Raw genomic sequence first — 234,882 nt, 5'->3', positions numbered from 1 at the left:
TAGAAAGGCATGATTTTCCTTTACAGAGTCTGTGCTGGTTTGTCCCTATTTTATAATGGTCATCTCGAATAAACTCCTTCCTGTGCCGCAAACAACAATCTGACTGTAGCTTTCTCGAAATATAGGTTTTCATGGGTGGTCATGTAGTTAGGCTTAGTGTGCACTGTGGTTTTGCTTTCTTTCAGCTGGTGGTCATTGCTGTACAATATTTTTTTCATCTGAGGTGTTATCACAGAGTGGACATTGGATTAGTAGAACATTGAGCATTTTCAGGCTGAGAAGGTGCTGTAATAGGAAACCTTGCTCCTTGCTGCATGATGGCATCACTCAAATGGATGTTTGTTAGGGGGAAAGAGTTCCCCATATTTTACAGTGCTCTTGTGAGGCCGTGTAACAAGATAGGATACATATATTATCTTAGAAAATGAATGCTTCTCCCAGAAGTCATTTGCAAAGGGTACCCAGAAGGATTTCTCCATGTCTTGGGTTGGATACTGCATTTGCTTGTTCCCAAGCTCTCTGTTTTCTCTAATATCCTGGGTCAGTCATCAATCTGCAATGGTCAAATAAGACAGAGGATAGCAAGTCAGATGAAAGATAAAATTAATCTGGTTAGCAGAGAACGTGTAGACAGCCAGCCTGTAGATGACTTGGATTAACTGTAGGCAATTATGTTGCTGTTGTAAACACTACAGGATCAGAGGCTCAGCTGCAGGAGTTGGTGCAGTGCATAGAATCCACCAGTGCATACCGCAGGAATGGGAAGTAGGGGATCTGATGGGGACATGCTCCTTTCTGATGGTAGCAGCAGATCCTGGACGAGGGTAACTGTTGGTGTGCCTCTCCCTCTACTGCTGCAGATTGCACTAGAGTTTGACACAAATGTTGCTGCAGAGAACTATGGGCCTTGATCGGAAGAATATTCACGGCACTTCTATGATGAATCAGTTTCTACTGCTCCTTAAGTAACAATAAAAGGCCTCAGTTCCTCATTTCTTTTTATGAGTAGCTATTCACACAACGGCTCAAGTCTCATTCAGTTGCTCATAGGGGCATTTTAACCCAAGGTCCTTTTAACAATGTTGAACAAAATGGAATGAAAACCAGTCAGAATTTTTATTTGGATTTTGACATTTCCCCAACCCTGCCACTTGCGCCGTCAGATTCTGCCTCTTTTGCTCTTGTTCAGTGGTACCTTACGTCACAAGTAGTCCTATGGATTTCCAAGGGACTATTAATGAAGAAAGTTGCTTCTCAATCGGAGTAAGGGTGGCAGCATCGGGCCCAGAGTGGTTTTGATCTGGGGTTTTGATTCAGGCCGTTCTCTAATGAGATTCTTTCCTCTCTTAAAGTGTTCTGTGTTTTGTACCAGAGTCTGGCATAATGGGCTCATGGTCTATAACTGGGATCCCTAGACACCACTGTAATACAAACAATTATTGATAAAAGTTGCCTCTTTCTGATTTTGTTACATGTACATTTTATTACCACACTATTTTCCATACGCTGCAGTGGAACATCCTCTTCACATTTTACTGTTGCTAATGTGCCCATCACTGCAGCAACATTAAGAACTGTGATCTCTGAAAGGGAGCATGTGCAGAGCAACCCCCAAAATGATAGTGCTTTGTATAAGAGGTGAGCAGTCATACTGAGCAGATTGGCACTAGCAATGTATCTTTGATGCCGTCATATTCATCTTTTGGTTAGAGACATCCCTGCTCCTTGCTTGATAAAGCTTGTAATATTAGATTTTATTTTCCCAGCCAAGATTTTAGATTTATGGCTCAAAGAAAGGCCTTCTATAATTACACTGCAAGCACTTTACAAGATGTCCTCGTGCTGTGCATGTCTTGTTAGTGACAATATGTGACAGATCTGGATTAGAAAATAGTGGATGAGGGCTGCTGTTCAAACTGTCTAGCAGGGTAGGGGGATTGGCAGACTTCCCACAAAAGCTTAATGAAATGTCTGGGGTTTTTTATGGGATTTTCACTGAAAAGGAGATAGGGAAGAAAGGGGGGGCAGATGGAATGTTGCCATCTGGGAAGTATTACCATAGTGTGTGTGTGGGGGGCGGGGGCGGGGGGGGGGGTGTTGTTATTGTAGACCAGTACAACATTGTGAATTCAATCCCACCATTTTAACTGGCACACAGGAAGCTTGCATTTTTAAGATTTGCCATTTGTAAAAGCAAATCTTCCTGATCTGCCCTCTCTTCAGTATTAAAGGATTTATTTTACCTGCTAACTTACCTTTTTAGTGTCTCCTTTAAAGAATCCACTTGCTCTTTTTTTGCTTTTATGGGAAGGAAATTCTAGATGGGTTCTGTAGGAGAGAAATATGCCCTGAAAAACATACACATTTCTGATTTAAATCAAGGATCCTCTGACAGCACTGCTTGTTAGTTCCAGTGTTGCTTTGTACATCCTTATGCAAGAATGATTCAGTGAGACTGCGTGCTTCTGCCCCCCCCCTCCCCCCCCGGGATGCAAGAGGAAATAGTCTTAATATGACAAAGAAGGCCTAAGTCTCATGTGCATTCATGTTTTATAGATCACTTTTACAATCTATTTTCTTTTGATATGAAAATGAGTATTGATTTAATTTTTCCCATCTTGAGGCCTACATTGTTTTTTGTTTGGGTGGAAGACAGCAGGAAAAGGCACTTTGTTTACCAAGCATGCAAGATTGGTTCATCCAAACATAATGCTTTGCTGTGTGTAATTTAAAAGCATGTTATTGCCATAGTAGGTTAGTTTTCTTCAGACAGAAAAAGGAAAACTGAAATATTTCATCCAAAAAACAAAATAGTGGTTCAGAAATGCCACTGCTGTGCTTCATGGGACTTGCAGTTCAGGTGCCCTCATGAGCCTGCTCCTGCTTCCTTCCTCCTCCTTGGTTAAACTACATTTTGATGAGGGGAGGCAATGCAACATGTAAGTCCCTGGCCATTGTGTATCATGGGAGCTATAGGCTCTCTGGGGAGCCTGGCCCATAAAGGAGAATGGGAACATTGAGACAAAACTACAGTTCCCTTGAGGCATTGCAGCAGCATATCTGAAATGATAATTTTGGCTTTCGGCCAGCATATTTCAGTTCTCAAATATTCATTTTTCCCCACAAAAATATTTTTTCTTTAAAAGCACTGACATATTTTGCACAAAATTTCATTTACTTCAAACCCCAATTTTTTATTGAAAAATAATTTTAAATGGAAAATCTTCTACCAGCCCTAGGTACAGTTACAGTTTACATTTCCTAAAGTTTCTTTTCCTTAAAGCCCACCCTCTAGCATCTGGACTGAGGAAAACCCAATCACAAAGTTCCTTGATCCTCTTGTGTGGTTGCTGCTGAAAATTGCAAGGCCCTCCTTTCTTCCAAGGAGTGTACAACACCTCCCCACCTGTACTGGCCTAGGAAGCCAAAGACAACCAGTGGGAGTTTCCCATGTAGCACAGAAGCATACCACCGCCAGGATGCTGCTATTAGTAACCCATGCCTATGACTGTACAGTTGGCTATTTTAAGGGACATTGACCAATAGAACTTGGTTTGGTTGTTTTATATCATCACCTTGAGTGCAAGTGGCCCTCTGAAGCCCTGCCACGCTTCTATGAGCCCTTTATCCCTTGTAAATCCTGCAACTCGCAGGACAACTCTAGCTGTCTGTAAAAAGCAGGAGCAAAACAAGTGCCAGTTCATGGCTTGACTCACCCCTTCAGCATCTTAAAGACATACAAATCGTTAGGTGAGCCTTGATTGGACAACTGCTGGATACAAGCTAACAAAATTCCAGTTGTTGTTTTTTCCAGCTAGCACATAAATGATAACCTTTTGAGCAGAAATAAAGTAATCGGTTAAGTCTTAAAAATCAGTTATTCAATTTTCAGAAAAAGCAGTAATGGGCTTTGATTTAACATTCTTTAGGCCAGATAAGGTCCACAGGAATATCATCAACATCATGTGGTCAACAGTTTCAGAAGCAGCTGATGGATCTAAAAGATTCAGCACTGCCAGTTGGGGTCTGATTTTCTGTTCTGATCTGGCAGCATTTTTACACTCACTGTGCATTGGTGTTAATGACTGTACAGAGCACCAGAGACTCAAGCCTTGAACTTCATCCATCATGAGAAAAAAACCATCTACACTGTAAGGAGTGTAATTTGTGTGCTATATTCAGGTTTAGAGCTAGACTTTTGGGGTTATTGAAATACTGCCGAAAGTTTATGGAGCTTTTCTATCTCAACAGTTTTCTCTCCCCAAGCCCTCTCAAACAGAGAGAGAGAGGGTTATAATCAGGGCCTCATGTATTCTGTGACTCCTAAACTATTGAATTTGCCGTGGAATCCACCCCTTGCTACAGAATCTAGGCTTTCACTTAATTTTTTTCCCTAGACTTAGTGGTTGTAGAAAAGTCTGCAGCTGCATACCAAGTGTAAATTGATGCATGGTTAACTTCCTGCATCTGCAGACAGCATGAAACAATAACTCTAGGAAGCATAAACTGCCCTGTTCATCTCAATAAGTTAACACTTAAACCTAAAGATGAACAATTTAAATGGCAGCTACTGGTAACTTTAGCAGAAGCATCCAGCTACTGTGCTTCCCACACAATTCCATACTGGCTCCCCACATATTAAAAGCTCCAAATATCTCTTGTCTAGCTGTGAGGATCACAGTGTTGCCAACCCTTATGGTTTTATCGTGAGTCTTGTGATGTTTTTTAAAGCCCGTGCTGTTGGAATCCAGAGATTGCATGAGGACCTCAGTTTTCAGCTTAAAAGAAAATTTGGGAATATGGGGGGAATTTCTAGACCTCATGGCAGAGGAGGGAAGTTGAAAATATCCCTAAAGCTCACAAAACAGAAGGCAAAGAAAAAGGTCCCAAAATTTACTGGTTTTGTTTTGTGGCTTAAAAATCATGATTTTTTGAAAAAACCTTTTCTTTTCTTTACTTTTCTTTTCTTTTCTTTTCTTTTCTTTCTTTTCAAGCCTGACTCCTGATGTGGTGGGGTTGGCAGTACTGGAGTGCGGGTCTGAGAAGAATAGCAGAAAGTGGGAACTGGCAGACTTCACACCTGCAGGGTTAAAAAATGTATAGCACTGGAGAACTGTTAATAGTCTAAATAAAGACCGAGGGCAAAATCTTGACTCCAGTGGAGACGATGGGAGTTTTACTGTTGACTTTAGGGGAGCCAAGATTTCACTCTGAGACTGTAAAAGGAACAGAGGATGTTATGTTGATAAAATAGGAATTAGAATAATATGGGCTATATTGTGCATTGATTTATCTTCAGGGAGTTAAGAGTTGATCCTGTGGCTTAACCCAGAATTGATTAGGACTGTCTGATAAACCTGTATCTATCAACCAGAGGGGTTCAGGCCTGGTATGTTCCAATTTACTGTATCTTACTGGTGAACTCTGGAATTGTACCTGATTAGTTTTGTTTTTCAGCTCCTTCTCAATTATTAAAATTCCAGTTTGTTGTAGATTGTCTGGTGGCTTTTTATTTTTATTATTCAGAGATATGTGAGCACTGTGATCAAATCTGAAACCTAAGAGAAACCTAGGTTTCAGTATAAAATTATTTTTCCGATCTCGCTTCATGTATTCACCTTGAATAACAAAACAAGAAAGGGTGATCCTTAATAGAGTCTCAAGGAGCATCAAGAGACTGTACGATGTGCATAACTCTGGTTTGCTTAAATGAGTTAATCTCACTGTTGTCAGGCAAAGCTAGGAAATGAGCAGGCTATAGTTTCTTACAGGAGGGCTTTGGGATCACTAATCTTCAAATCTGCTTTACAAGGGAGTTTGAACTTTGCTAGTTTCGGTTGCTGTATATGATGTTGGAACGAAGGGGGGAGGAAGTGGCTTTGGTGCACCCATTCTATCTAATGACATTATTCTAGATGCAGTTTGTGTAGAATTTTAAGTCATTCAGAAGACTGGAGCTGGGAAGGGGGCAGATGTGGGATGGTTTACAATTGTTTTTTATTAGGTATTCCTTATGTGGGATGCTTTCCATTGTCTGTTCAGGTCCCTAGGCTTCCTACTCCCTGAAGCATCAGCTATTTTCTACATGGTTAACTCTGAAGATAAGAGCCATGTGACAGCTCCAGCTGGTCCCAAGCCATAATAATTAATGCTATGTCTTTCCCATTTCTGTGTAGGTTTCAGACTCATGTTTAGGCTTTTGCCAGCACTAATCAGCTTGCTCACTGGAGCTGTCAGGCTATGGGAGCAGCACCAACTAGCAAGGAGTCTTACCTTCTAAATTGGAAGACCTGATGGAAGGCTAAGTTAATGGAGGAATAAAGGCAAGTTATCTTGGGCAGATTAGATGGGGAAAGGGATTTTAGAGAGTGCGATGTGTAGGTATAAAATAGTATCCCTTTAAAATATTGTGAGTCCTCGAGAGACACTCATTACGTTCTGATTTAGAAGCCACCAAGGAGAACAGCAGTATGTTTATAAGTAGGCCTTGCATGTTAATGTATAGTTAGTAAACATGGTTATTTTGAACCCAGCTGTGTCCACGTGGTTTCTTCACATTCTGGTTGTGTAATGAGCCAAAGGCAAAACACTCTATCTGAATAGCTCAAGGATAGAGTTGACTTAATTCCAAATATATGATAAACTGGGCCAAAGGAAAATCAGATTCATCAGCATGTCTAATGACATGTACAGCATCCCTACTTCAGGGCAAAATGACACAAATTATCCCGACTGAACAGACTGTGCATCGTTCTGCCAACTGTATTTTAGTTCCAACTTGTTTAACAATGGTTACAAGCACTATACATTTTGAACCCTATTTGATACAAGACCAAAGCTTGACTAGAATGGCTGAGACAAGATTTGGATATGGTGACCTGATGTGTTGCAGGGACTATAGGTTGCCTAGTGTGCAAAGTTTACTGCAAAGACCATAGTAGACATGGGTTTAAGAGTCTAAGGCCCAGTCTACATTTACCCGGTGATTTGGCAGCAGTCGACAGGAGTTATGCAAGCTACGCAGAGTACTTGCGTAACTCCCGTCGACTGCTGTACTTCTGTTCTGCACAGCGTCTTCACTGCACAGCGCCGACAGGAACTGCGTTCCCGTCAATGCAGCACCACACCACTTGAGGGGAGGTGGTTTTAGTACGTTGACTTCCTGATTGATTTGAGCGGGTCTACGCTGACTGCTCAGTTGATCCAGATAAGTCCATCTGACGGTGGCGACTTTGCCCCCGTCAGTGTAGACGTAGCCTTCGGCCATGCCTAAACTACAAGCTAAGAGCATGATTCCCCTGCTAACATACATGTATTCGTACTAACTCTCATCGAGCTGGAGTAGCATGGGTAGTGGCAGCAGAGGCACAGCTAAGCTGTAGGTACCCACCAGTTTCAGGCAGGTTTATACTCTGCACAGCTAAGCCATGCATCTTCTGCCACTACCCGTGCTACTACGGCTAAACTGCTACTTATACTCACATTAGCTCAAGGAGAGTTAGTGCAAGTATGTGTATGCGAGCAGGGGAATCACACCCCTAGCTCGTGACATAGCCTGAGTGTAGTACAGCAAATACAAATATTTGTGATGGTGGCTTCACAGCCTAAATGGTTGGTTGGGAAAGTGAACAGCTTTAAAAGCTGCAAGTAATAACTAGGGTGTCTGTTGGGGGTAATTCATTCTCTCTCTTAGCCCTCACTCCCCATCATTTGTCAGGTTAGCCTGGCCTTTGAGGATGTGGTACAGTGCCCTCCTTCCAAACAGAGGAGCGGCAGAGCTTTCTGCCACCTCTGATGCTATTGCATATAAACTCTGCATTTCCCTGGGGGCAGAATGCTTCGTTGTCCATCTACCACCAATGTTTAACAGTTCCTTTCTCTTTACATGTGAGAGAACAGGTTCACTGGCAGTCATATTAAATCTCTAGCTCAACCTCTCATCACATCAAAATGGGAAGACAGGTGGTGAGAGAAGGCAAAATATTGTGGGGTACATTCAAAATGTACAAGCCACATTCCTAGGCAGATGTAAAATGTGGGGGAATGGGGCAAATTGATAATTCTGCAAGTACAGTAGTATTTGGTCTGCTCCTCACTGTGCCTGGTGATCTGATGCACCTGTCATTAATGCCAATGTGTTTTGGATCAAGGTGTGTTGGGGAGAGACACTCAGAGCCAAACTCTGGGAAGCTACCCACATTTTGCAGCTTAGATGGGACATTTTTACTGTAGCTGAAAAATTTAACTTCTTTTTCCATGCCAACTGACTTATAAAGGCAGGAGCATCTTACACCACATCTTGGCTAAAGTCAGAGGGGGATTTTGCAGTTTCCACATAGTCTTTTGGAAATGCACTCAAAATTTTGAAAAAGAAAGAAAGTAGCTATCTACTACAAGAGCCGTAATGGATTAATTCTCCTGAATCTTGAGAAATGTACTGATTTTATATACCATGTAAATATGTCTGAAGAAGATACACTTGGAAACGTTTCCCCCAGTCTGAAAAGGTCTCACAGTAAATAGCAACGGATATCTGCCAAAGGGTTACTGTATGTGCACATTTTGTTTATATGCAATGTATAAATGACTATGGAATACAAATCAGTGTCTTGCATCTGCATCACTAGATTGTAGAACTTTTCCAGAGATGTGCAACAGATGGACTTAAAAACAGGTACCACAATGGAATTTTGCTAACGCTGATTGGGATGCTTATAAACAGACTGTTGAGAAAACTGCCTCAAGGATTTCAGTGAGATTGGAATACTACCAATGGTTGGTAGGCCTTCTGAAAGCGGTAGGAAAGAAGAACATTCCCCTAAGGCTTTTATAAAAAACACACTCCCCGCTGGACGAGAGAGACGCAAGAGTTGCTCCGGCAGTACAACCAGACCAGAAGCTCTCTCACCACAAAAGCCCTTCTACACTCCCTTGAACAAAGATGCCAGTGCTGGCTTGTCCGTGTGCAAAACCTTGATTTTACACATTCAAGCCGTTGAGCCTGGACACTACTGGGACGCCTTGGAGCCCACAGAGTATTGGCCACCAAAAATCTAGCCAAACTCTATAGCCTCCAAACTGGTGGAGAATCCAGAAGGACCACTTGATAAACACACAAGAAGAGAAGTGGATCAACAACTCTACTGGACAGTTGCATTAATTTCCCAAGGAGAACCTTCCACTGTCAGTATTGAGGAAGTAAAAGAAGGACTTGCCATAATGAAAAAAGGGATTCTGCCAGAATTTCTTCACCACTTTGGCCCCAAAGGACTCCAATGGCTAGCAACATTGTACTCTGTTACTTTAAGGTCATTACGGATCCCTGAAATATGGCATGACAAAGCCTGGAAAGCCCACTGATGAAGTAGGAAGCTATCGGCCGATTTTTCTACTATGCATGACCTATAAACTTATTGAACGCATCATCCTCAAAAGAATACACCCTTTTATTGAGCCAACTATCCCTGTCGAACAGGCAGGCTTCCAGCCAAAACGTAGCTGTTGCAACCAAGTTCTGGCACTCTCAACTCACATTGAGGCTGGCTATTAGAAAAAACTAAAGACTGGTGCAGTAAATGTCAACCTGTCATCTGCGTATGACGCTGTATGGATTAAGGACCTGATGCTGAAACTTTCAAAAGTTATACCTTGCTATCAAACACTTCGCCTGCTATGGACTATGCTGAGTAATAGATGCCTACATGTACCTGGGTAATAAGACCAGCTCACTCCGTACCATAAACAACAGGCTACCATAAGGCTCTGTATTCATGCCAACCCTTTTTAATATTTACATAAGTGACATGCCTCCAACTAAATCACAAAAATTTGCATATGCAGATCTTGCTATGACAATCCAAGCACCAAACTTCCATGATGTTGAGGAAGCATTGAATGAAGACCTCTGAATTATGGAACAATACTTCCAAAAATGGAGGCTCAAACCAAACCCTCAAAAAACAATAGAAAGCACATTCATCCTTGATAATAGGAGTGCCAAAAACACACTGAAAGTAGCTTTCTGTTGTAAAAATGAGCGATGAGATTATACCCCCATCATATCTTGGAGTGAAACTCGACTGCACCCTTACCTTCTATGACTTTGGAAAGCAGACTGGGCTAAACAAGATTTAAAAAATAAACACCTCGTGCCAGATCTCATGCAGAAGGTTCCTGGGTTCAACCTCCCACAAACATCTTGCTCAACTCTGAACCAAATTTGAACCAACCATGATAGATGTGGACATTTAATGCACAAATGAAAAATCAAGGACTCCCTAGTGTGCGAGGTGTTGCTCCCCACAACAGACTATCAAACCTATCACCACCTGTTGCCAATTTATAATATATGAAGGCAGCATCACTGCAATAAATTCTGCCACTCCCAATATAGCCATTTGGCTCAATCAATTTCAGGTGAAATTACAGTTACGTCTGTACACCAACCATATGAAAGAAGAAGATTGCCAACTTGCGCATCAAAATGGATGTAGTCTTATGATGCTCACATTTTATAAATAAGGTTCAGTGTTTAAATTTAAATTACCTTTTGAGATTTTATGGTGGTGAGGCATGTATTTGAGTATTTTATTAGCTGCACTTTTACCTCTGAAGACTTTTGAAAAACACTGACTGTTCTCAGTAAAATACAAGATGTATCAGCAATATGTTCATTACCACTTCCCAATACAAGATTACAGTGAGGGATTACAAGCTAAGGGGCATCCATTAGAGTAGAATACTACAAAAATGTATGTAAATATTAGTTCAGACAAAAAACTTGAAATCATTTTAATGGTATTTACAATCCCCTTTATCTCTCTGCAAACATCCATCAGAGCAAAATCTTGTATGCAAGAATGTTCATAGAAGGTGTTTGGGATTCTTGTGCAATTGTGTATAAACACCGTAAGTGTTTTCATGGCCACCTCGAAAGTTCTTTAGAGGTTTGGTAGTTATCTAATCAGAGAGCAGAAACAATGCCATGAGACTTCAGTGACCAGTAAAACAATGTGAACGACAAGTTATAAATACTAGACTCCATCATGAATAGTTCACAAGCTGAAATATATTCACATAAATTATTTGTCAAATAATTTTGAACAATCAAATTAGTGTAAAAAAAAAAAATCAAGATCTTTTCATGGATAATTCACAGACAGAAATAAGTTTTCTGAAAACAGTTCACCCTGCTCTTAGCACAGGTTTCTGCTGAAAGCCGTGTATAAACTATATCCTCTATATAAATAGATTATATATTCATATGTAGAGAACAAAAAGAGAGAGGAAGTTAGAACTGTTTTAAAAGGAAGAGGTTCCAGAGATGCAAAGAATTAAGGACTAAGAAAAGACCCAGTAGGGATTTCTTTAAAAACCTACATTTTTCTTTCTGGTTGATTAAGTTTAAAAACATTTTTTATATAAAGGAAAAAAACATTTTTTACATAGATCCACAGCCAAGCAATTATTCCCAACTAGAGGCAGAATGTGCAGCCCAGAAATATATTTTCTTCCCTGTCAAGCCTCCCACTTCATGTGTAGAAGTGTTGTTTCTGCACTTCTCACATTGGGTAGTAGATGTAATTTGTTTATCTAGGGATCTATGATTTTTATTTGTCAGCGGCATTTAATTATTAAATTCTCATTCTTGCAGCTAGCGAATGAAGAGGAAAACAGACGTAAAACTTAATTTTTAAAAAAAAACAATGCTGAACAATTCATCCCTGGTGTAACTCTGTTGGCTTGAATGAAGTTACACCAGGGATGAATTTGGCCCATTCTGTCCTCTCCTAAAATCAATTTGTGCTTTTAAACAAAGACTTGTATTATAGCTCTAATGCACAAGCTCTCATTGTGTATTTTGTGCCTTGCCTAATTACGTAGGTTGCCGTAGCAACAGAGCTTAGCTTGTTGCCGTAGCAATATAGTTAGACTATTTGTGATAGCTCAGCCTGTCCTGGCTGGTTTTAGTGTTAGTCCAATAAAGAGTGTTGCATCTTTCTGTGTTCCTATGCTGGTTTCTCTCTCTGAATACAAGCAATTAAAAAGGATTCAACATAACAAAAGTGGCGATGGGGGATGGGATCAACCTGTGCTGCACTGGCAAAAAAGTAAAAGTCAATATAAAAAAAACCCCTTTTTGCTGTTTTGGGAGCTGGGCTGTTTACACTGATGGTTTAAACTGAAACTAAAACAGGCTCTGCTTTGGTCTGATCAGAGTGAAGCAGATAGACTGTGAACGGGGAAGAAACAAAAGCAGTGCTAGCGAATGGAAATCACCAGCAATTGTGTGTGAATGACCCCGACACACATGAATAAAAAACACTAAAGGACAAGAGAAAGAAAGAGGGGAAAGAAAAAAGAGGGGCAGCAATGGCTATACTTATGAGGCCCCTGGAACCTTTTGATGAGACTCCAGAAGAATGGAACACAAATACTGAGCGTTTTCAGCTTTTTGTTATTGCAAATTAAATTACAGTTGCAAAGAAGGTGCCCATTTTCTTAAGTGTTGTAGGAGCTAAAACCTATACTTTTATTGTGCACCTTAGTGCACCCTGATAAGCCAGAGACAAAATCTTATAGTGACATTGTGAAAATCCTGGAGGCACATTTTTCTCCAAAACCACTGGTAATTGCAGAGAGATTTAGGTTCCACAAAAGGAATCAAGAAGAAGCTGAAACCACTGTGCAATTTGTAGCAGCTCTGATGAAGCTTGCTGAGCACTGTGAATTTAATGATGTGTTAAATGACACCCTACGTGATATGTTAGTGTGTGGTCTGCACAATGAAGCAATACAGAAATGCCTATTGACAGAGACCCAGCTCACCTGGCAGAAGGCCATTGAAATTGCAATCTCTATGGAGCTGGCCGCAAAGGAAGTCCAACAGCTCAGTGCATTGACCAGAGTGCATAAGATGTCACAAGAACCTACCCACAAGACAATGGGGAGCCGGGAATGTTACTGCTGTGGAAAGCTGGTTCACCATGCATTGGAATGCTGATGTAAAGACCTAGTGTGTCTACAATGTGGCAAAAAGGGACACATTGAGCGTGCCTGCAAACAAAAGAAAGAAGAATCAAACAGAACAGGCAAACTGGAGAAAAAGAAGCCTGCTGTCTGGTGGACCAAAAAGGCAAATCTGCACATGATAGAGCAGAATCAGGATGATCAAGTGATACCCGGTCAGAAGAAGAAGTGCCGCTCCATGTTTTGTCCATGGCAGTTGGCTCACATGAATACTGGGTAACCCCACTGTTGGAAGGTAAACCTGTATGCATTGAACTTGGCACGCTTTGTTTCCATCACAGTAATGGATCTATTTTAATTCTGTGTAATAAAATTCCAGGATTCACATCCTGTGTGCCACTCTATAGGCATTCTAGGTTTCAGCGTCCATGTGAAGGAAATAGATCTTTCCCATGCTTGTAGCTAATTTTGTTCAGAATATCACCAGGTTGAACCATTACTGGGATTCACAGTCTATTACCATTCAATTTTTAAGTTCTCAGGCATTTTTGACGTTATGAATTTTATGCCCATATGGTGTACAGCCACAGTAAGGCATATATCTATGCCATGCCAAGAGTCCTAGATCATTGTAATATTGTAACTCACCAGTCACCAACCTTACTCCATAGCTAATTTGAATGCAACAATTTCATTGGTTGTATGAGGGAGATTGCATAGATGGTGGATCACCCAACTGCTGTAGTTCTTCAAAACCAACTAACCAACAACACAACGTGCTCACACAATAACTCCAGACACACATTGTGAATTTTGGAACTACATTGTGGGAAAGAATGATCTAATTTGGCCTGGATTGGCTTTTACTGGAGAAGCAGCTCAGTGTCTAAATGTGCAGTCTGCTCTACATGAGTTTTGGCCAACATTGCTCACTGACGTGCCAGTTGTGTTTAGGCAGCTGTGGGTTGTGATCAGTGAACTGGGCCTTCATCCATCCTAGCTGATAAAATTTTGTTTAAAATTTTGGGACTGCTGATGGAAGAGATTGTCAGTGGCTTTCTGTGAGATGACAAAGTGCCAGCATTAGTCATATGGGTACTTGTTTGACCCTTGCTGAAGAAGCCATCCCTGGATGCTGACAGGCTTGCCAACAATTGCAATTTCTTTCCATTTCATCAGGGAAATTTATTGAAAAGATTGTCGCAAAGTTGGTCTGGAGTCTTCACATTTCACTGATTCTTATCAATCTGCTTTTTAGTCTGGGTATGGATATAGACTGCTTAAGTCTCATTAGTAGATGTTCCTTTGGCAGTGGACAAAGACTAGGAGTCCCTGATAGTTCTTTTAGATCTGTCAGCAGGCTTTGATTCCAATGTTGATGTGTGGACCCTGGCAAGGATAGCTGGAGTTGTACTTTGCTCTTTTCTTTTTAAGAGGACTTATTGGGCAGAATTGGGTGATTGTTCATCTGCCTCAAGATTTGCCTGTGTGGGATACCCCAAGTATCTATTCTATCACACACTTATCCCACATTCAGCAAATCTGTGTTTCTGCCAGGGGAGATGAGCGAGTTGGTTTGGGCAGCAGTGGCACCAGTATGTTGTTAACATGTTCTCTGTTGTGCCATGTGACAAAACCTGGAAGATGTGGCTGTTGGACTTTCCTAGTGTCTGGCAGAGCCCAAGTTTTCTGACCTCCAGAGTAAGGGCAAGGCTCACTTGGTAGGCCTTTTTGGAGAACCTGGGTTGAGTAGGAAGGGGGTTGCTGTTTTATGGGGAGGGCTTATGCTTGTTGGATGCGGAGGTTAATTGTCAGTTTCTATGACGTGTCTGGGATTTTTATTCCATTGATGTGCCTAGAGGGTTGTGACAACTGCATTAGAAATCAAATTAATAATATGTTTAGTCATATATTCCTCAGTGACCTAAGGGTACAGCTACCCTATGGGGACCATACCGGCATAGCTATGTTGACATAGTTATGCTGGCATAACCCCATAGAGTGGACACAGCCTATGCTAATGGAATGGATTTTTTCCTCTGTGTAAGAACACCGTCCCCCTGAACAATGGTAGCTAGGTTGACAAAAGCAATCTTCGATTGTCATAGCTACATCAGTCAGGGATGTTTGATTTTTTTCAAATGCTTGACCGACATAGCTACGTCAGCCTAAATTCTAAGTGTAGACCATGCCTCATTTATTTAATGTCAGGTCTTCTCTCTCTCTATCTCTGATCTCCACATCTGGGTGTAAACTTTTGTAGCCTATTATCTTTTGCTTTCTAAAGCCACATTTATGCTTCAGCTGCAGCCAAGTTGGTGAGCCAATTGAAACAGCCATTGTGTAAACAGGACCTACATTGTGTGCTCTTAACTAGGTTAAAAGATTGGACAAACAGTGGTTTTAACCATTTTTGGTTTTAACCATGTTGCAGCAGGATTATAGTTATGTAAATGGGGTCCAAGAGTGGTCTGGGGGCCCTTAATTTGTAGCTATTTTTCATCCACACTTCTGATTCAGCTGATGACTCTAATCAGCACTGACCATTTTTAGAGTGAACTTGGTACAAATTCCCCATGAGTTAACGTTAATAGTTGCTGACAACCATAACTGTAAATGCCCAATTTTTTTGCATATATCAGTTTCATGGTCATTATTTGCTTACACAGATGTTTCTTTTTAAGGTTCATTAAGGTTTTAATTTGTGAATATGCATGGCTACTGATAAGGTGGACTGTCAAGGATATGGGGGGCAATAATTTGCCACATTCTGGTAGCGTAGGAGGAAAAATCTTTGTTTTCAGATACCTAATTGTTGGTTTTAAATTTGCCTCACATCTCTGAGAACATAAATAAATTAATTAAAACCACACTTTTTGGGGTCCCAGGAAAAAGCAATATATTGTGCTCTATCTGTTGGGTGTATAGCATGTAGCTGCTGGTTAATACATTTGATTATAAATGTATCAAAGGGCGTATTCAAAAATGAAAAGTTCCACATCACCAGTCTTCTATCAGTCTTTGGGCTATCTTCAAACTTGGACAGGGATCTCATCAAAAACATATTTTTAGGAACTCTTCCATGGTGTATGCTTTAGGAAACTAGTCTTAGGAGAAGGGAAACTTTTAAAAAGTGATTCACTATTAAAATAAGTTCTGTTACAGAACATATTCTCTTTGTGCTCTCTACCCCTTTAGTTAATTGAAGTCTGGCCCAGCTACAGTTGTTACTGCACTGCAGAGGTGTGGGAATAGAGATTTCATGCAAAATTAATGATGACTTTTTTCTCTTCCTCTTTTAAATAGAGGAGACATTGCAGATACAGTGTTTGCTCCTGCGACAGGTGAAAAGATGTTAATATCTTTGTTTTTAATGTAACATTTTTTAAAATTTAAATTGTCACCATATTTTTAAAATATAAATGTATTGGATCATTTCAAAATTCAAATCCTTTAGTGATTCCTTCCTCCCCCCTCCGCAAATTCCCTGTGTAGCATGTTTTCCTCTATGGCTGGAGTTAGGAATGTGCTAAGCTGTCAGGATTTTGCATGTATTTGGGGACTTGTATGTGTTTGTTAAGAGCCCTTTAGGCACTTTTATGGTGATCAACATAAGAAAATAAATTGCTTTTTGCTAAAGCAGTAAAGAATCAGAGTCAGCTGTAGCCCAGCTATCATGAGCAGTTCTGTATAACAGATTGCTATAAATACGTGATGGAGGGAAAAGACTGTGGGGATGAAACTGATTTTTGTTTTCAAGCCTCCAGGAAACTAGCTGTCTAGGTACAGAATGTGCTTTTGCCTGCAAATGCATGTTACGCAGATCAAGAACTTGGGCGTACAAAATTGCAACCAGTTTTAGAGGCCTAGTTGTATGGCCTTTTGAAGATGAAGCCCATCTAGTCCTTAGTTAAGCTAGCTACATATGCCCAAAGGCAAACTGCTATCAACATTGTCACCTGTGATGCACTCTTGTTCTTGGTGAGCTCTATCTTTTTAATATTATGACATGATTTAATTTTATTGTTTTAATAGAAGTGAGTAGCCTGTGAGCAACCATAGGATTGTTTTATCATAATCATTGATCCCTCATTTAGAAATAGGCAGATTTTCAGCCTTCCAGTAAAACTGGTGGGGGGTTTTCTGTGTATGGTAAACATGGAATAAAGCTATTTAACCATACCTTCAAACTCTGTAAGACTGGTAGGTTATTTTTGTATCACGGGAATATACTGTTGCTTTTGCCTGCTTTAAGAATTGTCACTTACCTTATGCCATGTCTTGCCACTGACATTCTAGCTTGTGATTGAACACACTTTAGTGCAATATACAACAGCCATGAACAAATATTAGAATGTGCCAGATGCTCATGTAGTGTAAATCAGCATAGTTCTAATGAATGGCTGATTTGCACAAGGTGAGGAACTAACCCATTGTCTCTTAGCATCATAGAATCATAGAATATTAGAGTTGGAAGGAACCTCAGGAGGTCATCTAGTCCAACCCCCTGCTCAAAGCAGGACTAACCTCAGCTATATCATGCCAGCCAGGGCTTTGTCAAGCCTCAGCTTAAAAACCTCTAAAGATGGAGATTCCACCACCTCCCTAGGTAACCCATTCCAGTGCTTCACCACCCTCCTAGTGAAAAACTTTTTCCTAATGTCCAACCTAGACCTCCCCCACTGCAACTTGAGACCATTGCTCCTTGTTCTGTCATCTGCACCACCGAGAACAGCCTAGCCCCATCCTCCCTGGAACCCCCTTTCAGGTAGTTAAAGGCTGCTATCAAATCCCCTCTCATTCTTCTCTTTTGCAGACTAAACAAGCCCAGTTCCCTTAGCCTCTCCTCATAAGTCTTGCGCTCCAGCCCCCTAATCATTTTTGTTGCCCTCCGCTGTACTCTCTCCAACTTGTCCACATTCTTTTTGTAGTGGGGGGCCCAAAACTGGACACAATACTCTAAATGCGGCCTCACCAATGCCGAATAGAGGGGAATAATCACTTCCCGTGTCCTGCTGACAATGCCCCTCCTAATGCAGCCCAATATGCTATTAGCCTTCTTGACAACCAGGGCACACTGCTGACTCATATCCAGCTTTTTATCCACTGTTACCCCCAGGTCCTTTTCTGCAGAACCGTTGCCTAGCTCATCGGTCCTCAGTCTATAGCTGTGCATGGGATTCTTCCTTCCTAAGTGGAGGACTCTGCACTTTTCTTTGTTGAACCTCATTAGATTTCTTTTGGACCAATCATCCAGTTTAGGTCCTTCTGTATCCTATCCCTACCTTGCAGGGTATCTACCACTCCCCCCAGCTTAGTGTCATCCGCAAACTTGCTGAGGGTGCAATCTACCCCATCCTCCAGATCATTAATGAAGATGTTGAACAAAACCGGCCCCAGGACCGACCCCTGGGGCACTCCGCCTGTGACCGGTTGCCAGCTAGACATGGAGCCATTGATCACTACTCATTGAGCCCTGTGCTTTAGCCAGTTCTCTATCCTTTTTATAGTCCATTCATCCAACCCATACTTCTGTAACTTGCTGATAAGAGTACTGTGAGAGACAGAATCAAAAGCTTTGCTAAAGTCAAGGTATATCACATCCACCGCCTTCCCTACATCCACAGAGCCAGTCACCTCATCATAGAAAGCAATCAGGTTGGTCAGACATGACTTTCCCTTGGTGAATCCGTGTTGACAGTTCATGATCACCTTCCTCTCTTCCAAGTGCCTTAAAATGGATTTCTTAAGGACCTGGTCCATGATTTTTCCAGGGATTGAAGTGAGGCTGACCGGTCTGTAGTTCCCTGGATCCTCTTTCCTCCCTTTTTTGAAGATGGGCACTATATTTACTTTTTTCAGTCCTCAGGGACCTCCCCCTGTTGCCACGAGCTTTCAAAGATAATAGCCAATGGCTCTGAAATCACCTCAGCCAATTCCCTCAGCACCCTCGGGTGCATTGCATCTGGCCCCATGGACTTGTGTATGTCCAATCCTTGTAAATAGTCTTGGACCTGTTCCTTCAGCACTGCGGGATGTTCGCCTCCTTCCCATTCTGTGCCACCCAGTACAGTAGTCTGGGAGCTGATCTTGTCTGTGAAGATAGAGGCAAAAAAGGCATTGAGTACCTCAGCTTTCTCCACATCCTCTGTCACTAGGTTGCCTCCCTCATTCTCTAAGGGGCCCACACTTTCCCTTAGCAGCATGTAAGACTGAAATGGTCATTTTGGAATTACCTGCCCACTGTTTTTGGCTCACCTGTGATAAATGGAGATTGATAATCTTACAGGACCTTTTGTTTATCCAAATCTAGAGGCCGCCTCCTCAATATGAGCAACAGCATCTCTCTTGGATACTTAAATACTTTTAGGTACCATTATTGCAATATCTTGAGCCTCACAACCTTTAATGTATTTCTCTTCATAACATCCCTGAAGTGCTCTTATATCCATTTTACAAATGGAGACGTGAAGTACTGGAAGACAGAGCCAGATTTTAAAAAGTATTTAGGTACCTAAAGAAATATATAAACAACTAGTGGGATTTTCAAAACCACCCATCTGTATCTTTTACTTCTGGGGGAATTCTGTGGCAAAAAAATAAAAATTCTGTGCACCATATTTTAAAATTCTGCTCTGGCTGTCAGTTGCACGTGTGACAAGGCTGAAAATTGTGATTTCCTCTGAAAGGAAGCATTTTTGTGGAAATCTCAAATTCTGCATGAAAAAATAAAATTCTGCAGGGAACATTAATTCTGCGCAAATTCTGAATAGCGCAGTGGTGCAGAATTCCAGCAGGAGTAATCTTTAGATATCTAAATACCTTTCAAAATCTGTCACTTGGGAAGCTTTTGGAAAATCAGGGAATTGACCCTGAGTCTTCTGAGAATCATCTCTTCTCCCTTCATATAACCCTAGTAAATCATTAACCCCATGGTTACATTCTGATATAAAAGGACTCATAGACTTTAATGTCAGAAGGGACCATCATGATATGATCATCTAGTCTGACCGCCTGCACATTGCAGTCATGCACTCATAGATTTTAAGGTCAGAAAGGACCAATATGATCATCTAGTCTGACCGCCTGCACAACGCTGGCCACAGAACCTCACCCACCCACTCCTGTAATAGACCCCTAATCTATGATAGAGTTATTAAAGTCCTCAAATCATGGTTTAAAGACTTCAAGATACAGAGAATCCACCAGCAAGTGACCTATGCACCATGCTACAGAGGAAGGCAAAAAAACCCCAGGTCCTCTGCCAATCTGCCCTGGGGGAAAATTCCTTCCTGACCCCAAATATGGTGGTCAGCTAAACCCTGAGCATATAGGCAAGACTCATCAGCCAGACAACCAAGGAAGTATTCTCTGTAGTAATTCAGAACCCACCCCATCTAACATCCCTTCACAGGCCATTGGGCATATTTACTGCTAGTAGTCAAAGATCAGTTAATTGCCAAATTAGGCTGTCCCATCATACCATCCATGAACTTATCAAGCTCAGTTTTGAAGTCAGCTAGGTTTTTTGCCCCCACTGCTCCCCTTGGAAGGTTATTCCAGAACCTCACTCCTCTGATGGTTAGAAACCTGCACCTAATTTCAAATCTAAATTTCCTGTTGGCCAGTTTACATCCATTAGTTCTTGTGTCCAGACTGGTGCTGAATTTAAATAATTCATCTCCCTCCCTGGTATTTAGCCCTCTGATGTATTTATAAAGAGCAATCCTTTTTCCCCTCAGCCTTCTTTTTGTTACTCTAAACAAGCCAAGATCTTTGAGTCTCCTCTCATAAGGCAGGTTTTCCATTCCTCCGGTCATTCTAGTAGCACTTCTCTGCATCTGTTCCAGTTTGAATTCATCTTTCTTAAACACGGGGGACCAGACCTGCATGCAATATTCCATATGAGTCTCACCAGTGCCTTGTACAATAATAATAATGCTTCTCTGTCTCTACTGGAAATACCTCACCAGATTCATCCTAGGATTGCACTAGTCTTTTTCATGGCTGCATCACCTTGGTAGCTCCTGTGATCAACCAATATATCCAGGTCTTTCTCCTTCTGTGTTGCTTCCAACTGGTAAATCCCCAGCTTATAGCAAAAATTCTGGTTAGTCCCTAAGTGTATGACCTTGCGCTTTGCCCTATTAAATTTTATCCCATTTCTATTACTCCAGTTTTCAAAATCCTCCATATCTTCCTGTGTGGTATTCCTCTTCTGTATTGGCAATACCTCCCAACTTCGGGTCATCTGCATATTTTTATTAGCACACTCCACTTTTTGTGCCAAAGTCACTAATGAGTATGTTAAATGAGATTGTTCCTAACACAGTCCTGGAGGAACTCCACTAATAACCTCCCTGCAGATTGACAGTTCACCTTTCAGTATTACCCAGTGTAGACTCCCCTTTAACCTACTCCTGATCGTCATTTTGATTCTTATATGGAAAGATCAGTATATGTATTTGGGATTGTTTTTCTGTATGCAATGGCCCATATTGAATGAGAGCAGCAAAATTCAAAATCCTAGCTCAGCATGAACTTGGAAATGACAGTAGAACCTCAGAGTTACAAACCTCTCAGGAGCAGAGGTGCAGTTGTCAGGCACAAAAGGGAGCCCTGTTCAGTATGCATCAGGTAGAAGGAGGGTTGCCATCAAGACCAGCCAGAAATGTAGATGATTGGGACAACTACCAAAGATAACAAACTAAGGAGTTATTCACACAAGAATTTTTTTTTCAGTGTAAACTGTAGTACAACAAGGTAGCATCGTAGTGGAGCAGCAGCAGACTCCAGTGCAGCCTCTCCTGGACTCAGCTCCTGATAGTAGCAGGAACTCTAGGGCATAGTAGGAGAGGGGTAGCTGGAGGAGCATTATGGTTCCTACACAGCAATCACAGTCTGTGGAGGCATGACTGTGCACACCATAATCAGTAGCATCTCAGAGCAGGGAAGGGGTTGTCACTGAGATTCAGTGAGGCCCAGCAAACTCATTGATCTGAATTATTGTTTCATGAGCCTTATAATGATTGTTTTATATAGCTGTATGTATGTTTAAATATTTCATGACACAGTTACATGTTGTCTAGGCAGAGCTAAACCAAGGAACTCTTTCACCCATTGGGTGGCTAACGTCAGTTGCCCTTCAGGGTATGTCTACACTGTAATGTAAGCCCAGGGTTAGTGAAACTTGAGTCAGCTGACCTGTTAAGGAACCCTGGCTTGAGTGTCTACATTGTATTTTAGCCCTATGTTAAGACTTTACTAATCCATGCTTGAACCTAGGGCTCTGGCATCCACTGCAGCGCACAGACCTGAGTGCAGTGCACAGATCCATAGTCTGCAGTGCACAGATCCAAGTCGAACCATATCCCAGAATCCCTAGCGACCCCCTGAAATATGGCCACTCTAGGCCTAGAACCAGGGTGCACCGTGGGAAATCTTTACTGCCCGCTCTGCAAGTTCCAGGCTGTTTGAACAGCCTGCCATGCAGTCATTTTTTCTGTAGCTACTGGAGCCAGCAACATGGAGGGAGGTGCCTTTTGTTGAACTTCTCTTGCTTGTGCTTTCACTCCTGCGTCAGTGCTTGTGCTTTCACTCATGGCGGAGCATCCATGAAGCACTGGTGGACATTTTGGCGACATTTTCTGTCCCACCAAAGATGCCAAACGGATTTCCTGATGGAGCAGGAGGAAAAGGCAGAGGAGGAGAACCCTGGCATCGCAGCCTCCGACTGGCAGTATAATTGGCATAGTCATTGATACCCCCTATGTAGACCGGTGCTTCTGGTGCAGGGCCACAAGTACAAACTGGTGGGACCATAACATCATCCAGACCTGCAATGACAAGCAGTGGGTCCAGAACTCATAAATGAAGAGAGTCACATTTCTGGAGTTTTTTGAGCAGCTTGCCCCCATACTCCAGTATAATAAAACACCTCTGAGATCACCTTGGCCAATCCAGAAGCTATACCGCTCTGGAAGCTGGCTACCCCAGACTGCTACATGCCAACCTGTTTGGGGTTGGAAAGTTGAGTGTGGGTAAAGCGGTGGTGGAGATAACTGAGTCAATCAGGCGTGTGGTTTACTCCAAGGTGGCAGGCATTAAAGATATTCCAGGGATAATTGCTAGCTTTAAGAGAATGGACTAGGCTGTGGCAGGGCTCCTGATGGGACTTGTGCCCACAGTTTGCCCTCTTCCAGGAACACATGAGGACATAAACTGCAAAGGGAACAGGCACTAGTGGACCACAGAGACAGATTTATGAATGCCAAAATGGGCTGGAAAAGTTCACGATGCCAGTTTTTTGCCACTCGAGAGTCTACAGTCATGGACAGGCTGGTACACTATTCTCACCAAATGACAATGAAGTAAACAGTGTTATTGTTCCCGCTGTTATTCTGCAGGATCCTGCGTGTACCCCCTTTGCCTGGGCTTGTGAAATCATACCCTGATTTCAGAGGCCTTCACAAAAGAGGTTTAATTACACTCTCAGCAGGTGTAGAATAGTGGCTGAATGTGTTTTTGGCAGATTAAAATCACATTGGAGGGGTTTACAAACCCATTTGGATGCCAGTGTCATCAATGCTGTCTGCATTACTGTGGTTTGTGGTGCTCTTCATAACCTTTGTGAAGCCAGAAGTGAGCCATTTTCTCCCTGAATGGACCTGTGACAGTGAGGGGTCACTGGATCGGTACCCTCAGCCAGAAAGCACAGCTACCACTGTGGGAGCTGGTTGCACCCGCGCAGCAGAAGTCAGGGATGCTTTGTGTTCTCACATTTATGGCATAGGGGAATAGTACATGTAGGAATGTGCTAGTGGGGGAAAATTGGCCTATTAATTTCGGGAGTAGGAGGGCAGTGCTTGGGAGGAGTGTAGGCTTGAATGCCAAGCAATGTAAATCTGAATGACATGATGAAAATGAATTTGGCTGGGGGAGCAGGGGCAGAATGTGTGTACAGACAGAATTTACTGAAATGTGAATTCACGTACCTAGCTAAATTTAGGAATACCATTTATTTATTAATGCTTAATTGCTCTTGAACATGTTTTTAGCTTTGTCTCCAAATCATGATTGTATGATATGATGCCAACGTTCTTGAAAACATCACATGCTTTATTTGTAAACATGTCTTAAAATAGTCGAACACTCACACGGTGTTGGGCAGGCCACTTGCAATTACAAAGCCACACGTGCACAAAGGGCAGGAAGTAGTTAACATCCAACACAATCCACTTACTGCTACAAATTCCCTGGCTCTATGTTCACCTTTCCCTTCTTTACATATTTTCCTTCACTTGGCAGCAGGGGAAGGGAGCAGGAGGTTTCCACCAGAGAGGGGTGGAAGAAGTAAGGCTGCATGGGATTTAATTGCCCTGCCCAGCTGTTCATGAGTCCTGAATGCATGGGCCACCCTGAGATGGAGTTGTCCAAGCTACTGCTGGACTGTGAGGGTATGTTGCAGGGTGATCATGCCATGGTGTGGGGAGGCATTGGCAGCAGGAGCCGATATTCTTGCAGTCCTTATAGATAGGAGTTGCTGAAACAGTTCTCTGTTGAGCTCTGTCCTCCTTCCTTAGCCACCGTTCCTGTTCCAGGAGCTGCTTTGTACATGCCTGCTCCCTGGCTGAAACCCTGCCCTCCACCTGGGCGGTGAGCCTCCACCTTTCTTCCTGGCTGTCGGCATGCTGCTGTTCCAGTCTTTTGTTCCTCTTCTTCTGGTACTGGACTTGCTGGTCTGCCCTTTCAAGAACATAGACCAACACTTCATCATGGAAACACTTCCTTTTGGAACGGTCCGTGAGGGTACGTTGTGCCAGGGATTGCGTTCCTAAAGAACAGCAGGCGGTATGGGTTAAGGGTCCTGAAACAGGATAAGAAACAGAAGTTTATTGTCCACACTAGTTCAGTGGAGGGGCACACAATTAATTATTGTGGAATCTCAAGGACACAAAAGGTAACATTTCTAAAGTGAACCAACATATATTGTGAAGGGGATGCTTCAGTCCTTATACTGTCTCCAGACAAAGCCTTGTTAATCATAGCTACAGAAGTGCAGACACAAGGGTAACTTTAAAATTATAACATTCTTTCCGTTTAATAAAAATTTCATAATTAATTGCCGTATGGGGTGGGGGGTGGCATATAGAGCCTTTGCTACAAAAGGGTTTTTCTGTCATTTCAGGTTTTTCATATTTTGGAAGACTGTTCTTGTGATGCCCTTTTGGCAAAGGGAGATGTTATTCCAAGCTGCTGAAGGGAAACCTGCAGTGTATACAGCTGAAGTATTCAAACATATAGTGACCAAACAGCATATTTGTGATGAGTGGATTAGTTAGCTATACATGGGGGCCTGGAAAATATGTCCTTCCCCGCAATGTGATTAACTATCTGGAGTTCCTGCTTCAGGTAGAGTTTGCAGCTATCAGCAGCCAGGACTGGGTCAGAATCCATGAGGGAATTAACATGATGCTGTGTTAACTCACATGGCTTATCCTGTTATTGCTTCACACAAACACAGTGAAATCTGCAGCATTCCTCCACCCCGCACCTGGTGTAGTTCTGGGTAAAAACTGATACCCTACCTGTACTTTGGAGAAATGATTTGGTGACCTGCAGACTGCATGGATTACCTCTAACTGGCATGGACTAGATTTGGAAATAGAATACTGTTTCCCAAACACACATACTCAGTTCACTGTTTACAGGTGGCTCTAGAGACCCAGGAGGAGTGATTATTGAAAGGAAAACATGAATGACCCTAGCAAACATCTATGATTTAGGTAAAATAACCTTTAAAGCTGTTTATGAATGTTTAAAATTCCAAGTTCTATTTTGAACTCCACATGATGAAGAGAGGGGATTTTACCCCAGAATTTAATTAAGCTAATTGCAGCCCTATTGTGTGCATTCAGCCTCCATTAATTAATAAAATAGACCTCCACATAGTTAAGGGCTAATTTGGACAAGCAGAGGTTTTGAAGGCAAGGTAAAATACTAGCTGCAGGCTTGCAGTTTCTGCTAATCAGAATGAGAGGAGGAGAGAAAAGAGTCAACAAATTATGAGACCGAAAGAAAATAAGTGGATGGAGACTTTAAGTTTGCGTGCCTTTGATGCAGAGGCTTATTGTGGCTAAGATTGTTAGGAATGTTTTGTTGATAAGCAGTTTATTTAAATTAGGAGAAGTGATGACCCAGTAGGGGTCACTATGAGCTATGTGTTTTGTAAAAGCTAGTTATAAAAAGGTTAGATAATAGAGTATACTTTGAAGCAGTTCTCTGAAGATATGCTGAGAGACTTTTTCCTGACGCATTACTCTCCAGTAGGGAAGTGACCAGCCATTGTTGACCTGCTGTTAATTACTGGATACCAGCTCAGATTTTAGGTAATTATTTGGGAAATTCTGAACCTATTGCTTATGTCTGTGTGTGCTTGAATCTAATAAATAGTAGGTTTAAATAAAAGAGCACTTGTTTCTATCAAGCTTTCATCAGCTGGAAGCTCTATATTCCCATTGATTTATTCTTGACACTACCTGGAATGAAACAGTTAAGTTACCACTGCTTTGAGTTTTAAAACCCTGGGTAACGGATTTGGTGAGCCAGTTGCCAGGAGTGGTGGAGAGGAGGGGACAATTGACACAAACTGTTTGTTTGTTTGCAATGGGGAAGGGGACAATGGAACTGGGTCGCAACCTGTAATTTTCTGTTGTGTAGCCCATGAGTTGATTTACAGTTGTATTCCATTACTGATTCAGGGCTCAGGCTGACAGCTTGGTTGGGTAAGAAGATATGTCAGAAGGAAAGGGAACATCTGGAAAGAAAGAAAAGCTGGAAATGGTTTTGGGTAACAGCTTGGCAGATTTTATTTAGGAGCATGATAATGGTCTCTGGACGCCTGAGAGCTTTACTGGTCCCAGAGCATTCCTGCAGCTCTGTAAGCAGATGGTAATGATGGTAGTAGATAAAGAAATAAATCAGTTAAAGGCCAGAATAGAAGAGTTAAAGAGAAAATTGAGAAAGACAAAGAAATATCCAGCCTGAGGGCAGCTCAGATAGTGGCACTGCAGAAGCAGGGGTGTGATAGCGAGTTAGAGAACAACCAGCTGGAGCAGGAAGTGTCTGAATTGAAACAGCAGACAATGGAGAGTGAAGGAATTGTTAGAGCCTTACTGAAGGATTCCCAGGATAAGACCCAGGTAGATCACAGGGAATGTAAGAGACAAAGTTGTGCTCTCAGAGCTATATTGGGAGAGCAGAAGGGAATAGTGGTTGTAATTCGAGGGAGTTGTAGCTTTTGAAGGGGGGGCAGGTCCAAGAAGGATCTCGACTCAAATCCTTCTCATTATGAGTATAAGAGGGATGATTCCCATGAGCTTCCTTTTCCTTTGGGCTCTTCTGGGCAGTCCCAGTATAGTCTCTTGCTTGAAACACTGGAAGAGCTGCAGGTGCCCAAGCCCATAGCCTCCACGGCAAGGAAGATTGGTCCCCCAGGGGGCAACCAAGGAGGGGAAGAATGGTCCTGGGATAGAGAGAAGGCTAGACCAGGCTCGAGTCCCAGGAAAATTGGTTGGCCTGTGTCATGGAAAAGATCACACAGCTTCTCTTTTAGGGTTGGCTCGAGCAGAACTTTAATTGTGACATACACACAGGAAGCTATAGCTATAGGGAAGCCCAGACAGCACGTCCCTGTGCTGATCTCTGGAACTTCACCTTGGTACAAGATACAGATGGCTTATATAGGTTTTTTAAGATTCCTTTTTACATACAGATCGTATAGTGGAGTTTTTGATACTTAACTGGTCATTTACCGCACATAGGGTACTTATAACACACAGTGGGGGTCTCACGGTGCCAGCATGTCCCGGTGATTCTTTTGGTGCCAGTGAGTCCCGAGTCACATATAGTCACTTGTTATCTATCTGACAGGGTATGGCTGGGTGCTATTACAAAGGTAGTTAATGTCTTACAACATAGGCCAACGATTTTGCATTTCTGTTGTAGTTCTAAGACATCCTGCCCGAATTTAACATTTCTATAACAATTCCAGTCTAAGGCGTCTTGTCTGAATTTTTGAGATTCCACACCTGTTAGCCTGGGACACAGCCTTGGGATGGTTGGCACAGAATGGGGAGGAGGTGAGAATCCCTCAGTGCTGAAGGAACAGGTTCAGGACTATTTAGAAAGGGTGGACATGCACAGGTCCATGGGGCCGGATGAAATGCATCCGAGGATACTGAGGGAGTTGGCTGATGTGATTGCAGAGCCCTTGGTCATTATATTTGAAAACTTGTGGTGATTGGGGGGAGGTCCCAGGTGATGGAAAAAGGCAAACATAGTGCCCATCTTCAGAAAAGGCAAGGAGGAGGAACCAGGGAACTACAGACTGGTCAGCCTCACCTCAGTTCCCAGAAAAATCATGGAGCTGGTCCTCAAGGAATCCATTTTGAGGCACTTGGAAGAAAGGAAGGTGATCAGGAACAGTTAGCATGGATTCACCAAGGGCAAGTCATGCCTGACCAACCTGATTGCCTTCTGTGGTGAGATGACTGGCTCTGTGGATGTGGGGAAAGCGGTGGACATGATATACCTTGACTTTAGCAAAGCTTTTGATACAGTCTCCCATAGTACAGTATTCTTATCAGTAAGTTGAAGTATGGGTTGGATGAATGGACTATAAGATGGATAGAAAACTGGGTAGATCATTGGGCCCAATGGGTAGTGACCAATGGCTCCATGTCTAGTTGGCAGCCAGTAACAAGCAAAGTGCCCCAGTAACAAGCAAAGTTGGTGCTGGGGCCGATTTTGTTTAACATCTTCATTAATGATCTAGAGGATGGGCTGGATTGCACCCTCAGCAAGTTTGCAGATGACACTAAGCTGGGGAGACTGGTAGATACGCTGGAGGGTAGGGATAGAACACAGAAGGACCTAGACAAATTGGAGGATTAGGCCAAAAGAAATCTGATGAGGTTCAACAAGGACAAGTGCAGAGTCCCACACTTAGGACGAAAAAATCTCATGCACTGCTACAGACTGGGGATCAACTGCCTAGGCAGCAGTTCTGCAGAAAAGGACCTGGGGGTTACAATTGACAAGAAGCTGGATATGAGTCAACAGTGTGCCCTTGTTGCCAAGAAGGTTAATGGCATATTGGGCTGCATTAGTAGGAGCATTGCCAGCAGATCAAAGGAAGTGATTATTCCCCTCTATTTGGCACTGGTGAGGCCTCATTTGGAATATTGTGTCCAGTTTTGGGCCTCCCACTACAGGATGGATGTGGACAAATTGGAGAGAGTCCAGTGGAAGGCAACAAAAATGATTAGGGGGCTGGAGCACGTGACTTATGAGGAGAGGCTGAGGGAACTAGACTTGTTTAGTCTGCAGAAGAGAAGAAAAAGGGGGGATTTGATAGCAGCCTTTAACTACCTGAAAGGGGGTTCTAAGGAAGATGGAGTTAGGCTGTTCTCACTGGTAGTAGATGACCGAACTAGGAGCAATGGTTTCAAGTTGCGGTGGAGGAGGTCTAGGTTGGATATTAGGGAAAACTTTTTCATTAGGAGGGTGGTGAAGCACTGGAATGGGTTACCTAGGGAGGTGGTGGAATCTCCATCCTTAGAGGTTTTTAAGGCGCAGCTTGACAAAGCCCTGGCTGGGATGATTTAGTTGGGGTTGGTCCTGCTTTGAGCAGGGGGTTGACTAGATGACCTCCTAAGATCCCTTCCAACCCTAATCTTCTGTGATAGCTGGTACTCCGTCTCACTCTGGCAGATGTGGCGGCAACTCCCACTCTCCTCTCAGAGCCAAGATAGGAGCTAGGGTACGGTTGCCAGATGCTTTGACCCATGGGGCTCCACTTCTAGATTTATTGTTGCTGTTTGTACTCTTCTTGGCTTAGGTTTTCCTTTCTTCTAAGTCATTCTCCACACACACCGTCTCTTCCCCACCATTCTTTCTCCCCCTCACCCCCACTTCTTCTCACTCCCCGCTCTCTCTCAACTCCTTGTGCTGATTCCCTTCGCACCCCCCCCCCCCACTGCTTTTTCCTTTTTGTGTGTGCTCTTTGTTTTGAAAGTTAAGAGTTAAAGCCACAGTTGGCTTTACTTTACTGAAAGTATTTTACTGTCTTTGAAGAAAAGGTTGCCAAGCATTAAGGAATGTTGCTACTGATTACTGCCTGGAAAGCAGTTTTGAGAAAAGTATTAAATGAACAAAAGAAGGATTGGGCCCAAAGATTGAAAAGTTTATGTCCACATGAAGCAGTCTTGTTTAAAGCAGTAGCCTCCCCAGATAAGATTTTAAAGAAAGACCGAGGGCATAAGGGGAGGAAAGAAAGAGAAGGGAAACAGGTCCTACAAAAGTCGGGGCAGAGCCCTGGATCCCTGGTGGGTGGAAATTTGGAGATAGCTCCTAAGGCTTGTCCACCTGGAACTTTTGTTAAGGCTGACTTAGCACGTAAGGAAAATCTTGAATGCGCTTCCTGTTGCCTCCCTGTAGGGAGGCTGGGCACCTAGAGCCCCCTCCCCTCTCAGCAGTGGCACAGTTGGACACTGAGGGGTGGGGAAAGTTTGTTTATGTGAAGTTCGATGGAGGGGCATTAGGACAGAATTTATTGTTAGATACAGGTGCTAGTTATTCTTTGATGAGTACCCAGAATGAGAAGCAGTTTGAACCTCTGGCTAGAGTTCAGACCTTACAGGGATTTAATGAGGCACAGAGTGTTGTTCCCTTTTGCAGGGACATTCTGTATTGGATAGGGAAGATGAGAAATAAAAGGGGATTTTGGCTTAATGGATTTGGGAGGAGAGAAAGGATCCTGGGAATTGATGTTTTAACAGAAGTAAGAGTGTTCGTTGATTTTTGCTAACACGTCTATGGGAAATGCCTCCTGGCGCATCCTGGGAACTAGTGCAGATTTCAGCAAGTTATCAGATAGCGACCCTTGATGCATCTGAAGAACTGATGTGATCCACGTGGACTCCAGAAGTGCTAGCAATTGTAGAAAAACACTGGGAGATGTGGGCCAAGGATAAAATAGAATGTGGTAAAATTGAGGCAGAATTACAGGCCCCAATCCCTCATCCCAGTATCTAAAGGAGGCAGAAGCCAGCCTTAAAAAAACAATTCGTGGGCTTTTAAGCCCAAGAGTTTTAGTGGAACAGTCAAGCCCCAAAAATGCTGCCCTCTGGCTAGTCCTTAAAAGAGATGGCAAGTCGTGGAAGTTGGTAGTTGTTTTTCACCCCCTTAATCGGGTGACATCATGGATGGCCCCTGTAGTGGCTAAATATCATGAGGTGATGGCCTCCATTGGGAGAAGGGGGAAGTGGTTTTCAGCTTTAGATTGGGCCAATGCTTTCTTTGCTATCCTTTAGCATTGGGACAGCTATTACAAATTTGCTTTTACCTTTCAAGAGAAGCAGTTTGTGTTTTGCCAGGGTCCCATGGGCTGGAATAATGCCCCTTTTATTTGTCATGCCCATGCAGTCAAGATGTGGGATGGGGTGCCTGAAAAAAAGAGACCGTGTGATTTCTTAATTGGTGATATCCTGGTTTGCACACAGACCAGAGAAGAGAATTTAGAAGTCTTGGATAAAGTGTTCCAAAAGATTCAGGAAGCTGGGTTTAAGGTAAGCCCAAAGAAAGTCCAGATGTGCTCCCAACACGTAAATTATCTTGGAGTGACTTTGGGACAGGAAGAGTGTTCCCCGATCAACAGAGATTAGAGCTGATTCTTAAACTCCCAGCTCCCATAGATGTAACTGCTCTTAGATCCTTTCTGGGAATGGTAAATGTCTCCTGAGATTTTATTGTGGGATTTTTAGAGAAGGCAGCCCCACTTCATAAGCTGTTAAAGAGGGGGCGTGTTAAAGAACTGGGGCCCTCTGCAGCAGGAAGCCAGGATCCAGTTAAAACAGGCCTTGTTCCGGGCTCCAGCAATAGCATATCCCCGAATGGGCCAGCTGTTTGTGCTGTAGCTGGCTACTGAAAGGGGGATGGAAGCTAAAATTGTAAGTGAAGTAGAAGTGGATTAACCTCCTGTGAAAAGGAGGTTTTTATACTAGTCTGGGCTTTGCTTTAGTTCTAAGCAAAAACACGATGCAGGCAACTCTAATGGAAGATTGTCATCTAATAAACTCTAAACATTGCTCTATTCCTTTACCTTTACTGATTTTGGCTTCTTATCCCTTCTAAATATATCCGCCATCTCTTCCCTGCTGTCCTCTCTTTATTTCCAAAAAAGCCAGAAAAGGTAAAGCTCTGTATGAAAATCCTCGCAGGCTCTGTTGCAGTACACAATGCGATGAAATGAGGCTGCAGACAGACGGACACCGTGGTAATGAATGGTAATTGTAGCCTTATCTGTAGTTTTAAGTTGCTCTTGATTGGTTGCCCACCCTAAGGTGAGGATCTATGCTACAGTGCGTGGTCTGCATATATTTAGCTCCCAAATAGGGTATAGTAGAGAGGTTATCATTAGAATGAGGCTCCTGTGGTGCACAACAGACACACCATACTGTTCTTTCCTTAATGATTACTTCTCTTTGGTTGGTGGGCTAATAAAAACCTTCTACAACATAGAGCAGAATTGAAACGTAATGCCACCCACACACTGGTTGGGTGGCATCTTTGAGGGAATGGTATAAGTAATGTGATCTCACCTTTCCCTACTGGAAATTATCTTTATAATAGGTTATGCTGATGTCTCCTTGATTTAATGCATATTAAACACTATACCCTCTCCTCTCCAACCAGGAGTTGACCTCAACCAGGTATATCTAGATAAAAACTACAATCTCTTGTCTCCACTAGGATTTCACATTGATATTGCTAATGTGAGTTAGCCGTCTCACTATAAAATCATATCTTTTATTGTCAGAGAAAGCGTAGTCTCAGTGTCTGAGGGCAATTAGAGGGAGAAATGATCACATGTACTAAGCTATGCTTTGTTACTGTAATACTTTTTCTTAACATATCTATTTATCCGGTGTGTCTGCTTTTGGTACTATGTTCTTCCACATTTTTTAAAATTCCCTTCAAATGAACATAAAATAGCAGAACTTTCTGATGTTCTAATCCTGTGTTTTACTGAAATAGAAAATTGAACAAATATTGTCTTATTAATCATATCAAAAGACTTGTATCAAGTTTATTTCAATTGAAAAATAAAACTCACACGGGGAGATGGCCTCTTTTGAGAATTTAAGTGGAATGAAAGCAGTGCATATGCCTTGTACTTGACAATTTCTTTCAGTGGCCTGTCTTCACTAGAAAATTAGGTCATGTTAAAACAGGACCTTGAGGATTCATTAGCTAACACCATGTTAAATTCAATTTAGCAGAAAGCGCAGCCATCAGGTTTAAAAGGTCATGACCAAATACCACTGGAACAATACGGTTAACTACCTGATGTTAAATATGACTTGCCGCTGCTTGTCTGTAGTCATACATTGTGTTGGTTAACATGACTGCTCACGGTCATGTTATAACATGACCTAATTTTCTAGTGAAGACAAGCCCCATCTCTCCTTCTGTAGCAGGAGAAAGCATGATCAGTTATGAGGGCTGATGCCTGCTGACTTCAGAGTAAGAGTGGGCCATCAATGGCCTTCTGCCAAATATCTGCTGTACTAGAGCCTGGAACTACAATCACGTAAGGCAACTTCTTATTTGCAATTACTTATTCTGAATCTGCTGGATTTGTAAAGTCAATTATTTAAGACCAGCTGGAGGTAATGACTAATGCTTCTCTTCAAGACCGAACACTGCAATATATAGTCTCTTTCAGCTGCTACAAGCTCAGCTCCCTGAAGCCTGTAAATTTGTTTGCTCAGAAACATTCACATTTTGTTAGACTTTGACATAAATGATAGTGCTGGTAATTCACTGCAGACGATTTTCTGAAAGCTGTCTCCAAAGGATTAAAACAAAGGCAAAGCTTCTAGGCAAGCAAGCTGGAATTGCGCCTTTAAGGTGTGTGGACTGGTACATTCCCACCCAAACACAAGCACTTACCTTTTTAGCAAGTCAAGCAGAGAGAAGTGGTGGCTCACCCCTTCCCATTCTTGAGCCGGCAGAGCAGAAAAGCAGCCCTCAGGATGACTGGTGCTGTACGCCCCCGGCTGAGTACTGCAACAGAAACAAGACTCAAACAAAAATGGCTCCACTAGCACAGTTGTAGCTATAATAAAAAAAGCAACTCACAGGTACACTGGTGCTAATAGATTTCTTCCAGAAAAATCCATCTTTTAGCTCACATTGAAGTTAGATTAGAGGGTCTCTTTCCGTAGCGATTCCTGGTTTTAAGGACTATGCAGTACACTATGTACATACATCTGGCCTATTTTCCCCCCCATCATTCCAGAGTCAGATAGGGTTAGCTCACATGCTGGTATTTCTTATAGGCTAAGACTTCCTGAATAACTGGTGTTAGCTGTTTCATTTCATTCCCAGAGTTCTGATACCGGCACTTCTATGGCGTAGCCATGAGCTGGAAAAAGCTTGCTGGGATATGGTGTTCAACTATATTCATAAAGGCTTCCAGTTGGGGTTTACAATTCCTAGAGTCAGTACAGCAAAAACACCAGGTTCTTTTCTAGACCTTGTTCTATGAACAAACCTTCTTGACTTTCTGTCACTTCTCCAGGCCAATTTTTCATTTTGAGCTTATAACTTAGCTGTCACACTGTCTGAATGAGGGGGACCCTTGGGGTATATTCAGGAGCTCCGATTGCTCCTGAATTGGAGCACCAGACTTGTGTTGAGGGTGTCATGCTGGGTAGATGGGGGGGAGAGCATTTGTCATATTGGTTAACATCAGTGTGTCAAAATCATAATAATTAGTGTGAGATATGCCATGTCAGGTACTGTTAGAAAGGTTATAATATGCTAAGTCAGATGATGATACTTATGTTCATGTGTAATATGTGAAATGGAAGTTATAGATATATTTGAGATATCTGTATTTCAAATTGTGCTGCCTGGGCAACACCCCAGATAGGATGGCGGCAGGACGATAGCTTGCTTAATGGCTCATTCAGACACTCACGGATGCAATGGGCCCAGGAAGAAACTAAAGGCATACCTGAGGAGTTACCAGGATTGGCCCATGAGACTCTGGACTCCATTTTAGTTCTTGTAACATTCCACAAGGCCGCATGGCCAGGGACAGAGGATATATAAGATCAAACCACAGAAACCATTTTGTCTTTGTTCCTGTCCAACTGCAGACACACACCTACCTCTGGATCTATTCACTTTGCAACTGAACCGAAGGACTTAGACCCATCCAGGTACTGGATGTGTACCAGAGGAACTATGCAAGCCTGCAACTCCACAATTCTCCTAGAAACCTGATGTATATGGACTTTCAATCATTTGTATGTATTTGATTTGCTTTGACCCTTTAACATTTCTCTTATGGTTTATTTCTTTCTTTTTACAATAAACCTTTAGTTTTAGCTACTAAAGGATTGGCCGACAGCGTGGTATTTAGGTAAGATCCAAACTTATATTGAACTGGTACTGTGGCTGACCCTTTGGGGTCAGAGGGAACCTTTTTAATAAAAAGCATAGAGTTTAAATAACTGGTCTCTTTACTGGACCCAGTGCCGATTTGGGAGCCAGAAGCTGAAATGCAGTAAAGGGGGCTGTGTGTATTTGTGTACTGGCTTCTGTGGGGATTCAGAAGTGCAGTTTGTGGCTGGTTGGGAAGTCTGGCTTCAGTGCCACCCACCAGTGTTGGGAGAATCTGCTCTCCTTTTACAGCCTGCCCTGACCTTAGCATTTTCAGGTGGCTTCCCTGGGCATGGAACGGGTCACATTAGCCATCAACATTCTCCCACAGAAAGTTTCAAATGAGAAAGAATGTATCAAAGGATGTAATACATGTCTTTGAGAAAATTAGTTTTTGCAAAATAAGAAAAAGGAATCTGTGAACTACAGCAACCCTCCTGTTATCCAAATCATCAGGCTCAATGCACCAACCATCCCTGACACTGCCATGTGAATTAAGATATGAACAAATGAACTGACAATCTGAACCTTGACTCTCTGAAGATCTCCCTGCAGGATATATTTTCATAGAAATGTAAGGCTGAAAGGGACCTCAAGAGATCATCTAGTCCCTGTTCCAGGATTCCTTGACCTCACTATGGCAGGAAAACAGTTCTGGACACCCTGTGTCTTTCATAAATCCAGGCCATATGTCATCATCCTGCTGGTGCCTTTGCAGTATAACTCCATGCCAGGTAATAGCTTACTCCACAAGTTGTGCTACTGTAACCTTTATGCACACTGGAGTGGTCCCATTGGCATCACAAGCTGGCCTTAGACTGTGGCAGTGTTGGAATGTGTATCACTGATTTGATGTAGTAATCAATAGCTGTGGGGGCCCCCAGTTCTTTGAGCTTCACTGGCCACCTAAGGACTCTGGGTGGTTTGGATCCCTACACCTTGGTCTAGAACTACTATCATCAAACTGAACAGCCCATTTTTTAAATGTACATTTCCTTTCCTATTTTGACACCCGGTCTTCAGAGGTTTCATTGTCAGCAGTGTCATTTCAGTTGTATTTGGGGCAATACCTTATTCAGAATCATGTAATATTAATCTGCTCTGATAAAGTCTTAATGGCTGCTTTTATGGGCATGTCTTGACTCCAAAGTTAAGTCGACTTAGTTTAAGTGGACAGCCAGTCACCAAAGTAATTGTCAGTTGGGTGTGTCTCCACCACGCTCATTGTGTCAGTGGAGTGCATCCTCACTAGCAGTGCTTGCATCGATGCAGAGAGCATTGCATGATGGGTAGCTATCCCACAGTGCAACTCGCCACAATGGGTTTTGGGAATGGCTTGCAGTGCCTCATGGGACCAAAACATTGTTGCAGGGGGAAATTGGAACATGGCTTCGACCTCCCATAATGTAGTTTCCTCCCTCCTTTCCTCCCTCCCCTGATTTCAATGACAAACAACCCATACTTTTTTGTGCGTCCTCCGTCCCCCCCCCCGCCCCCCCCCCCCAAAAAAAAAAAAAAAAAAAGGCTGGCTTAGCTGTGCATACACCATAGCCTGGGAAGCATGGAGCCCACTCAGCTGTGCACTCTTGTTGTGAGCATTACAAACACCTTGCAACTTATCCTGCAGTATTTCCAGAGCCGAGACTGGAGCTGCAATGCAGAACATTGTGCTGACCTTCAAGCAGCCCTGCTGCCAGCCATAGAATGAAACAGTTCTGGGTTGCTGCTGGCAGTTGTGAAGCAGTTGAAAATGGTGGAGCACCGATTCTGGTCCCAGGAAACAAGCACTGACTGCTGGGATCACATCACTATGCAGTTAGGGATGACGAGCAGTGGCTGCAGAACTTTCAAATCTTCTAGGAACTTTGCCCGAAGGTGCAGCAACACTAAAATGAGACCTGCTCTGGCAGTGGAGAAGTGAGTGGCGATGGTTGTGTGGAGGCTTGAAACGCCAGACTGCTACCGATCATTGGGGAATCAATTCAGAGTTGGTAAATCCACCATGGGAGCTGTTATGATCCAAATATGCAGGACCTTTAATCAACTTCTGCTTGTGGGAACAGAATTGTAACATGGCGTTTGCAGCACCACTATATCCATGCCACCCTAGAAGCAGCCTGGGGAGGGTTGACTCAGCAGTACAGCCGTACGTCCCACACGTACCTGGTCAGCCTCTGCCCGGGAAAACTGTAATCACCTGGTTGGTCAGTCAGTACCTGCCCAGGAAAATCATGCACACCTGGTTGGCTAAACACTGAGCCATGACCCTAAAAGGTCATGCGGCAAATAGCCACCAATGGAGCTTAGCCCTGCTAATGGCGGGAAACTATAAAAGTTTAAACCCAGGTAGCAGAAGGCGGAGAGAAACTGAACCCCACCTGGCACTCCGTGTATCTCCTGAGCGTGTCGGTTCGGCAGGCTGACGCATCTTCCCCGGCTTGCTTCGCTGTGAACTGATCATCCACAGCGGCTCTCTTCCACCGCTTGTAGAATTTAAAGCAAACGCGACTTGAAACTGAAACTGGCCAACGTAATGTATCCTTGCTTAATCTTTGTAAGTATAATCTCCTTGTAGTTTGTTACTTGTTAATTGAACACTGTTGTTTGCTACTTGTGAATTGCTACTTGTTACTTGTCTATCAGATATTGTTATTTGTTAGCTGTTAGCTGCCAGTGGCTGGCTATCAGCTGTTAGTTGTTGTTGATTGTAAGTATCACAGACTCCCTGTAATTGGCGCACTTTATACCCTTCGTGAAAGAGGGGGTTCTTTTCCACCTTTCCTATCTTTTGATTAAAATAAAATCTTTTAGTTAATAAAAGTAAGCCTCATCACTGCCTCATTAACCTCCTGTATCCTGCAAACGGACCTTTCCCCTGCACTGTTTGCTTCTGATTTCACACTGCTAAGAAGAGTTGCGATTCTGGGCAATGTGCAGGACCAAGTGGATGATTTTGCCACAATGGGGCGATAGATGGCATGCACATCCCTATCTTGGCAGTAGATCACCTTGCCAAAGAGTGTATAAACAGAAAGGGATACTTTTCAATGGTGTTGCAAGTGTTGGTGGATCACAGGGGGGTTTTCATTGACATCAACGTGGAATGGTCAGAAAAGGTGCATGACACATGCATCTTTAAGAACACAGGTCTGTTCAGAAAGCAGCAACCAAGGACTTTCTTTCCGGAGCGCAAACTAACCACTGTTGATGTTGAAATGCCAATAGTGATTCTGGGAACCCCAGTGTTCCCCTTGCTCCCATGGCTTATGACGCCGTACACCTGGACAGCAGTAAGGAGCGGTTCAACAATAGGCTGAGCAAGTGCAGAATGGTGGTGGAATGTGCCTTTGGATGTTTAAGGGTCACTGGTGCACTTTGCTTACTTTTGCTTTCACTGAGGTCTAAACAATGTCCTCGTTGTTATTGCTGCCTGCTGTGTGCTCCATAATATCTGGGAGGCAAAGGGACAGACACTTCTGCAGGGGTGGGGCGTGGGGACAAGTAGGCTATCTGCTAATTTTGAGCAGCCAGATATCAGGGCAATAAGAAGAGTCCAGCAGGGGGCACTGTGTCTCCAGGAGGCTTTGAAAACCTATTTCAGTAATGACCCACAGTAATGTGTGCTGCTTATCTGCATTGTGCCTTCCCATATCTTCCCCTCCGTTTCATCAGTTTCACTGCACCTGCACTTCCTCTTCCACCCCCCTTCCTTTGAATAAATAAAGAATATTTCATTCTTGAAATGTTTACTTTTATTGCACAAACCTAAAGAAACTGAAAGACCAGAAAAAGAATTTAACCTTGGACAAATGGTGTGATAAAAGTGGAAGGGGAGAAATCAAGTCAGCTTGTCTGTGGAAGCACATTTAGTCTTGCCCATCAAAGATCCTTGAACGGCCACCTTTTGTTCTTAGTACCCACCTCTGGTGTTGAGTGGAAGGGAACTGCTCTTCCCCCTCTTCTCCTCTCCCCCACATCTGGCCTCCTGGAACATTTGGGGGAGTGGGATGGGAAATACAACCATATTTGCAGGCTGTTCTGCAGGAGCTGTAGAGGGAATATAGCCTCAAGCTGTTTCTGTTGAAGCTCAACCAGATGCCTCAACATGTCTGATTGCTCCTTCATAATCTGCAGCATCTCATCCTGAGTGGCACGCTCATGCTCTTTAGGTCCATGTCCAGTTTTTCAGACAATGAAATCCTCCAAGCTCTTTGCTTTGTGTCCACTGTCCCAGAGGTGTTTATTATCTCATTGAACATGTCATCACACATTCTCTTTTTCTCTCTTCTAATCTGGGAAAGTCTCTCTGCTGGTGTGGAGGATGAACTGAAGGCCATGCTTTTTACTGTAAGGAACACAAAGCACAAGGCAACCATAGTCAGTACCTGGGTCTCATACACAGTTGCCGTTTAAAAATCACTCCCCTTATTCCACTGAAGTGCAAGCCAGAACATAATTAGTATCCCTAGCTATTCAATGAACTGGTTTGCTGTTCCAGCCACAGTGAGTTTGACCCAGGGGCCTGGGCAATTGGCCTTGGGCTGCAACTTGCGGGCAACCCTCATCAGGAGCACACGTGGGCAGGAGGACAATGACCCCTCCCCATAGCAACGTGGATGGTGCTTGGAGACCGAAGACCAACGCTGAGCCTCCCAAAGTGCTGTCTGGCTGAGGCAGCCCTGGGTGGAGAGTTCGGGGTTGCAGCTGTGGGAGAGAAAAGGAATCCCCTCCCTTCCCTTAACACTGCTAGTAGCAGTCACACTGGGTTTGCAGATTCTTAGGTCAATGCCAATCCCTGTCACCCAAACCACTGGCATGTTAGGGAAACCCATGGTTGAGGGACCTGGAAATCACCTAGGTTGGGGGATCATATGCTTTATTGTTTGCAGTGCAAGCACTTGTAATGAAAACTACCACCATCTCCCCTAGGTGACTCTATGTGATGATAGTCCCCTGAGGGTAATCGAGGTGGCAAGGGAGCAGATGCTGCAAATGTCTCGGTACAGACCTGGTCCTTATGCTGCTATGCTGTATACAGCAATGATGCCAGCAGAGTTAATACTGGAGTGGCACGGGAAAGTGTCATACCATGGTGAAATAAATAAGGCAGCCCTCCCCAGAAACTTTCTGCAACAGATTGCAGAATGCCTCCCTGAAAGTTTCCTGGAGATCTGGATGGAGGATTCCCAGACCATCCCTGTGCACATAAACAGGTTTCTGGGGAGCACCCTCTGCGTAGCTTACTTTTTTACTTACTTACAGTAAGAACTGCACTTTACTTTTCTTTATATTACACACAAAATATAACAGCTTGTAACCCCTACAGTTTGTTTGGAATTGCACACTCACCAGAGGTGCCTTCCTCGGCATCACGGTCGGCCATGATGCTGTCCTGCAACTGGGTAGACTGCTCTGGGATTAAAAATAGCTCCTGGCTCTCAGGGAGAATGGATCTCCTGGTCATCTGTCTCCTATTCTTCTTCTCCTCTTCCTTCTCTTCCAAAACCACCTCCTCATTGCCTGCGGTGGCCCAGGATTCCGACTCCTGGGAATAGCCATGCTGCTTTTTGGGGTAGTGGTGGGGTCGCTGCTAAGAATCACATGCAGCTCATTGTAGAAGCGACATGTCTGCAATGCAGAACCTGAATGCCTGTTTGCTTCCCTTGCCTTCTGGTACACTTGACAATATTCTTTGATTTTATGTGGTACTGCTGCGTATCCCAGGTGTAGCCCTTATCCCCCCATCCCCCATGCAATCTTCTCATAGATGTCTACGTTTCTTCGGCTGGATTGGAGCTGTGCCTGTACAGACTCTTCTCCCCACCAACCAATAAGATCCACCACCTCCTGTGTCCTCCAGACTGGAGTACCTTTGGGGCATTGAGTTGACATGATCAGCTGGGCTGGCGAGCTCTCCATGCTTATCAAACAGAAAATGGAAATTCAAACATTTCTGGGAATTTCACAGGGGAGGGGCTATTTCCTGTGTCCCTAGCTGCTTTGCAGCAGAGTTGAAAACGCTCTCCAGAGCGGTCACAGTGGTGCATTGTAGGACATCTCCTGAAGGCCAGTTCAGTTGACTTAAACAACGCTGCCTCTCTGTCGACCCATCAATATTGAATTAAGTGCTACGCCTCTCACGGTGGTGGAATACTTAAGTCAATGTAACAGGCGAGTTATGTTGGCGAAAGGGAATTGGTAGAGTAGATGCACACGTTATTAGATCGACATAAGGCAGCTTCCGTTGACCTAAGTTTGTAGTGTAGACCAGGCCTATAACACCTGTGTTGTTTAGGCTCAGTACAAACCTGTGCCTGGAAGTGTGTTCATTGTTCTGGTGACATTCCATCCCTGGGGACCTCACTTGCTTTGATGGTGTCTGAAGTGGGGAATGGCATAGACCTGCAGCCTACCCCTTTGTAGCATGGACTGAAATCACTTAGCTCTCCTGCAGTTCTTGGGAGTAGAATCTTCCATGTGGGATCACTGATCAATTTACCACCTTAATAGTGGCTCTATTACATGTCAGATCCCTGTCACACATCTTATCCATGAATGCCAGTGACAGTGGCCTAGAAATGCCTTGCTATATCATGAGCAGAAATGCCTAATAGATTGGCGCTAGATGGGTGATTATGACTAGATTTATATGGATTCACTCTTTTAATGTTTGAGTCATCCTGCTCAGAGTTTAGCTCCTGGAAGAAGCGGGAAGACCTTGTCACCAACTTCTACTTTTCTCTTGTATTCACGTTTTCTAGCTGAGCTCTTCAGGCTTTAGTTTTTGTTAGCCTATTCTTTTCATTTGTGGGGCTTTTGCTTCTTTTCCTCTCTTGGGTTTATTACTTCTCTGCTCACGTCTTTTATTCCTTCTTTGAGCAATGATTTGGCTGCTGTTAGATATGTCATTGAGCACACAGCCTAAATGTGTCATCTTTGAGTAACAGCTCCATCAAGATCATCTGGTAAAAATACCAAAATATCCACCCTCTTTTCCCTCTGACACTATTCACCTTACTTATTTGACACCATTTGAGTGCAGGAAGATGTATTTCTTTGGTATGCTCACCACACTCTAATAATGACGATCATTCTAGAAAAGTGAGTAGATCAAGGATATCAACAGGAAGAGCAGAGAGAGATGAAGGAGAATGAAGGCAGGACTTGCAAGTAGACAGGAAAATTTCAGAAGCCAAGAAGCTGGAGATCTTTCCACCTGACAAATGGAATCTTGGAAGCTGAGGGAAAAGGAAAGCCCGGTAGTGTTCAAGAACTGGTAGCAGCTCCCTATCAGACAATCAGTAATGATTCCTCCATGCAGCCACCTCAAAAGCAGCTCTTTTACAAGTTTTCAGTACTGATATCATTCAAGATATCACAGCCAGATGTTTAGAGGAAGGTCAGACAATTTGCCTATTTGCCACTGAATTAACACTTCCACATCTGAAACATTAGCTCTTTGGAAGACTTCTGAAGAACTTACATATTTAGATATCAAACTTCTTCTCTTCTTTTCCCTTCTCTCCTATTTGTTATTATTTATATTATCATTTATGATGTTGTAGCACTTAGAGTCCTCCACCAGGGCCTCATTGTGCTAGGTGCTGTACAAACACATAGTAAGTAACAGTTTCAGCCCCAAACTGCTAAAAGACAAGGTAAGACAAAACAGGTGGGTGAAGCAAACAAGCAGGCCAGAGAGTAGGTGGGTGGGAAACAGAGGAAGGGAAAATGGGTTACAAAAATAATAGGATGCTTTTGCACAAACTAGCCCAGTGCACAATTTGTAGTTGATCAGTAGCAATAATCACAGTGATCACAGTGTGCCACCTACCTAGCCCTTATCAGATGGCAGTTTTCTGTATGCATTACATCAGAGGTGAGCTTTAAGGAGGGACTTGAAAGAGGACAGTATGGTGGCTTTATGGGAATTCCTCCCCACACAAAGGTCCTTGCCAGTCTGTCTATACAATACAAGTTAAAAGGTGTAACCATTTGTGTCATGTTTCCTACCGTATGGACTGAGCAGCCTATTTTTAATTTTCTTTATCACTTTTAGTATGTGCCATGTAATAACTACATAAATTAACTTATGACAAAGTACCGACTGATGATGATGCTCAAGCACTTTGAGAGGAGAATTCTTGTAAGTTTCAGTCACTAGCCTGCTTACAAAAATGCAGACAAAGGAAAACTGTGATCAAGCCATGGTCATAAAGAGACCTGTGTGTATTGGGAATGATTTGTCCAGAAAATAAATAGAATTATCACATTTTTGCAGACCTTCAATTGGCGAACTGATAGATTTCCCCCCACTCCTCACAGGATCATAGAAGTACTGAACTGCCCGGAGGTGATATTATCTAGCAGGAAGAAAGGGAGGGAGAGAAAGTGTGTCCAGATATGTTGGAAATAGTGTCCTTTTCAGTACAGGCCATGCAGATTACATCCAGTCCTTTGGATTCATCAGCATCAGGCATCTCAAGTTTCCAAATCTGAGCAAAGCTTTTTTTGCAAGATTTCTGGTTCTCCCATATCTTGAAGGAAGGGTGGGTGGAGTGTATGTGTATGTGTGTAAATTACACTCAGAGAGGATAAATTTGAAACCAGATATCTACTTGGATGTGTAGCTGGGAACAAGCCTGCCACTCCTTCTCTTCTTTAGAAGCAGAGCAAGGGAAACAACCTTACAGGGATGGCTGTCTACACATTTAGCAATTATCAGGCACAAGATGTTGCTTAAGAAAATGACACAACCATCTCAGTCACTTCCTCTAAAATTGAAAGGCAGCCATCTCTGTGGTGGGAATTTAACAACCCACAGTACCACTGTGTGAGAGTTAAGGTCAGGAAGTGAAGAAAAACACTGTTCAGCTGAAACTGTAGCAGAATTTTTAGCTAAATAAATTGGAATTATCTAAATTGGAATTTTGCCAGGATAGGAGGTGGAAAAAACAAAAAATACAAGCAGCAAATAATGAAAGGGTTAACCCTTAGGAAACTACATAACCCCGTCTAACCATTTTTCTGGATGGTGGAGTGGAAAATGCTTCATTGCCAATTATTAGAGATATCCTTTGCACTAGGGTAATAATTTAGAGTGAAGATATTGGATGTGACATGGCTGGATAAAACATTGTTCCCTGTGATGAATAACGTGCAGGTTCAGAACTCATGCCAGAGAGAGAGAGCCTTCGGTCCCAGGCTAAAAAAAAGTAGAGAGGGAAATATTATCCTTGTGGGATAGCCCTGTGAGATGAATCTATGGTCAATATGGCTCTGTTAAAAAGGATTGCCAGACTTCTGTGTGTGTTATGATTCTTCATAAACATCTCCTCTGCACCGTGAGCAGTGTCATTATAACAACACGCTGATGGCTGGGCTGCTACGGCTTGCTGCCTCGCAGGGAAGAGGTGTGCATGGAATACAAATCGTGCACCATGACAAGCAATGCTCTTCTACTACTGAATATAGAAAAACGGAGAGGAGATGAGCGCTAAAGAAATACCAGTACCTGCTTCCTCTTCTTTGTTCCAACTCCGCGCTCTCTGGCTTACCTGAGCATTTTGTTCTTACTTGCTTGATGTAACAAATCTGCTGAAATGGCTGCAGGACTGCTTTCCTCCCAGCGGTCACCTGTCAGCATGCCCTGTGATATTAGCAGTGGGCTATTGTGGTGTTACATTTCCCTTTCTCCCAGAGCAACCACAGGCCTAATGACTCGTGGGAGCTCCATTGCAGTGCATCTGCTGACACACTGAGGCGTTGAGCTTACCAGTGCTATCAGAGAGCACCGTTATTAACACTCCAGCTGGCTGAAGGAGACAATGTTTTAGTGCAGTCAACATGCTGAACAACCCCCACTGAGTCTTGTCAGCATGGAGGTGCCTTGGACAATTACCATGTACAAAGAAATATAGAGCTTGCTGCTTGGATTTGTTTATTGGAGGTCTTTTAGTTGTGCAATGTGTGTACACTGGTACTGAGCACTCAGGCGAGGTGGGTGGCAGGGAAGGTGAAATCCACTGCTCTCCTGGGCTGCTGCTGAATTGGCTGTTAATCATAATTAATTATATGATTAATAATCATTAGCGGATGCTGTGCTGGGGTTTGTGCCATTTACAGAGTGTAGGGCTGCTTTATTTGTCTTAGTCAATCAGCTCTCTCCAGATTTGGAGCTTGTCCTGCAGGTCTGTGAGTGGTGCACAGCAGGGAGTACCGGGCTGTTGCACTCCAATGCAACTGTGATAAGAGGCTACTTGTGGATACAGTAAAGGTAAGTGTTTGTCATAGCCCTCTACAGAAGGCAGACCAGAAGTAACTCTCCAGACCCTTGTCCGCTTGTTCCATTATTTCAACATGCAGGGTAAGGAAGGGGCGAGATACGGACAGAGAGTGGATGTGTCTGAGGAGATGAATGTACTTAAAAGTGATCATCACACTATTGAGGCACTTAGCTCGATATTTCCTCCTAGGGCTTATTTATGTTATTAGGCAGGACTAATTTGGTGGCCACATAACAATGCTCTCACTGATGCAGGGAAAGGATTCCCTTGCCCTTATGTGTGTAACATTCTCCACCCATAAGATGACGATTCAACCTTCGGTGACCCGTAATTGCTACACTAAGGGTATTGAGGAGCAAGAATGGAGAATGCCTCTGAAAACAGACGCCCTGCATTAAGTAGATAGTCATAAAGTTGAGTTCTCCCTCCATGTAGGTGTTAGATACTGATATAAAGTAATTTATAGGATTTTTCAGTTTGTAAAATGCACAAATTAAAAAAAAACTAAGTAAATGTACAATAGTGCAAAATGCATTAACAAAACAGTTAATTTGCAGATTGACTCAGTGCCATTTAAACGATTCAAAAGCCCAGCACCTTAAAATCAAAGAGAAAAGCTCTGAAACTCTTTGTCATTGTCACCCTAAGCAGACCAAGTCCTTTGTAAATAAATGTACACATGGTGCAGTGCTTGGAAAGTCAGTCATGTTCTATTGTTCCATCAAGGAGGGTGAGTTCCAAAGCTGAAGGGGCATAACAGAAAATGTTCTGTTACCAATTTCCTGCATTTAGGGACTGTTAACTTGAAGCACTTGGGCTCTCTTCAACTGGCAGGATAGAACATCAGAAGACAAGCAGACTCTAATGATACAAGAACCCAAATCACATAGTGCTTAAATGTGCAATATCTTGAATTGCACCTGGATATGAATCTGCGAATATTCTGGAATCACAGCTTCTGGAAGTGTGAATCTGCATTTTTCTGCTACTTTAGTTTAAAATGTGCTGTCATCTCAAGGTTGCAAGCTAGATTTCTGGCCTCCCATGCTAGCTCTCACTATGATTACATTAGCAGTTGAACAGCACCTTTTAAATTTCAGCTTTAATTATTTTGCCACAGTGAATGAGAAAACTCTTTGTGATGTCTTTGAGCCAGCTTGTTTCGCTGACTCCGCAGCTTGTGGCTCCCCTGTTGGCAGATCAGGGGGCTGGGGGTTGTTCTCCAGGAATCAGTCTATTGGCTCACAAGAATTTTAGTGAGATCTACTGTAAATATTCTTTAAAAGTCCTATTTGAGTTTCTTCAATATCATTCCACTGACAGTGTGGGGAGAAGATAGGGAGGACATGCATTAAGAGAATCTGAATGGGCTCATTTATTTTTTAAAATGTTTCACAGATGATAAACTGTTATGCTTGTCTGACTTACAAGCATTTTTATAGAGGCTGCCAATGCCAATTTGAGAGTTGAAAGCTACTGAAAACAGTTTCAGTGAATCTTTATGACACTAAGAGGTAATAAGTAATAATAATGATTAGTTGTGTCACAGTAGTGCCTAAAGACCCCGTTGTGCGAGGCGCTAGACACACACACACACACACACACACACACACACCCCCCAAAAGATGGTCCCTGCCCCAAAAAGCTTAAAACCTACGTGGAGGAGATGCGGAGGGTCAGTCCCCGAGACTGAAAAGCTCAGCCTTCACAGCTTATCCACAGGACAGATACTGCACATGCAGCGGAAGTACAGGCTTTCTCATGCTGCCCTGCCAATGTATCTCCATTTGATCTTAAGGGGATCATCTAGAGTGAGATAGCAGTTCAGTCTCTGTGGCCAGGTCTATACTGGCCAGGCTTCATACTGGCATACTGTACTAGCAGACCGCTGTTAGTGTGGGTGCAGCTTATACTGGCAAAACTCCGCCTTTGCCACTAGGGCTTTTTTGTAAACCTCACACCCACCCAAGTGAAACAAGCTGTACCAGTGACAGCACAGTTTTGTTGATAGAACTGCATCTACATGATGGGTTTGCTAGCATAACTATATCTGTCACAAATCACACTTTATCACACCCCTGGTCAACATAGCTATGCCAGCAAAAAGTAACAGTGTAGAACTGACCTGAATGTCATGCTGAGTCAGACAAAACGCCTGTCAACTTGAACAGGAGTCTTACCTAAATAAGGCCTGCAGAATCAATTCTGTCCCGGTCTTTAAGTCACCCAGGTTTACCTGTGTATTGGGAGTTTTAGGATCAGGGTTTAGTGTTATATGTAATACAAATTAATCTGTAGTTTTATCTGATATGTGCTGCCGTCAGCAGGGTGAGCTAAAGAACTGAGAACCATAATTCTGCTTAAGTCTTTAACCTTGTTGTGTTTGCCTGTTAAAGTCACATTCAGTTCAACATAGGATTTATTTAATTAATTGAAGAAATTCTGCCTTGGAATGAATTGCAGTTGTTGGCAGCAAAACTGGTGCAGGTGGTGGTTAACTTTTAACTGACAGACTTTAGTTCTTTGGTATAAAGGTGGAGTTTTCTGCATTGCTGTTTCAACAGTGAGAATCCCATTTCAACTCACGGTGAGGAAATCATTCTGTAGCTGATGTGTCTTTCCATATGTAAGGCTTGAGGTTGTTTTCAGCTAACAAGTTGTAAGCTGAAACTCATTTAAATGGCCAACGAGCATACCTGAGCCTCAAGGACAATGACTAGTGTAAACATCCGATGGCTCAGGAAGCCAGATGTTCTCTTAGTGATTCTAATTCCAATGAGAACAGCACATTTGCTTTTAGAATTTGTCTCATCTGCCACCTAGCTGTAAGGACCCCCCCCTTCTTCCTCCACCCTACCCCGACCCCAAGCGTAGCCCTAGCATCCTTGATGTAAGTAGAGTGATTAAAGTGTCTCTGCATGTATGCAACGACCATTATCACTGTTGCTCTCTCTGGATGGGACAAAGTCTGTGTTTGTAAGTGACTAGATAAAGAATTTAAAACGTACTATGTAATCGATAAGAAAGCATATATAATTGACCACTGTAACACCATGAAGTTGAACTGATTTATCAGACTTCCTGGTATCGTGAATAAATCTCTTCAGTATCGTCTGTGTTGCCTGATTCTTGGAGAAAGAATCCTTCGTGCTTTACACAAACAATAGGCATTTAGGACTTCAGTGGACTTCAGAGCTGGCTTTTGATGCATTAACTGAAGTATCTCAGTTTCTCATCACCCCCATCCTCATCTGCACTACACATTTTCTGAGAGCACTGAGCCACATCAGCATTAAGCTGGCCTGATGACAATTCCAGAATGCTTATGGTCTTTGTCCAGTTTGGTTTTAAGGTACGACAGGCTCCTAACAATGGAGCTCCTTCATGCCCGAGTTCTCTCTCTGTCCTGTCCTAAAAAATTCCAAGTAAACTTCTGAACAGTACTTTGCCAGAAGATGTTACCCATTTTAGACCTAAATTTACCCCCACCCCAAACAAACCCAGTGTGACCTCCCTTCTCACTGCTCATTCATGTGATTTGTTGACATATTGAAATGCTAAATCTTGAAATGGAGGTTATAGGAAACATGAAACATATCAGAGAAACATAGCATCCCATGTCTTTGCTCTTTTCTGCCCCTCTCTCTCTCTCATATCATTTTGGGTCTTTGCACATTTTAAAGGTCAGTGCCACACCTCTGGGAACTGACAGGTTGAGACGCACAGACCCAAGTCATTTGAAAAGATATTCTTGATTTCCAAATACTAACTTGTCAGAGGTTCTTGCCGCTCAACGGAAGCAACTAGCTTGCTTTGAGCAGGGGGTAGATTACCTTCAGGCACACAGGGATAACTATTTAATCCTGTACTGGCGTGATGAAGAAGGCTGAGCCATGTTAAAGCTGACTGCAGAGTAGTGGAGGTAAGATTTTAATCTCTCAGTGACTGCACTGCTAGACAGGATACACAATAAAATATTAAAGACAGATGTATACCATATGTTTTGAATGTATCATGTTTGGTGTCTGTTTTTTAATGAATTTCTCAGCATCTGTAGCTGATGGGGAGCTGATCTGGAGCTTCAATTTCTGAACCTATACATAATTTTTGTAACACATTTTAAACATCTTCTGCCGTGTGTGTGAAATTTCATTTTCTGTTATGGCTGCTAAGTGTCAGTCTAGCTTGTGATTCTTCTGTCTGTATAATAATTGCTTCCTTTCTTTGTAGAAATGATGTGGCATCAGCAGCCCATGCATGGGAGATTTTTCTTAGGAGGCTGTCTTTAATTAGTGAAACAAATTAGTGCTTCAGTGACTTTAACTGGGTGCCAACGGAATTCTCTCTACATGTAGGCCTTTTTGTGAATCAGTCTGAACTCAAAAGCTGCTACTTGTATATTTTGGAAGGAGGAAAACAGAGGACTGGCTACTTCTACACTTGTTATTTTTAGCAAAAGTTATTGATAGGCCCAAGATTCAGACACGAAATTTGAATGCCCTAATGTTTTGGATCCGAGAGGGACTATCTGTGGGTATGGATTCTGAACCCACCCAAATTGGTGGAGTATTTGGATCCAAATTTTGATTTAAGCACAATCCTAGTCACTATAGTATTGTATTCCTGAAAGCATCCAGCTTCCCCCTTCTTCGTGACACTGTTAGCCCTGAACTGTTTGCTTGGGTGATTTGTATAAATCTACGTTTTAACTGGGAAGAGAATGACACTGAAGGGGTAGAGTGTGCATGTGTAAAGTTCAGCTCAGTGGATTAATCTGCTAGGGAGCCAATGATGCACTGACAGCTTGAAATTTGCCAGCGTGGTGATATAACTTTTAAGATGTTCTTGGCAAGCCTATAAGAAAATAGTCGCCCTGTTAAACTGATGCCACCTGGTGGAGATAGAAATTGGAGACTAAGATTTATAGCAGCTTTTAAACCAGTGTTTCTCAAACTTTCTTAACCCCGGTTCCTCCTCTAAATTTTGAAAACTCAAGCCCACATCATGTAGTTATATCATTGTCCAGATCTGTGCTATAGGGGTTTGAATTTTCCTCCTGACCTCCAGATAGTTATTGACTTGTGCCTTCAATTACTGCTATTAGCCCATGCCTTTTTATCTTAGCCGGAGTAAATGTTCAGATTCTATTCTCGTTCATCTAAAGGGCTAATCTTTGTTAAAACGTACTAAGATATTTATCTCAGTAAATTCTTGCAGCAGTGGTTTTGCCCTCTAGAAGGCTGCTGTTTCAGGAAGTACAGATCTTGAGAGTAGTTCTTCTTCAAGGAAAGCTGTGAAAGCATTGCTGAACCCAGATTGGCTGACACTGAGTTCCAAAAGGAGGTAGAATTCAGAAGCACTGATTCCATGCGTGAAATGAAAACAGACCCATTCTCCAGTGTTCCTCTCTACCAGCCACCGCTAAGAAATTTGGGATATCACAGCCAGAGGCAGCCAATGCAGGCCACAAATAGGATAGATATCAGGGCTCTGCCATTATTCAGATTCAATCGAGCTAGGTTATAGAAATATTTCGATTATTTAAATATATATGATGTGAAATTTTCCATTATTTGGCCAAAAAAAAACCTGGGCCAAGGCAAGTTCAGTGTGAAAGAGATCTCAAACGTTTTATTTTCTAAATATAGGTAGGTCTGTTCCACCAATGCCAGTCTGCTCTTGGAAAATTATCTTTCAGTTTCTTTTATCATCTTTTGTGTACAGTGTGCTGTCTCTGCTTAAAATATGAGCAAAGACCTAGCACGTGTGCTCCAATGAGTTCATAGCTGGGGTAAAAGTGGGAACTGAAACCAAAACCTCTTGAGAACATGAGTTTTTCCTTTGGCATTGTACAATGTGAGCATGAACCTATCGTTCAGATTTTCTTTTCCCGTTAGAGAGAAGGGTGGAAATCTGGGGAGGCGGGGGAGAGGCCCTCTTCCCTCCTCAGTTCGAGGTATGATTATAATTATTTATATATGGTAGCACCTACAGGCCCCCAGCAGGGTCGGGTCCCCATAGTGCTAGGCACTCTATAAACACATAGAAGAAGGACCTTGCTTCCAAGAGCTTTTTGACACTGTGTGCAAGTGTCTCTTGGAACGGATGGAGCATCCTGAGCAAAAGCTGTGCTTGAGCCTAATTATTGTTTACATCATCTCCTGGTGAAAATGTTAATAAAGAATGTTATTCGATGGGTGAGGCCATGACAGCTGAGGTCTCTGGCGTGATAGGTTCTCTGAGTGCAGAACAGGTTTCAGTTACGAGCTGAGCAAACAGCTGCATGGAAGAGAGCATGACCTCAAAGTGCTGCAGGCAGAAACCCTTCTAAGACTGCAAGAAGGGAGTTGATTCACAATTTCCTTTCTTGTGTTTGCTTTATTTGACAGATAATTACCATTCCAGCGGTAATTGCTGGAAGAGCCATATGAGACTCATAAACCTCTTAATGCTGAGGGATTTTCGAGAGAATAAAAGACCAGTGAAGTTTTATTATTTATTGTTTGTTTTGTTTTATTTTGTTTTGCCACAGGACCCAGAATCTTCCAGATCAGGGTCCCATTATGCTTGGCACTGTACAAACAGAAAGACAAGGTACCTGCCCCCAAAACCTTGCAGTCTAAGAGGTTCTGAACTGGTAAGAAATAAATTAACAGATTTTAATGAGAGTTACAGAGAGAGAGAGAATTTAAAAAAATAAAATTACCCAAGGGGGTGAGGGGAACCCATTGGCATGCACATACCTTCCCCAGCAGAGCTTGGTTTGGAGGAAATGTTCTCTAGATGACAGCTGATATGCACATGTAGAGGTGATCCAAAAGGAGAAGCCTGCAACTGGTTCCCACTATAACACTGTTCCCAAAACGCCTTGGCCAAGATTTTGAAATGTAATTAGAGATTCTGGGTGCCCAATTTTAGATACCTTAAAGGGGGCTGATTTTTCCCAATGTGCTAAGCACCCGCCCTCTGAAAACCAGGCTCTGTTAAGGTGTCTCAAGTTGGGCACCCAAAAATTGAGGCACCAGAATCACTTTTGAAAACCTTGATCCTTGTGGTCAAATGATATTAGAGCATGTTAGGTTGGTGCATTAGGTGCAGTATTTTATGGGTGCTCCCTCAGAAGGTGAATACAAGCATATTCCAGTTTAGCACCACCTGTAATTAAATTGACTATAATCTCTTTTTTAAGGAACTGTTTTTTTGTTACACAAACTGTAAATCCGTTCTGGGTTTTAAAATCCTTCAGGTTTTGTGTGCATGCACATGAAGATTATCTAATAAACTGTTTCTTAAGCTCCAATGATTCTGCTACTTATATCATAAATTCAGTGATCTTCCCATTACTGGTCATTAATCTGCTTCATCTCCTGCCTATTTTATACCCTTTTGATAAACTGTTTGTCTAACCATTTGAAAGAAACAATGTCAGAAGCTCTACTTGAGGCATTTTCCAAACTAATGAGGAAAATCCATCACAGGGAGAGTTTATCTGTTTCTTTGTTGGATGTAAATAAAATGTCATACTAATTTACCTCCATAAATCTTAAGGGCTACTGCCACAATAATATTCTTATATTGGTATGTGTTTTTCTTTTCTTTTTCAACATAAATCTATAAACAAGTATAAAAGAATATAAGTAAATCCAATAAACTTCTAAAAACCAGATTATTTTGATATCTGGTGATTTAATGATAAATGTGGCTTCATCTGCTAGATTTTGCGGTTCATATGGTAGGTAGCTATGCTTTCCTACTCAGAGCCTGGGAATGCTTTGGGGCCTTGTGCCGACCCGTTATTGGTGCACAGGCACATAGCAACAGAGAAAAGGCTAAACTTGGGGAGCATTAAATGCATTTTATTTTCTCTTATCCAAACTGAACTGTCAAATCTTTTGAGGTTCACAAGCCATTAGTAATTTTTGGCTTCTAACTTCCATAACTATTATCTTGATTGCTGCTGTCCGTGTGGTCTGATGTACCAAGGGCCATATCACAGCATTTGTTTTTAAGAAGCTCTCTACATTGGTTCCAATGGGGGAGATCTGCTCTTACTTGTAGGTACATGGCTATAAATCCATTACAATAAAGTAATGCCCATTTTATTAAAAGGGGGAAGCCATTGGCTTACACACACACAAGAAGCCCAAGTGTGTTTTATGAAAGTTCTCAAATTTTATCTCCTGCATTTTGATGGTGGACAGTGAATTTTTTTTGATTACATGGGTCAGAATCAGGAGTGATTTAGTGAGAAAGATACAAGCCCTGATCTTGCAGTGAGCTGTCTGCGGAACATTAATGCAGCTTCATGCAGGGGTCTGCCAGTGTATAGGTTAGGGCAAAGCAGGGCCTAAAACATCTGAGAGAAAATTCCAGGCTTAAAGACTTTTACAGTGACAGATCTCTACAGATTTCACAGTTTAGGTTCTGTGAGATTCTATTTTGATTCTGCTTGAATGAAAAAAATCAGACTCTAACGGCAATTATAGTTAACTTATTCTTTTTTAGTTTGGCTCAGCTGAGCTAACGGAGCTTTTTTTGATTAATCAAATACCATGGGCTGCAAGATTTCCATTTGTAGAAAATACAGTGGATAAGCAGAATTTTATTTATCTGTATTTCTTTGGCATTTGGGTTGTTTTAAAATGACTAAAGCCATGAGACAGCCTGATCCTGTGCCCCATTGAAGAAAATGCACTACAGGAGGCAATTGGGCAGTACAGGAGTGGACTGGGCCCTTAGCTGACCCGCAATGGAGAACTTTGGCAAACCATCACTTTAACAACAATTCTGTCTCTGCTTCTTCCCTCTGATTCTGTATTACTAGGAACATTTGTATGAAAATAGGATCTTTCTTTCTTAAGGGTTCATCTGCTCCTGAGGGCTGTTCCCCATTCTAAGTTGTCATAAAATCATTTCCATGGCAACTGATTCGTGGCTGAAGAAAGGCAGACTCACTTGTTATGAGAGGGTTTTTAAAGTCATTTGTGGTGTGTCTCACTGCTCTTTAACTCCCTAAGAAGACAAACAATGAGATGCTGGAGATATCCAGATAATCATGTTGTTTGTGCATCAAGGAGCTTGGTTAAACCATATGATTCAAAAGTACTATATCCTGGGTAAAAAGATAAATAGTACTTGGCAACACCTGATGAACCTGAGTTGTGTACTTTTTCAGTCTTTGATTTAAATCACACCTATTTTCAAGGTTTCTTTCTACCTGACATTGCAAAAGCTATGGCAAATGGTGTTTCCAACCTCAGACTTCCCACCAATTTCTGTAGCAAAGACATTTGGGCAAACCTCCAGACTGCTGGGTGAACTGAACTGCAGTTTTGATTCCTTTAATGTTTTGCCTCTTGCTCTAAATAAACCATTTTTCAGATACATGTATTATGGGCCCAATAAAGCAGCAGTGAGCCTGTTTATTAAGCCCGTGTTCACAAATTGTCCTTGAAAGGCTTTTTTTAACCAGATAGGCTAGAACAGCTTCAAAGACACTCTCCTGCTGTATACACGTCACACTCTGACTATTAATAATGAATGGGTAGGTCGTAATCCTTAAGGAGAACAGGTACATAAGCCACTCTCTCAAGTTCACAGGCTAACTTGTGGCTTTAAACCACAGCTTACAGTAGGGGGAATGCAAAGGTCCAAAACACCAGCAATAGCTCCAGAAACATTGCACCTCCAGACACTCTTACACAGCAGCTGGTTTAACTCCTCTTCTACCAGTTGCAGCTGACTGGTGCAGAGGGGGAGAGGCCACTTACCCCTACAGGCTTTTCACCATCATTGTCAGTTCTAGAATGCTTCTAGTCCCAAAGTGCAAGTATCAAGATGGTGACAACTCCTGTTGTGGCACAATAGCAGAGGTGGGATGAAGCCTCCTTGAAACCCATTTCCTGCCCATCCTGCTTGCCCTCCTGTTTCGGGCCCTATTGCTCCTCCTCTTTATTTGCCTGTCTCATTGAACTCAGAGGGATTTCATGGGCCTGTCATTGGCTGCTTGCCAAACCAAAGCTGTGTTTGAGTTATCTGAGCATAAAAAAGGCCCCTGAAGCATCAGCTTGTATTGTCTTTTTGCACACATGGAATCTATAAATGCCCAGTGAAATTTGATTAAAAAAACCTCACTCCTGAGACGACACTTTGTCAAGCTAGCGTGAATTTTTATAAGCGAATTATAAAGCCCTAAAAATAGGTTTCTAATGGGAAACCTGGCACATCCTTAACTGCAGCAGAGTGAAGACACTTTTTGAACATATACAGAATACACTGAAATGTTCAAAGCAGTTCAGAGGATTTAGCCACACATCTTCCATTAAGTTTAATGATTAAATCTCATAGACTGCTTTGAAAAGCTCAACCTATATTTCTCTGCATATACAATATAAACATTCTCATAGATTTTGAGGCCAGAAGGGTCTGGCCTCCTGCACATCACAGGTCACAAAACTCACCACCCATTTCTGTACTAGGCCCATAACCTTTGGTTGAGTTACTGAAGTTCTCAAATCTTGATGTAAAGATGTGATGTTGCAGAGAATCCACGTTTACTCTAGTTTAAACCAGCATGTGGCCCGTGCCCCCACACTGCAGAGGAAGGTGAAAACGCCACAGGCTCTCTGCCAATGTGATCTGGGGGAATATTCCTTGCTGACTCCAAATATGGCAATCAATTACACCCTGAGAGTGTGTGTGAGACACCTGAGAAAGAATTTTCTGTAATAACTGGGAGCCCTCCCCAACTCTAGTGTCCATTCAGAACACACCAAGATGTGTATTATCAATTTCAGTCAGATCATTGTGTGGTGTTTTGGTTTTTTCATTTATTATCATACATACAGAAGTGACATCTGTTCAAGTTTAACCACCCAAAATACCCACATACACATAAGAACATGCAAAAAAACAGTATGTTATGCAATGTTAAATTTAAACAGACAAAAAGTCAGGAAATGCAAAGGTTTTTGGTTCTAAAAGCAACATTAGCTAGCTCCATTGCCCATCATACGTGTTTTCTGACATTGAGGTTGACGTAACATAAATACATTAGCCAAAAAACAAGAATGGAACATATCGCACATATGCTAGATCGCTGAATTAATGTTGCTGTTAGGACTCAAACTTTTGCATTACATTTTGTGGATTTAATTGTGCAACATTATTGTTCTTGTTATTATTTATGTATTTATTCATGTAGCTCTCTAGCTGTGCATGACATTTCACAGAACAAATAATGACTTTGTCTGTGCGCCAAGAGTTTACAATTTAAGGTCCCTGTCTGCAAACACTTACTGCTGAGCGTAGAGCTTACTATTATGAAGAAGCCCTGTGATATCATTGACTTCATTACAGTTCCACATGGACACAGCAGTTCTCCTGTGCAGATCAGGCCTAAGACAACACAGTGAGGATGGGGAAGGAGTGGGAGAAAGATGAAAACAATGGAGTAACCCTGCCCTCACTGAAGTCAATGGGAAAACTCCCATTGACTTCAGTGGGGCAAGAATATGCCACATAAAAATGATGTGGTCACTATGGAGACCAATCTAGTGTTTTGGTGGTTACAGTTTTTGTATAGTAATAGCAATTGTTTTGATGTGATGAACATGGCACTAACTTCACTTGTATCCTTTTAATCTTTCTCTTAAAAAGAAATGAGAGAAAAATAAATTGCTTGTGCAATTGGATGGTTGGTTTTTAAATGGTCCCCTTTAAATTTTGAAGCTGACACCTCACTGAGGTGAATATGGTAGGAGAGAGGTGAATTCCCACCTTTTCTGCTCCTGTTGTTTGACTGCAGATCATTTTTGGTAAAATGGGTTCATAGGGAAACAGCACATTTGTTTACACTGTGGTGGATTTTTGTAGTAGAAAACAATATAGGCCAGGACTTTCACAAGTGACTGGTGATTTCAGGTGCCTCAGTTATTAACACTTTCTGAAAATCAGGCTCCTATAAAGTGTCTCAAGGTGGGCACCCAAAGTCACTAGTCACTTCTGAAAAGCTTGGCCTTAGATTATATAGCAAATATTAGCTGTACGATTAGAATGTCACGAATATCGTAGAATGCAACCAAAACTCCAGAGAGACCGTAAAATGCTGGATTCTCCAGTTTTTATTATTTTTTTGCCCTTGCCATTTTTTCCTGGCCCTGATGCTTAAGTAAATATTTTTGGAGGATTTTGCTGTCCTTTTTTCAGAGAGACATTTACAATTTCTGTCATCTATGACTGAGAGGCACAATCACACTCACTGTCTCAGCAGCCAGGCAACTATACAGTGATGACAAAAATAAGACAGGACTCAAGTAGGCTGTGCTAAAATGCTTAGCACATAGCATGCTCAGAAATCATTTTGCAGTTGCTTATAATTTTAAAAAATATTTTTCTGCAAACCAAGAAAGGTTTCAAGTTTGACAGCTGTTTTTGCTGCTGCAATGTCCAAAAGAGGGTATTTAGAAGCTCTTTAGTAGGAGGCATTTTTGTTTAATTCTCCCATAGCTCAAAAAATGACAGAAGTGATTTAGTTCAAACTTTTCTAAATAAAATAAAAATTCACTCTGAATCTAGCATGGAAAATTTCAGCTCAAAAGGTGAATGTTTCAGGAAGCATTGAGTGTATGAAAACAGAGGGTTAGAATAGAAAGTGCTTTGCAATCTTAACTTTAGCAATTGCTGCCAGATGTTTGCTGCAATGCATTATGGGCCAGATTCTCAGCTATATCCAGTATCTATAGGCACATCATTCATTAGACAGAGGAAGATGTGTCTTAGCTCACATGCTATTTCATCATTTATATAATTCACTTTGGAGGTGCCATCCTTTTTTCTTATGTCAAACCAAACGGGTCATGTTGACTATTTCTGAAGCAATTAAGGCTTGATCAAAAGCCTATTAAAGTCAATAAAAAGACTCCCATGGACTTCCATGAGCTTTAGTCAGTCCCTCACACTGTTGATTTAATATTTCTCATGTTGTCTTTAGTATTTTGGCTCAACGTTCAAGAAAAGATTTTCAAAGGACCCTAAGGGAGTTAGGTATCCAAAATCTCAGTAAGATTCAACTCCTTAGAAAATCCAAGTTGGAGTCAATAAATACTTGGTTAATGCATTTTCCAAGCATTTCTGTAATGCATCAGAAATTTTCTTTCCCCAGCCTGTTTATTCCTGGGATCTATTCTGCTTCTCCAGGATATGCTGCTGAATTTGATTCTGAAGAACCCAGCACTTAAGCTCAGCTTCTGATCATAAAAGCTTTAGAGGACTGAGGTATATCCATGGTTGCAACCTTGCACTGTATATCAGGCACGTGTGTCACCCTTGTAGGGGCATATTTTAAAGAGACGAATCCTTAAAGATTGTCAAATTGTGTTCCTGAATGTACTGCAGTAGGATCTCTCCTCTTCTGTCAATGGCTTGAAGCAAGTGTCGAATTCCTTGGTATCCACCCTGGCTTTCCCAGAATTCCTGATCCACATACAGTGACTTTAGAAGCATGTTCTGTAAACATCCTGATTTGAGCACAGCTACAGCTCTGTCAGGAAACCTGGTAAAGAAAATCAGAAGAGGGAAAGGAAAGGATTTGGAAAGATAAAATCATACAACTAAGGTGCTAGAGAGCAGAATAGTGGTTGCTCCATTTCTATCTCTGACCCCTGATGTAGTCAGCATTCTGTTCTTTTCATATTTTATGCAAAGCAGAGATTATTTTGGTGCTAACTTTCTCTTGGATGCAGAGGTTTAGAAAGTTGTAACAGTTTAATAAGCATACAGTGAAAGAGCTGTCCTAGTCTAAAACATTTGGATCTGGATTTTCAACACTTCAGTGTCAGAGGGTGTTTAGATCCTCAGTTTAGGTCTATGTCCATCTTTACCTAGGATGCAAGAGAGCAGTTTGGTATGAGAAATATATCCTGGTATTAAAGGACAATTACCCTGCTAAGCCAATAGGTTCCAGGCATATGCTTTAGGGGATACAAGTTGCCTAAATGTCTTGTGACAAGTTATTCCGTACCACATAGAAATGGACTCAAACTGCCAGATGTAGAGCTACATCCAGATTTCAAACAACTCAAAGTCCAGGGTTATTCTGGTCCAGGGTTTTGGGTGGTTCCCATCTCTGCTAACGAATGACAAGGGGTGTAAACTATACAAAACTCGCCTTGTAATATGGGAGTTGCTTCCACAGCAGGGCAATCTGAAATGAATCCAAATGGTCTCAAAATGAAAAGGCTGATAACGTGTGAGAGCTTGATATACAATAATGCACGAAGTACTGAAATACCTGTTTGTTTGATATTTTGGGCAGCTGCCGGCTAGAGGGAAAATAATAAACTTTATAGTTTCTGAGATAGCCAGCAGCCACCCTCAGGGTGAGAGAGAAATATTCACCTCGGTATGAAATATGCACACACAGGGCCTGATTCTGATCTCACTCTAGTTTTATACCACTTTAGCTTCATTCATTTCAGTAGAGCCTCTCCGGATTTTACACTGGTGCATGTGAGAACAGACTGAGGCCCTATATCTGTGTTTCTGATATCTGAGCACGTAGGACCCTATCCAAACCCCACTGCAGTCAATGGGAGGCTTTCCCCTGTCTTGAAGGGGCCCTGGGTCAGCCCCCATATTGAGACTTGAGCGAAAAGGCAATCCAAGAAACTAAGATATACAAACGTGAGCTTGCACAACTTGCACTACTGGGAAATGTGGAACAAATGTATATAGCATGGCCATAGGGGGTGTAGATATCTACAGGTTATACACAAATGTAAAGGGCTCAATCTTTGTACTAGTGGTGAGCCCCAAGAATCACTATCTAGAAGAAAACCGCAAACAGAGGCAAGCCCCATCCAGTTCAATTTATTCTCACCAGAGATACATCTGTTTTTATTGAAGAATCTTAACTGTTGTGCCTTATATATTCTGAAAGGAAGGGAATTTTCCAATGGCCTGGGCTGTGACCCTCCAGTACTTTTAGCTAGACTTGCTTCTATTGCCCTTCTTACCCATCAATGCCTTCCAACAGCCTGAAGTTGATTTTTGCTTCTGGATGGTGAGGTCTGCCTGCATTGTCAATGAATACCAGGTGAGAGGGCTCACTCCCCCGGATCTGGTGGGGAAAAAAAGCAAGAAGTTCAAACTTTGGGGTGTTTTGGGTGGAAGGGTAGTTTGTATACAAATAGTGGGTTTTTGAATATTTAGGTTTGGCAGCAATGACAAGCCATAGCAAGGGTGGAACCAGGGACCACGTATTAATTCTTAGAGACTCACAGCCTACTTTCATGTCTGTACCCAGGCCAGTGCAACCATGTGCTGCCCTTTACCTTGGAGCTGGTAGCAAAACCACAATTTAACCCAAAAGTCTTAAGTTGCCGAACATATGTCCTAGCTGTGCCAAATAAAATGCAGAGGGTCACCATGGCTGGGTCCCTAAAGTTAAACTCCTCTCGTCCCCAAGGACCCTGTGCTAAATTGGTCTGTAGTAGGTTTCTAAGATGAAAGTCGGATTGTCATTATCTAACATTACTGAGCAACCTCAATGTCACATTTCATTCTTAACTGCCTATTTTATTTATGATGATTATCAGCACACTCTTTGATTTCATGGTGAGAAGAAACGTAGAATGCACCTCATTTGTTTAATATTCTGTTGGAATAAAATGTGAGTATTGTTGAAGGAATACAGTCACTGTATGGCTACTAGGTCATGCTGAACTTTTACTTCAGAAATGTGTCGGCGGCTATCCAACCTAAAGGAGATCATGTCATGCTGTTTTTTATGTGCTGCAACTTTAGAGAGGTCTCCCTGCCTCCTGCTGTCACTGTGTGTTTCACTTCAGATGCAGAATGTTACAAAGAGAATCACACACCAGGGTCGCTGCTCTCTCTCACTCATCCTCTTTCCCTCTCAGGACCAGATTTTGATACACTTATACTTACTTACACTGAGTAGCAAATTACTCCACGAATTGTCCCATTGACTTAGTTACACATACAGGAATTTAACCTATAGACATTTTACATTTTCTTTATTTTCCCTTACCCTAAAATAAAAGTTACCTAGACATATTTTGTTCTTTGTGTCTGGGGTAACAATATAACAAGAATCAGTAACGGATAACCAGTCTTCTCTGTTAAAAAACAGTTTAGAGGTTAGAAACAGAAAGGATGGATGCAAAGACAATGGTTGGGGATATCATACCAGGATGTGGACTAGGACCAGCTCAGAAGGATTCCTACATTTGTCATGAAGCATTTCCTCCATGCAGGGTTCTGCAGGGTCTGGTTGAAATCCACAGCAGTAACGGTCCAGGCGGTCATGAACCTGTAGGAGACATTTGGAGTCTTTAAGGTTGCCTTCAGGAATTTCAGGATGGTGACGTTAAGTTTTGTGTTTTAACAGGGAACTTTTTTTGCTTGGGGGAAAAAAGCTTGCTAAGATTTAGAGAAAAATCCAGATTATTTGTTAATGAAAGAGCTGTTAATATAAAAGATTGATGGGTGTTCAGAGAACCACTTAAGAGTTTAGCTGCTTTTCTGTACTCTAGATAAACCATTTTGGTCTGAAAAGTGGACTGTAAAGCTCACAATAACAGGCTTTCCTGCAATATTTCAGACACTTCTTGCTTACAGTATTTCAATACTTGATGTTTGCATGGTCTGAATAGATTCTGTTTCCATCTCAAACCAAGAGGAGCTGCATATAAAAATGAAGGCAAAACAAAACAAAAATAAGTTAATTGAATTTTTTTGACCCTCACAAAGGGATTTTCTCAGGCCAGGGTCCAGTTCAAATACTGGATGCAGGTTTAGATTGGTTCCTGCTTTATACGAACCATTTCACCCATACCTAATCATAATCTAAACAACTCTTGATAGATATGAGAAGAATGAAAAAAAGGGGGTGGAGAATTGTTTTATGCTTGCTTGGACTTTCGGTGCATTCTTAACACCTGCATCGGGTGGGATTTGTTTGCAGATCAAGGTGGATACTTCAGGTGGGGCACTGTAACTTGCTTTAGTTGCATCTGTGTTTAGTAATCCATGGGCACTTTTGAACATGCTCCTCCTCACTCCCTGTCTGTGGCTGACAGTCCATTCAATGAAATGCTGATGCCCTCCCTGAAGTCCTGCTCCTGCTCTGCAGCCTTCTACTGGAATGTGCATTATACAGTCTGGGGCACAAAAACAACTGCCCCCTTGTGGATCCATAATCTAATGTTGAGATGTTAATTTAACATCTTTGAATTTAGCCTGACATAGGGATGAACCTATTTCATTCTGGGTTTATTTCCCTGGTTTTTGGTAGGGGAGTGCCCCAGTGTTAGAACCACCACTGCTACGAAGGAACCACAGCTGGCAGCAACTGGCAGATCTGAAATTGTCACCCAAACCTATAGGGTCAAATCCTCCCCTGAGGATTTGGCACAGGGGAGAAGGAATCCTTTCATAGACTGTTATGGGGCCACTACTTTAGCCCATTGCCCTCATGCTGTATACCTGCCCTATAGGGGCAATAGCTGGTGGATCCCCCTACTGGCAAACTGGCTGGTCTTACCCACCTTGCTGCCCTGCTCCATTTACTAAACTCAGGCAGGGGCTGTTGGGTTGCATGGCACCCAGGTGTGCATATACTTTATATGTGGGCTCTCATATTTTCCTCTACCCCACACCTGAATAGTGGAACCACATCATTTGTGCTCACACCTGACACTCCATATCCTGGGAGGAAGAAATAGGATTTGACTCTCAGTCAAGACTACTGTTATCACTATCAAGTGAAACCCAGAAACCATAACCCCTTTCTAATTTTTCATGCCCCTTCCTCCACTTTGTTTGCTTTGTCACAACAAGCTATTGAATTTTAGGCTTCTTTCTACGAAGCAGCCTGTCTGCTGTCTCGGTTATATAATAATCACCATAGCGGTGTGCAAAAGGGCTGCATATAGGAGACTAACTCACTGCCTCCTCCTAACAAGGCTGGCCAGAGCCCAGCAGCATAAATCAGGATGTAATAAAATGCGACCAATGCTGCTGAGGCAGGCAGAATTTTCAGAGGAGGCAGAGAAACACCGATTTCTCATCAGGCTGCCAAGGAATTTGGTTCAAACCAAAGACGTGAATCAGTAGCCTGGTTTTGGGTTATGAATCTGTAAGTCAGATAAGGTTCTCTGAGGTTCATGAACCTTTCGGTCAGGCTGGGCCAAATTTCAAGTGAACCTGAGCTGAGCGTCGGGTGCCAAAGAGGATTTATGATTTTCGGTGGAAAGCATGTGATACAGGGTAATTTCCACAGTTTCAACGTAACACCTACCAACAATTTTAGCTGAATTGTGTTTTGTGTGAACCCCAAACTCAAATCGAAGCACAGGGGAAGAAGGTGATAAAAGAAATGCGTAATTGATTCTTGTGACCATTATATTCCTAACCCTTTTATATCCCGAATTAGTTAATTTGATGCCATGCTAGTATTTCTTAACATAACCTCATCAGTTGATGTTTAATGAGGCACTCAAGGCAATATTCTCCTTCAGGGAAACCCAACAGCTAAAGTGTTTTCTGAAACAAAACGCATTTGAACTCAGGAAAATGTCACACTTATTCCATACACTTCCTATATCTAGGTGATGGAAAGCTCAGCACATTGATTTCTCCCACCTTTTATGTTGTTTTCCAGCATAGCAGAATTAATAGTCTGTGCAGAATATAAAGAAAATCTCAGATGATTTATAGCGAGATTAAATGTGCTTGTGAACTAGACAGAAGTTTGACTCAGCATACTCACTGAGAGACCATGAAAAAATCATAAATTGTCACACACAGGAAGAAATATTGGCCACATGTTCCAAGGTAACTGCATTCCAACTTGGATCAGTGCTTATGTCCACAAACCCAGCACTGCAAACTGTGAAATGGCACGTGAGAATGGGCAATAACATTCTGTGACCTCCATCCCACCACTCTGGGTGGAAGATGGCAGCCAACAGCATGCACACACGTGAAACAGAGTGTCAGTCTGGGTGAGGAGTACCATGGAAATACTTATGAAAAGTGCCCTGGGATACTTAATGTTCAGACAAAGCAGACAAGCCCTAGAGTTTGCAGGTGTCATCTGAAAAACCCCCATGAAAAAATATCGCATCAGATTCCTGTTTCCTGCCTCGGGAGGGAACAGCCCTTTTATTAATGACCCAAGCACTCAACTCAGACTGAGTCTGCTCAGGTGTCTAGAAACAGCCAGCTCACGCTGGCCATGCACAGACGCTTGACACGTGCATTAATATCATGAATCCCATGGGTGTATTACAGTGGTTCTCAAACTTCATGGCACTGCAACGCCCTCCTGACAACAAAAGTTACTACACAACTTTGCGCAGGGCTGAAGCTGTAGCCCAAGCTCTGCTGGCCTGAGCAGGGGGGGCTGAAGCCTTCAGGCTTTGGCTTTAGCCCCTGGCAGTGGTGCTCAGGGTTTGACTTCAGCCCCAGGCCCCAGCGTGTCTAATGCAGGCCCTGGCAACCCACAGTTTGAGAACAGCTGTTGTATTACGTCCTTTTATTAGCATACACAGCTCCATCCTACTAAATAATACATACCTTTCTATCCCCTCTCCTCCTTTGTTGAAGGCTGATCCTCAGCCCACATTGTGTCTTCATTAAAAAACCTCCCTTGCTTGGTACTGGTGGTAACTGGTATGTGTCCCCATCTGGATAGGAACATATTGCCTTTTCTCCACCCACTAGAATGTGGATAGCCATACCTTTTAACATATTGCCGGGAGACTCTTTTTAGGAAACCAAGGAATAAATGTATATTAAAATAACACAATTTATAAGGTAGCGGCTGAGTCAGCCAGTCGAGTCTGGCATCTGACTTGAGTCTCTTGCCAGGAGATGGTTTGGCTAATTGTCCCAAGGTGACGGTGATGATCTCTCAGATCAGTTGTGATGCACCGTGGCGGGTTGCCGCACCTACTCTCGACTGACATCTGCTCCCTTTGACAGTCTGTGTCTTTATTTACAGTATAAGTAGAGCTAAGGTAAGACCACGTTCCACCTTGGCTCTGCCTATACAGTATTACGTCTTGCACATTTCTGTAATAGCAACAAACACATGCCATCCATCAAATGATCTCAAAGTGCTTTCTAAGCATTAATGATTTAAGCCTCACAACCATCCTGTGAAGTAGGTAAGTATCATTATACTACTCATACAGATGGGGAAACTGAAGCAGAGAATTTCAGGGACTTAGCCAAAGTCACATAGGCTGTCTAAAGCAGTGCTGGGAATAGAACTCAGGTCTCCCAACTCGAAGGTCTATGACATAGGGGTGAGACTATTTATTCTAAAGGTCCTGTTGGAAAGGAGGTGTTTGTAATGGATTTCAGAGGCACTGGGAGTTACAATACAATAGCCCATGTATTAGAGACTGCCTTATACTGAAGAGAGCTTTAATGTGAAGGGATAGAATATGACCTACCTGGCTCATTTAAGTCACAAACTATGAAAACTGATTTTGTAGTGTGCTTGCGGGGTTCATGCCTGTAATGGAATTTTAAGCCTTTTCCTGGCAGGTAGAGGAGAAAAAAGGAAAGGTTTTGAATTTGACTTGTACACAATTTACAGGAAATTGCTGGATAGACATAATTAATTGTTACTTGAACTTCCAAAAACCACTAGGTTACATTGTTAAAAGTTAATAAAATGATACACTACAAAAAATACTTCTTCCCAGGAAACTTTCAAGTTCATATTTTCGACAGGACCTGAAGCAGTTTAGAAAAACCCAGGTCTCCTGAAACCAAAGGGAGAAAGAAACAGGAGTACAGATGGTTAAACCACAGTTGGTAGAGTTTTTTTATACTGTCTACAATTAGTGGTTGGATGCTGGGCAAAGGTGGGGGGGATGAGGCTCAGAGCTGTGCATAACTGTGGTTTTGGCATGGATGGGTGTCAAAGAGCTTTGTCATCACTTTTGGCTCACTTGGTTTTTCACTTCTCACTTCTTTGAGTTTCTCTTTAAAATTGAATTTATTCCAACCTACTCTGGTGAAGGCCCATTGGGTTTAGTTAAGCTCTGTGTATTATACTTGGGGTTTGCAAGGATTCATCCAGCATGGCAGATTTACTATGTTACAACATATTGCATGTTTCATACCAAAATAACAAAGCACAAGCTGGAAAAATTAATGCCTAGCCAAAGACGCCAAAGAAGTTTAAATAAATTTCAACTCTTACAAAATGGTGGCAAGTCACTCTCCATGAGCAATGTACTGTTTATATTTTATGATCTTGTAGGCAAAAGGACCATTGTGGCCATCATATAGTGTGACTTCCTGCAAAACATACCATAGAATTTCACTCTAATTCTTGCACTGAGTGGAAAGAAGAAAGTTGGGGGAGGGGGGCAGGAACCATGGTGTGGGGAGAAGATCAGAGGAGAGGGGGAGGTGGGCAGGAACAGGGTGTGGGTGGGTGGGATGGAGAGAAGCAGATGGAGATAAAGGCAGGCTGCCAGCACAAGGGCAGATGGGTCTACAAACACTACAGCACACTCCCCTCCAGATTCTGGAATTGAGTTGTGGGTTTCTACATTCCTTTGTTGTCAGCAAATAGCCATGGACCTGACTGGAAACCTGTGTGCCTCTGTCCTGTGGAAAAGCTAGTCTGTGGCCATGTAATCAAAGGCTGTATCACAATGCCTGTGCACAATGGGGATGAGTTAATGTTGCACCGGCAACCTTCATTCTAACATTTCCTAACTTTGGAGGGCTTGACTATGAAACCTTAATAATGTTCTTTTAACGTAGGGGAGTGGGTTTTTTGGATGAACTTAACATTTATATTGTGGAACTGCCTAGAGGCCAACCAGCTCAGGGTCGCAAGTCATGCTCGGTGTTGTACAAATATATGGTAAATATATGCCCCAAGGAGCTTGCCGTTTAGAAGACAAGGCATGACACAGGTCAATGAGGAAAACAAGTGGGTTGTGGGGGGGACGGCCAGGAAGACAGGATGACAGAAATAACAGGATGTGTGCAATTCCTAGCCAGTCACAGCTCTCCCTCCCGCTTAGCCATCATCCAGTTGTAGTTTGCTATATGTGTTACAGGAGAGGGGAGCTTTCTGTGGATTTTGATGGGGAACTTTTCTCACACATAAGGGGCAGCTTGGAAGGAAGAACAAAAGAGCATGTCAGAGAATTGATGATGAAGGCTGGCACTTGACTCTGGAACTCACTCCCCACCTTGGTCCGACAGACTTTGCATTTGTTGACTTTGAGGAAATTTTGAAGGCCTTATCTATTTTCTCCTAATTTTGTTGAAGGATGGTTGATTGAGGGATGGGGGATACTCAGGTCAAAGATGGTATTTCTATATTTTATTTTACTTCACTGGACAAGTGCTATATTTTGTCTAAGTTGGTTTATATGGGCAATTCCTTGTGTGGCTGATTCTTATTTACATTGAGGATCCTTCGCATTGTTCTGGAGATGTAAAGGGGACGTAATGAGGGCGCACATTATATATACATGCATTTTCAGGCTCCTTTACACTGCCAGAGAGGTGCAAAGGGGCCTTAGTGTAAATGAGAATCAGACTCCATATATAAAATTTTGGACAAAATGTGGCCAGTTTCTTTCCTGTGGAGCCATCTGAATTTTGCATGGAGAAGGGTTTTGTTATGTAAGGTTCATACATCTCTACTCGCCATGGTTCTCATTACATCACTAGGAGACTTTATTCATGTGGAGCTGGGTCGTTCCTCCAATGAAGTTAATGGGCATTTTGCTATTGACATCAAGGACTAGGACTGGGACCAAATTAATTTAACCTATTGTATTTTGATGGGTTCTGCCATGTTTACCATAAGGTCCAAACTGGGCATGTTGCCAATTGAGGTAGGAAAGCATAGACAAAGACAATATTACTGAGTCAAATCGAGAGAGGGATGGTACGTGAAGTGACCAGTCAACCCAAAGCTAAAAATCACTACCTCAAAGATGAATGCTGCAGACATTGCCAAACCAGGAGATAACTGAAATAGAGGGGTTCTGCTCCTGCTTTCTAGCAGCAGTGCCCAGCGAGTGAACAGCAGTATTCACAATACACTGCACACTCTCTTCTGAAGATTTTTCTTGGCAGCAAACTTTATGCCTATGGAGAGAGCTTCATATAGAGTGGTTTGAATCATGTTAGTGAGCCACGGTATGAAAAATAGGAGTAGTCTCTGAAGGTGTTTATAAAGGATATTGATCAATGCAGCTGGCCTTTGGGAACTCATGTGAAGCAACTATATATTAGAGAGGCTGAAAATAATAGAGGCACTCCCTTATGGGAAAGGCCCATAGAACGTAATACAAAATGACAAACCTTGTATCGAATTTTTGGCTCATCCTATAGAATTCACTGTTGAATTCTACCCCTTTTTTTGTCATTTGGTCTGCTTAACACCTTAGATAAAAATCTAACCCAAACATCATCCTTTTCATTTAGGGCCCAATCTTCACATTGAGTCCAATAAGATTTTTGCTATGGGGTCCAATTTTCCCAATGGGAGCAGGTTCAGTTCTGAGTGATGGAGCAAGGAGGTAGAAAAGAGAATAAACTTGTGATTAATCTTCCCATTCCTGGTATTTCTGAGTCACTGTTTAAAACTGTTTCTGTCTGGTATGCCCATGGTCCACATCACTGCTGTGGCTAAATTTGAGATCTGCCATATCTCTACATGGAAGAAGGCAATAGCTGTTCATATGGTACTACTGGCAATCAATCCACAAAGAGACATTGGTGTTCTTTTATAAGAGAGCTGCTTTCTTAAGCCTATTGGTCCAGAGATAAATTGCTACTCTGGAGTTGTGGAAAATTATGAATCAAAGAGCAAAGAAGGAATCCATGCTAGACAGTTTTATCATGGGGAGAACCCAATAACACTTACTATCAGGGCCTGACATCACACTGAGCTCCTGGGCAATGATGGCAAAGGATGCGCTCGTGGCCGGGAGATGGGAAGTGAAGGTACTAGAATGAGGGGAGCAGAGAATGGAAAACTCATCCTGGAAAAAATAGTAAGTTAAAAAGGTGTAGATCCATAGGACCAGAACCTCAGCTGGTGTAAATCAATGTAGGTCCAATGATGTCTATGCTGATTTACACCAGCTGAGGATCTGACCCATGTGGTTTTTAAGTAAAAACACAAAGGGTGAAACCTGGTCCCATTGAAGTCAAGGGAATTTTGCCACTGATTTCAATAGGGCCAGGATTTCACACCCATAACTCCACTAACTCAAACCCAGATGCGTTTATTAATAAGTTCTAAAGTAACAGTCACATACAAAAGAGCCGATCAGAGAATTTCCATTTCTGCTCTTTAAATGCTTATTGTACTTCCTCTTAGATTAGTTTTAAATATGAATGTTAATAGTTTTAATGTAAAATATTCCAGTCATGACTGGATTCTTTAAATCCAGTCATGATTGGCACCTTCTTCCAGCCATACTTTGAGGTTATAAAGATTAATGGTTAAGCTCTGTCAAAAAAGAAAAAAGAAAAAAAGTAATAGGAACACACATTTTAGCAGATTTTTTTAAAGCTTTCAAATAATCTTTTTTTCCCCTAATGTTTGTCCCTAAAGTGCTAAGTAATAGCCCTGAGGTGCATAAACAAGACACTATCTCCCATATGAACCATCTCTTCCTTTGCTCAGTTGCCCCTAATAACTCACTCTTCTCTAGTTCAGAGACACTGTAATAATCCCCCCTAGCAGTAGGTTCTGATTTTCCAGATGGAAGATTAAGCACTCTTAATCCACACAAGGAAGAGAAGGAAAATCTCCATGATCGGAAAAGGATCCTGGTTAGAGAGAAAAGCTGATTTTCAGCAACAAAAAAGACACCAAGAAGCGAGAAAGTCTGGAAAACATGAGACTGACATAAGATTCTTTTAAATAAGCATGACCTCACACCAGTCTGAATCAGGACTAACTCCACCCAAATCGGTGAGGTTACACCAGGATAAAACTAGAATAAGTGACATCAGGATCAGGTCAGATGTGTCTGAAGCTTCCCTGTGTAGCCATGTTCCCCTTCAAGTCCAAAGAGCTTTGCATGCATAAACCATGTTCAGGCATTTACCCTGAGCTTCCAAACTGCACATTACACTGAGAAGTGATAAAACAGCTGTCTCTCCCTTCCACACACACATTGATGATTAAACACATGTTTATTGAAGATGAACAGTTATGCAAACTGATGCACAGTAATGACATTTCATGAGCATGAAAGTAGACATTTTTGTTTATATGTGATCTGTAAATGAAAAATAAAGGCCTTTTTTGTGCTTCTCTCATACATAAAGAAGGAGTGGAAGGGCTTTTGGTGTTTGAAAATCTGCTTGGGTTATTTTTGTTTGGTTGGGATTTTTTCACATTAGAAAATCAAGTCCTGTCTAGGCTTGAAGAAAGTATAACAACTGGAGAACTAGTGAAGTGGTGACATCAGAGGAGCCAAGAGGATGAAAGCTGAGCAGAAGATAAAACCTTTAAACACCAGCACCTTTCCAGCATTCTTTGTACAGCACAAAGACGAAAACAGGGGCACAAGCCTAGTTTTTAAAATAGCCTTGGTAAGTCCTGTGAGAGGGTGCTGGCTGAGAACTGAAGGCTGAGCCAGCCCTCTGCCCCTGGAACCCTAATCAAAGGGGGAGTGGAGCCAGCTGAGTGAGCCTGTGGGTGACTGGGCTAACAGGGAGCAGCTGTTATGCTCATTAAACTAGTCCTATAAAGGCTCACAGGAAGGCAGTCAAGGGGGGTCACCAGAGACTCACAGCAGGGTGGGAGAGGGAGGTGGAGGGCTCTGTGGGAGCTGCCCGGAGTTAGGGGCTGAGATTGTGCAGCCCCTGAGCCTGGACTGTGCATGTAAATGGTGGTGGGAAAAGACTCTAAATAAAGAGCATTAGTGGGCACACAAAGTTGCGATCTGCACGTGGTTTGTGGGGCAGAGGCACAGAGCAGCAGGGGGGCAGGTGCAAACCTGCTACAGGTCACCTTTGAGTAATACAGCCTAATGACAGGTCTGAAACATGAAAGACCTTGGGCCATATTCCCTGTTGCTCTGCGTCTCCTGTTGTCATTTCCCCCTATACAAAGTGGGTGTAAAATGCTGCGAGATCTGAATGGCAATGAGTTTCACTGGTGTAAGTAATGAGACGCTGCAGGGCAATGGAGAGTTAGCCCCCCTTACCTCCCCTCTCTCTTCTTTGAATCAAAATAGAAAGACTTTAAAATGAGGTATTTCTTACTCTATCACTGCTTTAGTTTTGTTGCATGCCTAGCAAGGAGACTGGGGGAGGGAAAAATGCTTCTTACTGTGTGGAATACCTCAATGCTAGTGACAATAGTCAAGACTCCCTTCAGAATAACAAAAAAAACCCTCTTCTTTTAATACTAATGACAGGTCTCAGATTGACAGCGCTGTAGCCTGCTATTTATTGACACAACAGAGACAGCATGGGCAGCTGCAATGCACACTTCCACCCACTGCTGTATATCTAAATTTTGATCTATATTTGGATATCCTCTAGATCAAAGGGGTAATTCACACTCCTTGCCCATTCAATCTTCTGTCTCACTGCTAAGCCTGTTAACAAGGGTGCCCATTATTTGTGCTAAGGATTTTTGCACTGTGGACAACGGTCCACCAGGAACTGGACTGCAACCTCCAACTCCGTGCCCGAACAGTTGCTCACTGAACAGCCCTATGGTGGGAATGACCTTTAACAATGACTTCTAGCTCTAACTCTTTAAGTAGTGCGGGATTATTTAAAATAGTTCCTGAACATAATGAAGGGCATGTTTTACACACACTCACTGAACTTCAATAAATGTGTTACTAAGCAATTTTCTCTTTTGCCAATAACCATTACTTGCCTTATAAAATGTGCACTGAAGGATCTGGAGTCACTCCGACTTCTCTAGGGGCTACATGTGAGAGATGCTGCATGCCCCCAACTCCCACTGAAGTCAGCCCCTGTCAGGATCAGGAGCCTGAAGAGGACCAAAAGCTCTTAGAGATAGGACACTGCTGTACATAATAGAGCTTCAGAGGGAACAGCGGCTTTGCCAGGACAGAACAGAGTTAATGTTAGAGTGGGCAAGTGCGTATTTTGTAATTAAAGGTTGCAGTTTGTTACAAGATGCTTCTACTAGGCTGGTTTTACCCACAGGTAAACCAAAGAGTTCTTGATATCTCCTTTTCTAGGAAACCTAATCCCCATGCCAACGTTTTTGAGGAAGCCTGGAGTACTTCAGGCATCTATTACTGTTTGACTTGGTTGGCACAATGCTAACTAGGAAATGAGTGGCAGAGACCCAGCAAAACTAGATGAAGTTCCTTGCTTTGCTACACAATTCGCTACTTGAAGAGTAGTTCATTCTGCAAACAGACTGAGTCTGGTGGTTTAGGAAGTTTGGCACACTTGATACAGCAAATATGACACTGTAGGTTTGTTCAGAATGGAAAGCTACTGTGTATATTTTCAGTTTTTTCCAGTGTCAACTCCCAGATACTCTGAAACCTGAAAAATTAAAACAAATGATAATGATAGCTCCCCTGGTAAACAAGCAGCAATCCAGCATATCCCTGCTAAAGGCAGAATTCCCCTGATTTGGAGTCAATTTCAGGCTTCTGACAATCAGTCATCTGTGTGAGAAATCCCTTGTACAGAGTTCTACTGATTGATGATACAGGCTTTCCGTTCTTTATCTGCCATTTGAGAATATAAATAGGGTTAGATGATCATGACAAACGGAAAAGCTAATGAAAACATGAATGAGCCCAGACTGCAGGCATTCAGCATTCCTGCTAGGAATACTGGGTTGTCCTGAGGCTGCGTGGAGTCTTATGGTAACAGTGCTTAGAGATGATGAGCTACACTTATGGTGTAAATCCCCATAGCATCTTTTACTTCAATGAATCTATGCTGATTTATTCCAGCAAGAGATCTGGCCCTAGTATCCATCCTGCGCCGCCCCTGCCCCGCTTTGCTCTTTAGGGCTCAGTCAGGCAATCCTTCCTCTGGTAAGTAGTGCCATTTAAGTCAGTAGGATGATTTGACTGGGTAAGGATTGCAGGACTGAGCCCTGTATTACTAGTTTATTATCAAATGGTATTGTGAACCTCACTAATCTGATTGAATCACAGCCATGGGAGTAGTCGTGCGGTGATCAGCACATGGTTATGCTTCATAAACCTACTTTAATACAGAGTACAAAATCATCCTAATTAGATGATGCCACTTGAATATGAAAAGGACTATTTAAAAAAACTTTAATTTTTGCACATTCATCCATGATCCATTTTAACCACAAATCTGCATGGAAAAAAGCCATGCCTCCCTTGGATTGTTTCCTACATTGAAAACAAACAAAATCAGTGAGTTTTAATTTCTGATGTTAATTTTGACTTGGAAACCGAACAATCTAGAACTAAACTCTGCTTTCTTTTTCAACCTCTCATTTGCTTTCAGTGTTCCGTGAGATGTTCTGTTCAATGTGGTGTTTGAGGAAGGGCTGCAAGAGCTTGGATGGAGACAAAAACCATTGCGTAGACTTCTTTGACAATTCTGGAAGCCAGGAATTTTTGAGTTTTAATCCTGGCTCTGTCACTATTATGCTGTGTGACCTGGGGCAAGTCATTTGGCTTTGTGCCTTATATTCCCAATTCGTAAAACACGAATAATAATCATAGAATTGTAGGACTGAAAGGGACTTCGCGAGGTCATCTAGTCCAGTCTCCTGCACTTATGGCAGGACCAAGCATTATCTAGACCATCCCTGAGAGGTGTTTGTCTAACCTACTCTTAAAAATCTTCAAGGAATCCACAACCTCCTTAGGCAATTTATTCCAGTGCTTAACTATCCTGACAGGGTTTTTCCTTAGGAAAACTTCATTAGGAAGTTTTTCCTAATATCCAACCTAAACTGCCTTTGCTGCTATTTAAGCCCAATGCTTCTTGTCCTATCCTCAGAAGTTAAGGAGAACAATTTTTCTCCCTCCTCCTTTTAACGGCCTTTCATGTACTTGAAAACTGTTATGTCCCCTCTCAGTCTTCTCTTCTCCAGACCAAACAAACCCAATTTTTTCAATCTTCCCTCATAGGTCATGTTTTCTAGACTTCTAATCATTTGTGTTGCTCTTCTCTGGACTTTCTCTAATTTGCCCACTTCTTTCCTGAAATGTGGCACCCAGAACTGGATACAATACTCCAGTTGAGGCCTAATGAGCGCAGAGTAGAGCAGAAGAATTACTTCTCCTGTCTTGCTTACAACACACCTGCTAATATATCCCAGAATGATGTTTGCTTTTTTTGCAACAGTGTTACACTGTTGACTCATATATAGCTTGTGATACACTAAGACCCCCTAGATCCCTTTCTGAAGTACTCTTTTCTAGGGCATCATTTCCCATTTTGTGTGTGTGCAACTGATAGTTCCTTCCTGAGTGGAGTACTTTGCATTTGTCCTTATTGAATTTCATCCTGTTTACTTCAGACCATTTCTCCAGTTTGTCCTGATCATTTTGAATTTTAATCCTATCCTCCAAAGCACTCAGAGTGTCACTGTGTTAACTAATTATGGTAAACGATCTGTTCCACCTTGTATTTAGCTGTAACACTCTGAGTAAGTTTCCTAAACCTGAAGAAGATCTCTGCATAAGCTCAAAAGCTTGTCTCTCTCACCAACAGACGTTGGTCCAGTAAAAGATGTTACCTCACCCACCTTGTCTCTCTAATATCGTGGGACTGACACATCTACAACAAACATTGCATAAATGTATAGTATGACAGTAATAATGGATACTTCTGCTGGGTTTGTCCCAGATCTCCCCTCTCCCCAACTCTCTCTCTCTCTCTCTCTCTCTCTCTCTCACACACACACACACACACACACACACACACACACACACACACACACACACACACACACACACACACACACACACACACACACACACACACACACACACACACACACACACACACACACACAAACACACACACTGATTGTTTCAACACCAAGCATACCTGTAGGAGAAAATCAAAAAGCGCCAATTTGGCCCATTCTGTGTGCAAGACACTCAAACACGGAGCTTTTCTGAGAGCTGCTGGGGAATCTGCCATGCCACACCGTTGCTGTAGCAGAGACTGGTACTGTAGCCACCCTAGTGCAAAAGAGTTCTGGTCATTGTTGGCATCATCTAGGTGCTGGATATCTGACACCCACCATATGATGGGCCTAGCTGCACCATTGGTGTATTTGTAGGGCAGCATGGAACTGTTGAATTTGCGGGCCACTGTAGGCAAACTCCTATTCAGCCCCAATACTCTGTCCAAGTGAAAAGCTAGCACCTCATAGAGGTCACTGGGCCGCTTTATTAATCCACAGAATCCATCCAAACAGTCTCTTTCAGGGTCAGATGGGAAAGTGTCTTGGCTGGCTGAAAGACTGACTCTGAGTATTTGTCCGTGGGCAGGAATTCTGGTTTTGGTCACCACTTCACTATCTGCCAGCAGTTTCATCTTCTGCACATCATCTGCAGTAAACCAAGGTGGGATCTTCTCACCAAACCTCAGGCTGCCCTCCCATTGGGCAGAAAGGGCATCTTCTTGAGTCTTCATACACCATTCAGATGTCTGTAACCTCTTGGCTATATCCACCCAGGAATGGGCTCCTGGCTCTCCAGGCTCCTGGGAGAAACTGCCTGTCTGTCTCTGAGTGCCTGCTGCACTTCTGAAGGGCAGCCTGCTATCTGCTTCTGAGATAAAGGCTTTAATCGACTCTGAATGCTGTGGCTCAGCACCAGCTGCCTGCACATCTGGTTTGTATTGGTCCTGTGGCACAGCTGGCTGGCCTGCAGAAGAGTTCTTAAGAAGTAAACCAAACTCATGCTTTCCATCCTGCAAACCCCTATTATTGCTGAGTGAAGGAGAAGAGAAAGGGGACCCCTCCATTTGTGGTTTCATATCTGCCTTCTTCCTTGTTAGCTTATAGAAATGAACATTGTTCCCTGTATTCGTTAGTGAAAAATGGGTATTAAGCTCTCTTTTCTTTTCACTAGTGGTCCTGAGGGGAATGTTTTCATGCTGTAGTTCACTGCTGGCTTCAGAGCTTTTCACAACAATGCTATGTTTCCTAATCTCTCCTTTGTGCTTTCTCTTTGCTTTCAGCAGCATGTGGTTTTGTCTGCGTGGGCTGCTTGGCTTGTTCTTTTGTTTGCAAGTGGAGCGGGGATGGTGTGAGGATTGCCTTGCCTGATTGGTGCCAGGGGCAGTGGGTCCCCATTCTCTGCGGTCAAAGCTCCTGGCCCGCCAGAGGACAGAAGCAGTGGAGTGTATCCACAGACGCCGGGGCCGGATGACTTTCCCACGTGGCTCAGGCAGTGCCAAGAACTGGAAATTGGACTCCCCGTAGCTGTTTGGAAGCAGCAGAGGAAAACTAGTAAATGCCACCACAGTGAAGGCAAGCAAGAAGCAGAATCCAGCCACAGGTGGTCTCTTCAGCCTCATCCGTCTCCATGACCTCTGAGCCTGTGGAGTCAGAAAGGACAACCTTATTGACTGCATCGTGGGGGGATAGCTAGGGCAGAAGCTCTCTTCATGAAATATATTGGCAGGGAATTGGGTTGATCATGCAAGTGATAAATGTAGATCATATTGTGTTAGTGCTCTCTAAGGCTTCAATCCAGCTCCCACTGATGCCAGTAGGAACTGCCCCCCACCCCATGACATCAATGAGTAAAGGGTTGGGCTGTGATGTAACTCCATAGGCTTCATCAAGGTTGAATTTGGCCTGAAGAATGGAAGAAAGTGAAAAAAGGCAGAGATTTAATTAAAAAGGCAATTGTCCGCAGTCCTAAACTATGCAGCATCCTGGCCATTACAAAACATGCCTCACTGACTCACTAGCAGACTGATACTTTCTTATGAGGGACAGTGGAAAAGCAAGAAAGCTTAAAGGAACATCTGGACAGGCATAGATTACCAGTGTATAAAGTAATCTCCTCCCTCAATGGTGGATTTGCTGATATTGCAGGACATTGATCTATACTTACCGTATTCCTCTATATCTGCCTCTGTCTTGTTCTCGTTTTGTAGAGATTGATATATAGATAGATTTCAAAGCCAAAAGGGACTGTTGTGGTCACCTAGTTTGACTTCTTGTATAACACAGGCCATAGAACTTCCCCAAAATAATTTCTACAGTAGATCTTTTTGAAAAACATCCAATCTTGACTTAAAAATTGTCAGAGATGGAGACTGACCCTTCATTAATTAATGGTTAATTACTCTCACTGTTAAAGCTGTACACTTTATTTCCAGTCTGAATTTGTCTAGCTTCAACTTCCAGCCATTGGAACTATAATACCTTTCTCTGCTACGTTGAAGAGCACATTATTAAATATTTGTTCTTCATGTAGGTACTTATAGACTGTGATCAAGTCACCCCTTAACCTTCTCTTCGTTAGGCTTCAGAAGCTCAATCTATTTAGCATATCACTATAAGGCATGTTTTCTAATCCTATGGGTACGTCTTCACTGACAACGGCAAATTTGCTGCCGTCCAATCGATCCAGAAGTCGACGTGTTAAAACCACCCCCTCAAGTGGCGTAGTGCTGCATCAATGAGAACTCATTTCCCAGCGGCGCAGTGCAGTGAAGATGCCGCGTAGAAGAGGAGTTACAAAGTCGACGGGAGTTACGCAAGCTACTCTGCGTAGTTTGCATCACTCCCGTCAACTGCCGCCGAGTTTCAAGGTAAGTGTAGTCCAGGCCTATAATCCTTCTCATGGCTCTTCTCTGAAACCTCTCCAATTTTTCAACATCCTACCCCATTTACAATTACATTTTGAGACCTATCAATCAGCCAGCTTTTCATCCATTTGATGTGTGCCATGTTCATTTGATATCTTTCTAGTTTTTTAATCAAAATGTCACATTGCCCCATGTTCCAGTGCACACCCTATGCTGTGCTAAATTGGCTCACCTTCTTGTCCCTGTTACAGCCTTCTCCCACAAGAACCTCCACGCCTTTACTTTTTATGCTGGCTTTCACACCTGAACATCCTCTGTGCCTCATAACCTAACCCCTCTCTTTCAAATACCACCTAGAAATACTCTTCTGAGCCTTCCTTTGCTCATCTTCATCCTCGTCCTCTTTCCTGGCTCTGTCCTCAAATTTTAGCATCATTAAATACATTTAAAATAAATACATATGAATACAAATATATGAATACAAAAGAATGAAGAGGATGGGCATGTAACAAAAAGCATGTCACATTTTTAATTACCTGCAAAATGCTATGCACTCCTATCTATGGCATTCTTTAAATAATAAGTAATGGATGGTGAATTTAAAACCATATATACTTTTAGCCTAAAGGAAAGAGAGACATTGTATCTGTATTTGTTTGCTCAAATAAAATGTTTATTATGATTTGTATTCTGTTAGCACTTAGGAGCCCCAGGCATGGACCAGGACCCCATTTCACTAGGCTCTGTACAAACATAATACAGAAAGATAGGAGCACAGCAGGAACCAAACTGTGACTCGGTCACAGTTCAGTCCCTACTTCTCTCTTGCACCATAGGGGCAGTAAAACATGGCAGTCCTTTTCCTGGAGCGGCACACTTCCCCCTCTACACTGGCTCAACTGTGCTGACCACCGTGACGTGTGTGAATGGGGGAGTCGTGGCCCTGGGGAGGCTGCTGTCCCTCCAGCATTGTGACCCACCCTTAGTGCAGATACCCCCCTACTCTTTTGTTTTGGCTATCCTGCACCCCAGGCTTACATGCATGGATGCAGAGCAGGGCCTATGACTGAACCCTACGTTTTACCAAGCCAACTTCCTATTGTGTTTTACTCTTGGTGCAATGGAAATGGACTCACCTGCCAACTGTGTTTTGAGGAAGCAATACTGATAATTTTATAGGCTCACTCACCAATTGGTTTTGGAAGGTAACAGACAACAGTTGTGACCCTCTTCCTTGGGAAAACGTGACACATCAGCAAAATGCAATGCAGAACTGCTGCCGTTCAGAGGGGTGGGGGTATGTGGAGCAGGAAAGCTCCGCCTGAGGTCTCTAGCTACAGCGTCTCCCGCTTAGCAGGTCTGAGCATGTTTCTGTAGCAGGTATGCACTCATCAGTGCTTCATTGTGTTTCTGAATATGCTTGGGTTGGTGAACAACGCACTCAACCCTCCATGTGTTCTCTCGGAAGGTCTAGTTCTTTAACAGCTGGCTGATTTGCAGCTTTGGGGGCCTCCTTTGGCACAAGAAGAATCGCTAAGATTAAAAAAAATGCTTGCAATGTGATTTATGTCAAGTGGCTCCTGACAGGCACCCTAAATAAGAAGCCAGTCAGAGCAGACGCTGACCTGTTCCAGATTTTCAGGAATTTGTTTAGCCATATCATTGAAACAAAGGAGAAAAACATCACTGGTGATGAATTTTTCATGGTAGATATTTAGCATTAAAAGCTTAAGCAACAAAAAATGAATTTTATTCACCTGACCTTTTCAGTGGAGGAGGTCACCAATGAAATGCAAATTCTTCCGTTACTTAGGGCTTGTTTGAATCTTGCCCAGGTGGCTAGTGACTGCAAGTCATTCCCCTCTGAAGGTTGGTTTTGGCCTCTGTGAAAGGTGGCATTGAACAGATAGCCACATCACAATTGGCACTGAGGCTATATCTACATTATGAGCTAGGAGTGTGATTCCCCTGCTCATGTGCCCATGCACAAGTATAAATAGCAGTGTAGCACTGGTTGCAACAGCAGAGAGACGCATCTGAGCCATGCAAAGTACATACCCACCGGTTTCATGCGGGTTTTTTCACTCAGCAGAGCTTAGACATGCTGCCACTGCCTCTACCCGTGCTACCATGGCTATACTGCTATTTCTCCTCCAGCTAGCTCGATGAGTGTATGTGTACACAAGCAGGGGAAATCACATCCCTAGTTCGTAGGACAGGCATAGCTTAATAGTAACTGGCAATCCCAGCAGACAGACCAAGGACTGGATGGGCATGGAGAATGATCTACTTTCTTATCCCTAGAGGTAGTTCCTCCAGGGGAGGCAGGGCAGTGTGGGGAGTTGCACTGTCTCTGTCAGTGCTGTACCTAGTCTGTGACTACAGGCCCACACCAGGGCTGTAAATCTGGCACAAAATTCACTTAGAAAATTGGACAACAATAAATAAAGTATTAAAGATGTTGTTTCCATTAGTCATGTACATCTTGTTAAATGATAAATACACAGCAGCTATACCAGCTTCTCAACTTCTTGGCTTTTAGTTGTCAGTTTCTTGTTATCATTGTGGAAAAAGTGCTCCTGTAGTATCAAAAGGGCAGTGTATCGCATGTAGGGTAAGAACTGCTCCATGCAACCTGCCTATGCCCATCACAAATGGCCAGTTGGGAGTAAAATCTTCAGAGTTAACCTATGACAAGCTCTGACCCACATTCATTGGATTCCATCCCAGGGTGCTTTATTCCCTGTTGGAGGGCCTCCTTCTGGCCACCTCAGGGATTAGTTCTGCCAGGCCGATGCCCCTTCCTGCAATTGCACTCTGTCACTAGCTCAGTCTTGCTCTCTCTGGACTCAGATGCTCCTGCTTCATGGCTTGGCCCTCCGGCTGGGTCACAGTGGTTTTCCCCTTCCGGGGAAATCACGTGCATCAAAGTCTCTGAGGACCCTCTGTCCCTGGCAGTCTTCTCTTTCACTGCCCCTTAACGATGCCTATTCCCCACTGTCTGGTAGGGGAACCTAGGCCTGCCCTCTACACTGAGTTCTAGCCCAGGGACCCTACAACTTCAGTCAAGGTCTGCACAGGCTACTATCACCCCTCACTGCAATATCCCTGAACTACTGCCTGCCTTGCCTAACAATGACTACAGCCCCCTTCTACGCTCACCTGCTGAGCTTTATACAGGCCCTTCCTGTTCCTGACCAGCAGAGCTTCATCTCTAATTAATTCTTGCTCCCTGGCTCCTCCTCCATGTGTAGCCAAGGCACTTAATCGGCCCATCCAGCCATCTTAACCCTTTCAGGCCTTGTGTGGTTCCCATGGTGATGATCCATCATTTCCACATGCTGAAAACCTGGGCAGTTTCATATAAACGGGTGCAGCTATCAGTAGTAACTCTATATTCCTACTGCCTGTGTCAGATAAACATGCCTTAGGCTGAGGAAAAGCACTGCCTTCCAGTTCTCATGGAATTGGATCCTCATTATGTTTATGACTATTTAGATGAATAAGCCCTAGAGAAAATCAGGAAATAGAACAGGGCAAGTCAGCAGAATTCTGGTTTCAGATTTCTGCACATGTACACACAGTAAGGGGAACATTTACCTAGAATGCCCGTTATGTTTGTGATGAGTGAGATAGGCCTAAATTAAATCCTTGGAAATTAACACTCTCAAGCTGTGAGGAAGTTTGGTTCTGGATCTGAATTTTGTTGATAGCTCTTCTCACTATTATAGGCTTAACTCACAACCCAGGTGTCAGCACCCTCAGATCTTGAGAAACTTTGGAGCTGTGCCTAGCTGCTGCCTCTTAAGGTTTGCCCATTGCTCGTTTGTGTTTGAATATTATTATTTATCTAGTTACCCAGCACACACGGCAGGTGTTGGCAAATAGGCATTTGGCCTAGCATAACTTTCCTGTAAATTCAGTTTTGAAGGAAGGTACGTTCCTCCTGGCCCTGGGGGCAATGGTATTCAGACGGCAATCTGGAGGAATTCTCACTTTGGCTATTGTAGAAGCTATAAAAGTCCGTAAAGTGGCTGGGAGAATTCTTCTGCAGTAGGCTCTGTATAGGACTACTGAGGGCTGCCCTGCATAGGCCCTCTCACAAATCCCAGCCTTAGGATGTGTCAGGCCAGAGCTAAGGGAAGGGAGGGCTGGGTTGGGAGCAGGAGAGCCTACACTGCTACAGAGATTCTCATCTTAATAGAACTCAGCTCAGAGATTGGAAGAGGGAGGGAGGGCAGTGGTGTGCTGTGAAATACAACTGCTGCTGTATGCCCTGCTATCCATAGGGGGCTGTACCCTGGCCTGAGCTTTGCTGTATTGCATCTCCTGGCAGTGCAGCAATCTCAGCCTTTGTGTTTACACAGAGTTAGTTGATTAGTGTGTCCAGGGCATTAGCTGAAGCATTTCTATGTGGCTTATGGGGTGACAAGAGTATCACAAGATTTTGCTGTGTTACAACAGTAACCGGGCAGTTCTCAGATGAGACAAGTTGGTATTTTGGGGAACAGAATTAGCACTGCAACAATCGTTTACATTTCATTATTGTGGCCTAATAGATATCTGAATATATAGCTGCAAATAAAATGAAAGATGCCCCCTTTCCACCAGGCTAACTGCAAGTCATATGCAGGAGCACATCCCACATGGCTATTTCTTATGAGCTGAGTCTCGCCAGTCGCATTCCTACAATGCCCTGTTTCTTTTCGCCTCCTGATCTAACGGCTGCAGCGTCTGCCTAAGATTACAACACAAGCTTTCTTATGAAAAGCCGAGATGCAGCCAGGGACAACAACAGTCTCCACATGGTGGCTGGAATATGCTGCATTGCCACATGTCTGTTATTATAAAGGTATGCACACATGAAAAGCATTTTGCTGTTGTTTTATTTCACAATATGGTTTTCATTACCATGAGTCTGAAAGATACTAACTTACTTTTTTCCTGTGCCTTAAATCCTTCTTTTCAGGCTCTTATGATCTTTTCCCCTCTTTCCTCTCCCCAGCGCCTACCTCTCCCAAATTAGCTCTCTGCTGAATGAGACTGTACCTTTAGGACTATACCCTTAAGGCTCAGCTTGACAAAACCCTCGCTGGGATGATTTATTTGGGGTTGGTCCTGCTTTGAGCAGGGGGTTGGACTAGATAACCTCCTGAGGTCCTTTCCAACCGTAATCTTCTATGATTCTATGATTTTATGACTGGTTACACACAATTTACAGGAATAATTTATACCACTAGAAGCACTTTTATACCACCATAGCTGAATCCAAACTAGAGGGTTGCACTGATTTTGTGTAATTTTTAAACAAATATAGTTAAAGTAGTACAAAAACTATATCAACAAGTCCCCTAAGAGGAGATGACCAGAGATTGCCACAATGTGTTGATTGAACTACTGGCATTTCCACACTTGAAATATATTTCCCAGTTCAGTTTGACTTGGCATGATTTTGACAGAGCCTCTTACAGATGCATTGTTTGTTTGGGATATGCAATGCAGTTCATAGGGAAAGACTGGGAGTTAATCTATCTTGTGTGTAGGAGGAATCCAAGGCTGATCTACTATATTTGGAGCCTGAAAAATCACTACTTTACCAATTGCATGGAATTGTGAATGGAAGGAGACCACCTACTTTTTGTTTTATGCATCTTTCTATACAAAGACTTAGATCTTTTTCCTTGTAGCAGTGTTTTCTAGTCTCATAAGAGACTAATAAAAATTGTAAGTTGGTTATGGGAATATTGTGAACAGATTTCTCTGCATTGTTCAGCCAACACAGCTCAGCCTTGGCCTGAAATAACCCCATCTATTACAGCACTGGGTCTCCTTTATGTATAGAATTCTAGCTGTGCATTTGTTTCATGCTGTAGTGTATGGAAATATTCACTGGGGATTAAGCGGAGACCATGGTCTCATTTGCACTTGACTTGAACTTTCCTGCTCTGAAAGATTGATACATTTTATAACTTTCTGTCCCCACTTACTGCCAGATTTCTCCCTCCTCTAGAAAGAAGCATTTGCTAGGAGTAGTTCAGTGCACTGGCATTGTTGCAAGGATTTCCAAAAGAGTGTAAGACCCCCAAAACCCACTGAAATTCATTTGAAAATCTCAATCTATATATCCTGGGAATGGTTCAGAAGTGAATTCCAAAATATTATAATAGTTTAATACAACCCTGAAATACACCCTGAACTTGTAGGAACTGCAGAAATTCTGATGGTTCTGCAAAGCATCAGTATAGTTATATGGAAATCTTGCAAAATAAAACCACATGACTTTGTGTGAAAGAAACCACAGCTGTTTGCTAAACCACATCCATGTGGCATGGGGAATAGAAGTCAGCACTCACTGTTCCAAACTCAGCCGTGTAACACAGGAATTCAGTGAGAATTCCCATTTGCTGTTACTAGGACTAGGGCTAACAACGGGATCTGGCTGAAACTTTTTTAATGAAACCTAAAGCTAGGAGAAATTCATCTGGCTTCATGTTTTACTACAAGCCTTGACCCCTAGTCCTGTAGACCCAAAGCTTGATTTTGTTACATTGATTCTGTGTGAAATACCCTTATTCTTTTGATATGTGACAAACTACCACAGCAGTCTCTGTGGGGCGTTGTATTTTGGGCATATAGGATGATCTGTTCACTATTCATGAGGTTGTTTTAAAATCACCATTTGTTTGTCCGAAACTAACATCTGGTCATTGATTATTCTGTTTGTAAAGTTACCAAAGATCATTTTGTAAAACTGTTGCTATTGTTGAAGTACACGTGTTTTAAAATCACGGCTTAAAGTAACATCAGCAAATGTTCTAAAACAGAAAAGTTCAATGTTAAATAAGAATGTTTTGTAATAGTAATTCATATTTTAAATTAGAAAAAGTTATTGTTTCTAAAAAAACACTTGGGTCTTCCAGTTACAAGTTGTAAGTAAATGTTAAAAATTTAAAATATAAATAAACAAATAAATAATGTATGTATATGAAACCAAAAAATAACAAGAAAAGGCGCCAGCCTCAAATATTCAAAAAAATAAAAATAACAATTTTTACCCAAATGGCCAAAAACCACCCACCCTAATAACCCTAAAATCCACCTCAAAAAACAAAAACAAACTATAAAAAATAACAATGGTCATGCATGCAAAACATGGATGATTAATAATCATACCAGGATGCAAATGCAGCATAACAAAGCAAAACCCATACAATAACATAAAAGCTTGTCCCTATTTAAAAAAAAACCCCCAAAATAAGAACTTTGGGTTTGGTTCTACAATCATCCTCCAGGAGCGTCGGTGCACACCAACAGACCTCTGCTCCCTCCCTCTGTCTTAGTCACCTGGCCAGTGAACTAACACGAGCAACTAAGGCTGGTAACTATACTTCATCTTTGTAAAACCTTGTGTGTGTGTGGGTGTGTGTAAAAGTGTGCAGGCAATTGCTTTTTAAAATCTTTGTATTCACAATAAACGTGGCGTATTGCCTTGTCCCTCTGAATAAGATACTGCTGTTTATTTTATAAGCATAACAGTTCATGTATAGGAAATCTTTTGGTGAACCAAGATCTAAGTTTCAAATGAACCTGAGTTAGTGTACGGTTTTGAATGGAGACCATGCAAAACCCAATGGGTCTGCATGGTGACTGCACAAAACCAGACAAAACATAACAGCAGCAAGTGAACCTCAAAGTGAAACGCAGGGTTAGGGTGGGAGGGAGAACTTACATGAACCAAGATTTTTTAAGTGTTTGCACGGACCCCTGTGACTCAAATCCAGTGTGTATAAATAGCCTTTTTGTAGGTTACCCACTCGGGGACTGGGCATTAGATAATAGAAGGAAGCAATGTACATACAAGCCTGTAAGTAGTACAGCAGTGATTCAAACACTCTTTAAGCAGGCGGCACTGTAAGTATTACACAAACTGTTGCTAGGGCAGCTATTGAAATTTGGGCATTTGAAACACTCTAATACGTTTAGATGTATCATTATGGCAAAATAGATCCTGACCCAAATTGTCTGGGAAAAGTTAGAAATTTTCAAACAATTGCAGTGAATACTGGAAACTAAATCAACTTTAAAACAAATATACTTTTGCATGCCAAACCAAACTAGTCACATAAATCTGACATTGAAGCCAGGGTTCAGCACGCAGAGCAAAGAAATGATACAAGGCCAAATTATAAAGCTTGGGACAAAGAATTCTTACTGGTATGTGACATAGCATAACGTGGACAGAAAATGGGGGTTGGTTGTATTCTGCCTTTGGAACTATTTACTTTGGAAACCCAATCCTATCCATGCAGACATAACAGCATAGTGTAGAGCCAGCGCAGGGATAAGAAATAGTTTATATGAAGACAGCTTGAAATCAGAACTAATAAGCTAATGGCATTGGAGCCAGCAGCTGAATCTGCTTCCAGGAGTTTATGTGGCAAAAAGCTGAAATTTGGGAAAGCGCTCATTTCTGAATTGCAGCCACTTCTGGGGTGGAATTGAGGCTGCCATTCAGCACTCATAACTCCCCAAGTTGGACTGTGTTATGGATCCTGGGGCTAACCTATCCCTACTTGTATAAAAAGTGTTGTGGGTTCTTCAGTGAACACAAATGCTTAGGGCCCTAGGTTTATGTCACATCGAAAGGACAACACATCACCCCCCTAAGGCTCTCCTGGGGCAGGGGATCAGTGTTCACCTACAGCCGCTATAGAATCACCAACGCCGCTTCCAGCAGCACCCTGAACTTCTCTTGGAAGTCTCCTTTCCAAGAACTAGGCAGATTTCATGCTGCTTACAAGAACTAGTGAGAGCACAGTTGGAGTGATTAAATCTTATAGCGCTTATTTAATTGCTTCTCTCAGGGGTAGAATGAGGGGGCCCAGACCACCCCCTGCCTTGTCCTGCATAGGCCTGTACAGGGTTTGAAACCCCCCAGGGCCGCATTTTACAGGGGACTGCAGAGAGCACCCCCTTTCCTTTCAGCAGCTCCCCATTACTCCCCCAGATGGGTGACTGGTGTTGTTTGCGGGATCTGCCTCAGCCCAGCATGAAGCCGTTGAACGAGGCCAAGCTGTTGAGCTGCCTCAGTGGTTGCGAGGGTAGCTGAGTCTGCAATGCAGAGCTGCTGGAGCAATACATGCCGCTGATCCATCATAGGGACCCCCTGGCTCAAAGTAGACACCTTGGTCTGGGAGAGGTGGGAGGAGCTCAGGGCTGTTGGGGCTCAAGGAGATGATGTTCCCTAGAAGGGGAAGCCCCACAGATCTCTGTGCAATGGAGGGAGCTTCCATCTGTGTCCCTTGGGATGGGGGTTCTCTCGATGTGCCATTAAGCCCTCTCATCATGTGTTTGGTTTCCTGCTGCCAAAAAAAAAATCAGCACCTCTTGGTCTCCCTATTTAGGAAAACTGTGGTTGTGCCCTGGGCTTCTCTTATAGAAATACCATTTAGTTCAGCAAAAGATACTTGCTGAGCCTGCATTTATGTCTGTCTTACATAAGTGTAGTTCCACTGACTTCAGTCTGCTGTCTGGTGGCACAAAGGGAGGGGAGAATCGGGCCCCACTGTTTAGAAAGAGCTGTGCAAATATCAGTGAATGATTGTTTTCACATACAGACCCACACATAAAGTGGGGCAGAGAGGTCTCCAGGACCAGGAAGGACCTTGTGCTATTGGCGCCCAGTGAAAATCCTCCCGGGTTCCCATCTGTAAGTCATTTACTTGGAGAACTAAAAAGAAAAGTAGTGTGCTTTTTCAGGAAAGAATGGAATAGGCCCAGATGCAAGGCTGTCTTGATGCTATGCACAAGCGGTGCCTTTACAATCACACATGGAAAAGATTTGGAACAACATGAAAATAAAAAAGCCTTTTGTAGGTAAGAACCGTTTGTTTTTCTGCTGCACAAATCAGAGTGAATAGAAACAGCTGATTCTTGTTTTTTATGCAGTCGTAGTGTCCAAGTTCTATCTCATAGCTCTCCTGCTATTACAAATCTGACATAGAGAAACAGCCATATACAGCAAACCCGATCCTGCAAGGTGCTGAGTGCTCTCAAAGCCTAACAGGAATAGATGCACTAAGAATTCTGCAAGGAGAAGCTCAGCACTTTTCAAGATTGTGCCTGCTATATGAATTCCAGAAATTCCCATCCTCCTCTGAATGCAACAACAGGCCCTCAGTCTGAAGGGGATAAGACAAGGAGACAGTATCTCAAGACGTTTTCTCCTAGGGAAAGCAGTTCTGCTCTTCAGAACCCTTAGAAAAACTTAAATACGAAAACAAAAACATTTGCATTTCTCAGCTCCTTCTGCACTTGAAAATCAGTTTTTTAAATCTGCCAGTAGCAGGAACAACTGCATTTGAAAAGAGTTCCTGGGCTGAATCAGACCTGTTTCTCTTGGGGGGTTGTACAGTGCTCATCAGGTTGATATCTGAAATTTGTTGCAAGTGGGTAAAGCTCTCTTGGCCTCAAAGGAGTTGCCTATGTTCATACCACATCTGAATTTGGCCTATTATTTTTTGCTTGAAGCACTAGTGGGGAGGAGGAGGAGAAAAATAAAGGAAAGCAAAGTTGTACCAGCGGAGGATCTGGTCCAAAAATCAGCATAGCTCTATTTATTTCAATGTAGTGATGCCAGTTTACATCAGCTGAGGAGCTGGATATTGTGTGAAATAAAGAAGCAAAATGCTTATGACTCATTCCAGAGATGAATTTCTGCCCTGTCCTTTCCAAAGAGGAATCTGTCTGAAGGGAAGCCATTCCAGAGCTCATCGTTTTGGAGACTAGAATGTAATGTCCTAGGTTACTGGCAGCTTCTTGAATGAATTGCCCAAGACTTGGTATTAAAGAACTATATTCTGATGTGGGCACAGGCCTGAGCAAGGAGCAATGCATACACTGCTAGAGCCTGGAAGGAGCCCCAGGAGGCAGTATGGCTCAATTACACCTCTGCTCACAGTTCCTTCCCTGCTTCTCCCTTGCTCCAATGGGACTGTAATTTTCTGCAGGCCTATATCTCCAGCAGATTACAACACACACTGTGCTGATTCAGGTGCCCATAACCAAAGCACTGCTTATGACCCCCAGAGCAGGTGGATGAGAAGTGTGCAGGGTGGAGGAAAGTAGGCACACGGGCGCCTGTTTATTCCCAGGCACCCAAATCCAAGCTTTGGGTGCCTGCACAGGAACTTGAGAGGAGCTCTTATTCCCTGAGTCACAATCTGACCCTTAATAAACTAATGTATTTCTTTTCATTGTCTCCTTTCCCTGTTCTTTGTCTGTCTCTTGTCTGTTTACAGTACTGTCTGCAGCAGGGACATTGCCTTCTGATGGGTCACTAAGGCAGCTGTCCATCCCTGATGTGCTGTCCCCTAGTATTTCTTGTCATGCGCAGTAGTTACTTCATTTGATTCCTATTACCAGCCTAGGTCAGGTATGAAAATGCTGTATGTGAAGAGCATATCCAACAAAAGCCATGTATCGTATGTGTGGCTTTAAAAAGGTCTAGCCAAGTCATACTTGGTTACTCTCTAAACAGCCTAAATACTGTATGAAAGGTTTAGTTTCATCTGTAGAACAGATAAACACAGCAATCCAGTGGGAGCCAGATGGATATATGCCTTGAGTTGGTTTACTGACCAAATAGTCAGCGCATTGTTCACTTCCAAAACCACTTTGTCTTTTCTGTCAGCAAGCTCTGGTTTGGGCACTGCAAGTTATGGCTTTATTTCACTGCTGCTCTGCATTTATAATCGTGCACTGTCAAACAAACCAAGAGTTGTCCCAGTTTCTCTTTCCCAGCTTTAACAAGGGAGTCAAGTTTTCCCTTCCACATTGTAAGGCTTGAGATTGTTTTCAGCTAACAAGTTGGTATTAAAACTCATGTAAATGTCTAATCCTCAAGGACAATGGCTCGTGCAAACATCCGATGACCCAGGTAGCCAGATGTCCTCTTAGTGATTTTAATTTCGATAAGAACAACTCATTTGCTTTTAGAATTTCTGTCTGTCAGCCACCTATCTGTAAAGATTTTCCCCCTCCCCCCCACCGAGTGTAACCCTAGCATCCTTGATGTAAGTAAAGTGATTAAAAGTGTCTCTGCATGTATATAACAACCATTATCACTGTTGTCTCTCCGGATGTGACAATGTCTGTATTTGTAAGTGAATAGATAAAGAATTTAAACGTACTATGTAATTGATAAGAAAGGGTATATAATTGACCACTGTAACATCATGAAGCTGAAGCTGATTTCTCAGACTTCCCGGTATCGTGAATAAACCTCTCCAGTATTGTCCATGCTGCCTGATTCTTGGAAAAAGAATTCTTCATGCTTTACAACATCAACAACAAAAGTGGAAGAAAGTATATTCTTTATTAGAGAGACAAGGTGGGGGAGGTAATATCTTTTATGGGACCAACTTCTGTTCTCTCTTCAGAGCTCTTTTTCAGGTCTGGGAAAAGAGTGTCACAGCCAAATACAAGGTGGAACAGATTGTTTCATTATACTCTTTATGTTATTTCTGACAGCTGAATATTGCAAACTTAACAGTCAATGATGATGATAGATATAATGCTGCAGGAACAATGTTGTATTTACAAGCCCAATGTAAGTAGTTTTCCAAAGACACTTGCTTCAGGTCCATGCTATAAAAATGCTCCAATTTATGCTATGGCTTCCATTCAGTCTGAAATGAAAACGATACATACAGCTCTGCTTTGCCAGTTTTACAAACTAGCAGGTACAGCATGTCCTTCTTGGAAATTAAGTTCAGTTCTCAGCAGGCACGCTAAAAACAAAGCCAACAAGAGATATGAAATGTTTTGGTTTTTCAAGAAAGGCTCTTCTAACCATAAGCCAACACTATGAATTCTCGCTGATCAAATACAAATCTAATAGAGTGCTGCTCACACAAAGCATCTTGAGGAGCTGTGTGTGCAGCTTGATCACTGGGGTTACATTTTTTAAAGTGTAGCTCAGAGTTTTTATCTTTGAAATTTTACTCCTAGGAGGCTTCAACTTTAGCAGAATTCAAAATCAAGAAGTATGTTTTCAATGTCTCTTTTAAAGCCGAATTTAACAAATTGACATTGTTGATATCTAAAGAGGGAGAACTTCACAGTCCTGAAGTATAATGGGCAAAAACCCTAGCAACAAAAGATATCAATGGAAATAAGCAGACAGTGTCCTCCCTGCTCAGAGGACTCCAGCACTGATGAAGCACACTGGGTAAAAAAATTAGGAGTATGCATTTATCTGATTCAAATCATAGCAAAAAAACACCTATGCAAAATTTTTAGGCAACCTGACAATCAATTAGTCTTACAAAAACACAATAACGACCACCCACCAGCATTACAAAAAATCCATATGGATAACACCAATTTAGCTCACAAGTAGCATTAAATAAATCAAAGCAACTGAAAAGCTCACTTCCATCCCTACAATTTCTGGGAACATACCCTTAACTTTCCAAAGCCTTGTCCAATAAATGGCATTTGTAGCATGGCCAGATGTCTATCAAGTATTTAGATAACAAAACAAATGCAAAAAAATGAATACAAAATTGTGAAACTAACGTGACGTTTGTAGCCATCGTATTGTTCGCTCTGCTTATATATTCCATGCCTTTCCCCTACCCTTTATTTGTGTTGTCTGTTTAGATTGGAAACAATTCAGGGCAGGGACTGTCTCTTATTCTGTGTTTGTACAGGGCCTAGAACAATGGGCCCCCTTTCTCAGAAGGCCCCTGGGCACCATTGTACTAAATTATAAATGATACCATGGCTGAGTTAATGTTGTGGGGGTAGCATACCTCACCCAGATCCAGATCTGTGGCTGAAGAGAGCTTGATGCAGCTCAGGAGGACCCATCTTTTTGCTCCCCCAATCCTGGGGCTGTCTGGCACTGGGGGCTGATTCCTGGAATACATTGGAGCAGCACCAGAGCTGCTCATAGGGTACGTCTTCAAGCAGACATACCCACACTAGCTCTGATTGAGCTAGCGTGTTAAAAATAAAGTGAAGTTGTGGCAGTGTGAAGGGCTAGCTGCCCCAAGTACACACTTAGCGTCTCACACAGGATCACACTGGGGACAGCTAGCCCGTGCTGCCGCAACTACACTTCTATTTTTAGCAGGCTAGCGCTGACTGAGCTAGTGCAGGTACTGTATGTCTCCTTGAGTTGGAAATTACACCTTCCAGCTCCAGTGTAGACATGTTGTTAGTTACAATAGCTGCTGACAGCCCCAAGGGACCATTCCAGCTGCTGGGGGATCAGCTGACATAAGGAAGCCCTGACCATGTTCATTTTCCTTACTTACACCCCTTATGCTAGGAGCCAAGGGTGAGTGTGGGTGTGTGACACGGGACCAACAACAGCTGCTCTACACTACTTGAGGATGCCCAAATGCTGGGGAAATCCTCCAGAGCCTAGGTAAGCCAGCTTTAGAGCTGCTTTGCACCAGCAGAATACTATTAGATTGCCTTTACGTTGGGCAGGATCCAGGCTCTCACCTTTTGCCTTTCCTGAATTTTTCCCCATGCAGCCATGGGAAAGGCATGAATGTCTTTTTGTTTGTTTGTTTGTTTGTTCATTCCGTCATTTTTGCATTACATTTCCTAGCTTTGTCTAAAGAGAGAGGACTAGAAGAAGAAAAAGAGAATACACTATAATGATCCATAACAGTGGTAACCAGTGTCTACTCAGCTCTGTAGCAAAAAGTTTACTGGCCAAGCTCAGAGGCAACAATCAGCAGCTATTACCAGGCATTGAAAATTGCACCCTTTGGGAAAAATGCACATATGCTCAGTGCATCTCTGTAGAAATGTGAACCCTCAGATTTAGTGGCATTTTCTGCTAAAACTATTAAGTCTTTAGCTCTGTTGGGCAGGGACTATCTCTTTACCGCATACTTAAGGCCCTGATCCTTGAACAGTGCCCCAAGGCACTACCACAAAAAAATAAATAGAGTATCTAGTTCACAGGGATGGGGAAACAGTTTGTTACCCACAATAAAAATTCCTTTCTTCAAACCTAATGTAATACCTTTCAGACAGATTCTCCGAGCATGTGTACTAGTAGAAATCCTTGGCAGAGTCCATCTTCTGTGAGCCAAGTACTCAGTGTTTTCCTATATCATTCTGCTGTGAAAAGATGGATGACTTGCACAGAGGGAATTTAGTACAGCTGGCTATTAAATTAAGATGGCCAGAGTCAAAGGTATCCCTGGCTTGAAACACTACTGCTCGTTTTATGAGGTATTGAATAATACGTTGTTGTCTGGAGTCTGAGTCAACTTTCATAGGTTCACAGATTCCAAGGCCAGACAGGACAATTGTGATCATCTAGTCTGACCTCCTGTATAGTACAGGCCATAGACCTTCCCCAAAATAATTCCTAGAACATATCCTTCTTACCCTGTATGTAGATTCATAGATTTTAAGGTTCGATGCAGAGCTAGACAACATGCCCAGCCTCCATTTGTCATGGCCTAGTGAATACTATTCGATGGAAAAAAGATGATAACCATGCAACTATTGAAATGTATATTAATAGTCTCATTTAATAGGGAATTCTATAATTAAGATTCCAGGAAGAAGTTTTAAAATTAATCCTAACTCCCTCTTTTTGGGTGTTACAAATTTTCCTCCCAAAACCTCCTTTTGAACTGGAATTATCCATGAATATACCCTGCTCACAGATGATCTTTTTCGTTGATTTTTTGTTGTGATATGTAAAAACTCAACTAAACCTCTGACCCTGCAAACATTTATGCTTGTAGCTGTACATATGAGAAATCTCACTGAACTCAGCAGGGCTCCTCAGATTTACTCCCATGTGTGTTTGCAGGACTGAAGCCTTATTGAGGAAGTTTCTGCTTTGAGACATCACTGTAAAATGTCCCCAAACATATTATTATGATAATTAATTATTTGTAGTGTACAAGCGCTGAGGAGCTCCAGTCGTGGACCAGGACACCATTGTGCAAGGCACTGTACAGCTGTTGAATACAGATACATATTGAATGCAATCCTTCTCTACCTTTGTTAGAAAGCCACCCGTCAAGCAACTGATTTTGATTGGCCACTTGAGTAGTCATTTAAGACAGGTTTCAGTGTCTGAATTATTTGCTAAGCACAGCAACAAGCTCGGTGGTGCATGTGTTGTGGGCACAGATTTTGCTCCCAAGAGTTTGTAAAAGAGAGTCACAGTAAAGACAGTAAAGACAATATGCCCTAAGAAGCTATGAAAGCTGGCTTGTAATGTTCTTCAATTACTATGTCCAAAATCAAGCTCGAAAATAGCAAAGTCAGATTAATCCAGCCTACAACTTTCAAATGTTCATCAGTTTGGTTGTTCATTTCAATCAGTTTGCTAAGCTCTCATCTCAAGGTGATCAGGTTATCCCACTACTAATTCTAACAAATAAGTCTTGTTAGGCAAGATGGTTTTAAACTACTGTTTATTAAGCAATATATTAGCTACAACATATAAAATGAATGTTGATATTCTTTGCATAATGTACTAATGTTGCAGTTAATAGGATGGTGTTGAGGTACCGCTGTCAACTTCTAAAATAATTCTTCCTTCTCCCACCCTCCACTTCAACGCCCTCACTCTTTAAAATGCCTCTTGGGAGCTTGAAACTGAACTCTGATTGCCTTACTCGTGTGCTGAGCTGCTGGCATTGGTTTTTGGGGGGGATATTTTATTACATTTATGTTTAGAAAATATCACTGAGGTTCCAATTCAGTAAAACACTTAGACATGCTTGAAGTTAAACTTACGCTAACATCCCATTGGCTTCAATAGGACTTAGACACATGCTCAGAGTTAAGCACCTGCTGATGTGCTTTTTCTCAACTGGGCCTGTGACAGGGTGTACCTGTCCCTTCAAGGCCCCCTACTGGAGGCCCTGCAATCCTACCACAGCCTTCCCCAGGAAAGGAGCAGTGTAAGGTGGATCCTCCAGGCCTGCCTAGAAAAGCTGCATAGAAGCAGCCAATCAGAGTCCAGCCGGATCAGATAAAAGGAGCTAATGGGGTTGAGTAGGTCAGTTCCTGGAAGGGTGCTCTTTGCTGGTTACAGGAGGAGCTTAGAGGAGAACCGGAAGACAGGTTTTGGTGGTGTATGCATTCAGTGAGGAAGAGACACTGATAACTTCAGCTCTGAGGTATGGGTGAAGAGAAAGGGGCTACATGGGAGAAGGCCTAAGGAATAGCAGTAACTGCTTAAAGGAAGCAGCATGTGACTGCTGTTTATAGTGTCCCTGGGTTGGGACCTGTAGCAGTGGGTAGGCCTGGGTTCCCCCACTAGCCTAGTGTTGCTGTTTTTTCAGAAATAAGGGACTTTTAGCATTCCTGTCCCCTGATATTATATTATTAATCATAATAATAAGCAGTAGTCACCTACATTTGCCAGGGGTTTGAATTGCTACTTTATAGCACTCAGCAACTCCCAATCTTGTTGTATAGAGATGGGAGGGAGGGACATCCTTTGTAATAAAGGATTGTTGACAATCTCATCTAAGCACCAAGAAGGGGACAAGGTTCTCTTGGGAAGCCCAAGTGAAGGGTGGAATTTAAAGGCCTAGAGACAGGGCTGAAGACCCTAATGAGGGTTGACAGTTTGTTGACCTCTTTACTATCCCAGAAGGGGTTTGTCCATTTGACTGTGAGACTTGGCCAGGGGGCTGAACCACTGAAGATCTGTTTAGCAAGGTCAGCAACTTACAGGGGGTGCCAGGAGCAAGAAAGAGAATGCAGTACACACCCAGCTGCTAGCAGACACTCAAGAGGGGGAATACTCCCACCCCTCCCCCATCACAGGGCCTGAAATATTTTATTTGTGAGGAGGAGTAAACACATATTAAAAAAAGACAGACTTTACAAAATAGTATAAGAAGGAGGAGAAAGAAGCAACAAATTCTGGGCCTTCTTGATAATGTCCTTGTAACTATTAATCTATTATGTCATTGATTTCAGGTCAGGGTTCCACTCACCCTGGGCTTTTTGTCTCTCAGGATAGGGGATCACATTTCTCATGCTCATCATCACCTCACAGTCACAACCGAGATGTTTGTCTGCATATTTCCTATGATGTCCCTCACACACCAGGTATGTCACTGCTGAGTTATTATTGGCTGTATACCATATGGCATGTTCCTTTACTAAGAAGAAAGTATCAAACAAAATCTTTGTCCAAAAATCCTCATTTTCCAATGTTAAAAAACTGCTTTATGTCAGCAAGAAAATTCCAGCAATTGTACATAATAATAGGGTTGCCATTGCATTGGACATTCTGCTCCCACTATAGGCCTGATTCAGCAGTCCATCCCAGCTCAGCAAAGCATTTAAGCAGCTGTTTAAGTTCCATGCAAGTTGATGGAACTTGAGAATGTTCCTTACATTAAGCATGGGAATTGGGACCATACGGCACCATGATCAGTAAAAATCTGCAGAGAAGACACTTTTTTTTTTTTTTTTTTCTTCCAAAGGGTAGCAATTTGGCCATTTATAAACTGCAGCAGGTTCAAGAAACAGTCAATCAGTGACATAAGAGTAGCTCTATTGTTTCTGGAGAGTCATAAAAACACTGGGTCAGCTCCAAAGTTCATTGACATCTGGGAGTTCAGTAGACTACAGATCAGGTCTTCTAAGCCTTCAGATACCACGGAGATGAGCATGATATAAATACCTAGGTATGGTTGCTGGAAAACATCACTTAGGATGCATTTTAATTATGGAATTGTGTAGGGAAACAGATAATGAGAGCAGACATATTAGTCACGAGTGCTGTTCAGCTCAAATGCCACAGGTTGCTTGTAGCTGGTGATACTATAGTGGCCTAACCAGTCAATTTTGTGACTTTGACCTAGAAAAATAAAGAACTCCTAATACTCCCCAAATTTCCCCACCCTTCTATAAAAATCTTTCAGCCTAAATGGAGTTAATTGTCATGCCAGCGATTCATGGAAAGGGCACTTTTCATCCAGACGCTATGCATACTGCAGCTTAAAAACCGCAGATTTCATCCCAGAAGCCAACATCCATCACTATATAAACAGTCTCCTGCACTCCATACTTCGATGTTAATAGCTTTAAGATGCTCCCTCACCCTCTTTCCCAAATGCAGGGTTAGGCTCTTTACATGGGCTCTGGCGTCTAGCTTTGCCTTCTCTCTATTTCACAGAGATGTACTTTTAAGTAAAATATGGCAGCAAACAGCACTGAGAAGCACTGCGTTCACTGGGTATATGGAGAGTAGCAGGGGAAGATGCTCTGAAATCTAGGCGTCTTGATTCCAGTGGAGTGGCATCAGGCTGCCACGCAGAAAAACCCAGGATGAGGAGCCATTTCCTGACTCGTCTCCTTCCTGGGCCAGTACAAATCAGGTTTGTTTGATAGGAGATGTATGTGTAACACAGTTGTCTCCTGTGTGGGCGTGGCTCTGTGCTTACGTCCTTGTCTAGTTGCTGGCCTGCGAAGAAGCTATAAGCCTCACTATTCCTGACAGTGACAACTAGCGGAGGGTCTCCTTGAGCGCAGAGGGCACAGGCTGCTGATTTTGGCTAAGAAGGGCCTGAGTTCTATTCCCTGTGCGGTTTAGCTGATGACCATGATGTCTGTGCACACAGCTGTGGATTCATGAGAGGTGACACTCCAGAGCATTAGTGGGGTTGGGTGGGGGCAGTTTGACTCAGCCAGCAATTCAGGCAACCCATGCTGGCCCATTTGCAGAGGATGCATCTCCTGGCAGTTTATTTGTGGGTTATTTGTTTTTCTTCTGAGGGCATTTGCTTGCAATAAGCAAATATGTTCTCTTCCAGCATCACATGTGTAATCAGAGCTCCTGGAGGCAGCTGGCTTGCCTTTTCAGTAACCCACCTTGGCTGGGATTTCCCCAGAAATACCAATAGCTGGTAATGAAACAAATGGGTTGCAAGATCCATGCTTCAGCAAATGATAACTTTGCCTATTGAGGGATTTTAAATCTTTAGGCTTATCAATTCCTTAACCAGTGAAAAAGAGAGATCAGCTCACATGCCAGGCAGAGGCAGCCTTAGCTATTTATTCACGTTTGTAAGGTGCCCAACTACTGCTCTACACAAAGAATAAAAGCAACTGAATAGGCCAAAGAAAGCACAGAAGGACTCTTCTGCCCTCTCATGCCCTGCCCCTAAATCACAACTGGCACACTTATCTCCAGGAAAAGCCTAGAAAAATAGGTATCTTGTGGCAGCATGCCCTGAAGGCCAAAACTACACCCCTGCAGGGGTGGTGGCAGGCAGGAGTTCCAGAGTGAAGGAGCTCTCACTGAGAAGATCTGTTCAAACCAGCATTTCAGCTAATCTCAGTTGCCATCATGCCTCAGATGAAGAGTGAGGTGACCAGGTCCCATAAGCAGGACCCAAACCAGTTAGGCCTTTACAGACCAAATCAGCACCTCACATTTGTTAGGGATCAACCCAGCCAACCAATCCTGAAAGGGTAACTACCAAACTAAAACCATCATCCAGGTGGAGGGGAAGGGGTTATTCCTGTCCCCCATCTCCCACCCCCACAACTAGCCCTACCTGGCTGTTCTAGTAGCTCCTGAGCTGTTTAAGAATGGCAGAATCTGAAAACTCCCAACAGCGAAATCTAGAAAAATAGCAGTGGTTTGAGGGCCAAAACCTTCAATCTGAGTGTTCAGCATGCATGTGGATTTTCCCTACACCTCTGCCAAGAAGGACTGTAAATCAGTGCCATGATGAGTATGTGCCTGGGGAATCTATTCCTGCACAAGTGTCTTCCAAGACTGCAGTGGGACAGGAACACCAGAGCCTGTCTATTCAACTTGTCACTCCAGTGACAGTCACATCCATTATCATTTGTGCTTTATTTTTAATTTTTGAGGGCTGGAGGAGTGATTTAAACTGAGGTGGAGGATACCTTTCTGAACTCCAGGGCAGATCATGTAGAAACAATTCTGTCTGCTCTCAATAAATTCATCTGTAGTGCAGGGCCATCGGTATTAAGTCTCTCCCTTTTCATGTGGGGTGCTTTAGTGCATTCATAGAATTCCTTTTTGCTGTCCAGGAAAAAAAGGCTGAAGCAATCTCTGCCAAACTGCCTTTGAGGAAATCTGACACTGTCCTCAGCAGGTGAGAAATCTGTCAAAATGAGTGCACTGCAAACCCTTTTGGAAAAAGAATAATTCCTCTAGGTTTCTTGTATTAATGTGGCAGTTAAAAACAAACTGAAAATAGGCTTATCAAAAAAACACTCCACAGAAAAATAAATAAAACTACCACCTCATTGGAGTGGGTACCACAATCTTAAATGATACTTAGCGGCTTTTCAGGCATTCATAGCAAAGGATGGTAATTCCATCAAGATGGAAAAATATGAAACGGTATGGTTTTATGTAGTGCCCCTCACACTCCATCTAACGCAAAGTGCTTTGCAATAAGTGCAGCTAGTGATTTTATGCTACTCTTAAAACTTTGTGCTGGGTCATGCATTGGTGCCTGCTACTCTGTAACACACAACTGATGGCTGTCAGTTGGCTGCCTCACTCAGGATGTAGTGCAAAGATTTGAGTGGGATGAAGACAGAGGTACAAAAGTCTGTTCAGAGTGGGAGCTGCTGAGTGAAAGAGAACCTTTCCAGGATGGAACCACTTAACCTTTACTTTACCAGGTGGGGGGATCCTGGCTTTGTCCCCTCTACAGTGATGAGTTTTGCGAGAGAAACTGAGATGACACATTTGAAAGTATAATAGGTGGCATGTGGCCATCCAACCTGATAGAGATGAAAGGAAACAGCCATTCAAGCAACCCATGCTGGCCCATTTGTGGAGGCTGCATCTCCTGCCCACTGCTGGGATTTAACTACCTCCTGAGTCACTGGTGCATTCATAATCAATCACATGGAGAGCCACACAGCACCAACGTTGCTGCACACCTTTCCCATATGAATCCCAATGGTCAAATGAACATAGTAAACTCAGCGCATTGGTGTGGCCCTACTCTGAGTGCCCTTGTTCTTAAGGGCAAGAAAAAGAGCTGCCGACAACGTGGGATTATTTAGCCTAGGAAAGAGAGGAGTTTACTAAAATTATTTGGGGCTGTCTCATAATAAGAGAACAAGTGAGTCACTTGAAATTAATGGCTGGTAAATTTAAAACCATAAGAAAGGAAGTATTTCTTAACATAGGCAGCCTATGGAATTCACTGCTCCAGGAGGGCAGAGCATCACATACAGTGGCTGGATTTTAAGTGCCTGGAAATAATGTTTGTGATCAGTAATAACATTTGTAGTCTTACATGGTGTTTTAGGGGGTAATCGCCCTGCCTGGCTTCAGATGGGTGGAGTAAGGCTGTAGTCCAGCCCCAAGCGCCCACTCACCACATACATTATGGTCAGTAGGTGTAAGTGAGAAATTGCCTTCTTAAGCATTCAGAATAGTCACCCACTGGACGGGGCAGGGTAACAGTCCAGACCCCAGAGACTTGAGGTGACAGGGCTTCCTGCCTTTTCCAGGTTTACAAAATAAAGGTAGACTGGATTAGCAAAATTCCACGACCCCTCAAGTATCTGCAAGAGAGCAAAGGGCTGATCCATTGTTCCTCATCCGGGATGGAAACCACATTGTTCCTCTTGAATCTAAGGTTCAACTAAGGGTTGTAGCCTCTTCTCCAGCACCCTGGCATAAGCTTTGCTGGGGAGGCTGAGGAATGTAATCACCCTGTAGTTAGAACACCCCCTCTCGTCTTTCTTAAAGATGGGGATCACCACCCCGCTTTGCCAATCCCTAGGTACTGCACCTGCCTTCCATGGAAGAGGCACGTTAACCATGACACCCTGACTTTGTCCAGTGATTTAAACATCTCCTGATGAACTTCATTCACCCCTGCTGCCTTACCACTATCAAGGCAATTTACCACTGCAGCAACCTCATCAACAGAAATAAATCCAATCCCACCGTGGCTTTCAAGCACTGCCTCCTGAAAGGCGGGCATGTCCATTAGGTTGAGGAGTTCCTCAAAGCACTCCTGCCACCTCTCAACAATCTTCTTGCTCCTCCACATCCCTGTACCTAAATCCTTCAGCTCCCAGCCTATCACAGGCATGAAGAACAAGCATCACATCCTTTACTTTTTAAAACCAGGCTCCAGTTTTATTGGTCTCCACCTCAGTTAGGGTGAGTGCCCCCTGGAGCTTCCTGCTCCGCAATGCTCCCAAATGACAACTCAGCACTAGATGAGCCATAAACATGAAACAAGCCCAAGCCCCAGGGAGCACAGTTTCTGCCTGTAAGGACACTGTCAATTCTGACCACCTCCACTTCACATGGCATCCAGCCCAACCATTCCTGAATGCTGCCTTGTCTCAGCAATGTGGCTGGTTGCTTGTCATGGCAAAAAAGAGGGGAAATCAGCATTTGAGGGGGTTTTAATAAAAAGGCAAGGTCAAGGCTCATGGTATTATGACTATAAAGACTGTTGAATGATCCATAACTAATATTTTAAAAAAACCCAGTGCCACACATATACAGTCCTACTCAAATTCCTGGGGGAGTCTTGCTTGGTACTGAGCTGTCCAGAAAGACAAAGACAATGCCATTTGATTGAAAACAGAAACTAGAAGTGTTGCTTGTCCTGGCTGAGACACACAGCCAACTTAGAACCCAGTGCTGCTAACACTTACACATAGGGATAACTTTAGTTGTGTGAATCGTCCTATTGAAATCCATGAAACTCCCCAGGGAGACTGCTCTCACCTAACTGTAGTTGAGACTCTGATACAAAAGGAGACAGGTTCCAAAGATCCAGTACTCTACTCTCTTAATGTGACTGGGAGGAAGACGCTCTTAATGTGACTTCAATGAGACTACTCACATGAGTAAAGTTACTCACTTGTGTAAGTGATGGCAGGATCAAGCCCTCCATCATGAATGATCCAGATGGGAAAGTTCTGCATGGTAACATCTACCACCACCACCTGTGAGTTTACAGGAAAGGAGTGAAAACAGACTGGTCTATACTCTTCATGGTGGGGCAAACAATTGCTATTTGCTTTATATTTAAAAAAATAACAGCCCCCGAGACCAATGCATAAGACATGATGCCACTGGAGAAATGCTGTTGTTAGGAGAGTGGGTTGCCTTTTTTCATTGCAGGTGCCAAGACACAACCCTTCACTGATAAAATAAACAGTTTTGGGTGTATCTTAATATATAGCCCGGACAGATCCATGATGTCTGTCCCCACATTGTGCCTTAGCAACTTCTCTTTGGCACACAGCATTTCCAGGGCTTTCAGTCAAGCACATTTCAGCAGTGCTAAATTGAATTTGTACACTGATTTCTCAGTTTTTAACCATCCTGCAAACACCCATGACCGAGGCTGAGGATTTGTCTTGGCTAAAAGTGGGACTACTCATATGCTAAGAGTTTGCAGAATCAGGCCTGAGTTCTCTACTACCCAACAGCATTCAGCTACACAGATGATACCACAGCACTAGTTCTATGCAGCTGCACCATCAACTTTATGGGTTTATTCAGTATGTGCATTTGTCAGTGCACAACTATGCAAAACTGTATGTTTTTTTAAATCCTGTAAGTCTCTCACCTTAAGAACACAAAGCTCTGCATTCTTAATCTCCAAAAGAGACTTGCATACCTACGGATTATATAATTCTCTTCTCAGTCGCTAGCTAGTGCTAGGGTTTCTGAAGCACTCTTACCCTGGGTGCCATCCTGTGCTGCCCTCAGGATAGTAGGCAATAAATGGTGTTGACTGATAGACCAGGAGTGCAGGGTTTGATTGATAATAGTTTACAAAGTCATACCATGGACAGGGATCCTTAAGACATTTGCAACTGATGTGTTCTCTGCTGTGTGCTGTGCATGTCCACAAGCACAGTAGCAGGTTTTACAGGAACCACAAATACCCTGAACAGAGGCCGACACTTCCCCTTTAACATGAAACCCAATACTGAAGGGAAAAAGAAATGTGGTTTCATTCAACATCAGGCTCACATGTTTGTACTAGCAGGTGATAAAATATTTGCCATAAATCTGAGCATTTTTGCAAGTTAAAGCGGGTCTAGTTTTCAGAAAATTCTCTTGGTAAAACAAGACCATTTGTGAAAATGTGATGTTTCTCAATTTTGCACTTTTTATGCAGCCCATTTACCTTTTTTTTTTTTTTTTTTTTTTTTTTTTTTGTGAAACTGTGATTGAAATTCTGTGTCATGGGTGTGACAAAGTGGTAGAACATTTCACCACAGGAATTTTGTGTTTGCACATGGCACTAACTTTGCCCCTTCCATTTAAGTAGACCATCAGAATGGCAGAAAGAAACAGAGGCTCCTGGGAGGTTATGTACGGAAGTCTAGAAAGGGAAAATCCAGCAAACTAGCTGATTGAGTGACTTCAGAAATTTAATTTTAGATTTTTCTCTCCATTCCCTTCATCAGTTTGTACAGACTGATGATGAGGGTAGCAGAGTTCCACTATTCACTATCGTGCTCATTATCCATCCCCTTTGAGCCTGTGTCTGCCAACAACAGTTATTCAGTTCAGTTATGTATTACTATGTCACTAGAAATTGCATAGTTTATTTCTTTATTCACTTTTTTTTAAAACCCTCTCTGTTCAAACACTTACTGTTTCACAAGGTCACCTAGCTGACCAAACAGAGCAAACTGGCCCAAGCATTCTTCTGAATAACCAGACATACCAGACTAGCTTTATCCACTGACCTCTGGGGAATTGTATTTCAAAGCCTCTGCAGTTTCTTGACTGTCCATCCATAATATTATAAAGGATAAATCCAGACAACACTTATTTAATATGGGGCAGATTAGTTTCTTGTTTGCCTACCTGTGCACCAAACAATCTAAACAAGTCTAATCCCAATTATTTTAGCACCATCTTGAACAATGAAATGACCTGTTGGGCTAATTCTATGACTATCCTGAATGGCTAATGCCTCTTAACAGCCCAAACATCTTTTCACACCAGGAACTTTGCAGTAAAGCATGTAAGTCATACCATATCTTTGTAATGCAGACGGAGGAGCTCCTCCTCTTCTCCCTTAGCTACCTTCTGTGTTCATCTCCGGCAGAAGACACTGTGCACACTGTAGTAGTCTTGTCCTTTTCAGACACTAAACCCTGTGGTTCTTAGGCATAGTCCATTTGTAGGGCTTTTGCAATGGGTTTCCAGAAGAAGCTAGTAAAAAAAAAAATACTTCAGCTACTAATCAACATGTCTCCTTTTTCCATTTTTCTCTCCTTTTTTAATTACAGCCAGATGTTGTCACTCCAGGGTGCCTATCCCAACCAACCTGCAGTGCTCAGCAGGGGTTCTTTGCTGTCTGTATCTCCTGCTCATTATTCCAAAGGGAGTTTAGTTTTCATAAATCCTTGCTGCTAAATTGTTATCAAACCTTACAGAAGGATCCAGCGCGTGTTGTTTTTTCCTTGCTGGAGCTGTTCTTAGCTGTGTGCTGGACAGCGTGTGAGTGGTACAATCTGGTACTGTGGGCCCAAACGCGCTTTAGCAGCTAGTGCATATCCACAGTATACAACTGGCAAACTTCAGCTGCTAGTTTTAAAGTGTGTAGCAGCCCGCAGCCCAGACCCACCTCCTTGTGGGGAGGGGAGAAGAGAAGGGGGGGGGGGAAAGGCCAGTTAGTTTGAAGAAGCTCTTTTCACAATAAAAGCCCTGCCTGCTTTCTTAAACACTGAGGGCTGTGTTTAGTCACAAAGCACAGGTAAAGAGAAACTAAAAGAAATGAGCTCCCCCGGCCCGCTGAGGCACAGGCCATAGGAAATACATTGTGTGATTGTATTTATCCTGGAGATCAACAGCAGACCAGTGAAAGCAAATAGTAACTAAGTGCAGAGATGCCTGAGGAGAAATCCTTCGATTGTTTTTATAGTATTATTTTTGTTTTCCATAATGACATAACAAAGGCTGTGTCATACAATTCCATACGTACTCAAGCACACTAGGACATTGGGACAAAACTTTTTATACAGTCTAATAATAAATGATGAAAAAAAATAATGCTTTGGACTGACTACTATAGCGGCTTTCATCAGCTGAGGAGCTCAAAGCACTTGATAAACACTGTTTCACTGAGGCCTAGATTTTGCCTCTCTTCAGAGAGGTAGTTCACTTCACAAGCAGGCCCATTCAGCCAGGCAGGGCCTGCTCCACACTGGAGGCATTTGCAGGGGGAAATAGCATTTTTTTCCTTGTGGCCACTTGAAATGCCCCTGGCAGCTATATACCCATCAGTGGGCCAACAACTAGTGCAAGTTAGCCCGGCTAGGATTTGTGCAGTAAACCACAACAGAGTCCCAATTAGTGCAGGCTCTGCTGATTGAAGGCCAGTGTGGATGCAACATGCTGGCCCAAATGGTGGGTTGTCAGCTGGAGCAGCTGTCCTCTCTGCCAGTTCCCTCAGGCAGTGAACCTCCTGAGTTCACCAGGTGAGACTAACTTCTTTGCACCTCAGTATCTCCCTTCCCCCAGAACTCCCATGGTATTTGCATGCTCTCCAGAAGTGCCCGTCCTCCCAGCCCCACACCTTAACCTCCCACCCTGGTTATTCCCTCCCACCACCTCCCCAGAAATACTTCCGCCACTCCAGCTCCACAGGTCCTTAGTTGTATTCCCGGACAAGACACTCAATTGCTGCCTCCCTCCCTCCAGTTATAGCTCTCTATCGTAACCTTTCCCCCCAACCACATCCAGGGCTGACCCTAAACCAAATGGCGCCCCAGGCAAAGAACATCTTCTGTGCTCCCCCTCTCCTTTTGTTAAACTTTTGAATACCTTATTTTTTTATTACATTTGTAGCCCATTTCATGACTTTGATGCACGATTTGCATGCATGAGTCACTCTTGTAATATAAGACGATACATTTGCACACTAGGATCTATAAATCTGTATTTAGTCATGTCATAGATAAAAAAATTTAAAAAATTGTTTCCTTTAAGCTTATAGAAACATTTTAATTTTAAGAATAACTGAAATGTATTAACCTCAAGAAATTGAACTGTGCACCGACATTGGGTTGGCCGGTATTAAATAGTGTTACAGTAATGCTAATGCTTTAGAACATTAACCCTAGTCCTTTAATTCAAAAGGTCGCTTTTCTCAACTTTGCCCTTGCAAACTGAAGCACAGCGTCAGAAAGATCCAAATACTGGCCAATGGCATTTTCAAGTGATTAAATAGCAAGCGATGACAGTCTCTCGTCTGCCATTCTCAATCGAAGATATGTTTTAATGAGACTGAGCTTTGAAAAATTGCACTCCCCACTTGTGACTGTGACTGGCAGCATAAGCAGAGTCCTCAAAGCTGTCCACACATTAGGAAAAGTGTCCTTCAGCTCTGCATCATGAATGAATTGGAAAACTTGGAGTGGAGAGTGCTTCCTGTGTGGCAAAATGTGACAGATGATGTCCAATTTGACATGGAGGTCTTTGTCATTGACGTCCGAATATTCCCCATGTGTCAGCGTCCAGTGAAGGTCCATACAATTGTTTAAGAGTGTTTTCCTGTCCACTGGCAGCTTACTAAGGTCATACAACCTCCGCTCCACCCTCCAGTCATTTTGTGCTGTTTCATTTGTCCAAACATTTCTTCAATGGACTTTTGAATGAGCAAAATAACTCCCTCTTGAATTTTTTTTCCGAGCTTCCCATCATCTCATCTCCGCCCTTGTAACCAAACTGTCTCTTTTTCTGATGAATACGCGTTTCCTTAAAGACAGGCTCAACTCCTAAGTTTTCCGCCATTTCTTTGGCAGCAATGATGGTATCTTCATAACCATGGGTGGCGGGTGAAACTTCCCCTTGGGGAGGCTAGTTCTCTGTCCCACCTCTTCTGCCCATGGCCCTGCCCCCACTCAACCACCTCTCCACCCCGGGCCCTGCCCCCACTCCACCCAAAACCCCTCTCTCTTCTCTACTTGGATTCCTCCCCACTTGCTGCATGCGTCCCTCTTCTCCTTCCCCCCTGCTCCCCAATCGGCCACCCCACTACCATTCACTTCATGCATCCCTCCTTTCTTCCTCCACACCACTTGGCCCCACTGCCGCTGCTGGCCATATCCTTCCTCCATCCTCCCCGCTTGGCCTTCCTGCCATCACTCACTGCATCCCTTCCTGCCCCCTGCTCAGCCCCCTCTCCTTCACATCTCTCCTTCCCCTGAGGCCCCCGCCACTCATGCTCTCCACCCCTCCCCTGAGATGAGCTTATTATGTGCTATGCAGGTTCCCTGTCAGCTGAGGAGGCGGTATCTGTGACTTAGCATCCCGGGTTCATCAGTAATCTCCCTGGGGAGTCCAGGGGATCTGGGAAGCTGAGTAGCAGATACCACCATCTCAGTCACCCAAGAACTTGCATGATACATAAAAAATGAGCAAAAACTTCTGGCAGATGCCCTTTCCCAGCAGCGGGGGAAGAGGCGGGGCCACCTCTTAGCCTCCCCTGGTCTGTTATATCCACCGCCCATGTTCCTTTCCATTGTCTCTGCAGGCCACAATGAAATCGAGGCAGCTTCGCATCCAAGTAGTTACGGTTAGAAAGTCTGGAAGTGTTCCCCGAGAGTCTACAAAGGTCCAGAACATTCTAGAAGGTTAGTGAAAAATGAATCCGCATATGGAATACCTGAAACATTTTATTTCAAACATTCTATTTTCCTTTTTGTCGCTAACAACAAAAACAGCCCCCTGAGTCTGGCGTCCACCCCCCTCCCCCAAGCCCAGGTCGCCTGCCCCTAAATCTGGCTCTGGCCACATCCCTCCATATGCCCTGAAATTGCCCAGTAATGCCCCAGCTGTAGCTCTGCAACTTAGCAAATTGCCAGCTGGTGCAGGAGCAACAGGAGGGGAGCTGGTGACTACTGCATTCCTCACAGCTCTTCGACTACCAGCTGTCCTGTCCCCCTCAGGCTTGGAAGGAGCAGAGGGAAGGAAGCTGGTAGATGAAGGACCATGAGGAGAACAGCTTCCAGATCTCTTCCTTCTGCTATAGCCCCAGCCAGTGAACCCAGGTGGTTCACAGAGAGATGACAACACCCCAGTTCGAAGGCTGACAATCTTCTACCAGTGAACCACTTCTGGGTCCTCAGAGCAGGACTGGTGAAGCGGCAGTGATCTATCTGTTGGCTGAATTTCAGCACTGAGTTATTAATGGAGGTGGAGGATCCTGGGGAGTGGAAAGGGGATACTGCTGGGGGGAGAATACTATGGAGAGCAGAGTGCAATCCATCGTTAGATCACCGGTGGAGGAGTTTTAGAGCTGGCAGGGAGGGTATTTCCAAGGGGCATCCACTAAGATATGCATGTTCCCTTTAAGGACCATTGCCAGCCCTGTTAGAGGGCCCCCTGTTGTACTTGGGAGTGAAATTCATCACTGGTGCAGAGGAACAGGGCAAAGCTCTCAACACTACTTAAACTCTGCATAGTGGGAAGAGGGGCCAGCAGACACAGTGTACACTCCCCCTGTCCCCTGTGGAAAGGGTGTCCCTGCCAGCCCTGCCTCTCCGTTCAGAAGGCGGCGATCGATACAGTGGCTCAGCAGCCCATGCCTCTGGCACAGAGGGACTTTACATAAATTCCAAATGAGAGAGAGGGTTGGATTTAGCTGCCTAGCAATAAGGCTGGTCTCCCTTATGGTTGCACTGAGGGAAGAAGGTCTCATGTCTTCTCCCCTCATATTGTGCAGCCACAAAGGGGCAGCCATACTTCAGCCTTTTATGCTGAGCTGGGTGTGCTAAATATGCTGGGATATAACTAGATGTCTGGTGCCCCATTACCCTCACAGGCACCTTATTTTTATTACATACTCTTACCCCATGAGCAATCTGTGAAACAAACAAGATCAATACACATGTTTATTGATTTATATTATGGTAGCATCTGAAGGCCCCAACTGGGATTGTGTGTAGAGCTGGTTGGGAATTTTTTATTAATTTTTTTTTTAGCCGAAAGATGCTGATTTGTCAAAACCCAGATCTGTTTGTGAAATAATATCAAGTTCAACTTGAAACATTTTTGGTTAGAAAAAAAAAATTGAGATTGTTGAATGGGAAAAATTTGTTTTTTTGAGTGAAAATGACTTTTTGTTTTGAAATGTTAATAAATGTACACAGAAAAGGGGGTGGGAAGAGGTTGAAATTAAAATGAAATGTTTCGATGGACCTGAACCAAAAGCCTTTTTTGGATTTTTGGTTTGCAAATTTTGTTTTGACATTTTGAATTTATGTTCCAGTTCGGGATGGAAAATTTGAAATGTCAAAAACTCTAATGGGGTGAGAAAGCAGTTTCCCACCCAGCCCTAACTGTGTGCTAGGCAACCAGGGGAACAAAAGAAAACATAGGTGAAATGACATGGCTAAGGTTACAAAGTGGGTCAATGGCAGAGCCACAGCCAGGATTAAAACGCAGGTTCCCTGAGTCCCAGTCTAGTGCCCAGTTCACTGACCACACTGCCTCATTGGCATGTCTTATAAGACCGCACAAAGGGTTAAACAGTCATAACGTTATAATGACTTCCTGTCTCTCACTGCACTTGGTCCTTCCAGGCCCAGATATTGTTAATTCCTTCATGGCTTCTTGTTTTTGTGTGTGTGTGTGTGTGTGTGTGTGTGTGTCTCCTTAGATCCTTCATTGCTATTCAAACTCAGAATAATAACTAAGAAGAAAGGTGAATTAAAGGTCAGACACAAAAGATATGTCTCTGACTTGAGCTCACGCAGAATGATTTATATTCCGCACATTAGCATAAGCCAACTAGTGAAGTATATCAACTAAACCAAGCACTGAGCCCTGCCAGCTGGGCTCTGAGAACACGCCAGCTCACCTTTTACCTCTTAATTTCATTACTGATATGGCAGGATTTTTGTTTTTTACTGGCACATCACATCATTTTTATTAACAATGTTTGGGATGTTTTTGTGGCAGTGGAAGCCCCATATTGCTTGTAATGATGCTTGCCTACACTGCCATCTAGTGGTAAGGCTGTATACTGCTATACCCCTAACACTTGTTACTATTAAGGCATTTAGGGCTGAAACTGCTTCCATTTAAGTCAATAGGAATTTTGCCACTGACCTCAGTAAGAGAGGGACTGAGACCTAATTAATTAAACTTACAACATTCCTAAGACACAAGGTAACTATTTTGATCTTCATCACAATGTGCTCGTTCCCTTAACATTCAGTGGCTTTCCATGTGCTTGCATGTTCAAAAAACTGCATTTGCATGTGCCAAAAGGCAACTGTGCAAACAAATGCTGACGTGATCAAACCAGCCTCTAAAACCTACATGTGTAGGCCAGATCCTTAGCCCGTGTAACTCAGAGTGGCTTCCTTGACTTCAGTGGAGCTGCACTGGTTTACACTAGCTTAGGATCAGTTCCACAACTTTTATGCACACCTATTTGCAGGGGTGTATGGTTTCATAGCTGTGTGTACAAATGAGTGGTTTTGCATGTACAAACACATACCAACTGGTTGTACAAATGTAAAGGCTGCCTTAAAAATTGTTCCTCAAAGTTTAACAATCTAGTGTTGAGGAGTAGGGTTTACCCTCAATATAAAGTGAATACAGGAACTTATTCAAATGTTAATGGTTGCCCTAACTGTTGCTGGATAGTGGCGAATTAATCTGCAGGTCAGACTCAAAGATGTATTTGTCCCATATTTCAAAGAGATACCTTAACAATAACCTGTATGATGTTGAAGAAAGCAACTGGAATCATTCCCTTTTAGCACAACTGTTTGCGACTACTAAGAAAGGATGGAGGGCCAAACACAAGTGTATTGTCCCCCCATTCTATAGTTGGAAGGAGGAGCTAGTCATTAGTGATGGATGCCTGCTATGGGGTATTTGAGCACTCATCCCTAGGAAGCTGCACCAGTAGTGCTGGAAGAGCTGCATTTAGACCATCAAGGTGTGGGTAAAATGAAGGCTTTGGCAACAAGTTATGTCTGGTGGCCAAACATCAATATCCAAATTGAAAAGTTGGCTAAAGGATGTACAGTCTGTCAACAGGCACAGCATGCACAAGCAAGGCATCAAGCCACCTTTGGGACTGGCCAAGCTTACCCTGATAGTGCATACACATGGACCTCCTAGGACTTTTCCTAGGCCACATTGCCCTTGTTGTGATCAATGACTGTTCGAAATGGCTGTAAGTATGGGAATGCTATTTACAACAACAGCACGCGTTGCTTTTTCTGTTGTTTAGCTCTCACCCTCCAAGTAAGAAAATAGCCTAATACTTCACTAAAATTGTGCATGACCTTCCAATGGCTCAGGGCACCCAGGTTATTAGATGAATTGTCCCTTGCAAATATTTTCAAATGCTGGCAACTGTGCAAAGGGCTCAACAGCAAAAAAAAATGCCCAAACTATGGATTTGTAGAAGCCTAAATTAGTCCAGATATGTCTGTCTTATCTCCCTGTATTTTGTCTACCCAAGAGCTAATAAAGAACAAACATTAGACCTGATACTCCACTACCTTACCCCTTGTGTAGGCATTTACACCTGTGCAACATGGGCATACGAAGTTACCAAACCAGGATGGTAGCATTTCACATCAACTTTGCACTCACTAGCAAGAGAAGTAAATTCATATACAACATTCAAGGCAGTAGAAAATAAGGCCCATGGAGCACAATGCTTAGACACCACTGGGAGGGATAAATAGTCGGGGCACCACCAGAATTTTCCTAAAGAGGGGAGCCCAGAGTTCTCCCTCTACTGCCCTGCACCAGCTGCATGCTCTCTCCCTCAGTACTCACCTCCACACGCTCCTCCCCCCATTGTCCCAGCACCCAGACCCACATTTCCCACGCTGCACCCAGCTCCACACCCACTCCCTTCCCACTGCCTCTCCCTCAGCTCTGCCCTCTGCACCCAGTCAGGTGATCTCCCTGCCCACACTCAGCCCCAAGCTCTTACCAAGAGAGGTGGTTAGACGGCCCCCGCCAAGGGCCAGGCAGTTCTGGGAATCTTGCTTCTATGTTTCTACTTCCCCAGGAAGCACCAAAAGCCCACATCCCCTCCTCTCACCATCCTAGAGACTGAGCTTTCCCAGTGCCCCCTGCTCTGCTTCTTCCTGAGGGCTGGAGATGTCCAGTGTCTCGGGTGCCAGACACCCAAAGTGCAAAGGTGGGGGGAGGAGCAAACAGGTGTAGGGGGGTCCTATCACCACTCAGACTTGGCCCAGCTTCCACGCCATCATGATGGAAGAGCAGCCCAAACAAACTTCCAGGTCCAGTCAGGGACCAGGGAGGTAGGCCCGGGCCTTCTGGAAACCTCTCTCCCCTCACTGTGCCCTAGATCAATAGACAGATTGCTTTTGGGTGCTGGCTCTGATCAGCATCTGTACTGAGAGCAGGCAGTTCCATACACTTCAAATTTGGGAGTGGAGGGAGGCAAATATAAAAAATGGTTACCTACCTTTTTGTAACTGTTGTTCTTTGACCTCCACTCCAGGTAGGTGCGTGCGTGCCATATACACAGTCATCAGAAGGTTTTTTTTCCCCTAGTGGTACCCGTTGGGTCAGTGCAAGCACCCCCTGGAGTCATGCCTCCATGGCACCATATATAAGGCCCCACCAACGCACCGCCTCTTCGGTTCCTTCTTGCCGGCTCTGACAGAAGGTGAGTGGGTCTTGGAATGGACATGAGCAACACATCTCGAAGAACAACAGTTACAAAAAAGTAGGTAACCGTTTTTTCTTCTTCTAGTGCTTGCTCATGGTGATTCCAAGTAAGTGACGCCCAGGCTGACCATAGAAGGCGGGGTTGGAGTTCACAGAATTGCTGATTGAAGCACTGCGCTGCCAAATGCTGCATCATCCCTGGCCTATTGGGTGATGGCATAATGTGGGGTGAATGTGTGGATCGATGACCATGTTGCGCCCCTGCAGATCTCATGTGTAGGGACGTGCTAGGAATGCTGCCGAGGAGGCCTGCGCCTTTTGCTAGGTCATAGCAAGTCCTAATGCAGGACATAATCCACAATGAAATCCTCTGGGATGATACCAGGAGACCCTTCATCCTGTCTGCTGCTGCGACAAAGAGATGGTTTGATTTACAAAATGGTCTTGTCCTTTTGATGTAGAAAGCCAGTGTCCACCTGACATCTAGAGAATGGAAACCTCATTCCCTGCTATTGGAATGTGACTTAAGGAAGAATACCGGGAGGAAGATGTCCTGGCTCATGTGAAACTGGGTTACCACCTTAGGGAGGAAGGCCGGATGAGGTCACAACTGAACCTTGTCCTTATGGAACACCATGTATGGAAGTTTGGATGTCAGGGCCTTGAGCTCAGACACCCTCCTAGCTGAGGTTATCACGACCAGGAATGCCACCTTCCATGAAAGTTAGAGGAGTGAGCATGTTGTTAAGGGCTCAAAGGGAGACCCCATTAGCCTGGAAAGTACCAAGTTAAGGTCCCATGCTGGTACTGGATGGTGAACTTGGGGGTATAACCTGTCAAGGCCCTTGAGAAAACAGGTCACCGTCAGATTAGCAAAGACTGATTGACCATCCAGCCCAGGATGGAACACCGAGATTGCCAGTAGGTGAACTTTTAAGGATGACGCTGCCAGACCTAGCAGCTTGAAGTGCAGCAGATAGTCCAAGATGGAGGGTATTGATGTTTGCATTAGAGAGGTGTCCTCCTGCATTGCCCAAATCAAAAATCTCTTCCACTTGGCCAAGTATGTAGCTCTGGTGGATGGTTTCCTGCTGCTGAGGAAGACCTCTCTAACAGGCTCCGAGTATGCTGACTCTCTGGAGTTTAGCCATAAAGCTTCCATGCTGTGAAGTGGAGAGACTTGAGGCTGGGATGCTGGAGGTGGCCGTGATCCTGGGTGATTAGGTCCAACACCAATGGTAGGGCAATTGGAGAGGCCACCAATAGTTCCAGTAGCATTGTGTACCAATGTTGTCAGGGCCAGGCTGCAACTATCAGTATGACAGACCTCCTGACCTTAAGCAGGACCGTATGAATGATCGGGAAGGGCGGGAATACATAGAGCAGGTGGTCTACTCAGGGAAGGAGGAATGCGTCCACGACTGAGCCCGGGCTGTGGTTCAGGAATGAGCAAAACTGCTGCCACTTCTTGTTGAGTCTTGTCACGAACAGATCTACCTGGGGAACTCCCCACTGCTAGAAGATGCTGTTCACGATGTCTGGGCGAATAGACCACTCGTGGTTGTGGAAGGACCTGCTGAGATGGTCCGCCAGCTCGTTTTGGGATCCCGTCTCTTTTCTGTAGAGGCGCCACTTCGACTGGTGCCGGCTATGCTTGGAGATATGCAACTCCGCCTCTGAGTCCGAAGACCGCAACTCTGAACGTAGAGCCCACAGCAGTGCCAAGCGAGAGAGTGCCAGAGAGGGATGCCATAGAGAAGGCAACTGGTGCCATATCATGGCCAGTTTGCCTCTAGACAGCGCCGCGCTTTGCTGTGGTGCCAGCAGTCTTACGTCCAGTGCTCTCTCTGGCCTGGCAGGGGGCTGCTGTGTTGTCATGGCTATCAGGTCTCTAGCCACCTCAAACGTGTCTGGGATGGAAGGGAGATCCAATTCTTCCACCTAGCTCTCCCTTATGGGGGAGTCTACTGGCACCGGACTTGACAGACCCCTCTGTGGGCCCAGAGTCACTGGTGCCACCTCTGGAGAGGTAGACACTGCGTGCCCCAGCCCGAGAGACGCACTGTTAGCACTCTATCCCTGCTGTTTTCACCATAGGCAAGCGCCCTCTGTCAGTTTTCTTGTGCAGCATTGGTGAGTGGGAGCCTTGCTGGGCTGACTTCAGCACCAGGGAAATGTGGTTCTGAGTATCTGTAGGTGCTGAGTCCTTCTTCAGCACCACAGGCTCCCTAACTGAGGCTGGCGCACTCCACACCGAGGTGCTAGGTGCAGGGTCTGACTGGCCTGGCGACTGGGGATGAAGGGCTGTCTCCATGAGGAGGTGGTTTCAGCCTGACGCTCCTCTCTTTCTTGGTCCTAGGACAGAATCCCTGCAAATCCTACAGCGATCTGTCTGGTGGGATTCACCCAGGCACTTCAAGCAGAATTTGTGGGGATTGCCCTTTGCTATAGGCTTATGGCAGGTCTCGCACAGTTTGAATCTTTAGGGTTGAGGCATGCCGGGTAAGGGGGGAAAACTTAATTGGGGGGGACACTCCGCAAACAAAAGCTCAACTAAACACTAACAACTAAATCTAATCTAACTATTTACAGGTTCAACAATAGAGACCACTAAGGAAACGCTTGCCAAAGCAAGAGAAGAGACATGTCGCTCCAACGACCGTCCTGGGCAGTAATAGGGAACGGAAGAGGCAGTCAGTGGCAGGTCAGTGGGGTCCTATGTATAGTGCCATGGAGGTACCATGACAGGTACTGCTAAGGGAAAAACCTTCTGAAGACTGTGTACATGGCATGCACACACCTACTTGGAATTGATATGAGCAAGCACTCAAAGAAGTGTAGCTGTCTGCAGTGTTATTTTAGCTGAGCTGCATCTGTTTGCTTCACAATTCATTTTCTTTTGGAGTCATTTACTTTGCTTTGCTTTACTTTTGTTTTCTTCTGAAATGTTTCTATTTATATGCAATTTCCTGTCAAAATGATTCCTGCTGGGAGAATGCAGTTCTGTTGAGGCAATGGCATTGTGAATTGTGATTGACATGCCAGGTGATCCATCTAGCCTTTCCGGATTCCCTCTGCATGCAAATAACTATTTAAAATGCATGCCTGACATCTGAAGAATTTGCTGTCAGCAATAGACATGTACCACTGCTGGAAGCAGGATGCCAGACTTGAGGGATCATTGGGCTGAACTTGTATGGCAAATTCTACAGTCTGTGCTCCTAGTAACAGTCCATTCCCAGTATTTTGAAAGCTTGTTTTGTTTGTTCAGAGGGTTTGACTTGGGTTTGCAGCATAAAAAATCAGGTAAAAGTCCGTGATAGAGGAGAATAAAGATTTCTGCAAATGCGCTACCCAGGGAGCCTCAGAATTTGGGCTCCATGCTGATATAAAAGAGCCCGTAGGCCAGCAGGGGTTGGCAGAGCTGCAGAGGCAGCACATTCAAAGACTTTCATTGGAACTTCATCTGAAACTTTATGATAGAATGTCTTTTCTTAACCTTGGCCACCATGAGCTCCTTGAGAGAGGAGAATTGGCAGATTTGTTCAGACTCAGACCCAGGATGGGAGGACTCTATTTAATCACAGACGCTAAAGTGAGGAAGGTATCATACTTCAGCAGTTTATTCACCAGCTTCTCTTTGAGTGTATTCAGATTCTCTGCCCATAATTCAGTGCATCCATGCTAGTGAGGCTGATTCAGAGTCTGAACAGCTGCAGTTTTGTCCCACATCCACACAGCTGCAGTTGCAAACCTATCCCACAGTTCCTAGCACAATTTCCAGCAGGAACAGCTTCTGGAAAATTTCAGCAGTGCCTAGTGCATTGTGGGACTATGGTGGCAGGGCTGTTGAAACTGTTGTTATACCAGTGACCTCCATCCACACTAGCACTAACACGGTGTATGCTGAAATGGTGGTTACCTCCAGGGAGCAGTATTAACTGCCACTTTAGCAATTCAGCCAGAATCTCCACAGATTTGGGGGTGGATGATGGGCTGTGGAGCAGCCATCCCTCAGCTCTAACCACACTGATCTAGCTGCCACATTCTCTCACCCATGCAGTTCACACAGATCTGGAGAAAGGAGGATTATGCTGCGTGGGCTTCCCTACTCTGCCTGCCTGAACCTGCCATCCCCTCTACACTAATGAGTAGGAGGAATGCAATGGCCCATAGTTTTCAAGACAATTAAACAAGGGCCTAGTTCCCCAATGCCCATCCTCATTCTGATTTGGTAGCATTTTACCATGTCTTTGCATGGTTGTGAGTGGCTACACAATACACCAGGCCAAATGAAACTTGCGTTCCTAAATCACTTAGGAGCCTTTGAAACTCCAACCCCTAATGACAAGGGCACCAGTCCTACTCCCATTGGCAAAACCCCTATTGGCTTGTGTGGGAGTAAGAACAGGCCTTACACGCTTACACGATAGACTGAAAATGCTACCAGGAGCTCCACCTGGAAGTACGTGAACATCACAGCCCTTGAAGTGAAAAGTAGAAGAGTAGCAGTGCATGTTGGGAATGTAACCAAATACATTCATTTTACAAAGCTAAGGTGTGCAGAAGTTGCTGCACTAAACAGCAACGTTCTGTCTGCCACAAATCCAGCGGCAGCTCTGAGTATGTGCTGGATGGATGGAGGGCAAGCAGGCCTGCTGATGGGGGAGGCAAAGGGGCAATTGCCCAGGGGCCCAGTGATTTTATAAGGGGCCTGGGCCGTGGGCGGTGGGGTGAAAGCTTCTCCTTGGGTAGACTAGCTTCCTGTCCTGCCTTTTCCGCCCGTGGCCCTGCCCACAGTCCACACCTGCTCTGCCCAGTCCCTGTTCTGCTCACCGCCACACCCCTCCCCACCAGCCCACCTCCCCACTTAGGCCTCCCCTCCCCTCTTCCATACCCCCCTTTCCCTGTTTGGCCTCCCCACAGCTGTGTCCCCCTCCCTCCTCAGCCCTCACCCCCCCTGCCATTGCTCGCTCGTCCCGTCCCTCCTCCTTCCCTCTGTCGCTTGCTGCATGCGTCCCTCCCCCACCCACTGTCGCTCGCCGCCTGGTGCAAGGGGAAGTGTGGAAGAGAGGAGTGGGGGGCGGCAGTGAGCAAACCAAGCAGGGGAGGGGCAGGGCCTGAGGTGGACTGTGGGTGGGGCTGTGGGCAGAAGAGGCGGGGGTGGGACTGTTCTGTCCTGGGACCTGGAATTCCTGTTGGTGGGCCTGAGGGCAAGACATGTAGAAAAGAGTCATTTCTATTCTTGTTCTGGATACAGTAAAGCAGGTTTCCTGACACCTGTAGACAGGCTAGCAGAGAATTCATTTCTGCTTTCCTCGAGGCAGCTTGACTTTGCATGGATAGTCTTGTCACACACCCCACTCTTGAGTGATAAGAAAGGGTCCAAGCTATTTCCATGCTCCGAGGCACTCAGAAATGGCACAGTCAGACTAACAGCTTGGAACTGTTAGCAGCTGCTATTGCTGGCTTGGCAGCAATTGTTTCACTATTCACTGTGAGTGACATTTGACTTTAGGCACAGCCCTGAGCCAGGGGTGGTGCATGAGCTGCAGTCTCCTAGGAGGCACCGTGCCAGAGAGACAGTCCTCTGAAGTGCCATTCCTCACTCGCTTTCCTTTGCTGTGGCAGGGGAAATAAGTTATAGCAACCCTGGGAAAGGGAGCGGTTTACGTGGCCTTGCATCTAATCAGCCAAGTAGGGGAGCTGGAGCAAAGACTCCGCCCATTCTCAGCCACTCTCTGCCAGAGGTGTAGCCAGAACTGGTTTTTTGGCAGGGCCTGTGGTTGACACGGGTGGGCACAAGCCTTGTGTCACAAGCAAAACAGAGGCTAATAAAAACACGGGATGAATTGCTTAAAATCTGATTGGGTGGGCCTACTTTCAAAGTGGGTGGGCCATAGCCCACCCAGGCCTGCCCGTAGCTATGCCACTGCCTTTCTGCCCATGTGCTCACAGAGGGGGGTCATCTGGTGAGCAGGATCAATGCTCTGCAACAGTCCAGCCCTAAGGTTTATTTAGGTTTTAGTGTGTGGGGGCACTTACTTCCTTGCTTTACCAAGTAAGACAAAAGCACCATTTATGAGCATTTGGAAGATGATCTTATTTCCTGAGATATACCTGGCGTGCTTGGAAACTGCGAGGAAGAGGCAGATGTGGCAGTCCTTTAGTTTCTGAGAGAACCTTGCCAGAGATTTGTGTCTGCATGGAGTGGGAGAAATGAGAGTGTGATACTGCCATCAACCAGTGGGTTCGGAAATGAGCCTGAAATTAATTTTTCCCTTATAAGCCCTCCATTGATTTCACACACTTATGAAAGAGTCCTATAGAATATACTAGAGAATGATCTTCTTCTTACAGTGTTCTAAACTAATCAGCTGAATTCTATAGCTGGGGTAGAATTCTCTAGCAAACTCTGCAGGGAGGCTTAAATCTTGCACAGGAAGGATGACCCCGGTTAAATACTGTAGGGTTTTCGAGTAATTTTTATAAAACTCTATTGGTGGCATTCATATTCAATTCTATAGGACTTTTACATAAAACATACCAAACTTAAGCAAAAGAACTGTGCTGATCCACACATTGCTCATTAATGACTTCCTGAGCAGCCAGTTCAAAGGAGGAGAGAAAACAGTCAGCAAAGCGGCAATGAGATGCTAGGGGGCGGAAGGTGAGGAGCAGATCCGCTTTTCCCATCTTGCGGTTGGCTAGCAGTCAGTTCTGTCACGAAAGGCAATGTATCAAATTAGCAGGAGCACACAGTCAGCATTCTAAACCCAGCAAAGACAGCTTCAAATGTTAAAATCAGAAAGTAAAATATCTAGGATGGAACTTCAAAGGCACAAAAGTGGAGTTAGGCTCCCAAGTCCTATCGCCTTTCTACGAAAGCTGAGCACCAAGTTTTCCTTTGAAAATCAGCCCTTAGATGATGAGAAAACCGCAGGGAATACAAGAAATAATGCTCTTCCTTCAGTGAGATAGAATAATAAGATTTTATACTTATTCCATATCTTTCTTCCGAGGATGGCTACACAACCAGTGAACCTCATGATATTCCTATGAGGTGGGCAGGGGAGATGACTGTAGAGAAATCAATTACCCACTACAGAAAGGCAGCCACTTCTGAGAGGGAACACCATAGTTCTGTAACAACTCACTACACAACAGTTTAGGGCAGGAAGTCAAGAATTCTGCATCAAACTGAAACCACTAGGGGAGTGAAGGTAGATGGAATGGAAGCACCTGAGTTGAAATTTAAAGAGGTCACTCACTGGAGGTGTCATTTCCAGCTCCAGCAGACATATTCATGCTAGCTCTGTTTGAGCTAACACACCACAAATAGAAGTGTAGCCACGAATACATACCTAAGGTCTCAGATGGGATCATACTCAAATATGCCCCTCCCACCACTGCATTTATGCTTCTAGCTAGTGCTCTCCTATCTGGAAATTACACCATCCATCTTCAGATTAGATTCACCCCAAAATTAACATCTCTTCCTTTATAAAAAGGGCCATGGGATCTTTGACAACCACAGGTGGTCATGTCCTTTGTTTTATGCACACCCCTTCCCCCCCAAAGCATCTCTTTCCCTTAGAGCATGTTGGGCATTGCCTATGCACTAATCCCCATATTAGATTATGAGTAGCACTTCCTGCACTACCTGGAGATCTCCCATTAAAAAACCAACCCAGCACAATGCTACTTAACTTGTGAGACCTGACATGACCACAGGATAAAATAAAGCAGTGGGCTTTGCTGGGAGAATGGTAATGGAAGGTCCTACTTACCTAAAGCACCCATGGGTGACAAAGGAACCGTTTAATTATCCAGTTCTGGCCAGCTAGTGATTTTGAGAACAGTCTATTGCTTTTGTTTCCAAAGAGCAGCATATTTTTAATGACAGGGCAAAAAGTCAAGTATTTCACTTACATTTTTCTTCCAATTACCAAAAGAACTTTCACTGTTTTACGGTGCAAACCAATCATTAGATAGATGGAAAACAATGGGCATGTTGTTCACTTCTGGCAAGTTAATGATTTCATGAATGACAGAGGGAGTTTTAATTCTTTTCTTTTTGTCTGTTTCTCCACTAAGATTTCAGAGTTCTGCCTACTACTGGTTACAAATGCTCTTTATGGTACACAGCATCTGATGTACAGAGGACACCATCGATGTTTCATCTCTGAGAAGTAACCATCACCTATGGCAATGCCCTAGACTTTCTCTTTCACTTTGGCCAGAGCATTGTCTATTCTTCAAAAGCCACCAGAGTATCAAGAATATTACAGGACAAATTTTCAAAGTTAGACAAGCACATGTCAAGTGCTAGCATATGCACATAGTTAGGAACAAGGTCAGTTAGGCACTGCAGTGAGGGGGCGTGGCCTCTCGGAGACAGACAGGGAGGGATGGCCTGATGCCCAGTGGGTGGAGCCAAAACAACCCTGCCCTCCCCACCGGAAGTTGAGGGGCAGGACAGGAAGTATAAAAGCTGAGCCATCTAGCTCAGTTGGAAGGGAGCTACTGGAGGGGGAGGATGTTTTTCCAATGGAGGTGGTGCCCTAGTATGGCTACTGCCCTGTTGCCTGGGTCTCAGAGGAACTACTGGAGCTTCCTGCTGGGACTGACCTAGAGGAGCTGCTGGCTGCCTCCAAAGCTGTGGGTGTTACCCCCTGGTCATCTACCCTAAGGAGATTGAAGGCAACATGGAGGACCAGGTACTACAGGGAAGGGGACTCTCTGGTTGTGTTGTGGCCTGCAGCTGCATCAGCAAGTTGTGGCTGGAACCTTGCTGACTCTCTGCCACTGACAGGGCCCTGGGCTGGGATGCAGTGGAGTCAGGTTGACCTGTGTCCCAATCCCCCACTTTCCACACCACCTCTGGGGTGGTTGCCTCATCCCAGCCTACAAAGCCTTGGAGCCCTATAGAGTGCCGGCTTGCTCTGCCTAGGACTAGAGACTACTTAGCTGCCTTGCCCTCCCTGAAGGGCTGGGGCTACAGGCTGCTTGCTCACCCTGTCTAGGGCTAGAGACTAGGTAATGCTTGGGATCTGCAGATGGGGCCAGGGCACCTGCCCCAAATGCTAATTCCCCTGCTGTTAGTGTCTGCCTGCACAGGAGCACAGTAGCAAGGGGGTGTGGCCTACCTCCCAGATGGACAGGGAGGGATGACCTGATGACTTACAGGCACTTATGCTAATTGTTTGTGCTTAAACAAATATCTCATGTGCATGCACACAATGTGTATGTGTGTTTATGTCTGTGTGTGCCTAACTGCTGTGTGCATACATAAGTGGGCCATAAGTGTGCATGCTTAACTTTCAAAATGTAGTAATAGTATTTATATTACAGGTGAGCCTAGTGGCCTCTACTGAGATAGAGGCCCCATTGTGCTAGGTGCTGTACAAACACAGAGTAAGGGGCAATCCCTGCTCCAAAGAGATTACACACAAGATAAATAAAGATACAGGTGGTGGGGAAAGCAAAGTATTATCTCTATTTTACAGACAGCAAATGAGACCCAGGAAGGCTGACTTGTATAAGGTCACATAGCAAGTCTATGGCTGAGCCAGGAATTAGACTGTGGATATCCAGGCCTGGTCCCACATGGCCCTGCTTCTTGTGAAGTTGTTTAAACCGGTGTAAAGTGGCTGTACAACTGTTTTACATACTCTTTAGATTGATGTAAATGCCTAAACAAGATCCCAGACTTAGTCCATGCTTACAGTATAGCCAGCATAGCCATACTGGCAATCTCCTCCTAGGCTAGATGCTGTGTCTATCCAGAAAACACTTTTTCTGCTATAGCTGATACCAGTTCCCTGAGCAAAATAAGCTATCTTGGCAAAAGGGTTTTTATGCCAGTACAACTGTCTCTCTACTAGTGTTTTTGCTGGTATAGCACTATCACCAAAAAAATCACACATCCAGCCCACATTGCTATACTAGCAATTTCTAGCATAGACCCAACTGTGGGTCGTCTACTGCCACAGGATCATCCTTCCCCTCTGGCACTTCCTGCCATAAAGGGAAAACTATAAAGAAAAGAAAAATATATTGCTGATTTTTCAAAATATGCTTTGTTGGTCTGCTTCTTTCACTGTGAAGTTGACTTGGTTAATTGCCTTAGGTGGTTAAAGCAGTTAATGGGTGGCAAAGATTTCAAAGACCCCTACAGAGAACCGAGCCATTTTTGCTTCTAGAAAAAGGAAAGTTTAATTATTCTCTTTCATTTGAAAGTATGTGGTTATAATGAGGAGGGGGAGGGGGGCATGTATGAATGCAGCTTCCCACATACACCAAGATAATTATAAGCTTGAATGGCTTTTTGAGGACTGAACCCTACCCACATAAATCATTATCAGCCACTGCTTAGAAATCCTTAGAATGTCTCATTTTTGTAGTTCTCTATTACATCTGTCTGTAATAGTCTTTTGACTTCTTGATAAATAATAGCTTTTTATGCTGTATGAAAGCCTTGCTACAGCAGCCTTTCTTAGCACTAAAGAAGGCAAAATAAAGATGGAAAAAGCTACATAGTGTTAGAGGTAGGTATCTGTTGCAAATTTTAGTTCTGGATTCCAAACAGCCCAGAGTTTGAGGGTGTTCAGATTCAGAGTTTGGCCTATTAGCAAAATTGAGATCTGGATCTGGGGTCAGATTCTGACAAACTGCCCCTCCCCCTCCCCATCACAGTTCTGGACAATTGCATCTGTATTTCTCCTAGTGGTCCAGCAAAGGCATCCACTCCCAGGCTTCAATCTCTCCAGCCATTGCCTTTTTTGGGGTGGAGATTTGTGTCTCTCCCTTTTGACAGGGCTATTTCCAGGCTGCACAGTTCCCTGCCTTCACTTCGCTGTTCCCAGTAGAGACAGTTTGCCCTAGCACAACTGTTTGCTTTCTCTTCAGAGACTGATAGCAGAGTGATTGTCAAAAGTTATACGTACCACACGGTTCCTTCAGTGCAAGACTATTTTATTCTTAAGGTAAAAAGCACAAAAAAAAAAAAAAACTATAAAAGAACCTACATGCATGCTAATAAGCTTACTAATATTCACCCCAACTCTAACATGGGCTCTGGCCCCGTTCTAGGGGTGTCCTTGTGGTTACATGTTCATCATAGCTTTAGCTCAGAACAAGCACACAGTCTTATGGGTCCTCAGTAGGCCCATGTCCTTTCGACCCAAAGGATTAGGACCCTTTGTAGACCAGGGGTCCTGTCCATTTGCTGGATCAGGAAAAAAGGCCCTGAGCTGGTTTAAAACTAGGCTGTTTATCCAAAAATCCTTTCTATGCTGGTTCCTAGAGAATCCCAGTTTGAACTAGTGTATGTCCACCTCTCAAGGAGGTGGCTTCAAAGGGGCAGATAACAGAGTAAGCACATTAGCATCTCTTCTCTACTAGAGAAAGTATATACAATGCCCAATAACAGATACACAACTGTATTTTTAATACAATGTATTCCAAAGATAGTAACCCTAATTAAGGCTTAAGATAAAATTTATTAAATTAAGTTGACTCCATAAAGTTTGTTCAGAATTTTACAGGATATTGTCAGTCTGTCACAAACATTGAAATCTGGATCTCGGTGCAGATTCTGACAAACTCCTCCACCAACCAAGTTCTCAAGTCATCAGACTTTTTCAGGGCAGACACAACCTGAAGTTCTAATGTAAAAAATAAACAGAAGAAATAAACGTGATTTTTTTGCTGTGCATGTGGCAGCTTTTGCTCCAGATTTTCTTTATACAGCACAAACCATCTTTTTTGCCTTTTATGAGTCACTTTTAGCAATTAAGTTTTCATAAACATGCAGCAGCACTTATCCCAAGTGAGATGAATGGTGTAAATTCACACATCCCTTGATGCTAGTGTTTCAATCAATCAGCTGAACTCTAGACAAAGCAGCGTGGGGTCACATCCTGAAGGGTATCTTTACAACGAGATGGACTGGAATAATTTTTTTAATGAAATCTAAGATCTTGAAGAATATGGCAACAGCTGTGTGATGGCCATAAAGTCTCAGCATTTGCCTCTTTTACACTTCCCACAAATTTCTATTGTCCCCTGGTTATTATGATTCAAACACAAACATACAGCAAAAGGGACAAAACAGATTTATTAAGCCTTTCATGGGTATTTACTCAATCCTATAGCTCCAACCTAAAGTATATACTAGAAGCTCTGTACTGCTTTTCTGACCACAAAACAGTCTTTGCAGGGCACAAGCTGTGACAATTTCAATGAGTGATTGATTTTTTTTTTTAAATGAGATTTTAAATGTCTGTCTCAAACACATTGCAAAATTTTCCTCCTATGAGTGAACTACTTTAAAAACATTAAAATTCATCCTGAAGTGAATCTCACCCATCCAGGCGCTCTGTAGGGGTGGTTTCTGCCATATTGGGAAACCAGTTTTTAAGTAGTTTCTGCTTGTAAGATTTTGTAGACAGCACAATTAAGGTATAACTCCGGTCACTATACTCTCCTCCATGCTATTCCTCTATGCCAGGAATGCCCTCTCCACCTCAGTGCAGCAAGCTACTTTTCTAAGTCCCAACCCCAATGAAGCACTTACTTCACAATGCCCACAAAACTGAACTGAATATAAGCTGTTATTCCGCTAGGATTCCTAGTGTGTCCTGTCTTCTCCACTTCTATCATTTAGACTGCACTTTCTTTTGGGCAGGAGTACAGCACTAAGCACAGCACTTAAATAATAAATACAATAATCATCCTAGTCACTTTAACATTGTTCTTCAGCACCGTATTTGTGAAGTCCTGGGCTGTCCCCATCTAACATGGCAAAAGACAGAGTGGGATTTTTCTGGACACACTCAGCATTGGCCCATCTCTGCTCCCGTTGAAGTCAGTGTGTTTGATCAGTGACTTTAACGGGAGAAAGGTTAGGCCAGTGCTGAGTGCTTTTGAAAATCTGACCTGTAGTATAAATAAAAGCTTCAGAGTAAGAATCAGGGAATCTGTTTTTGTTCCAGGGATGTATTTTATATATATTTCTTATGCAGAAATGTCTCAAGACCTATGCCATGGGCCTATACACAATTTAAGTCCTAATTTAGCCCTGTTTTGTGTGCTTTGCACAGGTCAAGTTCAAGGACACTTGAACTCATTGCTAACATTGCTGTGTGCTTGCATTACAGGCTGTGCTTCAGCTTGACATCTATTGTCGTGTTTCTAAAGAATGCTTGTCAAAGGCTTTTAGGGCCTGAGGGCCATTGCAGTTAACCAAGATAAGGCAACTGCTATGAGAGATTTTGACAGAATGAGCTCTCATCACCCCAAGGCACTGACTGAGGATATTAACCTGCCCAAGTGGGAGTCCTAAATCTTTCACCCACTCTTTCATTCACAGCTGCCTTTTTCATGATATAGTCCAGCCCCCCAGCCTTCATGATCACTTCTCTGGGCAGGGAGCACAGTCTCCTCTGACACACTGTAAGGTAGGCCCACCTCCTCATAGTCTGGAAGTGTTTCCTCCACAGAGGAAAGAGTCAAGAGGTCACTTCTGAATTCAGGTGGTCTCCCATTTGCTAGTACCTCCCATTATTCATTCACCACTGCTGTCAGTGAATGAATCTATGCTCATGTCATCACTGTGAGGGATGAAATTATCTCCAGGCTGCAGATGAGACTGAAGCACATAGGTGCAGACCCTCAAAAGTATTCAGCTATCTAATTACCATTTAAATCAATAGATGCCTAAATATCTTTGAGGACTGGCCTAAAGAGATTAGGCGGGTGTACACTGGCTTGTTTCTTTAACATAACTTTCACAGTAAATTGAGTGTTTATATTTGTATGCATCTATTGTTCCCATCAGAAGAACTATGGCAAGAGACAGTTAAGGCTGCACAGATGCACACTTAAGTCAAAGTTGCATGCACTGCTTTATCTGGGCCCCCTTAAGTATATGCTGTTAACCACTATACCTCTCACATGACACAATGTAACATCCTACAGTTTCTTTCTACAGCCCTGTAAGGTGGATTCCATAGGGAGAGCAGGAACTGAGACAGGATTTCATGTATAGTATAAACTCCTGTGAAGTCTTTGCCTGGGAATGCACAGAGCAGAGCAGACGTGTGTATCTAAGGTTGAAGAAAAATAAGTGATGGCTGCATGACCCATTTGTGTGATAGTTGTGGGCCAGTCCATACTCCCATGTAGCAATACCCTCTGTAAATTTTCTTCACACTTCCTTTGGAAAAGGGAGGGAAGGTTCTTATGGAAGAAAGCAAGGTCTGCTCCACAAACCCTGCACAGAGGCATCCACAGGGAGCCCTGCTCCCTGAAAGCCTGGCTCCATTAGTCACCCTGTTAAGGGCTCCCCTTAAAAAAGCAAGGGGTCGCTCAGGACAGCGGAGTGGAAATGTAATGAAACCTGTGGCTTCCCACCTCCTGCAGGGCACATGCAAGTTTTCAACTGTGGAAGCCAATGGACTCTGACAGCCATCTCCTCAGCTGGTATAACTCAAAATAGTTCCACTGAAGTCAGTGGCTCTGTCAGTTTGCACCCGCTGAGAATATGGCCCTGAATGAGGCAAAGTGCCTTCTTATTCGATGTACACCTCAGAAGATCCCCCTGGAATGAGGCAGAGTGCCACAGGAAACCGCTAGAACTACTTGCTCCCTCAGGTCCCATCTACGACCCTAGTTGACAGCCATGTTAAAAGATGGTTCATACACAGCTGCAGCCAGACCTGTTTATAACACCATTTGGCCAGCTAGTACCCTAATGTGGGTTTGGATGGGCCCATACAGGGTTAAAAAAACAGGCAGTAGGTCCTGTCATGATCGAGGCTAGAAGATGTTTTTAAAAACATCCTGCCACACCCTTCTACTTGGCCGTGTCGACAGCAGCCAGCCAAAGTGTCTCCTAACCATTTGGGCCACAACCAGTGTTAAAAAGATCTCCAAGGCCATTGGTTGGTCTGTTTAGGCAGAGCCTGTTGAGAGAATGCAGTCCTGTTTCCTTGTCCTCCAAACCTATGGGTATGTCTACACAGCAGCCAGGAGATCTAAGTCAGCTTGCGATAGTGCACTGAAAATAGCAGCAGGGACATTACCCAAGCCTGCCTGACCACCATGATTTGAGGTTGGGTGGCTAGCACTAGACACCAGCTGTGCTACAATGACCACACTGCTATTTTTTAGCATGCTACCTGGAGCTGAGCTACCAGACGTCTGTCTACCCATGCTGGGAATCACTCCTCCCAGCTGCTGTTTAGACCTGTCCTAAGTGCCACTACTAACATGGCTTGCCTTGCAGCTAGAGGAGTTGAAGGTTAGAGCAAGGAGCTGACACAGATATTGAGATATTAGGAGAGACAGAGCAGGCAGCTGTCTATTATATATTCATGTCGGGATTGGCAGAGGACTGAGTCTATAATCAAGAACACACACCCCTTCTTACCTGTCCCCTAGTTCTGTGAGGGGAAAATATAAACGCAATAACAAGAATCAAGAAAAGTGTTGAGGGTGCAGAATCAATTGCACTGTGTAATTTTTAAAGGAGCCCATTCCTTTTTAAGAATGATAGTACTAACACTTCATTTTCTTTACTGTACTGTGTCTAAGCCCCATGGGAAAACTGATGTGAAGGGTGCATGATGATGCAGTGTTGAGTCTTCTGTAATGTGCCAAATACCTGTGGATTTTCACTGACGTGGTTTTCACTGGCTTCATGCCCTGCCTTTCTTGGTGGTGAGACTACTGGTCTCAAAGGCCTTTTAAATTTCAGAGACCCCATGCTAAAGGCTTGTATGTACAAGAACAGATTAGAAGGTGTGTGTGGTGGAGATCTTCCTCCCCACATTTGCTTCTGATGCAATAGTCCTGCTGCCAAGTAAGCATCAAGCAAGAACACACATTCCACTCATCTCAGCAAAGTTCCAGCTCCAGTCAATGGGATTCTACATAACTGAAAGAAAACAAAACACCCTTTAATACATATAGCATTTTAACTGTGAAAGGAAGAAACAAGACTAAATGATCTGTTTCTTTTCCAAATCCTGGTCTGGAAGGCAGCCATTAGCATAAGGTTGGGTTTTGACTACAGAGCTTCTATATTTTATGTTTGCACTAGAAAAATGAGGGCAAAAAAAATCCCTGTCTGCACTATGGCAGAACAGAAAAAAAACCAGGCACTGACACACGGAATAATCCAACTATACAGCAGTACTTAATCCCAAAGATCTGCTCATGGCTAGGAAAAGTCTTTGTTTTACACACACTCACTCTCTCTCCTCTGTTATAGGAGTGATGTCTGTCTAGTGGTGAGAGGAGGGAAACGTGACAGACTCCTGAGGAGAGCTGTGTGAATAACTGTTTTTCTTTTCAATTCATTGGCAGTTCCAAGAATATCAGGAAGAAAAATTCACTTCAGGTCAAACCAGAATCAAGCCTTTTCAGCTTAACAAAAAAAAGGTTGAGAATTTCGTTTCAGCTCAAACAATGGTTCATTTGAGCTGATGTTTAATAAAAGCAAATGAAATAAATGGCTAGAGTCACAAAAATGGAGGACGTGGTGGTCAGAGGGCACACACCTGGAATGAGGGATAAAATAATTACATGGTCACTGGAGCAGGTCCTGGAACCCAGGTATCCTCCCTCTTACAGGAGTGGCCCAATGACCAAGCAATAGCATCAATCTCATGCTCTCTCTCTGGCCTAGTGACTATTCAAATATGTATTACAAAGTGGGACAGGAGAGACTGAGAGCCCTGCCCCAGAATATCCTGTAGCCTGGTGGGAGATGGGCATTCAAGTCCCTGTTTCAGAATGGGGAGTCAAACCTGGGTCTCCATAGCCCAGGGGAGTGTGCTAACAGCTGGGCTATTAGATGTGGGCTGAGGGGGAGCCCCCATCACTGGTTTTGTGAATTCCCTTGTGAATGTAGCCTAACAAATCAAAATATTTCCAATTTTTTCTTTCTGTCACTGTGACCAAAACAATTAGCAGAAGTCAACACAGTCATAAAATGTTTCCATCAACCCAAATCTGCATTTTGTTTCTGTGAAGAAGTGTTGGCTGAAAAATTTTGTCCAGCTTTACTGCTGAGTTCAAATTCCAGTTTTCCAAATAGCTTATGTGGGCTGGAAACAAGTTCTGTTCTTCCACATCCTCCTTTGTAAAATAATATTTTCTCACCACCTCATCACAGGTGTAATGTTGGTAGCACACTGTCAGAGCCTTACTGCAAGGCACTATGCAAGTGAAGTGTTATTAGTTCTGTACTTGCCAGCAGCCCTACAACGCTGCTATTGTGAGGATGGCGAAGTCTAGCAAAATCCGGTGCTGAGAACCCTTGTGATCGCTCTGCCTTTCCTATATTTGTGAGTGGACTATGATAGCACTATCACCATTGCTAGCACCAGGGCAGATTCCCAGAGCCCAGCAACAGTGGGAGATTTTCTAAAAAAACTTAGGAAAGATGCAGTGTTGGAAGACGCAGCCACCAAACTGAAATAATTTTGTGCCACACGTTAGATTGGGTCCTAGTTGTGAAAAGTGCAAGAACCTACTAAATTCTTGACTGTCAGGAGACCACGAAACCTCTGACAAAACATCAGTTAGCCTTCTCCATCAACCCATCTTCCTTTGTTGATAATGCCACTGTTATCTTCTAATCATGCAGTTTAAAGTTTCTTGTCCAAGGACTAATAGTTTGTAGATCACTTGTTTGGAAACCCAGGCATAGTTACCACCATAGTGCCTAAATCTGAGCAAGCCTAGATCAGTGGTTCTCAACCTTTCCAGACTACTGTACGCCTTTCAGGAGTCTGATTCGTCTTGCATACCCCAAGTTTCACCTCACAAACTACTTGCTTACAAAATCAGATCTAAAAATACGAAAGTGTCACAGCACGCTTACTGAAAAATTGCTTCCTTTCTCATTTGTACCATATAATTATAAAAAACTGACGAATATAAATATTGTATTTACATTTCAGTAGGACACTTGAGCCTTATCTGAAGCCCTGGGCGGCAGGGCTGAAGCACAAGCCGTGTTGCCCAGGGCTGAAGCATGTAACTTGCTTGCCACCCCCAATGCTGGCCCTGAACTTGCACTCACCCTAAATCCATCCCTTGACACCCCCCTCCTGGGGGTCGAAACACTGATCTAGATGAGTTGAGTACCTGCTGGAAGACCTCTGCATACCCCCCCACTGGCCTAGATGACAGAGGTAAAAGTCAGTGGCTGGTTTACACTAGCACTCCCACCATTGCCAGCACTAGGGGAAAATCCCAATGCTAAAGTAACGGTGGGAGATTTCCAGAAAAAAGCTCAGTCCAGAGAAGGCCCTAGGCCCAGATCCTCAAAGATATTTAGGCAGCTAATTCCCTAGATGCTATTTAACCACCCGTGGCATGCACTGCTGATGTGGAATGGCTCCTGCAGCTCCATCACAGATGGGCCCTGGTTCCCTTGTGAGTAATTGCTATAAAACACTTTGGGATCATTTTGGCATAAAGCTATATTGGGTCCCACTTTTGTGAAGTGTTCAGCTCCTTGCATGATCCAGCCCTCACTGTACAATCTGATGCAATTAGCACTCCCAGCTCATGAAGGGTTCTGGCTGCAGTGGGAAGGCTGCTGCAGTGCAGGATTGAGGTACATTGGGGGGAGGAGCTGAGCTAATGAAACTTAAAAGTGAACTGTGGAGTTTAATAAAAGGTTTGTGCCCTTTGTCTGCTACTGATCATGAATAATGGAGGCCTGAAAAGGATTTTATTTTGAAGTTGTTTTTCCTGGGTTGTTGCTGTTGTTGTGTTAACCTTAGAAATGTCAAACCTAGTCTTCCCTGATTTTTCTGGAAATCTCAGACAAGAATTGTGAGCTTTTTCAGCCCTTAATTCAACTGTTTAACAGAAGCATATCGACTCCCAACTGCTTCTCAGGCATTTGAGTTACATTTAAAAAGCTGTTTTAAGCATTCTTCTAAAAATGACTTCCCCTTTCAACCAATCCAATTTCACTTACTTCATTTTGCTGATGTCATAAACCCACCCATTCTCCAGCCATCTGCAGAGTTTTCCCGAATAAGCAAACACCTAAATTTATAATGTAGAAGCCAAGCAGGAAAAATAAACAAAAACCTAAAAAAAAAAAAAAAAGAAATGTGGAGGGCTCCTGTCTCTCCGCCACACCCCCACACAAAAAAAACCTCACCCAAGAATCTAGTGTTTTTTTTTTTTTTTTTTATCTCCTCCTTCCAAGATTAGCTTTGAACAGTACCTCTCAACAATAGGACTGGCTCTAACCTGTTCTGTTGTTCGCTGGCTTTCATAAGCAGGTGGCTTATCGAACATTTTTTTTTTTAGTGTCTTGGCTGATAATGTACTATGAGAAGTAATTTGTATTCAGATGTTGCAGCATCCCATTGGATGCCTTAAGGCAAGCCTTCTACTGTAATCTCAGATATCCTTTTATATTTAAATACAAAAAATATTACTTTTTCAAAGCATCTGACATTTTCATCAAAGCTGAATTTCCCATTGAGACCCTCATCACCCATGCCTTTATCAATACTACAGAGCAGAAGAACAGTCTGGCTTTATCCTGCTCACAAAGAGAAGCCTGAAGCACCTGGCTAGACAATTGCTTATCTCTACTAGCTGTGATGGCAACAATCAATAGCTCAGCTCCTCTCCACAGCAATAGTAAGCAATTAAAGGATAAAAATAGTAACCAGACAAAACCACAAAAAATACTTTCATACCTTAAGACCACTGGGGAACTGTTTAATGGAATCGTCTGTATGAAAGCCAGGTCACTACATCCTGTGAAGAAGGAATTTACTTCATGTTGGGTATAACATAACTCAAGTTGGTAAATGCCACAAATGGCTAATTTTGGATAAAAGAGCTTTACATAGCCACTTCCACCTGCAAGCAATGCTTTCAAAACTTTTTTAAAAAAACAGTTACAAAGACTTGGCCAGCTGGATGGTGGCTTTTATGTGCATTTCCAGGCTGGCACATGAATCCTGAAACTGACATAAAACAAATGAAAAATCCTATCTTTTATTGAATCACTTCTTTACGTATATCTCTATCAATAGCTGAATCTTAGGGCTTATTAACCATATGAGGGGCAAATTGGGCACAGCTCCCACTGACATCCATATAACGTTAGAGTTGTCAAGGCCTCAGCCTCCAAGGATTAAGCAGTGTGCGTGGGTGGAAGATAAGAGGTATTACATGCATATAGAACCTATATAACCATACATGTGTGCTGTGATAATTCACTGCAGTGAATGCAACTATTCTAGAGCAGTCAGGAATGCAATGTATAATCAATAGTTTAAGTTTGGAGGCATGAAGAGCCCAATGTAAGCCCCAAACGTCTGAGCAAGAGATGATGTGGTAGGAATATTCAAACTCAAGCCCAACCTGTCACCAAGAACAGAGGAGTTGGCTGGGAAATTTTCAACAAAATGGATTTTTGTCAAAAGTGAAACCAACCCTTTTCTACAAAAAGTTTCAATGAAACCATCAGGAAGGTTTCTCATGTCTAGGATAGAGTTTTTGATCAGGGAGACACAGCCTGACCCACCACAGACTATCCAATACCCCAGTGCCTAGGGCACTCAGCTGGGAGATCAAGATGCAAGTCCTTCCTATAGCATAGCTTGAGTGAGGACTGACTCTCTAGGCTGGGGGTGCTAGCACTCAGCTAGGATGTAGGACACCCAGGTTCAAGTCCTTGCTCCAAATCAGGCAGTGAGGACTTGAACCTGATTTCCCACAACTCAGGTGAGCCCCCTAACCACCAGGCTAGTCTCTTCCCCAAATGTATTTTTTGCCAAAAAAAAAAAAAAAAAGTCTTGATTTTGCTCCAGTGAGATCAGGAAAACATGTTTGTGGTCTCAAATTTCCACAGGACAGGAAAACCATTTCCCCTCCAGCTGAAGTCAAGAGCTCTCCTTCTGTTTTGAATATATTATCAACAGAAACAAAAAGACAAAGGACCCATACTCAGAGCCAAGACCACCACTCATCCATTATCTTATTCTGCTTACTTAATAACTGTTTCCAAGAAATATTCTTGCTTGCAAGTTCTACGCAACGCATGTGCTAATTGAGCTGGGAACAGCAGTTAGACATTTTATTTATAATAAAGGAGAACAGGAGGAAATCTCAGGGACACCCATAGTATAAGGAAAAAGATATACATACAGGTCTTAAAATATTGACCTGCACCTACTAGCTAGAGGCAGACAAAACAAAGCTGGATTGGAAGTTCCATCAGCAAAGCACAGGGCCAACATCCTTGTGAGAAGTCTGTTCTATTTTCACACATTGTTGAAATGAGGGAAGGTGATAAAATTTCTACCAGGTCCCTGGATCCTTTTTGGGAGCAATGTATGTCATATCAACACCCCCATCTCCCCCCTTCTGTCATGGATCCTGGAGGAGCTGTCTGTAGATCGTTTTTTAGATGAAGTAAGGCCATCCAGCTGCTGTCCACAGGCCCTGTTGGCATTCCACCTGAAGTGTATAAATGTGGAGATGCATACCTGGTCAGGAAACTACATGGGAACAGGGTACCATGCCCCAGGATTATAAGGACGCTTTCATAGTCCATTTATGCAAAAAGGGAAGCACATCTAGCTATGACAACCATTTGTGGAATCTCCCTGCTTTGTATAGCAGGGAAGATCCTTGCACAGGTCTCCTCTACAGGCTCCTCTCTCACCTAGTGGACTTGGTATATCCAGAGTCACAGCATGGCTTTCGTGCTGGCCATGGCACCATGGGCAAGATTTTTGCAGCCCAACAAATACAAAAGAAGGCATTTGAACAGAACAAGGACCTGCACATGGTGTTTGCTGACCTGATCAAGGCCTTTGAACGATGAAGTGTGAGGGCCTATGAGAACTGCTTCATAAATTTGGTTGCCCAGAGAAGATGATTACTATCATCTGCTCACTTCTTGGTGGCATGATGGAGAGGGTGACTCACCAAAAGCCTTTCCTATCACCAATGGCACCAAACAAGAATGCAAGATGGCTCCAGTCCTCTTTACCATTGTCTTTTCAGCCATGCTTTTGTATGTATTCCAGGACTTTGACAGAGGTGTACACAGTTTAAACTGGATGGGGGATCCATTCAATCTATAGTGACTCAGAGCCTGCACCATGGTAATCAAACAGCTATTAAGAGCTCCTGTTTGCTGACAAATGTGCCCTCATTGCACACATGCTCGAGGATGTTCAGCTTATCATGGACCACTTTGCCTATGCCTCAAAATGCTTCAGTTTTACAATCAGCTCAGGTACCAGCCAGCCCCAGACCATCAGTATCATGAGCACCATGATATCATCATCACAACTGACAATACATCCCTCAGCTTGGTCAGGAAATTCTGCTACCCATGTTGGGTTTTGAGATCATTCAGCACATGGTGAAGGCCAGCTTGGCATTTGGCAGGCTCACCCATAGGCTCTGCAGGGAGCATGGAGTCTATCTCAGAACCAAGATTAAAAAGCTACTGCACTGTTGCACCCGCCTCACTCCCCTACAGCTGCAAGATATGGAAGCTCTACCGATGCCATATCAAACAGCTGGAGAGCTTCCACCTCCGAGGCCTAAGATCCAACTGCAACATCAAGTGACAGGACAGGATCCCCAACACTGAAGTCCCTGAGGTGCCAAATTCCTGGCATCTAGAGTATGCTCATCACAGCTCAACTTCACTGGGTTGAACACATGGCCCACAAGGAGGTTTCCTGTATACCAAAAGTGGTTTTCTACAGCCAACAGAGCACAGGAATACATTCCAAGGGTCGACCCAATCTCAAATACAGACACTTTGAAGGCTAACCTCAAAGCATATAAGATAGACATTAAACTGTAATGGGGACTTTATTGCACTGGATAGACCCAGATGGAGAAGTCTGTGCCATGAAGCCGTGTCCACTTTTGAGGAGTGGTATGTGAGATCTTTGCAGAAGGGAGCACATCACAAGGCCAATGCCTCTCCTCTTCCTCTCAATAACTATTACACTTGCAAGACACACCACAACATTTGCAAATCCAGGACTGGATTAACTTCCCATGTGAGAGGCCATAAAAACAAATGAACCCAGAACTTAAGTCAATACTAGCAGAACACTCATCCCTCGAAGCAACAGGAGACTCCATTATCATTTCATGTCAACCCCTGTGTAAGAGAGATCTGATATGAAGCTTCACACCAGGCCCAGGGAGCAATTTTCTGTATCTTTTCTCCAAGCCAAAAGAGTAGCATTCCTAAGCAGCAACACCACAGAATGAAGAGTTTTACAACAGCCCTGTTATTCCAGACAGCTATAAAGTTGACCACACTTGTTAATATCACTCTGCTGCTACTACACAAAGCTAGCAGCAGACTATACTGATTCACTTTTGTGTGGGTAAGCTTTGTCACATTAAAATGTAGGTGGTTGGGGTTTCCCTTCCTCACCCCACGTCTGCTTATAGTCTGCAGAAGCAAGGCTCTTCACTCACCAGAGCAAGTTTTCAGTTCATCCAGTGTGACTGGATTTTTTTCAAGCCCTGAACACACCACCAATCTTTCCAGACAGAGAAAAGTGTTAATACACATGTGTGAAACTAAAGAATTCTTTTTACATCATGGCAACCATGGTGAAGCTGGAGTCAGTTGTGATGTCATCGGGCCCCAAGACATTTGTATGTTTTATAGAATGCATACATTATATTTTAGAAACAAGATTAACAAGCAAAATGTTATTAAACCCACACTGTTCCTCTGTGCAGGTTTAATTCATTTAAAAGAAAATGAAGTTACATTTAGTACCCACACACAGGAAAGAAAATTCTTAGTTTCATTTACATAGTTATGTCTGAGGTAGAATTCTACAGCAGTAGTAAGTGATTCAGTCTGCCGCAAACTAGATTTAGACAACTGCAACTAGCAGATGTTAATGACCTCAGGCTAAATTTTAGTGTAATCTAGGGACAAAAGACTTGACGGTCCCATCTGCACCCCCTTAAGTACTCATTCCTCCAGATTTTTTGTTTTAGGACTTGCTGTTGGCCAGTTATGGAAGGAGCCCAAAGTGCCCGCAGAGACTGGTGTGTCCTCTGACAGTTATTTCTCTTTCAGAGGCCATGCTTACTTGTTCTGTGAAGATATATAACTGAGTCTGCCAGCCTTAGGATCACTTCAAGTCATTTAATTCAGTTTCTTTCAATGCAACCCCCCTCTACTACACAAGAAACACTGCTCCCCCATTTGCCTCACACTACCTTGTATTCCACAACAAAAGTGAAATATACATTTGAAAATATACTTACAAGTTAGTTTATGGAAACAAAGGATCTTTTGTAATGCTATCTTTCATTGAAATTTTTGCAAATTGAATACAGCACTTTGCCTACAGCACTTTGCCTATCTCAGATGTTGATGAAAAAGACTAGATGCTTATCAGACTGCAATACCTTTTTAGTTAAACAGCACCATCTTGTGGCAGGCTCTGGAAACTAAATTGTGTTTTCAGATTATTGCATATGTATGTATTGAATTTTTGTAACAGCACACATTGTAGGAATAGGCAGATTAAAATAAAGTTCAGAATAGCATCAGCTGTCATTTGTGCATGAACAGTGCTTTGAAATTGAAAGCATTTTCGAGTTTATATCCTGTCATTTAGCTTTAAACAGCAGAGTAAAAATTTAACAAGCTACAAAACATTATTTCCATTCCCTTCAAATGTTCAATAGCACAGCCCACACAGCAGCATGACAGAATTTGTATTTTACGGAAAGGCAATCTATTGGTATAAAAAACAGCAGTCCCTACTGAAAGCTTCAAAAGGGATGAAACGTTAGTTTTTATAATAGTGACAAATGCTGCTTGAAGTGCAAATGCTAGTAGTACTTAACACTGCAGAGAGGCAGATACAAATACTGTACAAAAATGGATATGGTATGAGCAAAGTGCGTGGGCTTCATTTTCATCCATAGCTAATAGAAAATAAGCTGAAGGCTGGATTCTTCATTCCACTGCTCCCTACTCACTGAAGATACCCTTAAATTTGTAATACTTTTGCTGTTGAGTATCTCCAGGGTGGCAAAAGTGACCCATGGCAGTTTCAGAGCCCAGTCAACTGACTCAGGCTCATGGGAAGTGTGGGATAGGGCTAAAAGTAGCAGTGTAGACATTTGGGCTCAGGCTGGAGCCCAGACTCTGAAACCCAGTCTGTGGGGAGGGTCTGAGCCTGGGCTCCAGCTCCAGCATCTATTGCTGTTTATAGCCCTACAGCACCTGAGCCCTGAAACTCACTGCATCAGGGCTGAGTTTGTTGGGGTTTTTTTGACAAGTGTAGATGTACCTTATCTAAGATACTTTACGGAGCCCAATACTATAGTGCTTTGCAATCTTTAATGCATCTATCCGCCAAGCATTCCTGGAAGGTAGGAAAGTGCCATATCACCATTTTACAACTGAGGCAGAGAGAGACTCAGAAGTGGTTATATCCACCTAGCTGTCACTCAGGGCTCTGAAAAATTTCACATCCTGTGCAACATAGCTAGGTTGACTTAACCCCTGATGTAGGCTAGTCGACAGAAGAATTATTCTGTCAACCAGCAACCACTGCTCCTTTCCACAGATGGAAAAACCCCTTCCATGGACATAGGAAGCATCTACACTACTGCAGTACCATGGCTATGCTGCCAGTGGTCCTTAGTGAACTTGTTTAAGGTTACACAGGAAGTCTGACGGAACAAGAATTTGAATCTGGGTCTCAAGTTCCAGACTAGTACCCCCTAACCACTGAACTGTCTTTCCTCCTGCTGTTACAGCAGTTTTGCCACAGTAGAGTAACAGCAGCTATTTCCACATTAGAATCCGTCTTTAGAAAACATTAACACCTATGTTTCTATTAAAATATCAGTGGAGAGATTATGGGAAAAAGTTAAATCAATGTTGTAAATTGAAAACTTGTGAAAAATGCAGCCCTATGTTCCAGTATAATCCCTGAACAAATTCTAGGAGTTGTGATTTGGCTATATGCTAATTGTTAGATGTCTGGATGCTTATACAATACCTAATAACTTTGGAGAAATATTTCTTTCAGTTGTACTTCTGCAGCTGTTAATCTTTCTTACTGATGACCTATTAAGCACTGATTATACAAACTGCTACTGTTGCATGAGATCAAACAGATGTCTTTAGGATGCATTTCAGTTACACTTAAGGGACACTTTTACCTGATTTTTTTTAAATAACTAAAACATTACAGGGAAAAGTAAATTCTTCAATATATAGGCAATTTCATTTTTCCCCCACATCATCCTTAGTTTCACTTGTTTGTACATTTTCCTACATCAACAGGAGAGAAAAAAATAAGATTAAGAAAATGGTACTGAGACACAAATAGTTTAAGGGACAATTGTAGTAACAAAATACATTTAACTTTAGTGACTAGATTGTAAGTTAGTGTCCTTTTTAAATAGTTTCTGGAAGTGTTTACCTATGATTTTATTCAGTATAAAATTCTGCCCACATGGGACAAGTAGTTATCTTGTCACTAAACATTGGTAGAATTCTGAAGTATTCCAGGCCAGAGCTACACCTTTTAGAAGGAGAGTAGTGGAAGTAAATTTTGAAGTATGATGTAGTTTAGAATAGAATTTGACCATGAATAGTTCTTATTTGTCTGAGCCTTTAAAAGAATGCAGAAAACGATATTAGCACTTACACAGGTTTCAAATTCAGCAGAACAGGGATTGTCTCTTGCTTCATACAGCACAAACTATTCACACTTTTAACCTATACCCTGGATTTGCCAGAAAAATAGTTCTCTACTCTGGTAATCTCCAATAATCTTGTGTTTCAAGTATCTTTTTTTTTTTAAAATAGCTTCATTAATTCTACATTATTTCCATAGCAATTTGCTATCAAATATATTTGAGAATTTTAACTATTTACTATTAACTTGGGTTTGCAACATTATAGGTATTGTAGTCCAGAAGCACATGAAAAATGAGCAGTAACTAACTCACTTTTCATTGCTGGATTAGGGTCTGCTGTTGTGATGTGTTGAGCTCTGCCATCTCCTAGTGACATAAATTGATCAGGCTGTTATTAATTGGTAGGCCAGCCCCTACGTGATCTCTATACATTACCTTTATATTTACAATTATTACAAGAGAAAACACAGTATATTAAACTGGAATTTTATTTGATTACTGAGTTTATGCTTTTTTGGCAGATTGCTTCTGGAGCTTCTTTACTTCATGCTTGATGATCCTATTCCTCTGTAAATTAAAGAAGAAATTTTGTATCAAGTCTAAGAATAGCAAATGAACACAATCTTTATACATCTGTGCTACTCATGACTTTCTTGGTCTTCAAATTCTCTCCTTTTTGGCATAATCATGCTTTGCTAGGTACGTGTTTCTGTAATTTTACTGAAACATATCACTTGCACTATATATAGGGGTGTGACATTTCAGACACTTTGATGGTCCACCAAGTGGCAGAGGAGAGTGGTCACACTGGTAACCTAGTCATAGTGCCCTCCTACAAGTCTGGTTGAGACTCCTAGTCAACTTATTGTTTTCCAAGTTGGCAGCATTGCTATTAAAGCAACATGTGACGTGAGAAGAGGTGAGAAAGTAGTGCTTCATATGTCAACACCAATCCCTCACAAAGGATCAATGAACTTCGGAGACAACTTCAATTGAGCTGCAGAGTTGTCTGATGCATAGCCCTGAAAGCTAGCATGGAGTTAAAGGAAATATAGACTGAACTTGAATTAAATGTTTAAACAGAAAAATTATGACCCAAAAGCATCAGCAAACTCAAGGGCAAAGTTTATATTGCTTTTGTAGCTTTCTGCAAGTCTGAGTCCAAAAAGAATAGAAAATGAATGTAATGAATCATGCATTTGAATCTGATTCAGAATAAAGAGCTAGATTTGCTTTAAAAACACCACAAATCAACTATCCAAAGACAGCTATACGTTTAACCACTTACCATTTTCTTTGCCTTCATGACCTTGTAGCGATCAAAGTCTGTCATCTTGGCTTTCTGTTGAAGAAATTTGCTCTTCAGTAAAAGTTAACTGAAACCTTGGGCGTTTAATTCCTTGAACAGTTAAATGTAACTTTACAAAATTTAATATTTTGTGCTTTTCAATGAGAGAACTCAGAACCACCACTAAAAATGAATTTACAAAAGTGTTTAGGAGTACATGCCTTTTATCTCCATAGCTGGGAAATGTCTGATGCAGGACAGACAAAACCAGTTTGTAGAGATGGCAAACCAGAAAAAAAATTACAGTGATAAAACCATTTGGTTTTCAATAACAACTTACTTTACAGCTTGACAACCCATGTTTTCTCTGCCATTAGTCCTACTGTGCAATATTAATATCAAGGGAAACTTTTCTACTAGATTCTATCTGACAACTTGAGTAATATACTAGATGCAGTGTTGAATATTTTATATCACACTGCAGATTAAACATACCTTTTCTCTTGCTTCAATCTTCTTTGCCCACCTTGTAGCTGTCCATTTTTCATTAATATTTTCCTTCTCCCAGGCAACTCGCACGTGCTTCTGACGAGCACTGCATTTAAAGAAATATATCAACATTATTTGCATCATAAACAAATCAATCCTTTAAGTGCTGCTCCAGCTTTCAATTTTAAATAACTGAAGTCAAATGCCAAGTAGACTGGCTACACTAAAGATGTACATATTTAGTCCATGTCAAAGGTGTTACACACAGCAAATTTAATCAAAGTCCTGAGAAAGCGTACCTTCACTTTATCCTAAAAAGTTTTGTGTTGGCAGTTAGGATTGAGGAGATGGGCATTCTAAAAAGATATACTGGGATACTATATTCCTGGCATTAATCTAAAATAGTTAGAAAAGACAAATTATGAGTTCAAAGTTATGGAAGCTTTATCAGCCTAGATCTCAATAGTACCCAGTAATGGTTGTGGTTTACTGATTTTACATATCATAAAAGCTGGAGAGAAAAGACTTGAAATTCAATCCCCCCCATACATAAGGTGTATAGTTCTTCAGATAAAGAACATCTTAAATACTTCACTTTGAATATGTAGCCATAGACTACTGCTTAGGAGACCACGCATGAAGCTACGTATTACTTATAAGAAAAAGTAGTAAGTGAATCACAGTAATATGGTCCAGTGGCTGCCTCAGTCCAATCTGCTACTTGCTAATCACACTTGTCAATACTTACAGTAATTAATCCAATACATTTAACCATGATTATATGGGCTGCCAGGCCATAAATGCACACAGATCATTAAATCACTTAGTATACTATATATGAAAGAATTGATTAGTTCTGAAATTTAGACCCTTGGATAACTTAAGAAAAGACCTATATATCCAATATGATCTTTTCTAAAATTTAGAAATAAAAATTTTCACCAGATCACATAACGGACAACGTAAATTAGCTTTACATTAAGGCAAGTTTAAACAGTATCTTTTGCACAGAAAAGATAACTCACCTATGTGGGAATTTGAGAACAAAATCAGTTAGCTGCATGCATTTGAAGGGCATAGCCTGCCTTCTTACACCACTGCAGGGGCCATCAACTAGTGCCTGGAACAAAGGTAACTGTGAGTAACTAACATTTTTCCAATATACCATGACAGACTACAAAAAGTTATTTCCAAATAAACTGTGACCCATCAATAAGAAGAAAGAGAACGTAAGAGTGGAGTACACTACCCAAACTTCCCCACTAAGAATGGCCGTAACAGCTCAGACCAATGGTCCATCTAGTCCAGAATCCTGTCTCCCGACAGTGGACAATGCCGGCTACTTCAGAGGGAATGAACAGAACAGGACAATTTACCATCCTGCCATCCACTTCCAGCTTCTGACAGTCAGACACTAGGGACACCCAGAGCATGGGGTTGCCTCTTTGGCCATCATGACTAATAGCCATGGACCTATCCACAATGAAATTATCTAATTCTTTTTTGAACCCAGTTATACTTTTGACCTTCACAACATCCCCTAGCAGTGAGTTCCACAATTGACTGTGAACTATGTGGAAAAACTTCCTTTTGTTTTAAACCTGCTGCCTATTCATTTTATTGAGTGCATCTACTGTATAACTTATTTTGATCAGTATAAACTTTTCTTGCAAAAGCCCTTTTTTTGCAAGTATAAGCTGCATCTACAGGAGGGTTTTACTACTATAACTATGTTGGCAAACCCTTTCAACTGTAGACAAGGTTGCAGTGGTGAGTTCCATGGGACCAAACACAGTGCATGGAATTTCCATTGCTTTCAAGCAGAGTCACACTTAAGTAACACTTCACTATTCACTTTCTCCACTCCATTCATTATTTTATAAACCTCCATCACATCCCATGTTAGTTGTATCTTTTGTAAGATGAGCAGTCCTGGTCTTTTTAATCTCTCCTCATATGGAAGCTGTCCTATACTCTTAATCGTTCATTACCCTTCTAGTATCTCTCTTTTGAGATGGGGTGACCAGAATTGTAGTATTCAAGGTGTTGGTGTATCATGGATTTTTATAATGACCTGATATTTATTATTTTATTGTCTATCTTTTTCCTAATGGTTCCTAGAATTTTTGACTGCTGCTCCACATTGAGTGGATGTTTTCAGAGAACTATCCACAAAGACTCCAAGATCTTTTTCTTGAGCTAATTTAGATCCCATCATTTTGTATGTGTTGTTGGGATTATGTTTTCCCAATGTATATTAGTTTGCATTTATCCACACTGAATTTCATCTGCTGTTTTGTTGCCCAGTCATCCAGTTTTGTAAGATTCCTTTGTAACTCCTCACAGTCTGCTTTAGACTTAACAACCCCGAGTAATTTTGTATCATCTGCAAATTTTGCCAGATCACTGTTTTCCCCTTTCTCCAGATAATTTATGAATCTCTTGAACAGCACTGGTCTCACTAAAGATCCCTGAGGAACACCACTATTTACCTCTCTCCATTCTGAAAACAGTCCATTTATTCCTACCCTTTGTTTCCAGTCTTTTAACCAGTTACTGACCCATAGGAGGACCTTCTCTCTTTTCCTTATTACTCATCCTGAGAGGGGAAACATAACTGTTTGAAAAATTAACTTTTTGGAGCCTTAGAAAAGTTTCAATATAAAAATTAATTTTAAAAGCCTGCAGTTCACATGAATATTTCTATTCAATTTTCCTTAACACTGTCAGCCACTTGGGAAAACTGACGTATGGAAAACTGAACTATTTTAATCAATGTTATATGAAAAAATATCTTTAAAATAGATGAAAGAATAGGGGAGAGGAAAAGATTACAGGTCTTTGCCTTACCCTGTTCTGGTCAATAACATCCACAATTGCCACCAGTTTGCCAGCATGTGGCCCAAAGGAAATATAGGCAACTCGGCCAATCTCAACATAACGTTTGAATACCTGGAAGAAATTATTTAATAAAATTAAGAGTGTGAATACAAGTAGTATGACCAGAACCAGGAGTCCCTATCTATAAAACCTTCAGTCACAGGGGCTGTTTCATGGTGTGGCCTGGGACAGGAAATTAGTGTTTTCAGACCCATTTCAGTTTAAATGTCAGAATCTGCAGCTATTCCTTCTACAGTTAGGTTTGTATAGTACATCCAAGTTGAAAATCTTTCTTGATAAAGTTGGGCGCAGATAAGGGGGGAGAGTGGGGGCCTCACAGGAGAAGGGGAACCATGGAATAAAAAGAGGTGACCCACAATTTCACTTCCATTTGGGAGCATGGAAATATGGAGGCAGAGGATGCTGCTGCACTCCCTGGCTTTAGGTGGTTTCCATCATGTATAGGGTTTACATTTTGGTTCAGTGGCGCTGAGCCACTATACAAGTTGTTCCAGCGCTGCTGGTCGGGAGTCTGGGGTGCGCTGCACAAACTGCATCCCCCTTTCCTCTTCCCTGCTGGGAAGGGACTATACATTAGCCCTAGGAATGTGGGGCGAGGCCTGGTCTGCATGGGAAGGGAAGAGAACGGGGAGCTCTGGGACAAGCTCGGTAGCAGGCACCACACCACGGGCACAGTCCTGCCTCCCGCGGGGGAGCTTGTGGCTAGGTGGGGCACTAGGGCTACAGCCTCGGGGCTGACGGGGCTGGTTCAAGGTGGCGCGGGGGAGGAAGGGGCGAGACCGCTGGCTTCCAGCCGCAGGGGCTGGCTGAGGGACCCATTTCAGCGTGCGGCGTTTGCAAAATCTGCCACCGTCAGCCCGGCCACGCGGCGCCTTCACCCGACCATCGGCCCCGCCAGCCAAGAGCGGCCCGGGAAGCGACGGAGGCCCGGCCCGGGGGGGTCCATCCACCGGCGGGCGGATCCGCGGCCCCCCGCCCCGCTCTGGTCACCGGCAGGAGGCGGCTCAGCGCCCGCCCCGGCCCCGCCCCCACCTCTCCGGGATGGGGGAAGAGGAGTCCCGGCCGCAGGCGGCGGCGCCAGGGGAGGCTGATGGCGGAGGCCGCGGCCCCACACACTCACCATGATGGCCGCTCGCGAGCAGAAAGGAGCGAGCGGCTTCCGCTGAGCGCGGACACCGCTTCCGAGCCCTACTGCGCATGCGCCGCACCCGCGTGAGGGAAGGCCGCGCTCCCGCTGCCCATGCGCCGTAAGGTCCTGCGATGGGGACAAAAAGGAGGGGGAACAAGTTGTCTTACCAAGTGCGCATGCGCGCCTGGCGCTCCCGGTGGTCGTCGAAGGGAATTGCCTTACCAATAGGCACGCGTGCCAAACGGCCGCGGTGGGAGGGGCCAGATTTTTACCTCATCCTCACGCATGCGTAGCAAGCATTCCGGGCATGGAAGGGGGGTGAGAGAGAGAGAGAGAGCGCGCGCGCGCCCCCTCTCCGATGCGCATGCGTAGTAAGCTGTCGGGCGTTCACCCTCTGTCGTTCTGTAATGCGCGTGCGTGAGAGGCCGTCGAACTCGGTGGTGTTGGCTGGGTGCGTGTGCGTGGCCCTGCCTGGAGACGGGCTTTCTCTGCTGCTGCGCAGTGCGCTTGGAGTTTGCAGGCGGTTGGGGTGCAGGGCTCGAGCAGGTGCGGTCATGGGGTGGCGCGGACATAGCATGCCTGTGCTGGAGCTGTGCTGTGACAGCCCGTGCATTGGCTGCAGGTGGTTGCTGCACGTTTTCAATGCCTCCTGCTTATGTTTATTTGTTTATTTCCTTTTCAACTGTGGGAGGATAATCGATCTTATTCGTCCTCCTTTAAACAAGTGTCTTTGCTTTCATTCATCAGTTCTCTCAGCATGGAGTCTGCAATGCCAACAAATGGTTTGTCAGGTGCTCAAAAGAGGAAAAAATTACAGGCCCGATCCAGAGGAGAAACAAGTTGCCCAAAATCACAAGCTCCTTTCTAATCCAGTAAATGTGTACACTTGCTCAGCTCTGTAAATCATAAGAATAACGATGATCATAGTTCACAGTGCATCAGTGGTGGTGATGTTTGAGTTCCTTTCTGTAATTCTAGGAAGGTCTCAGTGGAGTAAGATGATATCTGTGAAGTTACATCCCAAAGAAAGGCTGAGGAAAGCCACAAAAGAGAAGTACTGAATCTTTCTATTGTAAAACAAAGGTTTTATAGAGCAGCCAAAGCTCAAGCCAATGACCAAGAAGATGAGGCCATTCCACAGGGCTTCCACAGGGATGATGTCATTGGCCATCTAAATTGTACAAACTTGACTGAAAATCAAAAGAAGAACATCCTAGCAATACGGAATTTGCAACCTTCAAATTTTCAGTTTCCTAAAAGACTAATGGGCTCAGGGGCTAGTCAAAAGTATCATTGTTGCAGTGTGCAGCTTCTAGAAGAGTATAAATTTGCACATTACTCCAAACATCTAGATGGAGTGTTCCGTGGGCCATGCTTTATGTTTAACAACAGCAAGGAAGCAGTCTTGGTTTCCACTCCATTGAAAGAGTGGTCCAATGGCAAGAAAATACTTGAGAGTCAAGACATAGTAAATCCAAAGAACACGTTTGCGCTATTGCAAAGCTTTGTTGCATTTGAGCATAAGAAAAAGTTGACAGATTGCAATCAGTATGCGCTGAAACAAATAGTTCAAATTATCATCCTTTGTGGAAGGCAGAACATTTTAATGAGGAAATGGGTAATAAACACTAAGATTGCACATGCATTTTTATGTTCTATCACAGGATTGGACCCTAATTTGAAAGAGCAGCTTAGTTATACTCCCTATAGTACAATGGACATATCAGAACAAATGCTAAATGAATTCATGAAGTTGGTAGGAGGCCATATATGGCGCAAGAGTATAGAGAGAGTAAAAGCAGCACCATTTCTCAGTTTAATTGCTGATGCAGCTAGTGCTTGTCCAACAAAATAAAACATTTCACTGGCTATACGTTACATCCACCAAAATGAAGATGAGCTGGTGGAATTCTGTGAAGATTTCATTCATTTTGTGGAAGCCTTTGATACAACACCAAGCCTTACAGAACTTTTCATGGCTAGAATAGCCACTTGGGGGTTACAGAAGGAACTGTTGAGGGGCTACAGCTGTAACATGGGAAGCAATGTAAGTGGTCAGAAGCAAAGAATGTGTGAAGTCCTCTCAGCAGCCCATGTACTCAGCCTGCAGGACGCACAAGCTGAACACAGCAATTGTTCACTTGCGCAATGCAACAAGTGGCTAACTTTTTGACATTTTCGCAAAAATCATAACTGCGCTGAAACCTTTTGCAAAGTACCCTAGCATTCAGCCTACAGAGCTGCAGCTCACAGGCTTGTGGAATAAACTCTGGGAGAAAGAAGAGGATCAAATTATGGAGGGTGTGCCTGCAGATTGCAACACACAATGGATGAGTCAGATGGATGCACTGAGTAGCTTTAAAACAAAGTATAGTGTGGTTGTTGGTTACTTAGAGAAAATAGTTGATTATGATGGTGATGCTGAAAGATTGTTGTATTCCATCACTAAATTTGATTTTCTGGTTACTATAGTGTGTGCTGAAAACCTACTTTCATGTGTAAAATCTCTATATGTATACATGCAGTATTCTACTGTGGATTTAATTTATGTATTGGATGAAGCAAATGTAATTCTTTATACACTCAGGAGATTAAGGGAGGATGACAACCCAGAATTTGCTTCTCTGTATGCTGAAGTGAAATGTTTGGCTGATGGTGTTTCTGTTTAAGAGTCACTTCCAACCACACATGGCAGAAAAATGCATTATGATAACATTGGTGCCACAGACCTTCAAGAATATTTCAGGAAGAATGTGTTCATTCCATTCCTAGATCATGTAATTGGAGAGCTTCAGAAGCAAGTGTGTAGCCAGATGTTTTTGTCTTGAGCTATTTGAATCCGCTAGGCAGAATAGTCAGGTGAAAGGGGTTGCAGAAAAGCCTCAGAAGGAGTTTAAAATTATAACAGTAATTAATTAGATAAATAAAGAGTGGTATCATTGTCTGGACATTCTGTGGTATTTAAAATATTGATAAGTTTGAGGAAAAGGATCTTTAGTATAAAAATTAGCAAGTGAATCTGGCGTTGGCAATTAGAAAATAGCTCCCCTCTCTGTTCACTCCTAACTCACTCCTAGCCCCTCCCCTATCCATTTTGACGTTCTTGCTCCTGGTGTTACCACTCCCCTACCAGAGTGACCTTTGAATGAACTCCTCACTCCTAGCCCCTCCCCTATCCATTTTGACGTTCTCGCTCCTAACGTCACCCCTCCCCATCCATGTTGACCTTCTTGCTCCTAAAGTGACCCTCTCCCCTACCTGAAACTGATACCTATATATAGCCAGCTGTCCCTAGGCTGAGCTTTGTAGAGAGCTGAGATCACCTGAGGAGAAGAGGAGCTGAAGAGAAGATCAGGAGTTGAAAAGAACCAGCGGCGAAAGAAAGGAGCTTCGTGGCAAGACCTAAGCAGCAGTGCGCATCATCGAAGCAAAGGACAACTTTGGACAACTGGGCTAGCTGAGTCCCCGCTCTGTGTCCAAGCCAAGGTAATCCTTCCATTAGGAAGCTGCGCAGGTACCTCTGGGCTTACAGGCAACCGGGCTAACTGAGTTCCCGCTCTGTGTTTGAGCTTGAGGTGATCTTTGTGTCGGAGAGCTGCATAGGTGCTTCTGGGCTTACAGGCAACCGGGCTAACTGAGTCCCCGCTCTGTGTCTGAGCCCAAGATAATCTTGCACAGATTCCTCTGGGCTTACAGGCAACCGGGCTAACTGAGTCCCCGTTCTGTGTCTGAGCCTGAGGTAACTCTCTTAGCGATTTTCTGGACAGAACAGAAGGACCTTCCCTGACGAACAGAGGGATGTTTTAAAGGTTGTGTAAGTAAGGGCCACCTGAGTCCTCATGTCAATAAAGTTCGATGCTTGTGGTCTGAGTGAGATTCTCCTTCTGTACCCATCCAGCAACCGCTTGGCCCAATGCTTGCTGGATGATATATTGTTAAGGATTTTCAGTAATAAAATATGTAGAGAGTGTTAAGTATTAATGTATAAGATTAATTAATGTATTGTTAGATTAATAGTGTCAAGTAGTGTAGTAATAAGGTATTATAGCGTTGTTATAGTCTTTCTTATATTATATATGTTCTAGTATCTATTGTCTATACTGTATATCTTCTAATAATTGTATTCTGATAAATGTATATATCAGTGGTTCCCAACCTTTTTGGCTCAAGGGCCACAGATCATTTTTACAACCCTGAAGGGCCACCAGCCTCCGCCAGCAGGTCCCCCACCACTGCAGCCAGACAGAAGGCATTCAGCGAGGAGGCTGCCTCCCTCCTCGCTGATCACCCATCTCCCTGGCTGCAGCAGGGAAATCGAACACGTCCTGTAGCTGTGTGCGCTCCACCTGGGTCCCTAGGCAGTGGTTCCCTTCTGCAGCCAGGGAGACAGGAAATCGGTGCTCCCCTCCCTCTAGCTCCAGCTGGGACCGCAGCACCGAGGGACCCAGGCAGAGCGCTTTGCCGTGCTCCCTGCTACAGCCGGGGAGGGGAGTGCTGATCTCCTATCCCTTTGGTTGCAGCAAGGAGCATGCACCGGTCTTTTAGCCCCGCGGAAATGTGCTCTGCCTGGGTCCTTAGACAGTGACTCCCTTCGGCATCCAGCAGGAGGGATGCTGCGGGCCACTTTGAAAGCCCCCATGGGCCACTTTTGGCCCCTGAACCACAGATTGGGAATCACTGGTATATATTGTTATATGGTTACAAGTTATGTTTTGATTTCTATCTCTTTCTATTTAATGTAACCATTCAGTTCTAAATAACTTTGGTATCTGTTTTCGAAGTATCACAGGTTATGTGTTCTATATTGATTGGAGGGCTGTATCTGTGCCCTTTCAAGGGAGGATTGTCTCCCTAGAAATTCCAATAGAACAAACTACTATACCAGTAGATTTAGGGGTAATCCTATATTCTAAAGTTCTCTCAGTAATAACAAATTGGTTTCCCTAAATTCTTTGCTGGTAACAAGTGATAGCCTGCTCTTCACGTTTTCTTGCTCAATATCTTGTGCCAGATAAAATGCATTTACTAGAGAATGAAGATATGGTGATGGCTCTGTATGATGTATACAAAGTGTACCTTTCTCATCTTGATCATTTTAAAGCAGAAATGCAAAGATGGCATGAAAAATGGATAGACATTCCAAGGGATTGAACAGCCAAACAGCATTATCAGTACCCTTCAAGGGATGACCCCAGCATCCTATCCTGATCTCAACATTGCCCTCTGTTTTGGCCACCATGCCAATCAGTGTCACTACAGATGGAAAACATACAATGGCATTGCAGACAGTCAAGACATGGCTAAAAAGCTCTTTGGGTGAAAGTCAACGCACAAGCCTGGCTTTAATGTACTTACATCAGGATACTGACATTGACATGGTTCAGATTTTGGAAGTTTTTTTATTCATTTAAACATTAGCAAAGTGATTTTGTGAAAGAGAAGAGGATTGAGTGTGGCAAAGAGAACTAGGACATTTTTGTAAAACAGTTGTACCCTTGATTTTCTATTTCTGTATGATGTAATGAAATACACACTAGTTCATATACGTTGAAATTTAGCTTTTGTGGTCATTAGTGATTTCTATGGATTTATTTTATAAAAAGATATTTTAAAAAGTAAATGTGTGATTTTATTATGTATTATTCAGTATGAGTAATGTAGGCTAGCACCCAAGGAACAGTTCACAAAGGGTCGATGAGCACTTAACTCCCTCAGATTCTTCTGAAAACCTTACCCAAAATTCATATATTTTTAAAAACAGGTGTCAGGTCACATCAGCAACTCTGGATTTCTTCCATTCTCTAATGGACTGATAATAATTTTTCCTTTTTTCACCTATGGCTATTTATGTGCTTGACAAATCAGAAGATAAAGAGACTGTAGGAGTATTCCTAAAAAAGGCTTGGTCTTTTAATCATAATTTCACCTTTAGATTAGAGATGCTCAAACTTCACAGTACCAGTGGGTGCCTTGACATCTTGGTAGGAACCTTAGGGCTGCCCCTAATTTACATAAATGTAAGTTCCACACATCTACATATACATTATCCTTGATGGAGGAATATAGTGCTTGCTGTTGAGTTCATGAATTGCTAACACTCAGAGGAATATCAAACTTGGGTTATGGCCTGTTAAAATTCAGTAGTTGAAATGAGATTTAACTCTATATCAAAGACATGAGACATGAATAGCCAAGGGCTGCTTAGTTAGATTTTCTGTTACCGCATAGGTCATCTATGTTATAGAGGTACAGTTTATAGCCATTGAAGCAGTATCAGCAGGGGATTTTGAATATACTATACATACTGTTATTGTGTCATTACAAATAATGGGATGCTACTGAAAAAGGACTTATGTGTGGATATAAAGCACAGAAAGGGTTAAATAATCCCCCTTATTAATATTTTTTTTAAATTAGCCTTACCTCAGTCTTGCATAAATTTATCTGAGGCTATGTCTACACTGCCGGGTGAAGTCGACTTACCTAAAATCAACTTTCACCTGCCGATTTTTAGAAGTCACTGGAGTGTGTCCACACCATGCTCCTTGCACCGGGCTCGTGCATCCACACTCACCACGCTTGTGTCGAAAGTCAAAGCAGTGCACCATAGGTTGCTATCCCACAGTGCAACTAGCCGCGGGGGCTGTTGGGACGAGTTTCATTGTCCCATGATGCAATGCTCCTTCCCCCTCCCTTCTTGTCCCAAACAAACAGGAAACCAGTTTTCGCACTGTTTGTTTATGCTGCGCGCTCGCCATTGCTGCGGAGAGATGGAGCCAGCTCAACTCTGCACTATTATTGTAAGCATCACAAATACATCGCGGCTTAATCTGGAGTATTTTCAAAGGAGAATCTGAAGCACAGGCAACAGCGATGTCCCCGAGGCTGCCCTGCTACAAGCTATTGAGCGGAACAATTCCCGATTGCTGCAGGCCGTTACGCATCATCTGCAGTCCAGGGAGTGCCAGTTCTGGTCCTGGGAAACAAGCAGACCCGTGGGACCCCATTGTTATGCAGCTGTGGGATGATGACCAGTGGTTGCAGAACTTTCGCATGCAAAAGGCCACTTTCCTTGGACTTTGCGCAGAGCTGGCCCTGTCCCTGAAGTGCGTGAATACTCGATTGAGACAAGCTCTGACGGTGGAGAAGTGAGTGACCATCACTCTGTGGAAGCTGGCAATCTCCGACTGTTACCGCTCAGTTGGGAATCAGTTCAGAGTCTGTAAATCCACAGTGGGAGCTGCCGTGATTCAAGTATGCAGGGCCATCAATACACTTCTGCTACGAAGGGTAGTGACTTTGGGAAATGTGCAGGACATAGTGGACGGGTTTACTGTGATGGGGTTCCCAAACTGCGGGGGGGGGAGGGGCATTGATGGCACGCACATCCCTATCGTAGCGCCTGCCCACCTAGCAACAGAGTACATTAACCGCAAGGGTTACTTTTCATGGTGCTGCGGGCCCTTGTGGATCACAGGGGTCGGTTTACTGACATCTATGTGAGGTGGTCTGGAAAGGTGCATGATGTGCGCATGTTTAGGAACTCAGGTCTGTTCTCGAACATGCAGGCAGGCACTTTCTTTTCAGATAAAAAAATTCACATCGGGGATGTGGAAATCCCAATAGTGATCCTGGGGGATCCTGCTTATCCCTTGCTCCCTTGGCTAATGAATCCGTACACCGGACCCCTTGACAGCGACAACGAGTGTTTTAATAACAGGCTCAGCACTTGCAGAATGGTGGTGGAATGTGCCTTTGGGCATTCAAAGGCCAAATGGAGAAGTCTCCTTACTAGGCTGGACATGAGTGAAAAGAACATCCCTTCAGTTATATCTGCATGTTGTGTTCTTCATAATGTGTGTGAAGTGAAGAGGGAAAGGTTCCCCCAGGTTTGGGCTGTGGAGGCAGAAAGACTGTCCGCCAATTTTGAGCAGCCAGATGGCAGCAATACGCTAAGAGCCAATCATAGAGCACTTCGCTTTCAGGAAGCATTGAAAAACACGTTCTGCAATGAGACGCAGTAATGTTTTCTGTTGTATGTTTTGTGCCTTTCCTTACCATCCCCCCTACCATTAGTATCAGCACCCTCCAAAGCCCTCCCCAAACAAGCTATGAATTAATAAAGAGACATGTATTAAAATGATGCAAACTTTTATTTATGAACATTCAAGTCGGTGTGGGCGGGAGGCGAGTGTTCATTCACAGCCTCAAGGGGTAGCGTGGTTGCTTGCAGGACAGTTGTCAGCTGGGCTACCACAGCTTTTTGCTTGCCTCCACTGGGGTGGAGTGCACCATGTACTGCAGCCTGGCCAATCTCCTCCCAAACCGCTTGGGGGTGAGGCTGGGGGAGGGCAGCAAAGCCATAGGTGGAGGAGCGTTCTGGAGGGGCTGCAGCGGGACTCTGTCTGGCTGCTGCTCCTTCTGAAGCTCCACAAGCGGTCTGAGCATGTCTGCCTGATCCCACATGATTTGCGGCATCTCCTGCTGGGTACTGCGATCCTGCTCCTGCATCGCTCTTCGATTACCCGGGATTATTATTGCTGTCCTGTGTGTTGCTGGACTGCTCAGGGGTCAGGAATAGGTTCTGATTCTCTGGGAGAATGGACACTCCACTCTCCTGCACCCTACTCTCCTCATCCTCCTCCTCGTCCACGGAGTCCTTATCATTGTCCCTGGAGTGGAATGTAGCGGAGGTATCGATGTTGCATGGCGGCACCGTGGTGAGGTTGCCGCCAAGAATTGCATGCAGCTCCTCATAGAAGTAGCATGTTTTGGGCAAGGAGCCAGAATGGTTGTTAGCTTCCCTGGCTTTTTGATATGCCTGCCGTAGCTCCTTGATCTTCATGTGACTCTGCAGCGCGTCCCTGTTGTGCCCCTTCTCCAACATGCCTGGGGATATCTTCCCATAAATGTCCAAATTTATTTTGCTGTCTCTTAGCTGAGCCATAATGGATCTAAGACCTCTGGTCGACTCCATGCTGGAGCGCGTTTGAGCCTTGCAGTCGCCATGACAAGTCAGCTACAAAGCTCTCTCCACGCTGGCTGCACTGGAAATGAAAATTCAAATTTTCCCGGGGCATGACGGGAGGGACCATTTCCGGTTTGCGTGGCCACATAACAGCAGAGCGCAAATGTCCAGAGCGGTCACAATGGGGCATTATGGGATACCTCCCGGAGAGCATTAATGTCGAATTACATTACGCTCAGTCTACACTGACACAAAATTGACCCATGAAATTCGAATTACGTGCTACGCCACTTGCGGAGGTGGTTTTATTACGTCGACTTTTACCGCGTTTTAAGTCGATGGAACTACCATGCCAGTGTAGACGCAGACTTTAGGAAAAAGACGTGATGTTACGTTGACCTCTGTCGCTAGTGTAGACCAGGCCTGAGAAGGTGGTTATGTGTGTTAACTTTCCCTCCTCTTACTTCCCAAAAAGAAAAAAATATTCAAAAGGACTTATGAAGTAAACTTGGGTGCCACCCACTAACATCACAAATGGGGATGTATCATCTAACATCCCCAAACTGACATCTCCATTTCATTTCTTATATGTTTCTCCTATGCAGCTTACTTTTAAATATTTGTACGTGACAGAGGTGTTGATTCCTGTGAAACAGTCTTTTTGGCTCAGGTTTGGCTTTTTGATTTGGCTTTTTCTACTCTCCTTTTCTCTGGTCAGCCTCCTTATACATTGGAAATACATTTGTTTCATTTTTTCCTTTTTGGCATGTACATTTTGAGTCAAAAGGTGAACCTGAAACAAAGACCTAAGTGTAATCGTGTCTGAACTTTAAGGGGGCTTGAAATTTGATTCAAAATATAACCACTCCACCATTCTTAAAAAATAAAAGTTGTATCAAAACCACAACTCTGAACGCTTTCAGACTCTGTGAATTCAAAATGAGTCTCTAATGCTGAATTTTGTGATGTGGGATACAATTTTCAAAGATTCAAACAGCAGGCACCTAACTTGCATAGAAAGTCAATAGGAGTTAGGAAATTAACCATTTGTGCCTTTGAAAATCACTGAGCTCATCTGTATGAATCAATTCTTAACCACTTGGGGGACACATCCTGAAGACCTGGACACTGAGGAACCAAGTTTTTGAGGTACCGAGTCTCCACAATTCCCAGTACTTCACAAGATCTGTTCTTCAGCTTGCCAATTTCCATCTCTTTGGACAATAATTTCAGACATCTTGCTCTGTTTTTATCACTGGAATGAGGCTAATGTTATCTACCATGACCAAGAAATAGGCATTGGTCAAGGAACCAGAGAAAATGTGCTCTTAGTTTGTCTTTAATCAAAAAAATATTCCAACCCTTTTATTTCAATAAAAAGATGTTAAAATCCTTTGAAACTTATCAGGCAGGTTTTAACAGGATTTAATTTGAAATGCATAAATAAAAAACTTAGAAATAAGGGAGAAACTTGAAAATACAAGCAAGGGTTGAAAAAGTCACAGCAAGCACGCCGAAGAACTCATCCCTGCAGGGAATATGGGGGCAATACAGTGCAGTGAGAATGTGTTCCAGCTGATGTCCTTAGGGGGAGCAGGATCCAGGGAGGAAACGGGACTACAGTGACTCATGGATGTGTGGAAGGAGTTTCACCTATCTCTTCCACATCTCCCACTCCAGACCCCACGCCACGCAAACATCATTTCACTTTTAGGCTTCGGCTGCTCAACCCCGGCCTTTCTTATTCAATGGCTCCACATGGTGCTGTTGTATGGTGAGCACAGGGAACCAAAAGGAGAGTTAATGGGAATGTGAGGGAGCCAGGGGCAACTGAGGATGCATGGAGAGGTTTTGCCAGTTTTTAGGTGGGGGGCCTGGAGTTACTTACGAGGCCTGGGACAGAGGAACCAAGTTGTTTGGTATTAAGGCATTGGGCTTGCAGGGTCCTACAGCACAGCTGCCTCAGCTCTCCCAGGCATAGTTGCAGCACTAGGACAGTGGTTAATACATTGATGCTGGGGCATGGGCCTGCCACCCCTTCCCTCCTCACCTGTCCTCTAGACCCCCTGCCCTTTCCTCTATTCTCGCTCCCGCATCCCCTCACCGGTCGTAGTGGTGGGCTGCACTGAGGGGATGGGAGGGTAAAGGAGCAGGTGGGGGCTAGGAGGAGCAGGGATGGGGAGAAGGCAGGTAGATGAGTTGGGGTGTGCAGAAACAGTTTTAGTTGGAGGCCTGGCTCAGAGGGAACCAGTGCGGGGTTTTATGGGATCAGCTCCCTAGAGCACCAAAGCAAGCACACACTGGGAAGTTCTTGATGAGCTGATGTCTCAGTGCAGACATCAGGTTACTGTTTGGTGCCCCAGAGAGCTGAACAGCAGAGCTGAAGGAGCAAAGTATCTGTGTTGGAGCACTGGCATTTGAAGCACAGCACTGCTGCCATGGACAGTGGGATCCACGTCAGCCCCATCTATCCCTTCCTGGTTCCTGTCTAGACCTAGCCTCTTCTCTGGGCCTGTACATCCCTGCAGATCCTCCACACCTTTCCCCAAAGACTTGCTCGCACCTGCCAGACCCCCCCCATCCATGCTCACTCCCCTTTGCCCTGTCTCTCCCGCAGAGTCTAGCCTCATATCCTGTTGCCCCTGAATGAGTGGAATAACTCTTGGTATGTTAACATTAATGTTTCAGAAGGTCCTATGGCAGAGATATCTGAATAAGAAGTCTGGTCAATCTGTGATTGTTTAGGACCAAAAGAAGAGTGTGGACAATTTGGCTAAGGCAGCTAGCAGCTATTTTTAAATGTTTCTTTTGTAAAAGTTATTAAAAAAATGACAAAATTCAATTGCCTTCTTAAGAGTTGCTTGACATATTTGGAGACTCAATTCAATTATTAAAGTACAAAACAGAGGGATTTTAGGCTTGCTTTAAGAACAAACCTTGATACAACCTTCACTACAGCGTTGCTGCTGATGCCTCTGAAATGCTGAATGTCAAAATGTATAGCTATATGCAACCATGGGTTTGGGTTTTTTCATTATGTAATTTCATTTCATTATTTAATAATTTCGTGATCAGCTTTACATGGTGACCTAAATTTTCTGTCATTTCTACATGGTAATGAAAACAGTTGTTTTTCTGAGTGCACCTAGTAGTTACAACCCCTAGATAATGCCCACTGTTCTTACTAGTTTCAGAAATTAGTTTCTCTTTTCACTTCAGTACTACGGATGAGTATTGCCATTATCGTCCTTTGTCCTATGGGTTTGTCCTCTTGCTTGTATCTTGGAACTACTGACCAGTCAAGTCTATAGGGGACTTCTATTCAAAATTACTTCTAGTGAATGGTGGTTGTTCTCTCCCTCCCTCCCCATGTTTAATAAACAAAATAGAGTTTACTGACGAGTTGCCTATTGCAGTATAACACCATAAGTCTATAGCAATGACTGCTGAGACCTCTCATGAGAGATCCAGTGCTTTGCAATACCATTTCCTTGATTTCTGTTCTCCACTCTACTTATGTTTCTGGCCTTTTGTCTGTCTTCTTTTTTTGAAATATATTTATTTATTTCTCTCTTGCTTTTCTAAGGTGCAGTTCTTCAAAGAACATGCCAAGTTTTTGTCTTTCATTGTCACTGAGCCACTCTTCATTCCGTAGCAAGTACATGGTTCATGTGACTGATATTCTTCCGCATGCGCGATACAATACATGAGTAAACAACAAAGATGAGACACAGCAATGCCACTGCTGTGAAGAAAAAGAGGAGGCCAGCAAACAAAGAAGGGTTCACAGGTAGCTGGATCAGCTGGCTTTCTGCTGGGATCATGTTGGTGAGGTTCAGCATGTAACCAAGAGACCATGCTATACTGCTGTTACCAACCTGAAATGCAAAAAAGACAATTCATATAAACTTTTTTGTTAAAGGCCAGAGAACCCAAAAGCTGCAGCATAGCTGATACTGGCGACTATTCTAAAAATACTGGAGGCCAGGCCTTAGCAAAGGCTGGCGTTTGCAAGGATTTTTAGAGAATAGGTACTTCCCTAAAGCTTTCAGCATTATATAGAGGGACTAAAGTGGACTCCTGCAAAGTTACACGTGATTTTTTGCTACCTTGGAGCATGTTAAGCAGTTTCTAGATCACCTAGCTAAAAGAACTGAGATAAAGATATCAGATTGGTTCCAACACTGAGAATCAGTAAGGTATGTTTTTTACTATGTATCCTATCTAAAATAGGATCACCAATCACTATAAGTATCTCAGTGTAAAGAACAATTTAAGATACCAATAAGCATAACAACCATAGAATTGGACTCTGCTTTCACCATCTTAGTGTTTGGCTACTTGCTCTTGAATTTTTAAAAAACCCATATATCTCCATTTTAACCCTGAATTTTCAAAAGACAGCCTCTCAAAAAATGGCATCCACAAAAAGGAGGCCAGGATAAAGCACAAAAATCAGGCACTCTGCTTATTATTATTAACTCTTGTTCTGATACAATATTGTTGATTGCCGTAGCTCATCTGTGCTTATAAAGTCATCAACCCCCTTCTTTTTGCCTAACACAGGAGAAAGGGAGATTGTTTGTGGGCAACTGGTGAGATTAGACGGGTTGGTGGGAGACAGAAGGAGTGTGGTGTCTGTCACCCCTTTGCCTGTCAGGTTTGGGCCTTGGTGGCACTCCTAGAAATAATTGTTCTTTGTCATTCAGCAACATGTCCATTTAAATAAGTACTTTGTGTTTCGCTTGGATCAGTACTTTCTGTGCTGCTGGCTGTGGGGGAACAATCATAAGTGAAATTCACCCTTGTGCTGAGGACCAATACAAGGCTTATGCAACAGAGTAATTCTGGTGAAATACCTCAAAATAACCCTCGTGCTGGCCTTTTTGCAGAGGAGTTAATTTACCTACTGTAAAAACTTCTCCAGATCTTCCGATAGTTGGCTCCTAGATGGTAAAGCCAGGCAGTGTAGTTATTTCATTCCCTATAGTATGGATTTGCCCAAATGATAGAGCTCTGCTGTTTAGAAAAATCTTGCTCAGGATTTCTTGATGCCTTGTTCTTAAGTGCAGTGGGCAGATTACTCTTATTGTATGGTACCTACACCCGTTTTATTTTGTGTTACCTTGTGTTGTAACAGGCCAGTGCTAATCTATTTAAAAGCTTAATGAAGAGTTTAAAAATCTGATTGGAACAAGTTGCAGAAATAGGAGTTGTGGTGGGGCGGAAGGAAGGGGTCATAGTATAACCAAGTCTGATTACTCAGAGGAAACACTGCTATAACTGTCTCAGAGTCTAAATGGCATTGGGTGCAGAAAGTTTGTTTACAGTACTGTCCTCTATACTACCAGCCAATCACCCCATTAACCCTAAGAAGCAAGACTACTTATAGGCTTGCTTTTCAGTGCCCTCATTTAGGGCCATTTGATTTTTATGGGCAGACTCTTGTACTTGTAGAGAGTTCTGTTGACTTCTGTGTGATCTCACCTGGGTGGATCATTACACACTGTGCCAAACTCTGCTTTATGTCTGCTCACAGGGTGTAACAGCTTTCCCAAACTGCTCTATAGACAGTCTGTAAAGTCCAAACTCGCACCCACTTGATGAAGAAGAGTAATAAGGTAACAAAGATTAGCCCAAACGATCTCTCAAGCATGCTTGGCTACTCATAGGGTCAGATCTTCAGGACTGCTCTCCCCAAATAGCCAGTTCCACTTCCTTTATATCCAGATGGTAACCAGTTATCTCCCACACAGAGAGTCAACAGACTCACTTACTCGTGGCAAGGTGATTGCCATTCTATTACATGCCCCTGTGCAGCCCACGTGACTTACAGAGAATTTGCACAGGCATAACGGAGAACAAAATTTATCTCACTCTTTAAAACTCTAAAGGATCTAGGGTCACTGAATCATATTGTCACCACTGAAAACATTAGGAGTTGGCATTGGAGCTAAAGTCAGAGCTCTTACTTGGCTCTAAATAGTTAAAAATCTGCAGAAGCTGCCCACAATCTGTATGTATTTGCAAGCTAAAATGCCCTTCTGTCACCATTTTCCAAATTCTTGTTCATGTTATATAATAATAATAAAAATAAATAATACTCACTTCTTTTTGGAAATGTATTTGAGGCCAAGTCTCTCTGTTAAATTTATATCCATGTACAAGCAGGTAATAGATGTAGTTCGCTGAAAAACAGTAGGATCTAGCATATGCTTCTTCAAACTTAGGCAGCATAAATGGAAGCTGAAAAATAAAATAAACAGGATCAAGACATGTAAATTAAAATACCAACAACTTCTTTTAACAAAGAAGGACTTGCATAAAGTACACTTCCCAATCTAATTAACACTTAACAGCTGTTTTCGGAAACATCCTAAGAAAAATATTAATGTAGGCAAATAGACATGGCGATTTACATTGGAAGTGACTGTGCTGTTGATGTATTTTGTACTGTAAACAATTATAATTAAAAATAAAAAATGCATGAAATATTGAAATTGTTAGCCACTGCGTTGTCTATCTGATCCCTTTAGCATATCTAAAATTGTGGTAGTAAATTTCAGAGGCAAGGCTCTTCAAGAAGATGTGGCAACAAGTGATCAGATCAGAAGGACATTAAATTATAGTTTGGAACGCTAGCAGAAAACACAGGGCCAGTTTGAGGATTCAGCTATCTCAATATAAATCTGAAATAACTCAACTGAGATCATTCAGGTTATTCTGGATTTACACTGATGTAGATAAAATCAGGATATGGTCTGCAGTACATATTGATGCAGGAGAGAAGTACAGATTTGAGAAGGCGTTCTGAGAAAGTATGGTTGCTTGACACAAAAGGTCCTGTAGGTCAAACACTCTCTGTGCATATAAATGGGGTATTTTTATCATCATTTTGGAGTGTGATGCTCTGTCAAAGTATCCAGTGTGATAATAGCTTGAGTACAAGGTTATGTGCAAAGAATTCTGATCCCCCACTTCATTTAACACTGAAATGAGTGCTGATGAGGGCCAGAGGGCTATGGGGACAGCTAGGTTAGCTGAAGAGTACACGCACAGCAATCCATAAAAGTCTTAAAATCAGAGAAGAAATACCACGCAATACAGAGCATAGAGCACTGCTGTCTGAAAGAGCAATGTGACGGGGCTGTGGGCCATTTTGGGGCCCAGCATGGCTTCACTGCAATTTTTAAATTTAAGGACAACTCTAAATTATGTTCATTCTCCTGGTGACCTCACTGAAGAACAACGTTGCCTCCAGGCCCAATCTTGCTCCCATCTAAGTTAATGGAAATGTTGCCATTGACTTCATCTCGAGTAGGATGAGGCCACCACTTAGTACAAAGAGAAGTCTAACTGTTTCTCGATGTATTGCATTGAACCCCTACATTATAACTTAAGATAATGGCTCTTATTAAGCAAACTCTCTCCTCTCCTCTCCTCAAAACAAACAAACAAAAATACTGAGGTTCTCCCTTTCTCAAGGCCTTTTCCTGGATATTACAAACTATAAAAGGATGATAAGCAATTTCTAATGATTCCATTGCAATAGATAGGTAAAGTGTCATTTTTCCTTCCTTATAACTACCAGCAACAAAGAGCAGACACTTAGGTGACAACTTGGGGGCCACCCAGTCCACTAAGAGGTTCTGTCACTGTCTTCCCTGTAATTTTTGATGCCCTTATACTGTGCAGCTTTGGTTCAGACTCCTGACACCAGCAGCCTGCCCACAAGCTCAAGGTCTTACCCAGGCGTTCACCAGGCTAGTTACTCCTTGCAGGATGATGCCAAGAAGCCCTTCCATTCCCAAGTCTCCCCAGATCGGTCTACCCTAAGTTCTTAACTACCAAGACACTCAGACTTTTCCCCTCTGGTTCATCATCCCAAAAGCGTGAAACCAGCCCTCCAGATTTCAGCTTACTTTGGGACACACACACTCCACACAGTTTTCACACCAGAGACCTGCTTGTGGTAAAAATAAATAAAATATTTATTTATTTAACAGAAAAGCCACAGATTCAAAAGATGAAATAGTTCGGGAGAGCAAACATAGAAGTTACACAGTAAAAAACAGAAATACAGAATCTCAGGCTCTACACCTTCATATTAGATAAAATCCCTTTTCCAATACAAGTTACTATTGCCTTTGAACAGTTTCCTAGCATGCCCCCTAGCATAAGGTGGATTTCCCGGCCAGCACCCGCATTAAGTGACTGTCTCTCAGTTTCTGGATGCCTTTCACTTCAACCCCCTTCCATTTTAGAATTGTTTTTCAGGTTTTTTCCTTCAGTCACTATAGATATTTAAAGTGGGGAAATCCCGAGTTGTCCAAATGTCTTTCCATTAACTCTAATGGTTCTCCATTGTTTTTTTCTGGGCTGGACAATGGATAGCATCCTCATGTTGGGGAAGTAGCCCTGCCTGATTGCTTCATTGCTCTGTTGTGAGGTGATGCTGGAGTTGCACTACAGTTACAACGACAATTATCTACACATACACACAAAATATATATATATATATATATATATATATATATATAATGTGCATACATTCATAACCACAGTCTGCATACATATCTCATATTGACAATCAAGTTCAGAACACTACAAGCTTTCATAAAAGACCTTAATATATTTATATAGTGCAACAACACTGCAACAATCAGTTGATTTAACTGCTTATTTTTTGTGGTTTAAACCTTCTGTTGTCTTGTTGGGGTGTCTGGACTGTGATTATAACAACCAAATTAAAAAGCAAATACTGACACACATTCTATTTAGTATGTAACTGATACTATATTTTTGTAATCCTCTCTGCCTTCCAGTAAGTATTGTTCAAGAGACGGTATTGATTTTAGACAGTGCTAGGGAGAGGCTTCAATGAAGCTAAATCTACAATTGCAGCTGGGGGTGTGATTACCAGCTCGCATAGGCATACTTGCGCTAGCTCACTAAAAATAGTAGTGTCGCTGCAGCATTGGTAGCATGGGCATTGGCAAGGGGCGGTATGGACTAGCTGTCCTGAGTACATATCCATGGGATCCAAGTGAGTTTGTACACAGGGCAACTAGCCCCTGCTGCTGCTCACCATTGCCCATGCTGCACTACTACTTTTAGCCTGCTAGCTCGATAAGACCTAGCGTATGTATGTCTACTGGAGTTGGGCATCACACTGCTAGCTGCAAGTGTGGACACAGCATGGGAAACTTTCAACTTGAAGTTGTAAATTGGTCATGTGTGATCACTCGACTCTGTAACTGTTGGCTTGTGCTGACATTCAATATACAAGTGCAGCAAAAAAGGGTCTTCCTGAAAATGTCTCCATTTGTAGACTGATAACTGTAAGGATTGTAGATTGTTCAGTACAAGAGTTTTTCCTGGAGAACTGGGCCTGATTCTTATTTACTGTAAGGTACCTTTATACCATTCACCCACTTTAAGGCACTTATATGTTGCCAGAACAGCATTAAGCTATCCTGAGTGTAGATGAGAGTCAAGCCCTTTGTTTCTTTCTGGCAAAAATATGCTCCATTTGCTGTGGTGTGACATGACAGCTGCACAAGACTCACAGAGTGAAATTGAAAATGCATGCATTTTGCCTGGTTCCTTATTTCACTACAAGCAGGAAACTCAACTCAGGATCATGAAAAAGTTTCATGAACCTGGGCGGAGGTTTAAGTAACCTAGGATTATTTTATAGTTTGGAGTGAACTTGAAACTCATGGGAAAGGAAGGCAAGAATTCATATGAACCTTTTAAAAGTTTGAACTGTGAACTGAAGTGGTCCAGTTGTCCATAGTTCTGTATGATGTGCTCCCTTGATCTTTCCCCTTTCCAAATGCAGAAAGTTCATACTGACCTGATTCCAGTTCTGTGAGCAGAAAAACCACATGCTTGTATTAAAGTCAGCTAGTGGAAAATGTCCAGTTAAATTCAAAGCACTGGCTGTATAGTAGAATCCTGAAAAAGCCTATAAATAAAACCAGATGAAAGGCACTTTACTCTCAAGATCCTATGTAATCAGAAGTAGGGAAGAAATGCCGAAAATAGAAACCCTGTGCTTGCTGACTTACCATAAACTTCCCTTTAAGCTTTGGCTGATGGACTCCATTGAATGAACAGTCTTCCCCACTGTCATTGCAAGTGGTGAAGTTAAACAATAGGGACACCTTCTCCTGGCACAGAACTGGGTCTCCAGTTCCCCTGAAATTTACGAGTTGGCCTGGATCGTAATTTGTTGGTTTTAGAGATTCCGTGCAAAGACTTCCATACAAGTGTTTCATTGTTACAACAGTTTCATAATTCTGAGGATAGCATGGATTATCAACCTTGGACTTGTTTCTTGAGTTCTGAGGACAGACAAAGTTCTTTTTTCTTAACAGGAAAGCTTTCAATTTCACATTCATAGTATTTTAACCACGTATGTTTGTATTCTCCCCATTCTCTTCTCTGCCATAAGAAGAGTATCGAGAACAGCATGGTTTAATGACCGTCATCATTCAAAGTGAATCCTATCTTACAGAACACACTTGTGAAATAAACAAAGATCCACAAGTCTAGTTTAATTGCTCGGCAGAATATTTTTGTGGGACTCTATGAAGACAGAAGACATTCATGAAGAGCTTCTTTGTTAGATCCCATCATATATTAAAATGGGGCCATAGGTTTGTAACAGGGATTTCTGTCTTTCCTCACCATTTTTTCTCTCTATTTTCACCCATTCCTCTCCTCCCTCTGGCCAATGCCAGCAGCTTGCTGATACTCCTCACAGTGCTGCTCCTTGCTAAAAAGAGCCGGGATTCCCAAGTGAATGGGTTCCAGAAAAGCTGACAAGCAAGATAAAATGTCCATTTTCTTAGTGGTGCTGCCCTCTGCTGTTCTCCTCAACCTGTTCAATCAGAGTAATAGGGATTGCAGTACATCCATCCCAGGAAAAAGGTTGTGGTAAGTTAACACACACTGACCTAGCCTCAACCCATTTTTGTAGTGTAGCCATAACCCAGGAGGCTCTCATTGGGTTTCTGACATGCTCTTCTATTAGGTGGTGTTTGCCAGCAGGAGGTTTGTTCCCCAAGTTAGCAGAAGCTCCAAGATCTGCAAGAATCCTGGGTATATGTCCCAGAGGTCAGAGCCATCTCTGCAGAGGAACTAGCTCCAGGATCCCCTCTTCCTCATCCTGTATGCTGGACAGTTCAGCTCTCCATTGCCCCTGTGATGCCCTTGATGGGGGCTGCACTGGAGGGGAGAGAGAAGTGTGTGTGTGGGAAGGGGTGACTGGGTGTGTGCCCCTTTGAGCTGTGCCCTACTGCCCAGGTATTTCCAGCCACAGAGAGGAGCTTCTGCATGCTCCAGGGGAAAGCGGTTAAGCCTGCAGAGGCAGCACTCCATTTTCCGCAGCACTCAGGCAGAGATCTTCAGTGGGGAGGGGAAAATAGAGAGCTGCTCACAGGAATGAAGCAGGCTTACAGTGTAAGTTTTAACAATGGATACACTCTTGTTATACAACACAGCTGGACTGCCTGACTCCTAGGAGGTCACGGCGTCGTGTTCAATTATTTTTCAGTCAATTACAAAACTATCCTCAAAAAGAGTCATTAAAAGAAAAGGGGGAAAAAAGAGATTCCCAGTTTGGCTAAATGTATAAAATTAACCCAATATGTTTTGCACAGCAATTAACATAATGGGGCCCTAACTGCAGCCTCTAGGCCCGACTGCAATAAGAACTTATGGCAGAAGAGAGAACGTGTTGAGAAAGTTATTGAATACAAACAGAATTACATAGTTCCTGAACGTACCTGCACTAGTAAGGCTAAGAGTCTTTTTTCTGCTTCATCTCTTCCATAACACTGGAAGCTGTGAGTATACACACTGTACTCATAACCATATAGCTGCACCTGTAACGTGTTGTTGGAGTTCTGCATACACTCCTCTGGGACAAATGATATTTGAGTGGAGGCTCCTCCTAGATCAAGTGCACCTGTGGTCTCTGCTCCATGAGGATGGACCCATGTCCTCCAAAAGGTTTTCTAAAAATTAAACAGGTAGGTTTGAAATGTCATCTGCTTCTCTATGTTCTTTCTTCAAGCTCTTTCACTCATTAATTACTTTTAAAACTGCAATATATCTGTAACAGTGTAAAACATCACTCAGGAAAAGCTCAGCTGTGTGTAAAACGTTGTCTGCTGAAATTCTGTAGATGAGATGATATTTTTTCACAAAGGGAAATGAAGCTGAAGAATAAAGGAAGGGTTCAGCACAACTAAAACTCAGAGTGAGATATGGTTTAGTGTTTAGAGCACAAGATTGGGGGGGTTTTAAAATTCATTTCACAGGAGATTTTGAATTTTTTGTTGTTTTTGTTCAATTTCTGAATGGAAATTTTTTTTAAATTGCGGAATTCCCTCTGAAACAGAAAATCTGGTTCTTGACCAGTAGCTAAAAGAGATCCTCAGCTGAACGCTCTGTTGAAGTCAATGGAGCTATTGCAATTTAGCTGAGGATCTGCCTGAGAGCTTCTATGAATATATTTTAAAAACAATTCCATCACCTTAGGCCTATCAGCAAGACCCATATATCTGGTGGTTTTCAGTTTTTGAGACGTTATCTGGATTTTTCCAGCCACTTATTTGGCTGTTTTCACACAAAAGCAGGAAAACGGCGATTGGATCTGCATATTATTAAAAGCCAAGTATTCGCTATCCACAGATTTCTTCTAATATTGTGCGAGTGTGTATTGTGATGGGACGGGAGAACAGACTGCACACTCCAGCCAACATCTACAGGCAAACTCCTAGGGTAAAATCCTGGCTCCACTGAAGTCAATGACAAGACTCCCGTTGACTTCAATAGGCTAGGATTTTACACCAAGACTTTTTCCGGTGTCACAACATTGGTGAAAAGTTTAATTTTTTCCAGTTTCATACTGAGTGCCAAACTTTTCACAAAGCTTTACTCATCTGAACTCCATGTACTAAACTAGCTTCCCAGAATCGGTGGCCTCTTCTGGCCTTAAAAATCTATGAATTTTCAAAGCAGAATTCATTATTTTGATCATTAAAGGCCTACATGATAAGAGACTGCCTTCAGTTACACCCCTGCAACCCCAATGAAGTCACTGCTGTTGCACAGATGTAAGTGAGGGAAACATTTGTCCCAGAATGTGCAATTTTGATATAACGAAATTTGTGTTTTCACAATGTTCATACACTCTCAATTATGTGATTGATTCCTGCAAATGGGTTTGGAGCAAAATGTTATTTTGCATTAAGATAATCAAAAGCCGAATCCACTTTGCAAACTGTCATGATCCAATAGTAACTGATCAATAGGGAAGGTTAATAACATTCAGGAAGTGGACTTAATTTTTCTTCTAGCAAGATGAACTAGGATAATCCTCTCAAATATTTTGGGAAGTAAACATCTTTAATTAACACAACTGAGCGCTGAAGATCACTGCTATACATCTTATTCCACACATGCAATTCATTTAGAGTTAGGCCTTGTCTATACATAATTTTGTACAAGTATAACTATGTCAGTTAGGGGTGGGTTTTTTTACCAAGATAGTTACATTGATACAATCCCTAAGTGTGAATGCAGCTATACTGGTATAAAGTTTCCACATATCAATCTAGCTTATCCCCTTTCCTATCCCCTATCCTGCTACAAACACCCATAACTGGATCCACACTAAGGGATTGAGCTACCCCAGCTGTACCACTGTACAGATAGAATGGTACAAATGAAAGCATTAGGATGGAAGATAAAGTCCAAGATGTGGCTGACAAAATCCAGGAAGCATGAATTTGCTGGTTTGGAGACACACACAGAGGATAAATGAAGAGGAGATGGTGAAGATTGCATGGCAGGAGAGGGTGGTAGGAAAGAGACCTCAGGGGAAAGCTCAGGAAGTGGTAGATGGATTGGATCAAAGAAGATGGTGAGCAGGTAGACCTTTGGGCTGCCTTGGACAGACAAAGCTGGAGAAGGTTTGCACAACGATCCAGACCCAAATGATGGGATAAGGGGAAGAAGAAGTAGTACAACTATTGTGTTTAGACTAAGAATTAGATTTGCCAGGTATCTTATTTCTGTATATTGTTAAGAGTTTTATCTCGGACATCAATGTTCCTTTTAAATATTTCCAATGTTCCTAGTTAGGATAAAAACTCTGTTCATTTTATTCTTGCTCTATAGCAAAATCTTGCCTGTGATCTACTTTTGGTCGTAATGTGGAGCCAATGGCTACTCCATTTTAACATGCATCTCCTCCAAAACTTGTGATTCATAAACAACAATATAAAATAAAACATGCAGTTTTTTCCACACACCTCCAAGAAATTGCCCATTAAATAGTTGGCTGTAATCCATCCATACACACCTTCCTCTTGCCCAGTTATGATTTGAGCACCCCTAAATTCAAAAGGCTGGGAACTGAAGTAGTTTTCAATGCTCTCAAGGACTTCATTGGCTGCCGTTTCATTTTGCAACCTAAGCAATTCACAAAACACAAAATGCTGAGCATCTGGAAAGACAAGCTTACCTTTATTGTTTATCAACCTAGTGACTAAAGAAATGCCCATAATTTCCCACTGACAATCTGAGTCCATTTTGGCCTTGAGGAACAGCCTTTAGTAAGGAACAACCGAGTTAGATGTACAGACAGCTTTAGCAAGCACAGCTAGCCTAAAACAACTCTGAAGGTGGTAGAACATCAGCTGTGGCCATGTCTACTCTGGAGCTGGAAGGTGTCATTTCCAGCGTAAGCAGACATACCTGCAGTAGCTCTGAACAAGCTAGTGTGCTAAAAATAGAAGTGTAGCCGTGGTGGGCTAACTGCCCCACATACAGTCCGATCTGAGACCCTAGGTACCTACTGGGATGGCTAGCCTTTCTCACCGCTATGGCTACACTTCTATTTTTAACAAACTAGCTCAATCACAGTGGTGCAGGGATGTCAACTCGAGCTGGAAGTTACGTTTTCTAGCTCCATTGCGGACATACACTATGTCCAATTGTTGCCATGTTTACACTGCAAGTAACTGGGTATTTTGTTCCTCATATAAAAGATTGTGTTTGGTGAACTGAGTGCTTATGTGAAAGGTGCTGGCTTAACCGTCATGGAGACTTTAGCCCTCTCTATGGCCACAGAGCCAGGTACAGCACAGGAAACAGCAGTGCAAATCTCCCCTCACTAATTGCCTCAACTGTGTTCTGAAGGGATCGTCTGCAGCGATGACAAGGTAGAGTCTCCACTCTCCAGGCTTATTCAAGCTATACCTGAAACTGAGAACAAAAAAGCCAGCTGGTGCCCATCTCAAAAGCCACATACATAGATACAGTGCAAACTCTTGGCACCACACTCACACCTAGCATAACTCCTTGTCTTCAGCTGAGTGACACCAACTATGAATCTGGCCTACTTACCCTCAAATATGCCCACAGAGTTCTCATTTACACCGTGGGAGTTGACCTCTATGCTGAGGACAGAAATGGACCTTACATTGCTGGAGTGCAAAGCAAGCGAATACTTCCTTTCAATACAGTAAAATGACATGGTAAAAGACAAGCAGATCTGTTTAAATAATTAGACCAAAAGTTCCAAACCTTTAATTTCACTGGCTGGGTTGGATTTCCTTTTGAGACAGAGAATTCCTGGCGAACAGAGAGTTGTCAAACACATTTTTCCATACTAGTTTGACATGCTGTTGTCCTATTTACATGCATTAAATGTACTGGGGATTTTGCCATACCTCAGCAGTCGCATTCCAGCTGTAGCTCCCAGATAAATTGGGGTATTTTTATGCAAGTGCAATGGAATTTTCTCCTTTACTTTATTCATGCAGTTGTCAATGGGTTTGGCAATTTCTTGAGGGTTATTTCCATAGCTGGATATGCCCGGACCTAAAAGAGAGCAAGTAGCTGATTTCATTTGTTTTGCCACCTAGCAACAAAAATCAGAAGAAACAGCTATTTTTCCCTTTTAATATTCCATTTTGAAAAGATGTTTTACCTTTAAACAAGAACAATTTTAAAATCTTCATGATTAAAAAGACTATTAATGAACATGCCTTGGAGTCTTTTATACAGGGCAGCACTCTTGACATGTGATTCACCCCTCAACACTTTTATCCTTTCAACTGTTCATAGGCGCAAATTGACAGCTGTGCCACATTAATGGGGAAAATACATTACACGTGGCGGGACTGCAGAAAAATCCACCTACTGGGTGGAAAATACCTCTTAGATCTCCAAAATTATAGAAAACCCCATCCCTTCGTGTCCTAAATCATGTGGGCTCCACCTACCAAACTGGCATATATCAGACCAGGTCTGGAAGTAGCATCTTGCTGGTAGCAGAATAATGAATTGTGAACTGCAATTTGACCTTTGACTGGATTTAGGGGCAGCATAGTCCAGCAGAGAGGGACCTAGACTGGGAATCAAGCAATCAGGAGTCTATTTCTATGTCTACCAGTGTATTGCCAAATGACTTTGGACAAGTCATTTCCCTTTCTTTGCCTCAGTCTCCCTATCTGTAAAATGGAAAATAATTCTACTTTATTCAGTGCTTTGAGCATCGGGGAATTCTCATTATTAGCAGGAGAACTGATTCCCTTGAGAAAGCTTGTTAGAGAGCAACATATAGATTTTGCTAAGATTTGGGTGTTTAATTACCCAAGAGGCTCATGATCAAATCCAGACTCCAAGATAGATGTGCTATGTCAGGAACCATCTGGAATAACCCTACAGCTGTGGTCCTTAGGAACAATGGAACTATCGGTGACAAAAATGAGATTCGTGGAAGCAAGTGACTGAGCCTTCTCAGTGGCTGGCCCCCAGCCGTGAGACTCCATCCCACAAGAGTGAAGAAAGACCACAGATCAGACTGCTTCTAAGATCAAACAAAAGCCCCATCTGTTCATCTTGCTTTCCCATAGAAGCAATAATTAATCAGAATAATAAACAAAAATACCCCCAAAGCAAGGAAAATAACAAACCTCACCCACCTTTTTTGAGGGAGGTGTGCAGGGGAATGAGAAGAGAGATTATGTATTATTTACGGCTGTCAAACGATTAAAAAATGTAATCGCAATTAATCGTGAGATTTAAAAAAAATAGTTGCGATAAATCGCAGTTTTAATTGCACTGTTACATTTAAATTGGTTTTCATTTATTTTTTATTATAAATATTTCTGGATTTTGTCTGCATTTTCAAATATATTGATTTCAATTACAACACAAAATACAAACTGTACAGTGCTCACTTTATACTATTTTTATTACAAATATTTGCACTGCAAAAACGATAAACAAAAGAAATAGTATTTTTCAATTCACCTCATACAAGTACTGTAGTGTAATCTCTTTATCATGAAAGTCTAGCTTAAAAATGTCAATGTTTTTACCATAACTGCACTCAAAAACAAAACAATGTAAAACTTTACAGCCTACGTGTCGAAGCATGAAGGGGCATATGAATGTTTAGCATATCTGGCACATAAATACCTTGTAACACCAGCTACAACAGTGCTATGCGAATGCCTGTTCTTATTTTCAGGTGACATTGTAAGTAAGAAGCAGGCAGCATTATCTCCTGTAAATGTAAACAAACTTGTTTGTCTTAGTGATTGGCTGAACAAAAAGTAGGACTGAGTGGACTAGTATGAGGTGACTTGAAAAATACTATTTATAATACATTTAAATTAGTATTCTATTATTGTTTAATAGTGCAGTTAATCGCGACTGTTTTTAAAAATCTAGTTAATTTGTTTTGCATTAATCACATGCATTAGCTGTGATTAATTGACAGTCCTACTATTATTATTATTACTACAGTACAGACACGATTCTCCAAAACCTGTAATCCAAACCTCCGCATTATCCTAATCCCTTCCTTGTCATTGCTGGGGGACAAGAGAGAAGAGTCCCCCAGCTGCAGGGGAGGCCACCCTGCTGCTGAATAGCTCCAGTGGCAGTGCAAGGAATCCTCTGCACTCCCTCTGTTCTGTGTGGGAGTGAGTGGGATGTGATATTGGGGCCCCAGAGGACTAGATGACAGCCAATCCCTGCAGGCACAAGATGCAGGGGAGTCTGCGGTCCTGGTGGGGCAGAGCAGAGTCCTGGCCGGGAATCTCTGTTCTGCCCTACCAGGAGTGCAGCCAAGTGGCAGGTGTGTCAATGCAGGAAGCGCTCTGAAGCCCTGCTGTGCTGGGAGTGAACGAACTGGCCCATGACAGGGGAGTTGCAGAGGGCTCCCTGCGCTGCTGCTCCTGCCCTCTCAATTATCCAATGAAATCCAAATCATGCTATTCGGGAGTATACGGTACTTATTATTTACATGACTGCATATGGGTGGTCAGCACTTGGCTATTTGGAATGTGCTCATACACCGCAGTGATTAGTGTGGTATAGCCAGAGTAGAGCCACTGTATAAAGGAATATGGACTGAGTCAGCATTAGGGTGGGCTGTCCAATCCCCACAGGGCTGCTGGGAGAAGGATGCAGGAGAGATCAGATCCCCACCTATGGAGGAGCTCTGGCCCAGGAGTGTGCATGCAGTGCAGCTAGTGGAGCATTGGGAAGAAGGAACAAGCATGTTGCTGGTTACCGCTCTCCCTCTCCACTCTGTCACAGCACAGCTGTGCTCTGTTTGGTTCCCTTTCACACACAGTATCACAGGGACTAGCACACCTTTGGCTACTGTAGTTTGAGGCACTTTTGTATGGATTTACACAATATCCCTGTACAAAGTCACCTGTCCCCTTATGTTCTATAATTCTCTTTTTTCTTTTTTGGGGAAAAAAAAAACAATTAAAATAAACTTTTAAAGTGCTTCCTCTTGTGTTTTTAGGGCAGCAGAATGGCTCAGCTTCCCTATGCAGCTTTCTCACACCAAAAACCCTAAGGGCAGCATTCTTAATTAGTCATGACATGTCATGTCGATGTGCAGACACAGATACACTGAACATTGCAGGCAGCATGCCACCCCAGCACCTGGAAGGACATAGCACATGGCAGTTCTTTGTTCCCTGGGTAAGCTTAGATTTGTCTATATTTTTTTTAAATTGCTGGGGCATGTGTATATAGTCTAGAGATTGAAAGACTGGTTCTGTTGGAAACCACTGCTTTTTATTCATCCACCAGCCACTACAGACAGCTACACACTAACTATCCAACCCACATGCTGCACTAACTACTGCCAGGACCAAGGTGGCCCTGAATAAGGGATCAGTAACTGGTTCCATGACAGCCCCCACTTCCCTGCTCTGAGTGGAACTCAGATGCAGGGGAGAACCAAGCCCTATAATCTATCCACTGACCTTTTTTTTTTTTTGGCATCACACTACTATTTCCAAATCTCCATTTGATCCTCACCTTTCACACTGCACCTGAAGGTTTGGCTTACTACCCCTGTATCATTTTCTTTTTCTGCTGGCCATTCATACATGTATACCGTAGTCCGAGATGATCCAGCATCAAGCACGATCCCATACTGGGGGAAAAAAATGGTGACAGTTTAAAGTCCAAAATGTGACAGTCTTTTGGTTTCTTAAAAACCACCACAAGGTTTTCAGCATGCCATCGTGCCATGCATTTACTTAAAAGCCAAAAGGAATGCTTTAAAATGTGACTAAAGTCATCTTAACTGAAAGCATCAGGTACTTGGACACTCTGCATAAGTCAGGCTGCAGATTCTGTGAATGATTCCTAATACAAAACTGGTGCAGAGTGTATTGTCTTAGCGTCTGTGCAGGTGGCTCTGTGGGAAAGGAGAGTGCTCAACACCTTTCAGGATCAGGCCCAAACTTTGCCCTGCAACATATTATTTACCACTGTTATTAAGGCCTGATCTTGTAATGTGTTGATCATCCTCAACTCCCACTGAAGTCAATGGGCATTGAGGGTGCTCAGCACCTTGTGAGGACAGTCTCTTTCTTGTGTTACCTATTGTGCTCGCCACAGGAAACAAACGTGTTATAACTTGGCTATTTTGGTCTCAGCTATAATTTCCAGGTGGAGCAGCATGTTACAGCGGCTGAAAAGTGAAGCGCCATATCAGGCAGACTTCTGCTTTCTCCTGCAGCCATCATAGCTGCAAGTCACCTCCTTTGATTTACCAGACATTGTGAGCTTCAAGAAAACTACATAGCACACAAAGTCACCCTTGCTTGATTTGCAAATTGGAAGCATTTGCGGTAAACTGAATATTTATCTTTAATGCAGCATAGTCCCCTGGCATTGCTTTAGCTCCCTTGTTTGGCACAGCCCCATTATTTTAATGGGTAGCATTGGCTGACTGATCCAGAACGCTGTACGAGGAATGTGCTTCCTCTGTCCTTGTCAAGCAGGTTACACAATTGGGGAAATATATCTAAATTGCTGTAAAAATGCAGCTGTCATGGGAGGTAATGCAATAGCATACTTTGGTGCGTGAACTTCTTTAAGGAGACTCAGATGCTTCATGGAAAATGTGGGTTACTGCCTTACCAATCAGCACTGAGATTGTCCGACTTCAAGTGCTAATATATAATTGTGCAATGCGACTAGAAGCCTTGAGAAGTTCTGACTACCAGTATCATGACCAGAACATGATCATTATTGTTTCATTCAGAATACAATCCAAATAGACACAGGACACCAATTAATTCCTCCCTTTTTGATGCATACTTATATCTGGTGCAATGCCACTAACATCAATAGCATCACACTCAGGATGAATGCGTCATTGCATATTTAAACGGTTACACAACATGTACATTTTAATGTCTCTCATCACAGTGATATCTAAGCAAATAGGAAATAGGATTTCCCTTCCCTTGGGCTTACTCTTTGCCATTAATTATTATTTACTTATATTACAGTCCTATATAGTTTCCCACTGAGATTAGGGCTCCACTGTACTAGACAGTGTACACATACATAGTAAGAGACAGTCTGTCTAAAGGAGCTTACCGAGTCTGAATATACAGGACAGATGAGAGAGAAGAAGTATCATTATCCCCATTTACAGATGAGGTCACAGAGAAATTAAGTGACTTGCCTAAGGTCACACATGAAATCTATGGCATAGGTGGGAACTGAACCCAAGTTTCCCCCGTCCCAGTCTACTGTGTTAACCACCAGATCATTCTTCTTCCCCATTTCTGCTCTTTTGTGATAGTGGAGTATTCAGGCAGCTGGAAAGATGATTTGTTTGAAGGGAAGAGGGCTAGGAATTCATTTATCCTCCTTGCGTTCAAAGTAAATTTAGTAAAAAAAACCCCAAAAAACCTATTGCCTTCCACCCCAAAAAAAACCTTTTTCCTGATGATATGAAACTCATGATCAACCTGGGCCTCATGGCTGCTAATTTTCCCTTTAGTCAATTACACTTCTTTGAAAAAGCTAATTAATACTTGGGAAAGGTGTCAGCCTGAGAGCTGTGGAGAATGAAGGCCCGTATCAGGCCATCTCAGTGCTGAAATCAGAACTCTGGGGACCTCAATCTCTTGCCTTTGTGAGAAGCCACAAAGAGTACCACACAGCACGGAGGATGGAACAGGGCTTCTTAGAGTTCAGATGCATTGCAGGAATATGGAAAATCACCTATCACTAGAACAACATAATTTGAGTCAAAAGGGTTTAAAAAAAAAAAAAAAAAAAAGAAAGAAAAGAAAAGAAAAGAAAAGAAAAGGGTGGAGTAGCCTGAAAAAAAGTCATTGTTTTTCTTCCTTTCTCTTTTTTGTTGGGATTTTCAACCATAATTTTCCATCAACTCTAATCATGACCACCTTTTACTATTCAGCAATGATATATTCAGTAGACTATCTTGTACGACTAGTAAGGGAGAGTGGACAGGCAAAAAAAATCAGTCAAATGAAAGTGGAGCTGAACTCGGCTGCTGTCTGGTGGAAATGAGAAAGATGAAAAAAGAGATGGTTTGAAGAAAAAAAATCATACAAGTGTAAGACTGGAAGGGTCCTTGAAAGGTCATCTAGTCCAGTCTCCTGCACTCAAGGCAGGACTACGTAATAACTAGACCATTCCTGATCGGTGTTTGTCCAACCTGTTCCTAAGAACCTCCAAAGATAGAGATTCCACAGCCTCCCTCGGGAATTTGTTCCCGTGCTTAACCACCTTGGCAGTTAGGAAGTTTTCCCTAATGTCCAACCTAAACCTCCCATGCTGCAATTTAAGCCCATTGCTTCTTGTCCTGTCCTCAGAAGTGAACAAGAACAATTTTTTGCCCTCTTCCATGTAACAATCTTTTATGTACTTGAAAACTTATGTCCCCCCTCAGTTTTCTCTTCTCCAGATTAAACAAACCCAATGTTTTCAATTTTTTCTCAGAGGTCATGTTTTCTAGACCTTTAATCATTTGTATTGCTCTCCCTAGGGACTTTCTCCAATTTGTCCACATCTTGCCTGATATGTGGCGCCCAAAACTAGACACAATATTCCATCTGAGGCCTTATTAGTGTGGAGTTGAGCAGAAGAATTACTTCTCTTGTCTTGCTTACAACATACCTGCTAATATATCCCAGGCCAGAATGATGTTTGCTTTTTTTGCAACAGCGTTACACTGTTGACTCATATTTAGTTTGTGATCCACTAGAACCCCCAGGTCCCTTTCCACAGTACTCTTTCCTAGGCAGCAATTTCCCATTTTGTATGTGTGCAATTGATCCCTCCTAAGTGGAGTACTCAGCACTTGTCCTTATTGAATTTCATCCTATTTACTTCAGACCATTTCCCCAATTTGTCCAGATTATTTTGAATTTTAATCCGATCCTCCAAAGCACTCGCAACCCCTCCCAGCTTGGTGTTCTTCACAAACTTTATAAGCATACTCTCTATGTCATTATCTAAATCACTGATGAAGATACTAACCAGAACCAGACCCAGAACCAATCCCTGCAGGGCCCCACACATATGCCCTTCCAGCTTGACTGTGAACCACCGATAACTACTCTATGGCAACCGTTTTTCAACTAATTATGCACCCACCTTATAGTAGCTCCATCTAGGTTGTACTTCCCTAGTTTATGAGAAGGTCAGGTGAGATAGTATCAAAAGCCTTACTAAAGTCAAGATATACCACATCTACCATTTCCCCCCATCCATAAGCTTGTTACCCTATCAGAGAAAGCTATTAGGTTAGTTTGACACAATTTGTTCTTGACAAATCTATGTTGACTGTTACTTATCACCTTAATGTCTTCTAAGTGTTTTCAAATTGATTGCTTGATTATTTGCTCCATTATCTTTCCGGGTACAGAAGTTAAACTGATGTTGCTACATTTGTAATTCTTCCATCAGGCAGCTTTTACCAGGGGCACCTCCATCTTCATTGCTTTTGTTTCCCTTCACTGACACTTGTTACAGATTCTATGGACCTGAATCCACTGTCTGATCTCTTGGGTAACCATTTTCTCCAGTCTTGTGCAAAGTGGGTGTAAAACTCTACCATTTGGATCTGGTGGCATTTTACACCCATTGTAAAAAAAACCCAAAGCTCAAGGAAATGATGAACCAGGTCTTATTTTCCTAACACAGCTGGCTGACCTGTTTACAAAGGCCTGGTCTAGCTGGAAAAAGTTGCACTGGTTTAACTCAATAAATTTTAAATTAATCTAGTTAAACAGATGCGAATCCCTGAAGTGGACATATTAACTAGTTTAAATCCTTGTTTCAATCGGGTTAATTTAATTTGGTAATTTACCTGTGCAAGCTAAACTGGTAACAGCAAGGGTGGAAAAGGTTTAAATGTGTTCACAATATGGGCTTGCTCCAGTTTAACTGTATGGATTTAGTTAAATCAGAGCAACTCTAGACAAGGCTCCCTGGAACAAATCAGTTTGTGCCCATAAAAATATACTCTTTGTTCATGTGTGTGTGTGTGTGATTGCCATTTCCAAAAGACGTTTAGAACACAAAGAATAGCATGAACAATAGGAAACATTAGCTTTGAGCAAAATATTTCTTATAGGTACATAGAAACCTTTCCACAAGTACCACAGCTTGCTATCTGTCAAAGCTAGAGTTGTTCACAACACTGAACTTATTTCCAACTCATCTAACTGCAGGGTATTTGTCCTCCCTCCCTTGATCATTACTCTCATTTCACAGTGTTTGGATGAGTCACAAACCCTTCTAGTGCCTCAGTCTGTGTGTTTAGACTAGCTCATCCTCATGAACTACTGAGGCAGAAAACTGAAGCCTCAGATCTTCTGACAGGCAAGAAACAAATACTTAATTGAGCAAAAAGACACAACAAGGACACATGTTGTATAAGAGAACTTCCCTATATGCACTGTAAAAGCATGCACTGGGGAAGTACTACTATGCAATCACACAGGCTTCAGAGGGTCACATTATGATGCTCATTTTAGTTTAACAGAGAGGAGTTTGAAAGAAAAGAGACACTTCTGAGGAGAAAACACTTTTCTTCCAACTGTTTCCATATTTATTTATTTTAACTTAGTTCAAACTTTAAGACATTATGGTTTCCAACCACTGGCACATCAGCATAAGTACTGCAGGCTTTTGTAACAGTTTACAATCCCCCTTCACTACCAAAGAGCCCAATCCTGCAAGATCGAGTACTTCCCAAGAGACGTTGGGCCTCCTCTAATCCAAACACAAAGCCCACAGCATGTGTACTGATGTGCAGACTAATGTCTGGGAACCTCTGAACCCCCTAGCCTTTAGAGCCCTAAAGGAAATCCAAGGCCATAGCAGCTGTCACAGAAACAGCAACTGCTACTCCAGTGACACACAGCTGCTTCTCTGAGACTGTTAGAAGTCAGGAAGCAAATCCAACATTTCAAAAACAGCTTTTGAGAGTCATAGCTGACTTCTGAAGTGGCACAGAGAGAGAAGAGTGTGGCAGGGAACCTGCCCCTCCAAGTCTGTTCAGCAAGTTCCCTGCAGACATTATTTCCATGAGCCCAGTTGCCTCACAGCAGCCACCCTGGGCAAAGCCCTCTGGAAAGGAGTCATGATGGAGAACCATGGAATTACCACTGGAGCCCTAAAGGCACTTTTTTAAGCAATAAAGTGGATTGCGACATCTGCCTGAACTAACTCCCTGTACCCATTATCCAAGGGAGCAACTGGAGGGGACTCTAAAGCACCACCATCATGACGGGTTTTTCCTTAAACCCGTTAGTAGTTGTAAGAGAGGAAACACGGAACCCAGGGGACCTGAACTCAGGACTTCTCAGGGAGGTCATTTTCCATTTGGTTTGAAAGATGTATGAATCTAGCATTTTGAAGTCTGCACATACATTCTTTTAATGATCTGGAACCAGAAAACAGACTTTAAATTTATTTCCATTCACCTTTTCAGATTTTCCCTACTCTTTCATGTAGGTATTAACAGAAGGAAGGATAATAGACCTAACAAGTCCTAACAAGTGTGTTGGGTATGTAATTACACACTTATGGCCCAAATTCTTCCTTTAGATACACATGTGCAACTCACAGGGACTCTGGTGTGCCCATATCTGAGGGCAGGATTCAGCCTGTAGATATGTGACTACCCCTGCAGATCATTTCTTAATCAAAGTCTTTTTATAATTATTAGTATTCAACATCAATCTGGACTGACAAAGGGAACTTTTTCTTCTTACTTGGCAATTCAGACTTAGAGGAAGCATTGTCTAGTAACTAGAGCACAAAAAATGGGCATGAGGAATTCTTATCCCAGCTTTTGCCTCAGGCTTCTTATGTGACTTTGAGCAATTCATTTCTTCTCTCAGCTTTAGTTCCCCCATCTATAAAATGGAGACCATAATGCTTAGCTCACAAGGGCATTGTGAGACTTTAATTAACACCTGCCTGTAAAGCGCTTTGAGATTATCAGATGAAATGCACCATATAAATGCACAGTATAATTCTTTGAAACAACATTTTAGTATATTGTTCTGTTTCCTTATATCCTTTAAAACTTACCTTCAGTCCTGGAGAAAGAACCTCTTTGTGATTGCTCTGAACAAGTGTAACAGCAATAACAACAACTATGCTTAGAAGCAGAAATATCAAAGTGATAATGGTTGGAGTTTTGGAAAGCACCTTGAAACCTAAAGTGAAAAGGAAAATCCATATAAAGGATTGCAAGGATTATCACTAAATCAAAGGACCGTACCCCGCAGCCCCTACTGAGGCAAAACTCCAGTGAAATTGCAGTGGGAGTTTTGCCTAAATACGATTTGCTACTAAGAGAGTCTTTACCCCTCTCAAGGCCTGTCTGGAAGATCTATTTTGCCACCATTAACCCATCCCTGTAACAGAAAGTCTCACTGCAGTTGGTGAGTATCTCATGCTGCATTGTCTAAAGCAATCCGAAGACGAGTTATGCATTGTCTAGCAGACATTTTCTTACTAAGAGCTAATGTGTCAGTGAAACACAGGGTAGCTTTGTGTGCGTGTGTAAATACACAAAGTATTATTATTGTGTAGTGCCCAAAGTATGCTAGATGCTTTACAAACGAGTAAGGAGACAAGGTCTCCACCCTGAAGAGCTTATAAACCAAAGCTAAGTGTATATGCACAAACTAAGCCTAAAGTTAAGTGTAGCTGTTTTGTGTGTTAAAGACAATGCTCTTTCCAGGCTCCACTGGAAATGTTCAGTAAGGAATTCAAGGACAAGGATGTCTTCTGGTTTTTCCATTTTAATTTCTACTAACCCTTTAACTCTGCGTGCAGAGGCAGCCCTGGCGGAGCAGATCTTGCCTCCCTCCTCACCCATTTCAGTGCTGTGAGGCAGCAACCTCGTCCTTCCCCCATGGAAGGCTCTTGCAGAACCAGTGCTCCATATGGGATGAAAGGGAGTGGATTGGGCAGACTGGAAACAGGGTAGTACCAAGGGAGATGCGTCATTCTCCTTGCACATAAGAGATCAGGGAGGAAAGCTGGAAATATAACTTCTTCCAGGAGCCCACTCTGTGGTGGGGAACCCCCTTAAAGGGGTGGCTCCCGGAGGCAGGCAGACATAGGAGACCCAGAGCTGGTGTAGAGGTAGAAGGCCTTTGCATGGATGGCCATGTGCCCAACTGATCCCGGGGCGTCCATGGAGCTTGAAGACCAGATCCTCACTTTCTTCTGCAGGGTGGGAGGAAAGAATTCCCACCCCCCAACTACCAGTGGAAGAAAGCAGAGAAACTGCATGGGGTGAGCTGGAAAAAGAGGAGGGCATCACCATGTAGGGGTATAATTCAGCCCTCTGAAAGGGCCCTGGACACTAAAGTTCTCCAGCTAGAGAACAGAGACTGCTCAGACAGCAACAGAACAAGCTTCCCATACTGCCCAAGCTTCTAACCAATCTCACTCATTAATGAGAATATATAATCATGTTTCGCTCATTACAAAATAAATAAAAACTTGTCTCAACATCAGAGACCGAGAATTAAAACTCTGTTAAACGTATGTGCTAGTTTTTCCCTCTGGATTTTTTTTTCTTGAAAACACCTTTACATAAGCAGTAGGTGCAACCCATTGTGCATGTTGTGTCATGCAAGTTTGAAGGGTTCTGCTCAAAGAAAAGATCTTAGCAATTGTTTACTCATAGATTGCAAATGTCAGAAGCACTGTGCACAGCTACAGCCAGGTCCTGCTTGTGGACTTAAGCGGGACTTCTCACCCAAGTAAAACAAACAAGATTTTGGCTGGAAGGGTTGCACAGGGAAACAGACTTGTTAGCAGAGTTGTTAGCAGGGCCAGACTGGCAATTCTGGATGTGCAGGAGCTCTAAAATTTTCTGATGCAATATGGTAGACTGGGAGGGAAAGGATATGTAGAGGCTTACAAGGTCCAAGGAAGACAAGAATTTACGGGGGTATTGCAGCTATGACAAATTGAAATGAAATGTGACAAGGGCAAATTCTGCTTTTGAATTTCCAATATTTGTATGTTTTCCTATGCACGTGTTCTGTCTGCCAGTGACTTATCAAGAGAAACTTCTTTAGGACTCTGTCATGCCATGTAGGCACAGTCAGGTGTTGGGAGCAACACCATCCCAGGGAGAGCACACGTGCCACTTCAGGCCATCAGGAAATACAGCCTATTCCTGCTGTTATGCAGGGTCCACTGCCACAACACAGTGTGGAGTGTGGCGAGGACCACAGCACTGTCTCCTCATGTCCCCTTTGGGACAATCTGTGCTCTGGGGGTGCATTCAGGGAGCAGTCCTTGTAAGCTCCCTGACTGCAGGGACAGTATAGTTACAAGCCCCGCACAGTGCATGCAAATGATGGAGAAGTCTCCTTGGGCTCTATCCCCACATTCAGAGGCATGTCAGTGAACTGAGACTAACATGCTCAATATCTTGCGCACTCATCTAAGTTCTCAGGTTTCTATATAATGACACTCTTATGCCCTCTATATCTTAAGGGTTAGCCTCTCTCTTCAACACCAAAGATTAATTTTCAGTCGTACTAATCATGAAATTTCTGCCTGAAAAGCTACCACCAATTATATTAAATAGTGGATTTCCAGACTGTACTGTACTGTACATTGCTTTATTGTCCTGGGGGATTCTGAAATTCAAGAAAAAGATGGGGAACAGGAGAGTGATAGGACAAATAATCAGAAATATCTGTTGTTCCCTAGAGGTCAGTTCTCACATTAGAACCTATGCTTAAGAGCCATTAATGTTAACAAAAATTACTCATATACATTGGTTTGAAAACAGATCCCTCGTTAGATTGAAAAGCCAATTCTAACAGTCGGTCTGGGACTGAGAGCTGCTAGGATAAGACGTTTGCCTTTGGAACAAATCCTTCTCCTTGTGTATTTTGCACATTTGTAAGCCTTCCATGGTCACAAAATAACATATAATTGAAAGTTGGATGAGAGCTAGATTTCTATTATCTCCTCAAAAATATCTTTCTTTCATGAATCAAAGGATTGACTTGTAGATGTGGAAGGGACTAAGTCATTATCAAAGAGTAAAAGCTCAAGATAAACTAGTCAATATTTGTACAGGGCTTTGAAAGTGTCAAGCCCTATTAAAATGCAAATCAATATTTAATTATTATTCTTATTACTTCAGATCACCTACCACAGCTGTTGAAATATTGTTGTTCTGTTATATTCTTTTCAGCAGGGAGCAATGCACTCTAATGCCTATATATTTCAGGGAGTCACACATTTCTGTGGGCCAAATCCTGGTCCTATTGAAGTCAATAGGAAAAAATCTCATTGACTTTACTAGTACCAGGATTTGACCCTAAGGACTTCACTTTTCAGAAATCTTTTCAATCAGAAGATTATGATGCAAATAAACATCTCTTGTGACATTCCTCTTTTAATCTAGTGTCGCTGCCAAACAAAACAATTTCATTAGAGCATAATTTATAAATCTAGGCCCACACAAGTGACATTTGTTCGGGGTACACCTTACATTTCATGCCCTCATGCAGGTAGCTAAACATTTTAATTACATGGTAGTTGGATTGTGCAAGATTCTAGAAGACTTCATGTCAGTAGAACAGAAGCACAAGGCCCGCTTTATTACACACAAACACAGCAAGAGAGCAAAATTCAGCCCAATGACTGAAGTTGCATGAGGGATGTAACTTGGCCTGTTGACTTTCACAGGACTGCATGAATGTAAATAAGATCAGAATCTGGCTCACGCTAGCCAACGACATCATTTAAAAAGATGATGTTGATGAAATATTAAAGTGCCGTTGATCTTTATTATTAAAACAACAGCATTCTGGAGCAAGTGATAACATAAATACAGGCAACTTTCAGTCCCTATTAAATTAAATGTAATGGACCACACAGGAATACATTGGAAAGAAAGATCATTTTCTCATTTCGTGTAGCTATTTCCTGTAGATAAAAAGAATCACTTTCTGCAAAGGAAAGTAGGCTCAATGACTAAATCTCTTCACGGTACTTAAATATGAAGATTAAATATACAGCTACATAAATCTAAACATATGTTATAGGTTGAGATTCATTTCTATATTTGACTTGAAATAGCTATGCCCACCTATTTTAAGTACTAACCTGTTTGGTGACAGGGCTGGCGGGAAAGTACTGTAAACATCTTTTTCCAAACTGCATAATGGGAGAGAGATACACATTTTTAACATTTAAAAAGAAATAAGAACATATGGTCTCAAGATGAAAGTTTGTTACAAGATGCAGGTATGGGACTAACTATAATATCAGAATATAGAATTTTAAAATGGCATAGCTTTCATATGTTGAACCTTACATAGGCCTGTATTCCATTTAGAAGAGAACAGCTGGCAGAAAGAAAATAGTTTCCCAGGAAAAAAAAATTCCATCTGCAATGTACTAAAATTTGTGGCTGAATCTCAAGACTGTCTCCAGGTTCACCCATCCCTAAAATGCAGCATGACTGGCTAGAATCCAATTAGGAAAGAGTCAAGCTGTATGGGCCATGTAAAACAAACAGCTACATCTGTTGGGCTTCTCTTTAAAAACCTACCTACCATAACCTTCCTGAGATGGTTTCCCTGGCCGTGGCCCCTGTTCTGCCGTAACCTCTGTTCTCCCATGCCTAGCCAACACTCCACCTTCTAAGCACACACCATCCTGTGTTCCAGAAACTGAAGTCTCTTCCCCCAACTACGATGAAGCCTGTATACAATGCAACACACACACACACCTGTCCCTGGAAGCCCGCACTCCCTGCAGCTTCCACGCAAACACCCACACCTCCCCTCCCACCGCTCCTTACCCTTCGCCGCCGCCGCTGCTGCTGGGCTGATGAGAACGTGGCACGGCGGCGGCTGCAAACCTCAGGCTGGCTTGTGGTGGCGGTGCTCGGGAGGGGCCTGGAAACACCAAGCCGCGCTCGGAGCACACCGGAGGCAGAGGCTGGGAACGGGGAGGCAGGCGGGCGGCGAGCGCTCTGACAGCGCGCGGTGCGAACCGGATCAGGGGAGGCAGCGCGGCCGCAGCCTGCTATAAAGCCGGGGGTGCCTGCTGCTGGCCCCTCCCCGGCCTCCTGCGGAGCTGCCAGAGCCGGGAGCCGAGGGGTGGCTGGCACGACGTTGCCCTCGCGCAAGAGCAGGGAAAGGACCCTCCTCCTGCCCCCAGCGGCCCCCGATCGGCTCACCTGAGCCCTGTCCCTTGCAGCGCCGGGCCGCGCGGGCAGGATCGCGCCCCCTGCCCTGCAGCTGCCCGCCTGATCCCTGGCCCCCCAGCCTGGCGGGTGCCCTGCGGAGCTGGCTGGCTGGCTGGCGAGGGGCCCGCCCCGCTCCCCCGCCGCGCCCTCTCCCTTTTGTTTTGCTCACACAGCGAGGCTCATGGAGGCTTCGTGCAGAGATGCCTCACCCGGGACCGGCCGAGGGACCTCGTCCCTCTCCCGCCAGCTGCCGGCTCCTTCCCTCCCACCCGCTCCGCCGCCTTGTAATTCCGTGATGTGGCTGTGACAGCAGCACCTCGCCGCGATCGGACTGTGCCTGGCTCGAAGAACTCCCGGTGCTCTAGGAACAAGGCACCCACTTGAGCCTGGCGGCCCAGCTGTCAGCCACAGACCTCCCCTGGCCCGCCCTTCTCCACAGCCCAGCCACGGGATGAATGAAAGGATCCCTCCCGCTCCCCTGGGCTGTTATGACTAGTTACTAAATCTGGTGTGGTGCTGAGCCTGTTGTGCCAGTTCAACAACATCAAGAACAAAGCACTCTGTGCTCTACGCCTGAAGGCTGGATGCAGGACCTGTGAGCCCATCAGTGGTTGGACAAGTCCTGTATCCTGCCTTCAGCAGTGGCCAAAACATGATGCCTTTGAGGAAGGCAAGAAAACAACCCTTACTGCACCCTCCTAGCCACTTGGGCAATGGTAGGGAGGGGAGGGTATTACTCCTTTTGGAGGGTTCCAGAGATTAGCTGGTGCTCAGAAAGGAAAGATTTATGTTAATGTTTATCATTATGCTAACACTATACTACATAGCTGGTATTGATCATAAAATCATCCAACAACTTTTACAATCCATTTACAGAAGGTAGGTCTTGAGTCAAACCACAAAATTCTTTGCTCCTTCCCAGGCCTGCTCAGGCCCCTTCAGCTCCATGCCCGGCTTCCTCACGGATCCATGTTTCTTACTTCTCAACTCCACTCCCCATGTCGGCCTTCCAGCTTCCTGAGCCTAGCCCTTCTGCTCCTCTTCAGTTCCCTTCCTCAGCTGTGCTATCCCTGATGCCCCCTAGCTTCTCCCTCCATCTGACCATCCCAGCCCTCCCTCCACCTAGGGTGTGTGACTTAGCCTGACTTTTCCCATCCATCGTGCTGTTTCACCCAGCCTTCCCCTTGCCACCTGACTACTCTTCCTACTTTAACCAGCTTCCTCCTTTCCCCCATTCCCTAGTTGCCACTCCACTCCCCTTACTCCTATCTACTCCTCTACATCCCTTTTTCTAGTTGCCACTTTGGCACCCCTTTCTTCTGGTCTTTCAATTATCCTTTGCTTAATGCATTCAATTCCACTGGCTTTATTGGTTTGCTCTTGTGGGATGGAATCTTACACATACACTTATTTAAAAGCTATAAATTAACTGGTTTGCTTAAAACGTAAGGAAAAGAATACATGCCTGGGTTGTGGTTGTTATCTCGTGTAAATATTTTCAGGCAAAAAACAATGCACTACAGTCTCACCTTCACAGGCACAAACTGCTGTGATCAATTTTTGAACTATGGTTATGAAAACTATGGAAACAAAGTAATTGCCATGTGGGCAAATTACTTGCAATGTGATTATGGCTTCACAATTACATCAGGAAATTGTATTATGTGCCCCTCCTCCAGTACAGGATCATAATCTTAATCATCAGCATCAATAACAGGAAAACAGACCAAAGCATACCATCCTGACCAAAGAGCTCACACAGAGCTGTGGACATGGTAACACCATGGTACAAAATATATAGGAATGACAAAGTATGTTGTGTTGGTGAGGGAGGGGTGCTGTATGTGAGAGAAACCGGAGTCCAATATAGTAAAAATCTTAAATGAATCAAACTGTACCATAGAATTGCTAAGGATAGAAACTCCATACTTAAATAATAAGAGTACAGCCGTAGGAATATACTAGTGACCACTGACCAGGATGGTGACAGTGACTGAAATGCTTACGGAGATTAGAGAGGCTACAGAAACAAGCACCATCACCAATAATAATGGGGGATTTGAACTATCCCCATATTGACTGGGCATATGTCACTTCAGGACAGGATGCAAAAATAAAATTTCTAGGCCCCATTAATGACTGCTTCTTGGAAACCACAAGGGGAGAGGCAGTTCTTGATATAGCCATAGGTGGTGCACAGGATTTTGTCCAAGAAGTGAATATATCTAAACCACTTGGTAATAGCAACTATAATATAATTAAATTTAACATCCTTGTAGGAGGGAAATACCAAAGAAACCCACCACAGTAGCATTTAACTTCAAAAAGGGGAACTACACAAAAAAGAGGAGGCTAGTTAAAAGAAATTAAAAAAAAAAACTAGTCACATGAGTGAAATGCCTGTAAACTGTATGGAAACTATTTAAAAACACCATAGTACAGACTCAAACTAAAAAGTATATCCCAGATCAAAAAAGTCAGTAAGAGGACCAAAAAGTGCCACCATGGCTAAACAGCAGAATTAAAGAGTTGGTTAGAGGCAAAAATGCATCCTTTAACAATTGGAAGTCAAATCCTACTGAGGACAAGAAAGGAGCATAAATTCTGGCAAGTCAAGTGTAAAAGTATAATTAAGACAGCCAAAAAAGAATTTGAAGAGCAACTAGCAAAAGACACAAAAACTAACAGCAAAATTTTTTTAAAGTACATCAAAAGCAGGAAGCCTCCCAAACGATCATTGCGACCTCTGAACGATCAAGGTACTTAAGGAGCATTCAAAGAAGACCACTGTAGAGAAGCTAGATGAATTCTTTGCATTGGTCTTCAGTGCAGAGGATGTGGTGATTGTGATTTTCACACCTGAGCCATTCTTTTTAGGTGACAAATCTGAGGAACTGTCTCAGATTGAGGTGTCAATAGAGGAGGTTTTGGAACAAATTGATAAGTTAAACAGTAATAAGTCACCAGGACCAGATGGTATTCGTCTCACAGTTCTGAAGGAACTCAAAAATGAAAATGCACAACTACTAACTGTGGTATGTAACTTATTGCTTAAATCAGCATCTGTACCAGATGACTGGAGGGTAGCTAATGTAAAAAGGCTCCAGAGGCAATTCTGGAATTACAGAGCAATAAACTTAATTTCAGTGCCAGACAAACTGGCTGAAACTATAGTCAAGAACAGGATTATCAGACACATAGATGAACATGATTTGTTGGGGAGGAGTCAACATGGTTTTTGTAAAGGGAAATCATGCCTCATAAATCTATTAGAATTCTTTTAGGGTGTCAGCAGCATGTGGACAAGTGTGATCCAGTGGATATAGTGTACTTGGACTTTCAGAAAGTCTTTGACAAGGCCCCACACCAAAAACTCTAAAGTAAAGAAGGCAGTCATGGGATAAGAGGGAAGGTCCTTTTATGGATCAGTAACTGTTTAAAAGATAGGAAACAAAGAGTAGGGATAAATAGTCAGCTTTTACAATGGATAGAGGTAAAAATCGGGGTCCCCCAATGATCTGTACTAGGATTAGTGCTGTTCAACATACTCATAAATGATCTGGGAAAAGGGCTAAACAGTGAAGTGACAAAGTTTGCAGATGACACTAAATTACACAAGGTAAGTCCAAAGCTGACTGTGAAAAGTTACAAAGGGATATCACAAAACTGGGTGACTGGGGAACAAAATGGCAGAGAAATTTAATGTTGATAAATGCAAAGTAATGCACATTGGAAAAAAAAATAATCCCAACTATCCACACAGATTCATGGATTCTAAATTAACTGTTACCACTCAAGAAGTCATCGTGGATAGTTCTCTGAAAACATCTGCTCAATGTACAGTGGCTAACCAAATGTTAGGAACCATTTAGAAAGGGATAGATGAGAAGACAAAAAATATCATAATGCCACTATATAAATCTATTGCACCCCCACACCTTGAATACTGTATGCAGCTCTAGTCATCCCATCGCAAAAAAGATATATTAGAATTGGAAGAGGTGCAAAGATGGGCAACAAAAATGATTAGGAATATGGAGCAGCTGCCATATGAGGAAAGATTAAAAGGATTGGAACTGTTCACCTTAGAAAAGGGATGACTAAGGTTGGATATGATAGAGGTCTATACAATCATGAATGGCATGGAGAAAGTGTTATTTACCTCTTCACATATACAGGAACTAGGGGTCACCTGATGAAATTAATAGGCAGCAGGTTTAAAACAATCATAAAGAAGTATTTCTTCACACAACGCACAGTTGACCTGTGGAACTCGTTGCCCGGGGATGTTGTGATGGCCAAAACTATAAATAGGCTCAAAAAAGAATTAGATAAGTTTCATGGAGGATAGGTCCATCAATGGCTGTTAGCCAAGATGGTCATGCACAACCACATGTTTTGGGTGCTCCTAAACCTCTGACTGCCAGAGGCTGGGACTGGATGATGGGGATGGATCACTCAATAACTGCCCTGTTCCGGTCATTCCTTCTGAAGCATCTTGCACTGGCCACTGTCAGAAGACAGGATACTGGGCTAGATGGACCATTGGTCTGACCCAGTATGGCCGTTCTTATGTTCTAGATCATGGTGATGAATGTGCCATGAAACCCTAGCTATTAGACACAGATATTGCCTGCATTCCTAAGGCTATTACATCACTCACGAGTGACAGAACTTGTCCTCCTCAGCACTGGGACCCACAGTGGACACATCATAATGAAGGCACTATATGGGCTGACTGTACCTGTCAGTGCTGTTCCCCCACCAATGGTAGCTTTAAACAGAGGCCACAGATATTTTCCTGTCCATGGTGGCAGCCTATATAATATAATATAATAAATATAATATAGTGTAATCCGCCCACAAGGAGATTACTTAGATTCTTGGGGCTCTGTGTGCTGCTAGCTGAGGGAGGGGGAGTCAAGGCAGACTCAGAGTCCGCCCGGCAACCAATAGGGATGAAGATGCCCCTCCCAGGGGGCTCAGAACTGGGGAGAGGCCACTTTGGGGCAGGCTGGAGCCAAGGGGGAAAGGGGCAGGACTGGCTGTGTGGGGAGCTGGTGAACCCAGGCCTGCATTCAGGGCTCCCCCTGAGAACTGGTCCCTGGGGACTGGGAAGCAAGATCCCTCAGCTTGAGCCCTTCCCGCTCCAAGGTGTCTCCCAGTTTGTAGAGGATTGTTGGGAAAACATCCCCCAGCAGGCTGAGTTAGTCCCCAGCTCCCTAGGAGGGAGAGTCACCAGCACATGGCAAGCTCTGCTCTGGCAGCTAGTCTAGGGCTGTGGTCTGTTGTGAGTGTGCTGGAGCGCTGGGGGGGGGAGACTGAAGTTTGGATTTGTGGTGTAGTTTTGTAATCTGCACCTGGAGCACTGCACCCCTTGGTGGTGAGGGGAAATCCTGGGAGCAGAAGCAGCCTGATGCCTGCGTGAAGAGGATCCCTGCCAGCAGAGACCAGCCCCTCTGCAGTGACTGAGGAGTCCAGAGTCATCTCTGAACCTGAGGATCATTCCCAGAGCGTGTGAGTGCACCTTCTTTTAGTCAGTCAGTCAGGGACATTGTTTGGGAAACCCCTGCTCCCTGAACGGCATCCTCAAGCCAGGGAGTAAGGATTTTGGGGATTTTAATAATCTGCTGCCTATTAAACCTGCAGAGGGACTGACCACCTTCTCCTACTTGTGAGCCTTTTGGGCTGTGATGAATCCAGTCAGCAACACTGCTAAACCACTGCCCAGAGATATTGTGGTCACAGGTCATCAAGGGCCCCAACAAAGTACGCGTACCAACGGGACGCTAATTTTACAATTGCTACATCAGGTCGTGTGACTGGTGATCCTAAGAATAGTGTTTTACCCTGTTATGTTATATTTGTCTCCTGTTTAATATAATGGCTGTGTGGCATATATTGTATGTGTTTACCTTATTCCTTGGGAGTCTCCAACTATCTGGCTAGTAAATAGGAGTTATCCTGTGGTTAGAATTTTCTTCCCAAGCTGCCCTGGTGACCCTGCCAGGAAGGAGCGAGGGGGGTGGAGGCACCGTCAATTAAATTCATAGAAAAAAAATAAAGCAGATACGCCCTGCTGAGTGGGTGGCGGGATTAATAGGAACCCAGGCCTGTCCATCAAAACCTATGAACAGATTGGCATTAAAGAAGGTAAGAGGGTGGAGAAGGGCACTACAATAATATTAAGACTGCAGTGCTCAAAATTGGTATTAGTCAGCCTGCATATCTACTTACTCCTCTATTTCCTCAAACCAGCTCTTGGATTTGTCCTTTGTGCCTTTCCTCTCCAAAGCCACGTCCACACCGTATTCTCAGAGCTCTATAGCCAGTCTGTTCCCAGTACTCTTGTTCGTCTGATCAAAGTAAGGAAATTCAGACAGGCTTAGAACCATTCTGCCCATTCTCCCTTTTGCTTTTAAGGCTGTCTACACTACCGCATATGTTGGCAAAAATTATGTTGCTCGGGGGGAGGAGGGGTGAATATTACAAACGACATAAGTGACACTGACATAAGTGCTAGTGTGCATAGCATTATGTCGGCAGAGAGTTTCTCTGACCAACATAGCTTCTGCCGTTTGTAGAGATGGTTTTATTGTGCTAATGGGAGAGCTCTCTCCTGTCAGCATAGAGTGTGTTCACCAGCTGTATTGATGCAGCTGCAGCACTGAACCTGTATACATGGCCTAAGTCTTTCTTCTTCAACACCTGGCAGTAGGTTGCACAGCTCCTCCACTGTCCTGGTGAAACGATTATTTTCATCCACTGAATCACACATTTAAAGATAGCACTACTGCAATGTTTTTGTCCCTCAGCTGCTACCGAACAGTAGACTCTTTGAATGCATTCAAAAACAATAGATGTTCTGTTCTGCCCATAGGTAGCCTCTTCTTCTGTGGACACCCTCTTAAGGACAATTTCAGGTGTGCAATTCTACTATGCTCGTCTGAGCAGACAGCTGAGGGGGTATTTTCTAAATATTCAGGATGACAACAAAACACATTTTAATATACTGGCTAACAGTGGAGAAACTGGGATGCTGTGTTTAAATGGCATGGTATATACTTGATTAGAATTCTGGCTATTTAATATTAGGGAAACTGGCAGGTTAGCTGCATCTGAACATAATCACACTGATAGCTGCAAGCAACTCTATACAGGTGGACCATTGATGCTGTGCAGAGCCACAGTAACCCTATATTAAGTATGGGCTGAGTCAACATGGCTTCGCACAGACACAGGGATCCGCAAAGCTGCTCACAAGGTCAGGACAGAAGACTCATGGTTTCAACAACAACAACAACAAAAAATAAGCAAAATCAGAATTTTAGTTTAAAAAAGGAAAAGTCATAGCACATGATATATTAATTCATTCTAAATTGTTTGTCATGGGAAGTTATGAGAAAAGTCAGATCAATATCCTTTATTTTACAATTAAAGATGTTTGAAACCATTTTATAATATTTAACGAATCGTTTAAAACTACTTTAAAACCCATATTCTGCTGCAATGGACATGTACAGAGCCCAATTTTAATAAATTCTTAGTAGATTGCTTGGTAACAGGCTGTCCAGGATGACAGAGATCATGAATAAATCCTAAAGGTCATGGGTTTTATCATGGACACCATGGTCAAACAGCCCGGGGCAGCATGGTCCAATGGACTGGGACTTTGTACAACAGTATTTTATTTCCCAACTCTGCCACTGACCTGCTGTATGATATTGTGCAAGTTGTTTCATCTCTTTGTGCCTTTCATCTCAAACCCTTTATCCATTTAGACTCTTTGAGGCAGGAATTGTCTCTTACCATGCGTATGCAGGGTGCCTACCTACCACTATGTGGCCCTGATCTTGGTTGGGACCACAATTCAGCACTGTAAACAAAAAATCATTAATAATAATAATAATCCTGAAGCTGGATCCATGCAAGCAGACCCGTGCGCCTTTGCAAGGCCCAACTGACTTCAGTGGGGTTTTATGTGAGCACAAAATCTGGATCTGCCTTCAGGATAAGAGGCTTTGTTTACCACAGTGCAAAAGATTATCATTTACATAGAAACCAATCAAATGTCCATGTCTTCTGAGCTATTTCACTTGCCAATAACAGATTTGATTCTTAGTGGTGCATATAAGGTTTTTAAACCTTAGCCATTGCCAGATAGAGAGGCCGGGACCAAAACACTGTATTTGCAGAGTAGCCAGTCTGAGTTACATTTTAGGAAAATGTTCAAACATGCTTTAATGTTTTATTTTACAGTTTGTTTCTCTACCCCTGCCTCAAGCTCTCTTTTTTCACTGCCTTTGCTGGCAGCACTGTAATTCCACCCATTTAAAGCATTTCCAGCTAGCAAATCTGCAAGGGATCAATCTTTTTATTAACCAGTTCGACAGTGGTCTATTTGTTAGAACATTTTTAAATAGTTTGGTTTCATTAGCTTTACTGTCCAACTAAGCTCTAGGCTTACACGGAGTAATTGTGTCCAAAAAAGATTTTTCTCCTTCTGAACATACTGCATAATTCCTTTATAAACTCCAAGTACATTTCTCTGAAGACATAATTATAGCTATTTTACAGCATTTTTAGTTGCCTATTTCTTAGGTTTAGAACATTAATTTCTCTTTATTATAATGCTGAAAAATACTAAATACTCTCCCATTGCTGCTGGTTCTTAGGACTCCCTAATCTACATGTATACATATTAAATAAGATATTAAAAGTCTAGGTAATAATACTAATAAATTACTGTAGCCAGGTGAACTACTGGTTTTGTCACTTTCTATATTTCTACAGAGATACTCAGTCTGAGGATTTTTTTTTTCTGATTGTGGGCTCAAAGCTCAGTGCACTGGATTTAATATGAAATCAGAGTGATATGTGATAAGAAACGGCCCTAGTGCTACAATGTTACAAAGTTTCTATGACTTCTCTCATAATTTAGATTATCTAAATCCAGATACTTCAGACTCTCTCAAAAGACACAGTTCTAAGCAAATCTCTCTCTAATATTGTCACTTCTCATATTTCTTATTTAATCTCATTCAAATTCACTCTAAGAATTTCTTGGCACTAACTCAGTATTTTTTAGTTCATTCTGTGTTCAGAGAGCACATGCTTTTACAGGAGTAAAAATGAGGCTGCGTTCATGTGATTACTGACTTTCCAGTCTATGATCTTAAGATGGTACTAGCAGGTCTGTGGGTGCAACCACTATGGGGGACATAAAGGTGGTAGGTCTAATGCATATTTATTCCTGGTCCCGCTCATCAATAAAATGCACTAATGACCACATTTTCTAAAAAGCCTAACACAGAATTGTTTCATATAGCTTGACTTTCTGAATTTCCCATCAATATTTTTAGGTTACTTTAGTGCTAATGAAGATGGGATAGTACGACTAAAAGCACTCCTTCCTTTTGTCACTATGAAAGAGAGTAGAACCAGCACTGGAAATACAGAATGGCAGATTTTAATTTATTTGGGGGTTTTGCATTTCTGTACAGTGTGTGATGCTGATCAAATTCTTTAGGTTCTCCACAAATGCATGCAATTTCCTCCCAACATTGGGGTTTTTTATAGCATAACATTAACATGGGAAATCACATGCTTCTGAGGATTTGTGCACAAATATCCAGATCCGGGTGTCTCCTCCGGCTTGCTGGGCTCAGGTAGCTCCTCCAGGTCCTCAGGGCCCCAAGCGGTTGGCAGCTCTGGCAGCCTCTCCTCCGGGTAAGGGTTTGGTTTTGGTCCAGGTCCAGGCCCAGGCCCAGGCCCCGGCCCCGGCTCCAAGGGAGATATGTCCTTCTCCCTCGGCTGCCTTCCCCTTACTGAGCGGGAAGGCCTGCCTTTTATACTTCTTGCCCCGCCTTTCTGCTTCCGGTTAGGTGGGGTTGTACTCCCAGGCTCTGCCCCCAGAGGGGGTTTGGCTCTCCCTCATCGTCAGTCTCCGAGGGAGGCCACACCTCCCGGTAACACAGGAGAGTTGGTAGGTCTGTACGTATAGACTCGTAGACTATAAGGTCAGAAGGTACCATTAAGATCATCTAGTCTGACCTCCTGTACAACGCAGGCTACAGAACTTTACCGACCCACTCCTGTAATAGACCCCTAACCTAAGACTGAGTTACTGAAGTCCTCAAATAATGATTTAAAGACTTCAAGGTACAGAGAATCCAGCAGCAAGTGACCTGTTCCCTATGCTGCAGAGGAAGGTGAAAAACCCCCAGGGCCTATGCCAATTTGCCCTGGGGGAAAATTCCTTCTCAACCCCAAATATGGCGATCAGTTAAACCCTGAGCATGTAGGCAAGACTCCAGAAAGAAGTCTCTGCAGTAACTCAGAACCCACACCATCTAACATCCCATCACAGGCCTTTAACATCCCATCACAATAGGGCTGGATGGGGCCTCATAGATAATAATCAATCAATAATTATATTATCTTCTATAGTGAGTTTCATCCAAGAAGTGCAAAACATTTAAAAATATTAATTAATTTAGCCTAAAGACTACTCTGTGAAGTCAATATTATCCAGAGCTGGATGGAAAAACATAGGTATGTTTCACAAAAAGACAAACAAAGTGAAATATTTTTTTTTAATTTTGAAATGTTTTTTTAAATTCTCATTTTTTTAAAAATCCAACTCTCTCTTATTTAAAAAACATCCCCCTTTTTATGGTGGAAAAATGAGTGGGAGGGGAAATAAAAAAGTGAAAGGGAATGGGTATTTCCCACTCTTTCACTTCACTTCTTTCCATCTTTTTCCAGTGCAAAAAGACAGTTGGGGGGGGGGGGAATGGGATATTTCTCACAATTTCAAAATGAAAAAACTTAAAATAATATTCATTTGTAAAATAAATAAAATGTGTAAAGAAAATGCATTTTGAAATTCTAACAACAATGAAAAATTTCTATCAAAATGAATTTTTTTCATGAAAGTTTCATTGGTGTCAAACTTACATTTTTCATTGAAAAAATGTCAGCCAATTCTAGTATTATCCCCACTTTACATATGGGGAACAGGCACAAAAGTTAACACAGCTGAGTGAGTTAGTGATTTGTCCCAGGTCACACAGGAAGTCTGTGGCAGAATGAAATCCAGAGAAAGGATTTCCCCCACTGCTTTGGCCCCTGTACATCTCATTCACTGCACAACATGTATGCTGTATAGCTCTTCTATATAAATGACTTCCATGGACTCTACCTGGCATATACAGAGGAGCATACATTATAGGAGAAACCACATTGTGCATCTAGGTTGCAGAAGAAAATGTACGACTGAGAATCAGGGTCCAGACACCCCTGGTACATCCCTGATGCTGGGAGAATGGCAGTCTTAAATCCCCAAAATAAGCAGTTAAACCAGCTGATTGCATACTATGTTGTTTCACTGTAAGAGCATATTAAGTAAGATCTTTTATGAAAGCTTGTAATGCACTGAACTTAATAGTCATTATGTGTGTATATATAGAAAACTGTAATTGTAACTGTGGTGCAACTTCAGTAGCATCTCAAAACCAGGCAGTGAATCAATCAGACAGGGAGGGGCTACCTCCCCAACCAGATGTGACTGGCTTCAAGCACCTTACCTTTGTCCAGCCAAGGAAAAACAGTGAGGAACTAATAAAACAAATGGGAACAATTTGAAACTGAAAAGAGAAGCCCAGTCTTCAAAAACTAAGGCTTGGTCTACACTACAGCATTAGGTTGACATAAAGCAGCTTATGGTGACTCAATTAGGTCCATGTACACACTACAGCCTTGCTCCCACCGATGTAAATGTCTTACTACACCAAGATAATAACTCCACCTCCACAAGAAGCGCAAGGTTTATGTCGGTGTAGTTAGGGTGACACAGTATGCTATTGTCATATTTGAGCTACCGTATATGATCATGTGGTTAAAAACTATATTGTAATGTATACATATGGAGGTGGCAGAGTTAAGACTGCATGTACAACTTTAAGTTTGGCATTTCCAGATTTGTGAATGGTTAGCTGTGTAACCTCAGTGTTCTCTTGAGGTAGCTTTTCTGCAGAGTTAGTTGCGGGTTTTTTATCTGCTTACTTTTTCTAGTTACTTCCTTAATATCGTAGAGTAAATCTTTACCTTGGTAACATTATTTTTAATCCTTCATATCATGCTGAATTTTGTGAGAAATATATAATGAATTGCATTTCCAGATTGTAAAGCTGAGAAGATGCAATAAGCTTCTATAACTTGCTATTTTTATACCTCACAGCATGCATAGTGAGGAGACTTGATTTATACTTTATTACAACTAACCTCACCTACAGTTTTTTCCTCCTTTCTTGGCTCATGAAACTACATATTTAAAGTTAGGACCCTGGTGTTTTTAACTTATTAGCATTATATACAGTAGAGTGAATTTAAATGTACAGATTCTGTGCAAAGAGCTGTACTGAACTAATTGCCAGCGGGTGTATTTCAATGCACATTTAAAATATAGGGTCTGTTTCTTATCCATGCTAATAAGGCCTTTACGCTACACTAGCGGGACAAATGGGTCTTAAAGTTATCTACTCCCACTTTAAGGCCCCTCTACATTTTCCGCTTTTAATGTAAATAAGAGTCAAGCCCCAAACATTTTACATTTGGAGAACACTTCCCATCCCCAATGCTTTTACATCACTGCAATGCAGCCACTCGGAGGGCAAGTCAGCCGATGCACAGCACACTGCACTATAAAGCAGGGAAGAGAAGTTCTGCCCAATGACACCGGGGCAAGTTCCCTTACAAAGAGCAACCCTGGGATCTTTAATGTCAATTTAGAGGAACAGAACCTTGGTTTTTAATTAAATTGCATGGAATTCAATTTATCTACATTCCCAGAGTGAGGAGTTGATTTGGCCTGGCCAAAAATTGAACCTATGGTTCCACAGAGAATAGGTAGTTCAAATCTGGGGTATACAGCCCTTATTCAACAAAGCACTTAACCATGTGTTTAGCTTTCAGCACAAGTCCCATTAGGATTTTAAGTTAGGTACATGCTCAAGTGCTTTGCTGAACTGGGGCCTGTGTTACTAACTGTCCCCTCCAGATGGTAAGGAGGAAGAAGATATAACCAAGGGGAAGCAAATCTTCCCCTCCCTCTGCTCTTTGTTTGCCTATGCCAAAGAATAGCACAAACCGTTCAGCTCACTGTACAGCATACACAGTCACAAAAATGCATCCTCCCTTGTGGATTCATAAGGAAACTGACACTGAACGATCTACATAGTTCAGGTATTCCTGCTAACAATGCCCTTGAAATCCTCTGGGCCACAACAAACTTGTAGGGGCAAGAGATGGGGGTATACAGAGCATTTATATCTAACAGACAGAGGACAATCAACATCTGCACATTCGGCTGGTAGTTCTTTAGAAATAAAATGACTACACTAAATTGTAATGAATTAACACATAATTTGAAGTGATAAAAAAAAAATCGTACTCTGTGACACTTGAGATTGTAAGAGAGGATTTACAAAATGAGAGGTGGGGGCAATGAGAGATCCTGTAGTGAATCACTCGTCTCCTTGAAGAGACATTGGAAAGAGAGAGAGGGGAACTCAAGAATCAAGGCCAATGGAAGCTGACACAATAAATATGTGATTGATGAAACAAATTTAAGTGGGAAGAGAAGAAGTGCTGCATGCCTGATGGGAAAAGAAAAGCGTGTTTGTGCCCAGCACACTGGAGAAATCATTCAAGAATAGCTCATCTGTATGAGAATGCAGCCCCTGTACTGCTGCCAAGAGCACTGAAACATGGTGATTTATGGTTCAGCTTTCATTTAGACGCCTAACATTTCCAAGGTTAAAAAAAAGCCAGAGAGAATTTAGGATCAGTTACTTTGTTGGTTCTTCTCCTCCTCCTCTGAGAAATGTAGGTCTCCACTCTTTGCTTTATACCTGGAAGCGATCCAATATGCTCACCACATTATAGTGAGGAAGAATAGCAATTTTCCCTAATATGAAGAAGGCAGCCACATACTGCCACTTCCTTCATTCAAACAACATACAAATTCAAAATCTACAATGCATAAAGAAGAAGAGAACCCTACAAATTGCTTTGCTAGTATTTATTTACAATCATTTCTTGATTGTTTTCTGAAGCAAATTTACTTGGCTTCCATGAATTTAGCATCCATTCACAAATTGTTCCAGCAAAATACCCTATTAAAAAGATCCTTAAGTATTTTTTGGGGTGGGCAATTTCATTACAGAAATAACTCCACTGATTTTAATGGAGTTATGCCAGCAGAGGATTTTATAAAATGAAATGTTGATACAATTCACAGCCATCTATTCTGTATGGAGCACCCTCAAAAATTAAAGTTAGCAATCTCAAATAATTAGCTCATAAAACAAATTAACACAATTATCTTTATATAGGGATAGTTAAGTTTGCATCAGGACATGCCCCATCTCCCCAACACCTTAAAAAGCAATGGAAATCAGAAGCTAAAGGAAAAAGTTTTTGTATTTCTTGCCACCTGTATATTGCCTATAACACTGTTGATAACACACTCCTAAAACACTGTCGATAATACATTCCAATGATCCATTAGTAGGACTGTTGAAAATGTCCTGTCTAAGCTGTTTTAAGGGAAGTTTGGGTTTTCAACTATGTGACGCTGGCAGGCCTGATGCCAGCTCTTTCCCAGGCTGCAGGCATTAGCTAAGAATTGGCAAACTTATAGCTGAAGACCAGATCAGTTTACTTATATGTAAGTTTTGCTCAAAATAGGTATTAGTTCTATAAGACTGTATTTGGTGTTTAGGCTGTATGAAATGCTTGTAAATTGCTGCAAGAATTAATTTCACTTACAATGTCTGTATTCCCATGTTATAAGAAAATGTAATTTTTGCTTTATAACTTTGAAAATATTTGCTCTGAACTTTTGAACTCAGGCACGGGCATCATGGTCCCCTCTATCCATTCAGACAGGCCATCAAGGATCATCACAATACATAGGACTGGTTAATGGCCCTATTGCACCTGGGAAATCTATGAGAAAGTAACCTCATCCTGTGAATTTAAAAGGTGAATGAAGGAAATAAAACAAAGCCACAGGAAAAATTTCCATCTTTTTAGCTGTTTGAAATCTGATAGGGCCAAAGACTCTGAACAGAAGCCAGAAATCTCAAGGTGCTGCCTCCTGGATCTGCCCTGAAAGACACTTTGAATTGACAGATCACTACAACTCTGTCATTCTTAGGATTTAGATGCTAACTCATTTGTGTGTATAGGTTTGCTTATTTAACGTGTAAATAACACTCTCATTTCTTTTTCCTAGTTAATAAACTTTTAGATAATTTATTATGGGCTTGGTTATAGGTGCTTTTTGGTGAAAGATCTAGGATGCCAGTTGATCTGGGGTACGTGAATGGTCTCTTGGGACTGGAAGCAACCTGAATGTGGTGTGATTTTTGGTGTGAGTGACCATTTATCATGAATTCCAGTTTGTCTGGGTGGCAAAACAGACTGGAGAGTCTAAGTGACAAACTGGCCCTGTAGATACGGGGAAAGCGATAGACATGATATACCTTGACTTTAGCAAAGCTTTTAATACGGTCTCCCATGGTATTCTTGCCAGAAAGTTACAGAAGTATGGGTTGGATGAATGGACTATAAGGTGGATAGAAAGCTGTCTAGATCATCAGGCTCAATGGATAGTGACCAATTGATCGATGTTTAATTGGCAGCCGGCATCAAGCGGAGTGCCCCAGAGGTCAGTCCTGGGTCCTGTTTTGTTCAACACATTCATTAATGATCTGGAGGATGGGGTGGATTGCACCCTCAGCAAGTTTGCGGATGACACTAAGATGCGGGGAGTGGTAAATACCCTGGAGGGCAGGGATAGGATACAGAGTGATCTAGACAAATTAGAGGATTGCGCCAAAAGAAATCTGATGAGGTTCAACAAGAACAAGTGCAGGGTCTGGCACTTAGGACAAAAGAATCCTATGCACAACTACAGACTGGGGACTGACTGGCTAGGCTGCAGTTCTGCAGAAAAGGACCTGGGGATTACAGTGGACAAGAAGCTGGATATAAGTCAACAGTGTGTCTTTATTGCCAAGAAGGCTAATGGTATATTGGGCTGCATTAGTAGGAGCATTGCCAGCAGATCGAGGGAAGGGATTATTCCCCTCTATTCAGCACCGGTGAGGCCACATCTGGAGTACTATGGAAGAATGTGGACAAATTGGAGAGAATCCAGTGGAGGGCAACAAAAATGCTTAGGGGGCTGGAGCACGACTTATGAGGAGAGGCTGAGGGAGCTGGGCTTGTTTAGTCTGCAGAAGAGAAGAGTGAGGGGGGATTTGATAGCGGCCTTCAATTACTTGAAGGGGGGTTCCAGGGAGGATGGAACTAGGCTATTCTCAGTGGTAGTAGATGACAGAACAAGGAGCCATGGTCTCAAGTTGCAGTGGGGGAGGTCTAGGGTTGGATATTAGGAAAAAAAATTTCAGTAGGAGAGTGGTGGGTGGTGGAATCGCCATCCTTAGAGGTTTTTAAGGCCCAGCTTGACAAAGCCCTGGCTGGGATGATTTAGTTGGGATTGGTCCTGATTTGAGCAGGGGGTTGGACTAGATGACCTCCTGAGGTCCCTTCCAACCCTAATCTTCTATGATTCTATAAGCGGACCATCTGTGACTTCATGGTAAGACTGTTATAATGATGCAGGAATTCACGTTTGTTACTGGCTTGGTGAAATATAATTATAGAACACACCACCAGTTCACCAGTTTGGGGTGTCTGCCCTGTTTTTGGCAGTCTGCTCTGAGGTAGGCACTCACAGTCAAGAGCCACTCTAGACAGCATGAGAAACTATAAGAAATTATTCACAAAAAGTGTCTTCTTGACTCCAACTTTTTGTTGAAAAACTGCACATTTTGAAAATCAAAACATTTTCAGTCTTGGGCCAAAAACTGAAAATTTCAATCTGGAAACTGAAACATTTTCAATCAACATTTTCCATCAAAACTCAACATTCTGACATTGAATTGAAAGATTTCATTTAAACTCAATTCACCATTGAGCCACAGCCTCCTGAACCACTGCAGCACCTCATGGGGGTTGGAGTTTTTGTGCCTGATGCTCCCTTTCTCCTCTATAGGTTGGGCTCCCCAGCCAAACTACATCCCCTATGCTACACCACAGCCATGTGATTCCCCAGGATGCACTGCAATATGTCAGCAACAGGGAAGACCATCGTGCATCATGGAAGATGCATTCTGGCCAGCCCATAGGGAAGAATGGGGCATCAGGCATCCAAACTACAACTTCCATGAAGCACCAGGGCAGCACAGGTGGATATAGTTTAATGTCAAAATGAACCACAATGAAACATTTCTATTCAGTCTGACAAATTGTAATTTGGGTTGACCCCATCCAAAATAAAATAAAATATTTTGTTTTGATTTTCCCCAACAAAAGCTTTCAGTTTTTTGCTAAAAGTTTTCAGTTTTCAAACAAAAAAGTCTACATTTTGCCACCCCACTCCCCCCCCAAAATAATTCTGACTAGCTCTGTCTATAAGGCTTTCATTTGCATCTCTCAACAAAAAACAAAAAGCAGCACATACCCCAGTTTCATCAAATGTGCATTCTGACACAGAACCTAAACGGCAACCTCAAATGGTCTTTTAACAGGTCAGCACACCTGACCGTCATGCATTCCAAGTATTTGGGACGTTAATCTGATTCAGCATTGCTGTTCCGTCAAGCCACCAGGAAAAATTCAAACAACACTCAAAGTTTACGTCCCATGTTTTGGTTTTTGCCTTATGAGATTTTTACAAAATAAAGTTTTTAAATGCCTATTTCACTAAAAGCTCTAACTCAGCCTAAACTATGTCTCATGACCAGCTGCAGTTTGATAATAACTGTTCACTCCATCAAAAGCAAATGAATAACCCCTTCTTCCCACACCCTGATGTAAATTCAAATCTTCATCCTCCACAAAATGCCTGGGAAAAGAGACGGTTCTTGTAGCATAATGGGAATATTAACAAATATAGGCTCTGGCGGACACAGGGGCTAAGTGAGCTTTAGAGCGGAAGGGTCTTCATAGAGTATCTCCTCTTTATTGCAAGGGAACTCCAGCTCAAGGACCTCTGCTGATCATAGTGGTGACAGTATGGCAGAGGCAAGAAGGCAGCCCCTCAGGTAATGGAATCCCAAACCATTAGAGATATAAAGGTTAAAAACAACACCTTAACTTGCACTTGGAAATACATGGGTGGCCAGCACAGCAACCAGAGCACTGGTGCAGTGTTCTGCCAGTGTGATATTTTACTGAAACAGGACCCCATGTTCTACACCAGTTTCAATTTCCATGTGGTTTCAAGATGTAGCGTGAGTTACCGTCATTTAATCTTGAAGTGAGAAAGGTGCAGCTAAGCATCACAAGGCTGGCATCGGAAAGAAATGGTCACATTGACAAGCACCAAAAGCCAATGGGAAAAAAGCCTTTCTGACTCTGTCTGCTATTTACACATCCACTAGCAGCCTTGGGTCTAACCAAATCTCTAGGCAGTAACTAGTAGCACTTTTACTCCTTCAGTCAGGGATGCTGATAAAATACCTGCCATCTGTAGGATAAGTATAAAATTAAAGTTAGTTTAAGTTTGGTTAAGGAAATATATATGTGTTCTGAAGAAAGGCCCTGACTAGCAAGTAAAAGAAAGGCTTTGAAAATAATGAGCGATAAGCAGTGCCCTACCAAATTCATGGTCCATTCTAGTCAATTTCATGGACATAGATTTGAAAACTGGTCAATTTCATGTTTTCATCTGAAATTTCACAGTTTTATAACCCTGGGGGTCCTGATCCAAAATGGGGTTGTGGGGCGAGAGTCACAAACCTGTTGTAGGCGGGTGGCAGGATTGAGTCTGATCTCCCCTGTGCTGCTGGGAGTGCCCCAGTCCGGCCAGGACTAGCAGGACTAGAGACCCCTGGCTGGGGCACTCCCAGCAGCATGGGAGAGATCAGATTTCACAGGAAAGAGCCAATTTCAGGGTCTGTGACGCATTTTTCGCAGCTATGAAATTGGTAGGGCCCTCATGATAAGGCCAGAAGGAATGAAGTAGAGAGGATGTCTGGTTCAAAGAATAATTAATGAGATAAGGGGAAGTTTATAAAAAGAAGGTCTCTGAGTGATAGGGGTAACTGTAGATAATTTTAAATCAAACAAACAATCTGTCTTAAATGAGCCAACATGACCCTTCCCCAACCCACACACTAGTGTTAAAGCCTGTATTAACCCACATGCAATGGGAAAACTGTTGGGGAGCAAGAAGGAGGGGAGAAAAGGCCGTGGGAAGAAAGGAGGTTGTAATTCTTATCTGGATTAAATAAGGGTGAACTGTCTCAAATTGGCGTTTAGCTGAAATCCGTAATTGCCAATGACATTACTTTGACACACTGTACCTCAAAATAGCACCCTGTAAACTCCATAGTCATTACTAGTATATGGTTGTGATATTTCATACAAAGCATGCCTTGTAAGTTACCAATGGAAGGTCATGATCTGCTGATCATGTTTGATAAAGGGTCTAAAAATTAGACTCTTAAAGGGTTAAACTCAAACTCCATGCTGGAACCAACAAATGTGGGGTCTAAGCACACCACAGGTTTAACCCATTTGTAAGTATCCTGATCAAAATCTTATAAATGTGTAGTAAATTGCTTATTATTTTGGCTTTTTAGGCATATTGAGAGCAATTGCATAAAGTACCATTTGCCCTTTGGATTTAATAAAGGAATTTATAGTTAAACTGTTTGGTGATTTTCCATATGAATATTAGTAATTTCAAATATTATTAAAAATTCCAACACACCTCTTCTTTAGCCAGCCAGGAAGGACAAGGATCCAATGCATAGGTCATTTCATTAACACATCCAGAACCTCAGAAAGTGATACTAGCTGAAACTTATTCAGAGAAGACTCTGGGTTTATCCCATCATGATATTGCTCTGATCCTATGCATACAGAAAGCCTGGTCCAGATCTGAGTGATCTGATCTGCAAAGTAATACAAAAGTTCCTCACAGCATAAAAAACTTGATTCTTCACCCCAGTGGTGACCCTACAGGGTTAGCCAAGCTGTCCCCACCTGCAACTGCTCTGCTGCAGAGGAGGCAAGAGAAGATTATTTGGCTCTTACAGAGCTGCAGTATAGGAGGTTAAACATTCTTTATGTTGTAACCAGGCAGACTCAGCACAAGACTTCAATCACCAATGGTCTAGCCATTTCCTTTCTCTCTTCACCTTTCAATGATGTTCTGTAAACACAGTGACCTAAGAGAGTGAAGCCAAAGGAGAGGACATTTAGTGGCCTCTTTAGCGGAGGGTCAGGGACTTACGATCATTATAAAGTCCCAAAAGAGCAGGGGTTCTCAAACTTTTCCATAATGTGGATCACATTTTAATATAGTGATTGTCTCATGAGTACCTCCCCTTCTCTTCACATTCACTATACAACATTTCTGTGGCAACTACAGCAATCACTTACATGAACAAATAATATAAGGAAGTACCGACTGTATTAACTTTTTAAATGTGATGTAGCAGCTGAAAACAAGGAGAGACTGCCTGCAGTGTCCAGCCAGTTCTCTGGGGACCACCAGCAAGTGCTCTGCAGAGTTGTTGGCTGCGTGTGTGTTCTGCCGGTGTGTATGCTGTCCCACCTCTGCAGATAACCGAGACACCAAACCACAATTGGATTATCCAATAAGACCAGAGATCTGTTTCAGTAACAAAGGTACCAGGCCAGGTTTATTGCCAATCGAGCACGGTAAAAAGCGCCCTATCAATGCCACAAGTACACTTAATAATGTATGCCTGTGACAACAGACCAACTCAGTAAACGGCGGGACTTTCCGTTCCTCACTCGGCCCAACAAAGACACTCCCTTTGAGACCCTCCTTTATACACTGATATGAACAAGTTTCATATTGCCCCTCTGACATGGTAAGATACCATCTTTTACCTTGTACCGGATGGTTTGGCCAAAACATCTCTATCCATCATATTGTCATTCTGAGAGGTCAGTAAGCCCTCGTTATCTTTGGAGTATTGGGATGCTCTGGTACCTTTCTGGAATGTGCTTGTGTGAATGTTCTAGTTCTAGTGCTTCTTTAGGAATGTGTGTATCAGCTCTGTTCTTGTCAGTTATTATGAGCCTGCCAGCATTCACAGCCTGATTTCTGCTAACTTTGAACAGCAGGACTTGACCATTACTGTAGCTCAGACCTCAGTCCTCATACCTGGCCTGTTATACTAAGCCTCATGTCTCAGACTCTTACTTTCTACTACAATAGCGACAAAAGGGAAAATAAAATGTTTGAAGTAAATTGTTTCAGGTATTCTGTATATGGATTCATTTTTCACTAAACTCCTAGAATGTTCTGGACCTTTGTAGAATCTCATGGAACCTTCCAGACTTTCAGAGAACTACATTTTCCTCGAACCTCCTAGAATGTTGTCAGCCATGCCCTCACAAGTATATAAGGGGTGGGGCATCGCCAGCCAGTCAGTGAGATATAAGAATGAACTGTGGTGAAGTGAGAGCCCAGCTGCGATATTGTGAACCTTGTTATATTGTGTAACTGTGAAAGTGTACTTGTGTTTTAAGACTTGAAGTGTAAGTAGTGACTAAGAAAGGACATATTTAACGAGATGACAGAGATATCTATCAAACCACTATCTATGCAACAATGTAAAAGAAATACTGTTACTTCTTTTGCCATGTTTAACACGTAATGTGTGATGACTTTCTATGACTTTTGCTCGCCCTAATACTGTCTGTTTTCCCCATAGAAAATAAAAGATGCCCCCGAAGAAGCCTTCAAGAGCTCAGTACAGGAAGCGAAAAGCTCAATTGCAATCTAATTTGCAGCAAGGGGCAAATTTGATAGGAAAATATCTGAAACAAAACAACATGGACCAGGCTTTAGGCAACCTAATAGAACAGTGATAAATCATGCATGCAAATCATGCATCCAAGTCATGAAATGGGCTACAGATGCAATAAAAAAATATATATATATTCAAAGGTTTAACCATTTGGTGTAGGGCCGGCCCTAGTAACAACAACCTTTTGCAAACTCCTTAGACATAGTCTGTGGATCCCTGGGATCATGGACCACAAGTTAAAAACCACTCCAGTAAGAGAAATCATCTCAACCTACCTTTCAGTTCTGTGGTAGAATTATGATAAGGGGCTGCTACTAGAGACCCATCTAATACATCACTGTATGTTTCACATTTGCCTTCATAAAGATCGTGCAGACAAGCATGTAGGTTTTTTCACTTTGGTACTACTTTACGTGACCCCAGTCACTGAATCTCTGTCCATAAATACATGCTTGACACTGGAGCTGGCCAGAAAAATGGAATTCTCCTCCCGGGAAAAATGTTGATTTCTTTGGAAAAAATGTTCATCCCAGATCAGGATGAAAAGACCAACAATTTTTCAGAATGTTTCCTCCCATGAAAAATTTATATTTTGGGAAAATGGACACAAAATGTGTCAGCTTGTTTGCAGCTGACCAGCTATGTGGGCAGCTGCCTCCTGGGTCTTTCTGATTCCTCAGGGAGCTGGAGGCCTGGACAGTCAGGCAGTCCCAGGCGACAACTCCCTGGGGAGTCAGACAGCATGGAATGCAGCTGCCCAGGGGCCTGGGCTGACAGGAAACCAGGCATGCAGGCACTCTGGTGGCCAGCCTTCCTGGTTTCTGTTTATAGCTTCAGTGGAATCGAGACATTCCCGCAAGATGTGTCAATTCTGTGGAATCACCACCTTCAAACAGAACAGTGTTCCAACAGAAAAAAATTTGACGACCTCTACTTCACACTGCTTTTTCTAGCCACTCTTTCCAACATGCTGATGGATTCCTGGGAATTAAACTTGCACTCTCACTGCTGCTCATTCTGCAAACCGGAAAAAAAAATAATGAAAGAGAATATTGCTCTGGACTCATGCCAGCAGGCACCAAGCAAACTGGAAGTGATGTGCACAGTATCTAGTGAAAGAAACAGGATAATTGCAGTGACTAATTAGCCAAATAGAGGCACTGATGCTGTTAAAATAGAGTCCCTACTCTCACAGGAAAAGCATTGGGGGGGACGCACCAAGAGGTAAAGGGGGAACATTAGAAGACACAAGTGGGAGAGGTCAAGAACAAATTGGGGGTGGGGGAGAGAATCTGCTTGAAGCGTTTTGCAATGAGAAGGCAGAATCAAGGACTGCAGCCATTAACTAGCAGAGCTCTTTAAATTTCCCCCTGGCTGAAAATAAATCTGGTTTGTTATGCAATAGAACTATGAGCAAGATCCCCAGCTGCGGCAAATCCGTGTAGCTCCAAGCCAATGAAGATAAATTTATTTACACCAGCTAAGAATCTGGTCCAATGTTTACCTGTGGGCTATTTTCAGGGAATACTGTGCACTTCCAGGAAAAGCAATGGTTATTTTTTTCATGTGCTATTTATGTATCTTCTTGACTTCACCTGGAGCTTAGTGTTCTCCACATCCTCAGCAGGTTTACATATTATCCCTTAAATAATAAGAAGAGTAACAATGAGACATCCAGGTAGAAAATGACAAGTTCAGTGGATGAGAGGCAGGCTGATTTGCCTCTTTTTATTTTTTTTGTTTTGCTCTGCATATCACAGATTTATGTGCTCATATCAATGCTGTGACCGCTTGTTAACGCAATGCCATATTTAGAGAGGAAAGTTCTCTCAGACTCTTGTGAGCCTCTGCTAACCTCATGTCAATAGCACTTTAAAGCAAACAAACTTATATCCTACACAAGAAAAGGAAGCTGACATCAGATCTGGATCTGTGGGTGGAGAAGGAAAAATGAAGCGTTAGAATGTACTGTAAGCATTGAGATAAATCTTTAGTATTGGCCCAGTATGACTAATATAGGGCCTGATCCATAGCCCATTGAAGTCACTTGCCCATTAACTTCAATGGCTTTTGGATGAGGCCCATGCTGTACTTGCTGTATATAGCGCCTGTCATCCTAGAATCTCAGAGTGCTGAGCAAACATGAATTAATCCAATTTAAATGAAAAAAATAATTAAGGGCCCAAACTTGCATTCTTTGTTCTTTGTTCCCAAAAGTGAAACAGGAGTTTTAGGTGAATAAGGAATGCAAGATTTAATGTGTTTCTTTTGATTTTGGAGGTAGCTTTACTGCTACATATATTGTATTCACTGTATTGCATGTAATTGTTTCAGTGCTCATGAGTCAGAAGTTTAAACCGACAGCTAGATTTCCTTTGATCACACTCCACAACCATTAAAGCACAGAGTTCATCTACGGTTTGTTTGGTAGATAAATCTTATTTTTGTACACTGTTTTAAAAATACCCACTTCACTGTAAAATTTCCCTTTCCAGACACTCGTTCAATGATAACAGAATAGAGTTATAAGCACCACAGGAAAAGATAAAAAAGAATCTATGTCTAAGCAATTTCAACATTATCTTTGATTTTGATGTCTAATTAATTAGTTTATATCATGATGGATCTGTGGTCCTATTTTAAAACATTCTAAGTGAAGTACATCCTCTCCCCAGCTGAAATGCTTCCTAATTGGAAAGAAACCAATACCAAGAAAAGCACCACTTACCTTTCCAAAACTGAGTTATGCTCACCACGTGGATTCCTAATATATCACCATTATCTTGAGGAAACATTCTACAAAATTGAATGTTTTAAAAGAGTCCAGTGCAGCAAGTGTAGTCTCTAACAATTCATCTAGAAGGACAGACATAACTTGTTCAAAGGATGAGGGTTGGTAGGCCCCAAAATTTGATCCAATTTTAAATTATCACCATAATCTAACTTGGAAAGTGCTCTCCTGCATCCTCACAGATTTCAGATATCTCCTTACGATTAGCCAGCAAGATTTTCTAGAACCTTTTCCCATGGGTCATGGAAGGAGACTAGTTAGCCAGAAGATAGTTTTCTAGCCCCAGTAGGGTGATGAAGAAAAATACAGAGGCAAAGGAAGCAAAACAAGAGCAATCTAGAAGAAAGATTTGGTGTGAAACCAGGGAAGATCTAGGAAGAGAAAATTGGGGAAAGGGGAAATAATGAGATAGCGGACCTGCTTTGTTGACTTGGGTACCAACAATTACTGCAGGTATTTCAGCAATAGAGCTGCTAAAATAAAGACAATATACTATCATTTAAATAATTCAGACGCACAGATAAGTGTGGGATTCCCTGATTTTTATCAATCAAGGATGCTTTCTCCATTGATCTGAACCTAGACAGTAGAAAAGAGGAGTGCTGCAGAAACTACCACATGATACAGGGTTGGGGAACTCAAGATCATTTGTCCTAATAAATATTTTTAAAATTATATTTAGGATTTGTAAATTATTTGCTAATTAAACTTGATGGTGATTGTTTTATTTGTTTTTAAAACAGTTTCCTCTAAAATCCTCTTTAAGTTTCTCATTTCCTTTTTTGCCATTGGTGGTCAGAGAAGGCTCATAAGGGTCAACTCCTCAAGTGAACAGCATTTTGAGAAGTATGTTCCTGTGCTGTATGAAACATGAGGAGTATGGAGCAGACTGTAAAAGGGGAAAGGCAGTGAAACCCACCTGATAAACTTAGAGAGAATGAAACTGTATGTGTAAAATAATTGTAATGTCCAAACTGCCATCCCAATTCCATTGTATCCTCAGCATACAGAGCCAAATACTGAGGTCCTTGTGTGACGCTCTGTACCCCTTTATTCACCCCTCACACCTCATTGTAATAATCTTTGTACAAAGTATACTTTGTAAGGTATCATTTAAAAATTCATGATTTGCTGATCATTATTGTCCGGGTAAAATATGTACAGCAATATTGTATGTAAAGTTATAAGACTCCACTGTATGGTGTTACTAAAATATGTTCCAAGTCTGGGGAGGGGCCAAACCAGTTACTCAGAGACATAGGGCAAGCTAATATCACATCCAGATGTAAACAAGGTCAAATGGGCCATCGTCTGCTAAGTGATTATTCATAGGCAGGAAAAGGGACATGGGTAAAAATCCTACATTTTAGCAAAAAAACAGCATGGAGTTCCCATCCACACAGTCTGCCTGTCGCCATGTTCCCAGTTGGAGACGCTTCTCAAAGGAGGAAAAGGATCATAAAAAAGGAGGGGCAGCCATCCCAAATGATCCTTCCCTTTCTCTCTGTCCAAGGCATTCACAACAGCTGAAGAACAAAAGAAACAGTGTTGGACTGGGGAGGGGAAGGTGGGAAGAGATCCTGACTGAAAGAAGTTCGGCCAGTAAAACTGCTGAAACCTGTGATGAGAGAGACTTTGCTTTGAATTTACCCCAGCTTGTTAAGGGCATGTTTGTATGTACAGCACTGCAGCTGCACTGACATAATAAAACTACCTCCGTGGGTGACAGAAGCTATGTCAGCAGGAGAAGCTCTCCCACTGACATATTGCTGTCCTCACCGGGAGTGTGCTGGGGTCACTGTGCAGTGTATTTCAGGCTGGTAAAAGCCTGGGTGTGACTGGCAAGTTCCATGCTAGAAGCTGTTGTGAGCAGTCTGGGAGCAGAGGCAGAGGCAACAACAGCAAAGCAGTGTAAAAGGCACCCCAGGTTAGACGGCAGGAGCGACACAGCTACTCATGAATCTAGATTTTACCCAAAGCATGTCACACCTTACATAGGGTCAGCTTGAGGTGTTTAAGCCATGATCCATGCAGGAGAAGATACAATGGAGCAGGAGGGATCACACTGACTTGGCCTGTATTTCCTTTGGAGGCTCCAGGGAAACATGCCACCCGCACTGCACACACACACTTCCTCTCCCTGAACCCTTTTTAGGTAGCTGGTGCCCACTGAGGTGATAGAACAGAACTGTGCCTGCCATTTCTAATTCGACTGCCCTTGGCTCCTGCAATAAAGTGGTGGGGATGGTTCCTTTTTGCCCTTTCCCACCATTGCATATCTGTGCAGGGCTGGCCCCACCCCAATTGAGATCTTAGCAGAAAGGATCACTGGAAACTGAGTAAAGCTTTGGATTTAGCCAATGATTAAATTACTGTGGGAAAATAACTTCACCCTCACTATAAATACATTTTGGGATCAGTGAGCTATTTAAAGAATCAGAACAAACATAATGAATTACTTTTACTCAGCTCTGCTGTCTCACTCTATGTTGCAGCTGAGAAGCTACCAAAATGAACTCAGTAATTTTTCTTGCACTGTATTCTCCATTGAATTGAGATGCCCTTATTTGGGACAGCTATTTTACTGGGATATTTCTCCGAGAACCAGTTTAGTCTAACGATAGCAAATGACAACGACTGCTGTTTAGTCAGAAAAGTGTTAGAAAAAACTCCACTTCATGAGGACATATTCAGCTAGTTATACCAAGACATTAAACCACATTTAACTCGTCCTTAAATGGGGTGGCATTTTAAGCTGTGCTCTTTTTTGTAGAAACCATCTGATAGTATTGGCTACACTTAAATGTACAAACTAGTTTCTTATTTATAAGCATCTGGGATTGATTTTTTTCCCTGTTCAACCTCTGTTTAAAGGTGATTTTTTAAACAAGCTGTAGGAAAATTATTTCAGTGGTTTATGAGTTTGGTGTACTAGAGGAAACAATGCACTTTTCCCGTTTGTATAGTCTCTGAGACAGGACTACAGCCAAGACATCTATGGTTGAAACAAACATGGTTCTCAGTGAACACCAGACCTTTCATTGGTTTTAATTAATCTGGTTTTAACTTACCAGATTTATAGCCATTTAAAATAATTATGGCTATGTGACAGAGTCCCCCAGAAACAGTGCTCTGGGACCACTCAGGTCGCAGCCAGTCAGGACTCCTGGTGTGTGGAGACCTGAGGGGGCAAACTCCAACGCACCGAGCAGCCACCTCCTGAATCTTGCCTCGGAGGGTTCAGCACCTCTGCTCTGCATGAACTCATCCTGTGGGTCCTCCTGGATGGGAGCCTGGGGAGCACTCCTTGCAGTCAGAAGTGATTCATAGCCAGTGTGGAAGTCAGAAGGGTTTATTAGCTCTCAGGATCACAGTGTAGAAAGACTTTGTTAGCAGCTTAATTAGAAGTTACAGCAGCGACCACCTGTTAAGCCCCTACTCTTGGGCCTCACACTCCTGGCCCCTCACGGAGAACTGGCCTCTTCCAGCCAGCCACCCCCAGACCCGTCCCTTTGGCCCCCCTCCCAGTCTTTTGTCTCCTTCCCGGGCAAGGTGGCCACTCCTCCTGGTTTCCACCTGGTACAACCTGTTGCAGCTGGTTGAGGAAGGGCAGGGGGTCCTGGCTAGGTCTGCGTATGCGTGGCTGGGGAAGGCCCATCCGTCCTCTGGTGGCCTGTGCAGTGATCATACACCTAGGGTTCCATCACTGAAACACACGAGTAACATATGGGGGAAACTGGGGCACGCACTCCGCACTCAGAGAAAACCACAAGAATATCTCCACTTCATCACAGCCTAGCTCATGAGGAATAGGCATCCCTATACAGGCCACTTTTATATTGCTGTTGTATGGACAATAAAAAAAAGTGGACTTCGCGGACTTCTTCATTTTTTTCTGCATTTCCCCACCTCTGAGTGCTTTGCTCTGGGATCTTTAGACTAGACTCTGATCCCCTTACTCAGGCTGAATACCCCTTACTCCATTAATAGTCCCACTGATTTTGATGGGACTACTCAGTAAAGGGATCAGGATCTGACCTTTAATGTTGCATTAATGTAATTTTAAAAATTTAATTTCCTAGGTTTAAAAAAAGGTGGGGGAGGAGGGTCAACTGTAGGAAAAAAGAAACAACACCAGTTATCTAACAAGCACCAGTCAGCAAAGGCCCACTGATGCCTAGTATTTTCATTAGACAACAGCAACTTTGAGTACCAGCTAGCCAAAGGTCAACTATAGGAAAATTACTTAGTGTCATAGTCTCCTTTTCTCTCTTCCTGCCAGGTGGTACCCTCTGTCCTTTTACTGCCAGTTCCTAGGATGGGAGAAAAGAAAGATATTTAAGTTAATCAATATCCTCAAAGATATTCTAAACTAAATTTCAGACCAATCCCTTATGAACCGACTACAATTTTAACTCCCAATATTCAATTAATTAAACTAGGATACAGTTCATTTTATACTATGAGCCTTATCCCAATCAGAGTTTTGCTGGTGCAATTAATGTAGGATTGAGCCCTGTAGAATGCAGGACCCGTAAGGAACATGCTGCCTGTGCATCTGCAATTGTTGAGTTTTGCATTTTTTTTTCTCAGCAACGTTGAATGAATGACACTTTCAGTCAATCTATTGCCTGCCTTGCTTTGATCACATTGCAGGTTTAAATCTGGTGAGAGAGGTTCACACTAATAGCACATATCAAGCCTGTCCCACTAAACCTTTAAGCATATGGAAGTGACTGGAGAATAGACAAGGACGTCAGGGAGTTACAGAGGGTGGAAGAATCCATGGAGGACATTAAAGAATAAGAGTATGATTTGTGCAGAGTTCTGAAGTGGGCAGGAAGCTAGTAGAGACTTCTGTAAATGAGGTTCATTTGTTCTGGTCTCTAGGTACGGAGATGGTATGACTGTGATTCGCCTCACATTGGTGTGATTCCACTGACAATGACATACAGTTGTGTGAGAGACTAATCAGGTCCTGTGTGTTTGTTGCCCTCTTAAAGTATTTTTTTTTAAATCTAGTTGCTTCCTAATTTAATCTCTGTTAGTGATTATCATCCCTGCAGTAAAGATTTAACACTCCAGAATGAGGTAGACTGTTTGCTGTTGGAACTATATGCTCCTGTACCAACCTCTTTACTTTGCTTTTCTAGTGACCAGACAGAGTAGCAAATTTACAGAATCCTGGTATGTTCTTAGGAGCATAAACATTTACTCAGGTCCCCTCAGAATCAAAAATAACATTGTTTAGGACACCAGAGCTAGTACAGAGACATTGTCATGGGTATGCAAAAAACAGAGACCTCTCATTCTAGACCTGGGTGGCATTTTAGCACTGGTAGTAGTAGTTTCAATTTTAAGCAAACAGAAGTAAGTAACTGGCCTTTTTGCAGGAGACAAAATAAACCCACAGCATAGTATTTCATCAAGGTAGTTCATGTTAGACATAGAGTACCTCAAATCAGATGCAAAGTATGAATCAGATCCCTTGCCTCAGATTTCCTTGATCCCATTTCTTTTTCTCAGGAAAGATCACTTTGAATATGACTTACACTTTATCATATCATAACAGGAACATGAATTCAGCAGGACAATGTGATTTAGCAACAGAAACACAACCAGTGGGCAGTAGATTAAGTATGGCTCTGAAAATCAGCTGCTGACCCAGCTTCTTTTAGGGAACCTATTTAGAACAAGGGAAATGAAAACATGATCACCAAAGTTTTAGCTATGATAATTACTTTGCATTCCTGTTTCATTATAGTCACCTGATCCTAATGTAATGCCCTTGCCTCCAGCCACATCTAGTAGCATTAACTTCATCATCCCTGTTTAAAATGCACACTCACCACCTGAAGAATGGTGGTGAGTTGCAGCCACTCAATACCACTCTGATAGGAGCCATTTTCCCACTCAGGTATTTAAATACATATCTGATTTTATCTGTTTTCTGATCTAATTTACATTATCTGCTTTAAAATTGTCAAACTTGCTACAAAACAAAGTTGCTAATGAGTACATCTGGAAGGCCTACTTGAGCAAAAGATTACAGAGGATATTAAAACAGAGCTTTTTGGGTGTTAGGAGATTGATTTAAGAGGTTTACAGGAAGCTCAAGCCTCTGGGTCTATTTTGAATTACTTCCCTGAGACAATCCAGTAAGTGAAACATAATCACATAATGGAATTGTTCTAAGAAAAGCTACTAGCTCAGGAAGCTTGGAACACAGTAGGGCTAGACCTGTGACCTCATTTTAAACATCTTGATTAATTATCTAAAAATGTAAACAGCAGCATACTCATTGCACTGGCTGATAAGGGTCTTATATTTAAGGTGAACCTTGCAAAAATGGGATTATTTAGTCTAGAGCAGCGATTCTCAAGACTCTTCTAGGGAAGGTATTTAGAACAGCTGGGTCAGCTGCTGATTTGCAGAACCATATTTAATCTACTGCCCACTTGTATCTGTGCAACCCAAAAGTTGGGGGGTGGGGGGAGTAGGAGGGCAAGGATGTATGCCCGGGCAGAGAACAAACTTTAAAAGTAGATCATATTTTGCATATTGTTTTTGTTAAATAGATGCTGCTTGTGCTTCATGGTATGTTAGCGCTGTGCATGACAATACAGTTATTGGAACATGCAGGTGCCACGATTCATTATGGAATGCAACCTGAGAAGAGCTATGGGAAAGACTGCACTGGGACAGTGTGTGGGTAGGGGGCTTTCGCATGTTGCTCCCGTCTTCCCCGCTGCCATGACTGCCTCGGGAAGGGATGTGGGCCCTGGCGGGAAGGGAACTATTGGCCCACCTGACTATTTCTGTCATGGGCATGGCAGGTGGTCTCTGCTGGCACCCAGCTGCCTCGTACACGGCCCATGGGCTTTTGTAGCACTGTAGCTGCTCTGGGCCTGGGAGAGGCAGGTGAGAGGAGCGAGCAAGAGCTGGAGATCTCCTCTCTGCAGGTGAGGAAAGCAAGCAAGCACAGTGCAGCAGCCGAGGGAGCTCCCTGGCTGGGTCTGTCACCCAGCCATGTCCCCAGCGATGCTGCTGGGCAACTTTCAGTACCCCAGATTCATCAGCTGGCCTTGGGCTGCAGCAGCACCGAGAGCGGGACTCCCCTGAGCAGCCCCTTCTTGACGCAGGGCAGCTGGCTAGCACAGGTGGGGGTGGGCTAAGAAGGGGGATTATTCCTGCCTCGCAAAGCATGGTAGATACCAGCAGGGCCCAAGCATAATTTTTTTGGACCCAGTACAAACTTGTAACATGGGCCCTCTCCCACAGACATACCACAATCCCTCATCCCATGCATACAATCTCATGAGCCGTGAAAAAAGTTTGAATTCTGAAATTACTGTTACATAGTCTACATTTCTGAAAAATGCCTCCCCCCTTTGCTATTTTTGTTTAACATAACACCCAGCCTGAGAGTCCTACAAGTTTGCTGACTATTTTGTAACATTTTGGTCATTATAAAGGTATTATATTCTGTCAATGATTTTTTTTTATTCTAATGGACCAATGTGACTGCAAATATTTTATAATTAGGCCAATTAACTTTAAAGCTTTATTTTTCTGGCCATTTTCATTGCAAAATCATGAATTAGCCCCCCCCCAGTCAATTTCTCTTGCAAGTTCACACTCAATAAACAAGACAGCTAGATGGCTTAACCATTCTTGCCCCATTATAGAACGCCTGCAGTTTTTGATGAGTGCTAGCTTGCTGAAACTTCTTTCAGCTTCTGCCACAGTCAGTGGCAGTGCAGAAAATCCATAGGGCTATGCACACTTCATTGAAAATTAGTTGCAGCTGTTTTTTGTAAATCTCATTTAATATGATAAGTAAGGGTAGTTCATATTCTTTTCCAAATGTAGACTTGAAGATTTTTTTCAGGTGCAACATTTCACAAGGAACATTCTCAGAAAGATCTGTAGGAGGATACTTGTGAAGCAGACATTTAGAAGCTTCTTCCAGGTCCCCAGGCTCTAGTGTCTCATATTTTAGGACTGAACGGAATGCCAAACAAATGTTATTGGTTGCTTTGAATCTGTGCTCTAATTCGCAGATGACATTGTCCAAAGTTGCATCGAAAACATTCCTTCTGAATAAAGACTTTGGTTCATTTTCAGAGATGGTGGAACATGATTCCTCAGGTTCAGATGTCTCATCATGAAATCTTTTCCGTTTCGTTCCTCTCTTCTTTGGCAATTGTGCCAAAATTTCCATGCCTTCTGCTACAAGACATGCTTACTGTAGAATTTTGGGCCACTGATCTTGAGTTGTTTTATTTCTTCAATAATATCAGCAATGAGAGCTACTTTTGATTCAAGAGAGATTCCTCTGGCTTGTAAAATCTTGTTTCTGTCGTCAGTACTTGAAAGAACTTTGTACCAGAAACTAGCTATCAAAAGGCATAAAAATGAGCTGAAGTACCTTTTCGGTTCTTCTACTTGTGGTTGAGCTTCATGTGCCACAGACACAGTTTCTATATTGAAATCATTTTCATCTTGATTTTGTTCATCTGCTTCCCTTGTTAGTATATTGCCTGACTGCAGAAAGTTCTTGTCTGATTTAAAAAACTGAAGGATAGATTGGTGTCCTTTAGCTTCTCTTAGTACCCTTTTACCTCCTTACATTTCTGACTGCCTGATTTGTATTTATAGCCACCACCAGACATGGCAGCATGGGGTATGTATGTGACTGTGAGTGAATTAGACACTTATTCACATATACTTTGGGCCTGCAAATCCTACCAGAAGAAGCAGCAACAGTGGCTCCCACTGTCTTATGGTGCTTTGCTTTGCCCCTCCCACCAGCTGTCCCTCCCTCCTGCCTATGCACAAGGAACTCTGGGACTGGTAGTTCCTGATCTTGATATGCTAGACCATGTCACAGAGAGGAGCACAAATCTCTCTGCCTCTCAGTCTCAAACTACAAGTCCTAGTTTAACTGCACAAGCGCAACTCTCTATTCTAGAGAAGGGCCTGGGCTGCGCCAGCAGGCCCAGCAACTCGCTGTTCAGAATGTTGCTTGAGACTGCTCTGACACTGCTTCTGATTTGCTCCAGCAAATCTTACAAGTCTGGACAATAGATACAGAGAAAGAAGTTTCTATAAATATCCTCAGGCATGATCTACAATTTAGCCTTAATTTTTTCCTCATGGTAATGGGGGTTGCAGCCTGGGCCGGGCCCCTCTGGGCCCTGGTAAAGTGTACCCTTCCCCCCCCCCCATGTGGGGGCCCTGGATACCGGAGTCCCGGGGAGCTGGAGTCCCAGAAAAGCTGCGGGAAGAGGAGGGTCCCTGTGGGTCACCTTTGCAGCCAGCGCCCCTGGTGCTCCGCAAGCAGCTGGGCCCCGTGGTGACCCCCATGTGCCCATCCCATGCAAACTTCACCTGGCGCACAGCAGGGCGCAGACTGGCCGTGCCCACTGCGGACACACGGGCCCTGCTGGTCGCGCCATGGGGCTCCCTGGGGGGACAGGCATGCCACATTCCTCCTTGGCCAAGAAGCTGGCAGAGGTGGGCGGCTGGGTGCAGAACACCAGGGGCGGTAGGAGGCAGAAGCTCCTGGGATGTGCTCTGCTGTGGCTGGTACTGTGCTCTGTCCTGGGGAGACTGCACGGAGCGCCATGTGATGCGTGAGGATGGAAGTAAATGGCAGGGAGGGAGGCTACAGCGATTGTGGGGTCCATGACCAGGCTAAGGCAGCGGGTGGGGATGATGATGCTGCACCATGGGGCAATAAGTATTTGGTGACCCCACAATACTTGTGTGTTTTCTCCTTAAGCTATTTACTGGGTCAGGACTGGCCAGCCATGTTTACAAATGGGCCCTGGTCCAAAAAAAGGGTTGAGAACTTAGAGAGAAGTCAGTTCAGTGACCTGATGGGAGAATTCAGACTAGCTGTATGGGTTCTTATAAAATTCAGTATGATCGTCTATTTGAGGTAATTGAACAGACAAGAAATAAAGGCACAAGAACAAAGAGGCATATGGTTAAGTTAATGGAGAACATGTGCACAAAGAATGTGAGGGGATGATGGAGTTTATTAATATTAGATCTGTGTGAAAAGTTCTCAAAACCCCAAACCCATCGGAAATCAGGAAGGTTGGACGTCCTCCATTACAAGCTCAAACATCAGCCCAGATCAAAAAAGTTTGGCAAACCCGGGTTCAGGCTATTTATACTACCCTCCCTTCCCCACTCTATCTTCAGGAGTAAGGGATGGTGCCATACCCCTCCCTGTCCTTGCTAGAGCCCAGTGGAAACATCAATCAGTCTTCAGCCAGCAACTTGCCCCGTAGCAGGATCTTTGGATAGCAGACAGGTAAATGCTAATCCCCAATTCTAATCCAAATGGTGTTTATGGGCTAAAAAGAGCCTGGCCCTGCAAATGACCACATGATGAGAGAGATTGCATATCCAGATTGGTCCAAATGGCCAAATAATTTGAAAGTTGTCCCATAGGTCTTGACAAAGGCTAGGAGAACCAAGGGAACTGGGCCCCGGCAGTTTTGCTTTCACGGTCAGGGACAGGAAGAGAAGTATGCCCATGTGGTTGAAAACACAGGGAAGCTGTGCCCCAGAAGACTAAGGCTAGATCTGTGGCTAAGACCTAAAAGGTATGTATTTGCTAGCAATAACTACAAAAATTGTATCTCATACAAAATATGAATGTTCTTCCTTCTGAACCAAGAAAGAACGTGTTAACATGTTTGGATCGTGCCCCTAGATGATAAGACCAGGGGGAAGGTTATAAAGGGATTATAGCCCTCCAAATCCAGCGGCTTTCTCTCTAGATGCCTTCTAAACTGATGTTCTGTGGCACTTTAAAGACTAACAAATTTAATATTTTTAGACATAAGCTTTGGAGAGACTTAGCTCTCTTCTTCAGATGCAGTAATACAGAAAATAGGTAACACAGCGGTATCTTATGGGTATCCAGGTGCAAAGAGAACACTGGGGGCGGTGGAGCCCGGTACTTAATACCTAATGACGACCATGGCCTTTAGTACCGGAAGTACCGGACTCCACCTCCCCCATTGTTCTCTTTGCACCTGGATACCCATAAGATACCTCTGTGTTACCTATTTTCTGTATTACTGCATCTGAAGAAGAGAGCTAAGTCTCTCCAAAGCTTATGTCTAAAAATATTAAATTTGTTAGTCTTTAAAGTGCCACAGAACTCTCGTTGTCTTTGCTGTATACAGACTAACACGGCTACCCCTCTGGAACTCTTCTAAACTGATGGAAAATTCTACTGCAGAATGGAAATTTAGTCAGCACTTTGCAGCAGCACACAATTTTGGGTGGCCTGAGAGATACTCCCTTTCTTTCAGTAATGCAATCTGCAGCCACAGCTACAGAAAGTGTTGCCCAGAAAAATAATAAATTCAGGACAAAGAACCAGAGGACTTCAGATGATGCTCGAGGACGATGTGTGATGAGTTCAGTATAAAAACTATTGGTAGATTATAGAGACAGAAGGTCCTTTTTACTATAAACATCTTATTGGCTTTTCTTTAAAATTCAGCTTGGGAACTCCAGGTTGGCATCACATGTAATATATTCTTGGTGGAGTGAGAGTGGCACCCAGTGGCCATACAGCTTCATCAGTAGTCATTGTCTTTGTGTTGCTTTTGCATATGCAAATAGAGTAGAAATAACAGTCTGAGTGGCACTTCTTATTGCAGTACTAATACAACCTGCTTGGCTAGATCAACAACTGCTAGCCACAATTATTAGTGTAACCTGCACTACCTTCTGACCCCTTCATCCTGCTAATTATACCAGTTTAGACTTCCACTTAATATCATCTTGGAATTTGGTCATGACTACAGCTCTTGGAGAAGGGTGTGGCTGAGAATGAGAATGTTAGTCATAAGGCAGGCCCATTGTACCGTATTTTCTACCCACATAGTTACAGGGGCGTTCCTGTTTGATCCTACTGAAAACATTTATTTAATCTTTTCTCCCACAGGATTAAATGTATTTCATCAATGTTTACCATTATGCCATGGATACTATGGACTTGTTTAATCTATTACCAAATGCAGATCTCCATAAATGATCAAAGCCACATCTGTCTTGGAAGAAAAAGATATTATTCTCCCTCTCTATGTTTATGATACCACCTCTCCTTCACCAGCAAATGAATTTTGTATCTCCCTGAACCTTGCGTGTCCCATACATAATAAAATATTCTCTGAGGCAGAATTTCAGTCAGCAGTACTCCTCAGATCACTGACTGTCTGGCAGAAGGAATTTTTTGTGTGGAAGGTCTCTGTGTGATAGAAAGAGAGAAAATGATAGCTGGTGATGCATGAAAACACACCCAGTGCCAGCTACCAGTGTCTTCTCATTGTCAATGCAATATACATATAATATGATACAATGTAATAAATAACTGTAATATATTAATCAACAACAACCAAGATAAATCCTACAGCTCAGTCATTGTATTAAAGAAGAATTTGAAGGGTCATCAAGGTAAGAATAAAGAGAGTTCTGTGGCACTTTAAAGACTAACAAATTTAATATTTGTAGACATAAGCTTTTGAGAGACTTCAGCTCTCTTCTTCAGATGCCGTAAGAAAGAATAAGACATTGCTGTCTACCAACTTGCCACCACAAACATTATATCTGGGTTTACAGTAGACTTGCCCATTGGAATCAACTAAAATGAACACAAAGCTAAGAAAGATGGAGTCTATTTTGTGTGAGCATCTGTGGACCATAAGGCCGTGGGGACCTGCAGGAACAGCTTAGGAATGAAGGAGAAAGTAAAATAATGTTTCCTTGTGTTCTCCGTTTAAAGTCTCCTGGGGCTCTGGAGCCTCAGCCCTTCCATCTAGCAGAGGGAATCACAGAATTCCCTCTGTAACGTCTTGAATGCCACCTACAAAGAGCTACGTGCTTGTAGTGGTTGGCGGTATCAGGCCCATTCTGAAGAGTGGGGAACCATGCATTCAGTGAGCTATTTGTGGCAGGTATTTGTAGCTCGCTCTGTGTGTGTGTGTGTGTGCGTGTACACATGTACACACGCTTTAGGAGACCACAGAGCAAAACAACCATGATAGCATTAAGATTAACACATTCAAGTTTTGGGGTCACTAACGAAATGGGATTGTTTGCTATGGATTGGCATGAGCTTGGTCTCCCCCAGCACCCCTTTGGGATGAGACGGGGCTCTGCACTCACCCAGTACCTGACACTCAGTGTCTGGGCAGCACAGCTCCAGATGTAGGAGACTCCACTGAGTCCCATGGGAGTTTCCCCTTCTGGGCCTAACAAAGGTCCAAGAAGGGTGGAGGCAGGGAAGACCCCCAAAGTAACTGACACAAGCCAGCAGCAGGCCTCCCTTCCTTCAAGGAGCATCCAGCAGGGCATAGTGCAGCCCAGTGCGCTCAGGCACATCACTCATCAGAGAGTTCTAAAGTAACCATTTGGAAATTGTGAGCCATCCCCAGGAGCTGTGCAAACAAATCAGACTTCTTGTTTTATTGAATCAGTGAGATAGAGGTAGAGAGAGATTTTTCCTTTACTGTTATGATAATGGTATAGTACTGTTTAGTGTGGCATAAGTGGACTCCATCTTGTTAGTGTCTTGAAGTGAGCTCTTTCCTGAAACGTGTACTATTGAACCTAAAAATATCTTGATACATTATCTTTGTGTGTGTGAGTGAGGAATGTATGTGCAGGGCATAAAAAGACACCAACCTAAACTGCTCTGACAACAGAAAGGGAAGTAAAGAAAGACACCAACTGCCATCCTAACCCAGAAGGCTGAAGAATATCTATCAAGGACCCTAAAGCGCAAATAAATGACCCTAAAGTACAGAAGGATCCACCTTGGGAACAAACAAAGTACAGAAATAAGAGAATAGTCATGCTTGCAGTCAGCTGGTGATTAACAACTATACTGAACCTAGAGGCAGCATGACACAGCAAGGCCCGTAGACTTACATGAGAGCCAGCAAGTATAAAAGATGGGTAAAAACATGGAAATTTTGGGTCTCATTCTGCAATTGTCATCTTGGAGCATCGGATTCACGACCGACAGAGGACTGGCTCCCTCCTCGTGCCCAGCCTAGCTGGCCACTAGGCTGGCTCAAGCAACACATAAAAGAACTGGTAATTATATCACACCAGCTTGCAGGGTTTTATGAATGTGTGTGTGTGAATGTGACTGCTTTTTGATATTCTTACATGTACAATAAATGTGGCTTATTGCCGTGTCCCCCTGAATAAGATCCTGCTAGTCTTTTCTTTTACAAATATAACAAAATGCCTCCCCCACCCCATTTCCCTCAGGAGGCTCAGATAGGCAGAAGTCATATGAGCAGTACTCATTCTCAGCCACACCCTTCTCTAGCAGTTGGATTTTGTTGAAGTTTGATTTCCTTCCTTGGGCAGCTGCTGACTGAGCTGGATTTCTGCTTTTTAGACTCTTCTTCCAGGTCTGACCGTGCCTCGTAGTTGTGGGAGGGCAATGCTGCTTGAGTTCATGAACACTTCCTTAACCTTCACCTGGCCGACGTGAGGTCATACACCCAGTCGCATGGTGAGATAGGGTAGTACCAATGTCTGTTTTTGTCACTGATTAGAGAAGGGCTGGGGATGGCAGAGGGGGAGGGAAGAATGATAAAGGTAAGGTGATTTGGATGCCTTGTTTGCAAAAGTGCAGCCTTAACTCTGCTTTTCTTGGGTTTCTAATTTTTTTTATTATGAACTTTAACATTCTGAAAGGCAATAGAACTTTCAAACCATGGATATGCGCCTGCAGTCTTAACCTCCCCTTGATGAAGTTTGGATATAGGAATTTAAACTTGATTCATGCTTAATGATTTTCACCCAGCATGTCCCATGGAACTATGTTTAGCTAATAAACACACATTACATTTCACTAATTTTTTTTTTAATTAGTGAAAATAGTGAAATCTGACAATTTCAAAGGTTATAATATTTGTTGACATAGACTGAATGGCCTAGATTCCCAAAAGTATTTACTTAGGTGCCTAACTCTCATTGATTTCAATGGGAGCTAGCACCTAAATATCCTTGTGGATCTGGGCCAACATCTTTCATGATAATAAACAATGAAACCAATAGCTGAAGCACATAGTTATAAAATACTATGACTCCAGTTAATTGTTAACTCAAGTTAACTGGAGCAAACCTAACCATCTGCCGATTCTGTCTAATTAGATCAGTCAGATAGTCTGAGCCACAACAATTCAAAGAACCTGAATATGAGGGAGGAAAAAACCCTTTCAAATTAATATGCAGTTTGACAAGAAGCCAATGCAAAGACTTTAAAAAGAGAAGTAATGTGTTCAGACAGACAAGTGCCTATAAGGATCCTATCTGTTGCATTCTGAACTAGTATGGTATAAGTAAGTGGTCCTGAATTTTCAATAGTTTAATCATGAAAAAGTAAGCATATTTCTCAATTCTGTTTAGCTGAACACTAGTCTCAACATATTAATGCTCTAGAGGTGGTAGAAAAGAGTTTTGGTAAAGGATCTAAGATACCTGTCTCTTAGAAGGTTTGAAGATAGCATGACACTCAGACATTTTTAGGGTATGTCTACACGGTGGAGCGAAGTCAATTTATTTTAAATTGACTTTCACCCGCTGAATTTTAGGAGTCGCAGGAGCGTGATCACACCACGCTCATTGCATAAGGGGATTGTGTCCCCACTAGCCACGCTTGGGTAGTCAATCAAAGCAGTGCACCGTGGGTAGCTATCCCACAGTGTAACTAGCCACAGAGGCTTTTGGGAAGGTTGTCGTCCTCCCCTGATGCAGCGTCTTCCCTCCCCCTCCCTTCTTGTCCCAAACAAACAGACTAAAGCTTTTTCGGGCCATTTTTCTAAACCCTTCAGACTCTGCCGCGCGCACGCCATTGCTGGAGAGGCCTGGAGCCTGCTCAGCTCTGCACTATCATTGTGAACGTCACAAACACTTCACATCTTATCCTGCTGTGTTTTCAAGGGTGAGACGGGCTGCGGTGCGGAAAAGTGTGATGTTATTCAAGATGCCCTGCTGCATGTCATAGAACAAAACAATTCCCATTTGCTACTGGCTGTCACGCACCATCTGCTGTCGGTGGAGCGCCACTTCTGGTCCCGGGAAACAAGCAGTGACTGGTAGGTTTGCATGGTTATGAAGGTGTGAGATGATGAGTAGTGGCTGCAGAACTTTCATATGCGAAAGGCCACTTTCTTTGAACTCTGCGCAGAGCTGTCCCCAGCCCTGAAACGCATGAACACTCACTTGAGACTGGCTCTGACCATGGAGAAGCGGGTGGCCATTGCTCTGTGGAAGCTAGCAATGCCAGACTGCTACCGGTCAGTTGGAATCAATTTGGAGTTGGTAAATCCACCGTGGGAGCTGCTGTAATACGAGTTTGCCGGGCCATTAACAGATTTTTGCTAAGAAGGGTAGTGACTTTGGGAAACGTGAAGGACGTGGTGGATAGGTTTTCTGCAGTGGGGTTCCCAAACTGTGTGTGGGTGATAGATGGCACGCATATCCCTATCTTAGCACCAGACCACCTAGCCACAGAATATATTAATTGAAAGGGATACTTCTCAGTGATGTTGCAGGCCCTTGTGGATCACAAGGGACGCTTCACCGACATGTGGAATGGTCAGTGTGTGGTGGTCTGGAAAAGTGCATGATGTGCGCATCTTTAGGAGCTCAGGTCTGTTCCAAAAGATGCAAGCAGGGACTTTCTTCCCTGACCAAAAAATAAATATTGGCAAAATGTTGAAATGCCAATAGTGATCCTTGGAGACCCTGCATACCCATTGCTCCCCTGGCTGATGAAGCTGGACACTGGACACCTGGACAGCAAGAAGGAGAAGTTCAATAATCGGCTCAGCAAATGCAGAATGGTCGTGGAATGTGCATTTGGACATTTAAATGCTCGCTGGTATAGTTTAGTCACTAGGCTAGACCTCAGTGAAAAAAAATCCCAGCAATTATCTCCGCATGCTGTGTGCTCCATAATGTCCATGAGACAAAGAGGGAGAAGTTCCCGTTGGGTTGGGTCGTGGAGGCAGATAGGCTGGCTGCCCATTTTGAGCAGTCAGACAGCAGTGCAATGCTGAGAGCCAACCACAGAGCGCTGCACCTCAAGGAAGCATTGAAAAATCGGTTTTGCAGTGAGATCTAATGTTTCTGAAAAATCTGTGTCTTGTCTTCCCTTCCCCTTCCCCAGCACTACAGCACAATGCTACCCCCTTCCCCAGGCGCTAATCCCTGTGGTCTCAATAAAGAAAGAGTAATGATCTTTAAAGCAGTAAATTTTTATTTTTGGTTGTTGACAGTGGAGGGAAAGGAAGTTATTTTAACACTTTGCATGCACTTGTAATGGGGCTGTGAGGGGACACCGAGCAAAGTTTCAATGTGCAAACAGGAAACAACACAGTCCCGTTTCTTAAAGAGGCCGGTGCCTCTCACCCTGCGTGCAGTGGAGCATGTACCGCACCCTTCTGAACCTCCTCCTAGATTGCTTGGGGGTGGGGGCTAGGAAAGAGTGCATGAGTTGAGAGTTTTGCAGGGGCTGCAGAGGGAGTCTATCCTGCTACTGCTTTTCTTGAAGCTTAACCAAATGCCTTAACATGTCCGACTTATGCGCAGCATCTCATTCTGCATTGCATGCTCATGTTCTTGGGCCGCCGTCCTATTCTCCATGTTCATTTTCTCCAATAATGAAATCCTCCAGGCTCTTAGCTGTGTCAGCAGCCACGGAGGGGTTCATTATCTCGGTGAACATGTCATCCCAAGTTTGTTTTTTTCCCCGCCTTCTAATCTGCAACAGGTGGTCAGTGGAAGTAATAGATGCTGAGCTGAAGGCCATGCTGTCCACTGAAAGGCAAGCAAAGCACAAGGGATCCACTGTTAGCTGGTCCCATGGACAAAAAGCAATGTTACAATGTAAAAATAACTCCTCTTTATAGCCCCAAGGGAACAGCAGATCCACATATCTACCTATTGCAGGGGTCGTAGTGCTGTTCCAGCCATGGTAAGTAAGGGGCTGGTGCATCCATTTCAGGGAAATCCCCATAGTGCATGCTGCATAAGTCTGTAGTTCCCCAACCAGCAGGATTGTTGTGCCCCCCTCACCCACCCCAAAATTGGTTTCTGAAAAGGTGGTACAGAGGGTGTGGGGGGTGGTGGTGGTGAAATTCTGGGCATATGTGGGCACCCATCTCACAACCCCTAAGACTCATCGCAGTCATGTGCTGTCTTATAACTTGCGGTTTACGTACCCCAAAAAACCTCCCATGGCAGAGGGAAAAAAAACCAAATGATTGTATGGAGCGGGTACTGCAAATTTGTGCCATCTTCCCTAGGTGACCATGGGTGATATCAGTCTCCTGAGGGTAAGAGAGGTGGAAAGGGATGATTTACTGCAAGCATCTGGGTACAGGCCTGGCCCTTATGCTGCTATGCTGTGTTCCGCTATGATGCCTGCACAATTAATAAGAGAGTGGCGAGGGAAAGTGTCCTATCACGGTGGAAGAAATAAGGCTGCTCTCCCCAGAAACCTTCTGCAAAAGATCACAGAGTACCTAAATGAAAGTTTCCTGGAGATATCCATGGAGGATTCTCGGAGCATCCCTGTGCACATAAACATTCTTTTCCGGGGGGAACCCCTTGCTTAGGTGAACTAGCAACAAGGAAGCCCATCCTCACCACCACACTCATTTTCCCCCCCCATGACAAGGCGCTGGACTGGGGAGATAACCATAGACATGAGATTTGCAGTACATACTCACCAGATGTGCCTTCCCCAGCATCTCGGTCGCTCACGGTGTCCTGCGTCCGGCTGGGCTGTTCTGGAGCAACAAACAGCTCCTGGCTTTCAGGGAGAATGGCTTCTCCAATCATCTGGCTTCTGTTCTCCTCCTCCTCATCCACAGAGTCCTCCTTGTTCATTCAGGATTCCCCTGAGGTATCTATGCTGCGTGGCGGTACAGTGGTGGGGTCACCGCCGAGAATCGCATGCAGTTCCTCATAAAAGTGGCAGATCTTTGGTGATGAGCCAGAACAACTGTTCGCCTCCCGAGTTTTCTGATACGCCTGCCTCAGCTCTTTGATTTTAACGTGGCACTGCTGCTCGTCCCTCCTCTGCCCCTTTTCCAACATGCCATGCAATATCTTTTCATAAATATCTAAATTCCTTTTGCTGGCTCGGAGTTGAGTCGGAACAGACTCTTTGCCCATCGACCAATGAGATCCAAGACCTCAGTTTGACTCCAGGCTGGAGCGCGCTTGGGGCGCACAGTCGCCATGATCAGTTCTGCTGGCAAGCTCTCTCCATGCTGACAAACCAGGAAATGGGAATTCAAAATTTCCCGGGGCTTGAGGGGAGGGGCTGTTTCCTGTGTACGTGGCTGCAGTGCATCAGAGTGCAAACGTGCAGAGCAGTCACAGCAGAGCATTGTGGGATAACTCACGGAGGCCAATTACATCGAATTACGCTGCGCTCTGCCTACACTGCCTCTCATTTGACCCAAACAATTCGATTTTAGCACTACACCACTTGCAGAGGTGGTTTTATTATGTTGAATTATTACATTGAATTTTCCCACAGTTTAGGTCAATGGAACTGACTAGCCAGTGAAGACGCATGCATTATGTGGTCAACGGAAGCCGCATTCCGTCGATCTAGCTTCACAGTGTAGACCAGGCGACTTGCAGAAGCAGTAGAGTGTTATATTGAAGTGCTAACGAAGTGACTGATCCTGGGATGTGCTTAGCACCTACAGCTCACATTGACCTCACTGGAAGCTGTGTATCAAGTCCAAAGTGTGTAGAAAACAACGTAGAAATAGTGATGATTTTAGGAATGCAAAATGAGGATTCAGAATGTTCCCAATCAAACCACCACTGTATGATATAGTATAGTATAGATTTAAGAACACGGGGATATTGCAGGACTGAAGAATATATCTTATCTGATAATTTTTCTGTAATGGAAGATGACAGAGGGAAGAGAAAAGCATAGCAACTGACCTCACGCTGCCTACAGTAGCTAAGAGGATGACAAGTGGGCAGACATACACTAAACAGAAATGGTAGAACTGCTTGGAGACAGCAGGATACAGAAGTTAAATCTGTCCCCATGGATTCATTAGTAATTGTATTTACTCAGAAAATGCTGAAGTGTATTACAAAACTAAAAGAAAAACTGCTAGATCCACCATGATATAGCAGAAATGTCAAAACCAGAGAATATACAGTGGTATTGTACCCATGTTGGTCCCGGGATAGTAGAAGGACAAAGTAGATGAGGTAATATCTTCTATTGGATCAACTTCAAAAATAAGCCAGAGAGGTAAGACAACCAAAATTGATGATTTGAAAAGGAACAAATGCGTTCTGTGGTGGGATATGTTAATGAGGAGAGGTTCTAAAACAACTCATGCTAAATATTGTATTTACAAAACAATCTTGACACTCAGCAACCTAAGTGTCTCAGTAAGTGGGGAAGGTAACTTTACAAAATCTTCAGTAACCGTTTGCTTCTTACTGTTAAGGAAATATTGTCATTCAAAGGAGATAAAAAAAGAGAGGACAAAATACTGAGTTGCTCCCAACGTAAAATAAAAAGGAGCCAGATTCTGTATTTAATTTACTCTGCAGTTCAGTGGAGTTATTCATGATTTACAGTGGCGTAAAAGAGATGAGAATCTGGCATTGGGTAGCAGCAGCTGGCATTCTTTCTTTGCAAACTAATATGATATTGGGCAACACTTTTAAAACTAGCCATCAAAGTCATGTTTGCAACATATGAATGCCCCTGTTCAAATGAGTATTTGTATGTGTAAAATATGCACTTGTGCACCAAAATGAATTACTGCATGGCGAAATGGATAGGTGTGTGTTAGTATCTATTTGCATGAGCAGTCATCCACTTTACACAAACACACAATTATCTGTGTGCATCTGCACTCACATATTTTTCAGATGCAATTATAGCACTTATTTTTTTTAATTTGGCCCATAATGTCCTGCACCTGTAAGAGTTAGAGGCACTGTGGGAACTTAGCAGGCAGGGATTTAATTGTTTTCTCTGAATCTGCTTCCTGTACAGTAAGGGACAGAATCAAAATGTAGCAATGCAACTCCTTATGTTCAATACATTATCTGGACAGCAATTGGTATTCTAGCTCTGCATATAATAGAGATACTCCTTCCCTTTCTGCTCCTTCTCCCCCATTGCATGGATCTTCCATCAAAGGCCAGATTGTGCAAATAAGGTACAGGACTGCACTGAGGGGGGAGGGGTTTGTGGAACCACAGCACCCCTAAGTGAAACTCTGGGAGGCCTATCCTTTAGGAGGGTTCACCAGATGCTACTCCACATAGGGCTAAAGTAAGTGGAAGCACAGGAGAATACAGTTTCTCCTCCTCTGGGTGAGAGCTCCCCCTCTTCCTCTCCCTGCCTTGGAAGAACCCTGTTCCCTCTCATCTCCAGCTTTAAGTCAGAGCTGGTGAATCTGAAATTGGGAAAAGTAGGAGTAGTAGGTAGTTGGCTGAGGAGTTTCTAAAACTTCCAGCTTTCCCACCACTTGGTGGAGTAGCAGCAGTAGCTGACCAGGGGAGAGGTGTCACAGCCAGATGTCCATGGACAGAATTTGCAATAAATCTCTATTCTCAAATGTCTTAAAGTCTTCTGATGAGGAAATTGCAGCAGGCTTTCAAAAATTTCCAGGGAAGAACATTCTTACTTTTATTTGCTTTTTACAACAATATAGATTATCCATCCTGGTAGAAATTGGGTTGGGGCAGGAAGTGCTCCTACCCTGTAGTGCATGCTGAATATACACACGCTTTTTTTTTTTTTTTTTTTTTGTCTGTCTGGCCATGGGCCTGACTGGGGACATGATCTTCTTCTGGATACATTTCGTTTCTTGTCCCCATTCTTTTCCTGTGGCTGCAACCTTTCACCACAATATGATGTAGTGTGGCAGCATCACACACCATCGAAACTTGTGACAGAAGCCACAAACATTGATGAGGTCTTCCTAGTCTGATTTGATTTGATCTGATCTGACCAGTGCCTCCATAAGAAGCCAGGTTGCTAGCTGCGCCTGCTGTGGAATGAATGGGGAGCAGTGTGGCTAGCGGGAAGGTACTGTCCATTGGATTTGGATGAGCAGCAGAGGCTGCACTTTGAGCCTGGTCCGTGGGGAAGGGAGGCTTATTGCACCCTATTGCTTGTGCACCTGAGCAAGGACCAACCTTAATATGGCCTTAAGAAAATAACAAGCGCCAATGGAACAGATATCCCTACTTCTAGGATCAGCTTGTGGCTGGCCCTGCCCAGATGCAGAGGAGGAGTAGCAAGAGGATACACAGAGCATTCTCACAAATCACAATCCCAAACTTTTAGGTTCAAAAGAACTGCAAGAGTCTAGCGCACCAGCAGCGCGAGACTCCCAAAGGAGGCAGAGCAGGCAATAGCACTTTCCCAGCCCTGGTCAGAGGAGCGGAGCCAACACAGTAAGAACTTGATGGAGCTCTCACAGCACTGTGTGCTCCCTCAGGCTTCCCAAAGACATCCTTAAGATGCCTCCAGGGATTTCAGGGGCCGAGCAGTCTCTCCACACTCTCCAACGTTGGTTGTGGTTTAAAAGCATGGTATACAAAGCCACAGAAGCCCAGAACCCATGAGCACACATTTAGTTTAATTTTTTTCAGACTTGATCTCCTATGTCCTAAATATCTGCACACTTTATTTGTGGAAAAATTTAAAATCAGAAGACCTAAACTAGAGGTGTTTCAGTGGATTCACTGAATTAGTGTAATGAGCCACTGATTATTTCCATTCGTAAGGCAAAATGGATAAAGGAATTTAGTTTGCTCAAGATTTTGAGTTCTAGTGTAAGCTTTGTGCTGGTCCTCTGTAGAGGGGTGAACTTCACGCATCAGTGCACAGCAACATAATGATTCTTTGTAAAATAAGTTATGTTCATTTACACAAACATTAATTTTTCTATAGATTTCAAGACCTAACGCAGTATTAAGAAACTACCATCGCTGTAACCGCCTTATGGCATGTATGGAGGCTTGGCAGAATTCTGTTTTTAAAATTTTAACAAATAATATGTTTATTTAAAAGCATTATCAATTTAAATTTTCACAATTGTGGAAAATTATGGAGGGATCAGACACAGGGGGTTCAGACAATAATTATTTAATGACAGTAGATGGTGAAATTAAAACGGTTAAAGCTTTATAACCATTAAAACACAAATTGTCAATACCACATGACAAAATATACAAAGAAATGTCCTTAAATCAAACTAAGTTCTCATCCAAGGTTTTGCCTACTTGTAAATTTCCATTATTCTTGATGGAAATATTTGTGTGTGTGTGTGTGTGTGTGTGTGTGTGTGTGTGTGTGTGTGTAAATCAATGTTAACTGACAATGACGGATAAAAATCCAATCCTTCCAAGCCTACATATGTGTCATTTTAATTAAATAATCATTGCAAAGCACATCCTGATAGGAATCCCTAGAGGGGAGAGAATATGTGGATATACTTAATTTAATTTGTTGCCCTTACTCACCCGAGTATTGTTTTTTTAAACGTAAAGACTTTTTAAAATGTAAGACTTAGTTTATAGCCGTCCTGGACTGGGAACTTTCAACCACTAGGTGGCAGCCTTTAGCCAATCTAGCTGATCCCACTGCCTTGAATTTTTGTTCCAATGCAAAGCACGAGAGAGAGCACAGGCATATAATGTATTGTGCATCTAGAATCATACTACTGATGGAGATTAATTTCTAATTTGTTTATATAAAACCCTATTTATGTTCTCCATTAATTAGCTATTATTAGTTGTGCATATCAGAGCTGTTTTGGTATATATAGTCAGCTAATAAGATCTCAGCTGAGACAACAAGTATAACTGATTGATTGTTTCTCTGTTACTGGGAGGTTTTATGCTTACAAAGAAGATGAAAACGATTACCAATTGTTTTAGTCTCCAAACAAGTTGACCATAGCACTGTGTCAGCTGCTCTAAAGATATTCTGAAACATCCAGAATTGATTTGCTTGTAAAAGCAGGTTTCATTTAACCGCCTAACCTCTAGGGGAAGTTTATTATCACTGGCATGGTTTTGAATAAACTAAAAATGTAGAATCCAATAACATCAACAAAGCAGAGGTTATTCAGCTCAAATAATTATAAGAAAAGTTACTTTTATCATTCAGAAACTCCATTTCAAAGTAGGCCCCAGTTCAGAATGGTCATAGTCGC

At 43.0% G+C, this 234,882-nt stretch overlaps 3 protein-coding genes and 3 long non-coding RNA genes across 8 annotated transcripts; 1 reads left to right on the top strand and 5 right to left on the bottom strand.

Moving 5' to 3' along the window:
• Positions 1-52,354: 52,354 nt before the first annotated feature.
• Positions 52,355-158,474, top strand: LOC137162230 (uncharacterized). 3 transcript variants are annotated; one of them, XR_010922335.1, is made up of 4 exons: positions 52,355-52,407; positions 96,611-96,704; positions 108,137-108,236; positions 158,366-158,474. It is a non-coding gene; the product is annotated as an uncharacterized lncRNA (long non-coding RNA). The 3 variants fall into 3 exon arrangements; XR_010922333.1 differs by lacking the exon at positions 52,355-52,407 and adding an exon at positions 95,659-95,761 and having other exon boundaries at positions 96,573-96,704; XR_010922334.1 differs by lacking the exons at positions 52,355-52,407; positions 158,366-158,474 and adding exons at positions 95,659-95,761; positions 113,161-113,244 and having other exon boundaries at positions 96,573-96,704.
• GASK1A (golgi associated kinase 1A) lies at positions 59,112-77,396 on the bottom strand. Its single transcript, XM_067561821.1, has 4 exons — positions 75,858-77,396; positions 61,981-62,103; positions 60,785-60,888; positions 59,112-59,322 (listed from the first exon to the last, which is right to left on the bottom strand). Exons 1-4 carry the CDS (start codon positions 77,394-77,396, stop codon positions 59,112-59,114), a joined length of 1,977 nt encoding a protein of 658 aa, XP_067417922.1.
• LOC137162231 (uncharacterized) lies at positions 91,079-105,180 on the bottom strand. The gene is made up of 3 exons (XR_010922336.1): positions 104,632-105,180; positions 102,491-102,575; positions 91,079-91,375 (listed from the first exon to the last, which is right to left on the bottom strand). It is a non-coding gene; the product is annotated as an uncharacterized lncRNA (long non-coding RNA).
• On the bottom strand, positions 140,474-145,969 carry RPL14 (ribosomal protein L14). The gene is made up of 6 exons (XM_067561820.1): positions 145,803-145,969; positions 144,632-144,733; positions 142,807-142,901; positions 141,788-141,887; positions 141,293-141,346; positions 140,474-140,571 (listed from the first exon to the last, which is right to left on the bottom strand). Exons 1-6 carry the CDS (start codon positions 145,803-145,805, stop codon positions 140,509-140,511), a joined length of 417 nt encoding a protein of 138 aa, XP_067417921.1. The 5' UTR covers positions 145,806-145,969; the 3' UTR covers positions 140,474-140,508.
• Positions 157,209-185,775, bottom strand: ENTPD3 (ectonucleoside triphosphate diphosphohydrolase 3). The gene is made up of 11 exons (XM_067561826.1): positions 185,483-185,775; positions 184,783-184,833; positions 180,718-180,845; positions 174,157-174,274; positions 170,532-170,682; positions 169,110-169,269; positions 166,575-166,805; positions 164,853-165,128; positions 164,639-164,749; positions 160,888-161,025; positions 157,209-158,657 (listed from the first exon to the last, which is right to left on the bottom strand). Exons 2-11 carry the CDS (start codon positions 184,820-184,822, stop codon positions 158,424-158,426), a joined length of 1,587 nt encoding a protein of 528 aa, XP_067417927.1. The 5' UTR covers positions 184,823-184,833; positions 185,483-185,775; the 3' UTR covers positions 157,209-158,423.
• A 28,955-nt stretch (positions 185,776-214,730) lies between these two features.
• On the bottom strand, positions 214,731-216,488 carry LOC137162050 (uncharacterized). Its single transcript, XR_010922253.1, has 3 exons — positions 216,361-216,488; positions 216,048-216,275; positions 214,731-214,905 (listed from the first exon to the last, which is right to left on the bottom strand). It is a non-coding gene; the product is annotated as an uncharacterized lncRNA (long non-coding RNA).
• Between the last annotated feature and the right edge of the window lie 18,394 nt (positions 216,489-234,882).

The sequence above is a fragment of the Emydura macquarii genome, unplaced genomic scaffold (genome assembly GCF_026122565.2).
Source record: "Emydura macquarii macquarii isolate MOO-44397 ecotype Brisbane River unplaced genomic scaffold, CSIRO-AGI_Emac_v2 contig_2422, whole genome shotgun sequence".
Taxonomy (NCBI): Eukaryota; Metazoa; Chordata; order Testudines; family Chelidae; genus Emydura; species Emydura macquarii.
This window is presented reverse-complemented; position numbering and strand designations above follow the sequence as displayed.

Excerpts from the sequence above, each read along its gene's own strand:
- GASK1A (XM_067561821.1), bottom strand. The coding sequence starts at position 77,396 with ATGCAGTCAATAAGGTTGTCCTTTCTGACTCCACAGGCTCAGAGGTCA. Across the intron at positions 62,104-75,857 it reads TTTTTGATTTTCTCCTACAG|GTTCATGACCGCCTGGACCG; the intron begins GTATGCTTGGTG and ends TGTCTCCTACAG. Across the intron at positions 60,889-61,980 it reads TGGTCCTAGTCCACATCCTG|ATCCGGGGGAGTGAGCCCTC; the intron begins GTATGATATCCC and ends TTTCCCCACCAG.
- RPL14 (XM_067561820.1), bottom strand. Across the intron at positions 142,902-144,631 it reads ATGTTATTGACCAGAACAGG|GCACTAGTTGATGGCCCCTG; the intron begins GTAAGGCAAAGA and ends CCTTTGTTCCAG. Across the intron at positions 141,888-142,806 it reads GTTCTCAAATTCCCACATAG|TGCTCGTCAGAAGCACGTGC; the intron begins GTGAGTTATCTT and ends CTTTAAATGCAG.
- ENTPD3 (XM_067561826.1), bottom strand. The coding sequence starts at position 184,822 with ATGTTTACAGTACTTTCCCGCCAGCCCTGTCACCAAACAG. Across the intron at positions 170,683-174,156 it reads CTTCAGGTGCAGTGTGAAAG|GTCCGGGCATATCCAGCTAT; the intron begins GTGAGGATCAAA and ends GCTCTCTTTTAG. Across the intron at positions 164,750-164,852 it reads AGCTTAAAGGGAAGTTTATG|GCTTTTTCAGGATTCTACTA; the intron begins GTAAGTCAGCAA and ends TTTTATTTATAG.